Raw genomic sequence first — 288,358 nt, 5'->3', positions numbered from 1 at the left:
GAGGAGCCGCGGGAGTCTCCGACCCCCGATGGGGAATGACTGCCATGATCGCCCGTGGAGTGACGAAACTGTATCCGCGGGACGTCGGCGCTCCCATGCTGGCGCCAGCCTCACTTTGAATTACTAGAATCCTGCAGACCTCAGTTCCGGTGAAAGCACAGTGTGACCCGGTAGGAAAAATTGTTGCACCCCCTCCCCTTTTTCACTGATAGTTCAAACCACCGATCCTTTCCTTTGCCCTTTTAACGGAACTTTGGACTGCCTCCCCCTCTTTTACATTTTCTAGAGAAAACAAAACATTAACCACTACATTAGCATAGCAGTTGACACCAGAACTGTTTTCAAATTTAAAACCAACAACATCTTCAACAAAATCCTTTTTGTTTCTGCTGTGAACCTGCTACAGCACAGGCATTGTCCCCAGCAGTAATTCTGCCATGCCGGTAAGAATAGCTGTGGTGCCTACTGGACTCACTCACCCCCGCGGCGCCCCACGCCGTTATTTGCTGGGCGGCAACTTACTAGACATCACTTTCGTGCCATCTAGATTTCAGCGCGTTCTGCTGCCTTGTAACTATTCGCACAACAGACCGCTACTGACAAGAATATTTCATTATTGGTGCTGTCAATTTCAATAAATCTATTGGATAATTCAAAAGAAATTGCCACGGTCTCTTCGTTGTTTAAATGTTTTTACTGTTTTTGTTTTGTTGTATATATTTATATGTTATTAAAGTTTTATATTCCTACTACTTTGTTGGAGTGCTATATATTTTTAATGTGACACATAATTGTAAAAACTTTGATGTACAAAGAGTCATCCCTGGAATCTTCCGCTTCAGGCTCGGTCCCCTCCCCAATCACAATACAGGATGGTTTTCAGATAGTAGGAACGCGTGTGGTGTGACGGATCTCATCGGGTGTGGGCCTTGATCTACTATAACTCCTTTGAAGAGGGGTGATTCTTTACAGCTGGGGCCATAAACTACATCTGCAGGGCTAGCTGATAGCCTGGACAATCGGACACAGAGGAAGAGGAGTGTCAGAGGGTGCGGTAGTGAATAGGGCGAAAGGGAGGTGTCGGGCGGGCACAGAGTGTGATTTTCAGGGAAGAGCAGCGCAGATGGGGGGAGGTTTATTGCCCATGCATAAGACAGAGAGCGGGGGTGACCAGTGCCTGGGGAAGATGCTTGCGAGGGTGAGGAGCCATGCTACGAATCGACAGCGTGCAGAGAGTGGGTCTGGTCAAGACATCTAAAATGGCTGCCGTGCACCACAAAAGTGTGGCATTTCAAAAAAGGCAAGATGGCGCAAACAATGTTTTTCAACACTTCCTCATTTCCTTCGAATCGAACGTTAACAGACGTTGGGGCATATTACCAAAGTTAAGCGATATTTATCGCTAACGATGCTTACCAACGAATTATTTACCGCTAAGCATCGTCAGAAATTATCGAAGATAAACCTTGCTATTATCAAGGTTTATCGCAAATGCGATAATAAACGGCCGCAATGCATCAATATCGCTAAAAACTCAGCGATATTCATGCATTACCGAGCTAATGCTCTTAGCCATGTTATCCACCTCCCATTGGATAACATGGCTAAGAACTGCTCAGGGCAGGTGTTACTTTTTGGAGATATTCGCGCTTAGCGCGAATATCTCCAAAAGGAGATAGATATCTTGCATGTTGTAATGCAAGTTATTGTGGTATATGGAACTCATACCATAATCTCTCAGGAAAGCAGAAACTGATCCTTTTGGGACCGCCTAAAAAGGCCTAGGGGGTGAGGAGTACTCTACTTTGCCCCCTTTTCACGTTCCGAACTATTTTATTTTACTCTCTTCTGTAATTACACAAAATAGCAGCGATAAGATGCATCGGAAACACAGTGAGAGAAAGGAGGCCGGAGATGAAGAAGAGATGTCAAATACACATTGGAGATAATATAGTGGCAGAAGGGAAGTAAATATGAGTAAACTTACCATGTAACATAAAAATGTTGCACTCTATACTATAAGTCTCATTTTATACTACAATCACTTCGCTACAACCTCATAAATTAAAAATAAAAATGAATAATGTCTCAAACAATTTTTGATTTCTAAATATAAATTTATTCTTCAGAATTTTCTAAATTTGAAAGAACTAGTAACATGTCCTCATCAGCAATGTCCTCATGAAAAGTCTGCAATGATGATTCTTGTAACTCTATGGTCTCCAAACATTCGATAAATTCGCCATCAAGAGATTGATCAAAAAAATCATTCAAGTCATCTCCTCCTTGTGACAATATTTCATTATTGGTGCTGTCAATTTCAATCAATGTAGTGGAATCATTCAAGTCATCTCCTCGTGACAATATTTCATTATTGGTGCTCTCAATTTCAATCAATGTAGTGGAATCATTCAAGTCATCTCCTCCTTGTGACAATATTTCATTATTGGTGCTGTCCATTTCAATCAATCTAATGGAATCATACAAGTCATCTCCTCCTTGTGACAATATTTCATTATTGGTGCTCTCAATTTCAATCAATGTAGTGGAATCATTCAAGTCATCTCCTTGTGCCAATATTTCATTATTGGTGCTGTCCATTTCAATCAATCTAATGGAATCATACAAGTCATCTCCTCCTTGTGACAATATTTCATTATTGGTGCTCTCAATTTCAATCAATGTAGTGGACAATTCAAAAGAAATTGCCACGGTCTCTTCATTGTGAGCCATTTTATTTTGAAATTGCTTGCTGTAAATTGCAGAAAAAAATAATCACTTTCATTTATCGTTTTTAGTAATACATAATATAAAACTAACTTTATCAAGTATTTAGTATAACAGAAAGGACTGCAAATAAATAACAGAAAACATTTTTCAAATTATCTTCAAGTGTACAACATAGTTCCCCTTACAAATTAACAACTCACCTTTTTAAAAGTAGGAGAAGTGTTAGTACTGTGTAAATCAAACACCAGAAATTCACCACCAAAAATTCCTCACAAATGTACCTCAGACAGTAGTATCACAAAATGGCTGTGGTTTCCTCTCATTTGAAATATATACATAACCAATTAACTTTCATCACACACAAATACAAAACCAAAGTAACATTTTAATTGGTTCTAAATTTCAACACTTTCAAATGTGTTTTCCCCATGCAATTTTCCATAGGACATTTACATACGTCTACAGCCTGAATGGCTGAACGGAATTACACCAAACTTGGCAAAATGGTACATCAAACCTAAGAGGTCAGGAAGGATCTACTATGCCCCCTTATGGTCATTTCCCCCTTCGCTTTGGCCTCCTCTTGTCTCTCAATCCTACCGAGAGACAAGATGGCGGCCGCTACGGACTGTTTGGAATGTTGACAGACGCCGGAGAACCAATCAGCTTCGCAAAGCTCCGTAACGCGAAAAGTACACGAAGCGGAGCGCTGTTACAGATATATATCTTTTTTTGAACGTTAATTTCTCAAAATCCACTGGAGCACATATATTGAGACCTAGCAAAGGCACATCGGGCTACCAGTCCCTAATATTTTGCCAAGTTTCGTGCAAATCCATTCAGCCGTTCGATTATTATTATTTTTTTTGTTTTTGCCCCGCGGGGCCCTTTTAAAACCTCCACATCAAACGTAGGGGGTCAGCGAGGATCTACTATTCCCCCTTATGGTCATTTGCCCCTTCGCTTTGGCCTCCTCTTGTCTCTCGATCCTACCGAGAGACAAGATGGCGGCCGCTACGGACTGTTTGGAATGTTGACAGACGCCGGAGAACCAATCAGCTTCGCTTCACAAAGCTCCGTTGCGCGAAAAGTACGCGTCCTGGAGCGCTGCCCGGTCCGCTGTCACAGATATATATCTTTTTTTAAACGTTAATTTCTCAAAATCCACTGTAGCACATATATTGAGACCGACAAAAGGCACATCGGGCTACCAGTCCCTACAATTTTGCCAAGTTTCGTGCAAATCCATTCAGCCATTCGGGCTAAAAGTGAGGCCAACCGCCATATGGAAAACTCAATGTTAAAAACACGTTTTGGGACCCCCCTTTTTTCTCAGCCCCCCCTTGACGAACCCCCCCCAAATTTTCAAGGGCTGCTCAGAAACAAAATGTGCCATTTTCCTGAAAATTTCAGCCAATTCCGTCCACAAACGCCAAAGTTATTAGACATAGAATTTTCAAAAAACCCATAGAGAAAAAATCCTAACTATATATACCTACTGGCGACCGCCAGTAGGTAATATAGGTATATATATATATATATATATATATATATATTCACTGAAAAAACCATAGGTTATAGATTATATATAGTTAGGAATTAGCATTTACAAAACCTTGAAAATTCACTGAAAAAACCATAGGTTATAGACCATATATAGTTAGGAATTAGCATTTAAAAAACCTTATTTTACTCACACAAAACCATTGAAATTCCATATATAGTTAGTTGCACTAACTATATATCGCGCACCCGCAATCCACTGCTGATGATGTCACATATTACATCATTCATGACATGGTCAGTGACATCACTGATGACATCACTGATGACATCTCAAATGACATCACTGATGACATCACTGATAACAACATCCAGTGATTTTTTGTTTCTGTAAAGTTTAAATATGTCTTACATATTGAAGAATGAGTGGATGTATAAGTGTCTGGACGAAGGATTTAGTAGGTGCATGACTGACTGTATGAGTGAGTGATTAAATGTGTCTCACTGAGTGCACGGGTTAGTGACTAAACTGTCTTAATTTGTGCATCATTATGTTTGTTGTTCTGTAAACTGCTGCATGTGTTGATCAGTAGCTATATGAGTAAGTATATGGGTTATTGATTGGTTGCTCAAGTATTTGTATGGGAGATTGAGTGTGTGTGTGGGTGCCTGGGAGGTGTATGACTCTGTGCATAGATGTGTGAGCAGTTGATTCACTAGATGTATGGGTTCAAAAGTGCATGTGGAAACAGCTGTATGGGTGGTTGACTGTGTGCATGAGTGCATTGGTGAGTGAATGGATATCTCAGTGCTACATGTCAAAGTAAGTACATATGTAAAACACAGTACATGTGAGAGTTGGCATATATAAATAACTGTGCATGAGAGCCACTGAATGTGTGAGTAGCTGTATGGATCATTGTGAACTTGTATCAGGGATTGTATAAGAGAGTAAATATGTGTTAGTATATGCTTGAATAAGTAAGGTGTGTATAACTGTATAGTTGAGGAAATGGAGGTGAGATTGTTTCTTTGCATGACTGACTAGGTGTGTGAGTAACTCCATGGATGAGTGACAGTGTGTGAGTTTCTGTATACACTGAGTGTATCTAAGGTTATATTAGAGTCTGAAGAGGTTTATCGTATTAGCACAAGAATGATGTCAAATGAGATGTCATCAGTGATGTCATCAGTGATGTCATTTGAGATGTCATCAGTGATGTCATCAGTGATGTCACTGACCATGTCATGAATGATGTAATATGTGACATCATCAGCAGTGGATTGCGGGTGCGCGATATATAGTTAGTGCAACTAACTATATATGGAATTTCAATGGTTTTGTGTGAGTAAAATAAGGTTTTTTAAATGCTAATTCCTAACTATATACGGTCTATAACCTATGGTTTTTTCAGTGAATTTTCAAGGTTTTGTAAATGCTAATTCCTAACTATATATAATCTATAACCTATGGTTTTTTCAGTGAATTTCAATGGTTTTTTAATAGCAAATATCTGTAGCTGTAAAATGTATTCTTCTTTAAATCCCAAAATATATTTTATATGTTTATTAATAACTTTTTTTTTTTTTTTAATTTTTCTTCGTTCCCGCTTCGCGAAACGGGAAGCTTCCCGTTAGCTGACCTTGATGCCGCGAAATAGACCGCGAGCCGGTAAACGTTTCTTTACCGCAACTGCCGGTTTAGAAAACAACATCGTGACGCCTCCCGTCCGCATGACGTTTCGCGTTGTCGCGTGATACGTCATATGACGTACTACGTTAGCGAACTGGTACGCTTACCGAGTCGCAAAGCACAGGTTTCTGGAAGCAAACCGGGAGGCCCTGCAAAGCGTGTAACGTAAACACAGCAGGTCATGTGACTTGGTAATAACACTTTTCATTGGTTCATTTCACTTTTGGTTTCCTAATGATGTAAGACTAGGTCATATAATCTAAAATGAACACTTTTCATTGGTTGAGAACTATTGTTTTTCCCAAATGATGAAAATCCCTCTTTCTTTCCTCACTCTGACTTTCATCATTGTGAGAGAAAGACCCTTTGTTACCAGTGAGCAATGGCTTCTTTAGTAGCTTCAGCTGGTGCTTCCCCACCACCTCCACCACATCCAAGGAAGAGTGGACCGATGTGTGAATGTGTTCACTGTATGCAACAACTTTGACACTTACAGAAGCCTCACCTTCTCCATGCCTCCTACACAGTTCTACATGTACATCATAAATGCAAACAGAACAGAATTAATTATACATGTTAAATGGTTTATTTTTGCTGTTCTCAGAATGTATCAAATTTCACTAAAAACAGTGACTTGAAGGTATTCATCATATAACAGCGGGGAAAAAAAACCACAATCAAAATGATTGTGTTTAAAAAACCCATACAACATAACAAATCAGAATTCAGAACTCCTTAAAGTTAACTTACTTTCCATGACGGCCAAGGATGTCCTATGAACAGCTTACACTCTGTTGTGCTGTTATTACTTTCAACCCGCCACTTTCTGAAAGAAAACCTCCATCGTTTTCAAAAACATGTTACATACAATAAATTACTTCTTGCTCTCTACCACAAGTTTCCACAAGGCCAAATCTTGTCAGACCCATTTATAACTCTTGGATTTCTTGTAAGCCAATCCCGTCTTTTCGCATTTCCGCAACTTTCAGAATTAAAATGTTGAAGATCATTTACACAATTCTGGACTAGTAATATCTTCCCCTTCTTGCTCAATCATGTTCTACATTTCCTATCACACTGATACTGCTTACTATGAAGCAGACTTACACTACCTTTATGACTAGTACAATTATTTAATTCTCTACATCACTTTTAATCACAAAGCAATGTAAAACAGTAGACAGCATTGCAGACTTACATTCCCTCTACTCCATGTTTTGATTGGCTGCTTCAATTAGCTTATAAAAAGAAATAGTTTTTCTGAACTCATTCAAAGTGCACGTATTTCTCCATGACGTCCAGTGTTATGGTAAGAAGTTATGTCTCTGTACTACACTTATCCTCAAGGCCAAATAGTGTAGGAGCCATGAGAACTTCTTGAAATTCCTCAGAGCACATCCCGAGATTCTTTCCCTAAAATTTTGGTTTTTTAAACACCAGGTAAGAGTTTTTAAGGTCATATGGCAATTTTTTTGTGAAAATTAAAACAGAATCATTGCAGAATGACCAGCCATTTCTACACTTTAAATAAGCTGTATAATGTCCTGATGTTATTGAAGGACCATCATGATATATAATTGCTACAGTTACAAAAGTCCTTCCTGATATTGACAACTGTGAAGCCACAAAATTTTTAATTAAAGTTGTCAATTTTGTTCCATCAGGCCTACATCGTTGGAACATTAAAATGACATACTGGCCATATGTTCGTATAAATAATGTGGACATCATTTCAGATTTACATTGGCTACACTCCATGTTGTGATCAGCTGCTTTTACTAGCTTATTAAAAGAGACTGATTTACTGTCTGGCAAAGTTAAATATATAAATCTTTCTGAGTCTACACTAGTAGTACTTGATACCCTACAGTTCTCGCAGTCATGCTGCCATTGATAAGAAAGCCCAAACAGGTGATCTACATCTACACCTTCATCATGCAATACATCAAGCATATACATTAAAAACTCCTGACAATCTTGCTGACTATTTTGAGAGAATTGTGTTTGGCCTGAACATCTGTCTAACAGATTTCGAATTTCAGACACACTTTCTATGTTTGTTCTATCAGTGCTACATTTCTCTAACACAGAATTTAACAAACTGCAAAATCTTTGATCAGAATTGACCACAATCTCTTCTTTTACATTTTCTAGAGAAAACAAAACATTAACCACTACATTAGCATAGCAGTTGACACCAGAACTGTTTTCAAATTGAAAACCAACAACATCTTCAACAGAATCCTTTTTGTTTCTGCTTATAATTTCAGGTTCATCGACTTTTCGTCTTTTTGCTACAACCTCCCCAGTATTGGTCACATTTCTTCGTTTCCGGCCTACCACACGTTTCTCAAACAAAGGATACTGAGGCAAATGTGGCGCATACTCTCTTCTCAACCTATTGTATTCCTTAACACAATCTAGATCCGCACAAATGTTTGTGACATCACACTCAATCAAGTACAATCCCGATAAAGTCCTAACTCGTGACAATGCCACATATGCCATACCCTCCTTGAACACAGAACTGCCAATATTCACCAATGCACAGTCTACACTTAAACCTTGCGATTTATGGATTGTCACCGCATATGCCAAGCAAACAGGAAACTGCTTACGACGAACATATAAGTCTTTTACAAGCAAAAATCTAGCAGAACAACGAGCAATTAGCTGTACTTCCTCAATGCCATCAAATTTAATTTTTAAAAATTCAATTCCATCTCTATTTCTGTATTTCACAAAATCAACAACATTACCCATTGATCCATTTACCAGACCTCTTTCAACATGTAAATTCCTTCTTAAAATTATACGGCAGTTCAAGCACACATTCATAGTCTTTTCAAAACCCGCAGTTTTAGATATACTCTTCTCTAATGAATCCAATTTTGTTTTCAGATTCTCAGACAAAATAATTGTTGATCCCATATGCTCTACTCTGTCAATAGCTTCCAGTTTCACAATCTCTTGCTTTTCTAAATGCAACATTTTGTTGTTGAATTTGGCACATTCTGCAAGAGTTGGCATCAAACATATTCCAGATTTTTTCTCAGTAACTTTCTGAAAAATATTCTCAGGCACAACATCTTCGTCTGGATATAAATTTGTCAGTAATCGTGCATGTAAAGCTTCTTTCCCATGCTCGGTCACTTTTCCAATTCTAACATCTTGTAGAATAGTCTTGTAAACTTCATCCTTTGCCTGACGCATATTTTCATGCAGTTCAGCATAATTGAAGTTTAACCATATATTGACGTTGCCAATGCTCCCTAAGCACTTCCTGGTATCTTCATGCGTGAGCATTTTGAACACAGGTTGCCCTTTCACTGGTGTCAGCTGCAGAAGATCTCCGAAAACAATGATGTGTTTGCCACCAAATAACACATCATACTCTGTTTTGAGAACTTCTTGCATTCTCAAATGCACGAAGGCAAGCATGACATTGGAAACCATGCTTACTTCGTCAATGATAAGAAGTTTCATTTTCCTCAAGACTCTTGAAACTTCAAAACAAGCATCTCCAGATAGCTTGTGATATTCTAATGTGTTGTCATGCTCCACTGGCAGCATCAGTAAACGATGTAAAGTAATCCCTTTAATGTTATGTGCTGCCAGTCCAGTTGGAGCGGTGACAACACAAGACAGCGATGACTCTGTCCTTTCCTGCAAATAACATGAAATTGCTTTAATAAGGAAACTTTTTCCAGTTCCCGCTTCTCCACTCACGTACAGTCGGACAGGCTTCAACGACGTACATGAGCACTCTTTCTTGTCATGACTTAATCCATGATCAATTTGCATGGTAAGTTCGTCATATATTTTCCTCTGCTCAACGTTGAGTTGTCTTTCCAACTCTTCTAAGTTAACCGCATCCTCCTGAGCATGTGCCATGGCTCTTTCCACTTCATTCATAGAGTGGCAGCTTCATTTTCGATAAGAGGTCCTCCTAGTGGATCCTGACTCATTGAAGCAGAACTCTGACTGTCCTGAGAACTGTCTCTGGCAATCTCGGCTGCAATCGTTGCTTCCTGCTCAATTTCCACATTCAACATTTCTACATATTTGGGAAAAGCAGGACATTCTATGGTCTCCTTGGCAGCATTGAATGAGTCTTCGTAACAAAGGAAATCTCCAAGCAGTTCCTCTTCTGCACGCCAAGGCTTAAAAAGTTGCAAAAGTGCTAAATAGAAAAACTCCTTTTTTTCAGGAGATTCGCCACTCAATTTTCGATGGTTTATCAAGTGGCATTTTCTTTGCTTGACCAGACATCCCTCACTTCCTATTACAGCATACACTCCTTTCTCAGTATCTTCTTTGATGTTCCTCTTGAATATGTAATTTTGCAGAACCTCATACAGACAAACATTCTCGAGGTGACTGCTTCGATTTGGATAATATGTATCCAACATGTTGCTCTTCAAAATGTCGGTACTGTTTGGCTCCTTTTCCGCCAAATACTCAATTTCCCGCACAGGTTTCAGAACTCGATTACGCGTTGCAGCAAGACCAACACTCGCCCAAACGATACTCCTGGACTTGGCATAGAGACTTGCTGAAGACAACCGGTCAGAACATTCGTAAGCTCCGATTTCTCGATGCGACAACATCTTCAGACTGAAACTGTACAACTTCTTGCTGAGGCTCTTTTCATGGGAAATGTCCTCCCACATATCCTTCAATTCTGTCTTCTCTTTTTTGGTGATGTAAGATGTCACATACCGAGCCACAGCCATACAGTTATCAGCCACAAACTGTATATCCATGTTAGCATTTCACATGGACAAAATCACCGGGTTGTAGTCGTTGATGTACTTAGACTCTTCGTTCCTCTTCAAATTGTATGTGTTTTTAGGTGATTTCTTCATCACATTATGTCGCAGCGAAGACATCAAACTGTTCACTCTTCCTTTAGAAATCACCGATCGTGGAAAGCCGAAACGACATTTGGTGTAGAACTTGTCTTTGTTCCGGAATTTACGACGACAGTACTTTCCACATCGATGGCTTTGGAAACGTAGAACTTTTTCTCTTAGGCTTTTTTTCTCCTTTGCGTTTGGAACAGCACACGTAGAATACTGTTCTATGAAACTCATCACTGAGTCTTCTGCATCCGTTCCAAATTTAGGTGCATCCTTGATCCACAGCAACATATTTATATGAGGAGCACCTCTTGCTTGGTACTCCTTCCTCCAGAAGAAATCCAACACCTCTCCAAGAGGTGGATTCTTCTTATTCATGATGAAAGACATCATACCTTCAAATCTATGATTGAAGTACCTACATACATTGACTGGATCCAAAGAGCACAGTTCTCCGGGTGTCTTGAATTCGATGTTTTCTACGTTAGCATTTGCCTCTCGTAGAAATTCAAGTAAGTCTTCCCAGCCATACTCAGCACAGCTCAAAGTGAGGAACCATGTGGGAGTTCCTAAGTTCCTCAGCATACATTTTAAATCACCATGACGACGGTACCAGTACTCATTAGTACCACGCTGACACGCCATGAGATTAATCAGGTGAGAATCCAAAATACTGTCTTGGACATTGACTTTATCCATAAAGTCACTTGCCGAGATGTTTTGCATGTGTATACCACTTTTCAAGATGTGGTTCACTGCATATGACAGTCCAGACAGATCGCTTTCAAACAGGAGATGAAACAAATAAGGAATGCATTGTCGAAACCTAGGATCTCCTGCATACAATCGCAAAGTCCGGTATTCAGAAGCAGGAATTTGATGAGGTCGCTCATCATATCTTCCTCCCTGACCTGTTGGAAAAAGCTGTGGGAAACACCGAGCTTCCAAACTTTCCTCCCAAACACTAATGGGACTCCCTTTCGCTTGTTTCATTTGAAACAACTCAATAGCATTCCCCATGACTTCCTTGGAATGCAAAGGATGAACACTATAATGTTCATATATTTCTTCACTAGTACAGGGTTCTACTTTCTCAATTTGACCAGCACACAAATCGCTATCCTCTTCCTCACTTACTTCCTCTTCTGCAACATATACATTTTTATAGTATTTATTATATTTTTTCAAATACAATGTTGCCCTTTTGACTTTCGTAACATCTACTAAATCTTGCCATATTTTCTTATTCTTTGTTGGAACCCCATTAACTAAGATAGCAAGAGGTTCCTCTTCCACTTTTTCTACTCCAATTGTGTTAATGTTTTTCTTCAAATCTAGAGGCAAATAAACAACTCTTCCCTTTAATCCTCTCTGTAAATCTGATGGAGGCAATTTCCCTGTCTTTGGCTCCATTCTTACAATAGCCTGAAAGGGATGGATACTTTGAATCAAAATAGATTCATAAGTATTTAAATCCTTCAATTCAGAAGGAATCTCAACCAATTCCAGATTATTATGAACTGCTCTAGCAGGCATCTGGTTTTGATTTAATTTGTTACAACAATAAGTACACACACGTTGATCCAATCCCAAATCAAAACAATTTTCTACCATCAAGTATGTTGTAAAATCCTTCCATTCACTATTATTTTCCCTTTCACTTTTTCCATATAAATCCACTAACTTTAGTCTGATTCTTATAATAAGTGCGTCGACAACACACACAAGTGAAATTTGGCCTCTCACTTGATTTCACCTCAAACGTCGCAATTTCCCTCTGGAAATTATCTGTACTGGAAACCTGTACACTATCTTCCACATTACTCTCTTCTTCTTGGTCAATTTCAACATTCTCCTCTTTACTTCCAAAGTAACAAAACTCAATTTCTTCACATATATTCTTCACATCTATTTCAGAACCATGCAAAAGAGCAGCGCATAATTGTTTAAGCATAATTGCTGGACTCTTAGCATAATACAACATTCTAACTAATTTCCTCACTTTATTATGATGCACTGCTAGCATCCTGAAATGATGAAACACACTCTGGCATACTCTCCTGGAAAGACAAGCCAGTGAATGACCATGCAAACCTATCACTTCTCTCACTCTGCAAGGATCTAATTCTTGCAACAACTTCATTTTCTGCTTCAAACTTTTCTTATTAAATGACCGTATAAAATCACAAAGCAAATTGATGGAATCCTGTCGTACACTGCAAATACTACTACACTTCCAGGTGTACACAGGACCCTTAGGACGTCTCCCTAAAACCTCAATACCTAACACCTCTTCTATCTCTGTTCTCACAACTTTTTCTTTTTCAACTGGACAACCATCTTTCACTTCATAAGCTCGACCACTGGTGTCAACTGCATGCACCAAATCATTATCCTGGAAATAACTCTCCTCATTAAAAAATGCCTCAGAGCTTGAACTATGCATCCATTCTCCAGAAAAAACTTCACAAAAATTACTACGATTAACTATTCTCTTCCATCTACTATTTCTTTTGAAATCATAAATTGCCTTGTTTAGCTTCCTAATTCTATTGATTGTCAAAATAAATAACTTACGTTTAATTTCAAATGCCTGATCAATAACTTTCTCAACTATTTTTTTTCTCTTATAAAAAACCACTTTCTGTTGACCTTTCTTAATATTTTTTAACAAATTCCCAATTATCCTGTTGCGGAACATTCGTTTACGAATGTCCCTAAACTGTTGTTTCCTTCTACTTTCATGCATATCTCTTACTCTAGCAGTAACATTTCTCATTGGCCTTTCCTTACCATTTGAATTGTTTCTCCTTTTCTGGACTGAAACATTTTCTGTAGTAATATTTTTTTTACTACACATATTTCTTATGACTGTTTTTGGACTCTTACCCGGTGCTTTCTTGGTGACTTGACAAATCTTTTTGTTAGAGGACTGCTGCATTATTCCATGGTCCTGCTGTCTTTGACGTTTTGCAGCCTTTCTCACTCTTTCTTTGCTTGGCATCCTAAAATCTTGAAATAATCTGCAGTTGAATCTGTGGTAAAATATAATAAAAAATGTTATTAACCACTATTACCCAACAGTAAATTAATAACAGTCATCAAAAACTTAACACACTACTTAAGTATATAATATACTGAAGCCTATCTCCAATTTTTCACTGAACAGGACTCATCTCTTCTTAACCTTGGATAAACCTCACCTACTCTGTGTCCCCTGCACATAATTAAATGTAAAGGGGCAGATTTATATTAACTAGCACATCCCCAGGGATGCACCAGTTAACGTGCACCGCTGCTCTGCCACCCACGGTGTGCCGCATTTACAATCAGATAGGACAAAGCTACATCAAAACCCTGCACCTGCTTGAAGCAGGCATAGATCTTGACGCAGGTAGGCTGAAAGCTAAAGCAACAACTAAGTGTCGTGTGCAGAAGTTACAAAAAAGGAAAAATGGCGTTTAAACCAGTAATGAGCCCATGCTAACTTAACACAGAGTAAAAATATCCAGGATCTACATCAGTTTGGGGTTCACGAACCTGGCAGGTACAAGGCACTGAGGCTTTCCACCGTGCATGTCTCATCCCAAATCATATGTTGTTTGTGAATGAAACTATTTCCCAGACCAAATGCTTTGGATTGGCTACTTCTAAAAAATTAAACACCCCTACTATCCCGGAGTTAGAGGAATATGATGGTTGGAGTAATTTTACTCGTTGTCCATTAAAGATTTACAGGCCCTACTCCGTAATTCTTCCTTTAACATTTCCAGTATAAATCCAAAAGGTTGACTGCTTTGGCAACGTGCCTTATCCACGGTTTAATAACGCTGCCTTTTGCTTTATATAAGTTTTCAAATTGTATGAAATATATACCAATAGGTCGTTATTAACCTTTAGGTAGTGGTTTTCTTCATGAGGTCTGGTCGCTTCCATGCACATACAGATTTTCAAAGATGATCAAGAAGTTTATCTGAATGGAGAGGAATGCACTGAGACGCCAGATCATTCACTAATGTGTAGGCACATACAGTTACACGGTTCATGCAACAAACACCGACCAAATATGGCTTGCGTGTTGCAAGGCACACCAGTTCCTGCTATCATCCCCACGTTCAAGTTCTTGGAAAATGGTAGTTATTTGATGCTCAATAATGAAGATTGTTCTGGGTTAATTAAAAGTATTCATTTTATCGTAACAGTAAATGAACGGGTTATTTGCTGCAGAAATGTTCTATTTCCTCCCACACATGAACATAGGGAGTTTTCAATCTGGCCACAAATACCAACCTTGGGAGCACATTTCAACGGCATGACAAGAATAAGAGCTCTTTTGTCTCAGAGAGAGGTGGCCTTGACTTCGGCCCGTGAAACTTTCGTGCTTCACATAGCGAACACCCGTACAGAGGTGCAGACCCTTTTAAATACAGATTCGCCTTTCCATTTCAGCAAGATGGTTCGGACTATCTCTAACGCGTCCTCCACAAAGGGCCTGGCGCACTTTTTTAAAGTTGTTACCAGTGGTCTTGTGACTTCATTTGAGAAAATCTTTGGAGTCATCCCTGCTTTCTTTCATTCTATTTTTTCCACTCTGCTTCGTGGATTCCCATTTTTACTTGCATTACCAGCGGACGCTCTTGTGCTTTTTTACATTTTTAAATATGGATGTCCCTCCTGTGCAAGCTCCCGCCCTGCAGCTGCTGACACTGTTCCGCAATCGCATGCTAGAATATTATGGCACAATGCCGTTGGCGATATTAAGCACGGCATATGGATTATCTTTTCGATTCTCCTACTTCACCTGTGTCCAGCCTGTATTTCACTGCCTGACCTGTGATTTCGATTGGGCCATTGATTTGTGTCTCTGCGGACCGGTTTCTCCTGACGTCGACTTTAATCAGCTGATGACTCCTATCATTACTCACGAGTTGGTTTGTCCTGGCAAAAGGATTATGGCTGTGGCATTGATGCATGGACTAATTGGTCCCTGGAATTTACTGGCGGCAACACAGTCTTTCTTGGAACAGAGCTTTCTTGAAAACCCACTGAGCTGTCCTCTGATGTTGATAGAGGATCCGGTGCTGGGAGAGCACGTATGTTCTTTTCCGCTTTTAAATTGGATGGCTGAACTCTTTTCGGATGAAGACGGTGACTTCCTATTGGAGGCTGTTGCAGCTTATTTTGCATACACAGTTATGTCATAGACCTTTTTCATGTTTGATATGCTGAGTACTAGCATTTCATTGACAATTCATTGACTTATTTGTCAAGTTTTTATTATTTAGCTTGCCTATTGGCTTAAGACTCGATAAAGTACTTGGCTGTTTTATTTTTCTTTAGCATTAAATTTTCCTAGTTTTTAATGTTTTACCTTGCGGACCGTCCACATATAAACTTGCAATCTGCTCTCATGAGATGGCACTTCTATTATCTTATTCAGTTCGTTTCCGGATCATGGGGAGGTGTCATCTAGGTCCTGGATATCTTTACACCATGTTAAGTTAGCATGGACTCATTACCGGTTTAAACGCCATTTTTTGCTTTTTTGCAACTTCTGCACACGACACTTAGTTGTTGCTTTAGCTTTCAACCTAATAGTTCATCGTGATTTACATGACAATAATATGTTATTGCTCTACTATCTGCTTTACTTGTTAAACTATATCTGTACAGCGAGTGCTGAAGTTTCAAGAACAACACGATACAGAATTGTTATGAGGTCTGATCTCCACGACTTCATACTCATAACATAAGTGCAGCTTCTGCCAATTCTGGGCATGAGGCGGGTTTTATATTGCTTTGCCGAACACACATACACAACACTTGATGCGGTTCACATGAAGAGAGAGCTGGTGTATGCTGATGTGATTCCTTCAAATCTAAGACACTAAAGTATCGGCACGCCCTAAACCAACACAAAGAGACCTTCTTAGCAAATAATATATTATGTGTATTAGGGAGGGTGAGATATAAGCAGCCGCGGGCCGTGGAGGGAGTTACGGTGGGGCAGGGAGGCGGGGAGGGGGAGGGGCAGGGTGGAGCCCTCTCCACCCTGCCCCTCCCCCTCCCCGCCTCCCTGCCCCACCGTAACTCCCTCCACGGCCCGCGGCTGCTTATAAGTGTTGCTAACTCTTATTCATTTACAGCATGTTAACATACTGTCACCATTCGCTTTTTATGTACTACTAACTATGCTGGTAATTTTGCTACTGATAATATGTGTACTTGTATAATCTAAGATACTACGCCTGAGAAGACGGCATTAGTAAATAAACATTTCAAATACACATGTGTTCTTCTTAACTCCATGTTCTGGTTTCTAAGAAATATATAACGACCGACTGTTCATGAGTTCCACGTATCCTGAGGTACTATAAGTTCATATTCTGGATTGTCTAAACATTGAGAGTTTGTTATATCCAATGTGACACTGTACCTAGCTTGCTAAGGGGTTTTGATTACTAAGGTGAGTTTTGGGACACCCTAATTCGCCGAGGTTCCAATCCTCTGTCCACAGTTCTGTGTGAGAACAGAAACCCTGCGACAGGGGCACCCCTGAGCCTTGCTGGAGCTTCATCACACTTGCGATACAACTCCAGCAATGCGCCACCTTTACGGCACAGATACGTCACGCATCTGTGCTGTTTTTGCCCCATGATGCGCCGCATTGTAAATGCAGCACACCATAGGTGACGGAACAGCGGCACAGAATGACTAACACATCCCTGGTGATGCGCCAGTCATCATAAATCTATCCCTATGCTTCTTATCTTGTTAGAGATGAACCGCCATATGTATCATCAAAGTTTTTTGCATTTGCTAAATAGCGAACTTTAAGGAATAAATAGCGATTCTTTACCATTCCTAGTTTGCGATGACCTATTTGCTAATTACAAATTACCCATTCATTTCCATGCAGCAGGAGGCCCATAGGAATGAAGGTGCAATTTGCGATTAGCAATTACCTCATCGCAAATTACGAATTTTTCCGAGGGTGCAGGGGTGTCTCAAGAACACCCTGCTGCACCCCTGAAAAAGAAATTTGGGGGCATATGGCGCACATAAATTTTGAAAACATTCCTTTACCTCAAAAACGATTTTCAACTCATAATTTGAAAACACTGCACATGGGGAAATGACTTAAAATGTCCTTAAGACACATAAAAGCGTTTTTTGATTGCCTTTGCAGCATGTTTCAGTCACCTTTAACATGCCTATGTAACGCAAACATTCAAAATCTAAATTTGCCATGCACAGGTGGGAGCATATTTACAAGCAATTTGCTCCACAGACAAACTTCTTACATTGAAATGGGAAAAATAACATCAGAGACTCTCAATTACCTTATAAAGAAGCAGACACCATTATGTCCTTCTCATCAATATTAAAACCATTGCTTTTTCTCAAAAACGATTTACAAGTCATAATTTGAAAACACTCCACAGCTCCTATGCACATAAAAGCCCTGTCAGTACTAATACTTCACATTTTCTCCAATTACAATTTCTCAAAGAAACAAAATCTATTTGTAAAACACTTGAGACAAAGCAACATTTGAAAAACACAACTTTCTTCATAATTTTCTCCTTAAAGCACACTATTTTCTATCTAAATTAAAGAAATCTTTTCTCACCTTAGCAAATACTTTGAGTTTCAAAACAGTCTCAGAAACAAACCAATTTGTCTTCAGCAGAGCAAAAGGTATGCACTCCAGAGTCTGCAGCTATCAAAAGCACAGAAATGCTGTAATTCCTCACACATATCTCTCATGTCACCCAATCAAAACTCTTCCCTCACTTTTTTTCAAAGCAAAACCCTTCCCCCCTCTGCCCCCTCTCTGCTTTTTCTGCATAGCAACCACCTCTTGCAAGACCTCTGGTGTTTCCAAGTTCACACAACAATGTTGCAATTGAACTCTGAACTCTCAGTGCACCTGCATATCCAGAGCATTCTTTCATTTAATGATTTTTTCTTCGCCACTCAAAATACATCTTTCAACAAACTCATCCATGCACACTAACTTTCTGTTTTCAGCAATCAAAATCCACCAATCACTCTTACTGCTTCATTAACACAGAAACTCCTCAGTTTTTTTCATTTTACACTCTCATTTTTTCAACTGCCATTTCATTGCCACACTTCATCTGACTGCAGGAGAACCTTCTCTCGCCATGTTTTCTGTCTGGATTGTTGGACATAGTTATATCTATTGGGCTCAAAGGTACGCTGAAAACAGGAATTTACCTAACCTCAATTTACAAGATGTGGAAATTAAGTAGTTTGGCCACAGAGGATTAAAATGTCACCAATTGATACCATTGGTGAAAACCTTTATGCACTTGCCAAAACCTGACCTGTTAATTGTGCACTGTGGAGGTAATGATTTGGGCACTTTGACTGGGGTAGGTCTGGAAATGCTTTTAAAGGACACCTTTGAGCAATTGATGGCACTTTTTCCTCAGACTGCCTTGGTATATTCAAATATATGCCAAAGACAAAAATGGAGGTGGTCGAACCAATTTTGTCCACAAATTGAGAAATCGAGGAAGCATGTAAACAAATCTGTTTCAGCTTACATGAGAGACCATGGAATGGGCTCCCTGTACAACAATAACTTGCATTACTACATGCAAGATATCTACAGAGGAGATGGAGTTCACTTCTCAGATGAGGGCAACAGAATTTTCACTCTGAATTTAAGACTGTGCATTGGTACCTACTTATAAGTACCTAAATGTACCATAAACCCAAAAGCTCTTCTCAGAGCTACCCTACATCTGATCACTCACAATTATTATTTTACTCTAACTTTTTTCACTAATTTTCAAGAAAGTACGCTCCCCAGAACGCTTCCCGGTTCGCGAACCGGGCGCACTCCACGCAAAAAAACTAAAAAAACGGTATATATTTTTTTTGCCCTGCGAGACCCTTTCAAAGCCTCCACATCAAACCTAGGGGGTCAGGGACGATCTACTATGCCCCCTTATGGTCATTTGCCCCTTCGCTTTGGCCTCCTCTTGTCTCTCGATCCTACCGAGAGACAAGATGGCGGCCGCTACGGACTGTTTGGAATGTTTACAGACGCCGAAGAACCAATCAGCTTCGCAAACCTCCGTAACGCGAAAAGTACGCGAAGTGGAGCGCTGTTACAGATATATATCTTTTTTTGAACGTTAATTTCTCAAAATCCACTGGAGCACATATATTGAGACCTAGCAAAGGCACATCGGGCTACCAGTCCCTACAATTTTGCCAAGTTTCGTGCAAATCCATTCAGCCGTTCGATTATTATTATTTTATTTTTTTTTGCCCCGCGGGGCCCTTTTAAAACCTCCACATCAAACCTAGGGGGTCAGCGACAATCTACTATGCCCCCTTATGGTCATTTGCCCCTTCGCTTTGGCCTCCTCTTGTCTCTCGATCCTACCGAGAGACAAGATGGCGGCCGCTACGGACTGTTTGGAATGTTTACAGACGCCGGAGAACCAATCAGCTTCGCTTCACAAAGCTCCGTTGCGCGAAAAGTACGCGAACTGGAGCGCTGCCCGGTCCGCTGTCACAGATATATATCTTTTTTTAAACGTTAATTTCTCAAAATCCACTGGAGCACATATACGGAGACCTACAAAAGGCACATCGGGCTACCAGTCCCTACAATTTTGCCAAGTTTCGTGCAAATCCATTCAGCCGTTCGGGCTAAAAGTGAGGCCAACCGCCCTATGGAAATTAACATGGGAAAAACGCGTTTTGGGACCCCCCTTTTTTCTCAGCCCCCCCTTGACGAACCCCCCCAAAATTTTCAGGGGCTGCTCAGAAACAAAATGTGCCATTTTCCTGAATATTTCAGCCAATTCCGTCCACAAACGCCAAAGTTATTAGACATAGAATTTTCAAAAATCCCATAGAGAAAAAATCCTAACTATATATACCTACTGGCGACCGCCAGTAGGTAATATATATATATATATATATATATATATATATATATATATATATATATATATATATATATATATATATATGAACAGAACTACTCCAAGCAAATGAAGAAGAGAGGCCACAGTAGGGGAAACAGTGAAGGCACCTTTATTCAGCAGCAACACACCCGGATTGGCGAATGCATTTCGGCATCTGTATCGCCTTCATCAGTGCCGGGGGTATGAAACAGTATGTCCATCTGGGGATAAATGCCCTGCCCCATCCTGTTAAGTAATGCACAGGTCCGCCCCCAAGGTAAGTAGTCCATGCATACACTTCCTGTTAGTAACCTGTTGTCTGGTTACTACAAGTCCCAGAATGCCTTTGTTTGATGTGGGCCAGTGTTGCGGGGGGTGGATGTTATGCCTGATGACTTTGGCCCCCAAGTCGAGTGTGCTCGCCAAACATCGCCGCCTCCTCGGCTCCCCAACCGCAACCCCCTTGCCACGGGTCAATCTGTAGTGGGGGCAGGGTCAGAAATCCAACTAGCCCAGCGTGCCTTCAATGAAAACAACACCGCCTCTTCTCTTCCCAGGCACGGAGGTGGACTTCAGTCATCCCTTGACCACGGATTCAAACAAAATTCCACCGAAGCGGAGAGCAGTAATTACTGAAGCCAACTTGAAACTGCGGGGGCCTCCCAAAGCGCGACTCTGGAACTCGCGCTGTATAAATGAACAGAACTCCTCCAAGCAAATGAAGAAGAGAGGCCACAGCAGGGGAAACAGTGGAGGCACCTTTATTCAGCAGCAACACACCCGGAATGGTGAATGCATTTCGGCGTCTGTATCGCCTTCATCAGCGCCGGGGGTATGAAACAGGATGTCCATCTGAGGATAAATGCCCTGCCCCATCCTGTTAAGTAATGCACAGGTCCGCCCCCAAGGTAAGTAGTCCATGCATACACTTCCTGTTAGTAACCTGTTGTCTGGTTACTACAAGTCCCAGAATGCCTTTGTTTGATGTGGGCCAGTGTTGCGGATGTTATGCCTGATGACTTTGGCCCCCAAGTCGAGTGTGCTAGCCAAACATTGCCGCCTCCTCAGCTCCCCAACCGCAGCAACCCCCTTGCCACGGGTCAATCTGTAGCGGGGGCAGAATCGGAAGTCCAACTAGCCCAGCGTGCCTTCAATGAAAACAACACCGCCTCTTCTCTTCCCAGGCATGGAGGTGGACTTCAGTCATTACTTGCTGACAGCCATAACACTTTTCTGCTTCTGCGAACCATGTTCACATGATATATATCAAATCCAATACTCACTCCTAATATTTAGTGGGTTTGTGACTGTTTTGAAAATTGAAGCCCAGCCGCAGGAAGTAAGCCAGCCGCTTCAGTGCGGACCCGTGAAAACAACAGGACACCCAGCATAACAGCGCATCAGCCCACACGGGTTATTAATTTGTTTTAATTCACTGCTACATTGAATAACCCACTGGAGAATAACTTTCATGCACTACAGGATCCAGAATGCCGCGGTCTGCGGACACGCCCACAAGGGCAGGCCCTTTAAATTTGAGTGCATGACGAACCTTCACTGTATGCAGATGCCATTGAGAAAGGGACGAGATTCCCGAAACCGGTCTGGCCATGAAAAGACGATGACTGTTTCCTCTGCGTCTCCGGCTGCAACTGCTCCCTGAATGAAATGGATGCAAATTTGCCGATCTTGTGGCTTCTTCCATCGAGGGCTCAACTCTACGTTGGGATATATATATATATATATATATATATATATATATATATACATATATATATATATATATATATATATATAAATATATATATTCACTGAAAAAAACGTAGGTTTCAGTTACGTTATAGTTAGAAATTAGCATTTAAAACCTTAGAAATTCACTGAAAAACCATGGGTTTCAGGGACATTATAGGGACATTATAGTTAGTTGGACATTTCACTCTTACAAAACCAGTGAAATTCCCCTGTTATAGTTAGTTTAGTTAACTATAACTCGCGCCCCTCCAATGCACTGCTGATGATGTCACATATTACATCATTCATGACATTGTCAGTGACATCACTGATGACATCACTGATGACATCTCAAATTACATCAATGAGCGTTTTTATTTTTTTCTCGACCGGATTCGCGACCCCAGCGCAAATTCATACGATTTAAAAAAAATGATTTTTTTGGCCCTGGGGTTGCTTGAGGGGCCCCCTGAGCAGGCCTAGGGGGTCAGGGTGTTTCTACCCTCCCCCTTTTCTTGTTATTTTTGCATTTATTTCACTGATTTCTTGTGACTCGGTTCTACTGAGTCACAAGATGGCTGCCAACACATCCTGGTTTTGAGTGTTGACAGCCAGTTAGAATAAAGCTTGTGGTCAGGAGGGTCGCGGATCCACCGTGCCTCTAGATATTGATATTTTTATTTTTTTGATTTCTCAGCAACTACTGAATGGATTTACACCATTTTTAAAAAAGGTCGCTTTCTGAGCCAAGCAGTACCTTTTTGCCAAATTTGGTGTAGTTTCATTCAGCAGTCCGGGCTGTAGCCTTGGCTAAAGTTTCCTATGGAACATTTATTATTTTTTTAATTTCTCAGCAACTACTGAACGGATTTACACCATTTTAAAAAGAGGTTGCTTTCTGAACCAAGCGCTGCCTTTTTGCAATATTTGGTGTAATTCCGTACAGCAGTTCAGGCTGTAGTCTTGGCTAAAGTTTCCTATGGAAATTCACAATGGAGAAAACACTTTTTTGGACCCCCTTTTTCTCAGCCCCCACTTGACAAATCACCCCAAACTTTCATGATAGGAGCTGACCCAAGTCAACATTTCTTAAATTTTGCCACAAACTTCGTGCTGCCGACCCAGACACTCTAAATAATCTTTGTTGGCAAGCAATTAATACAGATCCTACTCAGCCCTGAGCCATTCATTTGGAGAAATGCCTTGTGGACTTTGATCTGCAAGTAACATGGAATAAAAAAGTTGATCAAGCCAGTTTCTGCAAAATAGTAAATTCTATTGCTAAAGGAAAGTCTGTTCTAGAAGACAAACAAACATTGTCCCATCGACGTCATGCATGGTCAGTCATTTCTTCTTACTCACTTCAACAACCTCAGGCCTATTTGGCAACCCATTTTAGCCACTATTTAAAAAAATACCTTATCAACCTCCGTATGGGCCTTCACGAATCTAAGGATTTACTACCTTCCTGGAAACCCCAAGATGATTGCCCAAAATGTCGACTCTGCGGATATCATACTGAATCTCTAGTTCATTTGTTTTGTGTATGTCCATCACTTATGGTATCTAGAAGACGCTTTATTCGAGACATATTGAACAACCTGAAAATAAGAACATGTCGCCAGGCCGTTATTTTCTGGCTGGGAGGTTCATCTCCAATCCTGACCTGTCGGGGTCTCAAATTTATGATGGAAATTAGAAAGCAGCTACAGGCCTCCCAATGATCATTTTACATATTGCCTTGCCCCTACCCTCTTTGCTAGTGAACCCCTGCCCACTCTATAAATCCTTATCCTGTAAGAGGGAGCTCTAGTTTTAACTCTTTTTTAAACTGTTATCTTCTTGTTTTTTATAATGTAACCTGCGTTGCAAACACTGGTCATTCTTACCTTTCTTATTGTAAGGATTTTTATTAATTCAACAATAAAAATATTTTGTATTGTATTGTGATAGGAGCTGACCTGGATGAACCATTTGTTTGGAGAATTATGCGAAGATTCATCAAACAACGCCAAAGTTATCTGCAAATCAAAAAATACTTTTCCTATGGAAACAAGGTTCTAACTATAACTATCTACTGGTGACCGCCAGTAGGTGATATATATATATATATATATATATATATATATATATATATATATATATATATATATATATATATATATATATATATATATATATATATATATATACTTTTTATAAATGAAAAAGCACCGCTACAAAGTCAAATGTCCAATAGTTCGTTGAAGAGTATTAACTCGTTAAGCCGTTCACATTCATACCGACGCTGAATCGTGAATAATGATGAAAAATATATGGAATTCAATGTTCCTTTAATAGTCCATACAAACACCAGCCAACGCGTTTCGTTCCGTTACCAGAACTTCTTCAGGGCTGTAAATCACAAAAACATACAAAACCACCATAAGTGCCACAACATAAAACCAACATGTATGCATGCATACATACATCAGTGTTTTAAAAACAATGCAATTCTATACAGACAGCGACAGTGGGAAACCTTGATCAATGTTTGTAAAAATCTCCCCTCTGGTTAAAAAGAAGAAAATCATTTTTTACATCCCAATTGTTTTGCATGTCCCATGTCGCATGTTGTTGACTGTATTCTTAAATATACATTAAAATTCGTACTTTGATTGTGTATATCAGCGTCGTTCTTTTTCTAATAGTTCATTCTTTCATAATCGATTGTGGGAACTAATTTAGCACATAGCACATTGATTTACAATAAAAAATCAAGCCACTTTGCGGGAAATGGCTTCTCCCCAAACACATTGCAATTCTAGCTCGGAGGTCATAGAAGGAAAATTCCTACATATATTTCATCACTATCATCATGTCAACATTGATATCAGCTACAGTATCAGAAGTAAGCATTCCAGCACGGTTCATTACCAAATCGTCTATCTCCAAGTGTTTTCACCAAAGTAGTTCATCAAACTAAGAACACACTGGAAGGAATATATGAATTCAAGACCACAGAAACACACAGTATCTGGCTCGAAAACCTTACCCCTTCCAATAATATATATCCTGTATGCTATTCAATGGAGTAACAACTTGTGCTGTGTCTATGCATTTTCAACACACGTGAAACAACAGATATTTAAAGTCATTCGACCAAGGGTCCTACCTAAATAATTTTCCAGACGCTGGGTTTTTCTGATCCGAAGTCCTCATCCATACATGTATCAATATTTCCGGGATTACCTCGCTAAATTAGGATTCCTCTTATTGGTCCTGTTCCATTGGGAAAACATATATGTTCGATATTGTACCAGGTATTAGCCTAAAGGTTAGGATGACAAGAAAAGGAATAGTGGAATATGGGGGACGAGTATCCACAATTATATAGGTACATGTCCACACCAATCTCATAGATATATGTGGACAAATAGTACCACCCGGACATGACTTATTTACAATGGCATTGACTACCCCTATTAAAAGCGCCTACCTTTTCGATATGTGCAGGGTCTCTGTCTTCAATTAAGAATGTATCCCCTGGGCTCAATAGTCAGTTTCAAAAATGATATCAATTCGTGGCAGTTACCTATAAAGAACAGACATATATACAAGAAATGTAAAATGTAATCCTTGTTTACAAACGCACTAGGATCTGCTAGCCCTATTTATATAATTAGTATATTGCTACGTCCACATGTAAGTTGTGTGACTTAGTTTTTAGTCTACACGCATGTCCACATCCCCCATACTTCGAAAAGAATGTGTGAAGGGGATAATGATGCATGTGCACGATTTACTAAGTAAAAGAAAGCGTTCCGAAAATCAGGGACTAACACTTCCTATCAGTCTGCAATATAGAGAGGGAATAGACGTGAACCCCGCCGACAAGTAAAACACTTATGTGAAGTTGCTAGTATGTCGCTAGTTTGGCGTGCAGTTACCATCCCATACGTCTAAGCGAGTGCAGCTAAATATTTGATGCTTTGCAAAAACGGGGACAAACGAAAAGGCAAAGTGGGAGAGAGGGTCTCGACCTAAACGGGAAACACTATTGTCAATAGACAAAGTTTCGAGTTATGCACCTACCCGTGTGGTCAATAGACCGTCCTCGATAGTGGCGTCTCGGATCCCCGGCGTCAGTAGCAATCCAACTAAGGATGGGCGGCCCACTCGCCCGCCATGGAATTTAAACGCGATTCACGTCAATCACGTGTGTGAGGCCGCAATTGAATAGTATTATACCTTGGAGGAAGTCACGAACATGACCGCCATTTTAGCCTAGTCATTAATTGGCGGTTTTATAAACAAAATGCGTTTAAACCAGCTAATATAGCTGAATGCGAGGTAGTGATTTGGATAAACAACATCCTCCACAAATGGTGACATAGTAGCCATGCCACCGAAGTGAATATCATTAGATGGTTAATTTTTAGCAAACAAAGCGAGAGGCGACAAATAATTTGTGCAGATTGCTGATTCGCCCGAATGAGAGTCTATTAACGAAAGGCAACCCATAAATATGAGTGCATCGCTAGGGCAGAATAATAACATATCAAATTAGTTTGGAATGGCATCCCTCAGGACCAAACACATTTAGAGCAACAACCGTTCCAGTTCCTTAGCAGAGGGGCGCACAATGTGGTATAACGGCAATATCGGGAAAACAGATCTCTCAAACTTATAGCACATGTTATACAAATGGCAATGAAGACTAAACATTATATCCAAAGTCATGCGAGCTCAAATACACAAAGGAATCGACAGTTAGTTTGTGATCATGTTACCACAATAGCAAATGTGTAAAACATAGGAATATCAATAAAAGACCTGTCACAACTCATTTCACCAACAACTCTCATTGCGTGAACAACTCACAAGTAAGCTCCAAGTGAGTTGGCAAGAGAGAGCCAGTGGAAAGACCCCAATAATATATGTAGTATATATCAAACATATGAAATACCTTTCAATATGTGTTCATGGAACGTTAGACAAAATGGATGTAACAACACCGATCATTGTAAGTAGTAGTGCATCTCATCTTCTGTGTTGTGTCCTTTTTCCAGACACCTCAAGCGACAAATCCAAGCTGCCTCCTTCCTCCTTAGGGTAAGTTCACGATCACCCCCTCTGGGGTGTGGAGGCACATGATCAATACCCTGGACCCATATCTTACAATTATCTTCGTGGTGTTCTCTCATGTGATATATCATTGGGTATCTTAGATCGAAGTTTTTGATGGCCCGTACATGTTCTTGGATCCTCGTTTTCAAAGGTCGTGTCGTGCTACCGACATATATCTTGTCACATCCACAACCAATCACATAAACTACATGGCTGGTATTGCAGTTTATGTAATGCCTTATCTCATATTCACAACTGGTATTGTATTGGAATTTTTTAGATTTGTTTTTTCCCAAAGGGCAAATATTACACCCCCCACAGGTGAAGAAACCTTTGGGCTTAGTAGACATCCAAGTGCTAGGTTTTCTAGTTGCAGGGTAACTCGGACATAGAACATCCCGTAAGGTTTTACCCCTCCTAAAAGTGACCTTAGGAGTCTTGTTAACCTCATTATTCAGACTGGGTACCTCAGTGAGGAGACTCCAATGGCGTCTGAGTACCCTGAAAACTTCAGTACTGTGTTGCGTGTACTGGGTAACAAATGCCATGTGTGATTTCTGAGTTTTTTTAGAGAGCTTGGCTTTCTTGATCAAGGTGTTTTTGCGAGAAAAACACCTTGATCAAGAAAGCCAAGCTCTCTAAAAAAACTCAGAAATCACACATGGCATTTGTTACCCAGTACACGCAACACAGTACTGAAGTTTTCAGGGTACTCAGACGCCATTGGAGTCTCCTCACTGAGGTACCCAGTCTGAATAATGAGGTTAACAAGACTCCTAAGGTCACTTTTAGGAGGGGTAAAACCTTACGGGATGTTCTATGTCCGAGTTACCCTGCAACTAGAAAACCTAGCACTTGGATGTCTACTAAGCCCAAAGGTTTCTTCACCTGTGGGGGGTGTAATATTTGCCCTTTGGGAAAAAACAAATCTAAAAAATTCCAATACAATACCAGTTGTGAATATGAGATAAGGCATTACATAAACTGCAATACCAGCCATGTAGTTTATGTGATTGGTTGTGGATGTGACAAGATATATGTCGGTAGCACGACACGACCTTTGAAAACGAGGATCCAAGAACATGTACGGGCCATCAAAAACTTCGATCTAAGATACCCAATGATATATCACATGAGAGAACACCACGAAGATAATTGTAAGATATGGGTCCAGGGTATTGATCATGTGCCTCCACACCCCAGAGGGGGTGATCGTGAACTTACCCTAAGGAGGAAGGAGGCAGCTTGGATTTGTCGCTTGAGGTGTCTGGAAAAAGGACACAACACAGAAGATGAGATGCACTACTACTTACAATGATCGGTGTTGTTACATCCATTTTGTCTAACGTTCCATGAACACATATTGAAAGGTATTTCATATGTTTGATATATACTACATATATTATTGGGGTCTTTCCACTGGCTCTCTCTTGCCAACTCACTTGGAGCTTACTTGTGAGTTGTTCACGCAATGAGAGTTGTTGGTGAAATGAGTTGTGACAGGTCTTTTATTGATATTCCTATGTTTTACACATTTGCTATTGTGGTAACATGATCACAAACTAACTGTCGATTCCTTTGTGTATTTGAGCTCGCATGACTTTGGATATAATGTTTAGTCTTCATTGCCATTTGTATAACATGTGCTATAAGTTTGAGAGATCTGTTTTCCCGATATTGCCGTTATACCACATTGTGCGCCCCTCTGCTAAGGAACTGGAACGGTTGTTGCTCTAAATGTGTTTGGTCCTGAGGGATGCCATTCCAAACTAATTTGATATGTTATTATTCTGCCCTAGCGATGCACTCATATTTATGGGTTGCCTTTCGTTAATAGACTCTCATTCGGGCGAATCAGCAATCTGCACAAATTATTTGTCGCCTCTCGCTTTGTTTGCTAAAAATTAACCATCTAATGATATTCACTTCGGTGGCATGGCTACTATGTCACCATTTGTGGAGGATGTTGTTTATCCAAATCACTACCTCGCATTCAGCTATATTAGCTGGTTTAAACGCATTTTGTTTATAAAACCGCCAATTAATGACTAGGCTAAAATGGCGGTCATGTTCGTGACTTCCTCCAAGGTATAATACTATTCAATTGCGGCCTCACACACGTGATTGACGTGAATCGCGTTTAAATTCCATGGCGGGCGAGTGGGCCGCCCATCCTTAGTTGGATTGCTACTGACGCCGGGGATCCGAGACGCCACTATCGAGGACGGTCTATTGACCACACGGGTAGGTGCATAACTCGAAACTTTGTCTATTGACAATAGTGTTTCCCGTTTAGGTCGAGACCCTCTCTCCCACTTTGCCTTTTCGTTTGTCCCCGTTTTTGCAAAGCATCAAATATTTAGCTGCACTCGCTTAGACGTATGGGATGGTAACTGCACGCCAAACTAGCGACATACTAGCAACTTCACATAAGTGTTTTACTTGTCGGCGGGGTTCACGTCTATTCCCTCTCTATATTGCAGACTGATAGGAAGTGTTAGTCCCTGATTTTCGGAACGCTTTCTTTTACTTAGTAAATCGTGCACATGCATCATTATCCCCTTCACACATTCTTTTCGAAGTATGGGGGATGTGGACATGCGTGTAGACTAAAAACTAAGTCACACAACTTACATGTGGACGTAGCAATATACTAATTATATAAATAGGGCTAGCAGATCCTAGTGCGTTTGTAAACAAGGATTACATTTTACATTTCTTGTATATATGTCTGTTCTTTATAGGTAACTGCCACGAATTGATATCATTTTTGAAACTGACTATTGAGCCCAGGGGATACATTCTTAATTGAAGACAGAGACCCTGCACATATCGAAAAGGTAGGCGCTTTTAATAGGGGTAGTCAATGCCATTGTAAATAAGTCATGTCCGGGTGGTACTATTTGTCCACATATATCTATGAGATTGGTGTGGACATGTACCTATATAATTGTGGATACTCGTCCCCCATATTCCACTATTCCTTTTCTTGTCATCCTAACCTTTAGGCTAATACCTGGTACAATATCGAACATATATGTTTTCCCAATGGAACAGGACCAATAAGAGGAATCCTAATTTAGCGAGGTAATCCCGGAAATATTGATACATGTATGGATGAGGACTTCGGATCAGAAAAACCCAGCGTCTGGAAAATTATTTAGGTAGGACCCTTGGTCGAATGACTTTAAATATCTGTTGTTTCACGTGTGTTGAAAATGCATAGACACAGCACAAGTTGTTACTCCATTGAATAGCATACAGGATATATATTATTGGAAGGGGTAAGGTTTTCGAGCCAGATACTGTGTGTTTCTGTGGTCTTGAATTCATATATTCCTTCCAGTGTGTTCTTAGTTTGATGAACTACTTTGGTGAAAACACTTGGAGATAGACGATTTGGTAATGAACCGTGCTGGAATGCTTACTTCTGATACTGTAGCTGATATCAATGTTGACATGATGATAGTGATGAAATATATGTAGGAATTTTCCTTCTATGACCTCCGAGCTAGAATTGCAATGTGTTTGGGGAGAAGCCATTTCCCGCAAAGTGGCTTGATTTTTTATTGTAAATCAATGTGCTATGTGCTAAATTAGTTCCCACAATCGATTATGAAAGAATGAACTATTAGAAAAAGAACGACGCTGATATACACAATCAAAGTACGAATTTTAATGTATATTTAAGAATACAGTCAACAACATGCGACATGGGACATGCAAAACAATTGGGATGTAAAAAATGATTTTCTTCTTTTTAACCAGAGGGGAGATTTTTACAAACATTGATCAAGGTTTCCCACTGTCGCTGTCTGTATAGAATTGCATTGTTTTTAAAACACTGATGTATGTATGCATGCATACATGTTGGTTTTATGTTGTGGCACTTATGGTGGTTTTGTATGTTTTTATGATTTACAGCCCTGAAGAAGTTCTGGTAACGGAACGAAACGCGTTGGCTGGTGTTTGTATGGACTATTAAAGGAACATTGAATTCCATATATTTTTCATCATTATTCACGATTCAGCGTCGGTATGAATGTGAACGGCTTAACGAGTTAATACTCTTCAACGAACTATTGGACATTTGACTTTGTAGCGGTGCTTTTTCATTTATAAAAAGTATAGATTATTTCCAACTCTTTGGATATGCCTTTGGGGACAGGGGGCATTTGAAAACTGCACGCTAGTACCTTAGAATTTGGCAATACAAATTATATTGGTGATCTTAGGATTGGTGCTTGGAACAGGAATGGTCCACTGTCCGTAGTTCTGTTACATTAAGATTATATATATATATATATATATATTACCTACTGGCGGTCGCCAGTAGGTATATATAGTTAGGATTTTTTCCCTATGGGATTTTTGAAAATTCTATGTCTAATAACTTTGGCGTTTGTGGACGGAATTGGCTGAAATTTTCTGGAAAATGGAACATTTTGTTTCTGAGCAGCCACTGGAAATTTGGGGGGAGTTGGTCCAGGGGGGGCCGAGAAAAAAGGGGGGTCCCAAAACGTGTTTTTAACATTGAGTTTTCCATAGGGCGGTTAGCCTCACTTTTAGCCCGAACGGCTGAATGGATTTGCACGAAACTTGGCAAAATTGTAGGGACTGGTAGCCCGATGTGCCTTTTGTAGGTCTTAATATATGTGCTGCAGTGGATTTTGAGAAAATAACGTTCAAAAAAAGATATATATCTGTAAGCGCGGACCAGGTAGCGCCCCGGTACGCGTACTTGACGCGTAACGGAACTTCGCGTAGCGAAGTTCAATTGGCTCTCAGGTGTCTGTCAACATTCTAAACAGTCCGGAGCGGCCGCCATCTTGTCTCTCGGTAGGATCGAGAGACAAGAGGAGGTCAAAAGCGAAGGGGCAAATGACCTTAAGGGGGCATAGTAGATACTCCCTGACCCCCTAGGTTTGATGTGGAGGCTTTAAAGGGGCCCCGCTAAGCAAAAAAAAATAAAAAAAATTTTTGTTTTTTTTCGTGGTTAGCGCCCGGTACGCGAACCGGGAAGCGTACTGGGGAGCGTATCACAATAAAAAATGAATGATAGACTTTTCAAATGCTGTATGTTAATTGATTGTTGGTTTTGTTGATTATTTTTTTTTTTTTTTAAACTTTTTTTATTGTGTTTCATAATTTATTAAACTTTCTAACATTTCATTGTCAGAAATTTCATAATCATGGAATATAGATTGTAGTCTCTGAGGTTGTAAAATGTCCTCATTTGCAAGGAGGTTATCTACTGCTTGCACACATTGCAGTAGTTCTTGGTCCCATGTTTCATCCATAAATTCAATCTCATTTGGATCAATGATTTCTGTGTTGGACTCTGGAAGGACAATTTCAAATGAAATGTTTTGTTCACTTTCCATTTTTCCTGAAATTTGCATAAAAAAAATATATATTAGTAGAGGTAGGGCACTGTTGGGATTAATTTTAGATAGGCAGTTTTTATCAGAGAATTTATCTTTGGGCAGTGTATAGTATCAGAGTGGAAGTAGGAATATAAAAAAGTGTATCTAAATTTATAAGTACTACAGAGGGATAGTATATAACTAACAGAAAAAGTTTGCCATATTAACTTAAAGTGCACAATATACTTCAGTTTTAAAAATAACAACTTACCTTTAAAAAGAAGTTGAAGTTATTAATGAAAATCCAAATGAAATGTACACCAGGAAGTAGTAGTCAAAATGGCTGTGTTTCCTTCTCTTCCTTTATATATATTCGGGTACATAACCAATCAAATATCATGTAAAAAAAGTAGAAAATGAAAGTAACATTTTAATTGGTTGTCAATTCCAACACTTCAGATGTGTTTTGTGAAGTAATTTACCTCACGGTATTTAGAGAGGACTACAGGCTAAATGGCTAAATGGAATTCCAATCAAATTTGTGAAAATGGTAGGGATTGGTATGTAGTATGAGCTATTCTATATTTGGTGAAATTGTCTCCAGTGGCTTTTCTGTGAACTACTTTCCCACCTTTTTTGATGGTGCGCTTCCCAGGAAGCGACCCGGTACGCGAACCGGTGAGCGCCCTGGTACGCGAACCTTAAGCGTAACGGGAGTTCACCATTTTGTGTTTCGGTCGAATTATGATACAAGATGGAGGGCAAATAATGTTCAGAATGGGTAGAAGGGGGCACGGTAGACTTATCTTGACCCCCTAGGTTTTGTGAGGGTGGCTGAGGAGGCCCATATGTGCGGAAAAAAAAAATTTTTTTTAAAAAATTTCGCGAGGTTAGCTCCCGGTACGCGTACCGGGTAGCGCACCAGGGAGCGTATTTTGTTGAAAATTAGTGAAAATAGTTAGAGTAAAAAAATAATTGTGAGTGATTAGATGTAGGGTAGCTCTGAGAAGAGCTTTTGGGTTTATGGTACATTTAGGTACTTATAAGTAGGTACCAATGCACATTTTTAAATTCAGAGTGAAAACTCTGTTGCCCTCATCTGAGAAGTGAACTCCATCTCCTCTGTAGATATCTTGCATGTAGTAACGCAAGTTATTGTTGTACAGGGAGCCCATTCCATGGTCTCTCATGTAAGCTGAAACAGATTTGTTTACATGCTTCCTCGACTTCTCAATTTGTGGACAAAATTGGTTTGACCACCTCCATTTCTGTCTTTGGCATATATTTGAATATACCAAGGCAGTCTGAGGAAAAAGTGCCATTAATTGCTCAAAGGTGTCCTTTAAAAGCATTTCCAGACCTACACCAGTCAAAGTGCCCAAGTCATTACCTCCACAGTGCACAATTAACAGGTCAGGTTTTGGCAAATGCATAAAGGTTTTCACCAATGGTATCAATTGGTGACATTTTAATCCTCTCTGGCCAAACCACTTAATTTCCACATCTTGTAAATTGAGGTTAGGTAAATTCCTGCTTTCAACGTACCTTTGAGCCCAGTGAATATAACTATGACCAACAATCCAGACAGAAAACATGGTGAGAGAAGGTTCTCCTGCAGTCAGATGAAGTGTGGCAATGAAATGGCAGTTGAAAAAATGTGAGTTTGAAATGAAAAAAACTGTGGAGTTTCTGTGTTCATGAAGTAGTAACAGTGATTGGTGGATTTTGATTGATGAAAACAGAAAGTTAGGGTGTAGAGATGTGTTCTTTGAAAGATGTATTTTGAGTGGTCAATAAAAAATCATTAAATGAAAGAAAGCACTGGATATGCAGGTGCACTGAGAGTTCAGAGTTCAATTGCAACATTGTTGTGTGAATTTGCAAACACCAGAGTTTCTCCAAGAGGTGGTTGCTATGGAAAATAGGCAGAAAGGGCAGAGGGGGAAGGGTTTTCATTTGAAAAAAAGTGAGGGAAGAGTTTTGATTGGGTGACATGAGAAATATGTGTGAAGAATTACACCATTTCTGTGCTTTTGATAGCTGCAGACTCTGGAGTGCATACCTTTTGCTCTGCTGAAGACAAATTGGTGTGTTTCTGAGACTGTTTTCAAACTCAAAGTATTTGCTAAGGTGAGAAAATATTTCTTTACTTTAGATAGAGAATAGTGTGCTTTAAGGAGAAAATTATGATTTATGTGGCGCAATTTGCTAGTAAATATGCTCTCACATGTGCATGGAAATTTTTGATTTTGAATGTTTTTGTTATATAGCCATGTTAAAAGTGACGCAACCATGCTGGAAAGCCAATCAAAAAATGCTTTCATGTGTTTTAATGACATTTTAAGTCATTTTCTGATGTGCAGTGTTTAGAAATTATGATTTGAAAATCGTTTTTGTGGAAAAGGAATTGTTTTTAAAATCATGACAAGGATATAATGGTGTATGGTTATTTATAAGGCAATTGACTGTCCTTGATGTTATTTTTCTCATTTTAGTGTAAGACCTTTCTCTGTGGCGCAAATTGCTTGTAAATATGCTCTTACATGTGCATGAAAATTTTAATTATCAATGTTTGTGTTACATAGCCATGATAAAAGTGAACCAACCATGCAGGAAAGCCAATAAAAAAACGCTTTCATGTGTTTCAATGACATTTTAAGTCATTTTCTCATGTGCAGTTTTTTGAAATTATGATCTGAAAATCGTTTTTGGGAAAAAGGAATTGTTTTTAAATTCATGAGAAGGACATAATGGTGTATGGTTCTTTATAAGGCAATTGACTGTCCCTGATGTTATTTTTCCCATTTTAATGTCAGACCTTTCTTTGTGGCGCAAATTGCTTGTAAATATGCTCCCACCTGTACATTGAAAATTTTGATTTTGAATGTTTATGTTACATAGCCATGTTAAAAGTGACCCTACCATGCAGGAAAGCCAATCAAAATACGCTTTTATGTGTCTTAAGGACAATTTAAGTAATTTTCCCATGTGTAGTGTTTTGAAGTTATGATTTGAAAATCGTTTTTGAGGTAAAGGAATGTTGTTAAAATTTATGTTCGCCATATGCCCCCAAATTTCTTTCTCAGGGTTGCAGCAGGGTGTTCTTGAGACACCCCTGCACTTTTGGAATAAATTCCTAATTTGTGATGAGCAAATTGTTAATCGCAAATTGCACCTTCATTTATATGAGCCTCCTAGCCCATGGAAATGAATGGGTAATTTGCAATTAGCAATTTTCTCATCGCAAATTTGGAATGGTAAAGAATCGCTATTTATTCCTTAAAATTCGCTTTTTTGGAAATGCAAAATAGTTATATGATACATATGGCGGTTGATGTCTAACAAGATAAGAAGCTTATGGATACATTTATGATGACTGGTGCAATGAAGTAGAAATCACTTACTTCATTGGTAGGCCTTTACAATAAATTATCTCCTCTGTATTCTTCATCAAGCATAACTTTAATCTGCAATCCTGAGTAGGCCTCACCTTAAACAAACCTCTGGATAGGCCACATCTTATTGTCATCCTGATTTAATCATTTATAATTCTAGGGACAGATTTATGATAGGTGTATACCTCTTTTGTGCCACTTAGAAAACATTGTCCATGGGGAAATGACTTAAAATGTCATTAAGACACATGAATGTTTTTTTTTTAAACGTTTGCAATTTTTTTGGGTCACTTTCAACATGGCTATGTGTCTGAAACAGTCAAAATCTAAATTTGCAATGCACTGGTGGGAGCATATTTACAAGGAATGTGCTTCATGGGGAAAGGTCTTATAATGTAATATGGGAAAAATGACATTAGAGATACTGAAATGCCTTATAGAGAAGCATACACCATTATGTCCTTGTCATAAATTTGCAAACCATTACTTTTCCCCAAAAACGATTTTCAAATTATATTTAGAAAACAGTGCACATGTGGAAATTACTTAAAATGTCAATAATTCAAAATTTGTGATTCCTTAAATGCAATGTATAAAAAAAAATATGTAAAAAATGATATTAAGGATTTGGAAACTACCACCAACTTGTAGTTTGTGGTAATTTGCGAATTCTTTTCAAAAAGAATTTTTTTAAAAAAAAAAAAAAGGTCCCATATGACGCCCATACATGCCATTAGGGCATGTAGGTGTGCCATGTGCTCCCAAATTTCTTTTTCAGGGGTGCAGCAGGGTGTTCTTGAGATACCCCTGCACGCTTGAAAAAAATCCTATTTTGTGATGAGCTAATTGCTAATCACAACTTGCAACATTAATTCCTATGAGCCTCCTAGCCTATGGAAATGAATGGGTAATTTGCAATTAGCAATTTGCTCATTGCAAATTAGGAATAGTAAAGAATCGCTATTTATTCCTTAAAATTTGCTATTTATAATATGTAAAATATTTTGATGATACATATGGCAGTTCATCTGTAACAAGATAAGAAGCTTAGGGATAGATTTATGATGAGTGGCGCATCCCCAGGGATGTGACAGTCATCCTGCGCCACTGTTCCGCCACCCATGGTGTGCTGCATTTACAATGCGGCGCAGCATGGGGCAAAAAAGGCACAGATGCGTGACGCATCTGTGCTGTAAAGGTGGCGCATTGCTGGAGTTGTATCGTAAGTGCGATGCAGCTCCAGCAAGGATCAGGGGTGCCCCATCTATACAATGCTGCGTCAAGACCTATGCCAGCTTCAAGCAGGCGCAGGGTTTTGAAGCAGCTTTCTCCTATCTGATTGTAAATGCGGCACACCATGGGTGGTAAAGCAGTGGTGCACATTAACTGGTGCATGCCTGGGGATGTGCCATTTAATATAAATCTGCACTTTAACATTTGAGTATGTGCAGGGGACACAGAGTCGTTGAGGCTTATCCAAGGTTAAGAACAGATGAGTCCTGTTCAGTGAAAAATTAGACATAGGCTTCACCTGCTCAGCATCGCTGGACATGGCTAAATAATAGCTGCAAAATGTTACTCTTGTTAAATAATTTTACTATTATAATCTGTGAGATTTGTCTCTTACTCTGCAACATCTCATTGTTGTTGTCTTTCTTTAAAGATAAAGACAACCTCAACATGAGCGACAATCTGCAATCAGTTGATTTTGACCTCATCATTGAACTTGTAATTGAAACATCAGTGGATGTTGATCCATTGGATGATTTAAATCCTGAGGATGAAGAAGAGCGTGATGAGGATGCAGATTTGTCCGAATTATATGATATAGGATGGGAAGCTGACCTGCTTGAGCCTTTGGAATTATAAACATTTATTTTTAAAATTTATAATCAATAAAAAGTAAAAAGGTAAACCGTTTAATTTAAAAATAAAGACACCTTCAAAAACAGGTTATGTGTAGTGTCTTCAATAAAATATTAAAATATGCTCATAAAATTAGATCAGATTCACATATAAAATAGCATAGGTAACATAAATATAAATCTCATTTCTTTTCTGCTATTTCTGTATTGTAAATTTGCAAGGACTAAAAAATCTTCTATTTAAAATGTCAAGTAGTGTGTTATGTTTTTGATCACTATTACTGATTTACTGTTTGATAATATTTTTTTATTAACATTTTTATTATATTTTTCCTCAGATTCAACTATGCCTACAAAAATAAGAGAGATGATGGCTGCAAAACGTCAAAGACAGCAGGAGAAAAAAAAAATGCAGCAGTCCTCTAACAAAAAGATTTCTCAAGCGATGAAGAAAGCACCGGGTAAGAGCTCTAAATATTTCATAAAAAATATTTCTAATAAAAAAAATATTAGTACAGAAAATGTTTCAATCCATAACAACACAAGTAAATCAAATGGAAAGAAAAGGACAAATGAAAATGTTACTGCTAGAGCAAGAGATAAATCTGTGCATGATAGTAGAAGGAAACAACAGTTTACGGAGATTCGTAAACGAATGTTCCGTAACAGGATAATTGGCAATTTGTTAAAAAATATTAAGAAAGGTCAACAGAAATTAGTTTTTTATAGGAGAAAAAAAAAAGTTGAGAAAGTTATTGATCAGGCTTTTGAAATTAAACGTAAGTTATTTATTTTGATAATCAATAGAATTAGGAAGCTAAACAAGGCAATTTTTGATTTCAAAAGAAATAGTAGATGGAAGAGAATAGTTAATCGTAGTAATTTTTGTGAAGTTTTTTCTGGAGAATGGATACATAGTTCAAGCTGTGAGGCATTTTTTAATGAAGAGAGTTATTTCCAGGATAATGATTTGGTGCATGCAGTTGACATCAGTGGTCGTGCTTATGAAGTGAAAGATGGTTGTCCAGTTGAAAAAGAAAAACTTGTGACAACAGAGGCAGAAGAGTTGTTAGGTAATGAGGTTTTAGGAAGACGTGCTAAGGGTCCTGTGTACACCTGGAAGTGTAGTAGTATTTGCAGTGTGCGACAGGATTCCATCAATTTGCTTTGTGATTTTGTACGGTCATTTAACAAGAAAAGTTTGAAGCAGAAAATGAGGTTGTTGCAAGAATTAGATCCTTGCAGAGTGAGAGAAGTGACAGGTTTGCATGGTCATTCACTGGCTTGTCTTTCCAGGAGAGTATGCCAGAGTGTTTTTCATCATTTCAGGATGCTAGTAGTGCATCATAACAAAGTGAGGAAGTTAGTTAGACTGTTGTATTATGCTAAGAGTCCAGCAATTATGCTGAAACAATTATGCGCTGCTCTTTTGCATGGTTCTGAAATAGATGTGAGGAATATATGTGAAGAAATTGAGTTTTGTTACTTTGGAAGTAAAGAGGAGAATGTTGAAATTGAGCAAGAAATAGAGGGTCATTTGGAAGATACTGTACATGTTTCCAGTACAGATAATTTCCAGAGGGAAATTGCGACGTTTGACATGAAATCAAGTGAGAGGCCTAATTTCACTTGTGTGTGTTGTCGACGCACTTATTATAAGAATCAGACTAAGTTAGTGGATTTATATGCAAAAAGTGAAAGGGAAAATAATAGTGAATGGAAGGATTTTGCAACATACTTGATGGTAGAAAATTGTTTTGATTTGGGATTGGATCAACGTGTGTGTACTTATTGTTGTAACAAATTAAAACAAAACCAGATGCCTGCTAGAGCAGTTCATAATAATCTGGAATTGGTTGAGATTCCTTCTGAATTGAAGGATTTAAATACTTATGAATCTATTTTGATTCAAAGTATCCATCCCTTTCAGGCTATTGTAAGAATGGAGCCAAAGACAGGGAAATTGCCTCCATCAGATTTACAGAGAGGATTAAAGGGAAGAGTTGTTTATTTGCCTCTAGATTTGAAGAAAAACATTAACACAATTGGAGTAGAAAAAGTGGAAGAGGAACCTCTGGTTATCTTAGTTAATGGGGTTCCGACAAAGAATAAGAAAATATGGCAAGATTTAGTAGATGTTAGGAAAGTTAAAAAGGCAACATTGTATTTGAAAAAAAATAATAAATACTATAAGAATGTATATGTTGAAGAAGAGGAAGTAAGTGAGGAAGAGGATAGCGATTTGTGTGCTGGTCAAATTGAGAAAGTAGAACCCTCTACTAGTGAGGAAATATATGAACATTATAGTGTTCATCCTTTGCATTCAAAGGAAGTCATGGGGAATGCTATTGAGTTGTTTCAAATGAAACAAGCCAAAGGGAGTCCCATTAGTGTTTGGGAGGAAAGTTTGGAAGCTCGGTGTTTCCCACAGCTTTTTCCAACAGGTCAGGGAGGAAGATATGATGAGCGACCTCATCAAATTCCTGCTTCTGAATACCGGACTTTGCGATTGTATGCAGGAGATGCTAGGTTTCGACAATGCATTCCTTATTTGTTTCATCTCCTGTTTGAAAGCGATCTGTCTGGACTGTCATATGCAGTGAACCACATCTTGAAAAGTGGTATACACATGCAAAACATCTCGGCAAGTGATTTTATGGATAAAGTGAATGTCCAAGATAGTATTTTGGATTCTCACCTGATTAATCTCATGGCGTGTCAGCGTGGTACTAATGAGTACTGGTACCGTCGTCATGGTGATTTAAAATGTATGCTGAGGAACTTAGGTACTCCCACATGGTTCCTCACTCTGAGCTGTGCCGAGTATGGCTGGGAAGACTTACTTGAATTTCTACGAGAGGCAAATGCTAACGTAGAAAACATCGAATTCAAGACACCCGGAGAACTGTGCTCTTTGGATCCAGTCAATGTATGTAGGTACTTCAATCATAGATTTGAAGCTATGATGTCTTTCATCATGAATAAGAAGAATCCACCTCTTGGAGAGGTGTTGGATTTCTTCTGGAGAAAGGAGTACCAAGCAAGAGGTGCTCCTCATATACATATGTTGCTGTGGATCAAGGATGCACCTAAATTTGGAACGGATCCAGATGACTCAGTGATGAGTTTCATCCAACAGTATTCTACGTGTGCTGTTCCAAACGCAAAGGAGAAGAAAAGCCTAAGAGAAAAAGTTCTGCGTTTCCAAAGCCATCGATGTGGAAAGTACTGCCGTCGTAAATTCCGAAACAAGGACAAGTTCTACACTAAATGTCGTTTCGGCTTTCCACGACCGGTGATTTCTAAAGGAAGAGTAAACAGTTTGATGTCTTCGCTGCGACACAATGTCATGAAGAAATCACCTAAAAACACTTACAATTTGAAGAGGAACGAAGAGTCCAAGTACATCAACGACTACAACCCGGTGATTTTGTCCATGTGGAATGCTAACATGGATATACAGTTTGTGGCTGATAACTGTATGGCTGTGGCTCGGTATGTGACGTCTTACATCACCAAAAAAGAGAAGACAGAATTGAAGGATATGTGGGAGGACATTTCCCATGAAAAGAGCCTCAGCAAGAAGTTGTACAGTTTCAGTCTGAAGATGTTGTCGCATCGAGAAATCGGAGCGTACGAATGTTCTGACCGGTTGTCTTCAGCAAGTCTCTATGCCAAGTCCAGGAGTATCGTTTGGGCGAGTCTTGGTCTTGCTGCAACGCGTAATCGAGTTCTCAAACCTGTGCGGGAAATTGAGTATTTGGCGGAAAAGGAGCCAAACAGTACCGACATTTTGAAGACAAACATGTTGGATACATATTATCCAAATCGAAGCAGTCACCTAGAGAATGTTTGTCTGTATGAGGTTCTGCAAAATTACATGTTCAAGAGGAACATCAAAGAAGATACTGAGAAAGGAGTGTATGCTGTAATAGGAAGTGAGGGATGTCTGGTGAAGCAAAGAAAATGCCACTTGATAAACCATCGAAAATTGAGTGGCGAATCTCCTGAAAAAAAGGAGTTTTTCTATTTAGCACTTTTGCAACTTTTCAAGCCTTGGCGTGCAGAAGAGGAACTGCTTGGAGATTTCCTCTGTTATGAAGACTCTTTCAATGCCGCCAAGGAGACCATAGAATGTCCTGCTTTTCCCAAATATGTAGAAATGTTGAATGCGGAAATTGAGCAGGAAGCAACGATTGCAGCCGAGATTGCCAGAGACAGTTCTCAGGACAGTCAGAGTTCTGCTTCATTGAGTCAGGATCCACTAGGAGGACCTCTTATTGAAAATGAAGCTGCCACTGCTATGAATGAGGTGGAAAGAGCCATGGCACATGCTCAAGAGGATGCGGTTAACTTAGAAGAGTTGGAAAGGCAACTCAACGTTGAGCAGAGGAAAATATATGACGAAGTTACCATGCAAATTGATCATGGATTAAGTCATGATAAGAAAGAGTGCTCATGTACGTCGTTGAAGCCTGTCCGACTGTACGTGAGTGGAGAAGCGGGAACTGGAAAAAGTTTCCTCATTAAAGCAATTTCATGCTATTTGCAGGAAAGGACAGAGTCATCGCTGTCTTGTGTTGTCACTGCTCCAACTGGACTGGCAGCACATAATATTAAAGGGATTACTTTACATCGTTTACTGATGCTGCCAGTGGAGCATGACAACAAATTAGAATATCACAAGCTATCTGGAGATGCTTGTTTTGAAGTTTCAAGAATCTTGAGGAAAATGAAACTTCTTATCATTGACGAAGTAAGCATGGTTTCCAATGTCATGCTTGCCTTTGTGCATTTGAGGATGCAAGAAGTTCTCAAAACAGAGTATGATGTGTTATTTGGTGGCAAACACATCATTGTTTTCGGAGATCTTCTGCAGCTGACACCAGTGAAAGGGCAACCTGTGTTCAAAATGCTCACTCATGAAGATACCAGGAAGTGCCTAGGCAGCATTGGCAACGTCAATATATGGTTAAACTTCAATTATGCTGAACTGCATGAAAATATGCGTCAGGCAAAGGATGAAGTTTACAAGACTATTCTACAAGATGTTAGAATTGGAAAAGTGACCGAGCATGGGAAAGAAGCTTTACATGCACGATTACTGTCAAATTTATATCCAGAACAAGATGTTGTGCCTGAGAATATTTTTCAGAAAATTACTGATAAGAAATCTGGAATATGTTTGATGCCAACTCTTGCAGAATGTGCCAAATTTAACAACAAAATGTTGCATTTAGAAAAGCAAGAGATTGTGAAAGTGGAAGCTATTGATAGAGTAGAGCATATGGGATCAACAATTATTTTGTCTGAGAATCTGAAATCAAAATTGGATTCATTAGAGAAGACTATATCTAAAACTGCAGGTTTTGAAAAGACTCTGAATGTGTGCTTGAACTGCCGTATAATTTTAAGAAGGAATTTACATGTTGAAAGAGGTCTGGTAAATGGATCAATGGGTAATGTTGTTGATTTTGTGAAATACAGAAATAGAGATGGAATTGAATTTTTAAAAATTAAATTTGATGGCATTGAGGAAGTACAGCGAATTGCTCGTTGTTCTGCTAGATTTTTGCTTGTAAAAGACTTATATGTTCGCCGTAAGCAGTTCCCTGTTTGCTTGGCATATGCGGTGACAATTCATAAATCGCAAGGTTTAAGTGTAGACACTGCATTGGTGAATATTGGCAGTTCTGTGTTCAAGGAGGGTATGGCATATGTGGCATTGTCACGAGTTAGAACTTTATCGGGATTGTACTTGATTGAGTGTGATGTCAGAAACATTTGTGCAGATCTAGATTGTGTTAAGGAATACAATAGGTTAAGAAGAGAGTATGCGCCACATTTGCCTCAGTTTCCTTTGTTTGAGAAACGTCTGGTAGGCCGGAAACGAAGAAATGAGAACAATACTGGGGAGGTTGTAGCAAAAAGACAAAAAGTGAATGAACCTAAAATTACAAGCAGAAACAAAGAGGATTCTGTTGAAGATGTTGTTGGTTTTCAGTTTGAAAACAGTTCTGGTGTCAACTGCTATGCTAATGTAGTAATGAATGTTTTGTTTTCTCTAAAAAATGTAAAAGAAGAGATTGTGGTCAATTCTGATCAAAGATTTTGCAGTTTGTTGAATTCTGTGTTAGAGAAATGTAGCACAGATAGAACAAAAATAGAAAGTGTGTCTGAAATTCGAAACCTGTTAGACAGATGTTCAGGGCAAACACAATTCTCTCAAAATACTCAGCAAGATTGTCAGGAGTTTTTAATGTATATGCTTGATGTATTACATGCTGAAGGTGTAGATGTAGATCAGCTGTTTGGGCTTTCTTATCAATGGCAGCATGACTGCGAGAACTGTATGGTATCAAGTACTACTAGTGTAGACTCAGAAAGATTTATATATTTAACTTTGCCAGACAGTAAATCAGTCTCCTTTAATAAGCTAGTAAAAGCTGCTAATCACAGCATGGAGTGTAGCCAATGTAAATCTGAAATGATGTCCACATTATTTATACGAACATATGGCCAGTACGTCATTTTAATGTTCCAACGATGTAGGCCTGATGGAACAAAATTGACAACTTTAATAAAAAATTTTGTAGCTTCGCAGTTGTCAATATCAGGAAGGACTTTTGTAACTACAGCAATTATATATCATGACGGCCCTTCAATATCATCAGGACATTACACAGCTTATTTAAAGTCTAGAAATGGCTGGTCATTCTGCAATGATTCTGTTTTAATTTTCAAAAAAAAATTGCCGTATGACCTTAAAAACTCTTACCTGGTGTTTTTAAAACCAAAATTTTAGGAAAATAATCTCGGGATATGATCTGTGGAATTTCAAGAAGTTCTAATGGCTCCTACACAATTTGGCCTTGAGGATAAGTGTAGTTCAGAGACATAACTTCTAATCAAAGGATTGGACATCATGGAGATGTATGTGCACTTTAAATGAGTTCAGAAAAACTGTTTCTTTTCATAAGCTAATTGAAGCAGCCAATCAAAACATGGAGTAGAGGGAATGTAAGTCTGCAATGCTGTCTACTGTTTTACATTGCTTTGTGATTAAAAGTGATGTAGAGAATTAAATAATTGTAGTACGCATAGAGGTAGTGTAAGTCTGCTTCATATTAAGCAGTATCAGTGTCATAGGAAATGTAGAACATGACTGACCAAGAAGGGGAAGATATTACTATTCCAGGATTGTGAAAATGATCTTCAACATTTTAATTCTGAAAGTTGCGGAAATGCCAAATGATGGGATTGGCTTACAAGAAATCCAAGAGTTATAAATATCTCTGACTAGATTTGGCCTTGTGGAAAATAGTGGTAGAGAGCAAGAAGTCATTTATTGCATGTAACGTGTTTTTAAAAACGATGGAGGTTTTCTTTCAGAAAGTGGCGGGCTGAAAGTAATAACAGCACAAAAGAGTGTAAGCTGTTCATAGGACATCCTTGGACGTCATGGAAAGTAAGTTAACTTTAAGGAGTTCTGAATTTTATTTTCTGATGTTGTATGGGTTTTTTAAACACAATCATTTTGATTGTGTTTTTTTTTCCCCGCTGTTACATGATGAATACCTTCAAGTCACTGTTTTTAGTGAATTTTGATACATTCTGAGAACAGCAAAAATAAACCATTTAACATGTATAATTAATTCTGTACTGTTTGCATTTATGATGTATATGTAGAACTGTGTAGGAGGCATGGAGAAGGTGAGTTTTCTGTAAGTGTTAAATTTATTGTATGCAGTGCTGCACTTCTACGTATTCTTTCATATGCTGGACTACATCTGCACAATGAGATACCTAAGCAAAGGAAACACAAGTGATGTGATTGTGAAATGAGCAAAATAAATTGCACATATTTCAATTACATCACTTGAGTTTCCTATCATTACGAATCACATTGTGCAGATCAAGTTTAGGTCTGTCCAGGGAAACATAGGAGGTTTCTACTTTGTTGAAGAGTGCAGTGGACATGACTCACTTCATTAGTAGACTTTCACAGATATTATCTCCTCTGTACACTTCAACAAGTGTAAATCTCATCTTGAACTCTGAGTAGGCCTCACCTCAAACAAATCTCTGGATAGGAGACATGTTATTGGCATACTGAAGCGACACTTTTCTGAAACAAGAGCAATGCAAAAGATGCACCATGTTTTAAGATAGGCCTCACTTCATCTGCATCAAGATACTGTTAGTTTAAAATGTATATCTTTAGCATTGTGTAGAGGACCTGGAGAAGCAGAAGCTTCTGTCAGTGTCAAAGTTGTTGAAAAACTATTTGTCCTTCAATATTTTCCCTTGTCTTTTGTAATTTTTAAATACATATTTTAATTTTTTTTCAAATGTTGGTTCTCTCTTTCACAGATTGAAAGTATAGAAATAAAATGTGATTAATTTAACGGCAATTACAAGGTAAATAGTTGTACTCTTTTCGTTACATTTCTATCACATTCACCTACTATTAGATCCACTGCTTCACTTCTTTAATCCTCAGTTTCCTGCCTTTGCTACTTTCCTCATTCCTTTCTCTATTACCTATTTACTCAACTCCTTCCACTCTTTTTCTCAGTCCCTCTGTTCTCATAGTTCCTCAGTCTTGTTCACTCACTCCATCTCTATTACTCTTAGTGTCTGTGAATTACTTTCCCAACTTTTTTTTTTTTGGGACCGCTTCCTGGGAAGTTGCCCGGTTCGCAAACCAGCAGCGTTATGGCAGTCCACCATTTTGTGTTTCGTTCGAATCAAGATACAAGATGGAGGGCAAATAATGTTCAGAATAGGTAGAAGGGGGCACGGTAGATGTATCTTGACCCCCTTGGTTTTCTGAGGGTGGCTGAGGAGGACCATAGTTCTTCACTCTTGTTCACTCTCTCTGTTTCTATTAATGTCACTGTTTATGACTGATCAAAAAAATGTTTTTTAAAAAAGAACAGTAACTATAAGGGAAGGAAATAGACAGTTATGTTAAAAGAAAGACAGCTATAGGGAGTAAACTAACGATACTGTTACCTACAATCCACTGCTGTTGATGTTACTGACCATGTCATGAATGATGTAATATGTGAAATCATCAACAGTGGATTGTAGGTAACAGTATCCTTAGTTTACTCCCTAGAGCTGTCTTTCTTTTAACATAACTGTGTATTTCCTTCCCTTATAGTTACTGTTCTTTTTTAAAAAATATTTTTTTGGTTAGCTTCCGGTACGCGTACCGGGTAGCGCTCCAGGAGCGAACTAAGAGAAATACAGGTTGGCAGAGTTCCAAATATTCTACCAATTTTTTTATAATGGGGAGTTAGTTCTGAAAAGAACTTTTTTTTTTATGTTTTTGTTGTTTTATATTTTTTTTAGTATTTTTTGAACATTTTTTTACTTTTTTTGTATTTTCTGAACGTTTTTAAAAAATGTTTGGTTTTTTTGGGGGGGGGGGAAACAAAAACGATCCATTATAAAGGGCTCAACAGGAGCAAAAAAAAAAAAAGAATTTATTTTTTGGTGCGTCTTGTGCAAACATTAATATGATTTTGAATTGCTCGCAAAATCAAAGTGATGCTACTTTCTCTGTAGCAGATGAAAGCGCCACATTCCACGCACACTTGTTTTACGTGCCCAAACAACATTTGGATGTTTGCAATCACCTCCCTCGCCTCTGGTCCCGACACCTCTGGAACCACCGATCTTCTTGCCATTTGGAGGGGATTTTGTTGTTGGTCACGTAGCTGGGCAGCACTATAGTTATTTGGGTGCCACCTACTCATATGCCGATGCATAGTATGATTGCCATAACTATATTTTTTATCAGTGCCCCTTGACAATCTGTCACCGCATATGCGGCAAAACACGTAACGAGCATTCACTTTCTTTTGCCCCTCAGGAATTCTGTAGAATTGCCAGATATAATTCTCCTGTCGATTGTACCTCCTGGGCTCCTCTGGCAAAAACTCATGCTCTTCCTCCTCTTCCTCCTCTTCCTGTTCTTCCTCTTCTTGCAGAATTACTTCTGCAGGTGGTCCTCTCTTTCTTGGATTTGGTGGAGGTGGTGGGCTAGCACCAGCTGAAGCTACTAATGAAGCCATCACAAAGTCTCAATAAAGGGTCTTTCTCTCACCAAGATGAAAGTCAGAGTGATGAAAGAAGGAGGGGTTTTCATCATTTGGGAAAAACAAAAGTTCTAAACCAATGAAAAGTGTCCATTTTAGATCACATGACCTTGTATTACATCATTAGGAAACCAAAAGTGAAATGAACCAATGAAAAGTGTTATTATCGAGTCACATGACCTGCTATGTTTACATTACGCGGTCGGCGCCGCGCCGCGGATCGCTTCCGGTTCGCGTACCGCTGCGCTTCCGGGTACGCGAACGTAGCACGTAATATGACGTATTACGCGAGAACGCGAAACGTCATGCTGACGCGAAGCGTCGCGATGTTGTTTTGTAACGCGAGAGGTGCGCTAAAGGAACGTTTACCAGTTCGCGTACCGGGTCGCGCCTCCGGATTGAGCTAACGGGAAGCTAACCGGTACGCGTACTGGGAGCGAAACAAAAAAAAATAAAAAAAAAATTGTATAAAAAACATGTAAAAAATATTTTTCTTTTTAAAGATTAATACATTGTAAAGGTTTTGATATTAGCTATTAAAAAACCAATGAAATTCACTGAAAAAACCATAGGTTATAGACCATATATAGTTAGGAATTAGCATTTACAAAACCTTAAAAATTCACTGAAAAAACCATAGGTTATAGACCATATATAGTTAGGGATTAGCATTTAAAAAACCTTATTTTACTCACACAAAACCATTGAAATTCCATATATAGTTAGTTGTACTAACTATATATCACGCACCCGCAATCCACTGCTGATGATGTCACATATTACATCATTCATGACATGGTCAGTGACATCACTGATGACATCACTGATGACATCTCAAATGACATCACTGATGACATCACTGATGACATCTCAAATGACATCACTGATGACATCACTGATGACATCTCAAATGACATTACTGATGACATCACTGTTGTGATAATACGATGAACCTCTTCAGACTCTAATATAACCTTAGATACACTCAGTGTAAACACAGACTCACAGATTGTCACTCATCCATGAAGTTACACACACACCTAGACAGTCATGCAAACAATCAATCACACCTCCATTTCCTTAACTATACAGTTAAACACACCTTACTTACTTATTCAAACAAATACTAAAACATATTTACTCACTTATACAATCCTGGATACAAGTTCACAATGATCCATACAGCCACTCACACATTCACTGGCTCTTATGCACAGTTATTTATATATGTCAACTCTCACATGTACTGTATTTTACATATGTACTTAATTTGACATGTAGCACTGAGATATCTATTCACTCACCAATACAGTCATGCACACAGTCAACCGCCCATACAGCTGTTTCCAACATGCACTTTTGAACCCATACATCTATGCACAGAGTCATACACTTCCCAGCCACTCACACACACACTCAGTCTCCCATACAAATGCTTGGGCAACCAATCAATAACCTATATAGTTACTCATATAGCTACTGATCAACACATGCAGCAGTTTACAGAACAACAGACATAATGATGCACAAATTAAGACAGTTTAGTCACTAACCCATGCACTCAGTGAGACACATTTAATCACTCACTCATACAGTCAGTCACGCACCTACTAAATCCTTCATCCAGACACTTCTACATCTACTCATTCTTCAATATGTAAAACATATTTAAACTTTACAGAAACACACAGTCACTGGATGATGTCATCAGTGATGTCATCAGTGATGTCATTTGAGATGTCATCAGTGATGTCATCAGTGATGTCACTGACCATGTCATGAATGATGTAATATGTGACATCATCAGCAGTGGATTGCGGGTGCGTGATATATAGTTAGTACAACTAACTATATATGGAATTTCAATGGTTTTGTGTGAGTAAAATAAGGTTTTTTAAATGCTAATCCCTAACTATATATGGTCTATAACCTATGGTTTTTTCAGTGAATTTTTAAGGTTTTGTAAATGCTAATTCCTAACTATATATGGTCTATAACCTATGGTTTTTTCAGTGAATATATATATATATGTATGTATGTATGTATGTATGTATGTATATATATATATATATAAATATAGATTAATATATATATTCCAAATAAAAATGAAATATTATTAACAGATTAATAAGTTTACACCAGAGAGTGCGCCGGAAAGAGGAACACGGATGACAGCTTCAGGTATCCCGAATCGAGCAACAGGGCGATCTCGCTGACTGCCAGCACTTGGTTCTACGTTTCTGAAGCAAGAAATGCCTTGCCCAGGATACTGGCGTCCTCTGGTGACTGGGCACCGTGGATGCCGATGCAAATGCAGTGAGGTTGGTTTTGGCATATCTGATTTGTGTGCATCGGTCTCCTCCGACCCTGTTATGTGCCCATTACACAGATGCATGTCGCGCTGCTGAAGGATAATGACATTGAGACATTTCCCATAATCTCAATCATGTAAAAGACATACGGTTTTTAGTTTAAGGTTCTAGCACACACATGGAGCATTGACAATTTGAATTATGGCACTGCTCATGTATTTACTGCTTTTGAACTCTGCACTGCCGTCCAAATGGATTGTGGGCATTGTAGTCTGGTTGGGAGAAATAACGATCAACTGGTGGCAGACATTAGCGTCGGACACACACTCACTTTGTGTAAATAAAGCCCTGCAGTGCTGCCACTAATCTCATGAATTTCAAGGTTTTTCTCAATGCACTCAACAAGCATTTGCAAGTGACGATCTAAATCATGTTTGATATTGTTAGCAGAACGGTTTTTCCATTTGAAATTTGAGATGTCTTGACTCAAAACTGTTAATAATATATGTAGCATGACCTCATTCAATTCAAGCATATTTTAAATCATTTTTTGATCTAATGCAAAAAGAAGGGGCATTTTATGTTTTTACAGAGAGTTGGCGCCACAATGTTAAATACCGAAATACTCTGGATCGTCATTTTGACATCAAGAGCAGGAGAGATATTATATTTTGTCAGGGCGTATATCAATAGGCGCACTATGTTTAAATGCTTGGTGTAGCTATGTGGAATAATGCACTATGCTTTTATTCATAGGTATAATCATGTTGAATTCAGCATTTTCGTTATTAGGCAATTAGAATGTTTTGCCAGTGACATTTTCTGTTTAACGTGTAACAGTCAAATAGCAGTAATACGCATTTGATTGTACCTACATAGTCTGTCTTCTGTGCCTATTCATTTTAAAATGGGGGGAAGGGGTCTTTACTGGGATTGTTGATGTCGCCAATTAGATTGATAAAGGCTGCTGCGCAGCCGAAATGCGTATCTCATCTAATGCGGGGTCGAGGGAGACCTGAAATACATTAAATGAGCCCTATTCCTACCTACCTCGAGTACATGCCTCTTCTTCATTGGAGTTAGATGTTTCTATATATAAAACAAATTTTGTTGCGCGCGCTGCATCGCAAAATGCAATGCAGCGGTCGCCAGTAGGTATATATAGTTAGGATTTTTTCTCTATGGGATTTTTGAAAATTCTATGTCAAATAACTTTGGCGTTTGAGGACGGAATTGGCTGACATTTTCAGGAAAATGGAACATTTTGTTTCTGAGCAGCCCCTGTAATTTTGGGAGGGTTTCGTCAAGGGGGGGCCGAGAAAAAAGGGGGGTCCCAAAACGCATTTTTACCATGCAATTTTCCATAGTGCAGTTGGACTCACTTTTAGCTTGAATGGCTGAATGGATTTACATGAAACTTGGCAAAATTGTAGATATTGTTTGCCCGATGTGCCTTTGCTAGGTCTCAATATATGTGCTCCAGTGGATTTTGAGAAATTAACGGTAAAAAAAAAATATATATCTGTAAGCGCGCCCCGGTTAGCGCCCCGGTTTGCGTACTTGACGCGTAACGGAACTTCGCGAAGCGAAGCTGATTGGCTCTCCGGTGTCTGTCAACATTCTAAACAGTCCGGAGCGGCCGCCATCTTGTCTCTCGGTAGTATCGAGAGACAAGAGGAGGCCAAAACAAAGGGGGAAATGACCATAAGGGGGCATAGTAGATCCTCCCTGACCCCCTAGGTTTGATGTGGAGGCTTTAAAAGGGCCCCGTGGGGCAAAAAAAAAAATAAATCATTTTTTTTGCGTGGGGAGCGCCCGGTACGCGCACCGGGAAGCAGTCCGGGGAGCGTACTATGAGAAAAAAAAGAATGATAGACTTTTCAAATATTGTATGTTTATTGATTGTTCGTTTTGTTGGGGTTTTTTTTGGTTTTTTTTATTTTTGTGATTGTTTTTCAAAATTTAATAGAACGTCTAACATTTGACTGTCCGAAATGTCGTCATTTTCAGTGAACATAACTTGCAACATTTGAGTGTCTGAAATGTCCTCATTTTGAAGGAGGAAATCTACAGATTGTACACATTGTAGTAGTTCATGGTCTTGTGATTCATCCATGAATTCAATGTCATTTGGTTCAATGTTTTCTTGATTGGTCTCTTCAAGGACAATTTCAAATGACACTTTTTGTTCTCCTTCCATTTTGCCTGAAATTTGCATAAAAAAATATATATATCAGTAGAGATAGGGCACTGTTGGGATTAATTTAACAGTGAATTTATCTTTGGGCAGTGTATGGTATCAGACTGGTAGTAGAAATATAAAAATGTGTATGTGATGAAACCTTAGTAAATTCATAATTATACAAGACAAGCCTAAATCCATCCATAACTATAACAGAGAAGTCTATTTAAATCTATAACTATTACAGAGGGATAGTATATAACTATCAGAAAAAGTTTTCCATATTAACTTAAAGTGCACAATATACTTCAGTTTTCAAAATAACATCTTACCTTTTAAAAACAAGTTTAAGTTGTCAGTGAAAATGCTCTTGCAATGTACTTCAGGAAGTAGTAGTCAAAATGGCTGTGTTTCTCTCTCTTTCTTTATATATATTCAGGTACATAACCAATCAAATGTCAGGTAAAAAAAGTAGAAAATGAAAGTAACATTTTAATTGGTTGTCAATTCCAACACTTCAGATGTGTTTTGTGAAGTAATTTACCTCAGGGTATTTAGAGATGTCTACAGGCTAAATGGCTAAATGGAATTCCAATCAAATTTGTGAAAATGGTAGGGATTGGTATGTAGTATGAGCTAATCTATATTTGGTGAAAGTGTCTCCAGTGGTTTTTCTGTGAATTACTTTCCCACCTTTTTTAAGCGAGCGCTTCCCGGTGCGCGCCCCGGTACACGAACCGGCAGCATTACGGGAGTCCTCCATTTTGTGTTTCGGTAGAATTGAGATACAAGATGGAGGGCAAATAATGTTCAGAATGGGTAGAAGGGGGCACGGTAGACGTATCCTGGCCACCTAGGTTTTCTGAGGGTGGCTGAAGAGGCCCATATGTGCGGAAAAAAAACATGTTGTTTTCAAATTTTTGAGCGGTTAGCGTCCGGTGCGCGTACCGGGTAGCGCTCCGGAAAGCGTAAATTGTGAAAATTAGTAAAAAAAAAGTTACATTTAAAATTTGTTTAGATTGATCATAGTTAGGGTAGCTCTGAGAAGAGCTTTTGGGTATGTGGTAGATTTAGGTACTTATAAGTAGGTACCAATACATAGTCTTAAATTCAGGATGAAAACTCTGTTCCCCTCATCTGAGAAGTGAACTCCATCTCTTCTGTAGATATCTTGCATGTAGTAACGCAAGTTATTGTTGTAGATGGAGCCCATTCCATGGTCTCTCATGTAAGCTGAAACAGACTTATTTACATGCTTCCTCGATTTCTCAATTTGTGGACAAAATTGGTTGGACCACTTCCATTTCTGTCTTTGGCATATATTTGAATATACCAAGGCAGTTTGAGGAAAAAGTGCCATCAATTGCTCAAAGGTGTCCTTTAAAAGCATTTCCAGACCTACCCCAGTCAAAGTACCCAAGTCATTTCCTCCACAGTGCACAATTAACAGGTCAGGGTTTGGCAAATGCAAAAAGGTTTTCACCAATGGTAACAATTGGTGACATCTTAATCCTCTGTGACCAATCCAGTTGATTTCCACATTTTGTAAATTGAGGTTGTGTAAATTTCTGTTATCAGCATACCTTTGAGCCCAGTGGATGTAACTATGTCCAACAATCCAGACAGAAAACAAGGTGAGAGGAGGTTCTGCTGCAGTCAGATGAAGTGTGGGAATTAAATGGCAGTTGAAATAGTAGGAGTATGTAATGAAAAAAAGTGTGGAGTTTCTGTGCTAATGATTCAGTAGCAGTGATTGGTGGATTTTGATTGCTGAAAACAGAAAGTTAGGGTGCATGGATGAGTTCTTTGAAAGATGTAATTTGAATGGTCAAGAAAAAATCATTTTATGAAAGATTGCACTGGATACGCAGGTGTACTGAGAGTTCAGAGTTCAATTGAAACATTGTTGTGTGAACTTGTAAACATGACAGGTCTTTCAGGAGGTGGTTGCTATGGAAAAAAGGCAGAAAGGGCAGAGGGGGGAAGGGTGTTGATTTGAAAAAAGTGAGGAAAGAGTTTTGATTGGGTGACATGAGAGATATGTGTTATGAATTACAGCATTTCTGTGCCATTGATGGTTGCAGCCTCTGGAGTGCATACCTTTTGCTCTGCTAAAGAAAAATTGGTGTGTGTCTGAGACTGTTTTGAAACTCAAAAAGTATTTGCTAAGGTGAGAAAAGATTCATTTAATTTAGATAGAGAATATTATGCTTTAGGGATAAATTTATGAAGAAAGTTGTGTATTTAAAATGTTGCTTTGTGTAAAGTGTTTTACAAATAGATTTATTTTCTTTGAGTTTCATAGCCATGTTAAAAGTGACGCAAAAGTGGTGGAAGGGCTTTAAAAATACGCTTTCATGTGTGTTAGGGCATTTTAAGTCACTTCCCCATGAATGTGAGTAAATAAGTGATTTACTTGATGTGTTTAAAAACGTTTTTTGAAATCAATTAGGTTTCTTGATATGTACTGCTAGAGTTTCATAGGCTGCTTGAGGCATATTTACAAGGCCTTTGAGTCACTTTGATGTTATTTTCCCCATTTTAATTTAAGACATTTCCCAGTGCTGCAAAGTCTTTGTAAATACGCCGCCATGTGTGCTTGGCAAATTTAGACTTTGTTTCTTTGAGTTACATAGCCATGTTAAAAGTGACGCAAAAGTGGTGGAAGGGCCTTAAAAATACGCTTTCATGTGTGTTAGGGCATTTTAAGTCAGTTCCTCATGAATGTGGGAAAATAATTTGTTTTTTTGATGTGTTTAAAAACGTTTTTTGAAATCAATTAGGTTTCTTGATATGTACTGCTAGAGTTTCATAGGCTGCTTGACACATATTTACAAGGCCTTTGAGTCACTTTGATGTTATTTTCCACATTTTAATTTAAGACATTTCCCCGTGGTGCAAAGTCCTTGTAAATACGCCCCCATGTGTGCTTGGCAAATTTAGACTTTGTTTCTTTGAGTTACATAGCCATGTTAAAAGTGACGCAAAAATGGTGCAAGGGCCTTAAAAATACGCTTTCATGTGTGTTAGGGCATTTTAAGTCACTTCCCCATGAATGTGGGTGAATAAATAGTTTACTTCATGTGTTTAAAAACGTTTCTTGAAGTCAATTAGGTTTCTTGAAATGTACTGCTAGAGTTTCATAGGCTGCTTGGGGCATATTTACAAGGCCTTTGAGTCACTTTGACGTTATTTTCCCCATTTTAATTTAAGTCATTTCCCCGTGGTGCAAGGTCCTTGTAAATACGCCCCCATGTGTGCTTGGCAAATTTAAGTACTGACAGGGTGTGCTTCTACATAGGAGCTGTGTTGTGTTTTCAAATTATGACCAGAAAATCGTTTTTTTTAAAATAGAAATGCTTTATTGTGAGTAATGTACATTGCTCTGTTGCATACAGTCCTCATCTTCTGCGTACTCTTGGATATGCTAGACTACATCTGCACAATGAGATACCTAAGCTGAGGAAACACAGGTGATGTGATTGTGAATTGAGCATAAATATTTGCACGTTTTTCAATTACATCACCTGTGTTTTCTAACATTACGAATCACATTGTGCAGATGAGGTTTAGGTCTGTGCAGGGAGACAGAGGTGGTCTGGCCTTTGTTCAAGAGTGCAGTGGATATGACTCACTTCATTGGTAGGCCTGCACATGTATTATCTCCTCTGTACTCTTCAACAAGCCTAAATTTCATCTGCAACCCTGAGTAGGCCTCACCTCAAACAAACCTCTGGATAGGCCACACCTTATCGTCATCTTGAATCAATCATTTAAAATGTTAGGGGCAAATTTAAGATGGCCGTGCGCCTCTTTTGCGCCGCTGTTGCGTCACTTTTGTGACGCAGCAGTGGTGCAAAAGATGCACCATGTTGCAAGATAGGCCTCACTTCATCTGCAACAAGATACCGTCACTTTAAACTGTATACATTTAGGACTGTGTAGGGGGCATGGAGAGGCTGAATCTTCTGTAAGTGTAAAAATTGTTGCATACAGTGCTCACCTTCTGCGTACTCTTTGATATGCTAGACTACATCTGCACAATGAGATACCTAAGCAAAGGAAACACAAGTGATGTGATTGTGAAATGAGCAAAAAAAATTGCACGTTTTTCAATTACATCACCTGTGTTTCCTAACATTAGGAATCACATTGTGCAGATCAGGTTTAGGCCTGTCCAGGGAGACAGAGGAGGTCTGGCCTTTGTTAAAGAGTGCAGTGGACATGAGTCACTTCATTGGTAGGCATGCACATGTATTATCTCCTCTGTACTCTTCAACAAGCCTAAATTTCATCTGTAACCCTGAGTAGGCCTCACGTCAAACAAACACCTGGATAGGCCTCACCTTATCGGCATCCTGAACCAATCATTTAAAATGTTAGGGGCAGATTTATGATGGCTGTGTACACTTCTTGAAGTCAATTAGGTTTCTTGATATGTACTGCTAGAGTTTCATAGGCTGCTTGGGGCATATTTACAAGGCCTTTGAGTCACTTTGATGTTATTTTCCCCATTTTAATTTAAGTCAATCCCCGTGGTGCAAGGTCCTTGTAAATATGCACCCATGTGTGCTTGGCAAATTTAAGTACTGACAGGGTGTGCTTCTACATAGGAGCTGTGTTGTGTTTTCAAATTATGAGCAGAAAATCGTTTTTTAAAAATAAAATGCTTTATTGTGAGTAATGTACATTGGTCTGTTGCATACAGTCCTCATCTTCTGCGTACTCTTGGATATGCTAGACTACATCTGCACAATGAGATACCTAAGCTGAGGAAACACAGGTGATGTGATTGTGAATTGAGCATAAATATTTGCACGTTTTTCAATTACATCACCTGTGTTTTCTAACATTACGAATCACATTGTGCAGATGATGTTTAGGTCTGTCCAGGGAGACAGAGGAGGTCTGGCCTTTGTTCAAGAGTGCTGTGGACATGATTTACTTCATTGGTAGGCCTGCACATGTATTATCTCCTCTGTACTCTTCAACAAGCCTAAATTTCATCTGCAACCCTGAGTAGGCCTCACCTCAAACAAACCTCTGGATAGGCCACACCTTATCGTCATCCTGAATCAATCATTTAAAATGTTAGGGGCAAATTTATGATGGCCGTGCGCCTCTTTTGCGCCGCTGTTGCGTCACTTTTGTGACGCAGCAGTGGTGCAAAATATACACCATGTTGCAAGATAGGCCTCACTTCATCTGCAACAAGATACCGTCACTTTAAACTGTATACATTTAGGACTGTGTAGGGGGCATGGAGAAGCTGAATCTTCTGTAAGTGTCAAAATTGTTGCATACAGTGCTCACCTTCTGCGTACTCTTTGATATGCTAGACTACATCTGCACAATGAGATACCTAAGCAAAGGAAACACAAGTGATGTGATTGTGAAATGAGCAAAAAAAATTGCACGTTTTTCAATTACATCATCCTTTGTTTCCTAACAGTATGAATCACATTGTGGAGATCAGGTTTAGGCCTGTCCAGGGAGACAGAGGAGGTCTGGCCTTTGTTAAAGAATGCAGTAGACATGACTCACTTCATTGGTAGGCATGCACATGTATTATCTCGTCTGTACTCTTCAACAAACATAAATTTCATCTGTAACCCTGAGTAGGCCTCACGTCAAACAAACCCCTGGATACGCCACACCTTATCGGCATCCTGAACCAATCATTTAAAATGTTAGGGGCAGATTTATGATGGCTGTGTGCCTCTTTTGCGCCGCTGTTGCGTCATTTTTGTGACGCAGCGGCGGCGCAAAAGATGCGCTATGTTGAGACATATTTACAACTTGATGCATCTAGGCAGATGTGTCACGGTGTAAAGTCCTGTGCCACATGAAACCTGCATCAGGTTTCATGTGGGCGTTTTGTTGCAGGGTGGGCATTCATTTGCAAGAAAGCCCTGTAAAACTAACACGGTGAAATTTAGAACATTTCACTGAGTCAGCTTTATGGCATTGCTGAATCAAATCCTTACGCCTGTTTGAAACAGCCATAAGGATTCACGCACCATGCAATGTGTGGCTTGCCCCTGTCCATTGTAGTAGACATGTTGCGCTTATGACGTGATTCCTGCAATGTGCCACTTTTGCGGCACAGATGCATGACGCATCTGTGCTATTTTTGTCAATGGTGCTCCACATTGTAAATACGGCACATCATGGGTGGCAGAGCAGCAGCGCACGTTAACTGTTGCATCCCTGCGGATGCGCCAGTTAACATAAATCTGCCCCTTTACATTTAAGTATGAGCAGGGGACACAGAGTTGGTGAGGCTTATCCTAGGTTAAGAAGAGATGAGTCCTGTTCACTGAAAACTTGGACATAGGCCTCACCTCCTCAGCATCGCTGGACATGGCTAAATAATATCTGCAAAATGTTACTCTTGTTAAACAATTTTACTATTATAGTCTCTGAGATTTGTCTCTTACTCTGCAACATCTCATTGTTGTTCTCTTTTTTTAAAGATAACGACAACATCAAGCATGAGTGATAATGAGCAAACTGTTGATCTCGATATTATCATTGAAATTGTCATTGAAACATCAGTGGAAGTAGATCCCTTGGATGATTTAAATCCTGAGGATGATGAAGAACATGATGAGGATGCCGATTTGTCAGAATTGTATGACATAGGGTGGGAAGCTGACCTGCTCGAGCCTATGGAACTATAAACAGTTATTTTTAAAAGTTACTGGAAATGAAAAGTAACCATGTTAACCGTTTCATTTAAAATTAAACACAACTTCAAAAACAGCTTGTGTGAAGTGTCTTTAATAAAATAGTGAAATATGCTAATAAAATTAGTTCAGATTCACATATAAAAGAGCAAAGGTCAAATGTAGAAGCATTCTATTTCTTTGCTACTATTTGTGAGTTCTAAATTTGCCAATGCACTAAAAATTATTGTATGTAGAATTGACAAGTAGTGTGTTAATTTTTTGACGACTGTTATTGATTTACTGTTTGGTAATGGTGGTTAATAACATTTTTTATTATATTTTACCACAGATTCAACTGCAGATCATTTCAAAACTACAGTATGCCATCGAAGCAAAGAAGCCGAAAGGCTACAAAACGTCAAAGACAGCAGCTTACTACATGCTTGCAGCAGTCCTCTACAATAAAAACTCGTCAAGTCACCAAGAAACCTCCGGGTAAGACAACGAAATCATTCCTAAGAAACATTTGCAGAAAAAAAATATCAGTACAGAACATGTTTTAGTCCAGAAAAAGAGAGCCAATTTAAACGGAAAGGAAAGGCCAATCAAAAATGTTACTGCTAGAGCAGGAGATAACTCTGTGCATGGTAGTAGAAGGAAAAATCAGTTTAGGGACATTCGTAGACGAATGTTTCGCAACAGGATAATTGGCAATTTGTTAAAAAATGTTAAGAAACGTCAACAGAAAGTGGCTTTTTATAAGAGAAAGAGAAACATTGAGAAAATTATTGATCAGGCATTCGAAATTAAGCGAAAGTTATTTATTTTGATAATAAATAGAATTAGGAAACTAAACAAGGTAATTTATAATTTCAAAACAAATAGTAGATGGAAGAGAACAGTTAATCATAGTAATTTTTGTGAAGTTTTTTCAGGAGAATGGATGCATAGTTCAAGTTGTGAGGCATTTTTTAATGAGGAGAGTTATTTCCAGGATAATGATTTGGTGCATGCAGTTGACACCAGTGGTCGAGCATATGAGGTGAAAGATGGTTGTCCGGTTGAAAAAGAAAAACTTGTGTCAACAGAGGCAGAAGAGGTGTTAGGTAATGAGGTTTTAGGAAGACGTCCTAAGGGACCAGTGTACACCTGGAAGTGTAGTAGTATTTGCAGTGTGCGACAGGATTCCATCAATTTGCTTTGTGATTTTGTACGGACATTTAATAAGAAAACTTTAAAACAGAAAATGAAGTTGTTGCAAGAATTAGATCCTTGCAGAGTGAGAGAACTGACAGGTTTGCATGGTCATTCACTGGCTTGTCTTTCCAGGAGAGTATGTCAGAGTGTTTTTCATCATTTCAGGATGCTAGCAGTGCATCATAATAAAGTGAGGAAATTAGTTAGAATGTTGTATTATGCTAAGAGTCCAGCAATTATGCTTAAACAATTATGCACTGCTCTTTTGCATGGTTCTGAAGTAGATGTGAAGAATATTTGTGAAGAAATTGAGTTTTGTTACTTTGCAAGTAAAGAGAAGAATGTTGAAATTGACCCAGAAGAAGAAGGTAATGTGGAAGAGAGTGTACAGGTTTCCAGTACAGATAATTTTCAGAAGGAAATTGCCACGTTTCAGGTGAAATCAAGTGAGAGGCCTAATTTCACTTGTGTGTGTTGTCGACGCACTTATTATAAGAATCAGACTAAGTTAGTGGATTTATATGCAAAAAGTGAAAGGGAAAATAATAGCGAATGGAAGGATTTCGCAACATACTTGATGGTAGAAAATTGTTTTGATTTGGGATCGGATCAACGTGTGTGTACTTATTGTTGTAACAAATTAAATCAAAACCAGATGCCTGCTAGAGCGGTTCATAATAATCTGGAATTGGTTGAGATTCCTTCTGAATTGAAGGATTTAAATACTTATGAATCTATTTTGTTTCAAAGTGTCCATCCCTTTCAGGCTATTGTACGAATGGAGCCAAAGACAGGGAAATTGCCTCCATCAGATTTACAGAGAGGATTAAAGGGAAGAGTTGTTTATTTGCCTCTAGATTTCAAGAAAAACATTAATACAATTGGAGTAGAGAAAGTGGAAGAGGAACCTCTGGTTATCTTAGTTAATGGGGTTCCAACAAAGAGTAAGACAATCTGGCAAGATTTAGTGGATGTTAGGAAAGTCAAAAAGGCAACATTGTATTTGATGAAAAACAATAAGTACTACAAGAATGTATATGTTGCAGAAGAGGAAGTAAGTGAAGAAGAGGACGGCGATTTGTGTGCTGGACAAATTGAGAAAGTAGAAGCCTCTAAAAATGAAGAAATATATGAACATTATAGTGTTCATCCTTTGCATTCCAAGGAAGTCATGGGGAATGCTATTGAGTTGTTTCAAATGAAACAAGCCAAAGGGAGTCCCATTAGTGTTTGGGAGGAAAGTTTGGAAGCTCGGTGTTTCCCACAACTATTTCCAACAGGTCAAGGAGGAAGATATGATGAGCGACCTGATCAAATTCCTGCTTCTGAATACCAGACTTTACGATTGTATGCAGAAGATCCTAGGTTTCGTCAATGCATTCCCTATTTGTTTCATCTACTGTTTGAAAGCGATCTGTCTGGACTGTCATATGCAGTGAACCACATCTTGAAAAGTGGTATACAGATGCAAAATATCTCAGCAAGGGACTTTATGGATAAAGTCAATGTGCAAGACAGTATTTTGGATTCTTACCTGATTAATCTCATGGCATGTCAGCGTGGTACTAATGAGTACTGGTACCGTCGACATGGAGATTTAAAATGTATGCTGAGGAACTTAGGAACTCCCACATGGTTCCTCACTCTCAGCTGTGCCGAGTATGGCTGGGAAGACTTACTTGAATTTCTAGAGGCAAATGGAAACATTGAAAATATCGAATTCAAGACACCTGGAGAACTGTGCTCTTTGGATCCAGTGAATGTATGCAGGTACTTCAATCATAGATTTGAAGCTATGATGTCTTTCATCATGAACAAGAAAAATCCACCTCTTGGAGAGGTGTTGGATTTCTTCTGGAAAAAGGAGTACCAAGCAAGAGGTGCTCCTCATATACATATGCTGCTATGGATCAAAGATGCACCCAAATTTGGAACAGATCCAGATGACTTAGTGATGAGTTTCATAGAACAGTATTCTACATGTGCTGTTCCAAAGACAAAGGAAGACAAAAGCCTAAGAGAACAAGTTTTACGCTTCCAAAACCATCGTTGTGGAAGTACTGTCGTCGTAAATTCAGCAACAAGGACAAGTTCTACACAAAATGTTGTTTCGCCTTTCCACGACCGGTGATTTCTAAAGGAAGAGTGAACAGTTTGATGTCTTCGCTGCGACATAATGTGACGAGGAAATCACCCAAAAATACATACAATTTGAAAAGGAACGAAGAGTCCAAGTACATCAACGACTACAACCCAGTGATTTTGTCCATGTGGAATGCTAACATGGATATACAGTTTGTGGCTGATAACTGTATGGCTGTGGCTCGGTATGTGACATCTTACATCACCAAAAAAGGAAAAACAGAATTGAAGGATATGTGGGAGGACATTTCCCATGAAAAGAGCCTCAGTAACAAGTTGTACAGTTTCAGTCTGAAGATGTTGTCGCATCGAGAAATCGGAGCTTACGAATGTTCTGACCGATTGTCTTCATCAAGTCTCTATGCCAAATCTAGGAATATCATTTGGGCGAGTCTTGGTCTTGCTGCAACGCGTAATCGAGTTCTGAAACCTGTGCGGGAAATTGAGTATTTGGCCAAAAAGGAGCCAAACAGTACAGATATTTTGAAGACCAACATGTTGGATACATATTATCCAAATTGAAGCAGTCACCTCGAGAATGTTTGTCTGTATGAGGTTCTACAAAATTACATATTCAAGAGGAACATCAAAGAAGATATTGATAAAGGAGTGTATGCTGTAATTGGAAGTGAGGGATGTCTGGTCAAGCAAAGAAAATGCCACTTGGTAAACCATCGAAAATTAAGTGGCGAATCTCCTGAAAGAAAAGAGTTTTTCTATTTAGCACTTTTGCAACTTTTCAAGCCTTGGCGTGCAGAAGAGGAACTGCTTGGAGATTTCCTCTGTTACGAAGACTCTTTCAATGCCGCCAAGGAGACCATAGAATGTCCTGTTTTTCCCAAATATCTAGAAATGTTGAATGCGGAAATCGAGCAGGAAGCAACGATTGCAGCCGAGATTGCTAGAGACAGTTCTCAGGACAGTCAGAGTTCTGTTTCATTGAGTCAGGATCCGCTAGGAGGACCAGTTATCGAAAATGAAGCTGCCACTGCCATGATTGAAGTGGAAAGAGCCATGGCACATGCTCAGGAGGATGCGGTTAACTTAGAAGACTTGGAAAGACAACTCAACGTTGAGCAGAGGAAAATATATGACGAAGTTTCACACCAAATTGATCATGGATTAAGTCATGAGAAGAAAGAGTGCTCATGTACGTCGTTGAAGCCTGTCCGACTGTACGTGAGTGGAGAAGCGGGAACTGGAAAAAGCTTCCTCATTAAAGCAATTTCATATTATTTGCAGAAAAGGACTGAGTCATCGCTGTCTTGTGTTGTCACCGCTCCAACTGGACTGGCAGCACATAACATTAAAGGTATTACTTTGCATCGTCTACTGATGCTGCCAGTGGAGCATGATAACAAATTACAATACCACAAGTTATCTGGAGATGCTTGTTGTGAAGTTTCAAGAGTCTTGAGGAAAATGAAACTTCTTATCATTGACAAAGTAAGCATGGTTTCCAATGTCATGCTTGCCTTTGTGCATTTGAGAATGCAAGAAGTTCTTAAAACAGAGTATGATGTGTTATTTGGTGGCAAACACATCATTGTTTTCGGTGATCTTCTGCAGCTGACACCAGTGAAAGGACAACCAGTGTTTAAACTACTTTCACATGAAGATACCAGGAAGTGCCTAGGGAGCATTGGCAACGTTAATATATGGTTAAACTTCAATTATGCTGAACTGCGTGAAAATATGCGTCAAGCGAAGGATGAAGATTATAAGAATATTCTACAAGATGTTAGAATCGGAAAAGTGACCGAGCATGGGCAAGAAGCTTTACATGCACGATTACTGTCAAATTTGTATCCAGACGAAGACGTTGTGCCTGAGAATATTTTTCGGAAAATTACTGAGAAGAAATCTGGAATATGTTTGATGCCAACTCTTGTAGAATGTGCCATCTTCAACAATAAAATGTTGAATTTAGAAAACCAAGAGATTGTGAAACTGGAAGCTATTGACAGAATAGAGCATATGGGAGCAACAATTATTTTGTCTGAGAATTTGAAATCAAAATTGGATTCATTAGAGAAGACTATATCTAAAACTGCTGGTTTTGAAAAGACTCTGAATGTGTGCTTAAATTGCCGTATAATTTTAAGAAGGAATTTACATGTTGAAAGAGGTCTGGTAAATGGATCAATGGGTAATGTTGTTGATTTTGAGAAATACAGAAATAGAGATGGAATTGAATTTTTTAAAATTAAATTTGATGGCATTGAGGAAGTACAGCTAATTGGTCGTTGCTCTGCTAGGTTTTTGCTTGTAAAAGACTTATATGTTCGCCGTAAGCAGTTTCCTGTTTGCTTGGCATATGCGGTGACAATCCATAAATCGCAAGGTTTAAGTGTAGACAGTGCATTGGTGAATATTGGCAGTTCTGTGTTCAAGGAAGGTATGGCATATGTGGCATTGTCACGAGTCAGAACTTTATCGGGATTGTACTTGATTGAGTGTGATGTCACAAACATTTGTGCGGATCTAGATTGTATTAAGGAATACAATAGGTTAAGAAGAGAGTATGCGCCACATTTGCCTCAATATCCTTTGTTTGAGAAACGTGTGGTAGGCCGGAAACGAAGAAATGTGACCAATAGTAGGGAGGTTGTAGCAAAAAGACGAAAAGTCGATGAACCCAAAATTATAAGCAGAAAAAAAATGGATTCTGTTGAAGATGTTGTTGGTTTTCAATTTGAAAATAGTTCTGGTGTCAACTGCTATGCTAATGTAGTGGTTAATGTTGTCTTTTCTCTAGAAACTTTAAAAGAAGAGATTGTGGTCAATTTGGATCAAAGATTTTGCAGTTTGTTGAATTCTGTGTTAGAGAAATGTAGCACTGATAGAATAAAAATAGAAAGTGTGTCTGAAATTCGAAATCTGTTAGACAAATGTTCAGGTCAAACGCAATTCTCTCAAAATATTCAGCAAGATTGTCAGGAGTTTTTAATGTATATGCTTGATGTATTGCAAGATGAAGGTGTAGATGTAGATCATCTGTTTGGCCTTTCTTATCAATGGCAGCATGACTGCGAGAACTGCAGGTTATCAAGTACTACTAGTGTAGACTTAGAAAGATTTATATATTTAACTTTGCCAGACAGTAAATCAGTGTCCTTTAATAAGCTAGTAAAAGCAGCTGATCACAACATGGAGTGTAGCCAATGTAAGTCTGGAATGTTGTCCACATTATTTATATGAACATATGGCCAGTATGTCATTTTAATGTTCCAACGATGTAGGCCTGATGGAACAAAATTGACAACTTTAATAAAAAATTTTGTGGCTTCGCAGTTGTCAATATCAGGAAGGACTTTTGTAACTGCAGCAATTATATATCATGACGGTCCTTCAACAACATCAGGACATTACACAGCTTATTTGAAGTCTAGAAACGGCTGGTCATTCTGCAATGATTCTGTTTTAACTTTCAAAAAAAAATTGCCTTTTGACCTTAAAAATTCTTACCTGGTGTTTTTACAACCAAAATTTTAGGGAAAGAATCTCGGGATTTGCTCTGAGGAATTTCAAGAGGTTCTAATGGCTCCTACACTATTTGGCCTTGAGGATAAGTGTAGTACAGAGTAAAAAGTTATTTTTGAGTTTTAAGTAGTTCCTGAAAAAAAATAAGGTTTTCTTACAGAAAGTGGTGGGCACGGATTAGTTAAAGGACAACAGAGTATTCCCCAAAGCAAACGGTGTTCTTACCATAACACTTGATGTCATGGAAAAAAAACTGCACTTTGAATGAGTTCAGAAAAACTGTTTCTTTTAATAAGCTAATTCAAGCAGCCAATCAAAACATGGAGTAGAGGTAATGTAAGTCTGCAATGCTGTACACATTTTTTGAACAAACTTTTGGTTATAATGTCATTTTAAAATTCCAACTATATAAACCTGATGAAAGTAAGTTTTCAACTTTAATTACAAATGTTGTGGCTACACAGTTGTTGATTTTAGGAAGAACATTTCTAACTGCAGCTATTATATGACATGATGGTCCTTTGACAACATCCGCTTATTACAAGGCTTATTGAAAATGTAAAAAAAGCTGATGTTTCGGAAATGATTCACATTTGACTATGAAACAATGTTGCCTTTTGACTTAAAATATTCTTACTTTCTGTTTTCAGAAGAAAGAATTTAGGGTAGGTAACTGGCCTATAATGATTCTAGGAGTTGATATAATTTTATGTACTGTTTTAAATTGCTTTGTGATTAAAAGTGATGTAGAGAATTAAATAATTGTAGTAGTCATAGAGGTAGTGTAAGTCTGCTTCATAGTAAGCAGTATCAGTGTCATAGGAAATGTGGAACATGAGTGAGCAAGAAGGGTGAGATATTACTAGTACAGGATTGTGAAAGTGATCTTGAACGTTTTCTTTCTGAAAGTTGTGGAAAAAGAAAATGACGGGATTTGCTTAGAAGAATTCCAAGAGTTATAAATGGCTCTTACACGATTTGGCCTTGAGGAGAAGTGCGGTAGAGAGCGAGAAGTCATTTATTGTATGTAACATATTTGTCAAAACGATGGAGCTTTCCTTTCAGAAAGTGGCGGGCTGAAAATAATAACAGCACAACAGAGTATAAGCTGTTCATAGGACATCCTTCGACATCATGGAAAGCAACTTACTTTTGAGGAGTTCTGATTTCTGATTGGTTATGTTATATGGGTTTTTTAAACACAATCATTTTGATTGTGTTTTTTTTTCCCGCTGTTATATGATGAATACCTTCAAGTCACTGTTTTTAGTGAAATTTGATATATTCTGAGAACAGCAAAAATAAACCATTTAACATGTATAATTAATTCTGTACTTTTTGTATTTATGATATACATTTAGAACTGTGTAGGAGCCATGAAGAAACTGAGGCTTCTGTAAGTGTCAAGGGAGGTGAGTAATGTACATTGCTCTGTTGCATACAGTCCTCACCTTCTGCGTACTCTTGGATATGCTAGACTACATCTGTACAATGAGATACCTAAGCTGAGGAAATACAGGTGATGTGATTGGTAAATGAGCAAAAATATTTGCACGTTTTTCAATTATATCACCTGTGTTTCCTAACATTACGAATCACATTGTGCAGATGAGGTTTAGGCCTGTCCAGGGAGACAGAGGAGGTCTGGCCTTTGTTCAAGAGTGCAGTGGACATGACTCACTTCGTTGGTAGGCCTGCACATGTATTATCTCCTCTGTACTCTTCAACAAGCCTAAATTTAATCTGTAACTCTGAGTAGGCCTCACCTCAAACAAATCTCTGGATAGGCCACACCTTATCGGCATCCTGAAACAATCATTTAAAATGTTAGGGGCAGTTTAATGATGGCCGTGCGCCTCTTTTGCGCCGCCGTTGCGTCACTTTTGTGACACAGCAGCAGTGCAAAAGATGCACCATGTTGCAAGATAGGCCTCACTTCATCTGCAACAAGATACCGTCAGTTTAAAATGTATATATTTAGGACTGTGTAGGGGGCATGGAGAAGCAGAGGCTTCTGTAAGTGTCAAAGTTGTTGCATACAGTGCTCACCTTCTGCGTAGTCTTTCATATGCTAGACTACATCTGCACAATGAGATACCTAAGCAAAGAAAACACAGGTGATGTGATTGTGGAATGAGCAAAAAAAATTGAACGTTTTTCAATTACATTACCTGTGTTTCCTAACATTATGAATCACATTGTGTAGATGCCTCACTCAGTCTGTATCTGACACTCTTTCCTTCACTTCCTCTGTCTCCTCTATCCCTCACTCTCTTTTCCCTATTCACCCTTTCCTTATATAGTTTACCTTACTCACTTTCTTTTAGTAGCTTACACAACTTCAATTTAGTTTTCTCTTCTATCCTTCTTTTCTGTCACTGAAAGTATCTTCTTTTTTTTCTCTTAGTAATTTACTCTATTTCAATTTCTTTTTGTCTCTGACTGTCTATCACCGTTTCTTTCTCTTTTTTTTCTGCATGTTTATCTCTAACTTTATTTCTTTGTAAAATTGGATGATTGTCAATCTTTTCCCTTGTCTTTTCTAATTTTTAAATACATGTTTTAATATTTTTCAAATTTTTGTTCTTTCTTTCACAGATTGAAAGTATAAAAATAACAAGTGACTAAGTTGACGACAATTATATGGTAAATGTTTTGTACTCTTTTCGTTACATTTCTATCACATTTAACTTCTATTAGTTCCACTGCTTCATTTCTTTAACCCTCAGTTTCCTGCCTTTGCTACTTCCCTCATTCCTTTCTCTATTACTTACTTACTCTACTCCTTCCACTCCTTTTCTCAGTCCCTCTGTTCTCATAGGTTCTCACTCCTGTTCACTCACTCCGTCTCTATTACTCTCACTGTCTCTGACTGATCACTCTTTCACTACTTGTTCATTATGCTTTCTCCCTGTAGTTCAAGCACACTAAGGGGCATATTATCAACACAGGCGATAAAATTATCGCTGCTTTTATTGGCAGAAAACTGCCGCAAAAGCGGCTTTAACGGCAGTTTTCTGCCGCAAAAGCGGCTTTAGCGGCAGTTTTCTGCCGATAAAAGCAGCGATAATTTTATCGCCTGTGTTGATAATATGCCCCTATGTTATTTACATTTCTTTGCTGTTTCAATCATTCCTTTTCTGTCACTTCTTCTTTTCTGCTTTCTGTTTTTTCTCTCTGTTATTCCACATGTTTTAACCTTAGTCACTATCATACATCTTGTTTTATTCCTATTTACTTTTGCTCACTGTTTTCTTAACACTTTCCCTCAGGATTGTTCTTTTAGTCCGGTTCTATCCCTACCTCTCATTCCACATCCTTTACTATTTTTCTTCTTATTTTGAACATTCACTCACATTCTCTAAGAAACTCTTGTTTATTATTCTTCTACTCTCCTTTTTTTCTTTCACTTCCTTATCTATTTTGTTTTTCACAATTATACCCTCTTCCATCATTTCTTCGGTAAATAGATCTATTAAACAGTATCTCTGTGTTACTCCCTCTAGCTGTCTTTCTTTTAACATTACTCTGTAATTTTTTTTTTTGGTTCGCTTCCGGTTCGCGTACCGGTGCGCGAACCGGGAAGCGAATCAAAAGAAATAGAGGTTGCCAGAGTGCTAAACATTCTAGCAATTTTTTATAAAGGGGAGGTAGTTCTGAAAAGAACTTTTTTTTAAATTATTTTTGTTGTTTTATATTTTTTTTATTTTTTTTCTGAACATTTTTTTACTTTTTTTGTATTTTTTGAACGATTTTATATTTTTTTTGTTTTTTTGGGGGGGGAGAAACGAAAATTATTCATTATAAAGGGCTCAACAGGAGCAACGAAAAAAAAAGATAATTTATTTTCTGGGGAGTTTTGGACAATTATGATTGTCGATAGCTCTGTTGATTAGAGTGATGCTACTTTCCCTGTAGCAAATCAATTGGCCGCAATAAACGCAGACTTGTTTGACACTCCCAAACTTCATCTGTATATTTGGGACCGTCTCCCTCGCCTCTGGTCCCGTCACTGCCTCTACATTTGATGTTCTGGCCACAGGAGGGGGGTTATCCTGCAGGTGACGTACCTGCGCAGCACTATAATTAATAGGGTGCCACCTCTGCATATGGCGATGCATGGTATAATTTCCATAGCTATATTTCTTGTCTGTCCCTCTGGACAGATCTTTCTTGCAGATAAGGCAAGTAACATAACGGGCATTCACTTTTTTTTGGCCCTGGGGAAATAAATAAAATTGCCATATTAAATCTTCCTTTACATGATAAATTCTTGGCTCCTCAGGCAAAAACTGCCTCTCCCATTGCGTCTCTTCCTCTTCTTCCTCTTCTTCCTCCTCTTGCTGAATGATAATCTGAGGAGGTGGTCCTCTCTTCCTAGGAGGTGGTGGTAGTGGTGGGGGTGCACCAGCTGCAGCTACAAGACTTGCCATTTCTAAGTAATCAAAAAAGGTCTTCCTCTCACAAAGTTGAAAGTCAGAGTGAGGAAACAAGGAGGGGTTTTCATCATTTGGGAAAAAAATAGTTCTAAACCAATGAAAAGTGACCTAGCCTTACATCATTAGGAAACCAAAAGTGAAATGAACCAATAAAAAGTTTTGATAACAAGTTACATGACCTGTTACGCTTACGTACCCGGATCGCTTCCGGGGCGCTGCGCTTCGCGCCTCGGTTCGCGCTCCGGAGCACTTCCGGGTGCGCTAACGCGGCGCGTCATAAGACGCATTACGCGAGAATGCCATACGTCGCGATTACGCGACGCGTCACGATGTTGTTTTCTAACGCGGCAGTTGCGCAAACGGAACGTTAACCGGTTCGCGGACCGGGTCGCGGCACCAAATTGAGCTAACGGAAAGCTACCCGGTTCGCGGACCGGGAGCGAAATAAAAAAAAATAATAAAAAAAAAAATACATAAAAAATTGTATTAAAAACATATAAAATATATTTTTCGAATTAAAGAAGAATACATTTTAAAGCTTTTGATATTTGCTATTAAAAAACCATTGAAATTCACTGAAAAAACCATAGGTTATAGACCATATATAGTTAGGAATTAGCATTTACAAAACCTTGAAAATTCACTGAAAAAACCATAGGTTATAGACCATATATAGTTAGGAATTAGCATTTAACAACTAACTATATATGCGAATTTCAATGGTTTTGTGTGAGTAAAATAAGGTTTTGTAAATGCTAATTCCTCACCATATATGGTCTATAACCTATGGTTTTTTCAGTGAATTTTCAAGGTTTTGTAAATGCTAATTCCTAACTATATATGGTCTATAACCTATGGTTTTTTCAGTGAATATATATATATATATATATATATATAGCAACAATCTTCAAGACCTCCTCCTAGGCGAAATGAAGAGACCAACCCCATGGCTTCAGGCAAGGCAATGTTTTTATTCTTGCAACCTTTCAAGGATGACGCGTTTCAAGCATCAAAGTGCTCTTGATCACACAACGAGCACCGCGTCAGCTCAGCTTTTTAAACTTTTTAAATGCCACCTCCTTTCGTGAGTCACATGACCACTTTCATAGAAATTGAAAAAATACTTATCACGACATTCTCGGGAGCATTTAAGTTGATGATAATGTCTGCAATAATTTGCAAGTAAACACTGTATTACACATTTAAAAACAGGATTCATTTTGCCTAAAATTATACAATTTGTAAAAATCTGTAAAATACAAATTAATTTTTAACCCCATGAATGCTGGAGCTCATGAAGAGATATTATTGTGAAATTTCATATAGAAATGGTAGGTGTTATAAATATTTATCTTCATAAATACCTATAGACAAGATATACATTTCAAAAATACATCCTTACTAACTATTCATTATATCTGCTTCAATACGTTACACATGGCTTCGCTGTAGCTATGTATCTATTTTTGGAACATATACTTGTATCTGTATGTGATATTAATGTATGTTCTTTATACAATATTTACAATTATCAATCAGACATTGCTCCAAATGCTACCCCTGCCCGGATTTTTTTTTAAAAACACCCTCCATTATGTAAACATTTAAATTGTGTGGTCTTATACTCCAATTCTGTATTAATTTAAATGGCAGTATCAACTTTAGCTATATCTTGCTCCACAGATAATGTGTTGTTTTCTTCTCATTACTCCATGATTTATTGTGGTACATGCTTATATTTTAAATGTGATAAACTGTGATACCCTCTAACTAATACCTACAAGGTCTTCTAATAGACTTCATTACATCAAGCTACTCAGACCTTTTCTTGTCACTCCTCACAAAAACACAAAGAAAAAGAAAATAAAAAGTGTATGTACATTAATTTACAAGTGTTATATATATTATGAAAAAAGTTTATCAAAATATCTACATTGTCTGGGTTATGTAGGGAATTTTTATAGCTAGATGGATATCAATAATTGTTTGATTATCCTATAGTTAATCAACAGGTTTGTTCATCAGGTCATAACCTAGATCATTAAATAATCAATTTATGGACTCAAAGCATCAATTGAAGTTTACATAGCACTTCAGCTCTACAGTGTATAGAAAATTGTGCAAATCCTCTGTCGTATTTAACCCCTTAGGGTATTTGCTGTCCAGTTCAACTATGTATCTTGTCTCTTTTTTCCTTAGGAGCTTCTCCCGGTCACCTCCTCTTCTGAGGGGGGCCACTGCATTGATTACAAAATACGTGAGGCAAGCTAAGTTATCATGTGTAGACTTAAAATGTCGTGCAACCGGATAAGCATTATCATTATTCACGATTGCCCTGAGATGCTGCAAAATCCTGACGTGCACCTGCAGCTTGGTGCTACCCACATAGCGCAAGCCGCAGGTACACCCCAGGACATACACAGCATACTCAGTCCGACAGTTGTGATTGCCTCTAATAGCAGTCTGGACATTTGAAAACGGGGTATCAAAATGGGTAGTGTTCATCCCGAATTTACATGCCCGACAGGTTGAGCATTTATAGAATCCATCTTTTATTTTTAACCAGGTACTGCCACTACCCAATTCAGGATTTGCTTTTACTAGCCTGTTGCGCATGCTGCTAGCTCTTCTGTAAGTAATAGTGGGGGTATCAGGTAGTTTACTGCTCAAAATTCCATCAGTCATTAAAATGGGCCAGTTCTTTTTTATGATGGATTTGATCTTCCTCTCCTGCTTACTGAAAGACATTATTAAGCACGGAGCTTCACTGCCATCAACTTCTGGAATATTTTTTGGTGCCAATAAGGCCTCCCTACCTTTTTCACGGGTTTTGGCAAAGCTTTTTCAAGTGTTAAATCACTATATCCTCTTGTTCTTAAGCGCCCCATCATTTCTTTGGCTGCCACCTCAAAACTCTCAGGAGTGCTGCATATTCTTTTAAGACGCAGTAGTTCCCCATAGGGGATACTTTCAATTACGTGTCTTGGATGCCCACTGCTGGCATGTAGAATACTATTGCCAGCAGTGGGTTTACGGAATAGGGATGTCGTAATGGTGTGGTTTACTATTTTGATTTTAACATCCAAAAACTCAGCAGAAGTTTTGCTTATATTGGATGTAAAAAAGATATTGAATTGGTTTGTGTTAAGTGAATCAACAAAATTTTGGGCACTTACTACATCTCCCTCCCACACACAAAACACATCAATAAATCGCATCCAATGTTTTACTTGTTTAAAACCAGGAGTGACGATGAGATTACGCTCCTCCCACCAGCCAACATGTAAACACGCATATCTGGGAGAGAAGCAGGATCCCATCGCCACACCTCTGATTTGCCTCCAAATGTCTTTGCCAAAGAAAAAGAAACTATTATGTAAACACCAGCTCACCAATTCACATAGTATTTTGTTGTGACTATAGTGTTCACAGGGTCTCTGTCCTAAGTAATGCTTTATGGCTTCCACTCCTTTCACGTGATCAATGCAGGTATATAACGACTCTATGTCAAGAGTCAACATGCACCAATCATCTTGCCAATTGATTGAATTTAGCTTATTTAAAAAATCTCCAGTGTCTTTAACGTAAACTGGGTAAACTTTTGACGAGATCCTGTAAATAAAAATCAATGTGTCTGGAAAGGTTTTCACTTATACTGCCAATTGCCGAAATGATCGGTCTGGCGGGTGTTGGAGATTTCATCTTATGTACCTTTGCTATTAAATACATGCTTGGCATCACTGGATTTTCAGAATGAAGAAATACAAACTCTGTTGATGATATCAGGTTTTCTCTTTTGTATGATGTCAAGCACTTTTTCAAACCTTCTCTTGCTTTTTTGTAATCCAGACCATTCGTTTTAGCATAGCAATTAGTGTCTCCCAATTGTCTCATAGCTTCTATCACATAGTCCTTTTTCTGACAGAATACAATATTCCCTCCTTCATCGGATTTACTGATTACTATCTCTTGGTTTTTGCTGAGTTTCTCCATCAAGTTTGCATATTGTGTTTCATTGAAGGTTTGGACGGACTTATGACTCTTTACCTTCCGATTTAATTTCTTTAAATCTTCCACTACACATTCGTGAAATATGTCCACTGCGTCTTTAGGCATCATAGGGACAAACATACTTGGTGCTTTGAAAGGGCTTTCACCCGCTCCCTTTTGCACAATATCTATTGCTTGTAACTCCAACTGAGTACTTGGTAATACCATTGTTTCAGATTCCGATATTGAACTTGGCGCTTTACCCAAATCATGCAATGTTAGCAACAATTTCGCATCAGCTGCTATGGTTGTAGGGGGTTTCTGTCGAATTGTTACATTACTGCTCGTTACTTCTGCATTATTGCTTGGTTTTATTGCAAAATTCTTTTTTAACTTGAGCTTTCTTATGTAACAAAAAACATCTGCCCTTGTGTTGGTTAATTGAGGCCTAAGGCTAACAATTGCTGTTCAGCTGTGGTTAAAGCTACATTGGACAAGTTCGTAATTGTACAGTCGTTCATTACTTTTTCTTGTTGCTGTACCAAGGCTTCTTTTTGGGTTTTGGCGGATTTGTGGCATTTACTCCTTGCTCGCCACCTTGCGTTATGATTTTTCCTGCTTTGTTGTTCCGCGTTCTCAGGCGGAGAGTTTCCATTCAAAATATAAATGAATATTATTCACGGATTAATAAAGTATACACACATATCATATTAAGTTGGTGTCCTTATCTTGATTAATTGAAGCAGCACAAATTCTAGTTTCGCTGATTAGTGGCATCAATTGAAGAACTGATCTGCTTCTACAAAAACATGCATTATAAGCAAAAAAAGACAAAGTAGTATGCTACAGTCTAACATGACGCCTAACTTTTTTGAAATTAAACCGCATTTTGAAAAGCTCCATCATTAAAATTAAAATAATGATTTTAAAATAGTTTTTGGATTATGATTGATTTAAATTAAAATATTTCCTAATTTGAGCATTGTTTCATGTATTTCTAGGGACTGTTCTGATGTTCAAATTAGCTCTGATTGTTTCCAATACGTTAACTCACTCAAAGGTGCAATAACTATAACATGTATTTACAAATTGTCTGCAATAGCAGTCTGGAGTAGCAGCTGAGTGGCTGAGCAGTCGTTGAGCAGTCGTGCAGGTGGTTGTGCAGGCAGAATACACCAGCAGAGCCGTGACCCGATACCGAGACCGTGACCTGACCGAAGACCGCGACCCGACCAGAAACCGCGACCCGAGAGCGGGGGGAGCGGAGGTGAGCCTTGCTGCGCTGTGCCGAGCCGAGCTGACGGCTCTACGAGGGAGGTCTGTTTGCAGCCGGGTCCGTGCTCCGGTCTACGTGTCGGGTCTTTGTGTCCACGCCTGAACCAGAGGTGGAACCACGGTGGAACCAAGGTTTCCGGGCAAAGTGAGGGGCAGAGAGGGTGAGGGGCCAAGTCAGAGCCTCCATTCACGCACCTTTGTGGCCTAAGGTCGCGACACCCTCACCTTCACTGCAGTAGCCCCTTCTGTTCCTTTTCCGGCTGTTCCTTCCCAGCTGCTGGCAGCCGGTGGTGAGGCGCGGTGTGGTGCCTGGGAGCCGTGGGGGACACGAAGCCTCCCGCACAGTCTTTCCAATAGCCCCGGCGCGACAAGAGCCTGCGAAGAGTAGACCACGATAAACAGACAAACAGACTGCGGGGCAGCGACTTATCCAACGCCTACTCTACCCCCCAAAAGCAGGAACAGTGAAGACAAGTGAAGACAAGGAGCCCGTTAGGGGGCCCGCTTGCAAGGGCGAAGGGCGAAAGGAAGTGTAAAGGAGGAAAATAAAAATATATATATATACTACCACATAGCACCTGGAAAAGCAGGAAAAACACAGTATACCTGTATACCAGTATCTCCTGGTCTCCCCTTGCCACTCTGACACTTGACTCTCTCTCCCGCCCTCTTGCCTAACCCTGTCTATTTGAAATGAGATCTGGCAGGTTGAGGACATTGGGTCCGCAAAAGCAAAAGAAAAAGAAAAAGAAAAGTAAAGGGAAAACGGCGAGGTCATCCTTGGACTCTGAACAGACACTAAATCTGTTATTAAGCGACCCCGAAAATACAACAGACAGTAGGAATCAATTCACCTTAAAGGGTCCTGACAGGGTGGCCCTTGAATCTCTTAGCAACCAACCCAGATAACATCAACATTCACCTTTTTAAAAGACGCCGGTTCAGCGGTCTTCTCAAGCAACATGAACATCATGGGCCTTCCAATCCCCCTAAGCCCCCTTGTGAACATCATTAAGGGCAGCTCTGGTGCAAACAGGGTGATTGGGTCTCCACAAAGGAGCCACACGTCAGCCACTATTACAACTAAGTCTTTAGTGGCTGACTCAACTGATCCAACTGAGGCTAGGGGAAGCCCATCAATCAAGTCCTCCTTAAGCCAGCAAGTGCGACAGCACAACTCTGCACCTACCTCTGTCACCAGACCAAAAGCTGAATCCAATCTATTGGACCTCCAATCTGAACGAATTGGAGCAATAAATAGCAATTTAGAAGACCTTAATCAAATGCTACACAAAGTCAGTTTCAGCATCCTGTGCAGTCAAAATGGTGAATTTTCATACTACCCTAAAAACGGACGGAAGGAGTTGCCACCCCTCTTGGGGATGGCGAAACAGACTTGGACCAACAGGAACACCATAGGGCGAGAGAATCTGCGCCGACCGAACCCATAGAGGAAGCTGAGGGTGGCGAGAAAGATCTCTCCTATTTCGAGTCAAAGGAATGGGAAAAAATGTTGCACTCATATGGTAATACTACCTCTGAACATCCTCAGCCATCAGCAACATCAAGGCAGGAGAAAAGCGTTGACCAATCACAAGAGAAGGCATGGGCCACCGCCCTTGATACCTCCAAAAGTCAGCCGACGCAATGACTTATCAAGTGAATAAAATGGACATTCAAATCAGCCTTCTGAATACACTCGCAGTGTATGTAGTCAAAATTGACGACAGGATCCCCAATTTAAACAGCTTGATTAGACGGGCCGAAGCAGCGGCAGATCGTCCGCAACAAGGATGTGATTGTGTACCAATAGTGGAGAAACTTGGTATACTCCCAGGTATAATGGAAAAGCTTGTGGCAGATCTAAAAGAAATAGTAGACGTAAAACGCACCTTTGGACATGGCAGCGATGCCGAGTTAGGTGAATCAGGTGAAGATCCTCAATCAAAAATAGCCACTAACTTAAGGCCAAGAGGGGCAGAAGGGACCGCGCCCACTCAACTCCAGGATCCATCTGGGCGTGCTTGCAAAATGAGCAATCAGCAACCATCCCCGGATGTCAGCAGAGAAAATATTACCCTCCATCCCATAATTGAACAAGAGCTGGGAGACTCCACGGGAAAGGTGAAAAAACAAAGGAAACGGAAAGGACAAAACAAAACAAGAAGGGGTAAACAAGACCTATGCCTCTACCCGATCTTCAACACCCTAAGACGTCCCGCAGCCACAGAGGGTTACGATTCAAATAACTCCTCTGTGCCAACATTCATATCGGAAGATCAACCAATCACGCTGGATACTGAAAGAAGGAAGAGTGGTCCTCCCCTCTTGACAACAGGAAAGAAATCACCAACGGTACCTCCTGGAAAAAGTGTGTTTAGTGGGTCAAAACACAAACATCCACATGGATCCCCTAAACACTCCCATAAAGCAGAATGCAAAGGTTCAGTGCCAAACCTTTAGCCACATGACCGTAAAACAGGCCCTCACTGTAAATTGTGCCAACAATCAACAGGGCGTAATCCAAGCAAGTGACAAAGTCGCCGAAGGTCAGGGAAAAAATGTAAGGCTCAACAGTGTCCAGAACGAGGCCCAATCCATAGGCCCATTGACAAAACTCGTTCACACGCATTGCGTGCAAACATCAGAGGCAACTCTAAGGCCGCACAGAACATCGCTGAGTGGCGACGCCCTCTTTACCTTCTTTAACCCGGAATATAAGTCTCAAGACAGCCATGACGTCCTAAATCGGGGGAACATCATAAAGTTGATTCATGCAACAGGACTGTCAAACGTAATAATCTCACAAGATATCATATCGATAGAATTCATTTAACCTGGTCAAGGCCAAACAAACGAAATTACAAAGGTCACCTGGAGAACAGCAGAGGCAATGAATAACATCTTAGGGCAAATCGACACTTTCAAGCAATGGGGCATACAGATACTACCTGGCAGGGAAGTGGGCTACCCACACGTTTTGCAGGCTAGTCAAGTTATTGAATACAGACGAGCAGTGTACTCAGTGCTCAGGAGCGCTTGCAACAAAACTCCCATCCTTGACCATAAACAAAGGAAATCAAGAGACGATGGGATCACGCCAACCAGGGACCGAGAAGAGACCGTCACATGGTCATGGTTGGCGGGCACTCTGAACACAACTCAACTCCTACAATGACAGCCCAATAAGGAAAACGGCCACGAAACGCTCCTTGTAAAGATCTGTTCATGGAACATTAATGGCCTAACAAATAAACTGGCGGACAATGCCACAATTTCTTACCTCCGGGAATTCAACATACTACTACTACAAGAGACATGGCTCTTCGAACCGCAGCAAATAGAAGGCTTCAAAACTCATCATATTCCAGCACAAAAACTGAATCGTTCAGGAAGAGGGAGTGGCGGCCTAGCAATCTACATATCAATAAAAAACGCAGTCGCCTCCTGGGATCTTCTAGGTTCATCGTACTGTCTCGAGTGTGTGGGAATTTCTTACACTTCTAGTAAAAGCCAACGTTGGACGATGATCCTAATGAATGCTTACGTCCGCCCGAACCCAGACTCAAGGCAATCCTTCATAGAAGAAGCCATAGCGACAGTACAAAGAGTGAAAATCGAACCTCCCAATTCAGAAATACTTCTATCTGGTGACTTCAACATGTGGTTAATGACAGACCTACAAAAAAACGAGGTCACCAAATCCCATGCCAGCATCTGGGAGATACCATTGCAGGATCGGCCAGGATGGCATAAGGACGACTCGAAGGGACGTTTCCTACAAGGAAACCTTGAAAACTTGGGCCTCAGAGCACTCAACGGGCATTTTCTATTAGACATGCCTCCTCACTTCTCCTATCTATCAAAGAATGGCGCCTCACTAATCCACTACACCTTCGTTAGCCTTCCACTCCTTCATCAAATGAAAAGTTATCGCCTTGGGAGTAGAATAGAAAGTGATCACTGTCCCCAAGAAATATTGCTGAGGACCAGTTGCACTCAACATGAAGAAGAAAGGGCATTGTCATCAGAGAGTTTCACAATCAATCTAAAACGAATCAAATGCTCTCTAAGCAACTTTCAACAAGTTGCAACAGAGGCCAAACAAATCATTGAGGACTACGGTAGGTGCACGGATGACACAATTACCAACTGGTCAACTTTCGCAACCGAACTTATCAACAAACACGCGAAACCGATAAAGAACGCAAGCCAGACTGGGCAAAAGCAGAAGCCCCGCTCAAACCCGGAGATACAATTTGCAACGAGAACCATGAATCGGACATGGCTGGCGTTAAGAACTGACCCAATGGATCCTACGAAATTAATAAAACTGAGAGAGGCCCGCAGTCATCTTAAGAAAGCCAAGAGGGACCTGCGTAGAAACCAATGGAACTCGTTTTGGGCTAGACTCCAGCAAGACATCAAATTAAACAATTCCGCTGGGTTTTGGCGAACAATCAATAACATATCTGGGCGCGCTTCTAAAGTTGCTTCTTCATGCATATTGGAGTCAGATTGGGTCGACTTTCTCAATCTACACTACAGCGGTTGGAAAGCAAAAATCCCACATCAGAATTTTACCCTTGTAGAAATTGTTGCACATAAAGTGGCTGATCAGGCATCGGATATGAACACCTTAAAGCCCTTAATTAAGGAACGCTTCAATAACGATCAAAAAACTGAATCATCAAATGACAGTCCTACGATCCAAGGCAGCTAAGAACCAGCACCAATCCAGAAGGCAGAAATTGAAAAATTGATCAAAAAGGGTTGGAAAGACGGGGCTCCAGGTCCAGGGGGAATCCCTCAAGCTTTGTTCAAGGAAGACGTAACGTTCTGGGCTGAGAAGCTATGCACCTTATTCAATTCAATCATACAGAACAGTATTATTCCGCCCTCGTGGCGGGGATCAATACTTGCACCAATATTCAAAGGCGGGGACAAAATAATCCCCTGGGAACTATCGCCTCATTGCCCTCATCGATAATGAAGCAAAATATTTTGCAGGAGTGTTGCTTAACTCACTAAGGGCATGGGCGGAAGACAACTCTGTCATCCCTCCCAATCAAACTGGCTTCACAACTAACACCGGCACTTTGGTCAATCTCATGGACCTTTCCTGCCTGATTGAAGTGAAGTTCAGCTCCTGCTACATGGGATTTATTGATTTCCAAGTGGCCTTTGATAATGTGAATAGAGCGAAGCTCTGGCAGAAGCTGTCTAGTCTAAACATTCCAGCTGATCTTCTAGAAGCCATACAACTTTTACATCAGGACACATGGGTCAGGATTAAGATCGGGGATGGTTTAAGACTATCATGCCCAATTCCGACAGTAAAAGGTCTAAAACAGGGCTGTGTCCTGGCCCTGACACTTTTTAACTTATTTCTATCAGATCTCCCTGAAGCTCTAAATAAGATTAATTCTCACGCTCCTAAAGTAACTGGTCTATTGCTGTCAAACCTGCTATACGCTGACGACGTGGTCCTTCTTAGTAAAACAAAGATCGGCATGCAAAGGCTCCTGGACGCTACCTTGGAATACTCAAACAAGAATGAGCTTCTGATTAATAACAAGAAGAACAAAATCTTGGCGGTTCAGCCAGGGAAAGCTAAGAAACTGTCTTGGACCCTGAACAAGGAAAGCATTGTTGAAACCAATTGCCACAAGTACCTTGGTGTTATCTTCAACAACAATGACAATTACAAAACCCACTTAGAAGAACAAAAAAGGAAGGGAGCCGCACTTGCTTTTACAATTGGATCAATCCATAAGGAACTACAAGGCCCATCCTTTGCACCAACAATACAGGTCGCTCAGGCAAAAATTATTCCCACACTAACCTATGGCAGTGAAGTCCTCAAAGGCTTGGACAGTGGCCAATTGGACAAAATCATCACAAAGATCTAAAGAACACTGTTCAAGTTACCAACCCAAACATCACCGGCACAATCAGGTTGGAACTGGGAATCTGCCACCAACCATATGCCAGAGCCATGTCTTTTCTTGTGTGTTGCCATAAATTGAGGTCATCAAAGGAAGGCAGCCTAGCACATCATCTGTGGGCCAGTCTCGACATGAAGTTATGGTGTGCAGGGCATGATTATTGGGAAAAAGTCCTAACATCTCCACGCCTTAACAACCTTTGGAGCATGCACATAAGGCAAAAGGAATTCAAAAGGCTAGCGAAAATAAGCACAAAAAAGCTATCAATAGTCGAAGACAAGGCTCGCCTAGCAAACAGAAGTCATGGGTGGTTAACCCTGCAATCTTATGCCTTGTTGACTCCTCAGCAGTACCTAACTGTATCCTTCACTGCACAAACGAAACTACGTTTTTTAAAACTGAGACTGGGAGTTATCAACCTGTTGGTCCATTTACCAAAATGGAAAAGAGATCACGGACAAGAACTTTGTCGACTTTGTGGGAACCACAAAGAAGACATAATACACATAATATGTCTTTGCCCAAAACTGCTGAACGAAAGACTGTCCCTTCTCAAGCATCTCTGGAACATTAACAGGATCAGATCGTGTAGAGCAGCAATTTCTGCCTGCTTTGATCCAAGGAACACCAAACTAAACTGTGCCCTGGTAAAGTACATGGATCACGCAGTAAAAAAACTCTGTGAGGTGCCCACAGTCCGTAATCCACTATTGGCATAATGTTTTGGCAAGCTCCATCTCTCACCTGCATTCATATTGGATTTAATCTATTCCCTTTTTTTAAATGAATTTTAAATGAATTTTTTGGTTATCTTGTATTTGCAATGGTTTTATTTTTAATCAAGCAATAACGTTTTTTCACTTACTTTTACTTACTTAAATTGTCGCAATATCTGATGAGACCGATAAATGTACTCACTTAAGCTAGCATAAAATAGCCTGTACTCCTGGGTCGAAATTTTGTAAAGTACACCCACTATCTTGGTGACAAAGGTACCATAGATCCCTGACCCATCTGACGCTTACTGGTCAGTCCTGCCTCATGGAGTGCCTCACGCCCTTCCAGGTGGTGTGCCAGAGCTATTGCTGTGGACTTCAGTGTTACACTGTTAACAACTATGTAAACATTGGCATAGACAGTTTTTTGGGATGACTATAAGACAAAAAGTATAGTTGTGTATATTTGAAGAGGCATAAAAGTTGATATTGAAAAGTTCCTTGTTCTCTGTAGTAGAATCAAAAATATTGTTCGATGCAGCTATTCACTCACCTAAATTCTCTACCTCTCTTTTTAGGGTTATATTTAAATAAAAATTGAAGTTTAATGCCAATATTTCTTTCAAAGTTAGCCATGAACAATACAATACGTTTCATAACTCTTTAGAGAGAAGGAGAACCATTTCAGCAGTACTCAGTATTGATTGAAATGGAGGCCTTGAGATGTTCCATCTTGGAGACGTTAATGTTTACAACCCATATAATTGACGTGGACTGAGAGGAAGGGAAATTGATGAAAGAAAAAACTCTTTATTTGCAGGTTTACTTGGTACTGGGAAATCTAACGTAGTTTCCTGGGATTCCCATATGAAATGCGCTTCTTACACAGCTGGTGCATTTGTTAAATACTGGTAAAAAAACCCTGTCATTGTCAATATGTTCTAATGCTTCATAGGGGCCATTACGCCCAGTCACATTCCCATAACGATGCCATTTATTTTGTTCTTTTTGTTTATTTTTCGAAAAGTACTTAACAAATCATTCGTTTGATAAATGAGAATAGTCAGACACTCTTTGTGGGGACTCGGGTCAAGCAGGGCATTCTAAACCGTAGCTGCCATGGTTGGGGTTGTTTGCCTCTGGTGTGCTATAGGCCACCCTACTATGTGAGAATAGTAGATGTAAGCGAGTGGTAAACTGTAGTAGAATGCACACCTCTGAGCTGCTCCGTGTGGAGGCGCTGCAATGTGCAAATGTCCAAAGCAACATTCTCTTTTTGTTTTCTTTTAGTGATAGTTCGAAATAAAATGTCATCATCAAAATACATAAAATAGTCACAAAAAAATAGAGATAACATTTTTCAAAGTGGCGCGTTGCCATAAAAACAATGTTTTAATAGTAAATCTAAAAACATATACTTTAAAAAGTTCATTAAAAAATCCATGAGGTCTTCTACTCTATAAAACTCGGCCTGTTGCACGATCTAGTAACTTACTCTTACTATTTGCTCTAACTTGAATTGTACTGTTACTGCAAGATCATTAACTACCTCTCTAGAACAAGCTGTTCTTGACATACAAGAGTTAGCTTGAGCTGCCATCGTTTCTTGTACCGCTGTGCATGCACCCGGTAGTATATGGCAATAGTATTAAGTAGATAGAACTCTTTCTCTCCACAATGCTGATCTTTTTTAGTTTTTTAGTGTTATCATTCCCTGGGTACTTCACACTGCGACACAGCCTGGCGTTCTTGGAGCTTTACCTAATCTCACAAAATTATTTTTTAAGGACAATTTCAATTACGGCTTCTTTTCCTAAACAACTGTCACCAGAATGTCGCTTTACATTTTCTTAACGCACTTTGTTGGCTACTTATTACCCCCCTCCTATTTTTTCTCACCCACAAAATTCTGTTCACTGCAATACTTGCATTTGTATTTTACAGCCTTGAAAAAGTCTATGTGATGAAATGATGAAACACATGCTGTTGAGACAAGCTCTATATCTAGAAACGGCAATAAATGGGACCTCATAGTCCGCTTTAGTAACAATGGGCTGCTGGCTTGGCCGTTAACCTTACTACTTCTTATGTATACTCCTTTGGTATGGTCCAGGCTGTCTTTCAGTTTTGCTTCTGGGGTTTGACTGCAGCAGCAGTGTTGTCTTGCAGTGAGGCGGGGTTTCTTTCCTTCCTTTGAGCCTGTTGCACTCAGGTAGTCTCTTATACGGAGACTTTCTCCGAATATCTGTGTGAACAGTTCTCCTGGAGTAGCAGTTTATCGGTAGGAAAATTAAGGTGCGCAATGAACATGATTTAGTATGCAGTTTACTGCAATTCTTTTATTCATATATATTTACAGACCAACGTACATCTGTGAATAGATTTGTGGCTATGTTTGCAGTGAACATTCTAACTTTTCATTTACTCACACAGAATAAGATTGGTGATTGCGTAGATTAAGCAAATTATATTTGCAAACACTGATATGGTGGTCTGGTGCACACATAGCAACCCAGCGGTTCCTGGAAGTGTACATAGGGCACACCAGTTTACAATAGTGTCATGTCATTTTTCATTCACTTGCCTCTATAGTATTCACTGGCGTGAGATTACATGTTAACATCCGCAGGTGCCTTATCTTCAAGCTGTTATCAGTGCCCTGATTACTTGGGTGGATGTGATGTATTTTAACATGTTTCTGCTTGCAAGTATACATTATATACGTGGTTGTCACCTAGCCTGACATGCTTAGAACGACAACACAACAGCACTGTACTCATATGCCACTGGTGGCATGAGGTTTTTTTTTGTGGAGTCCCATGAACATCAGGGTAGGTTGCATGCAGTACCATACCATGCAGTTTCTTCTTCTTGTGACGGTGTCTTCACTCGGTTTCCAGTAAAAGTTTGTCATAATGATGAGATCTTCTTTTGTGTTTATCCCATCGCTTTTCCCCTCCTTCCATATTCTTCTGTATGAAGAAATTATGGATGCCGTGTGAAACAAATTCTCTTTACAAGCCTGGTGTACAAGCTGCATTTCTGTAACTGCAAATAAAGGCACATAGTATTACACAAATTACAGCACTTACAGAACTTCCTGGACAAACTCTTTCACCTCTTCCTAAAATGCATAGTCCATTCAACGAACTTGTGTTTGGGATTAGGTTCAGGGTCCATTTCCTATTGACCTGATATTTTTGGGCCTAGTGAATAAAACCCATCTTCATTGTTGTCCCATAACGATCTTCGACGATGTTTGAACACGTTTTATGATGTTTCTGCGTACATGCATGTTACACCTGGCATTCTTGGTGATGTTTCCCCCTAACGTTTTGTCTTCAGACCTCCTGTTTTACCTGACTACGGTTTTGCTGGCCTTAGGACTCTGCACTTTAAATGGCTAACCACTGCTAAAGTGCTTGTGCTCTCTGCTCAAAGCATGGTAACATTGGCTTATACCCAATTGGCATATTTAATTTACTTATACGCCCCTGGGAAATACACTTCTGGTGCCCAGGGCCTGTAACTCAAATGCTCCTAGTGGGTTTGCAGCACTGATTGTGCCACCCACTTAAGTAGCCCATTAAATATGTCTTAGGCCTGCCCTGGCAAAGCCTACTGTGAAGTTGAAACTGCCATTTCAACATGGCAAAATAAACCTGTTGCCAGGCCCAAACCTTCCTTCTTGACACAAATAAATCACCCCTAAGGTAGTCCCATGATAGCCCCAAGAGCAGGGTGCAGTGTATGTAAAAGTGTATGTTAAGTTTACATGTCCTAGTAGTGAAAAACTCTTAAATTCATTGTTCACTACTGCAAGGCCTATCTATCAGATAGAATAACATTAGAGTTGCCATCTTCTATAAGTATAATATCCAAATTGGAAAGATACATGGTTCGTGCTTTGTGTCTGTGGAATTATAATTTAAAATCCTAACTTATGGTGAAGTTGGAGTTTAAATTTCAATTGTGAAAATTGCACTTTTAGAAAGTTGACATTCTCTTGCCTTTGCCATTTGATGTCTGCAGCCTGTCTCTGGGCCCATAACTGGGTGTATTTGACAGTTGCACTTTGTTCTGTTGGGCGCTTAGATGTGACTGGATGTACCATCACTGGCAGTACATGAGGTAGGAACAGATTTCCAGTCCCACTTACACCTAAATAGGCTATGTCTTGTCTCCACACAATGGGTTCCACACCCCCTGAAGCTAGTCTGCAACCAGGGCCAGGAAGGCAGGGCATCTGTACACTTCAAAGGCATGCCTCTGGAACCCTTTCCCCACTTTTATGGTACAACTGTGTATAAAAGAAGGACCTCCGACACCACCACTTCAGTAAACTTCCGGATCTATGGATATTCTGCCAGGCAGAAGCACCGCTGTGCTGCTACAAGTACTGTCAGTCTGCTTACATGCTGCACTCTTGCCTGAGTGAGAAAGACTGGACCTGCATCACTTGAACCCAGAACCCAAAGTGACTCCAAGGGCTAGTTGTCTGGCCTCCTGATCTGAAGCCTCAGGGACATAACAGAATACCAGCAACCTTGCTTCTGCTCCTAGACTCTGCCCTCTGTGAGTAGGTCCGGGACCCCTGGAAGTGGGCTTAAGGTGCTCTGCCAGCCTTTGCGGATCCAGCGGAACCGAAGTATCTCCTCTGTTGTGCAGTGCAACCCCAGCAGAAACAAATGCACTTCTGCTAATGTATGTATTGGATCATCACAAAGACTTGCATTGCCGCTGCAGCCTGCATTGCTTTCAGAACTGCCACCACGCATCCCTGGCACAGGCCTTTGCAGCTCTTGTCAAAAGCAGCTTAGATGACATCATCGGATTCTGCATCACAGCCTCGCAGCTTTTCAGAACTGATGCATCACCCCGACTGCATGCTGCATCCTCAACACTGGACTTCCTATCACAAACCCCGTTGATGGGATCTTTACTTTGAAGCAACCAGACCTCACACCACAGCCCACCACATCTCAGAACCAACGCATCACCTCAGCTGTCCAATGCATCTTCAACGCTGAGCCGTTCAATGCACCGAGACCAGGATTTAAGGTACTCTGTTGTTCGGTGGGCCTAACTGGGAACCTGTAGCCGGCCCGCACTCCATCGCGTTTGGCCTGTACTTGTGATTTATTCCCAGTCTAGCATGACCATGTATCCACAGTTGGTGCTCTATCCTTTTTTAGTGCTATTTTCTCTAAAAACTTTCAAATACAATATGTCCAGTTCTAGTAGTTAGAGGTTTATCGTTTTGGTCTTGATTTATTTATTAAATTAAGCTCTATTTTGCTATCCTGGTGTAGGGTTCTTTTTTTGGGCAGTTTTCACAGGTTTACTATGTGAAGTGTGGCATCCATATTTTACACATTGCCTCTAATTTAAGCCTGAGCACATCTACGCTGCAGCCTGCATTGTTTTTGGAACTGCCATTACACAACGCATCACAGGCACAGGGCTCGGGCATCTCTAGTCTGTGGTAGCTTCGACGATGACATTGGACTCCACATCACAGCCTTGCAGCTCTTCCAAACCGATGCATCAACGTGATTGCGCACAGCCTCCCCAACGCAGGCCTTCGTATCGCAAGCCCCATTGTTGGTATTGTTGACTTTGAAGCAACAGGACTTCACACCACAGCCTTGCCACATCTTGTTGTGTGGCGTTTTAGGCTCTGAGTAATTTTTCCCAATTCATGCCCTTATATAGGTACAATTCACATTGCCCTAATATAGGCATATAAATCATACCCTTCTTTAGACATAGCCCATGCACACCAAATACAGGCATGGCTACTTCCACCCGTACCAAACTTCACAATGATTTCTAGGAAAATTGGCTTAAGCAGTTAGGGAAGTTCCCCTTGCTTGAATATTGATTTGTCCTAGAACTCATGTACTTTGCAAAGAACTACTATTCCCTAGGGGTTCCTTCCTGACGTTATCATGCCCGACTTTACGTCAAACTAGACACCTTCAAGGTATGAATATGCCTTCACTTGCTCTAGCAAGACATGGTGGTTCGGAGCAGTTCGACTATCTACTTGCCTGATGCAGCTTGCTACAGCAAGTGCTGAAGGAAGCCGAGCCACCAGCTGACGCACTGATGGAGAAGATGTCCTTTCTCTTGCTGAGAATTCAGCTCCAGTGTTTCCAAGCTCCCCTTGTGGGGTGTTGGGAAATCGAGTCCTGAGACAGATATACCAGATCTCCTTTATTCTAAACTAAGGTATGGAGCTGATTAGAACCTAAGAGATATCTTGGATAGATTCTTGACAAAGAAAACAAAACCTAGGCAACACAATACTTACTTCTTCCCGCTTACTCAACTTAGGTTAGGTACATTGGGGTAGGTGTATTTTAGAAGCACCAGTTGACCTTAGTCAATATTATTTATGTATGTATTTTTATATGGCTTAGAAACCATACAATGCTCTTACAGTATTACTTTATAATATTGTTATCGCTGTACACATTATACTTTGCAACCTGCATTACAATTGTAGCAGTTCATTTCTTTTGCATGAGAAAGAAGACTGTTCAATAAATCATTTTATTGAAAACGCCTGTCTCTCTATTTCTCTGCACCTCTGTTGAAAGGAAGCATGCACGATTGACTGAGTGAAATACTTATCTATTGTTTCCGTGACTCTAGAGATCCATTTCTTATTCTTGGGAAACAAAGTTGTCATGTTTATGCGGTTGTCAGAAACTAATCCCTTCTTGTGAATTCGAGAAAGTTTCTAGTGACCTCTGAGCTAGCTGGCACTCACTATTAAGTTTAATATATTCGACAGAGACCTAGTCGACCTCAGTCCTATGTCTAATCTATAGGATATATTATTCCAATGTGCAGAGCCTATTGGGAATAGAGGAACTACACTGCATGGCACCCAACGTTTGATAAGGCACTAATTTAACGCTAGATACTAAAGTAACTCAGTCGTGCTTTTCTCAGAGACCCCTTTTTCTTGTAAATACTCCAATAGACGTCAGGAGTGGGTAAAAGGATAAAATATCCGCCATAACTGAGTAGGACGAGAATCCTATGATTAGTTTTTGGTTTTGTTCAACGTTGAAGGATACAGTGTTCCAAAATATTATGCACCTTATCTTTGTTTCCTTGAAACTTGCTCTGCAACCTTAATTAAACAATGTCGGTTAACAGCGACAACAACGCGACTGGTGGAGCTGCAGCCCTAGCAGGCTTAGACGTTACAGGTTTTAATGAAGATGACCCGGACACTATAATGATCCCGGAAAATTTAAGGAAAACCATCACTATAAACTTATAACAAATGGCCTATCATCAAGAGTTGGTAGGGTAATTTTTGTAATAGAGTCACATGAATATCGGCAGACAGAGGTATTCTATTCATGGATTATCTTCCCTAAAGCAAATCCAGTAACACATATGTTTCACTTCTACAAAGAAGAGGAACATCCAACGGAATACACTCCTTTCGAGGATACTGAAATTCCACTAACATACCAAGAGCATGCGCTCTGGTTTAAAGGCGCCCTACAATATCAACATCACATTGCCAGGCTCGGTCCACCAGGTTGACCAGGAGCAACATGCCCGGTTTTAGCCAGCTATACACCACACCCTGCCATTGAAGAAATGTCAGGTGCAGAACTATTAGTTCAACTGAAACAAATAATCAAAATCCATAGACAATTGGTTCAATATGTGAAGGGGACTCTAACATTCCAACCTCCTATAAGGATTCCACAACACAACCCTTACCAGGGGAACACAAATAAAATCACACCACAGACTATACAATCAGTCATTGGTAAATTGCCCGCAAAACAGGAACAAATGTAATTCTGGATAGCTCAGAAAATAACTCAAATAGAGGCAGGATTTCCTGATACTACCCATTATAAGAAACACAGGATTCTAACAATCTGTTTACCAATGGGGATCGCACCACACCTGGAGGACTGTGACACTTGGGGTACAGTCTTTGCTGCAATCTACACAAAAACACATGGTGTTCCGTCTATGGCGGTAATACCAGATGTCCTGAAACAGATTCAAAATGAATACGGGGCAGAGCCTGCTTTAAATCAAGGTATGAAACTACTGAAAGATTTCAAACAGGTCTCAACAATAATATTAGCTAATATTAAAGGTGAGGCAGCATCCGTGGCGATCCGCCAAAAAAATGTGATGTAACTGAGCAGCCATATGAACTGGCCAGAATAATTGAACAATCTTATAACTAGGTAGAGATAGTTTGGGTGGGAAACCAGTTAAACCACAACTAACTGAAAGTCCTGAAAAGGTCTTTATTAAAAACACTCTTACTGTTCCTAAAAAGAAGTGGGAAAACACTAAACAAAATTCTAAGGAGAAGCGTTCTTAATCCTGAGGTAGACCTCCTCAAAAGGAGCCCTCTGAAAGAAGGTATAACCTCAGGAATAAGGGTTAATTTGAGAAAACCTGATAGATATTAAGATACTGATACACGTTCCTCTCGTACCTTCCAGACTTCATCACAGAAATCCGAAAGAAGAGGACAGTCAGAACACAAGGAAGAACGCGTGAAGTCCAAAGACGATCAATATGTTCCAAAAAATAAGAAAACTCAATTCACCAAAAAGAAGGTAGCAGGTCCACAAATCAGACATGCCAAGGATCTTGAGGACACAACTCAAGAACGGGGAATGAGCTCAGATAATGTTGGACAGCGCAGCAGAAGTAACCGTAGCTCACAAGATCTTGAAGGATCATCTGGAGACAGTGGACTTGAATGAGTACATCCAAGTGGAAACTGCTGATACCAGGGTTGGTGTCCCACATAAGTTATATGAAATAACACTCCGGATGGAGGGGATCTAGCTAGAAAAATAAGAGCACTCTTTTGGGAGAAGCTCTCTCAGGGTTATGACATTCTACTAGCTGAACAAGACTGGCCATCTGAGCTTGTCAGTTTGTGCCCACATGGCGAAGACATCATTATGCCAGCCTTCTCCACACATATTCCAATTCATAAAAAATACACCTATGCCAGGAAATGGGCAGTAGCCCAGGCTCCTGCATTATATAAAAATCATGTAGGAGGGGATGAGGAGTCTCTTCAACATAAAATCCAGTTAAAAACTCAGCCAACTGCACAAAGGCAGTATCCAGTTAAGCAAGAAGCTAAAAAACAAGTCAGGGAGATCCTAGATCAACTTGAATACCACGGGGTGATTGAAACATGCACCTCGTCAATGAACAATCCTTTGTTTCCTGTCTCCAAATCAGACAATACATATCATCTAGTTTTGGATTACAGACATTTAAACTCCTGTTGCAAAACTTTTGCAGTACAAAATGTATATAGTGCAGCACTAATGAATAACATTGTGCGTAAAAAATATAAAACCACATTAGATATTTCTAATGGTTTCTTCTGTCAAAACATTGCACCAGAAAGTAGGTATTTGACCGCTTTCTCAATAATGGAGAAACAGCGTCAATTCTGTTGTCTCCCCAAGGGATTCAAGAATAGTCCAGGGTTATTTTCAGCATGAGTAACAGAGTTACTACAAACGTATGATGATGAGGCATTATCATATGTCGAGGACATCTATCTAACTGATGATGACATGGATAGGCACTTGAACAGGGTCAACAGCATAATACTTGGCTTCGCATCTGAAGGGTACAAAATACATTTTAAGAAATCACGAATTGCCCATTGAAACCTCCTTTTTCTAGGATATGAATTATCAAGTGAAGGCAAAAGCCGGGCAGCCAACTTTTTAGAAAAGTGTGCGCTGCTCCAACCTTTAAAAACACTGAAACACTTACAGTCAATTATAGGTTTCCTAAATTTCAAAAGAACAAACATTCTAAATTACGCAGAAAGGGTTAAACCTCTCTACGAACTAATCAAACCTGATTTTAAAACAGTTAATTGGACTCAAAAACATACAGAAATTTTGCGTTCAGTCCAAACAGAAATGTTAGCAACAAAATATTTGCAAACACGCGTAAACATATGCAACTTAGTGATCCGAATCATTCCAGGAAGATGCGGATTCAAGTACTTAACCTATAATGAAGGAGAAAAAGTACCAATAGCTTACAGATCACACTTGTACACACAAGCAGAAATGAATTTTACTTCAACAGAAACAATTCTGACAGTGGTTCAAACTGCACTAGCAAAAGAGAGAGCCCTCGCACAGGGTAAGCGCATAATGGTTGTTACACCTGTACCTGCCTTAGAGGCAGTGACAAAAGCGAGCATCCCAAATGCAAAGGATTTACATCCGAGATGGATACAATGGGTTAATTCTATTGCTTCAACAGACGTTGATACGTTTTGGACCCCTATTTGTAAACACATGAATTTCTACAATACGAACAAGAATGTCTTCTGCCCACTGAGATTCTGCCTCTAGAACAGTACGAATGTATAATTTATACAGCCGGATCAGCACATCCCGCAATTGGGGGTAAACAAGCTTATAGTGCTGCGTGCGTGATCGGTAAAGGTCACTGGCATGATGGTAAATTGCGACCTATGGTCACAAAAATGCAATCTCTCAGAGATTGTACAGCTCAGCGAGCTGAACTACAAGCATTCAAGATGGCGCTTGAAAATACAGATCGCGAATTCCCCACACTCATAGTGTGCGATTCTTATTATTGCGTTCAATCTTAGAATGAATACTTGCAGAACTGGATTCAAAATGGTTTCAAATATGCAAAAGGTGGCACAATCAAGCATAAGTTGCTTTGGGAACAAGTAGTTCAGTTGCAAAAACTACAAAAAACTCACGTGATCCATACACTGAGTAATCAACGTGATGGCATTCACGTTGCAGGGAATTCATTGGCTGATGAAGCCACGAAGGCAGCTGTGCAAACGGCTTCCGTAGCTGCAATCACTCATTCAAAAATGAAAATAGACGGCGAAATAATGCTAGCTGTAAATGCCACAAGCAAAGGCAGCGGTGCAGCTTTACCTCAAAACTATCCACTTGAATATTCAAACATAATTGATGCCAACTCCGTTCCTTTTGCTCGAATCCCTGGAGTGGGGAATAGAGTAATTCCAAACGTGAGACGTAGAGTAGCTTTGATACACAAAGCACATTTGGGAGAGGGTCTGATACATAAAGGGATCTCTAAATCTCTACTAGAATTAAAGGAGACGTACTGGTGGCCAGGGATGAATGGTCACATTCACACATTTGCAATTAACTGCCATAACTGCAACAGGGATGGTAGCACAGAACGCCACCAGATACCTGACTACAGTATAGCCAGCCCAGTACAGACACCATTGTTAGACAGCATTAGACTATCTACACGCAGACATCACTATGGACAAATGCGGTCCCACAACTATTAGGACAAGATTCATTTATATGTGGCATCATCGCTTGGCTGACGCCCGAACTGTTATAAAAGATTTGTGAGTCTTTATCGGCACATACGCTACCTTCTGACCAGAGTCCTGCGTTTAGCTCAAAGGCATACAAGGAGGCCATGGCCAATCTGGGCGTTGCATTGCGGTATTCTAGTCCATTCCATCCTTAGGGAAATTTGGTAGTGGAGAGAAAAAAACGGGACATAAAGCAATGTATAACAACTAGGGTATTAGGCTTGGGTGACGGGTGGGTCAAACATTTAATAAGTGTCCAACGTAGTCTTAATAAACTGCCAAGAAGTTCTCTAGGGGGAATCACTCCATATGAAATCCTTTTTGGACCTAGCATGATTGTCCAGGACCTTGATCATCACACTTCAGTGGTAGACCAAAAATCTTTTGATATCAAAGACCGTTTGGCTGTTTGGCAGGACTTAGATGAAACAAGGAAAAGTCAAAGCAACACATTGCAGAAGCCAACGACCCCTGAAGGGGAACCACCCGTCCCTGCAAGGCCTGCCTGGATTCCAAAGATTGGGGATCTAGTCAGAGAAAAGATCGCGGACAAGAAGGAATTTGGGCCTTCTTACAGACAAACAGTACCTGTGCTAGCAATCCACGGATCAAGAACAGTGTTACTACCGCCCCTTGCTGGAAGAAAGGAGAACAGGTTCATATCCATCAACCTGGTAAAACCACATCATGTGGCCGATCATAAGTAGTAGGCCAAGAGGGCTTCAAAGATGTAGCAGATGACCAAATCTGGCTACTATCCAAGAGGTTCAAACTGAGAGACTCGTCTCCTTTGAAGAATCTGCAGTGCAAAAAGAAGGACTATGCAACAAAGCCATGGAACTTGTACCTCTTCAGACCCAAATAACAGTTTGTCAAGAAAAGCCTGTCTACAATGATATAGCGTCTGACTATACTAATATAACAAGGGATCAAGTAGCTCCAGCGATTTAAAATAATCCTGATGCAATACCTACAATTGACAGTACTGCCTCTGGCTATTTCATTAACTTTGATACGTTTTCCGAGGATCCCAGTGAACCGGAAACGACGCCAGCAAAAATAACTTTTACAGAACAAGCTACTGAACTTTTTCATCAACTTGAAAAGACGTATCTGGTTTCACCATGGGTTGAACTTTGGATTGTGTTGGGTGTACTTTTTCTTCTACTTTGGTTTACTCTTTTATTAACTTTGGGAATACTGATAAATGGAAGATATAGTAAAAAGTATACAGCAAGTAAGAACATCAACTTACATCTCAAACCACACAAATCTTCCCACCGTGAACAACGAGACTTATCATCAGTGAATATCACAGCCGTTCCTATACCAGGTGGTATAGCTTGGGACAGAACTGATTATGACATCTTTGGTCCGGCAGAGCTGTTACAAAATTCACACCAATTCAAGGTTTCCTTGAGTGACTTTGTTTTATCTAGCACATTTTCTGATGATTGGGACTTTGAGACTGTTAATAATATGATGTCAGACTTAGAAATGTCTGCAAAATGTACAAATCATAAAAACTTAGAAGGTTCATTAGATTATGAACAAATGTACTGTTATAATCACTATGGTCATCATTTTTTGCATAAATCTGCAAATCCTAGAAATATGTATACTTATAATCAATGGGAACATTATCCAACGCCACCAAAGGGTAGCTCAAAATCATTTTATGACAAATTTCCATATTTTTAGGTTTTAATGTCTCAAATCCAGAAGCATTTTACTTTAAAAATATTAATAAGACAGGAATGAAAAGTATGTTCACTAATACTAAGCAAATTTATTCTGCAGCCTTTTATGATCAGCTGTCTACATTAGGTTTTGACTTTTGGAAAGACAACATTGAGACAAAAACTGTCTGGGGCACAAAAGACTGGCAGGTGCAGGGATTAGAAGCTTTATTTAGAGCCTGCATCATCCCAGAACAAATAATGTTTTTAAATGACACTTTTCAACAGACATATTGTCTTGTATTAGCTAAGATAAAAGATTAAAACAAACCGTCCATACCTACACCTACACCTGATAGTAAGAACACTACAGAGAGGGTGGTCGATGTAAAAATTATTTTACTTAAAAACAGAACAGATCCAGATTAGAAAAAATGGTTAATCTGGCCCACAGACACACACAACTGTCTAGATAGATTCCTGAAAAAGACACAAGGGTTCACATTCATTAGGCTAGATCCAAGATATGTCCATAGACAACATCCATGGATAGTAACATCATACAGTGTAGGAAAACTGTGCCTTTTGTGGCTACAAAAATCCACACTAAAAGAGGTAAATCAACACTTATATTTTCTTAAAGATGGCATTGATTTAAGGGACTTCTTACAAGGGCCTAGGAAACCGCGTCATAAACATGTTATATACGCTGGTATCTAAGCCAATCATAATGAAGCTTGAAAGCAACACAAGCAGAGACTGCAGAAGGAATATGAGAAATTGATCGTATTAATTTAGAGAAATCTCTCTCTGTAGTTGACAAGGGGTTAACAACTCTGTCATCGAGAATATATTCTTTGGACAGCATAATATCCTCTGCCATAGACATAATGGAACAGGACTTGGTCATGTTACAACATAGTCAGTCACAATTGCATTCTATAATGCTTTTAGGCTGGACGTTACAAAATCTTTGTTCTGGCTATGTGCCATGGCGTCTAATCAACACCACGTCATTGTTTTCTGAATTTAACCTTGCAGATAAACAAAACACTTTGGCTCAAAGAGGAGCAGACTATACGGTGCTGAGCATTAAAAAACTGGAAAGATTACCATTAACTGTTTCTGAAAAGCCAGCGACAGAATGGATAATACATGGGGCAATCACTCTGCCTGTGACGATTTTCCATTTTCAGTATTGTTTGAAACATATACCAGCAGGCGTATATGAAAGGTTGGGTAAATAATACATCAAGACATCCTGGGATTTACCATATACACACAGATGTTGGAGTGGGGGAAAAGAAGTGTTTCTTAGTGGTACAAACTGCAAAAACGCACTAAGCGGTACACTTTTATGTCAGGGTATTAACTTACACCTGGCCTGCGATGGTTCTTTGACCAATTTATCATGCCAACAGCAAGGTTCTCCAGCTGCAGTGATCCAATTTTTAGGTAGATTTCTAATGGAAGTTATATTATGTTGAATGATCACAGCTGCTGTGGCATGTTGCCAGGAATACCCTATGTCGTAAGCGTGTCAGCCAGAGTCACTTGCTGTATGCAAGTATTGATTCCTAAAACCAAGACAGATGGGGAGTTGCCGTTATGGCCTTCACTGAACATCTCTTCTATATGAATTGATACTTTAAGCAGAATGAAAGTCATTCTTTTACAAAAATCTGTGCCACTGACCTCGTCCAAAGAGACGTATGATCTGCAAGTTGCAAGGGCAAGATACATGCCCTTTTATCGACAAATTGTCCTATACATTTCTCAGAAATGTTAGGTTGTATCTTAAACATGTCTGATACCAGTGGTATTGTACATGTATTTAAGACACCCTTTGAAGCAGTCCTAGGTATTTTTCCAAACTTAGTGCACTCAGTGTTTGACGGCCTGCCTCTCATTTTGGGACTCATTGCAGGGATACTATTTTTGCTCCTTTTTCTCTGATATGGCAAGTCAAATCACCATCGACACCCAGATCACCTTGGAAAACACTCTCTTGGCAATGAAGTGTAGTGAGCGCATGATACAGATTCTGGGACTTACTCGTTTAAGAGATTTGAATACCACGTGCTTCCTATCATTCAGACCAATCTGGCAAGATTGCATCTTACCTGTTCTCCAATGCCTGCTATGTGGAAAAGACTGCGTGCTAGACATCTGTCTGACACTCCCATCAGTCCTGCAAACGGAAGTTGATACTTTGCTTGAACCAGTAATGGCTCATGCACTGTGTTGTCCCCAGCGGCTAACAATCCTGATGACCGCATTTGTTGAGATCTCAAAGACGCAACATGCTGACAGTGACATACTTGATGCAACAAGCGCACAGGTACCATCTACTTCGAACATTGCTAATGCGACTGACACTGACGGCTTCGCATCTATGTGCTATTGATCTGCTTAACAAGGTAGTACAACTTTTACCTACAGTCATAGACGAGTTCTTTACCAGCTTAGAATATTTGATGTTTTCTCCAAAGCTATAACTCTGACTTTTGCAATTGGCACAGTGTTCTGAGAGACTCTGAATTCGCCCTTCATTTTTTCAAAACAAGCTTCTAACTTTGGAACTCTATTTTATTTGTTTTCTTCTCCTTCTCTATGATCAGACCTTTTTCCAAATTTGTTTTTTTTCCCTGTTGGCACAAAGTACTCTGCTTAAAGTGGAACTATTCATAGAGAACTAGATTTCATTGCAAAAAAAACTTCCAAAAGACAATATTTGACCTTGTCCACATTCAACCAGTTTATGTAATCTGCCATGATATGGTCTCAACTTTTTTCTTCTGTATTTAAGATCCGTTTCATAAATGTATTTTCGTGATTCATTTGGATAGCGTTTCCAATGTCATACTATATGCTTTGAATGAAACTTTGATTTTAAAATGCATACAGCACAAATGCTCTTTTCATGTACAACCATTTCAAATGCATTTTTATGTATTTTGGGTGGGGTTTTAACACACCATGTTTAGATATGTTTTTATGTGTTTAGATCTTAGTAATATCATACATAATAAAGTGGAGTGTGTGTTGTGTGGCGTTTTAGGCTCCGAGTAAATTGTCCTGATTCATGCCCTTATATAGGTACAATTCACATTGCCCTAATAAAGGCATAGAAATCATTCCCTTATTTAGACATAGCCCATGCACACCAAATACAGGCATGACTACTTCCACCCGTACCAAACGTCACAACGATTTCTAGGAAAATCAGCTTAAGCAGTTAGGGAAGTTCCCCTTGCTTGAATATTGATTTGTCCTAGAACTCATGTACTTTGCAAATAACTACTATTCCCTAGGGGTTATTTACTGATGTTATCATGCCCGACTTTACGTCAAACTAGACACCTTCAAGGTATAAATATGTCTTCACTTGCTATACCAAGAGCAGTTCGACTATCTACTTGCCCGACACAGCTCGCTACAGCAAGTGCCGAAGGAAGCCGACCCTGCAGCTGACGCACTGATGGAGAAGCTGTCCTTTCTCTCGCTGAGAATCCAGCTCCAGTGTTTCCAAGCTCCCCTTGCGGGGTGTTGGGAAATCGAGTCCTGAGACAGAGATACCAGACCTCCTTCATTCTAAACTAAGGTATGGAGCTGATTAGAAACTAAGAGAAATCTTGGATAGATTCTTGGCAAAAAAACTAAACCTAGGCTACCCAATACTTACTTCTTCCCGCTTACTCGACTTAGGTTAGGTACATTGGGGTAGGCGTATTTTAGAAGCACCAGTTGAGTACTTTTAGTCAATATTATTTATGTATGTATTTTTATATGGCTTAGAAACCATACAATGATTTTATAGTATTATTTTATAACATTGTTCTCGCTGTACGCATTATACTTTGCAGCCTGCATTACGATTGTAGCAGTTAATTTCTTTTGCTTCTTTGCACCTCTGTTGAAACTAAGCATGCACGATTGACTGAGTGAAATACTTATCTATTGTTTCCGCGACTCTAGAGATCCATTTTTTATTCTTGGGAAACAAAGTTGTCATGTTTATGCGGTTGTCAGAAACTAATCCCTTCTTGTGAATTCGAGAAAGTTTCTAGTGACTTCTGAGCTAGCTGGCACTCACTATTAAGTTTAATATATTCAATAGAGACCTAGTCGACCTCAGTCCTATGTCTAATCTAAGGGATATATTATTCCAATGTGCAGAGCCTATCGGGAATATAGGAACTACTCCTCGCCTCAGCTGCATGACCCATCTTCAATGCAAATCCATGCAATGCTCTGCAAGCCAGGATTTAAGGTGCTCTGTTCAACGGGCCAAACTGGGACACTGTAGCTAGCCTGCGCTCCTTAGCAGTCTGCCTGAACTTGTGATTTTTTCCCGGTCTGGCGTGACCAGATGTCCACAGTTAGCACTTTATGCTTTTTTGGTGCTATTTTCTCTAAAAACTTTACAATTCAACATCTCCAGTTTTAATAATTGTAGTTTTGTCTTTTCCCACTTGATTTATTTATTAACTTAAGCTCTATTTTCCTATTCTACGTGGGATACTTTTTGTGTGGTGTTTTCGCTGTTTTACTGTTTTAAGTATTCCACACATACTTTACACATTGCCTCTAAGTTAAACTGACTGCTCTGTGTCAAGCTACCAGAGGGTGAGCAGAGATTCATATGGGATTTCTTTGTACCGTACCCTGACTAGGATTATGGTTGCTGCTTGACCAGGGTTCACACAAGAGTCAACCAGTAACCCAATTTCTAATAATACACATGTGTGGCATATTTATAGCGTGCATGCCTCTTGTATGTATCCAGGCACATTAGATGTATGCATGCACACTCATTACCAATGGCAGAGACATATTAGTGTGTTATATGCATGTTTGAACTCAATTCATTTACTTGGAAATTTGGGGATTTAAATTAAATTATGCAACTTACCCTGATGGTTGTCCTAAAATATGTCTATCTAATAGTATACAGACTTGACAAGATGCACACCGATGCCTGCAAAGCCCTGCACACTCAAGGACCATCACACATCAGCTAACACCTGAGTTAAAACCAACCCTCCAGAAACCTGCACTCTGCCTTCCTCTCCCTCGCTTACACATCCCACATCCGCTGAAGCAACAGTGGAAAACGCTCCTTCTACCTTGCCATGAAATACTGAAGCAGCCTCCATCTCCGGACCTCACCCTCTTTTCAGGAATTAAGAAAGGGACTCAAGACTTTGTTGTCCCACTGATTCCAACTGACCAGAACTGCTCTCAGTTCCTGTATACCCTCATGGATAAATAGCAGCGCTCTATAAATTCTATTTGATTTGACTTGATATGTGCACTGTTATAAAAGTTGTTTTCTTCATATAGGGGTTTGCGTTAAATAAGTTCAATACTGCCTAGTCAATTTTCATTTGCATTTTGACTGCAATATATGTGGGAGCTACTCTTCATGAGTGATGTTTTTCGATTTTTCACCATTATCGGGATATTTTTGTATATATAATTATAACAACCTGTATCAAACTTTGCATACCTGTGCATTTTACACATTTTCTTTAGACCAAGTACGAGACATTATTATCAGTTTTAAAAATGTTGTGCATTGCAAAAATTTGAAAGGATTGTAACTTTGAAACTTTCAGACTTAGAACAAACAGTCTCATGTCTGCAAATCCTGCTTGCAAATCAGCCACTAAGTGGATTGTAGTTATTTTTTATACCATGAACTGTTTGGGGCATTAAGAGTCTATTATTTGCCCTTCATAAAGCTGGTTTTTTTTCAACTATTGACTAATACAGACGTCAGTGAGCCCATAAACCTCCAGCAAATGTAGGTACTATTCCTAATAGAGGTTGTTTTTACATGTAATACTGTTAATGGGCGTATTGCATGTTCTGAAAACACTGAGGAGAAAATATTGTATTGTTAGATTGGAGGTATTGGAAATTAAAACTCAAGTTGACAAATTATTGCTCTACATCCTGTCATTGATTGTGATTGCTGCAAATGTTGGTTTGAACGTTCAAAAAATATATTTATTAAGTAAGTAGGTACATATTTGAGTATGATAGCCATTGAAGTCTCTAAATCCTGTGCAATGAGTAGTGATTTTAGCTCAAAAATATCTTACGCTTATCATTATTCCCTGACACCGCTCAATATAATTTGGCACGTAACATCTTTCCGCCTAACTTTTGGCTGCCCAATGGTGATAGCAGAGGTAAGAGGTAGCCTTTCCAAAAACTAATAATGTCTCAGGTATGCACGTGACCCGATTTTGAGTGACAACCTGGTTAGAGACTGAAGGGTCTTGATTCATAGCTTCGCATGACTAGATTACACTTTAATGCAAGGGTTTGGTCTATGGTAAATGTTATTGTTATTTTCAAAACGCCCTAATAGCTGCCATTATCTGCATATGTTTAAGATTTTTGTAAGTGTAAAGCAATCTGCCTTTCATTCTAGTCTGTTTCCACTGCATAAGAACATACATTGCACGGAATCTAATTTGAGAAAAAAGTTGGTTTATTGATTACCTTTCAAGCAACCTATAATTCTCAATGCAAAGAAACTGATCATGGGTGTGATATACACGTATTAGTAAGAAATTATGGAATAATATGTAAATGATCCTTAGAACATGTAGAACATGTAGAAATTTAGAAAAAACACCACTTGATTTAGAAAATTTTGAATTTTAGAAAAAAACAACCTTTGTGTTGTTAAAAAGAAATTCTGTAGAAGGAAGATGCTGCTGCTCTTCTCTTCAACGTGCTGCTAAAAATGAACACTGAGGGCCTCATTTACTACAAAATGCTGCAGGGCGGCGCTGCAAGTCATATTGCTCAGCTGAGCTGCATCATTTTAAATGCACTGGGATGCGTCGTATTAACAACAATATGACATATCTGTGTGTTTCCCCTGCGGTGGTGCACAATTGGCTGCTATGCCATGTTGCAAGGGTGCCTGTGTGGCGGGGATGACTGTTTTTGTGCAGGAAGGGACACCTTCCTGAAAAACAACAATTGTTGATGCCATTTTCCTCTTTCTGTGCGTGCTGCAAAATGCAGCACACATACAAAGAGGAATAAACAAGTAGAAATAAAAGTATTTGTTCTTGTTGCACCACTCCTACACCTCCCCTGTGGAGGCGGTGGATTCTGGTACATTCCCAGCTGTACAAAATGTTGTAAATCTGTGAATGTGTCAGTTTCCAAGGATGTTGTGTGGAAACGCCCACAGCAACACCCATGGAAGGCACCTTTCAAGCAGAGTAATATGTGAAAAGACCCTGCGTGACTTTACAAGGCCATGAAAAGTCACGCAGGGTGTGGCCTTGTAAATATGGGCAAACCCATTGCACCCCTGGTATGTGTAAAAAAAAAAGGGTGCATCAGGTTTGTAAATGAGGCAATGAGGGGCTTATTTATGAGAGCCCTGCATCACTTTTGCACCACATAAAGTGGTACATGCGTGATACAGGGTTCTCATAAACATTTATGAAGCCACTCAAAACCACCCTGTGTGGCTTTGAATGGCATCATAAATCATGAGTAAGGCGACAGTGCAAATCGCTTCGTCACCTTACTCTGTGCCTTGAAGGCGTTCAATGGGTGCTGCAGTGGGTTTTCCCATGCAACAACCATGGAATTTGATGTTGCCCCAGATTTACAAAGTGATGTAGATCTGGGAAGCATCAAATCTGTATGCCTCCCGAGGTGAGGAGTAAGGATAAGAAATATGGTAATTTCTCCTAGTTATTGCCTCTTTCCCTTTTCCCATTCTGCAGCACACACAGAAAGAGGAAAACAGCTTGTAGGATTGTTTTTGTGCAGGAGGGTGCCCTTCCTGCACAACAGTCTTGCCTGCAATGGAGGCACCTTCACCATGGAGCAAGGGTGCCTACGTTGGCGCGAGGATGCCAAAATGGCACCAGAGCAGTCAGAAAGGACACAAATGTACCGTATTACTTAAATACGGTGCATTCCTGCCCTTTCACTTTGGTGCGGGGCAGCACAGCAAGGCACCTTGGTGCGCTGCCCTTCGCCAAAATGCCATAAATGAAGCCCCCAATGTTGAAGTTTGGGTTTCCTTTCATGAATACATTGTTGCAGCAATGGACAATTGTCAAGGCAGGTTAAATTGTGAATACTGTGACTGTGATATTTACAGCACAACTATTGATTTGCCACTCTTGCTACATAATTTGAGGTATATTTTGCTAATTTCTACAAAGCTGTTGTTTTTAGCTCAAATGCATCAAAGTAATGCAGCAAAAATGTACTGCATAATTTGCTTTTATTGTGCATAATTTAGAAGATGGCATAACCACTCCGTAAACAGTAAGAGTATAGCGTATTTATCAAGAAGGAAAATGAATATTTAATATATATTCCGAAAAACTCATGCAGTTAATAAAACACGTGGATGCTTGTGTGTAATCAAAGTGTTATTCATTATTTTTCTCTTAGTTTAAGACGAACATAGCGATTCGAATACACAGCAAAAGAATGACTGTAGTGCGGATATTAATACCCAAGTTGATGGTATCAAGTGTCCAGGGACATGAAAGAACAGTGAGAATCAAAGGACATCACATGCCACTGAAATTATAGCACCAAAGGAAACAGGAAGTAAGAAAAAAACCTCACATAAGAAAAAGCAATACCTCAGAGTGGTAGAGACTGTCAACGTATATCCTGAACAAAATATGTTTTTTTGCATAAGAATGGCAGTTCATATAAATTATGAATAGCACCTCATGCAAGTGAACGTTCCTTTATTTGTTTTTTGAAAAATGTTTTGGGAATCAGCAATTGGTTGGTATTTTCCTATGATTCATTAAAAAAAAAATATATGTTTGTCTCTTTTGAATGGCATCATCAGTGGTTGAATGAACACTGAACTACAATCTTCATGCTTCTCAATAAATAACCAGGCTTATAAATAGCCATTTGAATTATGTAGCACTGTGCACTATACAGAAATCGGTTGTTTATTGCATCGTGGTGTTACTCTTTGGAACCAAAGACTGTCTAGTTTGTGATACTATTTGTCTCTAAGCCTCATTAAGCATTTTGGACCAAAATCCTTAATATTTTAATTTATTCAACATATTAGTTTTTTGTTCCCCATATTTGTTAATTATGGGAGAGGATTGATGAGACTCGTAGGATGAAATCATTTTGCAGGAATCCTATTGTTATGGTCAGTTGGTTACCTGTAAAGAGTTGTTTCCAAGTTACCATTATCATAGTCTAGTGGGACATCAAGACACCGTCGTTGTTGGGATTTATTGCCCTGAGAATTTAATTTTCATTTATTTTGAGGGTGGAATTTAATGTGGCTATGTTGTCTACCAAGTGGGTCAAGACGTCCATCCACCAAGTTCTTATTGGTGCCCTGCCATAAAAAAAGAAAATCATCACTGAACAGGAGAAAAGTTTGCAATCCTATCATCCACATGTCATATTGAAAATGTCCTCTTCAAAATGATCCATGAAAGTATTTGTGTACACAGGCTGTTTAAACTTAATGCTGACTCAATTATATCATTGCGCAGTGATACCGTTGCAATAACATCATGGGATAGAGAACATTCTGGGAAATAATATTGAAAGAAAATATATATATTTTTTTAATTTGTTAAAAATAAAATGCATAAACAGTCGTTTCCTTTAATATTATTTATTTATTAGTACATTCTGTTTAGATTTTTGCATTTTTCAATTATCTGTATTGATTAATTTATTAGCAAAATGTAAAAGTCTCATTATTTTCACTGGCTTCTTATAAATATATTATAAATATATTCAGTACCAGGTAACTGTTTGTATTATGTTGTATTTAATATTAGTTGACAAAAGGCTATTGGTGTATTTTAATAATACATTGATTAATTGAATAGAAATTAAAAATCTATTTTATTATTAGTGCTGTTGGAATAATAATACACTTATTATAAACTTTTGTAAATAATTATATTTTTACTTTTTAAATTGTCAAAATGTTATATGCAATTTTTATATTTAAAAAATTCATAGCACTTTAGTTATATTATTTAATTTCTATATCTAACTATCAATATAAATATTTCTGTACCCTATTTAACTGTTTTAGATTTACATCATTTATTACTTATGTTGAATAATATATAGGGTTAGAATGAGAATAGTAAATGTAACTTCCTCAGATTTGAACACTTTCCTCATTATTTGGGGTGAAGTGTGAATAGTTAAAATAAATTCCCCAAAATAGAACCCTTTCCTTAATGTTGGCTGGGTTGGAGTGTTACTAGCATATATGTCCTCCAAAATCAAGCACTTTCCCATTATGAACTAAGAAATATAGTACCAGATTTGTTAAGGATTTTTTTGGGGTTAGGACAGTAAGGTGCCTGGGACTTTTAATGATTTTTCTTGGGTCTTGAAGGTCTCAAGATTATTGCAGGCGATAATAAACATTATTAAGACTGTCCTATACCAGACCACACCCATTTCCATTATGGCCCAGCAGAGAAGAAAAATAACTCAAGCAGCGATGGTGTTAAAGGTAGTCCTGCCTCGTAGCCTGTCTTTTAAAGTACAGCCTCACAATTGGTATTGACATACCCTATCAGTCTCTACTATATAATAGGGCTAGGGGGGTTCAACCCACCTACACATCGCTTGTATGTAATAGGTCATGGAAATGTAGAGGCTCAGCAGGTTTCCTAAACTTGCATGCATGCATGCACTGTTGAGTGTCTGCATTCATTTTAAAGGCAGCCTGGCTTTGCGGATTGCTTTAAAAGTAAATTGTGTGCAAACTCAACTTCAGTGGTATGGGCCCTTTAGAAATGATAACCAACGGTATTCTTTCATATTAAGAACTCCCCCGGTCTCCCTTATGTATCCCAGGGTGGATGGGTGTGTAACTGTAAGCAGGGACCTTATAAAAGAGGTTTTATATGCCCTGGTGAGCGAAAAACTGCCCATTTAATTTTTCCCAATTGTAGATACTTAGCTCCGTAGGCTAACATTGCAATATTGTATTTAGATGTAACTATTGCTAGGTAAAGATTTAAAGATCATTCAAAGACTTGAAATATTGGTATTGATAAATCCAACTACTTGCCACTGTAAACTTTATCATAACTAGTGCAGAAGAGAAGTTATAGACCTTTCTATTCTGTAAGCCAATCCAACCTTCTATAGGTCCCTGCTGATTGGTCGGCCTTAACAGGTTTCGCCAGACTACTTTGATTAGGTGATAAGTGGCCTGGTCAGAGCAGAGGTTATCTAATTGAGCGCTCTGCAGCTCTGGAGGTGAGGTCCTAGAGGATGGGGCTGTCTAAATCAAATTTAGCTCTAAGAGAGAGCAGATCAGTAGGAAATGCCAGGTGTACCTACCACCACATCATGTGCCTTAGCCAGATGGGAGGCTAAGGAGAGGAACTTGCAGAGGTCAGAGGTAGGAGAGTTATTGGAAATGAGCCACATTGTGGGTTGTTTTAACTAGCTCTTACTCCTCTGGAGAGAAATCATCCATGTTGAATTTTGAACGCCAGTGCGTTATGGGACAAGAAGATGCCACACTTTGGAGGAAGTTGTCATGCTTTTGGGAGGCACCAAGCATCTCATTGGACAGAGGTGCCCCCTACTTTTTTTTTGCCCCAGAACTCGGAATAAATATGTGAGAACTGCATAGTCTCTCAGATCTGCTGCCTGAAGCTACAAGCAAAAAGGACTGCCCTGCTGGAATCTAGGCTCGTACTTTGAATGACTTTGCCTGATGCACAATCTGGTACTACAGCCCTGGAGACTGTGCAGGGCTTCAAGAAGGATTAAGGAGTGGTCTCCCTGCAAGCTACAGATTAATATAGACAACCTGCATTAGCTCCACCAAAGGTCCTCATCCTGGAGTGCATCCCGCGGACTTTTAAGGATTTGGCCGGGTGCACTGTGGAGATTGTAGTCCAGACATTCCAAGGACGATCTAGGAGATTTCAGACTTTTGGATTGGTGTTTTGGGCAGTTAAAACCTGCAAGGAGACGTTCTGGAAGCCCCTTCTGAAGATTGGGAAACCTGAGAGAAGTTTTGAGAAAAAGCTCTATGAGATGACTGACCCAACCTTGAGAGTCAAGCCGCCTATCCTCAACCGCAACCCGGCCAGGATTTTAGGTTCGTCCTGCTGAAAGCTCCGGCACTCCAAACTTCCAGGATTTGGCTGGAGCCTCAAGGAAAGTCAAGCTGGCGAACCCTCACTGAATCCGGCCTGCTCTGGAAGGTTAAGCAACGTCATAAGAAAAAGTTCCAGAAACGTTTCCAAGTGTGAAGGTTACATTTTGACTGAGACCTCCCGCTTAGGGTATCCGACCAGGGTTCCATCGTGGTGAGCCTCAAACTTTGACTTTGCCCCAGTCAAGCGCAACCAGATGTCCAAGAGAGGCACTATATATTTGTAAACACTATAAAGTGGTTAATCTTCAAAAATTCATATCTCCAGTTCCCTACACTGTATTTTTAGGTCGAGCCTAGGCAGCTCATGCGCTGTCTGCAAGATCTGCAGTAAACAGTATATGGAGGGTAATCCCACCTGCCGCTTGCTATTGGTTCACTCTGGCGTTGCTCTGCTCAGCTGGATCATTATTGGCTGGCGATCCGATATGTCACTTCCGTTTTGTGGGAAGCAGCACCTACCAACTGCAGTTTAGTTACACTGTAGGTCAGTATCTCTTTCATTTTGAGACTATTTATTCGTCTCAGTGTCCACGGCCTTGGAAACCAATGCTTGCAGTTTTGGAGAGGAAACATCTTTTGGTTTGAGCAGGAAACAACCTTCGGTTTGATGCCAGTCTGCTCAAGTGATGTCTCGTTCCTAAAAAATGCTATTTTCTTCTTGAGGGACACTCAGGCTGAAGCAGCAGCAGAGGGGGTATGGTTATCGATATGCTCCCCTCTCTGCCTCTTCCACCCCAGCTAGGAAACTGTTAAGTGAATGGCGACCTGTTTACTGGTTTTATGCATTTGACACTCTTACCGGAGAGCCTCTGAAGTGCATGTGCAGTGGCGCTTTTGGGGCACCGGTGGTTCTGCGTATGTGCTTCTACTGTTAGAGCGCTGGTGCTTCTACATTTGTGCATGTCATGTAGTTCTGTGCACTTTTGAACTGTTAGCAGTGGTCGTTCTGCATTTTTGCATGTGGTGTTTGTGCACGCTTGTTTACATTGTTAGGGCTGCGGTTCTTCTGCACTTGATTGAACTGTTAGCAGTTGTGATTCTGCATGTCCCTTGTCGTTCTAGGACTGTGGTGAGTTTGCATTTGAGTCATTTAATGCAGTGAACCCTCTTCGGGATAATGCCTTCGGTATAATGCCTTTACATTACAGACAATAACAACCTGGCTAATTTTAGAAGTATCATGATGTCTGTGCGGACATAGACTCCAATACAGCCAAAAGACTGGGAGGCAGAGGAGGGCCTCAATAGTGGCAAACATCTGTCTGCCTGCTACTCTTCCCCACACCTGGACAAAAACAAGACCCATCTCTTAAGGCTTCTCCTTGCAGGGGCTTACAGGAAACCCTACACCTCATTGTGTGTGCAAAGTGCAGATTTGTATTTATGTGTGCTCTTCCGCAGCAGAAATTTGCTGAAGGCTGCACTCAACCCTTGCTTCTCATTTTGAAGGCTGTTGTGTTGAAATCTGCTCGATATTTGGAGAGCGTTTTTTTTTGCTGTATTAGAAAGGAAGCTTGCAGTGTCACTTGCAACCTTAAAAAAATGTATTAATAGGACAGACCATTTTTTGCTCCCCAGCCCTGCCCGCCATCGAAGAGCCGGATGGAGTGACCCTTGTAAGTACCCGTGTATCGCTGTTTCCGTTCTAGTGACGCAGGTTAATTTCCCTGCTTGGCAAATGTATTACAAATTTAGTAAAGAGCGTACGTTCTTAACAATGGGATATATTATAGGTTAAACATCCCGCCCCCTCTTCTATGTCTGCTGTCCAAATGGACGTATTGTTTCAAGTGCTTTAGGCTGACCCCTTTGTGCCATTGGCTTGACTGCACCATAGAAAGGCATTAACCCCTTCGCTGCTAGGCCTTTTCCCCTCCTGTGCTAAGGCTTTCTTTTGCGTTTTGGAGTAGTGCGCACTTAGGCCCTTGTAACTTTTTGACCACATAAGGTATTCGTGCCAAATTTGCGTCCTTTTCTTCCAACATCATGTGGATTCTAAAGGCGCCCAGGGTTTGTGGATTCCCTTAGAGGGGTCCCAGAAATTAACTAAAATATAGTGATTTTTTTGGTTTTTTCAGAAAAATTGGAAAAACGGGCTGCAAATGAAAGCCTCTGGGTTTTTCCCTGAAAATGGTATCACAAAAGGGTTTGTGGGGCTGAAATCTCCATTTTCCCAGCTTTCAGGGAATGACAGTCTTTTGTCAGAGAACCTAAATTTTTCACTTGGTTTTGGCATTTTTCTGGGACATAGCCTATTTTTGCTATTTTTAGAGCTTTCCACCTCCTTCCAGTTAATGGTAGAAATGAGTTTTAAAGCAATAATGGATCATGGAAAGCTTTACATTTTCGCAAAGTAGACACAATTCTGAATTCAGAAAGGGGTCATTTGTCTAAATCCATGAAGGTTTCGATATAGAAACTAACAGTTAGATATTGGAATATTTGAAAATTTGTTGAAAAAAACAGCCTTTTGTCTCAACGTTTTCACCTATAACTTTTTCTAATTTTGACAGCTCTTGGAAAGCAATATATCGTTACATCCGTTAGACCTTCCTGGTTGTGGGGATATATAGGACTTGTAGTTTCACCAAGAACCCGACGAACCCAGATCCAAAAACTGAGCAGCAACTTGCAATGGTATTTTTTCATTTACTGGGTATAGTGCACTTTGTCTTGGAAAATGTATACATGGAATATTCTGTATCAAAGACTCCTATGTATTTATGAATTGGGTACAAATTATAGAGTTCAGAAACAGTATATAATTGCACATTTTCAAAGTTGGGAATACTCATACTAGCATGAGAATTATTGATCATTTTTCATAAAGATTTTTTTTTTACACAATGTCTTTCATTCAAAGGGAGAAATGCATGAAAGCTCAATTGGTAATAACAGTTGATTTACAAATCTAAATTACCCCAAGTGTCCCGATAAAAACGGTACCTCACTTGTGTGGGTCGGCCTTGTGCCTGCGGCAGGAAACGGCGCAAAATGCAACGTGGTCACACCTAAATTTTGCAGTTACAAATTGACCCTTTTTTGGCAAAGTGCCTACCTGTAGTTTTTGCACCCTAGCTCTGCCGGCACCTAGGGAAACCTAGCAAACCTATACATTTTTGAAAAGTAGACACCCAGAGGAATTCAGGATGGGATGACTCGACTGCCGACCAACAGGTTTTGTTACCCAGAATCCCTAGCAAAGCTAAGATTAAGACAAAATAAAACACATTTTCCTCACATTTCTGTGGTGGAAAGTTCTGGAATCTGCGTGGATCAACAAATTTAAACCCACCCAGCGTGCCCCCAGGTCTCCCGAAAAAAATGGTACCTCACTTGTGTGGGTCCGCCTTGTGCCTACGACAGGAAACGGCACAAAATGCAACGTGGTCGCACCTCAATTTCCCAGTGAAATCTTAAGCTCTTTGGACAAAGAGACTACCTTTTGTTTTTGAGCCGTAGTTCAGCCAGCACCTAGGGAAACCTAGCAAACCTATACATTTTTGAAAACTAGACACCCAGGGGAATTCAGGATGGGGTGACTCGTCTGCCTACCCCCAGGTTTTGTTACCCAGAATCCCTTGCAAACCTAAAAATTTGACAAAAAAAAAACATTTTCCTCACATTTCTGTGGTGGAAAGTTCTGGAATCTGCGTGGATCAACAAATTTCCACCCACCCAGCGTGCCCCCAGGTCTCCCCAAAAAAATGGTACCTCACTTGCGTGGGTAGGCATAGTGGCTGCGACATGAAACAGCGCAAAACGCAGCATGGTCGCACCTCAATTTCCCAGTGAAATTTAGCACGTTTCGGACAAAAAGACTACCTTTTGTTTTTGCGCCGTAGCTCTGCCAGCACCTAGGGAAACCTAGCAAACCTATACATTTTTGAAAACTAGACACCCAGGGCAATTCAGGATGGGGTGACTCGTCTGCCTACCCCCAGGTTTTGTTACCCAGAATCCCTTGCAAACCTAAACATTTGACAAAAAAACCACATTTTCCTCACATTTCTGTGGTGGAAAGTTCTGGAATCTGCATGGATCAACAAATTTCCACCCACCCAGCGTGCCCCCAGGTCTCCCAAAAAAAATGGTACCTCACTTGCGTGGGTAGGCATAGTGGCTGCGACATGAAACAGCGCAAAACGCAGCATGGTCGCACCTCAATTTCCCAGTGAAATTTAGCACGTTTTGGACAAAAAGACTACCTTTTGTTTTTGCGCCGTAGCTCTGCCAGCACCAAGGGAAACCTAGCAAACCTATACATTTTTAAAAACTAGACACCCTGGGAAATTCAGGATGGGGTGACTCGTCTGCCTACCCCCAGGTTTTGTTACCCAGAATCCCTTGCAAACCTAAGAATTTGACAAAAAAAACACATTTTCCTCTCATTTCTGTGGTGGAAAGTTCTGGAATCTGCGTGGATCAACAAATTTCCACCCACCCAGCGTGTCCCCAGGTCTCCCGAAAAAAATGGTACCTCACTTGCGTGGGTAGGCATAGTGGCTGCGACATGAAACAGCGCAAAATGCAGCATGGTCGCACCTCAATTTCCCAGTGAAATTTAGCACGTTTTGGACAAAAAGACTACCTTTTGTTTTTGCGCCGTAGCTCTGCCAGCACCTATGGAAACCTAGCATACCTATACATTTTTGAAAACTAGACACCCAGGGCAATTCAGGATGGGGTGACTCGTCTGCCTACCCCCAGGTTTTGTTACCCAGAATCCCTTGCAAACATAAACATTTGACAAAAAAAAACATTTTCCTCACATTTCTGTGGTGGAAAGTTCTGGAATCTGCGTGGATCAACAAATTTCCACCCACCCAGTGTGCCCCCAGGTCTCCCGAAAAAAATGGTACCTCACTTGCGTGGGTAGGCATAGTGGCTGCGACATGAAACAGCGCAAAACACAGCATGGTCGCACCTCAATTTCCCAGTGAAATTTAGCACGTTTCGGACAAAAAGACTACCTTTTGTTTTTGCGCCGTAGCTCTGCCAGCACCTAGGGAAACCTAGCAAACCTATACATTTTTGAAAACTAGACAACCATGGAAATTTAGGATGGGGTTACTCGTCTGCCTACCTCCAGGTTTTGTTACCCAGAATCCCTTGCAAACATAAAAAATTGACAAAAAAAACACATTTTCCTCACATTTCTGTGGTGGAAAGTTCTGGAATCTGTGTGGATCAACAAATTTCCACCCACCCAGCGTGCCCCCAGGTCTCCCGAAAAAAATGGTACCTCACTTGCGTGGGTAGGCATAGTGGCTGCGACATGAAACAGCGCAAAACGCAGCATGGTCGCACCTCAATTTCCCAGTGAAATTTAGCACGCTTTGGACAAAAAGACTACCTTTTCTTTTTGCGCCGAAGCTCTGCCAGCATCTAGGGAAACCTAGCAAACCTATACATTTTTGAAAACTAGACACCCAGGGGAATTCAGGATGGGGTGACTCGTCTGCCTACCCCCAGGTTTTGTTACCCAGAATCCCTTGCAAACATAGAAATTTGGCAAAAAAAACATATTTCCCTCACATTCCTGTGGTGGAAAGTTCTGGAATCTGCGTGGATCCACAAAATTCCACCCACCCAGCGTGCCCCAGGTCTCCTGAAAAAAATGGTACCTCACTTGCGTGGATAGACATAGTGGCTGCAACAGGAAACGGTTCAAATCATACGGTGGTGAATTTACATTACCTTATTGCAAAACTACCTTGATTTTGGGGGGGGCATCTGAGTTTGAGGCCCGGGGCTCGGTGGTATTCTTTGCAAAGTAGCAAACCCAAACAGTTCTGAAAACTAGACACCCGGGGGAGTCCAGGGAGGTATGGCATGCGTGGGTCCCCCAATGTTTTCCTACCAAGAACTCCTTGCAAACCTTTAAATTAGGTAAAAATAGCACTTTTCCAAACTTTTTAGCGTGGGATCACCGTGCCGGCAAAAAAGTCCTACCACCCTGTGTTCCCCTTGTTCTCCCGAGTAAAAGGATACCTCACTTGTGTGGGTGCCCCAAAGCAGAACACGCCAAAAATGAATTTTGAAAAAAGTAGTTTTTAGTCATATTTAAGTTTTACAAATTAAGCCCCCCAGCCTGAGTCACATGCCTTTGGCCCACCCACACAAGTGAGGTATCATTTTACTCGGGAGAACAAGGGAAACGCTGGGTGGTAGGACATTTGTTCCGGCAGCGAGATCCCACCCAAAAAAGTACGGAAAAGTGGGTTTTTTGACCAAAATTTCAGGTTTGCAGGGGTTTCTGGGTAGGAAAACATTGGGGAACCCACGCATGCCATACCTCCCTGGACTCCCCCGGGTGTCTAGTTTTCAGAACTGTTTGGGTTTGGTACTTTCCAAAGATGCTTGCCAATCCCCGGGCCAAAAGCTCAGGTGACCCCCTCAAAAAATAAGATTATTTGGCTAAAGGTAATGTTTTGGTCTCCACAGTATGAATTGGGCCTTTTCCTAAAGCAGCAACTATGCCTACCCACGCAAGTGAGGTACCATTTTTATCGGGAGACCTTGGGGAACGCTGGGTGGGAGGTAATTTGTGTGAGCCCAGTGATGCCACGCTTTCCCACACTAAAACGTATGAAAAAATGGATTTTTTCCAAGCAAAAAATGAGGTTTGCAAGGGATTCTGGGTAAAGGAACGTTGGAGGATCCACGCAAGCCATACCTCCTTGGAAGCCCCCGGGTGTCTACTTTTCAGACATGTGTGGGTTTGGTAGGTTTCCCTAGATGGCTGTCTCGCACGGGGCCAAAAACCCAGGGAACCCCTCTTGCAAAAGCTGGTGAACTTAACATTTTCACCATTGTTAAATTCACCAGCTTTTGCAAGAGGGGTTACCTGGGTTTCTGGCCCGTGCAAAACAGCCATCTAGGGAAACCTACCAAACCCACACATTTCTGAAAAGTAGACACCCGGGGGCTTCCAAGGAGGTATGGCTTGCGTGGATCCTCCAACGTTCCTTTACCCAGAATCCCTTGCAAACCTCATTTTTAGCAGAAAAAAATCAATTTTTTCACATGTTGTAGTCTGGGAAAGCGTGGCATCACTGGGCTCACACAAATTACCTCCCACCCAGCGTTTCCCAAGGTCTCCCGATAAAAACGGTACCTCACTTGCGTGGGTAGCCATAGTGGCTGCAACAGGAAAAGGTCCAAATCGTACGGTGGAGAATTTAAAATACCCTGAAGCAATATAACTTTGATTTTGGGGGGGGGCACCTGAGTTTTTGGCTTGGGGCTGGGTGGTATTCTTTGGAAAGTAGCAAACCCAAACAGTTCTGAAAACTAGACACCCGGGAGAGTTCAGGGATGTATGGCATGCGTGGGTCCCCCAATGTTTTCCTACCAAGAACTCCTTGCAAACCTTTAAATTAGGTAAAAATAGCACTTTTCCAAACTTTTTAGCGTGGGATCGCCGTGCCGGCAAAAATGTCCTACCACCCTGCGTTCCCCTTGTTCTCCCGAGTAAAAGGATACCACACCTTAACAGAGTTACTCAAAAGTCAAACATTCAAGCACGGCTATCTATTCCTCAAAGACACACACATACAGGTTGGATTTGGCACGAGGGCGAGTGATGGTTCAGTACATAAAATTTTATTAACAAGATATTTCAAAAAAATGAAATGGTCTGTCAATAAATAAATGCATAAAAACCGAACCAGTGACTCGCAACTCGTGAGCTGTAAAGCCACGACAAGGCACCAACCGTTTTACAGGCCATTCACGCACCTTTCATACCTGATACAAACCAGACCATTGACAGCATCTGAATGGAAAAGCAACACATTACAACAATCACAATAAGGGACAAGGTACACCCTAATGCAGAAAGAGAAAAAAAACAACTAATACTGCACACCCATCTAATCCGCAAGCACACACACATACTGGTTGGATTTGGCACGAGGGTGAGTGATGATTCAGTACATACAATTGGATACGCAAGTAATTTCTTCAAAAATGAAATACACTGTGTATAATTGAAAGTATGATAAACTGAACCACTGACTCACAGCTCGTGAGCTGTAAAGCCACGTCAAGGCACCAACCTCTTTACAGGCCATTCATACACCTTTCGTACGCGTGACACATACAAAACATTCACACCGCCAGCCGTGGACCCATCACATTTCAACACTCACACCAGCAAACAGCGCCATTCAAGGGCCCATCACTTTCACACGCCAACATTTCTGACACTGCAACTACACAAAATGATGGACTGTGTGGAGTGTCACTTAACTAGCAGTGTGTGTAGTGACCAACAGAAAGTAACTACTCACACACCGCCTGCCGAGCGCCAGTCCACCCACACCACCATCCAAGCACCAGACCATGCACACTGCCAGCCAAACACCACTCAGCGCACACCGACAGCCAAGTACCACTCCACACACACCACCAGCCAAGCATCACTCCACGCACACCACCAGCCAAGCGCCACTCCACAAACACAACACCAGCCAAGCACCACTCCACACACACCGCCAGCCAAGCATCACTCCACGCACACCACCAGCCAAGCGCCACTCCACAAACACAACACCAGCCAAGCACCACTCCACACACACCGCCAGCCAAGTATCACTCCACGCACACCACCAGCCAAGCGCCACTCCACAAACACAACACCAGCCAAGCACCACTCCACACACACCGCCAGCCAAGCACCACTCCACACACACCACCAGCCAAGCACCACTCCACTCACACCGCCAGCCAAGCACCTAACCATGCACTCCGCCAGCCAAGCAAAAATCCACGCACCCCCCCAGCACAACTCCAATCCATGTACTATGCCAGCCAAGCACCAGACCACGCACACCACCAGCCAAGCGCCATCCACTCACACCACCAGCCAAGCACCTAACCATGCACTCCGCCAGCCAAGCAAAAATCCACTCACCCCCCCAGCACAACTCCAATCCATGCACTATGCCAGCCAAGCACCAGACCACGCACACCACCAGCCAAGCGCCAGTCCACGCACACCAACAATCCAAGCACAATCCTGCACACACCACCATCAAAATTAGAATTTTTTAAAGAAATACCACAAATCAAATGTAGAAACCTACAAATCTGCTAACACAAATTCAAAAACTAAATGCTTTGCACTAATGCAAACCTTAAAGCAGACTAAAAAATATTACAGAATACAGACCAGACAGTACACTTACAAGCTCAATGAAACTCCCAAAACTTCTTTTGTGTGTGGTACGATTTAAAACAAGCTGGCACACAAAATCCAGGATTTGAAGGACAGTCAGGACAGTGCATACGAGACTCCCTCCGCACTTCTCTTCGCCAACAGACTCTACATCTTTTAGTGGGATTGTCTTTTGCAGTTGTGGGAGGAATGTATTCTGGAAAGTGGCGATCTTTCAGTCTAGCCACTTCCTCCACCAATCCAAATCTTGGCACACTTGCCTGTTCCACTAGTACAAGGCTGCCTATTATGGTCTCCTGAAACTTAACAAAAGGCATCTTTGACTCAGGACAAGATTTCTGGAAAACAACAAAAGCATTAAAGGATGCCAAGTGGAAAAGATGGATAGCCAACTTCTTGTACCAAACGTAAGCCTTTCGAACAGCAGCATAAGGTTCCAACCTCTGATCTACTCTGTCAACACCACCCATGTACTTATTGTACTGTAAAATGCACACAGGTTTACGCACTTCAGCAGTCTCACCCCGAACAGGCAGAGCTTCAGTGCTTTCGTCATGGATAGTAGTCAGCATGTACACATCTCTCCTGTCTGAAAACTTCACAGCTAGAAGCTTCCCACATCGCAATGCAGTAGACTGTCCCCGCAGAAGCCTTTTGCAAACAAGTTCTATTGGGAAACCTTTCCGGTTACTGCGCATCGTGCCACAAGCAACAGTGCCCACTTTGGCCAACTCTTTGAACAAACGCACACTAGTGTAGAAGTTATCTACATATAAATGGTGGCCTTGGTTAAATAATCGTCTACCTAGTTCCCACACAATTTTCTCAGTCACTCCAAAAGTGGACGGACAAGCAGAAGTGTTAATGCTGGAATCCTTACCGGTGTACACCCTGAAATTATAAACATATCCAGTATCACTGTCACACAGCATATACAGTTTGATTCCATAGCGTGCCCTCTTACTAGGAATGTATTGCCTAAAAACCAAGCGGCCCTTGAACAATACCAAAGACTCGTCCACAGCTATTTCTTTTCCAGGTGCAAAGATCTCAGGAAAACGATCAACAAAGTGATCAAGGACAGGCCGAATCTTAAAAAGACGGTCACAATCAGGGTGATCGCGTGGCAACGCTAAATCATTATCAACAAAATGCATCATGCGAAGAAGAAGCATATATCGATCACGAGTCATAACTGCTGGAAATATAGATGTTGCCATCAAGGGACTGGTGGACCAATAAGAAGACATTGATGGCTTCCTTAGCAAGCCCATCAAAAAAGTTAATCCCAAAAACTTCTTCATCTCTTCAACATATGTGGGAGACCAATGGGTAGCTCTAGAATGGGGCTTAAGGCTGGCACTGTGGTCCCTCAAATACTGCTCTGCATACAAATTAGTTTGCTCCACAATCTCTTGCAAAAACTCATCGTCAAAAAACAACTGAAAAAATTGAATCGGCAAAAAATTGTCAGTATTCACTCTACACCCTGGAACACCAGTGAAGTCTGGCAATTCCGGCTGCACCATGCCAGGGGCAACCCAGACGTCATCACTAACATCGGGAGAAAAAGCCACCCTAGCCTGCAGCCCAGATGCCTCTTGCTGCACTACATCGACGGGAACACTAGCATCCCCAGATGCCTCTTGCATCACTACACCAACAGGAATACTAGCATCCCCAGATACATTTTGCATCTCTACACCAACAGGAGAACTCACATCCCCAGCTGCCTCTTGCATCTCAACATCAACAGAAGAACTCGCATCCCCAGATGCCACTTGCTGTTCAACAACAACAGAAAGACTAGCAGCACCCGATGCCTCATGCTGCTCTACAACAGGAAGACTAGCAGCACCAGATAACCCTTGGCGCACCACAGCAATGTGAAACCTTTTGGGCGCAGCCTTTACCACACTTGCCTCTTCCCGACGAGAAAAAAAGGGAAACCTTGAGGACCTAGGCTGCCGCTCACATGGCTCTTGCCTCTCTACCGGCACATCAATGTCCCTCTCTACCACAGGCACTTCTTCAGCACTAGAAGAAGAATCATCATCCGATGATACCATGCGAAGAGAAAACTCACTGCCTGAATCTTCTGCACCTACCTCATGCTCGGAATCGGAGTCAGTGTCTGGACCATGGTCAGAGGAAGACTCAAAAAGCAAACTAACAACCTGCTTAGCAGTCATCCTGCGAGCAGCCATTATCCTTACAAAGCAAGAAGACTACACACACAAGTGAACAACAACCTACACTGTGCAAAGTAAGAAGTAAACAAGGTAGAGTCTTCACACAAAAATCAATACACTCAAAAACAATTCAAATCTAACCAAATATAAGAACACTCACCAGCACCTACTCTGCTGAAACACAGCAAAAAGAAAGGAAATCCCACTGGAAAGAAAAAAAAAGTATAGATTAGACAAAGTACACATCAAGCAGCAATACAAAAAAAAAGTTAACAATCAAGAAACACAAAGCCACACAAACAGCAATAACTTCACTTTTCATAAAAACACATTCATCTAGGAAAAGTAGTACAAAAAACATTTACTTACCAAGCACATGCAACTACACAAGCTGCAAACACAGCATTAACTGAACCACAACCTACACCAATACAAACAGCAAAAGCCTGGATCACAAACAAAGAAGAAAAAAAAAAATAATACTACATTTCACAAACAACATAACAAATGAATAAACAACACACAAATTTACCCCCAAAATCACATCCACACAGATGGGCCATCAAAAAGGGCAAAACGGACAAAAGTACGGGTTGATTTGCCCACCGGGGGGCCAGAAAATCTAATTTTAAAATCCGACCCACCTGGAAGCAACCCTTGCCCAAGGGGTCACTTCCTACAATCTAAAATAAAATCCCTGGTGCTAGTGGGGGCATTTCCACCGCACAATCGCAATGCTGTGCGCGACCGTGAGGCAGAAATGCCCTGCAAAGAGACATCAGGAGAGAGGAAATTCACTTGCCTCTCCCCTGATGCCTCTTTGCAGCCCCAAACCCCCCCAAATATCTCAAAACCAACCTAACACCTCAAGGCGCAGGAAGCAAATGGCTTCCCGTCCGCCTGGGAATCCCTGAAGATGTTGGCGCGTGCTGTGCGCGCTGACGTCATCAGGGATTCTCATGGGGAGGGGGGCAGCAGAATTACTGTGGTTAACTGTGATGCTGGACAGAGGCACTTGCATCCTTGATTTTCACAAGCGCAATCCAAAAACAATTCCTATGACCAGGAGCTTCTTTCTCCCCATCTGCTGCTCTCATCAGTCTCTGACCATTTATACACATAAAAGGCATGTGAACTCACACAGAAGACCCCCGTTTGGCCATGCCCACCAACTAGCGGAGTGCACCATCTTTCCTAAATTTACCCACTATGATGGACAGCTCACACAAGGGACCCCTGCGCACATCTGTGCAATTGCATAGTAATGCACACATGGACACTGGAGACAAAGATGGCGCTCGAGTTGCAGCACAAATTCAGGAAAACAATCATCAGCCCAAAAACATTTGTGAGCTTCCCACTATGATGGACAGCTCACTCAAGGGACCCCTGCGCACATCGGTGCAATGGCATAATAACACACACAAAGGTCACTAGAGACAAAGCAGGTGATCGAGTTGCAGCACAAATTCAGGAAAACATTCATCAGCCCAAAAACATTTGTGACCTTTCCACTATGATGGACAGCTCACACAAGGGACCCCTGCGCACATCTGTGCGATTGCATAGTAACGCACACATGGTCAATGGAGACAAAGATGGCGCTCGAGTTGCAGCACAAATTCAGGAAAACAATCATCAGCCCAAAAACATTTGTGAGCCTCCCACTATGATGGACAGCTCACTCAAGGGACCCCTTCGCACATCGCTGCGATGGAATAGTAACACACACATGGTCACTGGAGACAAAGCATGTGTTCGAATTGCAGCACAAATAAAAAAAAAACATTCATCAGCCCAAAAACACTAGTGAGCTTTGCCTAGGCAGGACAGGTGTGTTTTTTAGCCACTTCTGATAAACACAAAGTAATAGAAATGAAGGAGAGAGGCACTTGCATCCTTGATCAATATTAGCACAATAATTATACATTCAAAATGTCCCCCATCAGCATTTTTTTTATAACAAACAACCATTTCTCAACATAGGAGGCACACAAAGACATCCAAATTAATGTTCCCCCAAAAAGGGGAGCGACCCTTCCCCAAGGGGCCGCTCCCCGAACAACGAAAGTGGGGGAAAAAAAAATTTAAATCCCTAGCATTCCAGCTGCACGATCGCACGATCGTGCAGCAGGAATGCTCCAAAGTTGCATCGAGGGAAAGGAAAAGCCTTTCCTTTCCCTCGATGTAAGTTTCAGAAAATTCCCCCCTGCCCCAGCCGCAAAACGAACCTCTAAGTAATCCGACGCGCAGGAAGCAAATGGCTTCCCTGCGCGTCGGTAAACAAAAGGAACCTCCAGTGACGTCAGCGCGCCTCGCGCGCTGACGTCATTGATGACGCGGGCGGGGAGGGCGGAGGGAGGCAGGGGAAAGTCTTCCCCTGCCATCCCCGCAGAAAAGAAAAAAATCGGGCAGACTCGGGGGGAGCGCTGGCGCTTCCCCCGAGGGTGGGGCTCCAGCTCGTCATCAGCGTGCGAGCGCCCTGCTCCATGACGAGCCCAGCTCGTCATCAGCCCCGAAGGGGTTATTCTTTGACCTATTGCTAATAGCTGACTGGATTTATCTTTCTTCCTCCAACTCCATGCGTGCATTAGGGGCTCTTCCACATCTCGCTGTTAGCTTCTTGTTGTTGAACGTTCGACTTTACAACACAGGTAATGCAATAAAGAGATTTACACCGCTGTATCTTTACTGCACATTTGTTGTTGCAAAGGATAAATGGCCTTTCATGATAGAATCTTCTTGAGCCAACACATCAACTTTTGCTTTCAATACATTGCAATTCATATCGATGCAGGCCCGGACTGGCCGTAGCGGGCACCGGGCAATCCCCCGGTGCGCCACACGGGTGGGGGGCCGGTTTGGGGCCCCTGGGGGGCGTTTTTGTTACAGGGCCGTTTTTGGCCCTGTAACAAAATCGGCCAACAACTGGCCCTGGCAAAGAGCTTGGCGGCACCCACAACCTCCTGGGGGAGGGGGCCGGCCAAGCACTTTGCCAGGGCCGGTTTTGGTTCCCAATCCGGCCCTGTATCGATGACTGTAGCTGGATTTTATTTTTAATTGGGAAGTAGTTACCTCTTTTTTGAGGACTCACAGGGGACGGACCAGGGAAAAATAAGTTGCATTTGATTTCCCAACACCTTTTTCTAATAGTCTGTCCTGTTGGTGTGTGTTGTTTGGTTCACAACTTAAGCTAACATTTAGCCATATAAAAGGAGTACGGTTTTCAACTATTGCGATTTTCTTTTGCAAACAGAACCTGCCGCCTGATTCATCAAGCTAAATTGCACTCGCAAAGGGCAAGATTCTCAGAATCTTGCCTTTTGCGAGTGCAATTTTTGCATTTGGGATTCATCATCCCAAATGCAAAAGTCGCTATTTAAGAATTCGCACATTTGCGAAGAATTGAATTTAAGGAATCTCTATTTGAGATTCCTTAAATGCAATTCATGAAGCATTTTAAAGTTGCGAAAATGCAATTTTGGGCCGCTAGACCTCTCGGTAAATAGCAAAAACTTAGAAAAATGCTTTTAAAAGCATTTTTCTAAGTTGCATGTTGCACACACACATGTCCTTTGGACATGTGTGTGCGCAACACCTGTTTCAATTTACATTTAAGGGGTGCTACAGGGTGTCCTTTGGACACCCCTGGCACCCTTTCAATCGCAATCTTATTTGCGATTAGCTAATTGCTAATCGCAAATAAGGAATACTCCCCATTCATTCCTATGGGCCATAGGAATGAATGGGGAGTTATTCCTTATTTGCGATTAGCAATTTGCTACTCGCAAATAAGGAATGTGTAGGAATCGCTATTTATTTAGCAATTCCTACATGAATACCGTTTTGCGAGTCCTTAATAGCGATTCGCTATGAATCGCTATTAGGGGCTCGCAAAACGGCCCGTTGATGAATAAGGCTGCTGGTCACTCAAATAAGAGTTGGCCATCAGAGCTGCAGGAATGGACAGAGGCAGCACCTGAGGAAAGAAAAGTCCTTAGGAAAATACCAATATCAGACCGTCGGGAACTGGTACTGCTCAACTTGGGTGACATGAAAAACAAGCATTTGCAATGCAATAGGTCTCGCAATTGCGAGATTTTGAGCTATTGGCATTGTAAATGACAATGCCTTTTATTTATGTGTTTAAAAAAGCTGCAATGCTAAAAGATATTGTCATTTACAATACCAATAGGTCAGAATTTAGAAAATGCGAGACCTAATGCATTGCAAATGCTTGTTGTTGTTTTGGTGTTTTTTTGCTTATAAAAATATTTCCTATTTTTATAAATTGATGTGGGATTTATATTCTGTGTTGTGTCCTACTTATTTGATGTATTATTGTTTTTAAATGCTTTGCACTTATGTCTCCTAAGCTAGACCTGACTGCTCGTTGTCAGCTACCAAGGGTTGAGCAAGGGACTAATTTACTGAGATCCTTACGGGACCTTATACTATGTTAGTGGCCTTATTATTAGTGGTCGGTGCATATTTACTCCTACCAATGACCCATTTTCCAACAATATGGATGTTCATAATCGTAAATGAACAACCTATTTATCTTGTTCCTTCCTTATTGTAGTCACGTGAACAAGAGCTCAAGATAAGCTTTGCAAGCAGGTACCTCTGGGAGATGAGTTTTTCTTTTGATCAATATTTGACCGTTGCTGACAGCACGCTCACATTTTTGCTTTTTACGCAGTGTGTATGTTAACTGTGATTGATTGTAATCATGTGTGGAGGGACGTGTATCTTTGGTTGCAGAAAATGTCTATGACTCCATATTTTCTATTGCTGTACCTTTATCCAATATTTGTTAAATATACTGGGGCATATTATCAAGGACCGGTGTAACAATTATGGCCGTTTTATCAGCAGGAAACTGTCGATAAAATGGTGATAATGGACTTGATAATACGCCCTTGTTAATTCCCATAGAAGCCCATGTTCTTGTGTTAACATGGGCTTCTATGGGAATTAACAAGGGCGTATTATCAAGCCCATTATCGCCGTTTTATTGGCAGTTTCCTGCCGATAAAACAGAGATAATTTTAACCCCGGTCCTTGATAATATGCCCCACTGTTTCTTTACTTCTTCCACTTGCACCACATTCACTCCTCTCTTGTATTATGTTCAGTGTCAATTCAAGTGTTTTATTTGTCACATGTATGTGTAATAATATGTATCGCTTTCGGGGGGGTTCGCTATAAATAGTACAGCAGATGCAGTGGCACTAGGGCACTGAAGTGTGCTCTACCCCAGCACCATCTATGGATATAGTTTGGCATCAAACCCTGACTAGGGGGGTCCATTTCCTTTGCTTGCATAGGGGATCTTGTTGCTCCACCAACTGCTTCTGTGGGGCTTATTTACAAGCCCCTTGTGCGGCGCCAGTGAGCCATTTTTAATATCAGAAAAAGTGATGACCCGGTGGAACAAGGGGCTTGTAAATAAGCCCCTGTGTGTTGGGTATTCTTTGTAAAGGTTATCTTATTATCTTTGTTTCTTTGCGCTCGGATCAGTCACCTTTGTCAAACTAGCCATGCACCTGCCACGCTGTACACTTGTTTTTACTATCCTCATTGCGTGGTTAGGAATGTGTCAACATTTTTTCACTCTCTTTTGTACTATCAGTCATTTTTTCTTTCATTTTCGTCGGCCTTCCGTTATCATGTAACGGTTTTGCTTATGCACGCCTTTTTCCCACCTTACGTGCAAAATCCACATTTTGTCCCTGTTTAAAATCGTCACAACCTAGCGATTTCCCCGTAAGGTTTCGACGCTATTTTTAGTATAATTTCTTGAGCTGCTTGTATCCCAGTTACAGAAACGCGAAGGTGCTCTAAAGTGCTGGGCCTAAGACCTGTTTCACAGAAAGCACAATTTCTTAATTTCTTGGCTGACATGGTAAATACAACAACTGAGCGAAAAGACGTTAGATCCATTCGTCAGGCCTTGGCTCAAGCTGCAGCATTTTGTTGCCAAGGCTTTTCATCAAATTTTAACCTATGAAAGGCTGGTTCTTACTCAGATGAATCTGACACATATGATTCCTGTGCAGACGAAATACCACAGCTGCTCTGAAAAACAAAATATATCAAATTCTTCAAATTCATCCCAGCATGAATAAACAAGTAACGAATTTCGTTTTATTAAGTAAATTGTGTACTTACCTGCAATTATCCTTATGCCGGTTTTGAGAAACCTCCACCCTGCCCCTCCCCCTCTCCGCCTCTCTGCCCCACCGTAACTCCCTCCACGGGCCGCGGCTGGTAGCAAGTCATCTAGTCGACAAATGGTCCAGTTTACTTAGGGGCATATCATCAAGAGTCAGCGTTAATTAACGCTGACCTTACGTAGCGTGTTTTTTGTTAATGCCGGCTATTGCTGGAATCTATTGCCATGCTTGCGCTGTATTAACAATGCATTGCGCAATTGCGATATAAATTCCAGCGATAGGTGGGAAATTGCCGTTTTGCAGAGAACATTGCTGGTTTTTCAGCAATGTTCTCTGCGAAAAGGTGATATGCTTGATGATACGACCCTGTGGTCGTGACACAATAATCCACCTCCAATGTTACACATCCATTGGTCAGGATTTTAGCAGATGTTAGTTTATGGCGAAAACCAAGGTTGTTGCCAAAAACTATCGTCTGCTAAACTGCCGTGGGCCGCCTTGTAAATATCCTGATGTGCACTTAGTGATATTTTACACATCTCCCTGTGTGAGGTACACCCAGTGACCACTTTGCATCTCATTAGAGATGCAGAGCGATGCGTCGGGGAAAAGGTTGCTAACATGCGCTAATGCATGTTAGCATCCCCTTGTAGATAGGGCGATAATATTATCTCCCCTTTTTTGGCTGTTAAAGCAAAAAATGGTACCTCACTTATGTGGGTGGGCCAAGAGACTTAGACACAAAAGGCCCTAAAGTGCAATGTGGAGAGATAAGCAATAAGGGTAGCTGCAGGTTTTAGAGCCGTGCTCAACCGCCACCCATGGAAACCTACCAACAGCAGACATTTTTAAAAAGAAGACAACCAGGCAATTCCTCGGTGGTGTGCCTTCCATGAATCTCATGAGGTTTTCTTATCCACAATGCCCTGCACATCTCAAACTTTGCCTAAAATCAGGGCCGGACTGGCTACCGGGCAGTTGTGTGTGCTGCCGAGCAGGGGGATGCTTTCGTTGATGGGGACCTGTGTGTGCAAAACGAAATTTGTTTTGCTTTTTTTCAAAGTGCACGCAGGTCCCCATCATCGAAATCTGCCCATACCACGGAGAAATCATCCCCCTGCTCGGCAGCACACACAACTGCCCGGTAGCCAGTCCGGCCCTGCCTAAAATCACACATTTTCCCTACATTTCTGTGATGGAAACCTCCCACATCCAGAAGAAATTTCCCACCACCCAGAATTTTACAACTTGTGCTGATAAAAATGCTGCTACATTTGTGTGGCTGGGCCTAGTGTCCGCCACAGGAATGGACCAAATCGAGGTCAATGGGAGTCCACACACAAGGGCTCCCATTGATCTTGGTTTGATCCATTCCTGTTGCAGGGACTAGGCCCAGTCACACAAATGGCACAACGTTTTCATTGGCACAAGTGGGGGAAATGCTGGGTGGTAGGAATTTTGTGGATTTCTGTGGATTCCAGAAGTTTCTATCACAGAAATGTAAGGAAAATGTGTGGTTTCAGGCAAAGTTTGAGGTTTGCATAATACTGAGGGTAAAATACTCATGGGATCCACTCAAGGCACCCTCAACTTCCCTGGTTGGCTAGTTTTACAAAATGTGCATGTTTGCTAGGTTTCCCTAGGTGCTGCCTAAGTAAGGTCCCAAAATCGACAGCGACCCACTTTGCAAAAAATGGGTCATTTTGAGTGGAAACATTTGATGTATGAATGTTGCATTTTGGGCCATTTTCCGTTGCAAACACTAGGCCTTCCGACACAAGTGAGGTTCCATTTATATCGGAACACTTGGGGGAATGGTTGGTGGAAGAAAGTTTGAGGCTCCCCACAGATTCCAGAAATTTCCATCAGAGAAATGTAAGGAAAATGTGTTTTTTTTGTCAAAGTTTCAGGTTTGAAAATCACTCTGGGTGAAACAACCTAGTGAGAGCCACACAAGTCACCCCACCCTGGATTCTCCTAGATGTCTTGTTTTCTAGGTTTCCATAGGTGCCGGCTGAGCTAGGGCCCACAATCCACAGCTACCTACTACGGGTCAGTTTTGAATGGAAAAATGTGATGTATCCATTTGATGTTTTGGACCATTTTTTGTCATAGGCACTAAGACTACCCACACAGGTGAGGTTCCATTTTTATCAGAATACTTAAGAAAGTGCTGGGTGGAAGGAAGTTTCCAACCCCCCACAGATTCCAGAGCTTTCCATCACAGAAATATGAGGAAAAGGTTTTTCTTTAGTAACAAATGTAATTTTGCAAGGGATTTTGAGTAAAACAACCTGGTGAGAGCCACATAGGTCACCTATCCTGAATTCAAGTCATCCTGGTTTCACCAGGTGTCTAGTTTGCAAAAATGTACAAGTTTGTTCGGTTTCCCTATGTGTCATCCGAGGTAGGGCCCAAAATCCACAGCTACATTCTTTGGAAAAAGCGGCCAGTTTTTAGTGAAAAAAATGTGATGTATCCATGTGGTGTTTTGGGCCATTTCCTGTTGCAGGCACAATGTCTACCCACACAAGTGAGGTACCATTGTGATTGGAAGACTTAGGTGAATGCTGTCTGGAAGGAAATTAGTGGCTTTCTCTAGATTAGAGAAGTTTGCATTACAGAAATCTGAGGAAACTATGTTTTTTCAGTTAGAGTTTGAAGCTTGCAAGGGAATCTGGGTAAAACAACCTGGTGCGAGCCAGGTGAGTTATCTATCGTAGATTCCCCTGGGTGTCTGGGTTTAAAAAATGTAGAGGTTTGCTAGGTAGCCCTAGGTGCAGGCTGAGCTACTGTCCAAAATCCACAAACTTCCACTTTGTAAAAAATGGGTCCGTTTTGAGTGGAAATATGTGATGTATCCATGTTGTGTTTTTGGCCATTTACTGCTGCAGGCACTTGGCCTACCTACACAAGTGAGGTACAATTTTTATCAGAAGACACGTAGGAGCATAGAATAGTAGAATATTTGTTTTTACCAATTGGAATTTGCTCCATTTGTGCATTCCAAATGTAAGCCAGTGAAAGAAGACATTTTAAAAAATACCCTCTAATTTATATGCTTGTGTGTGTACCCAGAAAATGAGAGATGTACAAATAACCACTGCTCCTAAACATCTTCTGCCCATTTAAAAAATGCATAGGTTACCTTGATTCCTATTTTTCACTCTAGATATGTTACCAAATTAATTAGTTTATACTGAATACACAATGAAAAACCATTGTACGGTGCAGCTCAGTTGTTGGTGCTGGGTACCTCTGTTCTTGGAGAACCTACAAATCCTAATGTATCGCCAAAACCAAAACTGTCTAACAGACATACGAGTACATGGCTTTTATAAATTAGCCATCATGACAAAAAGTTATAGAGGCCTAAGCACACAATACCCCAAATAGCCAAACAAGCATTTGCAATGCAATAGGTCTCGCATTAGGAAAGTTTGAGCTATTGGTATTGTAAATGACATTTTTTTTATTTATGTGTTGGTTTTGAAAATAGCTAAATTAATAGCTTTGTCATTTACAATGCCAATAGTTTTAACTTTCACAAATGTGACACCTATAGCTTTTGTAATGCAATATGTGTTGTATTTTCACGAAAATCCAAGAACAGAAGTGAAATATTAACAATTTTTTGTGACATTTATAAGACAGACGTCATTGTTGTTCGAGTACTTTACGCTGGTGTTTGGATTCCTGTAAATCCCCAGTGTTGCAGGGTGCTTAAGAATTTTGTGATCACAGTCGTACTGTATTCCGTGCTGGGGGGAGGGGAGGAGAGAGAGAGAGAGGGAGGGGAGGAGAGAGAGAGAGAGAGAGAGAGAGAGAGAGAGAGAAGGAGGGGATAAGAGAGAGAGAGAGAGAGAGAGAGGGAGGGGAGGAGAGAGAGAGCGAGGGGAGGAGAAAGAGAGAGAGAGAGAGAGAGAGGTAGAGAGAGAGTGTGTGTTTTTGCCTCTTTCTTATATTGTGTTTTAATTTAACCAAAGAGGTCCTGTGATTAAATTTTAGGCATTTACAATAGAAATACATCTGTAACTTTCTTAAGCTTTTCTTAGGATGATGAGGGAATCCCTTGGGCACGTGCACATATGCCCTTCACATGAGTATAGCAATAATGATTATAGGTGAAACACTAATTATTCATAAACCTGTACCTTCTCAACAGTGGGTTCATCACGCTAACTCCCCTTATTTGGATGATGCGCCTGCCCCCTCCCATTGTGACTCCAATGGACTCATGCACAAATATAGCTAGACAAGCCAGAGCCGTCAATATTGGAGTTATGCTAATGCAACCAACACTCACCTTTGTCAATGGTCCATCTCTGTGCAGACTTCCAGATCCATCTACAAGGTTCATAAGACCTCCAGCACGTGGCGTCCTGCTCTCCACTGGGGGCCACTGGTGTACCTGCTCTCCACTAGGGGTCACTGGGCCCCCTACTCTCAGCTGGGGGTCGCTGTGCACCCTGCTCTCCACTGGGGTCGCTGTGCGCCCTGCTCTCCGCTGGGGGTCGCTGGGGTCCCTGCTCTCCGCTGGGGGCCACTGGGCGGCCTGCTCTCCACTGGGGGTCGCTGGGGGCCCTGCTCTCCACTGGGTCACTGGGGTCGCTGTGTGCCCTGCTCTCCACTGGGGGGGGGGATCACTGGGGGTCGCTGGGCGCCCTGCTCTCCACTGAGGGTCCCTGGACGTGGCCAGCAGGCGATGGAGCAGCGAGGCCTTGCCTGTCTCGTGGGGTTCTGGCGCGCTCTGGGCCGGTCCCCGGCCTCGGAGACCCCGTGAAAGCCCCCCGCTGCTCTCCCTGAGTAATGAAGAGTGTGGACCAGCCCACGCTGACCCCACTGCTCCCAGGCCCGCCTGATTTCCACATGAAAGGAGCCTGGCGGGGACTTTCTCCCTTTCACATTCACCAGCACTTGAGAGCTATAAATAAAAAAAACTTCTGAAAAGCTGCAGCTTTGTAGTGTTGGAAAAGAAAAACGGCTGCTAGGGGTGCAGGGAGAGGGGTGCAAAAAACTGTTCCACAGTGGGCGCCCCTGTAAGGCCACATCCCCATCCTCCGGCCTTCAGGGAAAAACAAGCGAGGAAACGAACAAATAAAGGGGCAAAGTGGACATGCACGCGCGTGAATACAATAAAATATTCATATCTGCACACCCGTAGGCGGCAGAAGTGTGAAAACGCCCACCTCTGTGGTACTTTTTTATGTGCCGGCGGCTAAACCCTGGAAGTCGCTACATAGTCCACACCATAATACCACGCTCTGGTGCACCACAAACGGTATATTCTATTTCTCAATCACACAGAAGCGCCTCGTCAGGGGAACGAGGCGCTATACAAGTGCTACGATGCTGACAGGTGCCCATGGCACGCGACGCATGTCAACAAATGTGAAAATAAACACTGACATATTTATGTCTGTATAACAGGCACACGTCTACAAGTGTGAAAAACAACCCTGTCCATGCTTGCATTCACCTGACACAAGTGTTAAAGCACAAACGTGTTCTTATCTTCACACGGATAGAAGGTCTCATGTGAGCGCAACTAAATGAGCGAGGCGCTGCCGGCTTGTACCCTCGCCCCCTACTACACTGAGAATTATTTCATTTCAGTTTGGGCGTCAGTGTAGAACTTTTACCAAGAAGGTTCCAAAGTGTCACCTTAATTTATACATAAATATTAAAGGGTTGGGCAGAGCTGAGGTAGACATTGGGACAGTAGATAGAATGAAATAGGAAAGGTTTGCCTCTTCTCTTTGCATGAGCATAGGGGATAAAGTGGAAATATATTTTAAGTTGTGTGCTCAAAAGCACACTAACAAAGATATGGGGCGCCTATAAGTAATGCGCCTGCTCATAAAAAGTACCAACAAGATCCGCAGCCCGGCTTGAACAGGAAGCCAGGCAACCTGCGTTGGGACAGGGGCAAGGCCGCAAAAAGACAGGAAGCAGACGGGAGCCTACCCCGCGCTCCTGTGCTGAAGCGCTCCTGTGCCCGTCAGCCGGAAGATTTGCGTGTCAGCTAGCGGGGCTCCAGTGCTCGTGGAGAGCCCCGCCTGCTGCTGAGGATGACCCGCTGCCTGCCGAGGGAGAGAGGGACACACGAAAAGAACTCGGTGAGTGGGGTGTGAGGGGGGGCGGATGTGTGCGCACGCGCGCGCGTGTGTGTGCGAGTGTGTCTGTGTCTGTGTGTGTGTGTTTGTGCCTGTGTGTGCGCGTGTGTCTGTGTGTGTGTATGTATGCATGCATGCGTGCGTGTGTAAAAAGAGCCGATGACTGGTGGGGGGATGGAAAGTGAAAGTAACCAGCGCACGTGTGTTTCAGTCTGTGTGGTGGATGGCTGTGTGCGCACGCGTGGACGGAGCCGACGTGCGCGTTCGCGCACCCAAATCCCAGAAAAAAGCTCGTAACACCCTTTTGTCCCTCATTCCCCCAAGACAGGCAACATTAAGTCTCCAGCCTGGACGCATCCTTCGGATGCTAATTCCAGGCGAGACCTAAAAAGGGCTCAGCACTGGGTTAAGGGCATTAGAATGTGTGTACCATATGTAGATCAACATGTAGGTACAGGTCGATATAGAGCATTTGGTAATTGTAAGTCAAAAGAGTATGTTGAGGTAGCTATTGGACAATCATTTTCAAACAAAAGTAATATACAGTGTGGACCACGTGTAGCAGAAACGTGTGAATGTTTGACATACAAAGTTATTCTTTTGCTGCCATAAACGTTGAGGTTCATTAGTTGCTCCAACAATTTCTCAGCAGTCTTGTGGCGGTTTTTAATCATAGTTGAAACAGAGATTTAAAAAAGAAAGAGTGGCACATGTATGATACCTACAATCTGTGTTTGGTTGGGTAGAGAGTCGGATGTTTAAGTTTGATTGGTAGGATGTAGTTTAGTATTCTGGCCATGATGGGAAGAGTATGGTGTTGTGCATGGGTTTGAAGGGTTGTGCCGGTTGTGAAGTGAACTATTGTTGTGCACTTACGCATGAAGTGTGTTAGGGAGAGTAGAACGGATAGTGAAGAAGGTGTGGAGTGTGTCAGAAGGAGTGGGGATGCAAGGGGGTGCCCGATTTGTTTGTACACAGAGAGCAGGTCCCCTAAGAACTCTTTTTACCTTATTTATTTATTGGATTTTTCAGTAGACAGAGGTAGAACTATCACATCTTTACAAAATATATACAAAAAAAAGAAGAAAGACAACATCGAAGACAAGTAAGACGTCTGGCCATGTTCATTAACAGATCCGAAGGACAATGCTATCAACCAGTTAATATATATACTAGACATTTAACATTTGAATGTTTTTTATTATTTTCTTACCGAAATTATCTGTTGCAGGTATGTAAATATGAGCCTATGTCATCCGTGTGTTGTGTCCAGTTAGAGTTAATGTGACATGTCCATTGCTGTATTCCGCAGTGGTAAAGGTATCTCATGATAACTCCAGTTTAAATTTAGGGTATTTGATGAAAGCAGTAGGCCAAAGCCCACAAGAAGAACCTTTCAGACTCTTATCCATCATGCATTAAATGCCCACATGTTCGCGTGGTCATACATTTTAAATCTGTGGCGAGTTTAACCAACAAAGCCTCAACATTTGACACTAGGTCAGTCCCCTCGCCACGGGTAACCAGTAGACCAGGGATGCACATTCTGATGTAGTCTGCATAACAACATCACCCATCAAGCAAGTTATTGTGTGAGTGCTATCTGACTTCCAGTTCATAACTCTCTTGCTTCTTATCAACAGGTTCACAAACCTACATTCTTGCATCACCTTCACAACTATAAAGACTGAATAAGCAGGTCTCAGGTAGGAGTGGATTTCATCTTTCAACAAGGCCACAATTTCAACATTTACCCTCCTCAGATATACTTAAACGACAAGGGATTTCTACACCATAGGTACAAGGTCAGCCTCATCAGCCCTAACTAAGGGACAATATTATTTTTGGGTGTGATACATTTTGCATTTGAGGGATGGTATTTAATATGTGCAGTGTAATTAATTACATTATATTGGTTTTATTCACAAACCACATGACACCACTACAGTGTGATTCACTTCTCTTTTCCCATTTTTTTTCCCAATTGTCATCTATAACGCTTTTCTTATCTCTCTATTCTGAGCCTGCAAATAATTTTTGCACCTGTCCTAATGGTCCTCAGAGTCGCAAATCTCTGTGGCTATCAGGCACCTGTGTCCCTTACCCCATGTCAGTCATGCCAAGAGGGCGGATAGACTACAAGTCAAGAATGTTGTACGTTGCTATACATTTCTCTAATATTTTTAGGTTTTAGACTAATACAAGCCTTCACATCTGCAATTATAAACGTCACAACTTAAATTCCTATAGACAAATTGGCCGCATTAGTAAATATGGGTAGAGACCATATGGTAATCCCAAGAAGAAAGGCCATAGTGGTTCCAGCATCTTATCCAGTAATGAAGTGCTACTCCCCCTAATATAGAGAGTGGTGACTAGGGTGGAGTGCACACCAGAAGTGCTTCTGGCAAGAATCACGGCCATATGTCATGTTTTCTGAGATCCGCCTCTAATGTGCATTCCTTAATCATGCCTATTGCAACATACTGTGGTCGAGTAGCTAACGCATAGGTTTTGTACTAGAAGGCATCCCTTCCACTAAAGAAACTATGCTTTAAGGCTTTTTTCATTTTTATGTGTGCTGTATAATGCAGCGCTAATGGAAGGGCGGAAAAACGAGGAGAAATGAAAACCTTTCTCCTCATTGCCATTGCCTTGAGGAGGTGTAGGGTTTGGGGAGAAATGCCTGTCTACTATTCTTTGTAGACAGAAATTTGCCTCAAAACCCCTGGGTGGTTGCAGGGGACTCCCGTGACACACCCATGTAAAGCCCCCTTGATGCAAAGTAATGCAAGGCAGTGTATTGCACGGCTTTGCATTACTTTAGATACTATTGAAAGCAAATTCAGATTTGCGTTGACACCTTAACACTTTGTGTTGGATTTGTGTTACAAAAGTAATGCAAACCTAATGTGAAGTGTTAGTAACTCTGGGCCTAGATCTTCATTGGAGCGATAATCCCACCTTCCTTGGTACTTGAATGTATTAAGAGACTCCAGACTTAGGGGCCTATTACGATGGCGGATTTCCCGCATCCACCGGGCCGGCGGAAGCCACCGCCGGCCCGGAGGATGCGGGAAATCCGCCACGGAGGGTTGAAAGACCCACCGCCAAATTAGGGTGGCTGGTGGGTCTTACAATCTGTCCTCCGCTTTTCCGCCGCGGTCGCCTTCCGACCGCGGCGGAAAAGCATTAACATGGCTGTCGGTGTCTATCAGACACCGCCATCCATTTTAGGATGGAGTACAAAGTATGCTTTTCCACGGCGGTTTTTCCGCCGTGGAAAAGCATACGGACCTTCACTTCGGGGGCCCGTTGCGGGCCCCCTGGGTGAAGGGGGGGTACCCCTCTGCATTTGCGTGGACAAAGCGGCAGGCACCGCACTGTGCCTGCTGCTTTGTGCACGCAAATGCCGTGCATGCATTTTTATCATTGCGGCGGGTGCAGCTTGAAGCTGCACCCGCCGCAATGTTAAAGATTGAGGATGTGACCGCCACCCTAGCGGTCACATCCTAATTGCACAGGAGGGAACTCCGCAGGCAATGCGGAGGTTCCCTCCTACACTATGGTGGCGGACGGACTCAGGTCCGTCCGCCATCATAATAGACCCCTTGTTCCATTTTAACCTCCATTACCCTTCTCAAGGGGAAAAGAAAGACTTTACTGCAGTTTACCTGCAGCACTGAGAGTGGCAATCAATTGTGTTTTTTTGGGCTAAAATATACAATAGTGGTAATAAGAGGTTCACATTTCTTCAAAGTCATGTCCTTCCTTAATGGTTTGCCAAAAGGCAGGGTCATGCACAGCTGAGACCTGTAGTGTCAGCAGCAGGATACACTGGAGTCGTCTCCCTGAGCCTGTTTTAAGCATTTAATATTTATGTTCCAGCTGTGAAATCCTTGCCAAATATCCGATAAACCCCAATGAGCGAGTTAGTCTCCAAACTGGATTGGCGCTTCCCACTAGCTATGATTGATAGAGAATGTAAGGTTTTGTCAATGGATGGGAAAGTGAAGATTTTGAAGTCCATGCCTTACCGAGTTGTGCCAGTATAATATTGGATAGTCAACTCCTTGCTTTGGCGTGTGTGAACGGTCCTAACATCCTTTTGGCTGCCTTTTTCCAAATGCCAGCAGGAAAATTGTTCATTAGGACAATTTTCCTGCTGCCATTTGGAAAAATGCAGTCAAAAGGGCGTAAGGGTCATTCACACACATCAAAGCAAGAAGTTGAGTATCCAATAATGCTTCTAATACTATGTATATATCCTTGTCAAATTTAACAGCCGTATTCTGGAACAGGACCCCTGGCTTCAGCCTCACCAGCATCCCAGGAAAGTAGGCAGCGATTAGGTAATTGAGGAGGAGGTGAAATATATTTGCACTTTCTATCACTTCAAGAGTTTAGTGCCCTCCACACCTTGGGGCATATTACCAAGGCGGGCGATATCTGATTATCGCCGCTTTAGCGGCCGTTTTCGGCCGCTAAGCGGCAATAATTCTATCGCCCTATTAGCAAGCTGACGCTAACAGCAGTTAGCGACAGCTTGTAGGCGATAGCGAGCGGTTTGGGGCACGCTTTGCATGTCAGCAATATTTATCGCTAATGACATGCAAAGTGGGCCTACCCAACCTGTTAGTGACTGAAAGCAGTCGCTAACATCGCTATCGCCTATTAGCAAGGCAGGCGTAGCGATGGAAATATTCGCGCTAAGCGCGGATCTCTGCAAAAACTAATGCCTGCTCAGACCAGTTCTTAGCCATTATATCCAATGGGAGTCGGATATTATGGCTAAGTCCTCATTAGCGATAATGCGTGAATATCGCTGGATTACCAGCGATATTCACGCATTTCGCCGCTAACGCCGTATATTTTATCGCTTTAGAGATAAACGTTGCTAATAGCACGTTATCTCTGCGATAATATCCGGCGATGCTTGGCGTTGAAAAAATACTCCCTAAGCCCATTTAGCGATAAATATCGCTAGTTGTTGGTAATATGCCCCCATGTGGTTTTTTTTGTTGTTTTTTTAAAAAGTTTTATATAGCGCGAACAAGATCTTTTCAGATATCAGAGCGCTTTACAAGCAGGGAATACCAAACAAGGGAATGACGACGTGAGGGAGCATAATAGTACAGGTAAATCAACAAATGCAAGTAAATAGTCAGGTAAGTGAAACAATAAAGCAGGTAAAAACACATATTCGTAGGGATCTAGCAGAGTAATACAGGAAAAACATAGTCATCGGGATCGCGCTGGGTAATATAGATCGGTGCAGATACTTTACAAATCCAAGTTAAACGTTCAAGTGTATTTGGCCATGAGAAGAGCTTTTACTTCTTTCTTAAAAAGTGTGACTGAGGAGATGAGCCTTGTTTCAGGAGGGAGTGAGTTCCAGATCCTGGGTGCCATTCCTGAGAAAGAGCGCTTATACGTTTTTTCCTTCCTGAATCTTCGAGGTTTTAGCAGAAGATTGTTTGTGCCTCTAGTGTTTCTAGATCCGCCAGAGATTGACAGCTTCTGAGTGAGGTATCCGGGAGAGCTCAGGTGTACAGCCTTGTGTGTCATGCAGGCGATTTTCAGATGTATTCTGGCTTCAAAAGGCAGCCAGTTCAGGGATTTCAAGTCAGGGGAGATGTGCGAGTGTTTTTTTGACCCAGTGATGAGTCTCGCTGCAGCGTTTAGAGAGGCTCTTAGGGGTGCAGTAGTGGTTAACGGGAGACCGCAGAGGGCGGTGCTGCCATATTCAATTCGCGGGATTACTAGTGCTTGCACTGCAGTTTGGAAGTCTTTGGCTGGTAGGAAGTGTTTAAGTTTTCTCAGGGTATTGATTTGGAAGTTCGCACCCTTAGTAGCCTTGCTGATATGGTGCTGCATGTTGAGATTGGAGTCGAGAGTTATGCCTAGAGATTTTGCTGAGTCCACGATGGTGGGTAGGACATTGAGTGCAGTTAGCTGTTTAAGCCACGTTTGAGTGGTAGAGATCTTCGCGGGAGGTGAGATCAAAAGGAACTCTGTTTTCATAGCATTGAGTTTGAGATGATTATTGGCAAGCCAGGCTTGGGTGCTTCTGATCGTTGAGTTCAGGAGTAAAATGTCATTGGGAGATTGTAGTTTAAGATATAATTGGGTGTCATCTGCAGTACATGTGGAAAAGTACATTGGATGCTTGTAACAAGGTGGTGAGGGGTTCCATACCTAGGTTGAACAAAGTTGGTGATAGGGAGGATCCTTGGGGGACACCTAGCGAAACAGGTATTGGCGAGGACATCAGGTTGTTCATCTTGAATTTCTGCGACCTGTTGTGTAAGAAGGACGTGAACCACTTGAGAACAGTCCCAGATAGACCCATTCTTGTGTTCAAAAGTTCGAGTAAGTTCTCATGTTTAACAGTGTCGAATGCTGATGAGAGATCAAGCAGGATGAGGAGGCAGGTATCATTTTGATCTAGCATTTGCAGAGCATCATCAATTATGTGGGTCATAGCAGTTTCAGTACTGTGTCCTTCTCGGAAGCCTGATTGATGAGCGTTGAGGAGATCAAACTGATCAATGTGTTTAGTCAGCTGTAGTTGTGCTCATTTCTCCAATAGTTTGGAGAGAGTGGGAATATTGGTAATGGGACGGTAGTTGTTTGGGTCGGCAGTAGGTTTCTTTAGTAAAGATGTGACTTGTCCAACTTTGAGGGAGTCAGGGATGAATCCTTGTTGGAGCGAGCTGTTGATAATTTTAGTCCACAGTCGAAGGAACCATGGGGTGAAGTCTTTGACAGCGTTGGCAGGGAGGGGATCCGTGAGGTGATTGGACGGTTTCAAGGTGCTGAGTAGTTTGCCTATTTCTTCTTCGGAGTAGGTGTCAAAGGATGACCATGTAGCATTGTTTTTTAGTTCGGTGGGTGTTATGCAGTTGGATGTGGTGTAGAGGCTCGCGTCAGTGCTGAGATCACTCTTTATGTTGTCAGTTTTTTGGGTAAAGAAAGCGGCGAAGTCTTCACAGGAGGGTGCTTTGTCCACGGAGCTGATAGGTTGGGGTTGTTCCTTGGCTTGTGTTCTGATTAGCTCAAACAGTTTTCTTGGTCGGTTTTTTGCTTGGTCAGGCTGGAGGCTGAAGAAGTTTGCTTTTGAGCGCTTTATTTTCCTGAAGTAGGCGTTTCTCTTTTTCTTCAGGGTTTTCAGGTGCAGTGCAGAGGGGGCCGATCTCCAGGTGCGCTCTGCCATTCGCATGGCTCGTCTGTCTTCATTGAGACTCCCGTCGTACCACGGATTGGATATTTTAGCGGGGACTCTTTTTAGCTGCATGGGGGCAGCCTCATTAATTATTGAGGTCATGGCGTTGAGATAGTGATCAGTCAAGGATTGGACATCTGTAGCGCCCGTAGGAGGGAGCAGTAGGTCGCGGCTGTTCGGGGGTAGGGAGTCTGGGTTGAGTTTTTTCAAGTCTCTTTTCCATATTTTAGGTCTGGAGGATTGAGTCGTGTTGAGTTTGAATTTTTCATTGAGTAGCTCTTTGATGGTGTGAATGTCTTCTTTGATTGTGTGAATGTCTTCTTTGAGCTGGAGGAGGGAGGACATAATCTTGTCCAGCGTGGGATAAGTGTTAGTGTTGGGGATGGAAGTCATAGGAGAGTGGCTGACCTGGGAATTAGCGTGCATGTGGGGGGGTGTGTTGTTGTTCATGCAGGGTTCCGTGGTGTCGACGTACGAGATGGTGTTAGGGAGGAGAGAGGGTAAGGGGACGATGGGAGTGGATGATGTACGGAGGGTGTTGGTGGCGTAGAGGAGGGCAATGGTGGCAGGCGGGGAGGGTGGTGTGCTGGTGGAGTGTGTATTGGTGGTGATGGGGGAGCCAGAGGGGCAGTGCGGGCTGAGAGTGGAGGGGGAAATGGTGTTGGAGATGGTCCTGTCGTGGGGGGGGAGTTATGGTAATAGATGTGGTGTGCTCTGTGTGGTTAATTAGCGGGTGGTAGTGGGTACTGAGATTGGGGGAGAACAAAGGGTGGGAATTGTCGTTATGCGTGTCGTTCTGGTGCTGATCTAGGTTAGCGGTATTGTGGGTGGGGGCTGTGGTGTCAGATGGGAGAGGAATGGGGGTGGTATGTGTGTGGGTTCAAGTGTTGGTCTTTGGGGGGCGGCTAGTGTGTGAGGGGGAGAGATTTGTGACTGTGATTGAGGATAGTGGGGTGGTAACAGCAGGTGGGTGATTGACTAAGGTGCTGGGGGTAGAGGTGAGGTGCGCGTCGATCTGATTCTGCACTAGGTTAGAGGGGTTGCGGGTGGGGGCTGTGATGTCAGGAGTGAGAGTGATGGAGGAGATATGGGTGGAGGTCCGAGTCTTGGGAAGGTGCTCTTTGAACTTGGGGAGTAGGTTGTCTAGTAGTTCCAGGTTCTTGTCTGTGGATTGAATTAGGACAATCCCGTTATTGTAGATAGTAATGGTGGTTCTGCCAGGGAAGAGTTGGGATGGTGTGACGGAGAGAGTTAGGCCATGAGCCGTTTTCCTGGTGGTGGAGACGGTGAGCAGGGTGAGAAACGCTTTTCTCCATTGAGCTCTACGCGAGGTGTGGAAGATGATATCAGTGTTCAGGGATCCATTGACCGGTGAGAAGTAGGTGTCAGCAAAGGGTGTTTCAGGGTGAGACCTCAGGAAGTTGTGTTTAAAGCGTTTAGCGGCTTTTTTGGTGAGTGTGGTTGGGTAGTTGATTCTATATGTGTGCTTGCCGATGAGATCCATGTTGGGGTGGCTGTAGAGGTAGGTGTGGGAGGGAGAACGATCATAATACACATGTGCAAAAAATAACTGTCAACCGCAAATTACATAGCACAAACGTGAATATAATATAATATTATTACATAGCGCAATAGTGAATGGCCAAAAGTGAACACAATATAGGAGGTAGCAATCGGTGCAGTCCAGAAATAAGGGTGAGTGGGTGCAGCTTTACAGAATGTACAAGGTGTGTGAGGTAGCAGTCAATTAAATGGAGCCATAGTGTCACTAGTGAATAGCCAAAATAGCCAGGATGTAGGAGGTAGCGTCGGTATATTCCAGTAATAGGAAGTGAATGTGTGCGGCTTACAAGAATGAGCAAAATATATGAGGTGGCAATCAGTGCATAATAAGGATATAAGTGAAATGGGTGCAGTTTACACACTATACAATATACAAATGGGAATAAAATACTAAAGATATACTGGAACCAATATAGGTGCAGACCGAGGCTACAGTATGCAAATATGGCACCGGTGCGCAACCGGCACAATATGAGGTAGCGATCGGTGCTATACCGGTGGGGAAAAAGTGAGATGGGTGCAGGTTACACAGACTGTATAAAATAAAATACAAGTAGAGGTATAATACTGCAATAAAAGGCAGACACGTAATCACATGAAGATTTAGCTACAGTGCTGTGTATAGTTTGTCGAAGGTGAGAGTAGTATAGACAGGCCAGCTCTTAGGGTATGTTCAGATAGTGGGACTGACTAGTCCAAGATGGCCGCCAAAGCGAAAGAGAGACCAGACCAGCACACGATGGCCTCCCAGATAGGGGAGATGATAGTCCTCTTTTGGTGTTGTTGCTTGTAGAGCAGGGGAGGGCAGATTCAGTTTCTGTTTGAGTAAGCCCCAGTTCCTAGTTTGCTGGGAGGGAGTCTTATCTCTGTTTTGCTGATCCCTGACCGCGATGGTATGCAGCTTCACGGTCATCTGGTGGGCAAGGGCGATTTATGGCTCCAGTTTATGGCCCCAGCCATATTAACCAATGGTGAGTGAAGAGACCGTAAGCCCGCGAAAATGCGAAGCCTACAGTGCATTCCGGGCATAAAGTGAAAGACCGGCATGAATGTTTAAAAAATAATAGCTTTGCGTGCAAAGTTCAGGGCAGAAAGTGGGAAACTGGCATGAGAATATAGTGCATTGTGAGATGTGTTTTCTGTAGCAAAGCAAAAGAGTACTCCCTGCGTGGCAAGATTGTCAGCACTGTATACCAGGCCTTCACATTCCAGGGTACAATGATGTATTTTTCCTGTGGTTTCATTCTGGCCTCGTTTGGACTATTTGTTACAATAGCAGCTGTGCCAAAGCAGTGAGAATCGCCCAACACATTTTTTTGACTCAGCATGTCATACCATTGCTAATTCAGGTCAAGGGTAATCCCACTCAATTCGCAGTTTTTTAAGCGACAGTCATGTGCTGAGCTCGCATGGGGTGACACAAGCCAGCTTCGGTGAGCAAACATTGTAACAAGAGCCCAGTAAAAATGGAAGACCCTCCCCTTTTTGATGTTAAGACCCGTCCCCTTTTTTTTTTTTCAGTTTGAAAGCTTTATTAAAGAAAAACAAGTATTACAAGAAGGTGACATCAGCAAAATAGGAGAAAAGGAGTATATGATGGGATAAATTTAAACAGAAGCAGCCAATATCACAATAAAAACAAAGCATTTTGAGTTATGTGGGGGGGAGGGGGGAGGGGAGGGGGGGAGGGAGAGGAAACATGTTATTATCATTGAGGATGGATAAAGAAAAACGAGAAAAATACAATGGATATCAATAAAAAAGTACAGTAGAAAACATCATATTTAGCAATTACTGGAATGAAGAACAAGTAATATTGGAAACCAATATAAAGCTAAATCACAATAGTAAAAGTGAAAATATCATAAAAAACATCATAAAAACCATAGGCAAGAGTATATGCGTTCAGGGGGGTTTGAAATTATCCGAAGAAAGTGGAGAGTAAGTCTTTTTGGCAGAATGATCTAAGTATAGAGTAAGAGGTAGCCAGTAAAGTTCAACATTGCGGGAGGGTTTGCAAGAGGAAGCAAAGGCAACATCAAGTCTGTGTGATTGACATACAAAATTCCACCAGCAATTTAGGGACAATTTGTTCAAGGATTTCCAATTAGAGACAATATGTTGTAATGCAAGAGCGAGCATAAGATCAAAAAGACCGTGGGAATGTGTTGGGAGATCTAAATCTTCTGAAAGGCTACCAAGAAATACAAAGGAGGCAGAAAAGTGAATAGAAATGTTGAAAATACGAGAAAGGCGAGAGAATATCTGAGACCAAAAAATACGAGTTGAAGGACAGAAAAAGAAGAGGTGTAAAAGATCTGCAGAAGGGGCATTACAGGTCCAACAATTAGATGCAGCAGTAGATTGAAAGCGAGAAATAGAAAGAGGAGAAAGGTATAGTCTGTGGTAAAAGAAAAATAGGGATTGAGTAAGAGAGGCAGTACGGGAAACCTTCAAGGATCTGGCCCAGACTTTGTCCCAGAGAGAAGTCGACCATGAAGAGTGTAAGTCTGTTTCCCAGGACAATTCCAATTTCGATTTGGGACGATCAGGATTGGGGGCTGAGAAGTACCGGTAAATGAGGGAAGCTTTAGGAATAGTAGAAAGGACGGCGAGTAAAGATGAAGAGGAAGCTGCGAGTCCGTCAGAAGGAAGAGAATAATATCGATCCAGAATAGTTTCCATGAGGATAAGGAATTTCTTTGCAAAAGTAGGAGGGCAGTGGAATTGAGAGCGAAGTTTAGGAAAGGAGCAAGGGGATGAACCATCAAAAAGATGATATACCCAAATGATACCTTTTGCTCTCCATGAGGGCCAAGCAATAGGTCTGTTATTTATTAATATAAGTGAGTTGTACCATATAGGCGATAGAAGGAAGGATTCCTGTGTCATCGAGGCAGGGGAGACTAAAGGTCGGAGAAGAGAGGAAGTATGTTTGAATAGAAGAGGGTTAAGGCATGGGGCTTTGGAAGTAAAGTGAATTACTTCTTGTAAAGAATATGGAAGCAATAACTCCTGTTCCACAGAAAGCCAGAGGGGAGAAAAAGGGGAGGGTTCCTGAGATAACCAGCGGGAGGCCTGTCGAAGTGAGAAGGATGTATGGTAAAGGCGAAAGTCTGGAAAGTTGGTTCCACCATTAAGTTTAGATTTACGTAGGTGTAAAAGAGATATGCGGGCTTTTTTCTGTTTCCAAAGAAATTTGAACAACACAGAGTCAATGCGACGGAAATAAGAGAATGGGATGCGAATGGGAAGCATGGATAATAAGTAGATTAAAATGGGGGCAATCATCATCCTGATGGAGTCAAGACGGCCCCACCAGGAGAGAAATAGTGGGTTCCATGAAGTGAGTAAGGAGTCAATTCTGGATATAACTGCATTCATATTGAGTTGAACAGAGGAAGAAATAGAGGTAGAGAAAAGAACACCCAGATATTTAATTTTTGTAGAATTCCAAGCAAAGCCAGTGGCTGTGAAGAAGTGGGGAAGGCAAAATTTAGTTAAGGGAAGGATCTCTGTTTTGTCAGAATTTATTTTGTAACCCGAGACCAAAGAAAAGTTCTCAAATTCATTTAATAAAGAAGGGACAGAGGTGGTTGGATCTGAAATAAATAAAAGAATATCATCTGCATATGCAGACAGTTTAAGATGTTGTGTACCATATGGGAAACCCGAGATGGATGGATTATTACGTATGGAAGTAAGGAAGGGTTCAAGTGCCAAAATAAATAAAAGAGGTGATAAAGGACAGCCCTGACGGACTCCACGTTGGAGTATGAATGGGGGAGTGAGTTGACCATTAACAAGAACAGAGGCTTTGGGCATAGAATAAATCAAGGAAACAAAAGATATAAATTTAGGATTAAAGCCATGCCATTTTAGGGAAGCCATGAGAAAGGACCAGTCAACCCGATCAAAGGCTTTCTCAGCGTCTACTGAAATGGCCGCAAGGGGGATTGATAGGGAAGGGGCTTTACTTAAGACATTAAGGAAGAGCCTAGAGTTATCCGATGTTAAGCGGCCCTTAACGAAGCCACATTGTTCTTTCCCTATGAGATGTGGGAGGAGTGGGTCAAGGCGAAGCGCTAGTAATTTTGCAAAAATTTTATAGTCCACATTGACTAGGGATATAGGTCGATAGTTTTTGCAGAACTTAGGGTCTCTACCATCTTTAGGGATAAGGCATATGGTAGCGTCCTGGAATGAACCTTGGGCTGATCCAGTAGAACAAAAAGACTGAAAGAGAGATAGAAGTTTAGGTAAGAGGAGGTCTGAAAAGTGTAAATAAAATTCAACTGGAAAGCCGTCGGGTCCTGGAGTTTTGCCTTTAGTAAGGGAGGATAGGGCAGAAGAAAGCTCCGAAAGAGTGAGATCAGAATCGACCTTTGAAAAATTAAGGTGAGAGGTATCTGGTTGAGGTAAATTATCAAAATAAGATTGAATTAGTTCTGGAGTGGGAGGATTTTCCGGAGTGTATAAAGTCTTATAAAAGGAATGAAATTGGTCTAAAATTTCCGCGTCGGTATGAAGAAGAGTATTAGAGGGAGAATAAATTGAGTCAATGTTAGTTCGTTCTTTACGGGACTTTAAATAGTTGGCTAATAATTTGCCTGATTTATTGCGACCTCCGTAGTAACGGGCACTGCTCCGAAGGAGAAAAGAGGAAGCAGAGTCTGTAGTGAGCTTATTAAAAGCAATCTTAGCCTTAAGTAATTCAGGAGACATAATCTTAGTAGAAGAAGTATAGAATTGATGTTCCAGAGATTTAATATGTGCAAGGGTAATTTTACGTTTTTGAAGGAATTTTTTCTTTTTTCTAGAGACAAAATCAATAATGAAACCTCGGGCCGTGGCCTTGAAAGAGTCCCAAAGAACATGGGGGGGGGGGGTATCAGGAGTATAGTTGAGATGAAAAAATTCAGAGGCAAAAGAACGAAAAGAGGAAGAAAAAAGAGGATCAGTAAGAAGAGAAGGGTTAAAACGCCAGCGAGAAGATTTAGGAGTAGGAGGAAGGAGATCAAAAACAGTAACAATAGGGGCATGATCAGAAATAACTATAGGTTCAATTGAGGAGGAAATAAGGTGTTGAGAGAGAGATGAAGAGAGAAAAATGTAGTCCAAACGAGAGAAAGAGGCATGAGGAGGAGAGAAAAAGGAGAAATCCATAACATCTGGGTGTGTGAGTCTCCATGAGTCCACAAGATGAGTTTGAGTGATAGTGTCAAGGAATTGTTTATGTGGTTTGTGAGGGGAAAAACGAACTGAGGATCTACGGTCTAAAAATGGGTCAACGATCTGATTACAGTCTCCACCTAATAGGAAAGAGTCATGTTTATATTGGATACATTTTGCTGTAATGGAGGGCCAAAAAGAGGAGTCAAAACATGTAGGGCCATAAACATTGAATACGGTAATTGGGATATTGTTAATTCGTAGTTTAGCTAAAACCCATCGCCCCTCATCATCCTTTTCTTCTAGAATTACTTTACATTGAAGGCGTTTATGAATCAGAATGGCTACCCCATTCTTTTTGTGAGAAGCGGGAGAAAATAAAACAGTTCCAACCCATAATCGCTTCAGTTTCAAAGATTCAATATCTGAGAGATGAGTTTCTTGAATAAGAACAATATCAGGGTTGTATGAGGAGAGGTGGGAGAGTACTCTTTGCCTTTTGATAGGGTGATTAAATCCTTTCACATTCCATGAAACAACTTTGAAAGTGAAAACTTAGTAAACTGATCAAAAGCGAAATATGCAAAAACATACTGTATATATAGTAATTCGAACTGTAAAGAGATAATAACTATAAAGTTCGTCAAAAAGGTAGAAGGAAGAACAGGTAGGGAATGAAGGAGAAAGGAAAAAAGGGAGAGGGAAAGGGGAAGGAACAGGGAAAGATGATCAGCAGGGAAGGAAGAAGGAAGAAAAGAGAGAAAGCATAGGAGACAGTATAAATCCAAAAGGATGACTGTATTGAACATACCTGGAAGGGGAAATGTACACAAAGGGAAGGTGGGGAGGTGGTGATGCGTTACAAGACGGACGGACCAGGATCAGGAGCAGGACCACATCGAAACCGCACAAAAGGAACATGGGATGGGACAAAATGGTGAAAGGAGTATCCGAAACATATCCGTCTGGGGAAAAAAGGAAAAATTGTTAACATATAGAACATGTGACATAAAGGTATAGGTTCAAAGGTGAGAAAAAGAAAGTAGAGATATATAGAGGACGCAAGAGAAAGATATCAGAGAAAAGCTATGCAAAGTGAGAATGTGGGAAATGGAGAGAAGAAAAATGGAGAAGTACATGGAGTCAAAGACAAACTAGTAGAAGAACAATCATAAAAACAGTAAAAGTTCTATTTCAGCCACTGTTTGAAGCAGAAGAGGAGGCATCCATCCCGTCTTCACTCTGAAGAAGAAGAAAGTTTCTTAATTCTCCAGGTTCCTGAAATGACCAAGTCTTGTTCCGATAGGTAACTCTGAAAGTACAAGGGTGAAACAAACCATATCATGCTCCCAAGGAGCGCAGAGAAGGACGCATAGCTAGAAATTCTTTACGTCTGGATGCAGTGGCGTTAGAAAGATCCTGAGATAAATATACTCGTTGACCTTGCCAATTGACTTGTTTCTTATTCCTCGCAGCTGAGAGAATCAAGAGGAGATCCGTGTATTTCAAAAAGAGGATGATAACTCCACGAGGTTTTGAGGAAGAATCCGTTCTGGCACCTAGTCTATGAGCTCTTTGAATACTAATGGAGGTAGAAGGTGGGAGGTCCAGAAGTTTTGGCAGGAAAGTGGTGAAGAAAGACACCGGATTGTCCCCCTCAAGATTTTCCGGCAAATTGTAAATACGGAGGTTGTTCCTCCTATTTCGATTTTCCAAATCTTCTGTGTGTTTTTGAAGTGAGAGGACAGTTTTTTCTAAGGTGTCTATACGTTGGGTGTTGGACTGAATGTCAGGGAATTGCTGTTCAACAGTAGAAAGTCGGGCATCCATGTTTTCCCACTTATCCTTTAAAAGCTGCATGTCTGTACTTGTTTTTTCAATAAATGGACGCAGTGCTCGCAGCTCCTCCAGAATTTGATCAGTAGGAGAAGTTGAAGGATTGTCTTCTGGTGTAGGAGAATGTTGCTTGAGGCGTTTGCCCGCTGGAGCAGGTGGGGAAGATTTACTGGTATTGGTATGAGCCAAAGATGATTTGTGAGAGGTCATTTTTGTAGTAGAATTGGCTTTATGTGTACCAGATGAAGAAGAAGCCCCCGATGTGCTCACCGATGGTATGAAGACAAATTGCGGTTTACGTAAGCTGACCATAAAAATGAGTGGTCGTACCGTTAAATAGGCTCAATTCCCAGAGAGGCAACCAAAGGTGTGCTGGAATGTTCCGGAAATATCTCCGAAGAAAGGGTGAAGCACCAAGGTGATTTATGTGAAAGAGCTTCCGGGAAATAGAGCGAAATATTCAGTGAGCACAAAAGAGAGGGTGACTAAAATGGTAGCATGCGGAAGGGAATCCTGAAAGAGCTGAGGCGCAGGAAATATGAACAAAAAGTTCTCAGAGAAAAATTGTCAGTATAGCGCCATGAGGGAGGACATGTAGGAGAAAAAGTATTGTAGAACTTTGACCATGTCAGCTCATGAAAAAGCAGTCGTCAGGGGTGAAGCATCATGAAAAGTGCGTATTTGCCGTGTGCTCCAAGGTAGAATAAGAGGAGAGAAAAACGCAGCAAAAGAGTCTTTTAAATAATAGATACTGCTCACCCCTGAGATGGAAACAGCGTCGCGAAGGTCGTTGGTGTCTGGTGACACTTCGTGTGGCGGTAAAGCCTGACAGCTGAGGCTCCGAGACTCGGGAGAGTCTCAAAATGGCGGCTCCGTGAGGGGCTGGGAGAACATCGCAGAGAAGAGCGAAAACGGCACCAGAAGCGTTGGAAAGCCGCTCCGCTGACTCCGCTAACGTTCCGCAAGAGAAATCCAGCGACTGGGTGCAGGAGCAGTCCCGGTTACATCGGGAAATCACGCCGTGAGGAATCGATGCGGCGGAGCTCCGTACCTAGCCGGCCATCTTGCGCGGCATCCAAGCCACGCCCCTCAAGACCCGTCCCCTTTTTGATGTTCAATATTAAACAGTGTATAATAATGAAGGCTGCCATTTTCCACAAAGGACGACATTTTCCTGCAGCAGATGCAACACTTTCCTGGCGGTTGCATTAATATATGCACATACATAGGGTTTCTAAAGTCATTTACATATCTGTCTGGTGACTGTTTTTGTTGTTGACATATTGTGTAGATAGTTTATCACATCCACTGAAAGTACTGGTGAAGTAGGAAAACCTCTCACACATTCTAAAGCATTCCTCCATTGAAACGACTGAATATGCAAGGTCATTCTTCAAACCACATAATTGGAACTATCTACGGAAGGCACAGCCTGACCTACTTATTGTGAAACACACACAGTACCTCTCAAAGAAGAAGCTGTCATTGAACACAACGACCTTGCAGAGGACACCGCCTGCCTCTCACAGGGCTCAGCGTGGCTTGCTCAAATAGTTGTTTCAATTACTGAATTCATTTATAACTGTCACTAAAGATATGAGTCATGAAATTAGGCATCACTTAGCCATAACCTCGATTTCTATCGGATCCAAATTACCATGAACCAGGGAAGTTAAAAAGATGGATCTTTTGGTAAGCTCTAAACCAGTAACGATTTCCACATTGCACAAACGTATTCCTTAAAACGTGCAGAAATCACACAAAAATAGGGATTAACAAAGAAGCACAGTGGAGCGTACTACAAACATTAATGTATGTATGTGTTAAACAATATTGTTGGGATTTATATAACCACATGCCAATCATTGAGTTTATTACCGTTATAGTAAACACGAAGGTTTTATTACGTTATAACGTCCTATACTTTATTTTCTAAATGTATGTGAATTCTGGTACCAGATTGCGCTAAAAATAAGAAATGATATCAATAGTCTTTTGAGGAGATTTATTTGTATTAGTAGTGGCTTCAGGGTGCTAGCAGTGGCCTCCCTCAGACGCTTCTCTCAGCAGGGAGAAGCCGTGAGAAGTAGTCGGTGCTAGCCTTCCCTACTCTTACAGCTAGATTCATCAAAGTCCCGTTTTGCGAGTCTGTAATAGCGATTCATAAGGAATCGCTATTAAGGACTTGCAAAACGGGATTCATGTAGGAATTGCAAAAAATATTGCGATTCCTACTTCTTCCTTATTTGCGATTAGCAATTTGCTAATCGCAAATAAGGATGCGATTTCAAGGGTGCCAGGGGTGTCCAAAGGACACCCTGTAGCACCCCTGAAAAGCAAATGTAGCCAGATGTTGCACACACACATGTCCAAAGGACATGTGTGTGTGTAACATACCACTCAGAAAAATGCACTAAAGTGCATTTTTCTGAGTTTTCGCTATTTACCATGAAGTCTGACTTCGTGGTAAAAATAGCACCCAGAAATAGCGAAATCGCAAATAGAAAATGGTTAATGAATTGCATTTATGGAATCTCAAATAGAGATTCCTTAAATGCAATTCCTCACAAATATGCGATTTCGCAATTAGCGATTTTTGCATTTGAGATGATGAATACCAAATGCAAAAATTGCACTCGCAAAGGGCCAGATTCTCAGAATCTGGCCCTTTGCGAGCCGTTTTCGGCTTGATGAATCTAGCTGATTGTCTGCAGAGTTCTATCGCAGTCAAAGTTTGAAACCCCGAGGAAGCAAGGTGCTGGGGCTCGTGCCTGGAAAAATAAACCTTTTGCAGGCTTAAAGCTTCATTTTTAGTACATACAAGTCACCCTTAGGGTAGGCTCTATACAGCCCATAGGGCAGAGTGCATTATGTTTAAAATGTGAACATGTAGGTTTAAATTTTACATGCCCTGGCAATGAAAAACTCTCAAATTCGTTTTTTCACTACTCCAAGGCCTGCCTCTCCCATTGGATAACCTTGGGTTATCCTATTATATTTAACAAGTGATAAACTTCAATTGAGAAAGTAGAAATGTCAATTTTGATGACTAAAGAATTGTAATTTAAAACTTGATTTAATTGAATTTTAAGTCACAGTTGTGAAAATGTCACTTTTAGAAAGTTGGCATTTTCTTGCCCTAAGCATTTGGTGCCTGCAGCCTGTTTCCTGGGTCACATGACTAGGTATAGTTGCCAGTTGGCCTTTTCTGTATTCCTCCCAAATAGTATCACACATACAGGGCCTAGGTGTTGGCTGGATGGACCTTTCTGACTTGATGGGAGTGACGGTGATGTCACCCTGTCAAACTTAAACTTCAAAGACACAGCCTCAGCAAATATACAAAACACTTTACTCTAGCCTATTATGACTGCAGACAACCTAGGAACAGGGGAGTGGGGCAAGAAATTCCAGGAACTTCTGGGGTGGGGGGATCACAGAAGCTTCTCCCACTTCAATCACTTCTGGACTTGTGAAAGCCTCAAAAGAAGAACTGCTCTGCTGCCCTGCTGTGAGAAGGACTGCCCTGCTGCAAGAAAGACTGCAGAGTGACTCCAAGGGGTAGCTGATGATCTTCCTGTTCTGAGCTACAGGGGCAAACAAGCTCCAAAGACCTGTCCATCTACCCAACTGCCCCTACTCAACTGGACCTGCTTGCACCCTGAGGGTGCGAGCCCTGGTCCCCAAGAGGTGCCCCCCAAGGCCCTGGATCCTTGGATGCTATCAGAGTGTACTCCTCCCGGTCCAACTATGGGTTCCATCAGAAGCGACGCTGTACAACTCAACTCGATGCAGCATGATGCAGAACCTCATATCGCAGCTCCTCATTGAAACCAACACATCACAATGCAACACTCCGCATCAAGGACATTGTTGGACCCGGCCTTGTGGCGTGGTCCTACCCCTCCCGCATGGCGGGCCCCGGACGACATCGGCCCTCCATCCAGCCCGGGTCGTCCTCGGGCACACCTCTGCACGCCCTCCAAACCACCAGATCCGCCACCCGGCGGCCCACAACCACTGACACGGCACCCTCGGGCCGCCCCAGCATTACCGGTCCGGTGCCCACCCCGGACCCTCATTCCAGGCCCGACGCCATCTTGGGCCCATCACGTCACAGACACGTGGTCCCGGACCAGCCGCGGCCACGGCCCCAGCGAGCCCGCCATCGAGGCACCAAGAACCCTCCGGGTGGTAGAGTGGCCACTCCACCAGAGACAAGGAGAGGGGAGTTTCGATGGCTCTCCAACCGTCCCCGGATGCCTGGTTTCGATCGCCCTCCGGCCTCCCTGGGCTCTGGCTCCACCCCCCTGCTGGGTGTCTGGACACCATCATCCCGGCCCCTCTGACCCCCAGGCGAGAGGGTCCGGACATCAAAGGACTCCAGACCTATATCTGGGCCAGCCCCGGAGTAGGACGGCAGTTGTATCCCGGAGTCGAGAAGCCCTGCTGACGCTGTCGCGGCTGACCCTGAGACGAACTCCCCTTGCTGTTCTACCTGGAACCTGCTGGCGCTGCCGCGGTCCATCTTCGCTGTAACCACTTTGGAGCCTGCTGGCGCTGCCGCAGTCCATCTTTGCTGTAACCATCTTGGAGCCTGCTGGCGCTGCCGCGGTCCACACTCGCTGAACCATCTGGGAACCTGCTGGCGCTGCCGCGGTCCACACTCGCTGAACCATCTTGGAACCTGCTGGCGCTGCCGCGGTCCACACTCGCTGAACCATCTTGGAACCTGCTGGCGCTGCCGCGGTCCACACTCGCTGAACCATCTTGGAACCTGCTGGCGCTGCCGCGGTCCACACTCGCTGAACCATCTTGGAGCCTGCTGGCGCTGCCGCGGCCCAACCTCTCGGAACTCCCCAGCTCGAGGATTGAGAGCTGTGCGTAGAGTCTCCTTGCAACCGACCATCTATAAGACTGTCCCGCTACCTTGCCCCTTTGTCACGAGACTTTCCAGATCTCGGGATCTGCTGTATATATTGAAACGATACTTATTGCCAGATAAAGATTGAAAACTCTATCTACGTGTGGTGTATATTTGTAGTGGTGTGGTTACTCTGCTGTACGATTCTAGGAGATGGCCCTCCCGTCGGAGGCCTCTCGACATCGCTCGGTCCCTTCTCTGAAGGAGGGGTAGACCTAGGGGTGGTCAGGCAGACACCTTCTGCCTCCCCCGGGTTCGCCTTTCTAACAGACATCATGTACAATCCTCAGTGGGACTAACCTCGTCTCTATAACCGGCCATGTTAGAAATGGGATTTCTGGTTGGCTAGGGCTTGCGCCTAAGCCAGGCAGAAACCACCACTCTAGTCAAGGCAAGGGAGTTACACGCTGAAGATAACCCCTGTGTGAGTTACAAAGGGGTTGCCCTGCAAACTCCAGGACCTTGGGCCTTGAATAAGTACAAAAAAGAAGTGGTCCGAGTTACCAATCATATGTATACACAAGTAATTACTTCATACCAATGGACACCACATATAATTCAGTACAATGGGATATAGTCATAAATGCAATATTCTTAGTCATATTGCATTTATTCTCCACAAAAGTTCATTCATATAGATTTCAAACAAGGAATTCATCATATTATAATTGATATTCATTCAATGTAATTGCGAATTCATTACATTAGAATAGTGCTCTCAGTGTGTAGGGGAAGGGGAGTGAGAAGGTTTGTGAGGGACTGGGTAAAGGTGGTGTGACATTCAAAATATCACAGTAAAATCAAATACGCCTTTACAATCAAAGTAGTATTAATGTTCCCAAAATACATCACACATAGGTGAGAAACATTCATTGCTTTGGATCCTATGGTGTGTCAGGTTGGCGTAGTCTACGTTTTGACCCCTTGTGTGCTGAAGGGTTAGTGTTGCCTCATGTTGGGGTCTTCATCAGGACAAGGTAGAGAGCATGGAAGAAACGGTCAATGGATGATCCGTCGTGGTGCGGGCTAAAGCGCTCCTACCGATTTTGGGCATGAGTCCTCATGCAGCGGCAGAGAACGTTGCGTCGTGTTGTAATTTCTGGGTGAGCGCCATGTTTCTCAGTTCTGGTGGGCGACTCTATACCGCCGTCAGTACAGCTCGAGTCCTCGATCACTCTAAGACTCCTCGCGGTGCCGCAGCTCGATGTTTGGTAACTTGTTTGAAATCTATATGAATGAACTTTTGTGGAGAATGAAGATAACCCCTGCTCACCCTCTTGGTAGCTTGGCACGAGCTGTATTTTTTAGTCATACCTCTATGCAGTAATTGTGAGCAGATCTTCCATTGCACCTCTCGTACTGTGCCCTTTTTTCACCAGAAGGGATGGAAAAATATATCCAGGCAATACTCTCACTCCTTTATGGAACCTCTTCTACCTCTGCTACAGATCCGTGCTGATCTGAGTCTTGTACATTACTGGATGTAGATGCTGCCATATAAGATGGAAAAACACACCCAAAAGTATAGGAATGCTGCAGCTCTAAATAGAGGTGTTAAACAAGACAGCTACACCCAGAAGAAAGGAAAAGTGGTAGGTTACTTTCTCTGTTGATGCATGAAAACTATTTCAACCAATCATATTTCTTTATTCATGTGTCACATGGGATTTGCTAAGATGTTGTAATGACATTGCAACAGCACGAGAAATACTGAAATATTTATTAAAACATGCGCGTAACATGAAATCACTTATGACTACATAAATTCACACATATTATTGTTAAACCACTTACCTCAAACATAAATGTTTATATGTCTACATATCATATTAAGTGTTCGAAAAAAATCACTGTGAGTTTGCTAAATACCTGCAGTACTGGGAAGTATGTACCAGAACAGTTCGAGAAGGATTCGTGAATATCAAAAAGATAAAGAGAAAAAAAGAGCAGATCCTGAAAATGTCAAGACGGTCACACAAATAAAAAAATAAATTCTATAAAAATAATCATGCACACATGGTCAATGCAAATGCAAAAATAACAAATGTTGGACAGAATGCAGACCAATGTCATACATTCACCCCAGTACAGCGATCTGGGCCTAAATGCATATTATGCCATTCCAGTTTGGACCCAGCCATATGCAGATCAGTCTTGACCCTGCACGCAATGGGAACAGTCCAGCCCGAATTGCCAGACCAGGTCCTCCCTGGACTGGAAACAAGTATCCTAGGACCACTTTTGGGCCCTCATCAGCCAAGATAGCTTGACTTCAGTGGTATGGAGAGCACGGGACCCACGTCTGGGCATACCCGTCCCACTCGGGGTGACAAATACAAAAAGAACAATTGATGGACAGAATGCAGAACAATGTCATGTATTCACTCAAATACAGAGATCTGGGCCTAAATCCATTGTTTTTTTGCTCTCCATGCCATTCCAGTTTAGACCCAGCCATATGGAAATTAGTCTTGACCCAGCGTCCAATGGGAGCTGTCCAGCCTGAATTGCCAGACCAGGTCCTCCCTGGACTGGAAACAAGTATCCTAGGACCAGTTTCGGGCTTTCAGCCCTCATCAGCCAAGATAGCTTGACTCCAGTGGCATGGAGAGCATGAGACCCACATCTGGGCATACCCGTCCCACTCGGGTGACAAATGCAAAAAGAACAATTGATGGACAGAATGCGGAACAATGTCATACATTCACTCAAATACAGAGATCTGGGCCTAAATCCGTCGTTTTTTTTCTCACCATGCCATTCCAGTTTAGACCCAGCCATATGCAAATTAGTCTTGACCCTTTGCCCAATGGGCACAGCCCAGCCCGAACTGCCAGGCAAGGTCCTAGTTCGTAAATGCACTTGTAATGTGTAATGAGTATGGACTAGGGATTTGCCTAACACAGTAGCAGTTACTAATTAAGGAATGGAAAGTGCTGAGATTACGTACACAATTATGAAGAAACTGTAGACTCTTCCCGGAGAAAATCAGCTTTCAAAATGGCCCTGTTGCTCTTTTCACACAAATTAAACATCAATGGGAACTAGTTACAAATGCACCCATAGCAGGTGCCCCTTCTGAAACTGCACTTCTGTAAAGCACAAATTAATCTAATTTATTGGGCAAAGCAAAGAAAACTAAGGGGGTCATTAGGATGTAGGGCGGATCACCTCCGCCCGCATGGCAGTGGCGATCTGCCCTACACCCTTCCCCGCCCACCACCCATTTACCCCGCCACAAGTCGCCTGGGCGGAAAAGGGTTTAATATGGTGGCGGTGTCTGCTAGACACCGCCGTCCATATTAGTATGGGGGTGAAAACATGCCTTTCCAAAGCATGCAGATTCTGCTTTCGGGGGCCCGTTGTGGGCCCCCAGGGTTTTGGGGGGTTGTGGGTGCACATGGGGGGTACCTCTGGTACCCCCCAGCATTGTCATGGACATAGTGGCAGGCACCTCCCAGTGCCTGTCACCTTGTGCATGACAGTGCACGCAGTGCATTCCCAGCAATGTGGCGGGCAGTGCTGTGAGCACCACCATCCACAATGCTGGCAATGGAGGATGCCACTGCCATGGCGGCTGTGGCATCCACTGGTGGCCGGTCCCAGCACCGCTAGGGTGCCGTCCGCCCACCATCCTAATGAGCCCCTAAGTGTGTTCCCTCTCATATTCTATGCTCAGAAATGGTCTGAAAACCTTACTGAATGTGAATGCATTGTTATTCTATTGTACTGGAATCTGATTAGCATTGTCTGTGACCAGTGGTTTCTTTCTTGTTGTATCCAGACAGACACCGACACAGCCACTCACTCACACATGCAGCCACTAAACCAGTCAAGGTCTCACCCATACAGACACCTATACAGCCACACTGTCACCCATACAACAACTCACACACCCAGTCACAGATCCACTAATGCACTCACTCGCCCACTCACCAAACAATACAAGCACTAAACCACCCACCCTGAAAGGTTACAGATTATAGTTAGGAAATGACATTTAGAACAATTTAGACATTCAGATTGAAAAACAAAGATTACAGGGATGTTATAGTTAGGAAAAAGAATTTTTAAAAGGCTTTCAAATTCACTGAAAAAGCAAAAGGTTAAAATGACGTTATAAATAGGAAATAGAGTTAAACACATAGGTTCACTGAAAAAAATAAAGATTACAGGGACGTTATAGTTAGGAAATAAAATTAAACAATCTTAGAAATTCAGTGCAAAAACCAAAGGTTACAGGAACGTAACAGTTAGGCCCAGATTTTGTACAAAACTATGGAAATTAAAATGTTATAGTTACCTGAGCTAACTATACCTTATGCCCCCGCAGTACGCTTCTTATGACCTCACACATTACATCACTCATGACATGATCAGTGACATCACTCATGACATCTCAAATAACATCACTGATGACATCATTGATCACATCGTCCACAGAACAACTCAAACACTGACACACACACACCCACACAACCTCTCCTACACCCACTCATCCACCCATACAGCTACTCACTCATCTATACATCCACTCACACACCCACCTAGTAAATACAGCCACTCACACAGCCACTCACTTATCCATGCACCTACTCACACATCAACTCACTCACCTAAAATGTCACTCTCACAGCCATTCACTCACCCAGAGAGCCACTCACTCACCAATACAACTACTCACACATCCAGTAATTTGCAAATACAGCCTCTCAACAGAGCATCTCACACACACATCCACTTACATACCCATTCACACATCTATAGAAGCACTCACACCAGGACCGTAGCCATTGAAAGGGGCCCAGTGAGGCTGGGCATCCCCACCATTATTTTTGCCCCTGTAAAGATAACGTGCCCTAATTAAGCCCCAGTCATTTAATTCTGAGGCCACCTGCTTCTGTATAGCAGGCTGCCCGTGAGTCAGCCAGGATATGTGGCATTATCAGATGAGGCTTGTGCATATGACATGGATGAGGGTGGGTAAATGGCCACTTCCTCTGCTTCCCAGGCATCACAGCTTCTGTTCTGACTGGAAAATACACTGAATAGGACAGATGGGCTGGACTATGCCCCTCCCCTCTTGCTGCAGCATGTTTTCCCCTTGCCTGCTTGCCACTGCCATGGCACTGGCCCCCTCAGCCTGCAGGTGGATGACCGGGGTTTTGCCGAGAGTCTGCGGCCATGATCTACGACTTCAAGATAGCTTGTAGACCTCCAACATATTGCTGTGATGAAAGATAGTGCAAGTAAATATATTAAGGTGGGCGTTGTTCGCGAAGTAGCGCTACGCGAAGCTACGCGAAGTGCACTTCGCACTACGCGAACTTCACGTAGCACTACGCGAGCTGCGTAGTAGCATGTTCGCACTGTGCAAGATGCGTTTTCAATGATTGCACAGTGCGGACAAGCATCCGGCACTGTGCAAGCATTGAAAACGGCATCTTGCACAGTGCGAGCTGTCGTTTTCTGCTGCTCTAATAGATTATTACTCGAGCGGCAGCTTTCTCAACGCGAACAGGTTGTTTCTCATTGAGAGCGGTCGCGAGCATGCGCAACCACTCACAATGAGAAACCTGACCTCCTCGCGTTGAGAATCTCGCCGGGATGTCATTTTGCTTGCTCGCGGTCGCGAACATGACGTTCAGGACCGCGAACAAGCAAAAAATGACCGCTGCACTACGCTACGCTGCACTACGCATGTTCGCACTGTGCTACGTGCAGCTCGCGTAGTGCGAAGTTTCGAAAACTTCGCAAACTCCGCGAGCGTAGCGTAGTGCTTCGCCCAGGGTTAAAATATATAGGGTAGCCACCTTTCCACAAGGAAAATACCAGGCTTTCATTCCCATTTCAAGATTCTGCAAAGGCCCGGACGTGCTCCTTAAGTTGAAATTTATAATAAATCGTCTGTATCCATGTTTAACTTGGCCTTACTGTCATCTTTGCTTACTCTAATTGTCAGTCAGTGGTCATTAAGGAAAGCTGAAATACATTTCAAAATGCTTTTTATGTTTACTGTTTAAAGTTATAAATGGAAAGAATCCTGGCCATAGACCACCCAGTGGTCCCCTTGGAGAATGGGTACCCTGGGTGGAGGTAAGAGGTAGGCTAGTAGGCCCCTAAAGGACCCCCAGCAGCTAAGGGGACTTCAATCCCGAACCAAGAACGTGCTAGGGAGCGCATTTGCAGGGCCACTGGAATTATGCAACTGTTTGGCTGCACCGACTTTCGCACAATTATACATTTTCTGCATTAACCATATAATTCATCATCTGCTCCCTACTCTGCAGATTTGAACAAAAAAAGCCTTGTTTCTGGCTCTAATGGCTCAAATGTTACCAAAAATGCAGCGACAAGTGTTACAGCGTGGTGAAGGCCCTGTACAAACTTTGAATGGTCACCTGATACTTATTACTAATTGTGGGTGTTAAATTGATACTTATGGTGTACAACTCTCTCTTGCTTCCTTCTGTGCCTCTCTTGCCTTTTTCTACATTTCTGTTGCTTCTTTCTGCACATTTCTTTCTTTTTCTGCAGTTCTCTTGCCTCTTTCTGCAAATCTCTTCTACTTTCTGTACCTCTCTCCCCCCTCTTACTGCACATCTGTTGCCTCTTTCTGCACCTCATTTCCTTCTTTCTGTATCCCTCATGCCTATTTCTGCACCCATCTTCGCTCTTTCTGCACCTCTATTGCCATTTTCTGTACCCCTCTTATGTATTATGACACCCTTTTTCTTCTTTCTGCCCCTCTGTTCCTTCTTTAGGCACTTCGTTTGTTTTTTTCTGCACCTGTCCTTCTTTTTCTGCATCCCTTATGTCTGTCTCCCCAGCCCTCTTCTCTCTTTTTACACTTCTGTTGCTTCTTTCTGCACATATCTTGCCTCTTTCTGCACCTTTATTGCATTTTTCTGCAGTTCTCTTGCCTCCTTCTGCACTTCACTTGCCTCTTTCTGTAACTCTCTTGCTTTTTTCTGCACCTCTCTTGCCTCTTACTGCACCTCACTTGCATCTTTCTGCACCCCTTTTGCCTGTGTCTGCACCCCTATTCCCTCTTTGTGTAACTCTCTTGCCTCTTTCTATACCTCTCTTTCCTTTTTCTGCACCACTCTTGCCTCTTTCTGTACCTCTGTTCTTTCTTTCTTCACCTGTCTTGTCTGTTTTTGCAATCTTTGTGCCTCTTTCAGCACCTCTTTTGCTTCTTTCTGCAGTTCTCTTCCTCTTTCTGCACCCTTCCTGCCTCTTTCTGTATCCCTCTTGCCTCTTTGTGCACCTCTCCTACCCCTTTCTGCACCCCTCTTGCCTCTTTGTCCACCTCTGTTGGTTCTTTCTGCACCTCTTTTGCTTCCTTCTGCACTTCACTTGCCTCTTTCTGTACCCCTCTTGCCTCTTTTTGCACCTCTGTTGGTTCTTTCGGCAAGGCTCTGGCTTCTTCCTGCACTTCTGTTCAAAATTTCTGCGTCCCTCTTGCCATTTTCTGCACCCCTCTTGCCTCTTTTTCCACCTCTGTTGGTTCTTCTACACCTCTTTTGCTTCATTCTATACTTCACTTCCTTCTTTCTGTACCCCTCTTGTCTCTTTCTGCACCTTTGTTGGTTCTTTCTGCACTGCTCTGGCTTCTTCCTCATCTCTGTTCCAAATTTCTGCATCCCTCTTGCCTTTTTCTGCACCCTTCTTCCCTCTTTCTGCACCTCTCTTGATTCAGTCTGCCCACTTGCTCCTTCTTTCTGTAGCCCTTGTGCTTGTTTCTGCAACTCTCTTGCCTCTTTATGCAGTTCTCTTGCCTCCTTCTGCATCCCACTTCTCACTTTTTGCACCTCTCTTGCTAATTACGACACCCTCTTGCCTCTTTCTGTAACCCTTTTACCTGTTTCTGCACCTCTCTTGTCTCTGTCTGCACCTCTTTTTCCTCTTTCTGTACCTCTTTTGCCTGCTTCTGCAACTCTCTTGCCTCTTTCTGCAGTTATCTTGTCTCCTGAACTTCTGTTGCTTCTTTCTAAACTTCTCCTGCCTCTTTCTGCACCCCTGTTGCTTCATTCTGCACTTTCCATGCTTCTTTCTGCACCTGTCTTGCTTCTTTCAGCACCCCTGTTGTCTCTTTCTACACTCGTCTTCTATCTTTCTGTACCTTTCTTGCCTGTTTCTGTATCTCACATGCATCTTTCTGCACTTTTCTTGCTTCTTTTTACACCTCTGTTGCTTCTTTCAGAAATTCTCTTGCCTCTTTCTGCACTTCTCTTGCCTGTTTCTTCATCCCTCTTGCCTCTTTCTACACCCGTCTTCCCCCTTTGTGCAACTCTCTTGCTTCTTTCTATACCTCTCTTCCCTCTTTCTACACCACTCTTGCCTCTTTCAGCAACTCTGTTGCTTCTTTTGCCTCTTTCTGTACCTCATTAGCTTCTTTCTGCCCTTCTCTTGCCTCTTTCTGCACCCCTGTTGCTTCATCCTGCACTTTTCATGCTTCTTTCTACACCTGACCTTTCGTCACCCCTGTTGTCTCTTATGTACCTCTTTTGCCTGTTTCTGCAAATCTCTTGCCTCTTTCTGCAGTTCTCTTGCCTCCTTCTACACCTCTGTTGCTTGTTTCTGTACATCACTTGCCTGTTTCTGCACCCCTGTTGCTTCATTCTTCCATTTCCATGCTTCCTCCTGCATCTGTCTTGCTTCTTTCTGCACCCCTGTTGTCTCTTTATGCACTTGTCTTCCCTCTTTCTGCACTTACCTTGCCTGTTTCTTCATCCCTCTTGCCTCTTTCTATACCATTCTTCCCTCTTTGTGCAACTCTCTTGCTTCTTTCTATACCTCTTTTCCCTCTTTCTGTACCACTCATGCCTCTATCAGCAACTCTGTAGCTTCTTTCTGCACTTCTCTTGGTTCTTCTTTCTGCCCTTCTCTTGCCTCTTTCTGCACCCCTGTTGCTTCATCCTGCACTTTTCATGCTTCTTTCTACACCTGACCTTTCGTCACCCCTGTTGTCTCTTATGTACCTCTTTTGCCTGTTTCTGCAAATCTCTTGCCTCTTTCTGCAGTTCTCTTGCCTCCTTCTACACCTCTGTTGCTTGTTTCTGCACTTCACTTGCCTGTTTCTGCACCCCTGTTGCTTCATTCTTCCATTTCCATGCTTCCTCCTGCATCTGTCTTGCTTCTTTCTGCACCCCTGTTGTCTCTTTATGCACTTGTCTTCCCTCTTTCTGCACTTACCTTGCCTGTTTCTTCATCCCTCTTGCCTCTTTCTATACCATTCTTCCCTCTTTGTGCAACTCTCTTGCTTCTTTCTATACCTCTTTTCCCTCTTTCTGTACCACTCATGCCTCTATCAGCAACTCTGTAGCTTCTTTCTGCACTTCTCTTGGTTCTTTCTGCACTGCTCTTGCCTCTTTCTGCACTTCTATTGCTTCTTTCTACACATCTGTTACTTCTTTCAGCAATTCCCTTGCCTCTTTCTACAGTTTTCTTCCTTCTTTCTGTACCCCTCCTGCCTCTTTCTGTACCTCTCTTGCCTCTTTGTGCACCTCTATTGCCTCTGGCTGCATTTCACTTGTTTCTTCCTGGATCTCTGAGTTAGAGGTAGTTTTTATCCCCCCTGCTTGTTGTGTACTAGGGCCTTACAGTGGAGGTAATGCCAATCACAGGGGTACCCCAACCCATAGTGTACCCTAGAGTATATAGGTGTTTTCACTATATTCTAAGTGTCTTTCAGCATAGCACTGGCTCTGGGCCTGGTTAGTCAGAGTCAGTTACCACCAGTACCAGACAGCAAAAAGTTGGGGGCACAGGATGACTTTGCATCAAGGCCTCTTTTGGCACCTCTGTTGGTTCTCTCCGCATATCTCTTGCTTCTTTCTGTACTTTTCTTCGTCTTTCAGGACTTCTCTTGCTTCTTTCTGCGCCTTTCTTCCTCTTTCTGCACATGTCCTACCTCTGTAGGCATAGTTAGGAATTAGCATTTAAAAACTCTTTGAAATTTACTGAAAAAAACATAGGTTTCAGGGACATTATAGTTTGAAATTAGCATTTAAAAAACCATTGAAATTCACTTGAAAAAAGCATAGGTTTCAGGGACGTTTTCGTTAGAAATGATCATTTAAAAAAACCTTTGAAATTCACTGAAAAAACACAGGTTTCAGGGACGTTAAAGTTAGTTGGACACTTCACCCTACAAAACCAGAGAAATTCGGATGTTATAGTTAGCTGAGCTAAGTATAACTTGCACCCCCGCAATGCACTGCTGATGACATCACATATTACATCACTCATGACATGGTCAGTGACATCACTGATGACATCACTGATGACATCTCAAATAACGTCACTGATGACATCACTGATCACATCATCCAAGTGATCCTCTGATGCACCTCCTCACAGCCTAATATTACCTTTGATACACCCACTCTAAAATATAGACTGCCATTTTTGAAACCATAGACACAGCAATACCAGTTACTACATACCCACTCATTGATTCCTAGGGCTACACACACATCCACTCACTCACCCATACAGTCACTCATACATGCTGTCACTCATCAATACAGCCACTAGGTTACTCATGCACTCATACACCTATACAGACACTAACCAACACCGCCACTCACCCATAGAGTTACTTACACAGCTAGTTAGTCATGCAAATAATCCAGTTATACACACACCACCTCACTTATTCACACAGATACTAACGCATACTTACTCTCTTATACAATCACTGATACAAGCACACACTCATCCACACAGCCACTCTCACAATCAATCACTCCCATAAATAGTCATATACTCCAACACTCACATATGCCTCCTTTCACTTATGCATATACTCACACATGTACCACTGAGATATCCATTCACTCACCAACACAGCCATACACACACTCACCCACCCATACATCCCCTCACAGATGCACTCTTGAACCCATACACACAGTGAATCACCCACTCACACATCCATGCAGTGCGTCACACACACCCCATCAACCCAGACACTCAGGCACCCATGCAGATACTCAGACAAGCAATCAATAACCTATATAGACTTTCATGTAGCTACTCACAGACACACACAACCGCTTACACAGCAACAGACAGACTGATGCAGACATTTACACAGTTTAGTCACTAACCCATGCATTCAGTAAGACACGATTAATCACTCACATATACAGTCAGTCACTCACCTACTAAATCATCCATGAAGACAGTCATACACCCACTGATTCTTCAATACACCTTGGACTATATATATATATATATATAGATATATATATATATATATATATATATCTATATATATATATATATATATAAACCATAGAGTTCAGGCCTGATATAGTTAGGAATTACCATTTAAAAAACCTTTGAAATTCACTGAAAAACCATAGGTTTCAGGCCTGATATAGTTAGGAATTAGCATTTAAAAAACCTTAGAAATTCACTGAAAAAAACATAGGTTTCAGGGGTGTGATAGTAAGCTGGACATTTCACTCGTACAAAACCATTGAAATTCCTCCGATATAGTTAGTTGTACTCACTATATCTTGCGCGCCTGCAATCCACTGCACGTCATTCATGACATGGTCAGTGACATCACTGATGACATCTCAAATGATGTTTTAAGTTGGGGGATTAAGTCCCCTTGAATCCTGCAGTCCCTTGGTGGCCAACTTGCCCACCAGGTACCTCCACTAAGCGCAAGGGGTCTGCGTTGCAGAGAGGTGTATAAAGGGGCGTGGCCTCAGAACACCTCTCTACAACGCAGGCCCCTGGCACATCCTCGAGGTTCCTGGTGGGCTAGTTGGCCCCCAGGGACCCCCAGTATTCAAGGGGAATTCATTGCCCCTCTGCAAACGCGCCAGGGTGGCGCGTTTGCAGAGTGATGCTGGTAGGGGGGCGTGGCCTCTGGTCCGATCTCGTTTTTCTTTCTTTTTTTTTGTTTAAAGCTGACCTGTGTAGCCCCCCTTCTTTTTCTAATGTATTGGCCCTGGGGGCCCCATTTCCTAGGGCCTGCCCCCAATTTTTAATTGAAAAAAACGGGAAGGGGCCGCGTGGTCCCCCTCCCGAGGCCATAATTTGCCCCAGGGACCCCATCCCCCGGGGCATGGCCCTTTTTAAAAAAATATATATTTTTGAGGGGGGCTGCCTTGCCCCCCTCCTATGGCGAGTTCTGGCCTGAGGACCCCATCCCACAGGGCATTTCTTTTTTTAATTGTCTTTTTTTTGGGAGGGGGGCCACAACTAGCCCCGGGGACCCCATCTCCCGGGGCTGGCCCTCTTCATTGGTGACTCTGGGGGGTCCCTAATCCCCCCACGGTCCCGCCGGCTCCCTGCCTCCTGGGGGAGCCAGCATTGCTTTTTCATATGGGGAGCAGCTAACATGCAGCTCCCCATATGGAAAAGCAATTTGCTTTGCTTCATTAAAGCGAGAGCAGGCTCTCGCTTCAATGAAGCAAAGCAGTTTGCAATGGCAAGGTGGGAGCCGTGAGGCTCCCGCCCTGCCATTGCAAACAGCAGTGTCCTGGGGGTGGGCACCCCAGGACACTGCAGGAGCCTGGCCATGGGGGGTGGCGGTCCCCACAGCCTGTACAAGGCTCCAGGAGGGGGGCCCCTTGGCCCCCCTCCCACATTTTTCAGAAGCCCCGGGGGTGGCGGTCCCTGGGGCCGGGGGTCCTCAGAGCCCCCCACCCAATTTTCTTAAGCTCCGGGGGCGGCGGTCCCCAGGCGTGGCGGGGCCTGAGAGCTCCCCCACCCATTTGTTTAACGCCCCGGGGGTGACGGTCCCTGGGGCTCCGGGGGGGACCCATGAGCCTCCCCGCATACATTTAATTCTTGCCCCAGGCGGTGGCGGTCCCTGGGGCGGCAGGGGGCCCCTGAGCCTGCCGCATATATTAAATTAGAGCCCGGGGGTGGCGGTCCCCTGGGCAATGTGGGGGGATTGGGACCCTCACACTTTATTTTCGAAAATGCCTCTGGGATTTGGCCCCCTACGGGCAAATTTACATATTTTCCGCCGAAGACCGCATTTCTTTTTTTTTTTAATATCGCTAGGAGTTGCGGATCCTATGCGAATCCCGCAATTTAAAAAAAAATGTTTTTGGGCCCTTGGGGTCCTTGTGGGACCCCCTGAATAGGCCTAGTGGGTCAGGGTGTGTCTACCCTGCCCCCTTTTCGCGTTTTGCGGCGTTTGTTTTTGTTTTCTTGTGCCTCGGTTCTACCGAGGCACAAGATGGCTGCCAACACTTCCTGATTTTGACAGTTGTCAGCCAATGAGCATTCAGCTCGTGCACGGCAGGGAGCTTGTAGGCTGCGCATAGGGTACGCGGATAGATCCGCGGATCCACCATGCCCATAGATATATAAATGACTTTAACCGTAATTTTCTCAAAAACTACTGAACAGATTGACACCAGATAAGCGAAAGGCACAAGTCGGAACTGAGGACTACCTCTCTGCCAAACTTCGGTGTAATTCAGTTCAGCCGCACGGGCTGTAGCCGTGGCTAAATGTCCTTTGGGAAATTGCATTGGGAAAACACTTTGGGAACCCCCTTTTTTCTATGCCCCCGCTTGACCAATCACCCTCAAATTTTCAGGGAAGGAGCGGAACTGAGCTGGCCAAAGGTTTTGAACATTTCACGCAGATTCATCAATGGGCGCCAAAGTTATTGTCAATAGAATGTTGCGGATTTCCTATGGATAATAGGTCCTAACTATATCTACCTACTGGCGACCACCAGTAGGTAATATACATATATATATAAAACATATTTAAACTTTACAGAAACACACAGTCACTGGATGATGTCATCAGTGATGTGATTTGAGGTGTCATCAGTGATGTCACTCACTATGTCATAAGTGATGTAATATGTGATGTCATCAGCGGTGCATTTGGGGGCGCGAGTTATACTTAGCTCAACTTTCCAGTGAAAAAAAATATATGTATATATTTATATATATATATATTCACTGAAAAAACCATAGGTTATAGACCATATATAGTTAGGGATTAGCATTTACAAAACCTTATTTTACTCGCACAAAACCATTGAAATTCGCATATATAGTTAGTTGCGCTAACTATATATCGCGCACCCGCAATCCACTGCTGATGATGTCACATATTACATCATTCATGACATGGTCAGTGACATCACTGATGACATCACTGATGACGACATCCAGTGACTGTATGTTTTTGTAAAGTTAAAATATGTCTTACATATTGAAAAATGAGTGGATGTATAAGTGTCTGGATGAAGGATTTAGTAGGTGCATGACTGACTGTATGAGTGAGTGATTAAATGTGTCTCACTGAGAGCATGGGTTGGTGACTAAACTGTCTTAATTTGTGCATCATTATGTCTGTTCTTCTGAAAACTGCTGCATGTGTTGATCAGTAGCTATATGAGTAACTATATGGGTTAGTGATTGGTTGCCCAAGTATTTGTATGGGAGACTGAGTGTGTGTGTGGGGGTGGCTGGGAAGTGTGTGACTCTGTGCATAGATGTGTGAGCAGTTGATTCACTAGATGTATGGGTTCAAAAGTGCATGTGGAAACAGCTGTATAGGTGGTTGACTGTGTGCATGAGTGTATTGGTGAGTGAATGGATATCTCAGTGCTACATGTCAAAGTAAGTACATATGTAAAACACAGTACATGTGAGAGTTGACATATATAAATAACTGTGCATAAGAGCCAGTGAATGTGTGAGTGGTTGTATGGATCATTGTGAACTTGTATCAGTGATTGTATAAGACAGTAAATATGTGTTAGAATATGTTTCAATAAGTAAGGTGTGTATAACTGTATAGTTGAGGAAATGGAGGTGTGATTGATTCAGTGCATGACTGACTAGGTGTGTGAGTAACTCCATGGATGAGTGATAGTCTGTGAGTGTCTGTTTACTCTGAATGTATCTAAGGTTATATTAGAGTCTGAAGAGGTTGATCGTATTATCACATGATTGATGTCATCAGTGATGTCATCAGTGATGTCATTTGTGATGTCACTGACCATGTCATGAATGATGTAATATGTGACATCATCAGCAGTGGATTGCGGGTGCGCGATATATAGTTAGCGCAACTAACTATATATGCGAATTTCAATGGTTTTGTGCGAGTAAAATAAGGTTTTGTAAATGCTAATCCCTAACTATATATGGTCTATAACCTATGGTTTTTTCAGTGAATTTTCGTGGTTTTGTAAATGCTAATTCCTAACTATATATGGTCTATAACCTATGGTTTTTTCAGTGAATTTCAATGTTTTTTTAATAGCAAATATCAAAAGCTGTCGAATGTCAAGTACGTGGTAAGTAAAAATATTTTATGCACACTGATCTGCTTTGAATGCTGCCCCCCCCCTCATTTCTATTAGGAGTACTCTCTCTTTGCAGATAGTGAAGGGTAGTTAACGCAGGCCTTTGCCCCCGTTGTAATCCGTCGTGCCTGCTTCTCTCTCCATTTGATTGATTGTTATCCAAGCATTTACTGTTTTAGAATTGGTTCTCTTTGGTTCATTCTCTATTTACAAACAAGCACAGAGTCGCAATACTCTGTTTAGTCTTTGCAGATAGTGAAAAATCGTGTAAAAAAACAAAAGGAATCGAGCAAAATCAGTAGGCCACTAATGGGATCTCTTTTTGACCTCGCTAAAATAAAAACATTAGGAACAACCCCTCATGAGAAATACGAAACTAGTGAGATGAACTGAGCTCCACACCATGATGGCTGCAAGACAGCTCGGCTCCGCCACCCACCCCGCCCAAAATAACGATAAACTCTATGCAAATATTACAAATATATACAACACACCAGCAAAGTAACAGGGTAAAACATTTTATTAAATAACTATTTACATAACTATTTTATACTTTTTGTTGCCCGATCCGGCTAGCTCAATCGATCGAGCATGAAACTCATGCACTCTGATAGTTCAAAGTTTTGAGGAGTGCTTGTTAGACTGTCTGAAGCTTATTTGCACCTGCTGCAGCTTCACTATTCTCAATGTAAGTGGGGGCTGTTTGAGGACGTGACTGCATTTGAAAACAATGTGATGCGGTGCCTCCCTGAACCCCCTCCCCAAGTCGTGTTGCCCTGGTGTGGCCTGAGATCGCCCCCGACATAGGTGGCCGGCTCCCGGGGTCAAGCGGAACTTTTTGCCTTTTGGTGACTCTTCCATTCTTGACCTTGTCCCACAATCCGTTTGACCTAAAGACACGCTGTAGTGGGGCGCCCCTTTACCGTTTCACTTGCCATTCCGCCCGCTTTTGCTACACTGTGCCTCTTCCGCTATTCAGCTGTTTACCGCCCGCTCTTGCGACTACAGCGTCTCGCTCACCATGTAGTTGAGTTGCTCCCGCTCTTGCGGTGCAGCGCTAGGCGGCTGCCACAGGACTCTCAAAATGGCGGCCGGCTCTTCAGATTTGGGCGTGGTCCACTAAAATGGCCCTGCGACACCTTGGAACTCGGACGCTTGTCTGCTAGGGCTTGGGCTCCATTCTCGAAAGCGTCCCCTCAGCCTTGAAGATTCTACAAAAGTCTTGGGGGCCCCCGACTCCCGCAGGCTTCTGGTGGGGAGCGGCTGCCATGATTGCTCGTGGAATGGCCACGACGGAGCTACGAGATGGTGGTGCTCTCATGCTGACGCCAGCTTCAGTCTGAAACATCCAGAAACACTGTAGACTACCAATTTGATCAGTTCCGGTAGCGCCCCAACGTGACCCGGTAGAGAAGAACTTGCCCTCCCCTCTTTGACTGATGGTTCTTGTTGCCTGTCCCTTCTGTTGTCATTTAACAGAACTATTTAGCCTGCTGAAAGGGGTTGTGTTCCGACCGCTGGTTGGTGGAGATATTTTGACTATATTCTGGACCTGCGTTGTCGCGTTTTGCGTCATATGACGCGCCGCGTTAGCGCATCCGGAAGTGCTCCGGTGCGCGAAGCGCAGCTTACCGGAAGTGATCCGGGGCGCGGCGCGCAGCGCGTAACGTAAGCATAACAGGTCATGTGACTTGTTAATAAAACTTTTCATTGGTTCATTTTACTTTTCTTATTCTAATGATGAAAGGCTTGGTCATATGACCTAAAAATTACACTTTTTATTACTTTCGAACATTATTTTTTCTTAAACATATATGTTATAATGTTCCAAGCTAATGTACTTTCCCGGAAAATTTACAACTGTCCTGCAAGTAAAATATATTCCTTTTTCGAGAAAAAGGGCGTTTCTTCGTCCCATGACGGAGCCGTTGAGCAAAAGAGGCTCGGCCTGCTGTCTTAGTCGCCGATACGCTTGAATATCAGATTCTTATCGATCACTTTATGTTGCAGGAGTAGAAAACACAACAGCCCTTGACCATTTATCTTTACTGCGTTCCTGTGTATTATACCTTTTACCCTTCATGTAATTGGACTGCTTTATTTCACTTGCCTTTTACTGATTCGAAAACAGTGACTATTATTAAAAACTTTACCAATGTAAATACTACTACCATGTTTTCTTTTATAAACCTTTATTGTGAAAATGTCAGTATACAAATACGGGCCTATAACCACGTGGGCCGGCCACGGAGCAAACTGTAATCGTATATGATGAGGAGACATTTACACTGTAGAGGAACGTAACGGGCGGGCCATTAGGTTGCAAGAACTAAGGTGTCTAACAGTTGCGGAATCGGTGGACGTACATTTTATAATTAAAATACGACAGGGCCAGTTACAATAAAATTATCTAGATATACATTTGCGGGCTAGTACCATGGGTGACGTTAATTCGAACTTTCAATAGTACAGTAATCAATAACACATCAGAACTTAATATCAATAGGGATGTCGAAATATTCAATCAATTCTCGTCCCCGCCCGCCATGTGCTTCAAAACTGCATACGTATCTCGTGATATCAAGGTTGTGCAACCAGTACACAACAAGGAGTTACGAGTCCCATTTATTCCGGCGCCATTTTGGGCGAGGACGGGCAGGTCCAGGATATAGTCAAAATGTCTCCACCAACCATCGACTATGATGATGTTCATATGCTGTATTTATTAGAGTAACATTCATCTGTCCACATGAAATTAATTTGCCACAATCTAAACATGTCATTTTAATCTTTCCAAAGTTCTTCTGAATATTTGGGACCGTTTCCCTTGCCTCTCATGCTGTCAGTGCCAGTTCTTTGATGAATGTACTAGCAGGTCAGGGGTTCTCCTCCAAATCTCTCTTTTGTGCAGCACTATAATTAATCGGTGCCACCTCTCCATATGACGATGCATGGTATAATTACCATAACTATATATTTTTTCGGTTCTTCTGGAGAGTACATCGTGGCAGATGAGGCAGGTAACGTACCGGGCATTTACCTTTTTTGCATGTAGAGGAAAGGAAAAAAAATTCGAGCGTCCGAGTTCTAAGGTGTCCCAGGGCCATTTTAGTGGACCAGGCCCAAATCCAAAGAACAGGCCGCCATTTTGGGAGTCCTGTTGCAGCCGCCTGTCGCTGTAGCAGCAAGAGCGGGCGAAACTCAGCTAGACGGCGCTCCACTGCAGATGAAGTGCCTCAACCTGGAGAGGCGGGAGAGGCTCGTTTGCGCCGCCTCCCCCCCCCCCTTCGGGCACCCCACGCCGTCTTTCGGCGCAGCATTGTAGGATGGCCACACCAGTGCGGCAACTTGCTAGACACCACCTCGGTGCCATCCGGATCTCGGCGCCCCACTGCAGATGAAGTGCCTCCACATGGAGAAGCGGTAGAGGCTCGTTTGCGCTGCCTCCCCCCCCCCCTTCGGGCACCCCACGCCGACTTTCGGCGCAGCATTGTAGGATGGCCACACCAGTGCGGCAACTTGCTGGACACCACCTCGGTGCCAACCGAATCTCAGCGCCTTGTGGTGTCTTCCATTCCGAAAATATTGTTGGCAGCATTTTGAAAGGAAAGATAAACAGCCGTTTGTGGCCCTCACTACACAGTTCTCCTAGTGACTCTCACATTGTTACATTTAGGAAGAATGTTGAAGAGTAGTATGTTGAAAATCTGAAGCCATTGTTCTACAAACTCTTAACCAGCCTTGGATGGAAAAATCCTGAAGAATGTACAAACTGAAAACCAGTTTTTGTCTGTATAGCATCAGCAGCAACGCTTGAGTCAGCTTTGTGTGAAGCCGCCATTTTGATTCAATCAATAGCGTCCCCCTGCACACATTCAGGGACCTGGTCGTGTCTTCAGGTCAAACGGATTGTGGGACAAGATGCACAAAGGAAAAGGAAAAAAGTTCCGCCGGAACCCGGGAGGCGGCCGCCTATGTCATGGGCGATCTTAGGCCACACCAGGGCAATAGTGAAGCTGCAGCAGGTGCAAATAAGCTTCAGACAGTGTTACAAGCGCTGCTCAGAACTCTCAACTATGACACCACCTCGGTGCCATCCGGATCTTGGCGCCTTGTGCTGGTTCCGGCCTATTCACACATCGGTCCGCTACTGACGCCACCTCACAGGCCAACGGGGCACCCCACGCCGACTTTCGGAGCAGCATTGTAGGATGGCCACACCAGTGCGGCAACTTGCTGGACACCACCTCGGTGCCATCCAGATCTCGGCGCGTTGTGCTGCCTTCGGCCTATTCGCCGCAAGTGCGCACGCAACTCAGCTGCATAGCGAGTGAAACACCAAGGGGTGCCCCACTGCAGCCGAGGAACCTCCATCTTGGGGGCGACGCACAGCATCACATTGCTTTCCAATGCAGTCAGATCCTCAAACAGCCCCCACTGACTGACGCGAACTCACAGGCCAACGGGGCGCCCCACGCCGACTTTCGGCGCAGCATTGTAGGATGGCCACACCAGTGTAGCAACTTGCTGGACACCACCTCGGTGCCATCCGGATCTTGGCCGTTGTGCTGCCTTCGGCCTATTCGCACATCGGTCCGCTACTGACGCCGCCTCACGTGCCAACGGATTTTCTACGCTTTTTATAGCCCTATGCCGCATAACAGGTCATGTGACTTGTTTATAAAACTTTTCATTGGTTCATTTTACTTTTGGTTTCCTAATGATGGAAGGCTTGATCATATGACCTAAAAATAACACTTTTCATTGGATTAAAACATTTTTTTTTCCCAAACGATGAAAGCCCCACCTTGTTTCTGGATGTTTCAGACTGAAGCTGGCGTCAGCATGAAAGCACCACCATCTTGTGCCTCCGTCGTGGTCATTCTGCGAGCAATCATGGCAGCCGCTCCCCACCGGAAGCCTGCAGGAGTCGGGGGCCCCCAAGACTTTTGTAGAATCTTCAAGGCTGAGGGGACGCTTTCGAGAATGGGGTCCAAGACCTAGCAGACAGGCGTCCGAGTTCCAAGGTGTCCCAGGGCCATTTCAGTGGACCACGCCCAAAAAGGAAAGAGCCTGCCGCCATTTTGAGAGTCCTGTGGCAGCCGCCTATCGCTGCACCGCAAGAGTGGGCGCAACTCAGCTGAATGGCGGATTTTGGCACAGTGTACCAAAAGCGGGCGGAATGGCAACTGAAACGGTAAAGGGGCGCCCCACTACAGCAGACAAGCCTCCACCTGGGGAGGCCCGTTCACGCCGCCTCACCCCCCCCCCCCCCCGGGGCGCCCCACGCCGTTATTCGGAGCAGCATTGTAGGATACCAAAACCAGTGCGGCAACTTACTGGACATCACCTGGGTGCCATCCACATCTCAGCGCGTTCTGCTGCCTTGGGACTATTCGCACAACGGACCGGGCCTGACGAGGCCTCCCCCCGCTCCCCCCGGGACGCCCCATGCCGTTTTTCGGAGCTGCATTGTAGGATACCAAAAACCAGTGCGGCACCCAGGTAACATCACCTGGGTGCCGTCCAGAACGCAGCACGTTGTGCTGCCTTGGGACTATTCGCACAAAACACAGCTACTGACCATTGTTGCTTCTTTTTTCAAAAAAATGTTTAAATGTATTTACTGTTTTTGTTGCGTTGTATATATTCATAAGTTATTAAAGTTTTATAATCCTACTACTTTGTTGGAGTGCTATATATTTTTAATGTGACACATAATTGTAAAAACTTTGATGTACAAAGAGGCATCCCTGGAATCTTCCGCTTCAGGCTCGGTCCCCTCCCCAATCACAATACAGGATGGTTTTCAGATAGTAGGAACGCGTGTGGTGTGACGGATCTCATCGGGTGGGGGCCTTGATCTACTGTAACTCCTTTGAAGAGGGGTGATTCTTTACAGCTGGGGCCATAAACTACATCTGCAAGGCTAGGTGATAGCCTGGGACCGGCCTGGACAATCGGACACAGAGGAAGAGGAGTGTCAGAGGGTGCGGTAGTGAATAGGGCGAAAGGGAGGTGTCGGGCGGGCACAGGGTGTGATTCTCAAGGAAGAGCAGCGCAGATGGGGGGAGGTTTATTGCCCATGCATAAGACAGAGAGCGGGGGTGACCAGTGCCTGGTGGAGATGCTTGCGAGGGTGGGGAGCCATGCTAAGGATCGACAGCGTGCAGAGAGTGGGACTGGTCAAGGCATCTAAAATGGCTGCCGTGCACGACAAAAGTGTGGCATTTGAAAAAAGGCAAGATGGCGCAGACAATGTTTTTCAACACTTCCTGATTTCCTTCGAATCGAACGTTAACAGACGTTATCTCTCCCACACTACCGGTCCCCCTGGGCTTAAACGCCGAGATGGTAGGGACTGCATCCCGTGGAGATAGGCCGAGACGTCACTCATCAGAAAAAAAAAAAAAAAAAAAAAAGTCTATAAACATACAATAAGTTAAAAGTCAATCATTCTTGTTTCCTTGTAGTACGCTCCCCAGTCCGCTTTCCGTTACGCGTACCGGGCGCACCCCACGAAAAAAAACATTTTTTTTGTTTTGTTTTTGCCCCGCGGGGCCCTTTTAAAGCCTCCACATCAAACCTAGGGGGTCAGGGAGGATCTACTATGCCCCCTTATGGTCATTTCCCCCTTTGTTTTGGCCTCCTCTTGTCTCTCGATCCTACCGAGAGACAAGATGGCGGCCGCTCCGGACTGTTTAGAATGTTGACAGACACCGGAGAGCCAATCAGCTTCGCTTCGCGAAGTTCTGTTACGCGTCAAGTACGCGAACCGAAGCGCCACCCGGAGCGCTGTTACAGATATATATCTTTTTTTGAACGTTAATTTCTCAAAATCCACTGGAGCACATATATTGAGACCTAGCAAAGGCACATCGGGCTAACAGTCCCTACAATTTTGCCAAGTTTCGTGCAAATCCATTCAGCCGTTCGGGCTAAAAGTGAGGCCAACCGCCCTATGGAAATTAACATGGGAAAAACGCGTTTTGGGACCCCCCTTTTTTCTCAGCCCCCCCTTGACGAACCCCCCCCAAATTTTCAGGGGCTGCTCAGAAACAAAATGTTCCATTTTCCTGAATATTTCAGCCAATTCCGTCCACAAACGCCAAAGTTATTAGACATAGAATTTTCAAAAATCCCATAGAGAAAAAATCCTAACTACATATACAATATATATATATATATATATATATATATATATATATATATATATATATATATATATATATATATATATATATAATATTACCTACTGGCGGTCGCCAGTAGGTAGTTATAGTTAGGACCTAGTTACCATAGGATAATCACAACATTCTATTCCAAATAACTTTGGCGCCGGTTGATGAATCTTCACGAAATTTTCAAAACGTATGCCTGCTTCAGTACGCTCTTCTTTTAAAAGTTTCGGGGTGATTCGGCAAGCGGGGGCCGAGAAAAAAGGGGGGGTCCCAAAATATGTTTTCTCCATGCAATTTCCATAGGAAACTTTAGACATGGCTACAGCCCGAACTGCTGAACGGAATTACATTAAATTTGGCAAAAAGGTAGCCCTTGGTTAAGAAAGAGCCCTTTTTTTGTTTAATGGTGTAAATCCATTCAATAGTTTTTAAAATATTAATGGAAAAAGAAATATATATCTGGGTGGAGCCTAACAACACATCTCATCGTGAGATCTAATTGGCTGTCAGCACTTCATCCAAGAAGTGTTGGCAGCCATCTTGGGACCAATATACATGATAGCACCCCATTAAAAAGCATTGCAGTTAATAGAAGGTTTTAAGACATTAGTTACATTATAAATCATTTGTCGATTGTACCATACTAATTTTAGGAATTGTGGCGTGTTCTAAGGTGATTTTACCATGTGAAAAAGCCTTCTGTTGGGATATCATGAATCATGTTTGAGAGTAAACTATTTTCTTATGCTTTTCCCGCAGAGGTTTTGGAAGGTGAACTATAAGCTAAACTGAGAGCATGTTTTCTGTAAATTCACATTATCTTTCTCAGTCATGTGAGGATGAAGTCTGACATTCTCAGTAAAACATGTATATCCAACAAAGGCAGAGACTGCCAGTCGATTCCTTTGTGTTCTACTGCAGCTTCCCAGAGTGTCATATAGAACAACTAGAGCACTTACTGTCTTACTTATGAAACAAGTATGGCATACCTGAAGCCACCCTGCACTGCTACTACACGGCATTGTGGGTGCTGTGGTCCAAGGATTACGACGGACTACACCAGGTGTGTGCATTCACCAGCGGGGGAGGAGCGGTCCAGCCTGCATTACTTCACAGGCAGCAAGAAAGGACTACCTTGATGGTGCATGGAGACGGTGCTGGGCGCTGAAGAAGGCTAACGCCGAAATGCATTCGCCACCACCGTAGCAATTGCCTGCTCAATAAAGCCTCTCTGAACTGTCCCCCTGGGCTCCTGCTCTTTCTGTGAAGGGAGATACATACCGAACATTTTCGCGCTTGCCAATAGCGCCTTTCAGGAATCCCCTGCCCTTTGTTGGGACCAGATACTAAATGGCACGCCGCCAGGCATTTTACTTTGGTCCGGGTACGGACACAATCTGGTTCCCGCTTTTGAACTTGGTTGCAGTGAGCAGTTTCGAGGCATTACGCCTCTCCTGGGTGAAATGCTATCCGCTTTCTCCCCTGCACATCAGACATCATGTTCCGAGGCGTGGCAGTATTGGGGGACACAAGGGGAGACCAGATGAGCGGTCAATCGGCGCTGTGTTCCATCAAATCTGCTGATACCGGGGACCGCAAAAAGAACTCACTTACCTACCCCCGCTATTTTCATCAACCTGCACTGCTGCAACACGGCATTGTGGGTGCTGTGGTCCAAGGATTACGACGGACTACACCAGGTGTGTGCATTCACCAGCGGGGGAGGAGCGGTCCAGCCTGCATTACTTCACAGGCAGCAAGAAAGGACTACCTTGATGGTGCATGAAGACGGTGCTGGGCGCTGAAGAAGGCTAACGCCGAAATGCATTCGCCGCCACCGTAGCAATTGCCTGCTCAATAAAGCCTCTCTGAACTGTCCCCCTGGGCTCCTGCTCTTTCTGTGGAGGGAGATACATACCGAACATTTTCGCGCTTGCCAATAGCGCCTTTCAGGAATCCCCTGCCCTTTGTTGGGACCAGATACTAAATGGCACGCCGCCAGGCATTTTACTTTGGTCCGGGTACGGACACAATCTGGTTCCCGCTTTTGAACTTGGTTGCAGTGAGCAGTTTCGAGGCATTACACCTCTCCTGGGTGAAATGCTATCCGCTTTCTCCCCTGCACATCAGACATCATGTTCCGAGGCGTGGCAGTATTGGGGGACACAAGGGGAGACCAGATGAGCGGTCAATCGGCGCTGTGTTCCATCAAATCTGCTGATACCGGGGACCGCAAAAAGAACTCACTTACCTACCCCCGCTATTTTCATCAACCTGGACTGCTGCAACACGGCATTGTGGGTGCTGTGGTCCAAGGATTACGACGGACTACACCAGGTGTGTGCATTCACCAGCGGGGGAGGAGCGGTCCAGCCTGCATTACTTCACAGGCAGCAAGAAAGGACTACCTTGATGGTGCATGGAGACGGTGCTGGGCGCTGAAGAAGGCTAACGCCGAAATGCATTCACCACCACCGTAGCAATTGCCTGCTCAATAAAGCCTCTCTGAACTGTCCCCCTGGGCTCCTGCTCTTTCTGTGGAGGGAGATACATACCGAACATTTTCGCGCTTGCCAATAGCGCCTTTCAGGAATCCCCTGCCCTTTGTTGGGACCAGATACTAAATGGCACGCCGCCAGGCATTTTACTTTGGTCCAGGTACGGACACAATCTGGTTCCCGCTTTTGAACTTGGTTGCAGTGAGCAGTTTCGAGGCATTACGCCTCTCCTGGGTGAAATGCTATCCGCTTTCTCCCCTGCACATCAGACATCATGTTCCGAGGCGTGGCAGTATTGGGGGACACAAGGGGAGACCAGATGAGCGGTCAATCGGCGCTGTGTTCCATCAAATCTGCTGATACCGGGGACCGCAAAAAGAACTCACTTACCTACCCCCTCTATTTTCATCAACCTGCACTGCTGCAACACGGCATTGTGGGTGCTGTGGTCCAAGGATTACGACGGACTACACCAGGTGTGTGCATTCACCAGCGGGGGAGGAGCGGTCCAGCCTGCATTACTTCACAGGCAGCAAGAAAGGACTACCTTAATGGTGCATGGAGACGGTGCTGGGCGCTGAAGAAGGCTAACGCCGAAATGCATTCGCCGCCACCGTAGCAATTGCCTGCTCAATAAAGCCTCTCTGAACTGTCCCCCTGGGCTCCTGCTCTTTCTGTGGAGGGAGATACATACCGAACATTTTCGCGCTTGCCAATAGCGCCTTTCAGGAATCCCCTGCCCTTTGTTGGGACCAGATACTAAATGGCACGCCGCCAGGCATTTTACTTTGGTCCGGGTACGGACACAATCTGGTTCCCGCTTTTGAACTTGGTTGCAGTGAGCAGTTTCGAGGCATTACGCCTCTCCTGGGTGAAATGCTATCCGCTTTCTCCCCTGCACATCAGACATCATGTTCCGAGGCGTGGCAGTATTGGGGGACACAAGGGGAGACCAGATGAGCGGTCAATCAGCGCTGTGTTCCATCAAATCTGCTGATACCGGGGACCGCAAAAACAACTCACTTACCTACCCCGGCTATTTTCATCAACCTGCACTGCTGCAACACGGCATTGTGGGTGCTGTGGTCCAAGGATTACGACGGACTACACCAGGTGTGTGCATTCACCAGCGGGGGAGGAGCGGTCCAGACTGCATTACTTCACAGGCAGCAAGAAAGGACTACCTTGATGGTGCATGGAGACGGTGCTGGGCGCTGCAGAAGGCTAACGCCGAAATGCATTCGCCGCCACCGTAGCAATTGCCTGCTCAATAAAGCCTCTCTGAACTGTCCCCCTGGGCTCCTGCTCTTTCTGTGGAGGGAGATACATACCGAACATTTTCGCGCTTGCCAATAGCGCCTTTCAGGAATCCCCTGCCCTTTGTTGGGACCAGATACTAAATGGCACGCCGCCAGGCATTTTACTTTGGTCCGGGTACGGACACAATCTGGTTCCCGCTTTTGAACTTGGTTGCAGTGAGCAGTTTCGAGGCATTACGCCTCTCCTGGGTGAAATGCTATCCGCTTTCTCCCCTGCACATCAGACATCATGTTCTGAGGCGTGGCAGTATTGGGGGAAACAAGGGGAGACCAGATGAGCGGTCAATCGGCGCTGTGTTCCATCAAATCTGCTGATACCGGGCACCGCAAAAAGAACTCACTTACCTACCCCCGCTATTTTCATCAACCTGCACTGCTGCAACACGGCATTGTGGGTGCTGTGGTCCAAGGATTACGACGGACTACACCAGGTGTGTGCATTCACCAGCGGGGGAGGAGCGGTCCAGCCTGCATTACTTCACAGGCAGCAAGAAAGGACTACCTTGATGGTGCATGGAGACGGTGCTGGGCGCTGAAGAAGGCTAACGCCGAAATGCATTCGCCTCCACCGTAGCAATTGCCTGCTCAATAAAGCCTCTCTGAACTGTCCCCCTGGGCTCCTGCTCTTTCTGTGGAGGGAGATACATACCGAATATATATATATATATATATATATATATATATATATATATATAATATTACCTACTGGCGATCGCCAGTAGGTAGTTATAGTTAGGACCTAGTTACCATAGGATAATCACAACATTCTATTCCAAATAACTTTGGCGCCGGTTGATGAATCTTCACGAAATTTTCAAAACGTATGCCTGCTTCAGTACGCTCTTCTTTTAAAAGTTTCGGGGTGATTCGGCAAGCGTGGGCCGAAAAAAAAGGGGGGGTCCCAAAATATGTTTTCTCCATGCAATTTCCATAGGAAACTTTAGACATGGCTACAGCCCGAACTGCTGAACGGAATTACATTAAATTTGGCAAAAAGGTAGCCCTTGGTTAAGAAAGAGCCCTTTTTTTGTTTAATGGTGTAAATCCATTCAATAGTTTTTAAAATATTAATGGAAAAAGAAATATATATCTGGGCGGAGCCTAACAACACATCTCATCGTGAGATCTAATTGGCTGTCAGCACTTCATCCAAGAAGTGCTGGCAGCCATCTTGGGACCAATATACATGATAGCACCCCATTAAAAAGCATTGCAGTTAATAGAAGGTTTTAAGACATTAGTTACATTATAAATCATTTGTCGATTGTACCATACTAATTTTAGGAATTGTGGCGTGTTCTAAGGTGATTTTACCATGTGAAAAAGCCTTCTGTTGGGATATCATGAATCATGTTTGAGAGTAAACTATTTTCTTATGCTTTTCCCGCAGAGGTTTTGGAAGGTGAACTATAAGCTAAACTGAGAGCATGTTTTCTGTAAATTCACATTATCTTTCTCAGTCATGTGAGGATGAAGTCCCACATTCTCAGTAAAACATGTATATCCAACAAAGGCAGAGACTGCCAGTCGATTCCTTTGTGTTCTACTGCAGCTTCCCAGAGTGTTTTATAGAACAACTAGAGCACTTACTGTCTTACTTATGAAACAAGTATGGCACACCTGAAGCCATCTTGATTGGAATAAACTGATAACACTTAAACCATTTAATTTAAAAAGGAACACAATGAGGGGGTTCATTTTGCCATATAAATTATGATTAGTGCTGCAGAAAGAAAAGTTAGGGCACATTTTGAGTGACTTCTCAAATCCTCTTGTATTTCATTAAAAAATTCTAACATGCAAACTGAAACATACACTTTCAATACCAGCAGCAGACTTCCATGGTGAACAATAGCTTTACTACAGTAATCTAATGAGCAACTAGAGTGCTAACATTCAGAATTCATGGCAAATGTGTGACATATCTGAATACCTTCTTGATGGAATCAAAGTAAAAAACTGAAAGTATTTCCTACTGAGGAGACTGCAGTAAATGAGGAAATTAGGAAATTTCATAACAAATAAATCTCCCAAGATGGCCACCAGAGACGAAAGAGCCCAAATGTAGCACAAATATCACCCAGATATAGCCCACATGTAGCCCAATGACAGAAGTGCGCAAAACACTTTTTATTTTTTGTGTCTTTGCAATTTTATGTAGTGCAGACTTGTCAGGTATTTGAGTGCTTTACATGAGCATTGGTTACATCACACAAGAACAAATTAAGTTTGGTTTTAGACATGGGGGGATAAAGTGATTTGACCAGAATCACAGACTGTGGAGCTGAAGCAGAAACTCCAACCTGGTTCCCTTGTTGCAAAGTCTGCAACTCTGGAAGTAGCACCACATCCTCTCCCCTAAGTGCAACATTTAATCAAGTGGTCAACTGGATAAAAAAATATAAAGGTGACAAATAATTTAAAAGTGCTTTGTCGCTATTTGAAAACTCAGAAAATATGTCCTCATTTTAGTTTTTTAGAGCGCTAACCATAATTTTGATGCAAATAAGACCCTCTCATATTTGTAATTGCTAAAGGAAATGCTCTAGGTATTACAGTTTTGATTACATCAAAATGACGTCAGGCGTTCCACACTTTTGTAATAAATTTAGAATGTTAGCAATCTAGTTGTTCATTAGGATACTGGTGAGAGGTGCAGAGGCAACAATTTTATCACACTGGGCAGGCAGGAAAGGTAGTGGCAACACAACAGACTTTGGATGGCAGTGAAAAGGGGGGCAGGATCAACAAACCAACAATAGAGGACAGACAAGAGAGGCTGTGGGAATATAATAGACCATTGTGGGCAGAAGGACGAGGCAGTGGTTGTACAACCATACATGCCAACAGACCCGATTCAGCCAGGAAACGTCCATTGTTTTTAAGCTGAAATGGGCTTTATTTTATCTGTCTCCTGTCTAAAATCTCCTCTTTTTCAATGTAAGACAAAGGGAAAAATCAATACCCCAGTTTTATTTTTAAAATCTCCGTCTTACCAACTTCAAAATGTTAGCAAGTATGGCACATCGGATCACGGAAGGCAGTGCAACTGTGGTAGGGACATGGACTTGAATAACAGAGGACAGGAGGGACATGTAGAGGTGCACCAAACTGACCCTACGGTGCAGGCATCAGGGTTTGTAGCAGCACAATGGACCACACAGGGCATGTGGGACGGGAGTGCAGCACAACACTCCATAGAAAGCAACCAGGACAGGACCATGCACATGGACAACAAAGAACGGTGGGGAATGAGGCAATGGTAGCTAGCTGACCATAATGAACAGACAGGAGAGAAAGCTGCAGCACAACGGACCATAAAGGGCAGGAGGGACGGATCTGGGGCATTACAATGGAACAGACAAGCCAGGAGGGAGGGAATAGGGATCTGCACATGGAAACAGAGGGTTTGGGGCAAGGGGGCAGGCAGGAGCAGCAAGATGACCTTGGAAGTCAGGCAGGATGGGCACTAGAAGCAAGACACACCATGGAGAGCAACAGTGAGACCATAATGGCATACACACATACCATGGAAGGTGGGAAGGGGTCAGGGGTAGCTAGCTGACTACACGGGGAAGGTAGGAGGGGCCATGGCAGCACAGAAGACCATGCATGGCAAGCTGGAGGGTTAGTGGCAGCACAATGGCTATGATGGGCAAGAAGGAGGGTGAGGGGAATGCACAAGGGACCATGGAGGATAGAAGGGAGGGTCCAAAACTGGGCACATAAAAGAGAGTTCAGTGTAAGGGGCCACGTGGGGCAGGCAGGAGGAGCAGCTGCAGCACAACAGACCAGGGAGGGCAGAAGGGTGTGGAATGGTGTGGCAGTAAAATGGACCATGGGGGACAGGAGGAAGGAGATAAGGGCATGGAATGTGGACAGGCAGGGTGGAGGTGGCGGTGGCAGGTTACAGTCATCTGACAATGCTAGGCAGGTGGAAGGGGAGTGGCAGCTCAACAGAACACTCAGAGTAGATAGGAGTAGCAGGTCCATGGAACATGGTGGGCAAAAAGGATGGAGCAGGGGCATGCACACAGACATCGGAGGGAAGGAGAATAGGGGCAAGAAGCTAAGCACAGAGGCTAAGCAGGAGGTTAATGATGGGGCATAGAATATGGAAATGGAGAGCAGGAGGAGTGGACTGGTGCATCATGCTAAATGAAGGGCAGTGGCAGCACTTCAGACCATGCATGGCAGGAGGGAGGAGGCTAGTCCATGGATTCAGAGGATAGGGAGGAGGTGGATGGGGCAGCAAGCTAACTGTTCAGAGAAGGCGGGAAGGCCAGTGGCAGAACAACTGCCACAGAAGGATTTAATAAGGGAACAGGGACATGGACTTGGACAATGGATGGCTAGGAGGAGGGAAGGCAGGAGCAGCAAGCTTGGGTGGGGGCAGCACAATGCTAAGCCCTGCTTCCAACCCCCCACCATCCATTGTGATATGCATCTTACTTAACTTAAAAAAACCTCAACATTTGCTGAAAAAAACAAAGATTACAGGGACAGTATAGTTATTCTCAGATTTCACTCATACACAACCAGTGAAATTCAGCAGTTATAGTTACCTGAGCTAACTATAACTTACACCCCCACAATGTTCTGCTAATGACCTCAGACATTACATCATTCATGACATGGTCAGTTACATCACTCAACATCACTCATGACATCTCAAATGAGCTGTGAATGGAATGGAACTATAATCGCTGGAACTTTATTTAGGGATAGTGTGTGTATATTAACACCCCTTTTTTTCTTTTCTTTCGTGTAAGAACCATTATAATACGCAACGTGCCCAGATTAATATGGCCAATATCCTTTCAATTTAAAGTAATGTGCAGTCCATTGTTTATGTTGATATTTGCAGTCCTAAGTATGTTTATTATGAATAAGTCACGTTGACGAACATACAGGTATAGCGGTCACGGGGCAAGATATGCTGAAATGACATTGTGTGCATATTAACACTTGTTTTATTTACTTTATTGTATCAATCCCGGAATTTTCACATCGTGACCAGGCCGATATGGCCACCCACTTTGTTATTGTTGGCAACTTTAGGCATTTGTACATTTAAATAAGGATGCTACAATGATGTCTTGTATCGTTATCAAGGTTCGGACGAGCCGAAACAAGTAGATCAAGTCCTTTGCAGATTAAATACTTCCAAACTACAACCTGAATGCTCATTCCTTCCTTGTAAGAGTGAGAGCAGATTAAATACATATATATATATACAATTCACTAAAAAAACTTAAGTTTCAAGGACATTATAGCTAGAAATTAGCATTTAAAAAATGCTCAGAAATTCACTGAAAAAAACACAGGTTTTTTGGATGTGATAGTTAGTTGGACATTTCACCCATACAAAAAAAGAGAAATTCGGCCGTTATAGTTAGTTGTGCTAACTATAACTTGCGCCACCGCAATGCACTGCTGATGACGACACATATTACATCACTCATGACATGGTCAGTGACATCACTGATTACATCACTGATGAGATCTCAAATGATATCACTGATGACATAATCCACGTGATCATCTGATGTACGTCCTCAAACCCTAAAATACAGACTGACATTCTCGAAACCATAGACACACCAGTACTAGTACAGCTACAATATTCTGTGCACTATGCATGCAGACCTCTAACCAGCTACATACTAATGATATGCTGTTCTAAATACCCAGTTGATACCTATGCAGTCTAGGAATCTTTCTGTCTGTCCCATGCACTTCTCCATTCACCGATCCAGCACTATCTACATATCCTATCACTCCACCGATACCTAAGCACTTATAAATTCAGCACACACGTTCTTTGCAACACTGCAATCACTCCACTTATTAGTCGTATACTTAAGGAATGGCATAGTCACTAACACAAGTTAAGGTACAATATTGTGTACACTATGCATGCACACCTCTAACCAGCTACAAACTATTGATACACTCCTCTAAATACCCAGTTAGTACCTATGCAGTGTAGGAATCGTCCTGTCTGTCCCATGCATTTCACCAATCACCCATCCAGCACTATCTAATTATCCTATTACTCCACCAATACCTAAGCACTTATAAATTCACTATACACTCTGATGGTAATACTGTAATTATTCTAGTTACTAGTCATGAACTTATGGAATGGCCTAGCTACTAACGCAAGTACAGCTATAATATTTTGTGCACTATCCAAGCAGACCTCTAACTAGCTACATACTATTGATATACTCTTCTAAATACCCAGTTAGTACTTATGCTGTGTAGGAATCGTCCAGTCTGTCCCAAGCACTTCTTTAATCACGTATCTACCACTATCTGCTTATCCTATCACTCCACCAATACCTAAGCACTTATAAATTAAGGGTTCACTCTGTTTGCAGCACTGTCATCATTCCAGTAACTAGTGGTATTTTTATAAAATGACCTAGGCACCAACACAAGTACATATACATTATTGTGTGCATAATCCCTACAAATCTCTAAGTAGACACATTCTATTGGGCCACTCCATTAAATACTGAAATAGTACCCATGCAGCGTAGGATACCTACTGTTAGTCTCATACAATTCTTAAATCACCCATCCAGCACTATGTTCTTATTGTATCAGTCTGCCAATACTTAAGCACTTATGGGACAGATTTAAAAGCACCCTGCACCACCAGTACGTCACTTTTTGTAACGTAGTAATGGCGCCAGGCACTACTTCATATTTTCAAGCAGAGGAAAATCCACCCTCCATGGTTTTTCCTCTACTTGTAAATACGACCCCTTCATACACAGAACTTTGTTTTGAAGGGGTATTCCATGGGTGTTGCTGTGGGTGTTCCCACTCAACACCCATAGAACAAGACACATCTCCAGATTTATGAGAAATCGTAAATCTGGAGATGTGTGTGAATGCTGCGCCATCCTAGAGTTGGTGTAGCAAGGCGCAAAGAGGAGAATGGTTTTCATTTCTCCACATTCTTTCCTCTTTCAATGCATGCTGCATTCCACAGCTTACATTGAAAGAGGCAAATGCCTTTACTGATTGTTTTTGTAAAGGAAGGTGCCCCGTCCTGCACAAAAACGATCTCCGCACGACACAGATATCCTTACACCATGGTGCAAGGGTGCCTGTGTCACTGCATGGCTGCAGTTTGTGCAGCAGTGCAGAGGGAAGCACAGAGTTGCAACATATTCATGTACATATGTCACATCTCTGTGCTTTGGAAGTGCCACAGTGCAGTGCAGCTGAAGAGCTTGTAGTGTCACGCTACAGTACTTCCTCATAAATCTTCACCTATAAATTCACATTACACTACTAATCCATTCTTTCAGTTAATCATACTGTAGAAATATATTCAACCCAACTTTCACACATTACCTTGCAATTATCGTTCTTTATTGACTTTTTTCTTCTGTTTTCTTTTGTATTTTTTTTTAAACAATTTTATATATTTTTAGGTGTTTTTCAAAAAAATGAACAAAAAAAGAACGAATAAAGCAGGAAACTTTTGGAATTACTTATCATTCCAAAAACAACAACAAAAAATTAACAACGATGGTTGCGTTGTTCAGCACCAACTGCATCCACTGACTGCCCACCGAAGCATATAAGTTTCTTACACTTCACGCAGTGTTGCTAAAGAAAGGTGAATTGTGGCCTAATATCCATTGCAGCTGTTCCTGAGGACGCTCCGGAAGTACTTGCCACAGCAGGTGAGGGGTTCAAAGCAGTTCGCCTCATTTCCTCCTGTGCAAGATTAAGAGGATGTGTGGTCCGAAGATGCTTGTACATAGAAGCAGTCTCACAAGAGTATTTTTTTCACTGCCTCTTGACAGGACTCGGTCACAAATTTTGCACGTCACCTTTTTCACATTTACTCTCTTCTCTGCAGGTGGAAAAGTGAAGAATTTCAAAACAACAGATTCCGGCCTCTGTGGACGTGGTGCCTCCTTCAAGAATTCTTCTTCAGAAGATACTTCCTCCTGCTGCTGTCCAGATGCCATTGTGTTTGTTATTTTTTGAAAAACACCAAAAAAAACAAGCAAAAAGGGTTCTTGTAGGAAAAGAGATGTCTCTCTAAAGTTGCTCCATCAAGAATGATTAAAATGGGTGGTGTCCTTCAATAGTTACAGTGGGAAATGTTATGAACCAATGAAATCTTTTTTTTGAGGTCACATGGGATCTGTGCACTCTGTGCTCATGAAGCACGCACCCGACGCGACTTTGTGAAAATGTATTTAAAAATAATATAAAGTTTATTATAAGTACAAATCTATTATTTTTATGAATATCTTAGATAATCTCATTCCCTAATATGTATATTAAAGACACATACATATCATTTTAGAACATAAAATGTTTTTGCGGGAGTCGCGCACCCAACGCGCCCCAGCACGTATATGACGTCACGCAGGACCCGCGACCGCGCAAGTGTCGCGTACCATCATGCGCATCCGTCACGAATGCGTGGGAGCAGGGGTCGCGAACTGGTCACATACCAATCGTGCACATCACATAATATCAAAAGTATATGATGTCCCCCAAGGATCTGCTCTATCTCCTATCCTCTTCAATCTTTTCTTGGAAGTTCTCGCTCACTTCCTAAATTCCATGAACATTCTCTTCCACATGTATGCGGATGACATGCAATTATATTTGAAAATCTCATTCTCGGAAAACATCATCTCACTTAACACTACCTTAATGTTAAAACTGGTTAATGGAGAATAATCTACTGCTCAACACCTCTAAAATGGAATTTCTGCTCATCTCCCCCCGAATCTCATCCCCAAGTTAGACCTCTGGCTGAACCACCTCACTGCTTTTAACTGTACGCCTCTTCTCATGGATGCAGCCAAGTCTCTCTGTATCACTATGGACAAGCACCTGAACATGAAAGGTCACATCAGCAATGTATGCAAAGGAGCCAACCACTTGATGAGAACTCTAAGAAATATCAAACCTTTCCTTCCCCCAAATGATTTCAAGCAAGTGGTTCAAGCGCTTCTCTTGCCGAGGTTAGACTACGGCAGTGCTACCCTCTGTGGCCTTCCCAAATACGTACTGGCTCCACTAAGGGCTGCACTTAACTCAGCTGCTGGACTGGTTACGGATTCCAAGCGAAAAGATCATATATCACCAGTCCTAAACTCCGTCAATTGGCTGCCCTTCGAAGCACAAATTCAATTAAAGATTGCTGTTTTCACACACAAAGCCCTTCACCTAAATACTCCTACGTACCTTGCAAAAAAACTTACCTTATCCTGTGGAGTAAGAGCCTCAAGAAGTGCCTCTTCCCTCCTCCTGAAATCACGTATCCTTATGAAAAAGAGAAGTTGCCACCGAGCTTTCTCCGGAGTCGCCCCTAAGATTTGGAACTCTCTCCCACCGGAAGTTCGCAGAATCTCCTCATTGACGGTGTTCAAAGTGGAAGCCAAAAGATTCCTAATGAACAAATTCATACCCTAATAGGGTTATTCACACAGGACCGTTGACATTGCACCTACTGACTATGTTCCTATTTTGTTACAGATCCCCCTTGAACATTGTGTTTCACCCTTGTTACCCGCCTACACTTGTTTTATTGTATTACCCTCCTAGTTGTATTCTGTAATTTATTCTCTTTCTCTCCCTTACTCTTTTGGATATTGCCTACAGATATTGTTTTTGTCTTCCTCCCATCATATTGTAAAGTGCTCTGTTATCCCTCGGGATCTTGTTTGCGCTATAACAAACTTTTTAAATGAATAAATGTAACTGAAAAACACGCAGCTGTCGCACATCGTACTCGGATCCTTCACGACTTTTCTAAAATGGCGGCTAGAATCCGCGCACCCACCGTGATGTGTACAGTTTGGGTGCGCGACTTCGAAAATAAATTGGAAAAAAAGAAAATAATATAAATATATTAAAAGAAAACAAAAAAATGAAACAATATTTCAGTTTGATTTGCAATTTTCAGAAGAAGATATGTTATTTAATGAATACAATATTTATAAAATAAACAGTTAAAAAAACTGTTGAAAATCAGTAAAAAAAATAGGTTTACCTACTACTACACCTAAAAATTAGCATAAAAAAACCTTTGAAATTCACTGAAAAAAACATAGGTTTCAGAGACGTTATAGTTAGAAATTAACATCTAAAAAACCTTAGAAATTCACAGGAAAAACCATAGGTTTCAGGTGTGTTATAGTTAGCTCAACATTTAACTCGTACAAAACCATAGAAATTCCTTTGTTATAGTTAATTCTGCTAACTATAATTCGCACACCCGCAATGCACTGCTGATGATGTCATATATTGCATCATTCATGACATGGTCAGTGACATCACTGATGCCATCACTGATGACATCTCAAATGACATCACTGATGACATCACTGTTATGTCCCTGTTGCTCTGAACAGTAGGGCAGGAACTTCCCCCTGGTAGTGTTAGGTTCAGGCGAAGGAACAGGGCTCAAGCAGCAGGGCAGGCATTTGAGGGTTGAAGGCAGGCCCCAAGCAGCAATGCAGCCCTTCTAGGCTCAGCAAAACAGTCTTGTGGAGTACACAGCAGGCCTCAACAGCTTGCAGTCCTCTGAGAGTCCTTTCACAAGTCCAGGTAGTGTTCCGAAGATCGGTCCTGGTATTTTTATACCGGGCACCTTCATTAATGTAGGAGAAGTTATCAGAGGTTTCTCTTTGAAGTACTTGGAATTTCCTAAATCTCCCTCCTTGGTTCCCAGCTGGCTGCAGAGACAATTCAGTGGTGACAAGCCATTTGTGTCTAGGTAAAGCACAGGAAGTGGGACTGTGCCCAGATCCACTCTAACCTATTGTGCCAACAGGTGCCCCATTCAGGTACACCTATCCCTCTACTTTTTGACTGTCTTGTAGAAATTCACAAAGTGTAACTGCCAATCACACACCGTCATGTGACCTAGGACCAGCTGCATTGACCCAATGGTAAAGGGGAGGAAAATGCCAACTTTCTAAAAGTGAAGAATGAAACTGTTGCTGGACTCGTCTCTAAAAAAGACACTTTTGAACCTCTAGGTCCAGCTGTTGTGGTGGCAATAATGGATGTAGACGGAGCTGGAGGGCGATTTAGTTGAGTGTCACTAATGGAAACCAAGCTTTCTTCAGAAGAGGTGGTGCCAGTTGTATTCCAATTGCGTTTTTCTGCATACACCTCCATCCAGGTGTACACCTCATCTAACTTATAGTCGATAGTGTCACGTAGGAACTTCCTGATCTTTCGTTAATGACTCTCTTTTGCTTAAGCATCCAGTTTTGTTAATGTCGAACAAAGTGGATTGACAATTGTCTGTCTCCATACGCAGTGATAATGCTTGTTGTAATTATTTTATATCACTCTCTAAACCCACAAAACCTGAGAATTCTTCTACAATAAGTAGGATGAGATCTAATGAACACTTGTTTAAGATGGCATACCATCTATGCATACATTTCTTATTCATCCTAAAAAGCATGGATTTTATGGCTAAGTGTAACCCTCAGGGAATTCTACTGGCCTTATGATAGTGAATCAGAGTGGTAGCATGCAAGTGCTGATTTATTTCCCTACGCAATAAGTATTCTACCTGTCATATTTGTTGTTGTATTGAACCCTGAGTTGTGTCAAAAGACCTAACCTCTCTAATGAGCTTGTTGGGTGATCTTTAGATCTAGGGTTTTCACTTTCGCTGCCACCTACTTGTTTATCTATCCTTTTATAGCAGCCATCGTTTGGTTAGTCAGTGCCAACCTAATTTCCGACCTTGCACTCATCTGAGCTCTCTATTATTCTTTAATCTTAGCACAGATTGAGTCAGTATTATTGAGATACTCATTTTGATAATTAATGTTCTAGATTCCCCTGACAAAGGGCGCATCGCAGCCCAAAATGCATTGGGAAGATGTTTTTGCTAATTTGTATTTTTGAGACTAAGCATCATCATGTTCCTTTTTGAAGAGCATCTGCAATCGAATAAATTAAAGCAGACTCCATCATTTGTTACCTTCTACGTCTGATCATTTTTGAAGTGATTTGATGCATCTGATGGATTAGAAGTTGATCAAAGTTTACAATTGTTTCATTTATGATGATATATAAATTTGGATACATGTAACTTTTTGTACACTTAGGAGTAAGTGACTTCATGGTAGTGCACTTGTATCCCTTGGATACTCATCCAGGTTTCATTGTTCACATTTGTATTAGGAGGCCGACAGAGCCCCCTACCAGGTGCAAACTATTTACTTGATGAAATTTAGAGTAATTGATTATTTTGGTTGAATTAGTACACTCATTGAGTGCATTCTAGCTGTAGTTTTTTCTGTTTTTGCAACTTTCTAAAAGTGTCATTTTCAAAATTGCAATTTAAAATCCACCTTTTCCATTAAAGAGGATTTGTAATTAAATGTCGTAGATACCAAACATGTTGTTCTGTCCCCAATCAAAATTTAACACTCATTAAATGTATTAAGAGAACACAATGTTATCCAATTGGACATGTAGGCCTTAACTGTAGTGAAAACCACATTTTGGTGTTTCTCACTACCTTGCAATTTAAAGTTTAAAAGTTCATGTCCAAATATTTAATTACAATGCACCATGGTCTATATGCTACCTACCACCTACCTAAGAGGTGACCTATATGTAATCAAAGGTGAGTTTAAAGCTTGGCAAAGGGGTTATAATTCCAAGTTGTATTGAAAATGTTAAACTGCATGCAGGTTGCAATGGCAGACCTGTGACATGTTTAAGGAGCTTCTTAAATGGCAGCACAATAAACTCTGCAGACCCACTAGTAGAGTTTGGTTTACATGTACTGGGTATGTGGCATGCCACTCTACAATGGACTTATATGGCAATTTAATTTGATGATTAGGTGTGAGCAAATTTCAGCATGTTTAAAGGAGAGAGCACAAGCACTTTAGCACTAGTTAGCAGTGGTATAGTGGAAAGAGTGGAAAGAACAAAAAATGAAATAGGAGGGGAGAAGGCAACAGGGTTTGGGGGTGACCTTACAGAGAGGGCCAGGCCCAACAACTGTTACACTGTAGTAAAAAAGATGCAAATGTATGTTTATTGGTAGAGGTGCTCTAAATAACATGTTTTAATGATCATATTAACTTTCACTCACATAGCATAAATATATTCAAGTTTATTAGCACAGCAAACGTGACAGGTGTAATGGTGTAAAAAACATCTTTTGCTGACTCATAGATTGCATGCAGATTGTATGTAAAAAGTTCTTCAACCAAGGAAACATCGGGGCATATTACCAAGCTTAAGTGAAAAATATCGCTAAGCTTGGTTAGCGGCTACATTTATATCGCCGTGCTGCGCCTATTTTTATCGCTTAGGAGCCTTGCTATTATCAAGGTTTATCTCCTAAGCGATACAAATCGGCCGAAATGCATGAATATCGCTGAAAAGTCAGCGATATTCATGCATTACCGAGCAAATGCTCTTAGCCATGTTATCCACCTACCATTGGATAACATGGCTAAGAACTGCTCTGGGCAGGCGTTAGCTTTTGGAGATAATCGCGCTTAGCGAGATTATTTCCAAAAGTTGGTAATAGGAGTTAGCGATGTTAGCGACTGTTTCCAGTCGCTAATATCTTGGCACGCCCACTTTGCATGTCATTAGCGATATATATCACTGACATGCAAAGTGGGCCCCCAGAAGCTCGCTATCTCCTACTAGCTGTCGCTAACTGGTGTTAGCGACAGGTAGGTAATAGGGCGATTAAATTATCGCCGCTTTAGCGGGAAAAATTCCCGCTAAAGCGGCGATAAGGCCGTTGGTAATATGCCCCATCGTCCCCAATAGTCACAAATCAAGTCAGTGTGATTTTACCTTGCTGCAGAAATGTAATGTCGTGCTTTCTGGTTTTGATAATATCACTTCTATTTTAAAAAACCCATAAAGAATGCCATGGCAAAAACAATATCTGTAGATATGCAGAGTATAATATGCTATCATTTTCATTCTTGTGGGAAGGGAAGGCCATTATGACCCAGTCGAGGCTTTGCCTCTTGTACGCCATGGCCTCTCTCCCCCACTCATCAGTGGTAACAAATAGAATGTTACACTCTGAACATTTAAAAATATACATGTATATGTATATAAAGTAAATTACAATTACAATAAATATGAATGAATAATGTATACCTGTTAATAAAACATTAGGACACATAAGCTTGGCGGTGATGACTGGAAGTTGATTTAATAAAAAGTCACAATATATTGTCCTATGAAGCGATTTCCTATTATCACGCTCCTTACCAAGTTGTGAACTATGCTGTGAATTAGTTTAATCCCTGCACGTCTGCAAGCTCTATTTCCTTTTGACTATTTTGCAGTGAAATAACCCGTGGTGAAATATGTTAACACCTACTAAATTTTTTACAGCCGCTTCTGAAATGACTTGCAAAATGATTCTTGCAGTTGCTTTTTGAGAACCATAATTGATATTCTGCTCATCTTTTTAATTCAAGGTTCTTTCTGTCTGAAGGATATCCTTACACAGAGCCCCATGTAAGGGACAAATAGATGCCTTTAAAAATTCACATTGGGACATAAATGTCAACAAACTCCTATATTACACCGTGTTTCTTCTTAGGAAAGTGCTTTTAGAGTAGGTCTTGCAAATAAGGTTGCAGTTTGAAGTTCTGAATCTGGGCCGCTTTTTATTTGATTTGCCAAACGTGTCCCTGTCTCTATAACTTCTGCAAAGTTACCATCTATGACTCCTTTTTATTTTTTTTAAGATATGCTAGAGTGAAAGCGTTACTTAATCAGAGGTCGTTCTTGTGGTATTTTTTAAGTGCTTTACTTTCGCTTGAAAATGTTAAGCTGACCAATGGATTTTAATGGTATGAAGAGAGTTTGACCTTGCTTGCTGACTGAGTAACATATGCATTATATAGGACCATTATATCGGACCAGGGTAACTCTCACTCCAATTTACTGAATCTGATATCAATTTGGGTATCCTATTTCCTCAGATACCATCTTACCTTTTAGGTAACCGGTATAATCAAACAATGAATCAATATACTTAATTTGGCTCAATAGAACCATTAGAGGGCACAGTGCAAATATAAACAATACATGTTAAAACAGACAGTTAACAATAAAGAAGATTTGTAATTATCAAAAGGCAACCCAGGCACAAGGGTAACTTGCCACTAAAAGCAAATTAGATCATAAAACAGCAAAAACCTCTTAAAAGTCCTAGGAGAAATTGGGCAGAAAAGTGTTCGCCAAGCCATCCGAGATATAAAAATGCTAGCAGAAGTTTAACGTCATCAGAATACTTGATTCTGCTCTATTGCGCCTTTAAGAGTCACAATACACAATTAACATTTTAAAAACTTTGTTAAGGATCCTATATATCAAATATAAATGGTAAAGTAACAATATATAGGTAGAATTTCAGTATTTTCTTCGTATCTTCAAGGCATTTAACCCCTTCTCCCCTACGCTAAGCTTTTTTGGGCTATTTGGGGTAGTTTGCGCTTAGGCCTCTGAAACTTTTTGTCCACATAAGGTATCCATACCAAATTTGCATCCTTTTCTTTCAACATCATGGGGATTTTAAAGGTACCCAGGGTTTGTGGAATCTCCTGGTGGCAACACAGAAAGTAGCCAAAATACAGATATATCTATTTTTTTTAATGGGGGAAAAAGTACTGCAGAAGAAAGTATCTGTTTTTTCCCTACAAATGGTATCAACAAAGGGCTTGTGGTGCTAAAAGCACCATATTCCTAGCTTTCAGGGTCAGGCAGACTGTAAACCTCAAATTTAGCTCAAAAACTCACTTTATGCAACCATTTTTGTGTGGGATCACCGTGCCCGCATAAATGTCCTATCACCCAGCGTCCCCTTAGTCTCCTAAGTAAAATGATACATCACTTGTGTGGGTGTCCAATGAAGAATAGGATAAAAACATATGGGTTTTAAAATGTAGCACTTAGAATTCGCTGTGCCATACCCTTAATCCCTAAATTTTTGGCCCTTCCTAGTCACAGGCCCTTCGCCCACCCACACAAGTGAGGGATCATTTTAGTCGGGAGAAGCAGGGAAACGGGGGGGCAGAAAGACTTTGGCATTTTTTGGGGGGTTGGTGGCATTGGCATGGCCATTCTGGCCAGCCCTCACCCCTGAATTTTGAAAAATAAATATTCTCTGATGCCTAGAGCGCATAAGAGGCTATTGCCCCAATCTGCTCCCAGGGAGGGCAAAAAGACTGGCAATATTGTGGGGTTGGGCATTGGCATGCCCATTCAGGGCAGTCCCCACCCCTACATATTAAAAAAATCCATGGTGCCTAGTGGGTTTTCTGCCACCCCAGGGGCAGATCAGGGGCTACAGCCCCCTGGGGATGGGCAGAAAGACTTTGGCATTTTGGGGGGGTTGGGGGCATTGGCATGCTCATCTTGGGCAGTCCTCACCCTTAAATCAAATTAGAAAAAATCCCTGGCTTCTAGTGGGCTTTCTGCCCCCCCTGGTGGGGCAGATTGGGGGATACTGCCCCATCTGCCCAACAGGGAGGTCAGGAAGACTATAATTTTGCTGAGGGGTTGGGGCATTGGCATGCTGATCTTGGGCAGCCCTACCCCTAAATCAAATAAAAACAATCTCTGGCTCTAGTGGGCTTTCAGGCCCCCCTGGGGGCAGATTGGAGGCTACTGCACCCATCTTCCTCCCGGGTGGGCAGAAAGACTGAATTGTCCCAAAAAGAAATTGGAGGAAGCAAAGGCCTGTGTCTAGAGGGTGGATCCCTGCTTGGGGACCACCCTCCTGGGGTGATCCCCAAGAAGGGTTCCACTAGATAGGGAGTTTCTCCCCTTTCCAATGATACCTCTCCTGACTTTCTACATGATCAGGGGGCTTAGATAGCCCCCTGAGCACCTAGAAAGTGAAACTGAAATGAGCCTATTGGCTTATTTCATTTTTGGTTTCTATGAAATGACGTCAGCGCGACCTGCCCACTGATTATCATTTCACAGAAACCAAATAGACAGCCTCGGGAGCTTGAGAAGTTCTTCCCTAGCTCCGGAGGCTGTGTTGGGGAAAAATAAATCCCTCTGGTGCCCGCACCAGAGGGATTTCCGGTGCCCTGTATCAGGACGGCCGGGAGCCATCCTGAGTACATGATCACCATGGCTCAGGATGGCTCCCGGCTGTCCTGAGCACCCAAATTGTTCAAATGTAATTTAAAATGGTATAAATAACAATTTTTGTTCAAAACAGTGCGAATAATCAAAAGAAGTTATATGAGATCTAGATTCTAATACTTGTAGTACCAGATGAAGGAACTGCCTTCTTTGGGTGGTGTAGAATGTGCAAAATAGAATATAGTGCATGGTGCTTTGGTCTGCCAGGGCTTCTAGGGCTTCACAGTGACAAGGGGGTAAATATGGACACCATGGGCCTGATGTAGGTAATTTCGATTTACCTACTCTTAAATACCGAATCATACCGATTCGGTATTTAAGAGTAGGTAAATTTGAAGTAGGCAGATGTAGGTAATTTTTTTTTAAATTACCGAATCTGTATGATTCGGTATTTACCGATTCGGTAAATACCGAATCAGTATTTGCCATTGATTCCTATGGGCCTTGAAGCCCATAGGAATCAATGGCAAATACCGATTCGGTAATTACCGAATCGGTAAATACCGAATCCTGCCATGGGGAACGGGGTGTCACTTTGACACCCTGTAACACCCCAATGTCAGGCTTGTGTGCCATGTGGCACACAGACATGCCCTATGGGCATGTCTGCGTGTCACATGGCACAGGTGTACATGCACAGATGTGCATGTACACCTGAATTTGTTATTTACCATGCAATAGTATTACATGGTAAATAACAAATTCTGAAGGGCCTGTGGCACTGTTTAAAGCGCCACCTACATCTGCATTTACAGACTCGGTATTTTTACCGAGTCTGTATTTACCAATTCGGTAATTTTACCGATTCGGTAAATACAGATTCGGTACAAATACAGAATCTGTAAATACATGCCCCCAACATTGGAAAAGGCATTTACCGGTCGGTAACGGCCGAATTCGGCCGTTACCGACCGGTAAATGCCTACCTACATCGGGCCCCATGTGCCTTTATTAGGAAACGTGAACAGAAAATGTATGGTTTTAGGACAGAACCATGCCAACAGGAACTTTTGTCTCTCAGTTGCAATTATCTGCATGTAAAATGCCAGAAGTGCAGGTCGGTCTGGAGGGCTAACTCCCATCCCGTCACATCTATCTCCTGACCGTGCCCTTTGGGTATATTTATGAAAAAGCTCTTTTGTTGAGGGATAGTGGATGAACTAGCTGTATTGTGGTAGAATGCTGAGCTTAGAGCCATGGAATATCAAGGTAGTTATCCAAATTCATGTAGGCTAGTAAAATGGCTCTACATAAGTGGGCTTCTGGATGTTCCAAATTCTATGCCATAATAATAGGGGTTGTTATTTAATATATGGCTCAGCCGAACCTCATCATGGCAAAAAGATGTTGCAATAGAATGTGGGATTCCCAGTAGCCTTCTTACAAACTTTTTTTTCCATAATTTGCAATGATTTACAATTACCATACCCCCAGATACCCACACCATATCTGGTTACAGACACACATTGACATTCACTGATTGGTTTGTGTCCCAGCTTTTTGGAAAATCTAAAAACTGCATTAATCGCCCTTTGAAATTGCAAATTCTTATATTCACAAAAAACTTCCGGGTAAAATCTGTATCACTCGGGGGCTCCAAATACCTAAAGTGGGGAGTTTTCATAAATTCACAGGCATACATTTTCTGGTCTTCAATGGTTTCGGGCCACATTTTATTACATAGGACTTGGTATGATTTGTGTTTAGTCCTAAACTATTCATAAAATTGATAAAATAATCTAGCAGGGAATGAAGGCCATTAGCGGTTTGAGAAATGAGTGCAACCTCATCTGCATAAAGTAGAACAGGAATTTCTCGTGATTTGACCTTTGGGATATCTTTTCCAGCCCTTACCCAGTGCTCTCCCTGGGCATTAATGTAAATTAGGAAGAGAAATGGTGCTAAAACGGACCCCTGTCTGACCATTGTCACTGATGGGAATTCTTTGGTGAGGTCCTCACTTGTGCTTTGATTGACTCTGGCTGTAGTGTGTGCATGTAGCCTACAAAGCAGGGGGACAATTGCACTATCAATACCTAGCTGAGGCATTATAAACCATAGCTGTGGAAGGTCCACAGAATCAAAAGCATATGCTAAGTCTATGAAGGCTAGATGGACGCAGCCTTTGTGGGCCTTCGTATATTTTTGGATTATTGAAGAAAGATTTAATGACTGTTCGATCATTCCCAGGCCTGGGCGAAATCAAAACTGTAAGTCCAAAAGCCCTGCGTTTCAGTTGCCCAGCTTTCTAGCTTGGCCAGAATTACCATTTCTCTGATCTTAACCGAACTATCTAGGAGGGAAATTGGTCAGTAGCAGTGAGGCTGACTTGTCCCCCTTTCTAAAATGGGGATGATGATTGGCTCCTGCCATATCGTTAACAAACATTACATATAAGGGTTAACCCACTAAGTACGAGGACCTGGGTATGAAATGTTGCAAGAAAGAGGGTCCTAGTACATGTATATTTAGAAGAAAAACCTTACTTAGTATTGTTCTACAAGAAAATTATTACACAGTTTATGAGAGATGTTGTTTATTCACATCCTCATGTATGATTACATATATGTAAAAACTGCATTAATCGCCCTTTGAAATTGCAAATTCTTATATTCACAAAAACTTCCAGTTAATATCTTTATCACTCTGGGCTCCCAATACGTAAAGTGGAGAGTTTTCATAATTTTCCCAAGCATACATTTTCTGGTCTTCAATAGTTTCGGCCACATTTTATTACATAGGACTTGGTATGATTTGTGTTTAGTCCTAAACTATTCATAAAATTGATCAAATAATCTAGCAGGGAATGAAGGCCATTAGCTGTTTGAACAATGAGTGCAACATCATCTGCATAAAGTAATACAGGAATTTCTCGTGATTTGACCGTTGGGATTTCTTTTCCAGCCCTTACCCAGTGCTCTCCCAGGGCATCAATGTAAATTAGGAAGAGAAATGGTGCTAAAACGCACCCCTCTCTGACCATTGTCACTGATGGGAATTCTTTGGTGAGGTCCTCACTTGTGCTTTGATGGACTCTGGCTGTAGTGTGTGCATGTAGTCTACAAAGCAGGGAGACAATTGCACTATCAATACCTAGCTGAGGCATTATAAACCATAGCTGTGGAGGGTCCACAGAATCAAAAGCATATGCTAAGTCTATGAAGGATAGATGGATGCAGCCTTTGTGGGCCTTCGTATATTTTTGGATTATTGAAGAAAGATTTAATGACTGTTCGATCATTCCCAGGCCTGGGCGAAATCAAAACTGTAAGTCCAAAATCCCTGCGTTTCAGTTGCCCAGCTTTCTAGCTTGGCCAGAATTACCGTTCCTCCGATCTTAACCGAACTAGGAGGGAAATTGGTCAGTAGCAGTGAGGCATGACTTGTCTCTCTTTCTAAAATGGGTATGATGATTGGGTCCTGCCATGTCTTCAACAAACATTACATATAAGGATTAACTAAATAAGTATGAGAACCTGGGTATGAAATGTTGCAAGAAAGAGGGTCCTAGTACATGTATATTTAGAAGAAAAACCTTACTTAGTATCGTTCTACAAGAAAATTATTACACAGTTTATGAGAGATGTTGTTTATTCACATCCTCATGTATGCATATATATGTAAAAACTGCATTAATCGCCCTTTGAAATTGCAAATTCTTATATTCACAAAAACTTCCAGTTAATATCTTTATCACTCTGGGCTCCCAATACGTAAAGTGGAGAGTTTTCATAATTTTCCCAAGCATACATTTTCTGGTCTTCAATAGTTTCGGCCACATTTTATTACATAGGACTTGGTATGATTTGTGTTTAGTCCTAAACTATTCATAATATTGATCAAATAATCTAGCAGGGAATGAAGGCCATTAGCTGTTTGAACAATGACTGCAACATCATCTGCATAAAGTAATACAGGAATTTCTCGTGATTTGACCGTTGGGATTTCTTTTCCAGCCCTTACCCAGTGCTCTCCCAGGGCATCAATGTAAATTAGGAAGAGAAATGGTGCTAAAACGCACCCCTCTCTGACCATTGTCACTGATGGGAATTCTTTGGTGAGGTCCTCACTTGTGCTTTGCTGGACTCTGGCTGTAGTGTGTGCATGTAGTCTACAAAGCAGGGAGACAATTGCACTATCAATACCTAGCCGAGGCATTATAAACCATAGCTGTGGAGGGTCCACAGAATCAAAAGCATATGCTAAGTCTATGAAGGCTAGATGGATGCAGCCTTTGTGGGCCTTCGTATATTTTTGGATTATTGAAGAAAGATTTAATGACTGTTCGATCATTCCCAGGCCTGGGCGAAATCAAAACTGTAAGTCCAAAATCCCTGCGTTTCAGTTGCCCAGCTTTCTAGCTTGGCCAGAATTACCGTTCCTCCGATCTTAACTGAACTAGGAGGGAAATTGGTCAATAGCAGTGAGGCATGACTTGTCTCCCTTTCTAAAATGGGTATGATGATTGGCTCCTGCCATGTCTTCAACAAACATTACATATAAGGATTAACCCAATAAGTACGAGAACCTGGGTATGAAATGTTGCAAGAAAGAGGGTCCTAGTACATGTATATTTAGAAGAAAAACCTTACTTAGTATCGTTCTACAAGAAAATTATTACACAGTTTATGAGAGATGTTGTTTATTCACATCCTCATGTATGCATATATATATAAATACTGCATTAATCGCCCTTTTGAAATTGCAAATTCTTATATGCACAAAAAACGTCCAGTTAAAATCTTTATCACTCGGGACTCCCAATACGTAAAGTGGAGAGTTTTCATAATTTTCCCAAGCATACATTTTCTGGTCTTCAATAGTTTCGGCCACATTTTTTTACATTGGACTTGGTATGATTTGTGTTTAGTCCTAAACTATTCATAAAATTGATAAAATAATCTAGCAGGGAATGAAGGCCATTAGCTGTTTGAACAATGAGTGCAACATCATCTGCATAAAGTAATACAGGAATTTCTCGTGATATGACATCTGGGATATCTTTTCCAGCCCTTACCCAGTGCTCTCCCTGGGCATCAATGTAAATTAGGAAGAGAAATGGTGCTAAAACGCACCCCTGTCTGACCATTGCCACTGATGGGAATTCTTTGGTGAGGTCCTCACTTGTGCTTTGATGGACTCTGGCTGTAGTGTGTGCATGTAGTCTACAAAGCAGGGAGACAATTGCACTATCAATACCTAGCTGAGGCTTTATAAACCATAGCTGTGGAAGGTCCACAGAATCAAAAGCATATGCTAGGTCTATGAAGGCTAGATGGACGCAGCCTTTGTGGGCCTTCGTATATTTTTGGATTATTGAAGAAAGATTTAATCACTGTTCGATCATTCCCAGACCTGGGCGAAATCAAAACTGTAAGTCCAAAAGCCCTGCCTTTCAGTTGCCCAGCTTTCTAGCTTGGCCAGAATTACCATTTCTCCGATCTTAACCGAACTATCTAGGAGAGAAATTGGTCAGTAGCAGGGAGGCTGACTTGTCTCCCTTTCTAAAATGGGGATGAAGATTGGCTCCTGCCATGTCTTGATCAAACATTACATATAAGGGTAACCCAATAAGTACGAGGACCTGGGTATGAAATGTTGCAAGAAAGAGGGTCCTAGTACATGTATATTTAGAAGAAAAACCTTACCTAGTATCGTTCTACAAGAAAATTATTACACAGTTTCTGAGAGATGTTGTTTATTCACATCCTCATGTATGCATATATATGTACAAAACGTATTTAAACATAAACAATGTGCCCAGAGAAAGTTTGGAAGGGATTGGGGTGGGTAATGGGTTTTGTGAGGGTTTGAGGTTAAGTGAATAGTTTCAAAGGACAATGTGGTCACAAAAGTAAATAGTTGACATCACATAAGCATGTTATAGCCACATAAAGAATATTTAGTAGCCTATCCCATCCAATCTGACACTGTAATCAATATGCTGTTGTTCATGGGTAGGTGATTGCTTAAAAAGTTGACCTTTCGACCCCGAGATTATGTAGGTATTGTTCCACCTTACTATGGGGTCTTCCTCAGGACCAGAGAGTGAAGTGGGGTGGGGAGGGCACCTAGAGTTAATAAGAAAAATAAGTAAACTAACATACTAGCATCTAATTGGTAGTAGACTATAAGTGGGGCATATAATTACCAACGGTGCCTCCAAGGGTCATCCCGGTGGGAGATTTGGGGAGTTTATTACCTGCCAGAAGGCTCAAGAATGTTTCATATTACTTGCAGTTCTCAGATCATACCAGTCCTTTTCCCTTTTTTCCACCTTCTTTTTTAGTGTAGCTTCTTTATACTTTTTCTGGCCAGAACTACTCCTCCCACATCTAGTGAGTGTTTGCTCAATGAGAGCTTAACAAGCTTATGGGCCTTGGAGCAGGAACCATCGGCCCACCTTGGTATGTTGCAAGTTTTTACAGCACTTTTAGTTAGTCTATCTGCCATGTAGCCATTTAGTATGGTATATGCCTTAATTTTGTCCACTGGATTTTACTCCTCTTGTAGGACCTTGTTGATGTCTACTTGGTTATATGTGAATAGGTCTCTCTGGAAGGCTTTCTTGTCGATTTTTTCCCATCTAATGCTCAGACCTTTATATTTACTATAGTCTTTTTGATGTTGCGGGTTTTCTGAATGTCCCTAGTTAGAGCTAGGTTAAGCTCCATTATTAGAGGATTATGATCACTAATGCATAAGGCTGTAACTTTACAGGTGATAAGCACTGGTAGCAATTCCTTGGAAATTAGAATCAATCAATCAATCATATCATTTGTAAAGCGCACTACTCACCCGTGAGGGTCTCAAGGCGCTGGGGTGGGGAATTCTGCTACTGCTCGAAAAGCCAGGTCATAAGGAGTTTTCTGAAGGTCAGCAGGTCTGCGGTAGGTGGATGGGGAGGGTGTTCCAGGTCTTGGCAGCGAGGTGGGAGAACGATCTGCCGCCTGAGGTTGCTCTTCGGAAGAGGGGGACTGTAGCGAGGGCAAGGTTGGCGTAGCAGAGCTGGCGGGTGTGGGGTGTAGAAGCTGAGTCGTCTGTTGAGGTACGTTGGTCCGGTGTTGTGGAGTGCCTTGTGGGCATGGGTGAGGAGCTTGAAGGTTATCCTCTTGTTGACCGGGAACCAGTGCAGGTCTTTCAGGTGGGGTGTGATGTGGCTGCGGCGAGGAATGTTGAGGATCAGGTGTGCAGAGGCGTTCTGGATGCATTGGAGCAGTCTCAGGAGTTTGGCCGAGGCTCCTGTGTAGAGGGCGTTTCCATAGTCCAACCTGCTGCTGACAAGGGCCTGGGTGACTGTTCTTCTTGTTTCAGTGGGGATCCACTTGTAGATCCTACGGAGCATGCAGAGGGTGTTGAAACAGGAGGAGGAGACGGTGTTGACCTGTTAAGTCATGGATAGATTTTGACCTGGTCCCGTGTATGTTGGGATCTTTGAAGAGCTCAGCGTATTATAATATTTGGAAAATATAAGATTAGTGGCATAGGTCACTCTATTTAAAAAGTCCCCATAACAGGAGTGTTTGAGGTGAGTAAGGGATTGGTCGAATTCATCACAGATGCCATATATTGTGGCAACTCAATAAGCTCACATTTCAATGTTGAAGCCCATATAAATAATAACTCCTTTGTGTGCTCATTTGAAATCATATGCAAAGCATCCTCCATGCAGTCCACAGTCTATAGGTATTTAAGGCATCAAATTTGTTATAGTAAACGTTAAGCAATACCAATTCATAAGGTTTCTGTAGTTTGACCAAAGGTATACGGTAGAAGGGTGTGATGGCCATTTCTAGGATTTTGCAATCCACCAAGGTATAATCATTAGGACAGAGTCGGAACTTGATAAAAAAAAGTCACTGGTTAGATCAAAAGTGGCCAATTTACCATCCAACTACATTATTGTATATGCGTCTCACTGTCACTGACTCTGTAGTTTAGAATTTAGAATGGGGCTGGTCTTTCAGTTTCAGTCTGGATGCTCTGGCATTCCTCTTCTGGTGGGGACACTGGCAGCACCTAAAGCAAGCATTATTTTAATTCCTCATTGTGGACCTTCAAAGATTTATAACATTAAAATAGTTGTACATTTTTCCCTTTTTACCACCATATATTTCACAGCCAGTAGACAGTCAACACAACAATTTTGAAACTAGCTACTATGTGAACCTCGCCACATTTTTGATGTACCTTCAGCTTACACTTTATTGTGAGCCATCCAAAGCTACAGGTACTTTTGAAATGTTAAGTCATTGCCTTTTTTCTTTTTGCACTTGTCTTCTTCAACATTTATGGGTATTTGGCGTAGGGCATTGCAATAAGTCAGCTTACTGAGCTACCCTACGGCAAAGTGAAAGGCCAGAAATGCAGCATATTTATGCAATACAATGCAATCCTGTTCTTTCCCCCAATGCTGGTGCCCTTTAGGCATCCTAGCGCCAATGCAGGCACATTGCACAATGGTACAAGAGTGACTGTGTTGTTTTAGGATTGTTTTTGTGCAGGATAGTGCACTTTTCTGCACAGAAACGATCCTAAAAGGTAATTTCCTCTTTCTATGTGTGCTGCAGAATTCAACACACATTAAAAAAGGAAAAAACAAGGAGAAATAGCTTTATTAAGTTACACCTCATCTTGGGAGATGTAAGGTGGTGGCACTTCCCCAGGTTTAAAAGCTCTTGTATATCTGGAGAAGTGTCATAATCCTTAGGTGTTAGACGGAAAACCCCATCTCAACACCCGCAGTTTGCACTGTCTTGCCTTACTCCATATCTATGATGCCATGTATAGTGGCTTTTAGTGGCCTTTAGATAGGATTTTGTGATTTGCACAGCCAAAGCGTCACAAAAAGTGACAATCCAGCAGCGAAGGGGGCCTGTGTATATTCCCCATTGTTTCCAGACTCTACATTACTGTGATGCAGAGGGACTGCTGTCAATATCCTGGATCATTTCAGCATATGACAGTAGTGACGAGCAGAATCAGTAGACATGTGCTTGGAACTTGCTCCCTGTGAGCATCATCTTGAGGCACAGGTTGCAAGCTCCCTTTGTGACATTTACATGGTACTTACATGTGCACACGGTAAGCACAAAGGGCCTCATCTATGGTGTTTTGGCATAGGGCAGTGCAGCAAGGTGACTTGCCCCATGTTTATTATATATGGTGCATTCCTGTCTCTCCCCCTGTGGTGGTGCCATTTCAGTAGCCTAGCACCAATGCAGGCACCACTGCACCTTGGTGCTAGGGTGCTTGTGCCGTCAGCAGAGTTGTTTTTGTGCAGGTAGGGGCACCTTCCTGCACAAAAACAACCCTGTAAGGTTTTGTCATCTTTCTATGTGTGCTGCAAAATGCAACTCAGATGGAAAGAGGAAGAATAAGGAGAAATAAAGTTATTTCTCCTTGTTGCGCCTCACCTGGGGTTTTGGCACATCCCCAGGTTTACATGGTTTTGTAAATCTAGGGAAGCATACAAATCCATGGGTGTTCCATGGGAACACTACCCACAACACTCATGGATCACATCCCAGTGCACAGTAAGGCAACACAGCGACTTGCGCAGCCTTGCCTTACTTCATATCTATGAGGCCGACCAAAGCCACGCAAAGGGGCTTTGCATGACCTCAAATATGATTTTGAAGCTTGTGCTGCTGAAGCGTCACAAAAAGTGACACTGTGGCAGCATAAATATGCCCCACAGTGTGTTTTGCAGGCATGTAGTTTGTTAGATTTGATCTGAGGATGATGGTCTCTGTGGTTCCCTCTAACAAAACGGCCTCGTGTTTGCAGTGTATACTGTTTTGATTGAAGCTGGTTCATGGTGAGAGTGTTTGAGTATTTGACACCTTCCTCATGCTTTCTAACAATTGCCAAGGAGTTTAATTGTTCTGTATATCTACTAGTTAGTACAGGGGAGCTTCCGTTTTTTCAGCATGGACAAGAGCACTTTGTTTTATAACCCCAATTAATTCTTACAAAATCATAGAAATAGATACACTGTCATCAGGGTTTCAATAAATATCTTGTAGTTACTAGTTACTGACAGCAAGAACCTTTCTGATTCGAGAAAGAAAGCCCTCTTATTCAGTCTCTTTGGTGATGCTGGTGGTGATGCTGGCCATGAAATAATTGACAATGATCCCATAAGCCGATATTTCTCTTAGGCAATGTATGCTATGGGATGAATGTAAGGAATCTGTTTCATACTTTGAGAAGCATTTCAATGAGGAGCCTTAGATGATGTCGTAAAGACACAAAACCTGATTTAGTGTTTCGGATACATTAATCTGTCACAAATGTGACAGATATTCATCAACCTTGTTACATGTGCACTATATCCTATGGCACTTGTAATACAGTGAAAGGGATATCTGTCACATTTGTGATACAGTAACCCTCCTCCAAACTCTAAATCAGTTCTACAGTTTTCTCAAGCAAAGCCAGCTTATGCAAGAAACCATTGAGCAGTTCATCTTGTCTACTAGTATTTTAACCTTAAAGTGTGAATTTGGTGACAACACTGACATGTATCTCAGTTATTAAATTGTGTGCCCAAGAAAGTCTTTTTTTATGTAAGTTTGGAGGAAGTTCTTGACATTGCACAGGGCATCAAGCATTCACCCGTTTACACATATATACTGGCTGGTGATGGTTCTTGTGCTTCTACTAGATTTAAAATTATTGATAAAGAAGACAAACGTAGTAGGGGTGGCAAAGGAAGGAAGAGTATTGTATTGTTCAGATGTACCTCTAGGAGTCATTTGATAAGCTCTTCAAATTGCCCAAATGTAAGAGAATTTATTTATTATTATGTATTTATTTGTTGAGCTTTTAAAGCGCGACAGCTACCCAAAAAGGGTTTCCCGGCACTGAAAATAGAAAGCTGTTGAGTAGGTCATAATACTCTGATGCAAGGCAGCGACAAGTTATTGATTAAACAGCCAGGTCTTTATGGCTTTGCGAAACTGGGCATAGCTTGTTTCTGTGCGTAAGTTGAGGGGGAGGGAATTCCACAGCTTTGGTCCCAAGAGTGAAAAGGACCTTCCACCCATCCTGGCTAGACGGGCTTTAGGCACGCTGAAAAGGCCCTGCGAAGAGGATCTTAGACAACGGGCAGGAAGGTCAGCGTGCACCAGAGTTTTTAGATATCTCGGGGCAGAGCCAAATTTAATTCTGTGCATGAAACTCAGGGTCTTGAACTTGACTCTGTTATCGATTCTGAGCCAGTGCAAAGCCCTGAGATGCCCTGACATACGTTCTCTCCTGTGGCACTTGCACAGCAGTCTAGCTGCGGCGTTTTGCACGAGCTGGAGACGTCGCATGACAGCTTGTGAGGACCCTAAATAGAGGACGTTTCCGTAGTCAAGCCGCGAGGTGATGAGAGCATTGACTACAGACTTTTGCGTGTCTCCAGGCAACATCCATATGATTTTTCTGAGCCATCTCAAGATGGTGAAACACATGGCTATTAATTTCCTAACTTGAGGCTGCATGGTGAGGCCTTTGTCAATGATAATGCCCAAATTTCGCACATGGTCCGACGGCATGGGAAGAGATCCCCTTTCTGGAGGCCAGTGACTGGTACTCCAAAGATCCGGATTTGGGCCAAGGATTAAAACCTCCGTTTTGTCATCATTGAGCTTCAGTAGGTTTTCCCTCATCCATGTAGCAATTTTACTTAAACCTGCCTGCAAAGGAGAAGAGGAATGCCCATCTGTGTTTGAGAGTGAGAAGATAATTTGCAAATCATCCGCATATGTAAACATGGTCAGGCCTTCTGATTCGGCGATCTGCGCAAGTGGGGCTATATACAGATTAAAAAGCAAGGGACTAAGCACCGAGCCCTGGGGAACTCCATAAGGGGACAAGTGGATGTTAGATGACCCAGTGTTTGAGGTTATTTGTAATGTTCTTTGGGTCAAAAATGAAGCAATCCAATCTAAGGCCTTGCTCCTCACACCAGAGGCAGAGAGGGATTTTAACAAGATACGATGGGAGATGGTATCGAATGCTGCGCTGAGGTTGAGTAGGATCAGCACAGCTGAGTCTCCTTTATCCACTAGATGGCGCAAATATTCTGACACCCCCAGTAGTGTAGTCTCAGTCGAAAAGCCAGGACGGAAGCCTGACTGCGTAGGATGGAATATGTCATTGGCTTCTGTATAATGGGCGAGGTGGCTATGAACATGCTTCTCCAAGATTTTGGAGAAAGCAGGCAGGAGGGAGATGGGACAAAAGTTGGCCACAATTTTTGGATCGGCCGTTGGTTTCTTCAACAAAGGTGAAACCATGGCATGTTTCCACATAGTGGGAACAGTGGCCATGGATAGGGATAGGTTGAGTGCCTTGCAGATTACAGAGAGTTGCTGGGTGTCAAGGAGTTTGAGAACAGAGGTTGGGAGGGGATCGACTGGAGATCCAGATTTCAGTTTCCCAATTATCTCTTGAAGGCCTTGAACATTCATCTCAGGCCAGGAAGTGAGTGGCTCGTATGACAGATCTGGCTGGGGGGAAGAGTACACATCCATAGAGTCAGACTCAGAATTCCTTACCACAAGCCCCGGCTGTTGTTTGGAGATATCCGAATAGATGGTGTCAATCTTGCTTGTAAAAAAGCAAGCCAGTTCTTCACATTGGACATTACTCAGGGGGAGGGGTTCAGCAATGGTTTGAGAGCCCGCTAGTTCTTTAACTAAGTTGAACAATGTTCTGGATTTATTTGTGGCTGCCGAAATGGTCTTCGCCACATAATTGGCTCTAGCTGCAATACAGTCTTTGTGATATAGCCGGAGTTCCTTCCTGTAATTCTGACCCGCCGCTGGAGAATAATCCTTCCTCCAAAGGCGCTCGAAACTTTTACATTTGGACTTTGTAGCTTTCAATGAGTCATTAAACCATAGCGCAGGGGTATTATGGGCTTTGACTTTCTTGTGTGCAAGTGGCAGACAAGCATCAATGGCCTCCATAAGCCACCTGTCGGTCTTTATGGCCACTGTTTCCATATCGTCCGAATCTACTATCACATCATGTAGTTTAGAGTCTAATGCGGATTTAAGAAGATTCATATCAAGTTTCCTCCAGTTCCTATTACCATACAGGACTGTTGAATTAAGAGGAACAGGAATCGCAGGGGCAGACAGGCTAAAATTGGTAAGAAAGTGGTCTGACCAATGTAGGGGCACAGCGGGGGAACATTGAAGCCGAGGAAGGCTGGAAAAGATAGGGTCCAGTAGATGGCCACCTCTATGGTGATACATTAATTGCAAAAATTGGCCAATTTCAGAGTGTTTCCTAAAAAACGTAGCAGTTAAAATAAAACAAATATTGAAATTGAGTTAAAAAACTTAAGGTAAGTACGTTCTCCAAGAACCCGAGGTACCCAAAGTCAAGAACCGACCTGCACAGTACAATGTTTTTAGTGTACGCCAACTATACAGAAATGTATATGGTAAATTATATAAAATGGAAAAAGGGTTTGAAGGAAAACTTTACATGTACACCAGATACTGAGTTTAGCTGAAATTGTTGTTTGTACCCCTCTGAATTTATGGGTACCCATACTGGCATGTGTTTCAGAGGGCATATTGTAAAATGTCTTCTGTGTTACACACTTGCTTACATTTAAAAGGCACGAATATAGAGATATTCAATTGATAATAACAAATGTTCTACTATTCAGTATTTCCACATGTATCCCAATAAAAATGGTACCAGAATTGTGTGGCTGGGCCTTGCGCCTGTGACACAAAACACCGCAAAACATGATCTAGGAGGCAGCAGAATGTATATGTTTAACAAGGTGGCTAGCTGTGGATTTTGTGCCCCAAGTCAGCCGGCACCTAGGGAAACCTACAAAACCAGCACATGTTTTAAAACTATATACCCAGGGTTATCTAGGGTAGGGTGACCTCCATGGATCTCACCAGGTTTTTCTACCAAGAATCCCATGCAAAGCTCAAACTTTGCCCGAAACAACACATTTTCCTTGCATTTCTGTGAGGACATGTCCTGAAATTTGAAGGCAGCCACAAATTTTCTACACACCAGGTATTCTCCAAGTCTCCAGATAAAAATGCTGCCTCTCTTGTGTGGGTGAACCAAGTGCCCATGACATGAACGGGTGCTAAATGCAACATAGACTAATTACATGCTTACCATGAAAAATGAGTGAGTATGCAAGTGGCTGGAATACGAAAGGGTTCCAAGCACAATAATGACACATCACATTGTTCCAATGAAAAACAATGTGTTTTATGCAATATGGGTTGCTGTGGATTTAGGGCCTAAGTTTAGCGGGCACCTAGGTAAACCTACAAAATCAGCTCGTTTTTTTAAAACTAGACATGCTGGGGAGTCCAGGGTGGGTTGACTTGGGTGTCTCTCACCAGTTTATTTTACCCAGAATCCCCTGGAAAGCTCAACTCTTGCTTAAAAACACATTTTCCTTGCACTTCTGTTTGGAAAAATCCTAGAATCTGCAGGAAGCCACACATTTCCTACCACCCACCATTCCCGAAAAGTCTCTCGAGAAAAATGGTGCCTCACTTGTGTGGGTGGGACAAGTGCCTGCATTACAAAAGAATGCCAAATGCAACATAGATACATCACAATGTTTCATTGAAAATTGACGTCTTTTTACAGTGTGGGTATCTGTGGATTTTGGGCCCCAGCTCTCCCGGGACTAAGGGAAAACTACCAAACCAGCGAATTTTTTTTTAAGTAGACACCGGCGGGTGGGGTGACTTCTGTGGCTCTCACTGGGTTTTTTACCTAGAATCCCCTGCAAAGATCAAATGTTGCCTAAAAATACATTTTACTTGCAATTCTGTGAGAAAAAGTCCCAAAGTTTTTCAGGCAGCCACAAATTTTCTACCACCCAGCCTTTCCTCAAGTCTCCTAAGAAAAGCAGTGCCTCACTTCAGTGGGTAGGTCAAGTGCCCGCAACACTGCACTGACACATCACTTTTTTCCAGTGAAAAACAATGTATTTTTTGCTATGTGGTTAGTTGTGGATTTTGGGCCCCAGTTCAGCTGGCACCTTGGTAAATCTAGCATACCAGCAAATGTTTGAAAACTAGACACCTGGAGGAGTCCAGGGCAGGGTCCCCTGCAAATCTCAAACTTTGCCCCAAAAAAAACCTTTTCTTGCATTTCTGTGAGCAAAAGTCCTGGAATCTGCAGGCAGCCACACATGTCCTACCACACACCATTCCCCCAAGCTCCCTGAGCAAAACAGTGCCTGCTTGTGTGGGTGGGCCATGTTCCCAAAACAGGGATGGGCCCAAAACGTATTGTGGAAACATCAAATTTATCTATCACAAAATTGCCTTGTTTGGCAAGGGGTCACTTGCGTTGTTGGTCCTGGGCTGGGCAGCCATCTAGGGAAAAAGCTGATGGACCACACACACCCACCTTTTGCCCCTCATGAATGTGTCTCTCCGGCCGAACAAAGATCAGCCTGACAGACACTGTTATTTTTCAGGTCAGGCAACCAGGAGCCAGACATGAGCTAATTGCTACCTGAGCTGAACTTTGCTTTGCTGAATAAGTCACAGCTCCTGTGAGCAAGATCTCCTAAGCTCAGCAATGGTCCCTAAGGCCCTCCCCTCAGTGACAAAGGGTAGCGTCACTGATTTCCCCGCACTTGGGCCCTTCAGTTTTAAGCCCTGAAGGGCCCAGGTTGGAGTGTCAATCAGTGACAATTCATCACAGGGTGGGGTGGGGTCAGAAGTCTCACTGACCCCATCCCACTCTGAGATGAAGTTGGGACTGCTGCCTTCCCTCATCAGTTGACTTTAGGTCAGCCAGCGAGGGAGGCAGCAGTCCCAAGACTCCTAGGACCTCCAAGGCAGAGCTGCAGGTAAGTGTGAGTGTTTTTTCTAAAATTGGTGTTTGGTGTGTGTGTGCATGTATGTATGAATATTTGGTAATGAGCGTTGTGAATACATGTGTCTGTGTGCGTGCTTTTGAATGCATGACTCTGAGCATGTATGTGTATGTGTGCATGCGTGTGTGTCCTATCCACCCCCTCCCGCCTAAACTTACCAGTCGCAACTGTAGAGAAACCTACCAAACCCAAACATTTCTGAAATCTAGACACCCAGGGAGTCCAGGGAGGTGTGTTTTGACTGGATTACCCAGAATCCCCTACAAACCTCAAATGTAGCTAAAACGTCACATTTTCGTCACATTTCTGTGTGGCAAAGTTGTGGGATCACTGGACTGGCACAAATTTCCTACCACACAGCGTTCCACCAAGTCTCCCAATAACAATGCTACTTGTGTGGGTGGACCAGGTGACAATGTTAAACGTCAAAATTATCTATCACAAAAAAACCTGGTTTTGCAAAGGGTAACCTGCTTTTTGTACCACGGGCTCGCAGCCCCCCAGGTCTCCCGATAGATTAAAGAACCACTGACTTACAGCTCGTGAGCTGTAAAGCCACATAAAGGCACCAACCGCTTTACAGTCCGCTCACATGCCTTTCATGCATCAGAAACAGAAAACCATTCACACTGCCAACTGTGGGTCCAACACAATACAACACATACATTTACAACCAGCGCCATTCAAGCTTCCACCACTCTCATTAGCCAATAGGACTAACACACCAATCACACCCACCAAGCACCCAAACATCAGACGACTGACAAACACATCTCAAACAAGTCAATCCACATGATGGCTATCAGCCACCAACACACCTCTAGTCCGCGCACACTGCCAGCCAAGTGCCAGTCTACACACATGCCAGCCAAGCGCTAGTCCACACATGCCATCAGCCACACACACCTCAGCCAAATGCCAGTCAACACACACCATCAGCCAAGCACCGGTCCATGCATGGGAAAGAAACAAAAAACATTACACATATGACAAGGCCCAAAGTGTTGCTGCCTGCAAATTCTAAATGTAATCCCTGGAATCTAGAGCATTTTGATCACCCCCCAAGGGGGCCAGGCCAGCTAAGAAAGGGCATAGCTAGCCCCGCGGGGGGCCAAAATACAGAAAATGTATGCCACCATGGGAATGGCCCTTGTCTAAGGGTTGTTCCCAAAAAAGAAGTAAAGAAACCCTGGTGGTCTAATGTATTAGAATCCTGCTCCCTGATCACACCCCCACCCAAATCGCGGGGCAGACATCCACTCCAAAGTGCCACAGGGGGAAGGGAAAACGCTTTCCTTTCCCACGTGTCTATTTTTCACCTTCAGGAGTTCCTTTCTCTGAATGTGCTGGAAGAAAATAGCTTATAGCACGTCCCTTGCTGCATTTGATGACATCGGCATGCTGTGTGTGCGCAAACATCATCAGATTGCTGAGGTGGGGATGGGGTAAAAGTCGAAGCACTTGCGCTACCAACCATGGTGAGGGCTTTTCGAGGGACAGAGCCCGGAGGAGTGCCAGCACTTTCCCCATGGGTGGATGAGAGGACAGGGTTGAGCTGCCCGCAGCAGTTGCCCACCAAGGCTGAGGGCAACTCCGAGCCATCCTCGGCAAACAAGGGGTTAAGCTAATATCAAAGCAGAGGAAGATTATTATGCAGAAGGGATATACTTCGGATGATGATGAATCTTAGCTCGATATCCATCATCATGGAGTAGTAAATAAGGTTGTTGTAATAAACAATTGTCTCAAAATCTGTCAAGATTCTTCGACTGTTTTCCTGCATCTTGGCCACAGGAATGAGAAGGGATCTGTCACAATGCTGAGTATTTAATTGATCGAAGTTTGGCAGTGGATAAGCAGGATGTGGTAGAAGAGCATGTGGATTTAGGGCATTGTGGTAAAAATGCGGATTTGATGCCAAGTGTCAGTAGAAGAGTGGTGCGATTACCTGATAGGGTCAGGGATTATGTTATTTATCATTTGTTTTTTTTTCTGCATTTTGTCACTAATAAGCATCTGTTCTCACTGCTGCTTATACCCATCACTTTTATGAACCTTTGTATTGCTCGGACATATTTCGCTTTGCTCCATGAATTTGTCCTTGCTTTTTTATTTGAGAAAGGGAGCTGTTGTACATATGTTCTCACTGTCAATGGCTATCTGGTTTGGAATTCAGAATTCCAATTGTTGTCAAGGGGAACTGGCAATCCTCTCCTGCCGCAGTCACTGACAGCAGCAGCTGTAGCAGGCAACGCTTTAATTTCTCCTCGTGAGCCCTTCAGAGATTTAAAGAGGTTTATACTTTTCTTAGGAGTCTGTGTTTTCCTCTTTTTATCATATATGCCATAACGCCAGTAAACCACTGACACAACATACTTGTCAACAAATAAAAATCAAACAATATGTAGCGGGTCAGTCAAGTAACTGGCTATATCTATTTAAATGTCCCACAGGAAAACTTGAATGAAAACACAACACACATTCAAATGAAAATGCACCTGTGACCCAACATTGATGAAGACAGGCACATCACATAAACCAGATATGTGTTCAAGTGATAGAATCTGACAGATCGAACAGAAGTGGCAATTGAGAGAATTTCCTGTTTAAGAAGGAACATTACCGGATCCAAAAAAATGAATAGAATGCATCTTTTCAGACTCAATGGCAAGTTAGAAATGAAGAGTTTGATATATTTATATATAACTTGGATCAGTCAAGCGAAAAGAGCACCATGACTCTACCAGTTCTATGATAATAAAAATTATAATGATTTATAATCACTGGCCTCATATCTGATGTGACTGACTGTGTGCACTGAGCGTCAGAACAGCCTGGAAAAATGCATCATTCTCATGGAGGCTGTACGCTCAATGCTGATTTAACAGGAACCACAGTTCCTAGTGGTCTCCAAATTCTCAGAAGGTTTGGATATAATGGTAGATATCCTGGATTGCTGGGTCTAAGTTTCCTCTTTTTTCACTGAGTACTTTTTTAGGGAATCGAGGTACTATATTGCTGCAGACAATACCCTTACTTCATGAATGTCAGATTTGTGATGGATAACTAATAACTTCTAAAAGGAGTTTCCGGAGAAGGTAGCCATATTTACTAAGAAGAATTCGGAAAGCTAAGTTTTTGTGGAAAGGAACACTGAACTAAGGGGCATATTATCAAGGACCGGTGTTAAAATTATCGCCGTTTTATCGGCAGAAAACTGCCAATAAAACGGCGATAATGGGCTTGATAATATGCCCTTGTTAATTCCCATAGAAGCCCATGTTCTGATGTTAACATGGGCTTCTATGGGAATTAACAAGGGCGTATTATCAAGCCCATTATCCCCATTTTATCGGCAGTTTCCTGCCAATAAAATAGCGATAATGTTAACACCGGTCCTTGATAATATGCCCCTAAGTTCTATGAAAAAATTACTTTGAACCATTCATTGAATGAGTTTTCATACTCACCAAACCTGTGGATTAATTATGGTCTTTTCAAACCTGAATACCTTGGCGAAGAAGCAGAAAAGGTTCTTTCATAACTGCCCTATTATGAATGGAATGTGTACATCCTGAGCACTAAGGTAGAAGTGATATTTATTGATTGATATATGTGTCAATAACATTAGAAATGATCGAGTGTTAATGAATGTTGAAGTACTTTTGAGTTTAATCAATGTTTCTTAGACACTAGACAATCTATTGCAAAAGGAATCCATACAAGAAGTTAGAAGTAGAGTTCCTGATAATAGGTAGGGAGTTGAGTCAACATTTCATGAGATACCTATGATGTGTTATATTTCAGTTTTAAGGAAGACCCTTTATGCTGAGACACACAGAGTTGGTTACACACAAATGTTTAAAGGTATATCTTATCAATGTTGAATGTGAAGATTTATTGCAGATTGCTAAAAGCTGCTATTTTCGCAATTAGATATTCATTCCAATCTGCAGGCGTCTGTACCCTACATACTGATGAGGAAGAAAGTGATGTTCAGGATGTCTTCGTTATTCTCTATCCCATTCCTCTTTCCCCCGCCTACTATCAATCTTGCATATCCTATTGTGTTATAAATGTTGGTTCTGGTGAGGGGCCGATAAGTACATCTCTGCCTTTGTAACCAGTGTCAATGGGGGCATATACAAGCTCCTATTGCCATGGGAAGGTCACTTTTTAAGAAGGGAGGCGTAAATAGGAGGCAGCACCAGAATTAAGATCAGAGACAAGGAGGCGACATTTTTAATTTCTACCTGGTTTTGCTGATTTCATGTGTACCGCAAAAGGCCAATGATTGCTTATGAACAGACGGTCCTCCTTTCTGCACAAAACAATCATTTTTTTTAAAATAAATGCAATTTTGCAACTTCTATATGTGCTGCATTGAGCAGCACACACAGAAATTACAAAACAGCATTTCAAGATTTGTTTCTGTGCAAGAAAGGGTACCTCCCTGTACATAAACAATTTTCCTACACGCAGACTCCCTTGCACTATAGTGGAAGGGTGCCTGCTTTGGTGCTAAGCTGCTAAACTTAGCGCCAGAGCAGGGGGAAATGCAGGACTGCGCTCTATTCTTGTAAATATGGTGCAGCCCTGCGTTTCAGAAGTGGCAGATTGTGTCATTAAAACAAAAGGGATAACTACATGTTCCGCCACTTCCCTTGTATATATGCCCCATGGATTCTTATATTGTTTAGTATCAGAAATGCGATATTCTAACCAAGCTGCAGTAGGTCAGTTCTGAAAGTTGATTGCATCTAAACAAGAGATGCATCTTCAAAACTGATTTGGGATGACTAGATCCTCCCATACAAGAGACAAAGGTCCTGATATTGAGTTTGGGCCAAGGGCTACTCCAACATAAACACAACGGATATCCAGTCTACCCTATTACAAGTGCATAATACGCTATGGCACATGTAATATGGCACTTGTAATACAGCAAACGGGATACTCAGCACATTTGTGACAGAGCATCACAGTCACTAAACTCTAACTCAGTGCATTCCTATTCAGTAGTGATTGCCATAATATCCTTAGCCCTGCCTGAAAGATTAGTTGGAAATCCAAAGAAATCTGCATTATTTCCCACTCTTGGTTACATTTTCTTAGAAAACATGTATTCTTTTGAGATGATCAAACTAAAGCGCCCTTAGTTTTATTGTATTTAAAAAGGAAGGCTGCCAACTGGAGTATTTCATTAGTGGAGATAAATGATCCAATGTTATATACTTTTTCAGCCTTTTGTGACAGAATGTGGATATTCTTTGATATCAAATAATACACTATTTCTTTGTATAATGGCTTTTTTAAAATGATCCCATAGCCATCGATTATAATTAAGCTATGTTACCACATTTGATGGCTTGGTGGTTGGGAAAAGTCGGTCTGAAGAGAAAAGAGCATCATTATTATATCAAGTATTACAAGAGTAATTGGAAGACTTTTTGTTCACGTTGCTAATCCTCCAATCGATGTACAGAATGTATAGATTTGGGGACAACTTTATCAACACCTCGTGCTGGTACAAAGTCACCTAAGTGACTCAAACTGGTGCAAAGTGTTGGTTTGGGATTTGCTACCTTAAAATAATGCAAAATAGTGCCCTGCTCTATTTTGCATCAAAAGACAAGCCATGATTGTTACATGAGCATTCCCATGCAATCACCTATTTTGTTTAATGCAAAGCCTTAGCTTGTAACATTTGTCAATGTCAAATGTTCCTATTAAGCGCGCATATCACAGGGGAGGTCTCATTTGTAGACGGGGATTTGCACCAAAAATGTATGCCTCATCAAGGCAGGTTTTAAACTATACCTAAGCATATTGTTTTGTATTGGAAGGGAACCTTTCCACTGCCGAACATAGGCTAAACATTATGCACACACTTTTGCATTATAGTGCAAAGATGTGTTCATAGAGCTAGGCTATAAGAAAGTGCGCCAGATCAGTGAATGTGAGCAGCAGCACCATATATAGTAGATTTGACAGTTTCCCTCTCTTTTCCTTTCATGCAAAGAAGTGCAGCGCTGTGTGCAACATAGTAAATATTGGCCTTAATGGTTGTTGCAGGAAGATCATCATTTATCTGAGCATCATTCAGAAAAGAATGATGTGTAAGGAATTTGATTAAAGTCTGGTGAGAATTCGAATGTTAATGCAGTTAGGCTGCATAAAATCTCCAAAGCATGAAAAAGAAAGAGAGAAAAGATGGACAGAATTGTAGGTGTAAGCCTTTATGATTCAAGAATTTGTAACATTACCCACAGAAATACATAAGTTAGCAGAAACTAGATTTCTCAACAATGCATGAAGCTTGCCCTGTCGAGATACGGACTCGAGTCAGTTCCATAATGGGTAGGAACACCCCCAAAATGGGTAAATAATACATTATGTTCTGCAGTAACTCATACGATAATTCCTATGACAATGATTTATTTAGATGGATAGAAAAGGAAATTGTTGGGCTTGTTAGATTGCGGGGCTTCAGGGAAATGCCTTTATATACAGTGTGCCAATCTTCACATGTTTCAGCAATTAAGAAATGGATTCCTGAGGAAGTACAAGCAACTGATGACTCCATGTTATACTCCTATCCGGGGGAGTTTAATGCTGAAATGATTTTTCTGGTTTGCTTTAGAAATAATTGAGAAAAGATAAGTTTTGATCAATACTTCTTAGTTTAAGGTTATTTTGGGCATGCTTTAGTTGACGTTACTTAACCATTGTATCAAGTTGGCATCAAGAATGGTGCAAGGTAAGTCAGAAAATTGTCATTAGTTATTTGACTCCTTGTACTAGTTGTGAGAATCATCCTTATAAGGTTTAAGCAGAGAATACCGTCCATCTAGTAATTGTGTGATTTCTATTTTTTTTCAGTGGTGTATTCATTAGGAAAAACTAAATGGGCTACCTACGCGTAGAAGCTCTGATCGTTAGACTCATTTAGAACTTGATTCTTCCATACCTTGCAGTCAAGTTCACGCACTAACTGATTCAGAGAACAAATAGCTTAAACAAAATTTCGAAAAAATCTGACTTCTAGAGAATCAGAGTCACCTGCTTCCTTTTCACTCTTATGCATGCCTCATAATGAGATGAACTAAGAACTTGTATAGATTAAAACATCTTCAATAGGATCACAGCGAAGAATCATTACCCATTACTATTGATCTATGACTTGCTAGACCAGGTTTGCAATACAAATATATTTTTCAATAACTTTGAGTTGTTGTGGGTGTCAGATCATACTTTTAGACTCTGCAACGACCCTGCAGCATTTATGTATGAAGAGTTATGAGAATTTCTAGACGTGCTCTGTATTGTCTACTTGGTTTTGAAGTGACTAAGTGATCACCATTTTTTGCGACAAACGTTTTCAGCGATTATTCAATGGACTAAACTCACCACACTCAGGGGTGTGCAAAGATGTTTACCCTTTCCCCGTTTGTGTATGATGTACATTCATTATTTTCTCAAATCAAAAGGCCTCTTAATAAGTTACTACATAAAGCAGCAATATTTGATTGGCCAAAAGTGGCAGAGGAGGTTTTCTACTTCTTAAAGAAATGCTTTTCTAGTGGTCCTATTTTGTAACACCCTAACTTTGAATGTCGTTTATTTGTAGCTACTGAGGCTTCCTATCAAGCATTATCCCAGAGTAGCCGGAATACTGGATAGATTCACCTACTAGATGTCAGTAGTGTCCAATAGGTCTGCACCCAGTGTTAGGAAACAATATCTGGAAAGGAGATGGTGCAATATATCCCATTGCAGTGCTTGTAGACTGGGCCATTGGCTACCGGGGTACACTGGCAGCTGGGAAGTGGCCACTCACAAAGGTCAGAGGAGTCTTCCTGGAAATATAGGCAAAGTCAGAAGGAAGTCACATTGATTCACATTATCATGTTATGAGGTTTCTGATTTCAATAAGCATCACACAGCCTTTAGCATCAGCAACGTTATTTGTTCTCTTCACTTCTCAGTTATCCTGGTGATCATTTGCTTTCATGATCAGTTAGGGGTTATTGCTCTAGCCTGAGTTTGCTCCCCAGCAGACCGTCTTCAATTCTGGCTTGTCACAGGGGCCTGCCCACACAACCATCCTCCTCTGGTCCTGGGCTTTATTGGCTGCCCCTTCCACCCATTGCTCAGAGCATTGTCATTCAGGATGTCTTCCACGCTGCATGACAGAAGTCATGTCACCCAGGTATGAGGCTGTCAAATGTGTGCTGTCCAGTTGTTACCCCACAATCATCAGCACAGTCAATCCTATCCCATATGGGGAACCACAAACCCCTAACAGTCCCATTTGAGTGAGAGGCTACCCAGTAATTCAAGGATCAACTGCAGGGTTCGAAGATCCTAGTATTCGGGAACATAATGCGGATCCAAAGATCTTGCAGCCTGTAGAGCAACACCTAGTCATATTCTGGTACTTGGCGTTCCCCCCTATTGATGAAAGACTGAACAAATGAAAGAATAAAATAATTATTAAGTGAAAAAATACACCACTGAGGAAACTTGACTTTACAAGAGTGAGAGAAGAATTGGAGCAAAATGAATAGCGTCTTACAGACCGTTTGGATCCAATCTTAGCATGTATGTTTTAATTGTCATTCTATTTAGACAAAAAGATAGATTTAAATTTTTTCACAAAAGGCTCTGTAATTTACAATTGCTCAGGGCCCACTTATTAATTGTTTACAGGCCATATCTTAAACTGAAAAAGACTTTCCGCCCAATCTGGCTTTTTGAAAATTGGAAACAATCTCACTGCCTCCCATGCCATATCATAAAACACATCTAGGAATATATTTGCTAACACAGGGCGGGGGCATAAGAACTGGTTATTGCTTTACTGGCCAGACAAAAATCTTTGAAGACGTATCATTTTCTTAATTGGTAGCCAGTGCAATTTATGCTTTGCTTTAGTGATATGCACAAATGTATAAATTCCAAGAATTAACCTGTGACGAGGAGGACCCGGACTCGGGCCCTCCAGGCTTACCTGTTAATGTCTCCCCTCTTTCCGAACAGCACAGGGACTCCTGGAAGACGAAGGACGCTGCCTATAACCCCGGGATGTACGAAAAGGACCCGTGTTACGTTAATTGGGCGGAGCTGGCACCTGACCCCACCTACCTGCCACTGGTAAAACCCAGTCCAAACACCACACAGGTGTGTGATACACCCGGAGGCGGAGAAGGGGAGTGGTGGCGAGAGGACGGAGCGGAGTGGAGTTCGAGGACGGAGGAGGTGAGAGAGGAAGATCGGAGGACGGAGGAGGCGAGTCAGGACGGAGCGGAGTGGAGTTCGAGGACAAAGGAGGCGAGAGAGGAAGAGCGGAGGACGGAGGAGGCGAGCCAGGACGAGCGGAGCTTGGAAAACGCAGGACGCGGAGACCGAGACTACAACGACAAGCCAGGAGGCCAACGGGACGGCGCATCGCCCAGCCACACTTCCCGAGAAGTGTGGCTAGAACAGGTACGGTCACGCTTCACGGGTTGGGCGGGTCGTAAGTGGAGCAAACCTCTCTGAGGAAAAACTCGGCACACCCTGCACGCATACCCCCCCTCACATTACCGCCACTTGTACAGGGGTACGTTATCTGCACGTGTGGGTCTTCACCCCCTTCCCCTATCAAACGACGTATCTGAGCCAGGCTAATACTGGTTTCTTTCCTCCCTTTCGGTTTCGGGATCATCTTGGAAAACGGAGGAAGAGCGGCCTACACCTCCCAGAAGACACCGGGAGCAGCGGCTGGGAGCCACGAGAGCCACAGCGGAGGATACCGACAACCCCCTCCCATTCTACCGAGTACCGGTGCAGAAGAGGCGACTGTATAAAATATTAAAGCCTGCTTTACCAAGAACCCCATTGTCTGTGAGCCTGTTTGAATCCCCACGAGAATCGCGGCATAACCTTATGGCTGTATTCTCGATCAGGTCTAACCAGGTTAAAAAATGTTCAGAAAAGCCCATATACAAGTCTTTGTCCATTGTACGGACTGGGTTTTTTAACATATTGACCACATTAGGAGGTGACCCCAGTTTACAGGTTAGAATCTCTTTTTTTCCATAAAGAGTCTCGGTCACATATTAATATTTCAGTTTTGTTTCCCTTTGATTATAAAGCGTTTTTGCTCCTCCATATTTTAAAAGCAGCAAGGATGGGCTTATGAAGTTGCTAAATCTCTTCAGTGAGTTGGTCAAAGTGAAGCAGAAATTGAGTGTCATCAGCATAGGCCATTTAGGCCAGACTAAATGAAATGATTAGGAAGAACTAAAGGATGAACGTAAATAATAAACAAATTGGGGACCAGAAGGGGCCCTGGGGGACTTTGGATATGATTAGTGTCATTGATGATGAATAACTGCTACTTGCCAAAAAAGAAAAGAACCAAGCAAGGTACCCCTCATAAGTGTATCATTGCCAAAGGGTTGATCAGGACATTTTATGTTGTTATGTAAAAAATATTTATTAAGCACGCATACACCAGACAATTTCTTGGTGCTAAATACGACAAAATGAATTGCAGCCCATAATTTCATTTATATGCTTGTATAAACAACCAAGGGGCATATTCTCAAGGAGCTTTCGCTGAGTTATCAGCACATTATCACAGCCAAAATCGCGATAAAACTATTGCCCCATTCACAAGCTGGTGCTGCAGTTTACCTGCGATAGCAGCCACAGAAAACATCACCACAGATGACCCCCTCAACTATCGCTAATGAGATGCAGTGTAGACGTTCCCGTGCAAAAGGCCGCGAAAACACCACTCCGCAACTTTCTCAACGACTACCAGATCGGTGATAAGATCACAAAACGGGCGATAAGGCGCGTTAGCTGCATGAAAATAACTCCTGCTCTAACCTGGTGTAAAGTCGGACGATGGCCTGCACCAGAAAAGGGAGCAAAGGCCAGAGCCACACCTGAAGGGCAACAAATGTCATGGAGTCACTGATCATGCAGACTGGACACCCAAGAAGGCCACAACACCCACCGCCACCAGCCCCAGGACACCCTTCACCTCCCCCGGACCCCCATCGCCCCCCCGGACCAACACTGAGGCAGCGCAGACAAAGACAGCGACCCTCAGAAAACACACCATCCTCACAGACCCAACACCAGAAAATGTCATTGCCCACTACAGGCTCAAAGGGACATCCATCCTCCGCATCCTGACCACCATTGCCCACAGGCTGACGGTACCAACACAGCGAACAACCAACATACCACCTCAGACAAAGCTGCTGGCTGTGCTGCACATGTGGGCCACTGGTACCCTCCAACCAACAACCACCAGAGTCGGAGGAGTTTCATAGCCATCCCAATACAAGTTCCACACAACAGCCGTGGATGACATTATCAGCCTGGTACTCCACTATCTGTACTTGCCCCACACTGCGCAGGAACAGCTGGAGACCAAGCCAGCCATCTACGCCATAGCTGGCTTCACGCATGTGTTGGGGGCACACATGTCCTACTTGTGCCCCCTGCCGACATTGCACACAATAACCGCAACAGAAAGCACACACATTCCATCAATGTGCAGTAAATAGTGGACCACCAGGGAATCTCCACCAACGTCGACGCGAACCACCCAGGCAGTGTGCATGATTCCTACATCTTCCGGCAGTCCAAGATCAACCAGCGCTACCAGGATAGCACATACGAAATAGCACTGCTCATTGGCAAGTACCAAATGAACATACCACACACCTCAACTCCACAATCATACAATGCACACCACAAGGAATGCACATGTTACAAACTCACATACAACATGCCAAACAACATGATCACCCATTAGACATGACAGCACAACTTACTGTGGGAACCTGGGCCAGCCATGTACATAAGCCATCAACAGTATGGCACCTCAGCCACACAATAGCAGATGGTTGGGAGAGGTGGGGACCAGGCATGTGCGAAGGAGGCAAGTGACCCATGAATGAGAATGTACACAATGCCAAGTGTGGCGTGGATGTCATGGCCAGACTGCAGTATGCAGAACACACACATATCAATGTTGACACAAACCACTGCTGTATGGAGTGTAGTGGACAGTGGATGCAACCATGTCACCCCAGCCAGTGGGGAAGCTCGCAGAAATGTAGCTTGTTACGTCTCCCCCTGTAAGCATGAGTGGAGTAGGCAGGCCCAGCATACAGCAGGCCAGCGTAGGGGTGTGAATAAAAGGCACATAACTCTAAGCATAGTCCTCTCCAGAATGCCCAACATCTCTGCCAGGGCGGCGCCTCTCACCCCACCATGAGGCCATCGCCGTCGCCGTCGCCGTGAGCGGTGTTGCCTCCGATCCTGTGTGCCTGCTGCACCCCGGGCTGCTGGTCCCTGAACCAGTCTTGTCTGCCCTTGCGCACACAGGCCTCACTGCTCACCTGCTAACACCAGCATTTGTTGAAGAGGGCCCACCACGTACCGGTGCAAGCTCCAAGCCCAAGGGGCGCGCCCCTGACAGACTCCTCAGACCATCGCTGGCCTCCGCGACACAGGCCTGCATCTCCTTTCTCGTTGACGTACTCCACCAGCATAGACAGCAGACTAGTAGGTCACACATTTGAAACTGAGTCTTTATTACACTATGGCAGCGAACATTATTTATTGCAGATTGTATGTCACTATACTCCCTTCAATGTGGTGCCACCAAGTTTGTGCTTAGCATTCCAACTGCACATGTGTGTGGGCACCGACGGACTACTACCCTCGGGCCACACTACGCTTGAGTAGGTCACACATTTGGAACTGAGTCTTGATTTTTCAATGGCAGAGTTCATATCATTGCACGCAAGGAGAGGTGTAAGAGGATGACGCATTTCAGTCAGGAGGAAAAAGGATCATTGTTACGTAGGTGATTGAACACTACCGGCAACTGCCCTGGTGTCACTAACTCTGTGCATCGTGAGCCAACGACACGTGCTGTGGGCCACTGCCAACCGCTGCCTCCGGCCTACACTGTGGTCCAGTAGGCCACACATTTGGGACTGAGTCTTGATTTGGCAATGGCCAAGTTCATATCATTGTACCAACATTATCGCAGACTGCATCCCCTCTCAGCCCCAGTGCCACTAAGTCTGTTCCCCGACATTCATGGATACTCTCTGGTTAAACTTTGGTGGCATCTGAGTCTATGAACTGGGGGTTGGCTTCATCCTCATGTGACTGATGCCAAATTGGTGGTGAAAAAGAGGCTGTAGCATTCCAGTCCTCCTTGTGGTGCATCCGGACAGCTTTTTCCCTCTGCATCATGCCCTCCGCTGTACCCCGCAACCCTCCGCCACATGCTCCTTGGACATCAATGAGGACTTGCGAAGTCAGCGTGGCCTTACCTCAGTGCACCGCAAGTCACCGTCCCATGGCGGTGTGCCTGTGCTGGCCACTGGGCATCTGGGGCCACTAACTCTGTGCAGCTTATTTGGGGGTTTTATTCGACGAGAGAGGTTCCTGGGTCGTCCTACAGAAAATTTTAAAAAGTGCAATGGTAAGATCAACGGCTGCTGTTCAAGGGTTTACACAGAGCCTGGGAGCTATGTCTATCGAAGCCATGCTTAATATTTATAGATCTAAATGCTTGGATATTGCTCTGATGGGGCTACAAGGACATGGAAGGGGTCCAGATAGCTGAAAATAAATTTCTGCGCACCCTTTTTTCAGTCCATCAACAACTCCAACTTTTGCTATTTATCAAGAATTGGGGCTCGGATATGTGTCAGACTTGATGAGGTTGGCCCCGGAGGTTTGCTGGCTTAAGACCTGGCTTAACCCAGACTTAACACTGAATCATCAGAATATTCGGGACTGTGTTAGCCTGGAGAAAGCTAGTAGTATCCTGTGATTGCATTACAGTAAGCATATGTTGTTAAAATTGAGGCGTCCAGATCTTTTTTATTTTTGGGATAGGATAAAAAACAGAGGATGTTAAATGAGTTAAATCCCAATTTTTTAATTTATTGTTGTCAGATTGTGAGGAGCGGGAGCTATTAAAACCCTCAGTTAGGGCTCACTTTTTGTTAAAAACCTCCCCTCTGATTGAGCCCTACCTGATAATTGTTACCAAGCACTTTCATCCCTGACTTTTAACTAGGTTTTGTTTTCATTTAATCAATTTTTCTTTAGGTAATCTGTAAGGTTGGTACAGAACAGAGGAATGAGGTCCATGTCCTTGTGACAATTTTTCGTCACTGGACACAATGCATTTTATAATGTTTTGTGACAATTTCAGAGAGGTTTGTAGGAGGTTTTTAGTCCCTCTGCTAAGGGGAAAGGGTTTTTTACAGGTTAGACCTGCCTTATTTTATCTTCAAATGCTCAACGATCCATGGGAGATTTTTAATATTGCCAGCTTTTTAGTTGCAGCTGCTCATCTCAGAAAAAGAAGATACCCTATGTTTAAATCTGTATGAGTTCTGATCGCATAGAAAGCATCTGTTTTACTGCTTTTTTAAATTATCCCTAATTGTGTTTTTAAGTTTTTATGCATTTGAAAATTGAAATTGATCTTCTTATATTGATTCTTTTTTAAGTCTCTCATATGTTTTATTGGGCTACATGATTTTATTACATTGTGTATTGTGTACTGTACTTTTATGGTTTTAAATTAACTGAATAAACTGGTTTGACTGACTGACTGACTGTACAGCTCAAGTCAGGGACCCTGTCTGATTGAATATTGGATGGCCTGTGAGACGATGGCCTTGGGCTCATGAACGCCATGTGTCTATGGTCCTGCGCTGTCCGCTGCCTCCAGCCTCCACTGTGGGACACCATGGCTAACACATCAAATCGAGTCCTCCTGACCAGCCCAGACGTTACATAACCACAGGAGGCACATGCCACCACCGCCAGGACCACCTCCAATCGCCAACTGCCAGTGTTGAAACAGTGGTACTGGCAGACTAATGAAGATGCTCACACCTGTTGTGGATGCGATCATCTACCTGATACCCTGCTCAGCACTCCAGGGGACATTAACACAGTGCACCACATCCCATGGACTGTTAATGATTGAGTTTTGTGCTGTGGAGAGGTACGCAGTAATGTCACCTCAGGCAGTGTGGGAGACCTGGGACAATGAGGAGGGAGATGATGCAGGTGTAACACACCCCACTGCAGCTGCATCAGGTATATCCCAAAGGGACACATTACTAGACATTTTCTTCACATGAGCGAGCTCAGCTGTACTGCACTGCAACTCACGGACACTTCTGTTTGCACAATGGGTGACCTCTGTACTTGCTCCAGCTACCTCCATGATGCTTCGCAGGTGTTTCTGTAATGCTGGCGTTTTCTGTTTACGTTCAAATAGTGTTCATTGTTCTAGTTGTTGCTAGCACCAACCACTCTGTGAGGGCTGGCTTACACTCACCCCACACACATCCAGCACAGGCGTCACTGTACATGTGTCTCTGCCACATAAGGGACCGGGCGCACGTGCCCGTAGCCTGTTCCACAAACTATCTGTGTGTTTCCGTGTGGTCATGATGTATGCATGAGGGCCCCGGGCCCTACAACATTGCATTGTGCTGTGTACAGTGAATGCAAACATGTCACCGCAGGCAGTGGGTTAGACCTTGGGCATGTAGCTTTGTAGTCACCCACTCAATACATAAGAGGAGTGGACTGGGCCATCGTACGCAGGTCCAGCATGGGTGTGTGAATGATAATTTTGTGCCTCTGGGCGTGTTTCTGTACTGGGAATGTGCAAATGCATGTGTCTCTGTCACAGTGTGGGTCTCCTTTGTGGGGTGTAGGTGGTCCCTGAAGAGAATTAGTCACCTTTTCGGCCACCCTCTTTTGGCATTCTGACAACTGGCATTGGAATGCCATGTGTGGCTCATAAAGGTTTAGGGCCAGCGGTGCTGGTGGGTGCTTCCTGCTGTGTGGTCTGTGCAGGGACTGGGTTCTCCTCTATGTAGCTTGCCTGCCCTGGTGGTGGGTTGCCTGGGATGTCCATGAGCTTTTGTAGGGTGTCGGTGTCGGAGGTGTGGTGGTCCTCTCCAGCATTACTGAAGAGTTGTCTTCTCTGCTCTGCTGGAGGTGTTGTTTGTCCCTCTGCAATGTGAAGGGAAGATGCATGTTGACATTGTGTTGACACGAATGTTGGTGCATTGTTCTCGTTTACATGCACACTGTATGACAATGTACACTGTGACTGTTTGGGAGGTGCAGGATTTTGATGCGGGCCAGTGGACATTTGGACTAAATGACGGATGTGAGGTTGTGCGCGTACATTTCCATCTCACAGTTTCCTGATCTGTTAGATGTAGTTGGCCTGTTTCTGCGCATGTGTGGAGCCAGCTGTGTCCTCTGTTCTGCTGTGTCGGGGTTGCACATTGTTCCACATTGTCGTCAATGTGGATGTGCTTTTTTTGCTATGTGTGTGTGCTGCAGTGTGCCATGGGGTTCATGGACATGATCCAGGGTCATTGTGGGTGTGCACTGTGCTACACATCGTTGTGCATGTGTGCCTTTATGCCCATCTCCCCTGTCTCCCCAATTCCTGGTCATTTCTCAACCTGTTGATGTTGTGTCAGGTCCTCTCGAGCTTTGTTCGGACTCCCAACTCCTGTCGCCATTGCTGCCATCCTGTTGGCAGCTGGTTTGTGCTTGGATTAAATTTTCACATCATGCCAGCACCTCTTGGCCTCCTCCATTGGCCTCCTCGACACTCCGACTGCATTCACATTAGTCTAATTGTGGGTCAGTTGATGGTAGTGTTCTGTCACCTCAATGACGCTGATATGGTTTTGCTGCAGACTGCACCCTGTCCTCCTCTTCCTCTACTCCTTGCCTTTCCCAAACCCCGAAGTTCCTTGCTGGTGGTCTATGAGGCTTGTGGGGTTCACGTTGGCCTCTGCACTCAGTCCGGGTGCATCCATGTTGCTACGCACGTTGTATTGTTTTTGGTGTGTTTCTTTTGTTGCTTTTATAGCTCATTTTCCCATTGGATGCGTGGGATTTGCATGCCTGGCACTGGTTTTTGCTACTTTTTGTATTGCGATTGGCCTCATCCCAACTTTTTTGCGTTAGTGTTTTGCATTTTTGCAGCATTGCATTTACTTTATCGAGGACATTTGATGCGTTGTCATGGGCCTATCGTACAGTGCCTCCGTGTTGTGTATACTTAGTTAACACAGCGTTTTTTTCCTGTGATAGACTGTGATGTGTAGAGTTGCGTTAAACTCAATTTGCGGTAATTTTTACACATTCTTGTGATCATCCCCCAAGGTTTCAAGAGTCGTCTAAATTTAAGATAACAGGATGTCGATCTAATATTTGATGGGAGGGAGTACCAGAATCAAGAAGCCAGACAAAAAATCTAGCAACTCATTGCCTCTTCTTCTTAAAACAGGGAATGACTAGGAATTTGAGGTGTGGAGACCTCGGATTGTGAGTAGGAATGTACATGTGAATATGTGAGGAGACAATTTCAGGGCAGGTGTCATGCAAGGATTTAAAAATCGTACATCTGATGTTAAAAGCAGAGTGCTGTTTCACTGGTAACCAGCGAAGTCTCTTCATCAAAGGTGTGATATGACACCTCCTTGGTTATAGGCAGATCTATTTAGCTGCCTGGTTTTGTACCAACTGTAGTCTCTTTATCAAATATTTGAGGAGGCCAAAATAGATTGGATTTGTGTAGTCCATATGAGAAATTACTAATGCGAGGACAACCTGGACAAAGGTTTCAAAGGTAAAAAATCTTCCAATTTTTCTTATCTTCTAAAGCTGGAAAAACAGGAGGAGACTACAGACCTAACTTGAGGCTACATAGAAAGATTGTTGTCAAAAAGAACTCCTAGGCTCCTTGCTGAGGTTGTGCGTTCGGGGGACAGGCCCATCTCAGCAGGCCAAAAATTAGAATCACATGGATTTTGAGGCCCTCCAACCAGAACAACCTCTGTCTTGTCAGGGGTAAGCTTCAGATGATTGCTACTCATCCCATTCCAGATAAAAAGCATTGCTTTTTGAAATTTGAGATTTAGTTCGTAGTGCTATTAGTTGCAAAAAGAAGTTGCATATCATCAGCATAGTTAAAAGTACACACATTCATTTTCCTCAAGGACTGTACCAAAGGATAAATATACAGATTAAAAAGATGGAGGGACAAGGATGAGCCTTTTTAAAAAAAATATTTTTATTTAGAGATAGTTCATCAATACGTAATACAATAATATTGTAAAGTAAAAATACATCAATACCAGATCCTACTTATCCCTATGATTTGAGCAATTATTACAACCATATGCAGTAAAATCTACGAGATTTATAAAGTGCAATATTTCGGAGCAGCAATCGTACAGTCAGATTTATAAGCATCAATATAAAATAATATATCCAATCCAGCAGCGTAACAACCCCTTACTAAATTTTCTTTCATACTCTTTAATCTTGTCTAGTTTACTGAGTATCTGTGAAAACGTTGGAATATCCTCCGACCTCCACCTTTGAAGGATCAGCTACCGAGCTGCCAGGACTGTGTAGAGTATCCTAAAACCATTGTCTGGGTATCCAAAAATTGTTGGACTTTCAGTGTATCATGGCAGTATCTATTAAGCATATACCAAAATCTATTTAGCTGCAAGCACTCACAGATGATCTGGGTCCAGTTCCCCACTCCATCCATGTTGCACCAAAAGCAGTTTGACGAGATTTGGGGGTTTATTTTATGCAGAGAAGTCCAGTGTTCAATACAGCAGCCATTTGGAATAGTATTGCATTAATTTAAAGTTGGCCGCTTTCTGGAATGAGCTATTGAACTTATTTATCTGGCTCCAAGGTGAGGTAGAGATTTGCAGCCCTCCCTGATTTTCCCATTTTCTCTGGGCTTTCTGCTATAATTTGCGTGTTCCTTGAGCTTGGAAAAGGGAAGCCCAGCCAGTTATCGAAATACGATGTATAGGATCTAATAGGTGTGCTGCTAGCTCACTGGAGTCAGGGTTGTGTGTAGGGTTAAGTTCCAACAGAAAGCCTCTAACCCTGAATGGTTCTGTTTCGGACCAGGTTTTCTATTCTCCCAATAGAAAGTCTCCTATTTTACCAAAGCCCTGGCTTCTCCAGCTAGCTATAATCACTCATTCTAGTAGTGGATCTTGACCTATGTATATATCAGAGAGTAAAGTTTCTCCATTTATATTGTGGCTCATCCCCAATAAGCTATTTTTTTCACTTGATGCGCCATTGTAGGGTTTTGTATCTAACCTTTTTAGGTGTTTTCATTAACCGCTTCCGTGCGGCGCGTTAGCCGCGCCCTGTGCTGGACATTCCAGAACAGGGCGCGGTCGTGACGGAACCGTTCCGTCATCAGCACAGCTCAGCCGTAACTGATGACGGAACGGTTCCGTCACCAGCATCGAAGGGGTTAAACGCATAAAGTCTTGGATTAGATATTCTTTATAAATTAGATCTAAAAAAAATCGAGTTTACCTATAAATATGTAAAAATGTCATTATTCTGCATATGGTATGTGCAAAGTTAGCATAGTAGTACTCTTTCGGGTTGGGGAGAGCTAGTCCTCCTTATATCACCGGTGTAAAAAGTGTGTCTATTGAAAGCCTAGACACTTTACTTGCCCATATAAATGTAGAAAACAAACCCTGAACTTCCTTAAAATTTTTCATTTTGACCGCTTTGGGATGGCTGAGAAAAGGAAATCATCATGTGAATTATGGCTACTCGACCTATAATTGATATTGGGAAATCTTTCCATTTTCTTAATTTGTCTTTTATTTTATTGGAAAGTGGAATATAATTTAATGCGTAAAGATCATTGACATTTTCGTGACATATACACCTAAATACCTCTTAGGCGGGAATTAACCAGTGGAATTAGTACTGGCAATAGTGAATCAGATGTGCAATTACAAAGCATAACCTCAGTCTTGCATGTATTAATTTTATAACCCCAATGGATTGGAATTCCCGAATCAGATTTAAAATTTGAATTTGCACGGCACTATTAGGTTTTCAAAAAAGAGCGATATCGTCGGCGTAAAGTATGATGTTGCGATACAAAAGGGGATGATGGACGGAGCGTTTGAGCAAATCAAACACTCACCTCCAGTCAACTGATCTGGGTTTAATCCATCACCATTCTTTAGCCCACTCAGCCACCCCATTTCAGACATGGCTATATGCAAATCAGTCTGACCCTGTGTCTCATGGGAAAAGTCCAGCCCTAACTGCCAAGCCATGTCTTCCATGGACCGGAAACAAGCATCCTGGGACCGGTTTCGGATTCATAATCCTCATCAGCCAGGCTATCTTGAATCCAGTGGCCAAGTGAGCAAGGGACTCACGTCTCAGCATACCCTGCCACACTTAGGGCGAACAAAGCGATACAAAAGGGGATGATGGACGGAGCGTTTGAGCAAATCAAACACTCACCCCCAGTCAACTGATCTGGGTTTAATCCGGTTTAATAAAGTATGATGTTGGTCATATTGGGCATTCGAGATGTTAAACTACTGATAGAGCGAATAGCTATGGCAAGGGGCTCTAGAAACACACAAAAAGCAAAGGAGAAAGGGGACAGTCCTGTCTTGTCCCTCTAACTACTCTGCAGATGCTCACACTATTGACATTTACAATTATTTGGGCTGTAGTTACCTCGTAAAATTAGGAAATTAATGCAATTAACCGAATTTAGCAAGTGAATGATACAGGCTTTCCCAACACACAAGGTCAAAGCCTTTTCGGCATCCAAAAGCATAATTTGAGTTGGGATTTTATTTTGAGGAAAAGAATCCAGGGCTTCAATTAAAAAAGTAGTAGTAAAAGATAATTGTTGTCCTACAACAAATATGCATTGATCTTTGTGGATTACTGACCCTGTGCAGTTGCTAATTCTATTTGCTAGTAATTTAGCTATGATTTTTTAGTCTGTATTAAATAGGCTAATGGGTCTATAGGAATTTACGTCCTCCTTGTCTTTTGGTCTTTTTTTTAAAAAAAACTGACAACCACAGCTGCTTTAAAGGAGGATGGTATTACCCCACCCTGTAGAATATGATAAGCTAGTAAAACGAGTTCATGTTTAGGCTTTCACAAAAAAAAATGTAATTAATCGGAATGCCATCTTCCCTTCATGCTTTACCATTAGCCAGCGATTGTACCACCCCTTCAATTTCTTGTATTGAAACATCAGCCATTCATTTTGTGCATTAATTTGGGGTTCATTTTGGAATTGGCAATCCTTTAAAAAAGGAATCTAATTTCCGACTGTCCACTTCTCGCCTAACAGAGTAGATAGATTGTGTTTTCCAAACTCACTTTGTATTGCCTTTTCGTTTGTAATGCAAATTTTAGTAGAGTTATTGGTCGGCCCATGCAATCTATTCTGGGCCTGTTTGTCTTCTATTTGCCAGGCTAAAAATCTGTCAGTAAGCTCACTCTCTTCATACACTCTCTGAAGATAAGCTGAATTAGCTGTGTACACCCTAGTATAATAGTAACTTTGCATCTCCTGGCAGGCGGTCTCTAAAGCCGTTTTATTCTTACTATTTCTGTCCCTTAAGTATTGTTTATTCATTTGCTTTAACTTCAAGATGATTTCTCTATAAGGTTTGCGCATGTCTATTTGCCATCTGCTTAGATGATATGACGCAGTGGATTGTGGCTTTAAAGGCCTCCCAGACATTCCCTACCGAGGCACTATCACTATTAATCTAGAAAAAACTTTAAATCTCCCTTTGGGTTTCCTTGCACCAGTCTTCATCTTCCAGCAGTATTCTAATAAATGTCCATTTTGGGGGAGGGCGTGGCCGAAGGCATCAATATGGCGGTCGCACTCTAAGAGTGCTCCGGACCCCCCTGTCATCCGCCTTGGATCCCACGAAAATCGGCGCCCATCCGTAATCCTACCTGACCGCAGTCTGTTCTTCAACCGGTGGTACTCCTCCCTGGGTGTTTTGGTGCCAGCTCGAGGCATCTATGGCCTCCTGGGTGTAGCGGACTGCTGCAGTCGGCTGCGGCCTGCCTGTCCTTGCGTCCGCGGCCCCTTTGTCAGTGGACTGTCAGCCGTGGTCCTTTGTCGGTCGGACTGGGGCCCCTGCTGAGAGGTGATGCCGGTGTGGGCCGGGAGCCCTGGGACGCTTGAGGAGTGGGCTGCGACCACGGTTTTGAGTCAGCTTTGAGTCAGCGTGTGGCCTGCGCTCCAGGGGCCGGCTGACCCCAATGCATCCCGCGGCCTCTGTCATTTAATCGGCCAGTACATCGGCTGGCGAGGTGGCAGCATCGGAGACCTGTGCTACATGAGGCCGGGCGGGCCTCCGGCAGTGGGACCTGCGGTGGACCTTGTGGTGAGTGGGGGGTCCGGCTGTCAATTCGGGCAGCAGTGCGGGTGGCCCCCCTCTCTTCCGCCTCTTGCTGCCCACTCTGTACCTTGACTTGAGGGTTGGCCCCACATTGGATCAGAGGGCCTGAGGCGGCAGGGCTGGTAGTCTGGGCCCACACGGGAGCGGTGGCCCTGGGTCGGGCCTCCTGTCGCCTAGTCGTGTCCCTTGCTCATCTTCCTCTTTCCACCTCGGAGTTGGGGATCGCCTGCATTATTGGGCAGCGACGTTGGCTGGCACTGTTGACTCCGCACCAGCGTGGTCCTGCATGGGGAGCTGTGGTGGTGGTGGTGTCCATCCAGTGCTGGGCATATTCGGCCATTTTACCAGGTGGCAACGGACACTTCCATGCAGGGGCCTTGATGGGGTGCTAGACCTTTGGGCGTGCTCAGGCCCCGGCCAACCAGTGCTCTTGTTTGATCAGCGGTGGGTCAGGCCCTAGGTGGGGAGAATTTTCGGCCCACCATATCGGGTGGGGCTGGGGAACTTGGCGTCCTCCGGCTGTTTGTGGAGCGATTTGCCCGGCAGGCCCTCTGCACCCCTACTATATATAAGAGGACCAAATCAGGGGCCTGACTGTGCTATCCTTGAGGATGGATCTGTAGGGGTGGGGCACAGAGCCCCCCTGCTGCCTGGGAGCCCCAGCGGTGGTGACTGGGGGCATTTTTCCCCGCTTTCAGCTTCTGGGGTGGAGGCGGGCCAAGCCGCCACCTTCGTTGAAGACTAGTTTAAGTCATGGATGCCTAGTGATGCCCTGTCGATGTGGTTTGTGGTGGAGAGGGTCCACAGATCCCTGGAGCCCAGACCTCCTCCCTGTGCCGCAACCCGCCCCATTATCCTAAAAGTTCTCAACTTCAAGGACCACGACGCCATCCTGCAGGCGGCCTGGGCGGCTGGTCCCCTCAAGTTTCAGAACCACGTTATCATGATATCCCAACTACACCAGGGAGGTCCAAGACCTCCGGCACTCCTACACCTAAGTAAAGAAGAAGCTCCACACCCTGGGTCTACAATACAAGCTCCAATTCCCAGCACGCCTTCTGGTCATTGTTCAAAACAAGACACAATTCTTTGAATCACCGCAAGCGACCAGGACATGGCTGACAGAGGAGCGCCCCCTCCGATAGCGGCATGATAAATCCCTGGATCACACGGAGTCACAGCCCGGGGGCGGAGGTCGCCAGGATGCCGACGCCAACACCGCATGGGGTTGCGCAAGAGGCCCCAACTACAGGCAACAGCACCCAGGTCCTTAAGTGCGGCAGCTCAAGAAAACCATGACTCTTCCAGCCAATTGGAGTCCGACCATGCCATAGGAGCCGCTCTGTTGAGAACTTGGCAGGCTCGTCGCTACCATTAGCCCAGGTGGATTCGGATCTCTCCCTCACCCCCACCCTTTAAAGATAATGTAGTCAGACCCTGACGTATGTCCATCATCGGGGGTGAGAGCGCCTCACCGGGGGGGCATCTGACTGTTGGTATGTCCACTTGTTTATTCACACTGTTTAATGCCGATACATGCATATCCGTTCTTCTGGAGGAGTCCTCCACGCAACCAACTGAGCATTTTAGTTTGGTTCAGTTAAATGGGAAGTCGACAGATGCTTCCGTTCTTGAAGTATAGGGTGGGGGAAGGGGAGGGGAATGAGTTTGGGAATGTTTATTTATTTTATTTTTTTGTCTTTGTTCGCTGGTGGCCTAGGTTGTTTGCTTCCGAGGTTTACTACAGTTCATTATGGTTTTGTTGCACCACCATACACATGACACTCAAACCCACCTCTTTGGGTGCCCAATACGCATGGATCTTGCCACCAGTGCGCTGTCATGCTTGCTCTGGGCCCCGCATCTGCCGTCGACTCTCCAGGGTCCAATGGGGTGCAATAGTGACTTCCAGCCCCCATGATTGACGCTCCAAATCCAAAGGCGGCCCTCCATATTTTATCCTGGCACGTTAATGGCCTATTAGACCACCACAAATGAACAGCTGTACTGTGCTATGCACAACGCCTCAATGTAGAAATACTTCTGCTTCAAGAGACACACCTGCTAGGCAACCACTGCCCCTTTCTTGTGCGTTACGGCTATGATAGAGTTTTGCACTCGGGCTTCGCCCGAGGCTCTCGTGGTGTAGCTGTACTACTGAAACACACCCTTCCCTTTGTGCTCACACAAATTATTCATGACCCACAAGGCGCATTCGTAATCAGTTGCGGTACACATGGGGGCATTCCTCTTAACCTGGTGTCCTTGTACTCACCCCCCTCGATGCTCCCCATGATCTTAAAACAGTCCACTACCCTGTTGCCTGCCCTCCCTCTGGGAACCACCGTTATTGGGGGCGACTTTAACACGTTCTCCACCCCACTCTTTGACATGACAGGCCCTCCATCCACCTCCAGAATGGCGCAAGCGAAACAGTTGTCAAGCTCGGCTGAATCCCTTGGCCTTTGCGATGCGTGACAAATCTGGCACCCACACACTAAGCAATTCATACACACCTCTGCCGCACACCACACGCAGGCACGTATAGATGCCATTTTTCTTCAGTCCACAGACTGCTCCTCAATTCAAGATGTCTGCATACTCCGGAGAGGCATTTCCGACCATTCCCCACTGCTCTTAATTTTGGGGGCTCCCCCCCTACTCATGCCAAATGTGTCAGCTGAAAGCCTGGATTCTTTAAGACAAAGGCTTCAAGAAGGCGGTGGGGCAGGAGCTGCGGCACTACTTTGACCCAATGTGGGGTTGGTCCTCTCTTTGGGTACCCTGTGGGAGGCAGGTAAGGCCACCATTCATGGATATGCCAAAGGCCACGTCCAATGGCAACAGCGGGCCCAGCTATCACAGATCACCTCATTGGAGGCGCGGACTCTATGTCTCGAGCACTCCGCCTCTGCGGAGGAGGATGCTGATCAAGAGCGGTGCCTCATGCATATTCAGAATGAAATCAAGCGTCTCTCCCTGGAGGTCACCAAACTCTTGTGGAGATCATCTGTGGCCAGAGTCTATGGTTGTGGGGAATGGCACAATCCTAAATTGGCTTGCCACGTATCCCAGAGTGAGCCGTATTATTCCTGAGTTACTGGACCAAGAAGGGTCGGCACAACGATCCCCGGTGGCTATGGCCGGCACATTCGCCAAGCGGACCCTGATGCGGTCTCTCCACAGGCTGCTGGGATGGGTGGGGCCCACCTCTCTCAACTGGACTCTACTGCCCTGGCCGACCTTGACCGCCCAATCTCACACGACGAGATCAATAAGGCTATCGTCCACACCTCCTTGGGTAAGACTCCTGTCCCGGATGTCCTTCCCCAGGAATATTACGCAGTGTACCGCGAAACCCTCATGCCTTGCTTGGCAGAGCTGTATGCTGAGGCCTTGGAGATAGGATCCTTTCCGCCCAAGACGGACATGGCTACCATCGTGGTCCTCTCGAAGTCACAAACGCCATCTCCTCACTGTGCAGACTATCGTCCCATCTCTCTTATTAACACGGACAATAAATTCTTTGCAGCAATTCTCGCTCAATGACTGAAGCCCCATCTTACAACATTGGTCCACCCGGACCAGTGTGGTTTCATGACCCAGTGAGGCACCAGTCATTGTCTCAGGCAGCTTTACCTGGCCCTGGCTCACCACCAGGTGCTTTCCTCTTACTTGGCGCACCTTCTGATAGACTTTGGGAAGGCATTCGATTCCGTGGACTGGACATACTTAGATGATGTACTGGTGGCAATGGGCTTCAGCCCCCATTTCTGTTGGCTAGTTGGTGTTCTCTACATCCGGCTCAAGCGCGAGTCTTGGTTAATGGGGCTCTTTCTGACGCCTTCCCCATTGAAAGGGGAACGAGACAAGGATGCCCCCTCTCGCCCCTTCTCTTCGCCTTGGCGATGGAGCCCCTAGCGACTCTGATCTGGTCCGCGAGCTTCATGCTGGGATGAGAATGGCCCAATTCTGAAGTGGACAAGATCGCTCTTTACCCGGACGATGTTCTGCTGTTCCTAACGGATCCCGCCCAGTCAGGTCCCCGTTGTCACCAGATCCTGGATACCTTCGGACAGGCCTCTGGCCTCCGAATGAACCCGAACAATTCGATCTTGGTCCCGCACCACCTATCCAGAGAATGTTACGACTGGCAGTCCACGATACCGCTTCGGCATCAGTCCTTAAAGTAACTTGGGATCTGGGTGGCTCTCCTCCCGGAATTGGGTTGGTCCCTTAACGTTGCCCCACTCATAAAGAAAGCTAAGGGGGATCTCCACAGATGGCAGACACTGCCCTTGAAACCTTTGTGGAGGGTCACCTTATTTAAAATGATGATTCTTCCCAGATTCCTCTACGTTCTTCAAAATACCCCCTTCTGCTTTCCACGGGCGTGGTTTCGGGAGCTGGACACTATGGCTACTAAATTCATGTGGGGGGAGGAAAGGCCCTGTTGGCGCTCAAGACCTGTCAGATTCCATTATTTGACGGGGGCATGGGGATGACACATTTATACCGCTACTACTTGGCAACCCGTCTAATGAGTATACATGACTGGTTCAAAGGGGGTTGGTCCAACCCTGCCTATACATTGGAGCTCAGTGTGCTTGGCCTACCCAAGATCCAATCCCTAATGTACGGGGCGTCTCTTCCGTCCACCCTGCCCGATGTCTCGCGCTCTGTACTCCTTGCCTGGCGGGCAGCCCTCCGACATACCAAATGGACACACAAGCTCACTCAACACATGACTCTATGGCACGGGGCGTGGCTCGGGGAGGTAAGTGGACCACGGGGGTTCAGATCATGGGATCTCTCAACTTGGCGACGTGTGGGCGAATGGTCACATGCGCTCCTTTGAAGACCTTCAGTCCAGATACTCCTTGCACCCATCGCAATTTTACAAATACTTACAATTACGGCACGCCCTTCACGTACACATACAAGACAGCACCAGGCTCCCTGAATACAGTCCCCTCGAGGCTCAGACAATGCTGGGGGACTTGGGGAAGGGGGGCATCTCTCGCATCTACAAGATGCTAGTGAACAACACCCCGACCTCACTAGACCGACTCAGAGGCCAATGGGAGGAGTGGGTGGGTCCTCTGGACAAGGCAGACTGGTGTGACGCCCTCATGTCGCCTAAGTGGGTCAACACTTCCGCTAAGCTCCGCCTCATCCAATTATACTACATACACACAGCTTACCTAACCCTGCGGCGCCTACACCAGGCCAGCTTTTCCCCATCTGCCTCATGTACGAGATGCGGTCAAGAACTGGCCTATTTCTACCACATGGTGTGGGCGTGCCCCCGATTGGCTCAGTTCTGGGGAGAGACCGAAAGTGAATTATCCGAGGTCCCGGGGTGGGAGGTTCCCCATGACCCACGTCATTCCCTTCTCGGGATCATAGATGGTCTAGACGGGACCAGGAACGAGAAGCGATTCTACAACACAGCCATGGTGTGGCTAAGATGGACATTACTGCCTCCTGGAAACTTCCCATACCGCCAGGCTCAGAGAAATGGCGAAGGGGGTGGATTGGTGTGCGGCACAAGAAAAACCTATGGCTGAGGCACAAGGGAGCCATGGGGTGACATATTCTGTATACGAGGCGTTTGTATCTACCGCTGGAGGGTGGGACAAAAAAGCGTTACTTATGGCCTTTTCATGGTACTATGTTAGTGTTGGTGCTTTTCATGGTCGTGCAGTTGGTGCTTGTACTTAGTAAAACAATAAAGTTGTTTATAAAAAAAAGAAAATGTCCATTTTGGGGTGTTTTGATCCCCGCCAATTCCAGATATTTCCAGTTTTAACCCCTTCCATGCTGATGACGGCGCCCAGCCGTCATGCATCACGGTGGGCGTGTGCTGATGACGGCTGGGGGCCATCATGAACCCGCCCACTCATTAAAACGGCTGCACAGGCGCGGAATCGCGGCCGCGCCCAAGGGGTTAATAATGTGTGGTCTGAGAAGTTATTTTGTGTGTAAGTACAATTGGCCAAGTTTAATCCCCTGGAGATTAAAAAATAGTCAAGTCTGGCGACCGAGTTGTATTTTGCTGATTAGCATGAGTACTCTTTTTTATCTGGGTATCTTATCCGCCAGCTGTCTATTAAGTTTAGTTTTATCATACATTCCTTTAGTGCCGAAACTACTCGTGGGTTTTTTTTCTGACCCCTGAAGATTAATCTAAGACTGGATACTTTACATAATTAAAGTCCCTACCTAAAATTATCAATCTGGGAAGTAACAGCAATGCATGATACAAATCTAACAGGAATGCAGGATTATCCCCTACTGGGGCATATATCATGTCTATAGTCAGCCTGGTATTATTAATTGAACCATTCACTATTCCCCATATGCCCTCTTTGTCTGGGAATATACTGTTTGAAATGGAAAGAATTTGTTAAAAAGATTGCTACCCCTCTTTAAGCCATACCTGCTGATGAAAGATGGCTACTAGCTGCCAACTTCTGGAACATGTTGAATGGGAGTTTCCTCTTAGCAGCATAATGGGTTTCCTGTATCAAGATGATATCTGGGGTGTTACCTTTCAACCATTCTTCCACAGCCTGCACTTTTTACTGTTCAAACCATTAGCATTAAATGAGAGAATTCTAATAGATTCTTTAGCAGCCTGTTGATTAGGCATCATTAATAATAACAATAATATTCAGACTAGCTTGTACATGCATGTTCTTGACTTTTTAGGCGATTTACCCGTAATAATATAAGACTGGCCTAAAGACATAGTCTGTAGATATTAGACATATAAAGCGCCAGTGCGAATAAAGTGCATATTTAAATTCAACAATATTATAATTTCCTGAAGAAATGCGGACCATTTGTCCTGAAAAACTCTGTCTGGAACCTAAGGTCCCCCAAGAAAGTATCTTTGCATTTTAGAGTCAGCTAAAAGATAACTAAGATACCTTGTGGTACCAGGAGATTCAGCTAGTTTATCAAGAGTAAAGTGTCTGTGCAAATAATCCAAGTAAAGTGACCGTGTGGTGCAAATAGCATCTAAAGTGCATAAAGAAGTTACAGTAATACCTGAAGCTCTAGCTTGATTATTAGAAGTGTTTTTCCCTGACGTTATGTGGATACCTTGAGATTTAGAAGAACTGTCTCCTTTTATTCCCCTATGTTTCCCTAATCAGCCTGTGAACCCCCCCACCCTTGAAGAACTCCCCGCCTTGTGGGTGTGGAAGAGCAACCCACATCTCCTCCCAACCTCCCTGGAGAACTCTGGGTGCCATGTATCTGCACCCCCTTGTGTGTTTCTGCTAGTAGTGCTAGTGCTTTCACCACATTGTCCAGAAAATAAAATTTCCCCATTGCCAAAACTTTTAGTTTCGATTGTTGAACAATAGTTGCCTGTGCACCCTTTGATTTAAACAAATCGATCATTCTTAAAAATTCTCTGCACCTCTTTGCCGCCAAAGCTGATATGTCTGAGAAAATCTTAAAATGTGTCACTTCTTGTGTTGACAATGTTCTTTTCTCATTGGCCTTAGAGAGGATCTTCTGCTTTCTTTGGAAGTCGGCAGAGTTTAACAAGATGGTACAAGGAAATGTTGCATTTATTGGGCGCTGAAAAGGGTCTCTATGGGCTTTAGTGATGGTTAGGTTCCCTTCTAGTTTAGGAATTGCTTTCTTCAGGAAAGACACAACCCATTCTCACACCTGAGACCCTTCAATAGCCTCGGGAACGCCTATCAACCATAGATTAGATCTCCTGTTATAATTTTCCATGTCCTGCAGTTTGGATTCAAGAACCTCTGTCTTTTGTTTAATGTGGGAAATTTCATGATCAAAAGTCATTGCTTTATCTTCAAGATTGGAGGCACATTCCTCAACTTCAATTAGCCGTTCTGGGATTTTCCCCATAGAGTCTTCAATTTGGGAAAGCCTAGCATGCAGTTAGGCAATTTCCAGTGCTTGTGATGCCCGAAGCTCTTTAATTTCTGAGAGAATAACTTTGAACATGCTATGGATTGTTGGTTCAGTTTTTTCCAATGAAGGGTGAGTTATAAGCTCTTCGGTTTCATCTAATTGCAGCGTTCGGGGGAGTAAGGGCTGACTAGAAGAAGCAGTGGCGGTTTTTGCAAAGTGAGACTTGGAAAACAGCAGGAACTGCTTGAAGGAATTGGGGGTAAAGAAAGATTCTACCACTGGAGTTTTCTGAGGGGTGATGCCCTTTCCATATTGGTGATCACATCTTCAGATCTTGTCTCAGAGGGATCCTCCCCCTGTGGTTGAGTGGGTTCTGACATCATCTGTTGATTACCAGTAAGCCTATTTGCAAGCAGGGCCGCCTGTGTCGCCAAAGAGTGTGCTTTTTCCACAGCTAGCAGGTGCTGTACTTTTAAGTCCATTCTTTGTTGTGCGTTCCACAAAACACCTGAGCTACCCATTGTTTTCAAAATTCCCGATTTGTTAGGAGGCTTTTTTATGTAAAAATCAGCTGATTACCAGTCTGACTACTGGGTAAAGAAATTGTGCTTAGATTCTGGTGCGCATACTTCTAGGCTCCCCCTCTATTGCTTACTTCTTTTGATTGTCCTCTCATCCTTCCTCATATTTAAGCGTTGTTTCCTCCTCACCCTTCCCTTTTTCCACAGAGAGCAATTGAGTGCGTAATGTCTTCTGTTAAGTCTCACTTTATCATTAATCTTTGCTCCTTATTACCCTCTCTTTTGTCTCCTCTTCTTCTACTCTGCCTCCTGCACTTAGCTTGCATGTACTTAACAAATACTTATTTTTAGTAATGGCTCCTGCTGATTAGGCAGCCGCCGCACCTTCTTGACCGGTAGACACAAATTAGACTCTTTGTGAAACAGCAGACTCACTAAGTGTAGTAAACAAGGAATTCGTACAACAACAGCTCCCCGTGGCTGTCCGTCCTTACCTCCCCTTGACAATTCATTGCTGAGCCTCATACTCCAGCCTCGTACTCCACTGTGGTGTCCTTTACAAGCGACGGTGTTGCTCCAAGAGGCGAGAGCTTCAACTCACTTGCAGCTTCAGGGTGTTCCCATTAACGCTGTGAGGTGTAACCCTCTCTGCGGACTTCTCCCCTACGGACTGATTTTCTTAGCGCCTAAGATACAGCGGCTCTGACCTTCACTTTCCTCCATCTTCGTCCATCCGACTTCACTTCCAGGGGTGGGGTATGGCTGGGGAGAACGCACCAGCCGTGGCGCATGTGGGAGGCGATGTTCCTTGCGGTACACCGCAGGGCAGTTTAACCTTATGGGAGCCAAAAGGGGTGAGTCGAACTAACTGGAAGCAAACTTTCAAAAAAAGGAAACAAACCATTTAAGCTCTATTCCCTGAATACCTGCCGCCTCAGCAGCACGATCCACCAGAAGTTTATGGTTGACAGGATCAAAGGCTGCAGAAAAATCAAGAAGCACAAGTGCCTGTGTAGTGCCCCTGTCTGCCTCTTCCCTCACTTCATCCAACACAGTCAGAATTACTGCCTCAGTTGAACAGGATGACCGAAAGCCCGCCTGAAGAGTATCAAGGAAGCGGAAATGCTCAAGAAAATAACAAAGCCAGCTGGTAACGTGAGCTTCCAACACTTTGGCCAAAAATGTAAGCAATGAAATGGGACAGCAGTTAGTCAAAACAAATGGATCCCCACCAGTTTTCTTAAGGAGTGGGACCACAATTGCTTCCTTATAGGCTCTGGGAACGCGATTGTGTGTTAATGAATCATTGAGCAAGGATCAAGTAGCATCAGGGAATGCAGAGTTTTGTTATGCATAGTTGTAGAGCACACAATCACCTGATTGATATTTTGGCACTGAGAAGGTGAGAAGCTAGCTGAACATAGGGACTGGTGGGGTTACTCAATAAACCAGGGGCTTTATTTATGAAGGCCTTTGCTGCCGATGCGTCACTTTTAAAATGGGAAAAAGTGACGCACCGGTAGCGCAAGGCCTTCATAAATAAGGCTCCAGGTCTTCAGCTTCTTGTGGAATTCAAGAAGTGAGAGGAGGATCTTTAGAGTAGTGTCAGGTTGTTACAAGCATTAGGAGTGATGGTTTGACCACTGGATCAAATTTTTCCTATGCTTGGGATGTGTGCAAGTAGGAACGTGTATGAGGCAAGGTGTCTGAAAGTTTTGTGAAAGCAGATTAAATTGTTGAGGTAATCTTGGCCAATGTGCTTTGAAAGTATGCATGAGAACTTTAAATTGTTCTCATTTATGTGTGGGGAGCCAGTGGAACTCCTTCAGGTGTGGTGTGATGTGAGTGCGGCATGGAAGATAAAGAGTGATTCTGGCCACCATCTTATGAATGCTCTGCAGGTTTCTGGTTAGTTTTTTGTTGATCATGGCATAGATGGTGTTTTTGTAGTCCAGCTTGCTTGTTACAAGGGTGTTTGTGACCATTTTCTGGGAGCTGATTTGGGAGACATTTGAAATTCTTCCTGAGCATTTTCAAGGTGATGGAAGCATGTGGTTGTGAAGGTAGTGACTTGGACTGTCATGTTGAGCTCACTGTCAATGATGATCCTGAGTTTCTTGATGTGGGTAGTGGTGGTGGGTGTGAAGCCTAGCTCTATTGGCTATCAGGTGGGGTCCCACAGTGAGGTGTTCTTCACAAAGATTACTATTCCGGTCTTGTCTGTGCTCAGCTTCAGACAGTTAGTCTTCATCCAATGGGTGATTTCAGTCAATCAGGCATTAAACTTGATCTGGGTAGTGGAGGTAGTGTCCTTGTTGGAGGGAAATAGTTGGGTTTTGTTGGCCTAGGAGAGGACATTGATGTTGTGAGAGTGTATGATGATGAATAGGGTGATCACATATGTGTTAAAGAGGATCAGGCTCAGGGAGGATCTTTGTTGACCTCCACAGATGAAAGCATGATAAACTGTATCAAATTCTTCAGAAAGGTCTAAGAGGATGTGATCTGCAGCATGTCCACTGTTCAGACACCACCTCAATGTATTCAAGTTCGAGACCAGAGCAATTTAGTTTTAAGGCCAAACCCCAGTTTGATAAAGGAAAGCCTCTTCTTGGGCTCTGTCCTTCACCCGTGTTACTGGCTCTCTAGTCAAGATTACGCTCAAGTCAGAGATCTAGAAAATCATCCTAGAAGTTTTCTGTCTTTGGTGCTTCCTAAAAATGTCTTCTGCACAGACTTTCCTTACACCCTAAAATTTACTCGACCTCTACTAGCCTTGTCTTCAAAAATCTCAATTTAGTGATAGCTAGAGAGAGCTAGATATAGCTTCTTTGGATTTTGGACCTCCTGTTGAGCCCCTGTATTATTACCTGCACCTATTTTACTGGAATTCTGTCACTCCCCCAAAGTAGTGCTGTAAACCTTTCTCTCAAGTCTCTGTAGTGTGTTCAGAATTATGTACAAAGTTCTTATAATAAGCATTTGAACTTTTTAGACCATTGCCTACTATATGCAGACCTTGGCATACAATTTCAATGGTTTTAATTATGGAAATACCTTAAAGTTAAGGATGTACTGTAGTTTAGTAGTCATGGGTAACTTGACTACGATGGATAATGTATTACTTTTGCCAGGGCTACCCACTTCCAAAGAGTTAGAACATATGTGTGCCCATTGTTCCCAATAAAACCTTTAGTTCAGCGATTTTGTACATCAGTTCCTTCAATGCAAAATTATGTAAGTGAGTCAAAATAAGTTCAGAAGTCAACACAGGAAACCGTGAAGAAAGCTAAAACTAGTTATGCAATTTAACTGATCATAAGAGAAATACTGTGCCACAGTAAGTTGTTGGAGAGTAAGTGGGGTCGCACGCATAAACTTAACATCTGAAGAAATCTAGGTTGCAACCCAAATTTGCAAGTCCATTTTCAATTGAACAAATTGTGAATTAAGCTGCTGTGGGTTGAAACTTCTCCAGTCAATGAGTCAGAGTATTGTGCATTTTTGTTGAAATCATGCCCTGTAGACACACATCTTCAAATCCTGTGCCAACTCAGGTAAATACTAAAATGAATATGAAGTGGATACAATTTTAAATTCAAGAGTTGTCAGAAAACAATCGCAGTATTGGTAGAAAAGGGTTTTTGGCTTTGAAGAACATTCAAGGGAACCAACTTGTAATCTTTATCCTCCAAATATATCATTTGAATTCTATGCAAGACAACTTGAGAAGCTAGGAGGTTTAACTCAGAGATGGTGCCCTTTGGAGGGGGACACAGTCAGGAAGCATCATTTACTGTGTGAGAGCAGATTTTCTTTTTATCATTTTGAATGCATTAGAAACTGGGCTTAAGCTAACATTAAACTATGTTTGCACTGTCCCCATCTTAAATCAGTGTCTTAGTTCATATGTGATGTCTAGTGCCACTGTTTTTGTTCTAAATAAAGAAGTCAGAATTTTGTCTGACATAAACCTGGTATATGTAAAGTATGAACTAATCACCCCCGAGGGTCTCAATGCGCTGAGGGCTGTCAGGGAGATTAAGCTAGCTATTGCCCAGAGTCACAAAGCGTTGGACTGAGCTGCCGCAGGCGCCGGGAATCAAACTGTGAGCCCCATGGTCCGGAGTCAGCCGCCCTGGCCATTGCACAACACCTCTCCCTTGACTGACATAAATACCTAAGTACTTGACAGTATCACATTTCCACAGTATCTCAGTTTTTGGAAACTGCACATCAGGTAATTTCATCATCAAGCCTGTCAGGAACATTGCTGACTTACTGTTATCAATATACAGACCCAAATAGTCACCAAATTCTTGCATAACATTCAATAGACTCTGAACTGATATATCAGGCTGACGTATGTAGATCATTGCATTGTCAGCATAGAGTGAGACTATGATTGCAGTATTGCCAACATGGATACCCAATTATGAAGTACATTTCTGAGGCAACATACCAGTGGCTCCATTGCAGTGACAACGAGCAAGGGTGACAATGGACAACCTTGTTGCATACCTCGCCGCAGCAGTATCTCCAATGAAACATATTGGCCAATGAGTACTCTCCAACTGGGCGCATGTACAACAACTGAATCCATTTGATAAAGATAGGACCTGGTCCAACTGCAGCCAGTGCCTACCAAACATAATCCCAACTGACGGAATCAAAAGCCTACTCTACATCTAAAAAGGTAAAGGCATAGAGATTATCCTCCATTAGGGATGCATGAAGAAGATGCGCCAGGTGACTTAGGTTGCACAGAGCTTTAAGGTGGGGGGTGAAACCTGACTTGCCATTATGAATTAGTTGTGGTAGATATGACAGTAACCTTGCTGCTAGTGCGTAACTGAGAATTTTTTGATCTGCATTCAGCATAGATGGTGAGCAATATGAGCCAGATTTTGGCCTTCCTCATTGAGTCAGATAGGACATTATTTTCCCATGCTTCTGTATACACCAGCAAGTCTATCCAGCAAGGTTTCAGTGAGTGCCTTGTAGAACTACCCTACTTTTAACATATTCACTACTTTACACACTTCCTAAGATACCATAATGGCAACATAGAGTGGAGGCCCTCATAGATTCGGTTTACTTCAACACATTAATGGAGGCTGTAGATCGCTATTTGGAAACTAATACGGAAAGCACGGCAGCAGGGATATAGAGTGGAACGCATTGAAGATGGTCATTATGGAGGTGTGCATGGCTACAATGGTAGATAGACATCAAATGCTGGAAAGGCAATTGACGCAAGGAGAAGAGAAACTAAAATACTCAGAAGTAATGCACCCAAAGGAGCCAGGAGCCCTGACTAGGTGGGACAGATGACACCTAGGTTGCACGATGTGGTACCAACTAGATAAACATACCCATTTAGCTAGCTGTAGGAGTCTATATATGGAAGGGGATAGGGCAGGTTGTCTGCAAGCTTGACTCATACAGTGAGAGACCTTGATTCAGACAATACTGGTGCTGAGACAACACATAGGACATATAGCAACTACCCAACAAACAATAAATAGTGTTTTGAGGACCACTTGCAGGAACGTATGCCACACCACATAGTATTGATCTTCAAGCCCTCACAACCTATTTGCAAGAACTACGTTTGCCACGTCTTAAACTGGAGGAAATATTTCAAACTATAGCCAGTGTCTGTCATTCTTATTAGAATAACGCAGTACTAATTATTGAGCTTCCATACAAACGTATTATTGACGGGTCCACCAAAGTAGGTATCTGGACTATACCGCTCCTGGTCCTAGCTGTTGGTGTGTTTTTGACATGATCATTTAACATAGGTTTGTTCACCAACACCTCTTTGGTTTTCAGAGAACATGGACATGTTGTGCTGCAGGCCCACCTATTTGAGCAATATGTGAGGACTGAGAAGCTGACAGACTCTTGGATGCTGCACTATGTGACAGTGATCAAACAGGAATTACAGGTCACATGATTCTCCAAACTCTCATCGGGTTTGGAGATTGTATTGGATATCTTGGTTTGCTGGGTATAACTACCCTGATGTTTCATGGAGTCTTTAAGAAAGTGAAATATTAATTGGGGTGGATGTTAATCCATCACAATTAATAAAGTAACTAACTTGTTAGGTCAATTCAAAGGGTTCCGTAATTTAAACTTGAGTACAGCACCTAGTAGCTATGGCGAGGAGCCGACAGGCTTAACTTAGAGAAAATGTGTAAACCAGTTTAAAAGTTGCAACCACAATATAATAAAAATCCCAATACAATTTATAAAAACAGAAAATGAAATAAGCAAAATGACACCAAAACAATGTATACAAATCCAATGAAGGGAGCAGGAGACATGAATCTTTAAAGATTTAAATAGCATCAAAAAGTGCAAAACTCCACTGGTAGTCAATGGTCACTGTGGGCCGTGTCCTAGATGCATCGGTCAGCAATACCAAGTAGATTGGCTCCGCTAGGGCCTTTTAGTAGGGAAGTTGAAAAAAACTTCTAATGACCAACCTTAAAAGGTAATTTGTCATTTTTCTGAAGAAAAACTGTTTGTGTTTCTGCACAGGACAAACCTGAAATTCAGTCTGACTCTCTGTTGGATACTTTTTGTGGGCAGTTGCCTTGAATTTCTGGAGCAAACATGTTGACAAATGTCCCAATTTTATTTTGATGCCCAAACAACCACAGACGTACACTTCTAAGGCACCAAAAACCTAATTGGGAGCATTTTAAGAATCTCAGGTCTAGGTGCAGTTACCAATGGTCAGCTGGAATTCTTCACATAAAAAGTCCTCTTCAGCTTTTTTATGTTTCTGGAGCCATCCAAGGGATCAGCCTTATGATCCATGGAGCACTTTCTGTCCTTGGTTTTCAACAGAATTGGGGTAAAACCTCCTCAGGTCCTTACCACAGGGCACAGATGCCAAGTGCAGCAGGTTCAGTCTGCCCGGTATCCTTTTGCAATTGCAGCAGTGTTCTGAGAAAAGCTGGATGATGAGCCAGCTTTTTAGGGTTCATGAGCTTCTGGGTGGGAGACACTCTAAAATACTCATAGTTCCTCCATACCAATGGATTAAAGGTTCCCAAACCATGACATACATGCAGTTGCAGCAGTTACTGTTTGCATTAGTACACATGGGCCGAAAGCCCATATGCCAAGGCATTTTTATGATGGTTAAAGTCTTCAGAAACACACTAAACATAAGATCTGAGGGCTGGGGGTACATGGAGAAGTGTCATAGATAAATCACCAGTGTCCATCCACACTTATCACTAAAATTCAGTTTAAGGCAGTTTGTATCCACAACAGACTCAGAATCTGTCAGGGCAAAAGTAGGATTCTTCAGCAAACAGAAATGGGATACACAAGAATTTCCTTTGCATGCTGTTCTCTCCCTTTCAAATGTGCATCAAGTGTTACATGTGACTCAATTGAACTGTCAAGCAGGATTTGACCGTGTGGTGACAACAGGAGAGGCACAGCCACTACCCCGTATATTCTATTGAGCTCATTTAGGTAAGCCTATTGTGTGCTACTTGGAGGAATTTAACACCACTTTCAGACCTCTTCCCTGGCTGAACACAGGCTGGGAGAAGCTGGATATTTAATGCAAATGAGCTTCAGGAATGTTAGGGATGGTAAAAATAACTTTTTTAAAGTTACCTTTCCTTAATGTGTATTATGAATCTGACATTATCATTGAATTTGATTTTTAATGACTATTAACATTGAAATAGCTTTTAACACCTTGTCACCGTAGGAACATTGTAGCATCAAGCTCTACTTTTAAATATAATCTACTCTGCCTAGTAGCCTTCAAGGATCACATTGGTGTGATTTACTACTATTCAAAAGAGAGGTTAAAATGGTTGTTTTAATGGGTCGCACTGCAGGTTTTACACTGCAGGATCCAGGCTACAATGGTAGGCCTGAAGCAAAGTTTCTCTTCGCCACACTAGTGGATGGCACAAAAAGTGCTGCAGTCCACAGCTAACATTTTAACTTTCCATGCCATATGTGTATTTCTCTGCCCCATATACTATGGCCTCATGAGAATTTTAAATACACCAATCAGAGATTAAACAATTTCTACATGTTTTAGGGAGAGCAGTGCAGAGTCAAATACCGGCAATAAAATTCACCAATAACATGGGGGTGACCACATTTAAGGGGGTATTTCCCCACAGTGTCCTTGCTGGGCAAATCAGTTACTATGTTGCTGCAACCAGTACACTTGCTTCATAAGCTTAAAATTTGTGTTGGAGAAGCAATAATGTCTAAAAGGATTTGTTTGGAAAGGCATCCATATTACAGAGATGTATTCTGGAAGCCAAGTTGTCAGTGGAAACAAACTTTGAAGTAAGGGCCTAATTTAGAGTTCTTCTGGGGATGGGTTGTGCTGAGGATTTCCTAACTTCTGCCACTCTGCTGTTTACTGCCCACCACATTTAGTGAACTCTGCCTGATCTGACGGATCTTTTGATCGCATTGAACATTTTCTAAGAGTAGTCCGTCATTCTGTTGCTGGTACGCATAACTGCGTGTTATGATGATAGGACATCAGAGTGTAGGGGCTGAGTCTCTCTACGGTGTTGTGCCTGTCGGCCCAATCCTGACTAGCTCACAGTGCCTCATCTGAACTCCTAACCTTCCCAGAGTAACAGATGATTTTGGCACCCTCGAACACTAGTCCCCAAGGGAACCATGGAAACAGATTCTTCCCTTTTGTAACTCACTTACTCACTCATGCATTACCGTAGTTAACAGAGAAAAGACACAGATGCAACTAAATAAGGTAATTAGCATTACTAACAGACTGTATAGGACAAACGTTCCAACCATTTCGTAGCATATGTATGTCTAGGTATATCCTAGCTATGTGAGCACACGGCTATGTTTGCGATCTCTGGGATTGGCCTAGGACCTTATACCTGGTGAATGCAGTGAGGAGGTCTGCATCATGAGTGTAAACCTAGTTTATGCAGGGCTGCATGTTGGGCATTGCTGTCATTTCTGAATAGTGGTCTCTGCTAGGATTCTGCTCTCTGACCCCCAAGGGTAGGGAACAAAGATTATATGATAACACGGTTGTGCTGAGCTGGAGACAGAGCTGTGGGACTGTGTTATGTCTAGACATTAGGAACTGTTTTTGAACAATCAGAAAAATAGTATGCTATGCTGTTTGTATTCCCAGCAACCTTGAACAAAATGTGTAGGGATAATTTTTCTTTTTTATCATGTTTGGGAGTGCAATACTTTTAATAACAGGCCCAAACAGAACAAAATACATCTGCACATTCACCCTAAATACCAGGAACTGTATAAGGTACTCCTACAAAAGACATTTGTGGCAGAGAACCCTATCTGCTAAACTTCAAAGGAGGCTCTAAAATGTTGGGAAAACACATATTGAACTGTTCTTTGACTGAGACATTTTAGTCACCGGCTTGGAGGTTAATTACAGTCTTTTAGAATTTGAATTTTCTGATGAAACAACAAAATGTATTTTCATTGCACCATTCTTTATGTTATGTGGGTATACTATGCCCTAAGTTGCAAGGCATATTTAGTAGGAGGTATATGCTTCACTAAGGTGAGGAATCACAGTGTTAACAAATATTAAGTTACTTTTCAATTGAATACGTCTAATTCATAAATTGCACAAATTTCAAATTAGAGGTAGTTTACTTGCCAGAAGGAAAGGGGTTCAGTCAATAATTCATGAGATAACTTGTAACTTTTTTTATTTCAGTTTCAGGGACCAGTCCTTCATACAAAGAGACAGAGCTACACAAACATGCTCTAATGTTAGAGTCTATCTCTTTTGATTGATGTTTGTGACAGTGCCACACGCAAAGGTGTTGATTTCTTTTTAAATTGATAGTCAGAGATAGTTTATCAGTAGTGTAGTGTCGTGTTTTATTAGGGGATTTTTCTGGCAAGGCCAAAGTTGTACTGCAATAGACAACCTGTTTTGCCAGTCTTTGACCATTCAGTATTTCAGTTAGACCTTTCCTTTACAGTGTATTATGACTTTTCTTCTGTTTCTTTTCCAGGGATATGGTTTGAAGCACCAGTGAACCCCCCATGCTTTGGACCCTTAGGAGAACAGACAGCACATATCAGTAGGAAGGTAAGAATAAAAATATTTAAATCAAAATAAATCTTGTGCCTCACCCATTGAGTGCCTAATTTTTATTTTATTGCATATTTTCTAATTTAATTTTCTACTCTCGTTATCTTATTTCCTTTACATAAAATGCTGGGAGTCTTTTACTTAGTTGCCCTTGTCCTTATCCTTATCCTTACCTGATTTACACACAACCCCCTTTCCTCTGTTCTTCCGAAGCTCTCCTGAGGTTTCCTTTCTGCTATTATGTGACTAGTCATTTACTATCTGTGATAAAACCTGAATAAAATTAAATGAACCAACCTCTGGGTTGTGGCAGGTATGAGACTTGAAAAAGTGGGCTTTATGGCCTGCTGCTTCTTTTCAATTCAGCACTTCAGCTTCTGAGGCCTCATATCTCAGTTTGCCACCTCTGGCTTGGTACCTTTCTGTGATGAGGTCAGTGTCATCAGTGGTGACCTCTTTATCATGGTGCTTCAGTTCTCTTGTTTCCCTCTTCGCTCCTGGAACAGACCTTCTGAGCATAGGATCCTGCTTTTGAAGGTACTGCAAATGCATGATTACTGTCTCCTTTGTCTTCCTCAGACATTGTCTTCTCTGACCTCTTTCTATATTGGTGTCTCTCAGTCTTTTTTCTTTGTCTAATATTTTCTGTTTTCTTGCAGCTTGCCGCTGTCACCAAGCATCCCAAAGGGATTCTTAATTCCCAGCCAGTTAAGTAATTTCACAGATGTATTACTGGAAGCTTCCATTTTTGCCTTTAGTTTCCTCTGCTACACCATTTCTTTTTCCTCACTTCTTCTGTCTGTCTCATACGTTATATTGTATGTGGTCAGTAGTGAGAGGTTGAATAATGCATTGCTCCAGTTGGATCCAGATTACTAGCCTGTGTTTTCTGACACTTTTGTACTGTCTTTACACTTTCCATAATGTCTTAAATGCGATGGGAATATTCAAAATAAACTAAGAGCCAGATATATCAACATTGGATTTTGCAAGTCTATAATAGCGAGTTTTACCTGTTCGCTAATATAGACTGGCAAAATGTAATGTATGTAGGTTTTTGAAAGCATTTTGCGATTCCTACATATTTCTTAATAGCGAATAACAAATTACGATTCGCTATTAAGGAGTAGCTTCCCATTCATTCCTATGGGCCTAGAGGCCCATAGGAATAAATGGGAATTACATGCACAATTTGCGGGTACCCAATAGGTACGCAAATTGCGCATGCAATTTAAAGGGTGCGAGGGGGCTAAAAGGGCAACCTGATGCACCCCTGAAATATGCATATGTGCACTTGTGGCACACATACATGCCCTAAGGGCCTAAAGGCATGTATGTGCGCCACATGGCACTTAGAAAAATGCTACAAAAGTAGATTTTTCAAGGAATTTGTAAATTACCACCACATAGACGTTGGTGGTAATTTGCGATTCCTTAATGCTAATTCGCAATTCGCAATGGCTACAAGAATTGCATTTAGGGAATGGTAAATTGCAATTACCTAACTGCATTTGCAATTTTGGTAATCACACATAATTGCGATTACCCATATTGTGATTTAAAAATGTTTCATATATTGCAAAATAAATTTTTGATATTGCAAACGGGTCAATTCTGCTAAAAACGTTGATACATTTGGCCCTATATGTTTACTGTATGACCTGTAGACCACACTCACCTGTGTATCACATATGATAAAAAGACAAGAGCGGAAACACGCTCCGACGAACTCCAAGGGTACACAATTTTTCTGAGGTCAGTGGTGCTCATAGGATGTGGGATCTGCAGGTTGTGAGGCATTGGTAATGTGACCCACATACTAAGGGGCTCATTAGGATGGCGGGCGGGCATCCTATCGGAAATCAGGCCCGCCCGCCCTAAGAGCGGGGGTTCCGCACGCATCATTAGGATATGCCCGCCACAGTGGCGGGCACATCCTGTATGTATAGTATTGTGGCGGGTGGAGCTCTCTGCTCCGCCCGCCACAATACCAAAAATGCTTTGCATCATTTACATAAACAAAGCGGCAGGCACCGCGCGGTGCCTGCCGCTTTGATTATGCAAATGCAGGGGGGTACCACCGATACCCCCCGTGTGCCACCCCCCTTGGGCCTTCGCTCTGGGGGCCCACAGGGGGCCCCCAGAGGGAACACCGCCTGCCTTTCCATGGCGACATTGCCACCAAGGAAAGGCATTGCACTCTTGCCATTGTAATATGGCTGGCGGTGTCTCATAGCCACCGCCACCATATTAATCATTTTCCGCCCCGGCCGCAATGTGACCGGGGCGGAAAAGTGACGGGCGGTGTTTTGCTCCGCCGTGGTCCCCTCCTGCCATTTTAATATGTCGGGGGGAATACAGGGAAGGATGGCGAGTGGAATGCCCCCGCCAGGCTGGCGGTAGCTACCGCCAGCCTGGCGGGGGCAATCCGCCCGCCATCCTAATGGACCCCTAAGTGAGAAATGAGTTAGAATGATTACAAATACCAGAGCTCCACACAATGATCATCAGACTTCCAGGAATGGCAGCAATTTGGATTTGGGTTATATTAGTGTTGACTTGGCCCTTTTTGCAGGGTCTTCCCAGAACTCTTTGCTTTCCTCCTATATTTTTCCTGACCTGTTATTGTTAGTTTTATGATTCCTTGAACTTTACCACTGCTGTTCAGCACTAATGTGCATGTGCTCTCTCTTGTAAACTTGGTAAGATTGGTATACACCTGTTTGGCATATTTATTTTACCTGTAAGTCCCTTTAACTTGGTATCCCATGTACCCAGGGCCTGTAAACTAAATGTTACTAGTGGGTTAGTAGCACTGGTTGCGCCACCCACTGAAGTAGCCTTTCAAACCTGACTCAGGCCTAGTCTGCATTTTGAGTGGTCGTAGGAGTTGCACCTGCACCGAATAGGGCTTTGCCTGCCTTTTACAATGCTATCTCTGCCCCCTGCAGTGTGCCTCTGGCCAGGGCTTGGGATGTGAAAGGGGATGTAAAAGGGGGTGTTGTGCATTTCTAAGCAGTGTTTCAAGTACCCCCAGAACAAAGACATTTTGACCATAAGGACAGGAGCTGTGACCCGATGAATTTAGAAACTGCATGGGACTTGTAACCAGATGCTGCTGTTTCTGCATACTGCACATTGCCAGGGGGCACTGCTGCTCTGCCAGAAGGAACTGCCAACTGGACTTGCTTGCTTTGCTGTACTGACCGGTGGCCTGTAAGATCACAAGAAGGACTGACAAATCTCTTTAAAAGGACTCTGATGAGCTGGCCTACTATTTGTTCCCTGCTCTTGTGCCCCTCAGTTCTTCTCCAGGGTGTGGGCAGTAAAAGCCCTCCATGTTTTCCCAGAAGAGTGCAAAGTGATCATGTGGTTTCCTCTGTGTGTGTTAGGAGCGTTTCATTTCTTACCTCAACTGGCCTCTGAAAGTTGGTGATGCGCTCTCTGCTGTCCTCCCCTGCTCCATATATGGAGCACTGGGTGCTTATACAAAGTGTGGAGTGGGCACTTCTGGCTCCCTGGTCAGAGCCTCTGTGAGGGGCCATAGACCAGTGTGAGCAACAATTGCCTGGCACCTGGTGCTGGCTGCACTGTCGAAGGTAGCCTGAAACGCTGACCCTGCAGGTTACTGTAGCAGTAACTGCAATAGAAGTGCTGGCCGCACAGCGGAAAGCCCTCTCAGTGGGGTCCGCCTTTTCGCAAGAAGGAACCAAGGAGTTCAGCTGTTGATCGGCTGAGGCTTAGCCAGCAAGGGCAGCTGTGCACTCTCCCCACCACCAGCCCCCTAGGACCGTGAGTGCTAGCAAGCAGCAACCGGGGGAGACCGGCAGGAGACTGGTGAGTGGCAGGAGGGACTGGCACATTCTGGACTCGAGTCGCGCTACCTGGACGGGGCAGTGGGAGACCCAGCGAGGCCTCCCCTAGCTGTGACCACTCTAGCCACAGCATCAGCCCCTCAGTATGGGCACCGCCCCTTTGTCTTACAAAGCAGGAGAGGCTCTGATTCCAGGAGTAGTTGCAGTTCAGTCCCAGTCTTAGTGCTGCAAGTTGGCCTGCCATGTTGCAAGGTCAGGATGACACAGTGATTGGAGATTCCAGTGTTATGGGCTGTCGTCTTAATGGTACAAGGACAGGATATCCAATATTCTTTCGAAGGGCACATTACATGCGTAAAGTGATTGTGTTGTGCATAATGTGGGCATGATGTTTTTGAAACATGTGCAACATATAAGGATTTACTCGTGTTGTTCTGACAGTGGCCAAATAGGCCACGTGATTTATGAATTTATGTGAAGTCATAGCAAGTGTCTAGTGGCACAGTAATTTATGTGAGTTTGGTCTAAAGTGTTTCATGTACATTTTTATATACCCTTGTATGGATTCGCTTTTTGTGGTGTGCCTAGTGGGTCACTAGTGTGTGTGTGTGTTGCGCAAACACTTTACACATTGCCTCTGGGATACGCCTGACTGCACTGCCAAGCTACTACACTGCATTCAACACTGAGGGGAGCCCAAATGATGGACTGCATGTACCATGATACAAAGGAGCAAACTTTTCTTGAATATGGTGTAGTGTCCGGCCACACCCTTTTCCCTGACAAACTGATTTCCATGACCTCCTCTACCATTTATCACACATTCCTAATGTTCCTTTTTGTAAACAATTGTATTCCAGTCCATTGATTACACTTCATCCAGCCAAAGAGTTTGGCTGGAGCCAGAGAATATGGCCAGGTGGCGGATAGTACGGCCCAGGTGCGAAGATTTTGGCCTATTAGCGGACGTAAAGGTATGACTCGTAAATAACTCTGTGAATACCAAAAGCTGTAAAGTTAGTCTTTTGTCTCAGATTGCCTTTGTGAATTGGGCCCATTGTGTTTCAGGTCTTACCTTGCTAGGCAAGGAAGCTACTCAGTTGCAGTTGTCAAATGCCTATTGCCACAGTTGGAACACAACGCTATGCCTGGAGAAATCAAAGACTTTCATATGCAGTGAAGTGCTCTGGGATAGCATTGAATTCAAGGATGTAAAGTTTGATATTTGAACATTGTCTATGGTAATCACGATTCTCCAACTTATATGTAGCGAGAATCTGGATGTCATTAAAGACGCGGAGCCTAGCATTATGCCTAACTTGAGGTAGGAGGGATAATGCCTGATGATATCTGAAATTCAGAGTCTCTCCATATATTACTTGGAGACTCATCATTTCATTACAAGATGGGAAGCTAGCATTATGCTTGTTTACGGGCCTTATTATGAGTTTAGTGGTGCGGGAGCTTAACCACCCCACTCCTGCACCGCCAAACCCATGTTTGTACTACCTTAAAGATTAGGAGTTTTCTCCTGTCTGGCGGGCTGTTTTGGGCATTCCAACGGCAGTGCCCATGAAATAGGCACCGTAATGGGGACATTAACATCAGTACCTACATCAGGCAGCTCCTCATTGGGCCGGTGCTGCAATACCCAATGTGACCCGCAAGGGAGCTCTTTGCAGGAGGTCTTCTCTTCTTGCTGAAGTGAAACTAAAAGGTAGTAGTGGGGCATATGTGTAGTGAGTAGAGATGGGAAAGAGTGCATGTGGGTTCAAAATAACTATTGGAATCCCACAAAAAAAGTGTAATAGCTGGGTTCCTATGCTTGGAATAAAAATACTCGACTGGAGAGTCGTGGCTGAAGAGGGGAAATTATACCCGCTTGAGCTCAGGGTAATGTGTGTTGTATGAAGGTGGTCAACATGTTTCATGCCCTGTATTGTCCATAGGATAATGGCATTTCATCAGGACCAGGATATCCTCATCTACTCTAATGGGAACGGTATAGGTATGTGTAGAAGGTCCAGTTTGAACTCATGTGGTAGTCCTGTGTGAAAGTGAAAAGGTAAAAAGAGGAAAATCGATGTATACCTACTGGAAAACACCTAGGAGGGGGTTACTAGCCCCAGCAGTGGCATCCAAGTTACTCGCAGTATGGCGAGGGAGGAACTTCAATAAAGGTCCTCTGAAGAGCAGGACCTTCCAGCATCTGGCCATCACCGGGAAATGGGAGTCACGATTCTCCGACTTATTTGTAGAGAGAATCTGGATTTCATTAAAGACGTGGATCCTAGCACTTTGCATATCTTGAGGCGGGAGGAATAATGCCTGATGATATCTGAAACTCAGATTCTCTCCATACATTACTTGGATAATCATCATTTCATTACAAGATGGGAAGCTAGCATTATGCTTGTTTATGGGCCTTATTATAAGTTTGGTGGTGCGGGAGCAGGACCACCCCGCTCCTGCACCACCAAACCCATGTTTGAACTGCCTGACAGATTAGGAGTTTTCTCCTGTCTGGTGGGCCGTTTTTGGCATTCCCAAGGATATGCCTGTGTATTAGGCACCGCAAAGGGAACATCAAAATAAATACCTGCATAGCATGGATTGCTGCAGTCCATGCCATGCAAGTATTGGCATGCTGGCCCACAGGGCTGTGTCCCCTTATGTGCATCTACATGGCATGAGGCACCTGTAGGGCCCCCTTTGTTTTCTAACCACCACTCTTTTTATGGCAGTAGCACCGCCATAAAAAGTGTGGCTGTGAGTTAACTCCTAATATGCTTGGCGGGGTGCAGTGGCCCCGCCAAGCATATTGCGGCATCAGGACCAACGCACAACTGCCAGGAAACGGTGGTTCCCTGGCAGTTCCAGTGGTCCCACAGCGGGTACAGAGCGGGAATATCGACGTAGAAATATCGTCTTACATGAATATCGCCACAGAAATATCGTCTGGAAGAAATATCGACAACAAAAATATAGATGACAACAATATCGACTGACAGGTAAGAAATATCGATTACAAAAATATAGTTGTAATAAATATCGTTTACAAAAATGTCGTTTACAAAAATATCGATTTATTAATAATGTTAAGTATTTTAGTGTTTTTATTAAGAATTGTGTGTCATTTATTATATGAGTTAAGATTTTTTAAAATATAAATTTATTTTAAGTTTAATTTTGCGTTATTAGTTCCGTAGCGGGTTGTGGGTTTATAGGGGAATAGGGTGGAAAGTAATTTATTATATAAATTCAATTGAATATTTAATGTGTTAATTTATTAATTATTAATTAATGGATAATTATTTTTATTTAATCAATTAATAAGTAATTATGTTAATTGTTTAATTAATTTTAGGTGTGTGTTGTGGTATTTGTATGTGTACATGGTGTAAAGAGTGGTTAGTAATTAATTTTAAATTAATTAATTAGTAAAAATGTAAAAATTAATTACCATTAATTAATTAGTAATTATTAATTGTAAATGTGTAATTAATTTTAGGTGTGTGTTGTAGTTTTGTAAAGTGTAAATGGTGTGCAGGCTGGTAAGTAATTATCTTTTTAATTGATTAATTAATAAATATTAATGAATCGATTGTCTTTAATTAATTAGTAAATATTAAATGTAATTGTGTAATTAAATTTAGGTGTGTGTTGTGGATATTCTAGTGTGCTAAGTGGTATGTATTTGTTTAATTAATAAATAAGAATGAATTCATTTTTAATAATTAATTAGTAAATATTAAATTTAATTGTGTAATTTATTTTAGGTGTGTGTTGTGGCTATTATAGTGGTAAATAATGTGTTTTTTGGGATCCTGCGCTTTCTCTCCTGTTGCACTCACTGGAGTGCGAATAGTATTTTTTACCCCTACGCTATCCAGCGCTTTCCCTACTGTTGCACTCTCTGGAGTGGGAATAGTAAATTTTACCCCTCCGCTATCCAGCGCTTTCCCTACTGTTGCACTCACTGGAGTGGGAATAGTAAATTTTACCCCTACGCTTTCCAGCGTTTTCCCTACTGTTGCACCCTCTGGAGTGGGAATAGTAATTTTTACCTCTACGCTATCCAGCGCTTTCCCTACTGTTGCACTCTCTGGAGTGGGAATAGTAATTTTTACCCCTACGCTATCCAGTGCTTTCCCTACTGTTGCACTCTCTGGATTGGGAATAGTAATTTTTACCCCCTACGCTATCCAGCTCTTTCCCTACTGTTGCACCCTCTGGAGTGGGAATATAAATTTTTACCCCTGTGCTATCCAGCGCTTTCCCTACTGCTGCACTCTCTGGAGTGGGAATAGTAATTTTTTACCCTACGCTATCCAGCTCTTTCCCTACTGTTGCACTCACTGGAGTGGGAATAGTAAATTTTACACCTCCGCTATCCAGCGCTTTCCCTACTGTTGCACTCACTGAAGTGGGAATAGTAAATTTTACCCCTCCGCTCTCCAGCGCTTTCCCTACTGTTGCACTCTCTGGAGTGCGAATAGTATTTTTTACCCCTACGCTATCCAGCGCTTTCCCTACTGTTGCACTCTCTGGAGTGGGAATAGTAAATTTTACCCCTCCGCTATCCAGCGCTTTCCCTACTGTTGCACTCACTGGAGTGGGAATAGTAAATTTTACCCCTACGCTATCCAGCGTTTTCCCTAATGTTGCACCCTCTGGAGTGGGAATAGTAATTTTTACCTCTACGCTATCCAGCGCTTTCCCTACTGTTGCACTCTCTGGAGTGGGAATAGTAATTTTTACCCCTACGCTATCCCGCGCTTTCCCTACTGTTGCACTCTCTGGAGTGGGAATAGTAATTTTTACCCCTACGCTATCCAGCTCTTTCCCTACTGTTGCACCCTCTGGAGTGGGAATATTAATTTTTACCCCTACGCTATCCAGCGCTTTCCCTACTATTGCACTCTCTGGAGTGGGAATAGTAATTTTTTCCCCTACGCTATCCAGCTCTTTCCCTACAGTTGCACTCACTGGAGTGGGAATAGTAAACTTTACCCCTTTGCTATCCAACGTTTTCCCTACTGTTGCACCCTATGGAGTGGGAATAGTAATTTGTACCCCTATGCTATCCAGCACTTTCCCTACTGTTGCACTCTCTGGAGTGGGAATAGTAATTTTTACCCCTACGCTATCCAGCGCTTTCCCTACTGTTGCACTCTCTGGAGTGGGAATAGTACATTTTACCCCTTTGCTCTCCAGCGCTTTCCCTACTGTTGCACTCTCTGGGGTGGGAATAGTAAATTTTACCCCTACGCTATCCAGCACTTTTTCTACTTTTGTACTCACTGGGGTGAGAATAGTAATTTTTACTTTGCTGTTAAATATTTTAACTACTAATATTTTTATTTTGTTATTAAATGTATGTATTGTTTTGTTTAGAGTTTAATGTGTTAATTAAATATAGCTTTTGAAAAAAATATTTGTATATGTATTATTTTTTAATTAATACATTTTGTAAATGAAATAAAGATAATATTTAATAAATTATAGTTAAGCAAATATATGTATATGTACAATTTTTTGTGTTTATATTTATTTAATTACATGTATTTGTTATAATTAATTAATATATATATTACATTTAATTTAATTTGTTAATAATAATAACATTATTTAGTTAATTTAATTTAAGTTATATTATTTTTTAAAGTCGATATTTGTTACATCTATATTTTTTACATCGATATTTTTGAGTCAATATTAATGTACTTATCTGTTTAAGTATAGGGAGTCGATATTTTTGTAATCGATATTTTTACATCAATATTTTTGTTGTCTATATTTTTGTAGTCGATATTTAAACATGGAACCCCACAGCGGCCCTACTGCCCTAGTTGTAATTGGGTGGATGGGAGACCACCACCGGGAGTCTGGAGGTCTGTGGGCCACCAAACCCAAAATAAGAAACTAAATGTATATATGACACAACATCAACCACCACCATATCAAAATTACAAAATATCACCAAAATAAACTATTTGTCAAAATATTCTCTCCCTATAGTTAAACAAGAAATACACAAATATTGAAAAAACAATATCGCTGTAACAAATATCTAAAACTCCCAATATTGAAGACAACAATTTCAACAAACAAAATATTGTCAAACTTTCAAACATATACAAAATAACAAATATCACATTCACTACAGACAAAGTAGGTACATTTTGCAGTAGAAATGCTACACCTGCAAGAGAGCGACACTGGCAGAATCCAGACAGAAAACCAACTATTTGCTGTTTTTTCTTTCCAACCTGTGCACCAAACTACCACCCACCCTTGCCAAAACCTAACAACTACCTCCAAAAGTAAGTAATACACTTGCATCAACTTAAAAGTATCAAAAAAATTGCTTACTCTTTGTTATGTTGTTTGTACTTTTGAAGTGCACTATCATCCGCAAGGGTATCCTGGCGCTGAGTAGGTGTTTGTGCATAGCCCTCTGTGGTATCTTCATTTCTCTGGAGGATTAACATGGGTTTTACTTTATTTAAACAGCTTCCCCTGACAAAGAGCAAGAAAGGTGCTCGAAATGCATTGGGAATAAGTCTTTTGCTGCCATTCATGAATTTAAAATGTCCTGACGCAATGTAATAAGAGGCCTGGATGGGCACAATTATTTTGTGTGAAGCTTATGGATATTTGGACAGCTTTTTCGTGATTAATCAAGTCAAGATGGATAAACTATGAACATTTCCAAATAAAATGAATTTACAGTTGAAAAGTTGGTAACCATTTTTCTGATGCAGTGCGAATGGGTTTGCGACACAGTTATGTTGCATTCTTTTGAATCTATTACTATCCGTGCAATGAGGCGAGGCACGGTCCCAGACTGCACGCGAAATAAGGAACAAAATAATAAACGTGAAATAATTATGACAAACAGGTGTGCAACGGCTACCTTCACATGCATTCATAATGAGATTCTTGCCTCACAAGCTGGAATGCACCCGATACTGAACCGGATAAAAAAGACAAGTGGACTCAAAAATCTCAATGTCCTCACGATTAAAGCTGTTAATTTTCATGAAGAAATACAAGGAACTTGTGTGCACACTCCTTCTTTGATAAGGCTTCGACACTGCAAACAGTATATTGTAATTACATGGACACTTGCAAGATGATTTCAAACATAATGAACATGTTTCACGAACCAATTTTTCATTTGTTACTAACTCATTATATATGTTACATTTCTGAAGTTTTTGCATGGTGATTGCATTTTACATACGTTATTTAAAGTTTCAGTTGGTATTTATTTCTGTTGCGCAAAGGATTATGGGAAATGAAGTAGTGAACTAAGAGCAGGAAACACAGGGCGGAAAGATGTGGGTTAAAGGATTGTTTATCTAGGATGGGGTGCAGGTGAAGGTGAAGGTTACGTCATAGGTGTGATCTGCGCAGAAGTAAGAGTTTAAACAGCGCGCAATGACTACAGGGAAGTTTGAGCAGAGAGATGGTATTGAATAGAAACGATCAGCGTCCTGAAGCAGGTAACTTTGAAGGCACGACATCAGGGAGGGTATTTCTGTCCATTTAAACAGGATGGGAATGCAGGCATGGAAAACCAGGAGTAGAGAGTTGTTTTTGAGATATTTAGGATACGTTTAATTTACTGGGGATGTGTACTGTTTATGTAAACGCAGGTGCAAGTTTGGCAGGTTTGACAACGAGGTTGGAGAGGGGGAGGTTACTGCGTTGAGTAAACTTTGCACTTTGGTAGAAAGGTATTGTGGGTCAATTTGTGTGTAAATTATCCATTTGTTTAACAGGGCAGAGAATGCAGGTTATGTTTATAGTATGCAAGGTTAGATAGATATGTCGGAGTAGAAAACTGGAGGATTAACATGGGTTTTACTTTATTTAAACAGCTTCCCCTGACGAAGAGCAAGAAAGGTGCTCGAAATGCATTGGGAATAAGTCTTTTGCTGCCATTCATGAATTTAAAATAAATGTCCTGACGCAATGTAATAAGAGGCCTGGATGGGCACAATCATTTTGTGTGAAGCTTATGGATATTTGGACAGCTTTTTCGTGATTAATCAAGTCAAGATGGATAAACTATGAACATTTCCAAATAAAATGAATTTACAGTTGAAAAGTTGGTAACTATTTTTCTGATGCAGTGCGAATGGGTTTGCGACACAGTTATGTTGCATTCTTTTGAATCTTCATTTCTCTGCCATGCCATCTCACCTTAGTGTTATGTCCCCTGCTGCTCAGCCAGAGTGACTGTGATGCAATTAGAATACAGGTGTGTGCATGGTTTGAGAGAGTGTCAGTTAAGCGCATGGACTGAGCAGCAAGGATGCTGGTCCTGGTGGGGCTTCCCTACTACCAACTTTACCTGTAACCTGAGACTCCCACCTTGAGAATAAACCTGAGCTTGTTTCACCTATACTACTAGCTACACTGCATATTTAATAACCACAATAGCCATGATTTGAGAAGAGACCTGCATGTGAAAGGTACTTCTGAAGTATTTACAATCAGAAGAACTGCTGAACAGGAGGAAGACTAAAATAAATTGAAACTGTAAGTAAACAGAATCGCCCAGAAGCACCACCTGTGTCCTGTTCACCAGACAGCCCACAGACAACAGTAGCGCTTGGTGTTTCTTTTATTTAACTCATACATTACTGCCAGCGCTGATGATAAATGATTCTGCAGTTACACCAGACAGGATTATATACAGGTGTGCGCTCTAAACCGCTGGGAAGTGAGTTTTTACCTATATGGCCGATATCAACATTATGCTTCTGAAACTGGACATGTTAACTGGTGAAGAGCCAACCGGCAGTGTTCACGATCGAGCTACGCAAGTAATCCATCAAGAAATACCTGTGACTTGTCTGGGCGTACTTTACAACTCAACAGTAGCTTTATTGAACCATTTTAGGAAAAAATTTTAAGGGCATCGGGCAGTGAGCGCATACCGTTACTCTTGCACATGCCATTTGAGCTGTCTGTGCATTCATTATACTTGTGATGGAGCTGGTTTTTTTGCAGAACGAAACATGCTTGAATTAACACTCCCCTAATACATACTAACAGTGTGCAGTGTAAAGTAAAATACAAAAACACAATGAAACATGTGGGAAACTGCTTTGCGAATGCATGCACTAATGTGAAACAATGCAAGAAAGAACTAAACCATATCAACATTGCGTTTTGATAGATCAAGAAATAATGAATGGCTAGGCCGCATCTTGCACCATGCTTTAAAATAATGAATAATGCCACTTTTGCCTAAAGCTTTGCTAGGAAAACATTAACATGGGATTGCCCAAAGGTGGGTGGTAAACAGTGAAAGGTGCATTTCTGTGTAATTAATAAATGCCTGTATTTTGTTTTTCATAGTGAGATGAATGGGCCTGAAAATGCTTTAAGTTGACACGATAGTTGAGCTGAAGAGAAAACTTGAAATAATAATGAAAAAAGACAGCAAAGGCTGAGCACAGCAGAAGAGGCACAAAGGTCCAAGGTCGATATGTTGAGAAAGACATTGTTTGCCTGCCAAAAGGATGAGACTGGCCGTGGGACCCAAGACTTCTTCCGCCGATGTAGCTGAGAGACATATGAGAAAATTAATGTCCGTTGGTTTGCAGAGAGGCCTAGCTGTTCCTGTCTCTGTCCCGTTCCTGTGTTCTGAAGTCTTTGTTTCCTGACTATTTCAGGGAACCCCCACTACCTCCTTGGCCAGATGGGTGGTATTTCACTGATCTTTGAGTTAGTATATCTGTCTGACTCGTACTTTGCAGAATTATGTGCAAATGTAATTTTGTCTCTGAAACTTATGTCTCTTCATCTATCCACTCCATCATTTGAATACTGTTTAGCATTGTTTTGCTGAAACCTATGTCTCTTTATCTATCCACTCCTCATGTGCATATTTTATAATTGATGATGAGTGTGACACTGTTTGCATTTGCTAATGTTTTTCTCTCCCTCTTATGAATTACATTGTTTGCATTTGTGACCGCATGCAATCAACATTTATTATTCAAAAGTTATTTGAGATAAACTTTATTAATCTTACCAAGAGTCTGTGATTATTTAGCTAACTAAATAGTTAGTTAGATGGTACTATTATTACCATCAACTGCTCAACCAATTGGTCCATCGGTCAGAGGAAAGAGAGTTGATATACAAGTTTAATTATGTATTTAGAAATGTTAAATATAAATCTGTGAAGAAAACGAATAATTAACATCATTAAAACTTGACCCCCAGCGCATCAGGGAGTTGGGTGAATGTGTATGGGCCATTTGTATCTGATGTTATCGATTATTGATCCCTGATCATGTGTAGCGCTGGATCACTTGTGGATTCCAGGTGCAAGGGGAACTATGCATGTTGAAGCAGATGTCATTAAAGATCTCCGCCTGCATCAGCACTTCCACGAGGTGAGTATCTTAGAGCGAGCGCTACTGGTACAGGTTTCTCTACAATTCACGTTTAAATATAGTCTTCGTGTGTGCGCCTCTAGCTGTGGATAGAATTGTGATCACATGCGTGCTCCTCTAGCAGCTGATAGAATTGTGGTCACATGCATGCTCCTCTAGCAGCTGATCGAATTGTGATCACATGCCGTGAGCGTGCTTCCTGCTCGAGGAGCCGAAAAGAAAAGATTTGGAGGCTGTTGCGTTGTCAAAGGAATGCAGCCACATCGTACGCCTAGTGACTCCTCTATCCACAGTGCCTGTCTGGGGACTAAAGTCATGCAGACAGCCACTAAAGCCCCGTTTGTGCAACATCTGAGGACACACTGTACAGCAATACCTGAGTATCCAGGATGAGCGATAACAACATTGAAATAAATACAACTTCGTGAGAGGAGTGCAAAATCTAATCCTGGCTAGCTAGCACACAGAGCTCGTAAGCTGATGCACACAGCTTTTACATCAACATTTAAAAGAACCTGGTTCTCTTGTTTTTTTAATGATTTTGAATGCTGAGATCTTCTTTCAGATTCGATTCCTGTGATGGACATGTTTCTCAACTCAAACTTCGGATCATGCAGATTTCATAGATCCCATCATTATTTATGTGCATTATTTGTTGAATGTTTGCTGGTATTGGTTTAAGCTGCCTAATGGGTTCTATGCCTTAATCATTCTGTCTAGTGAGTTTTCATTACATAATCTGCTGCACTGTTGGATGCTGCTTATATATTTATGCCATGTTTTCATTTCTGCCATGCTTATTTGATACTGTTAACCATGTTCTGCATGCATTGGTTGACATTTATTGCATACATGGATTTTTGTGATTCAGTATGTCTCTGTGGGTTTGGAGTGTTTCCCTACTTTACTATGTGCTGCGGTGAGATTTATGTTTTGTGCCCAAATGTTATTGTTATTACTTGTGCTGGGGCATATCAGTAGGTGTTCTTCACAAACAATTTGTACAGTTCTTGGTGATGGGGCAGCAATCCTGTAACCCAAAACTTACTTTCTATTATTACTCATTTTGGTGATGAGGTTTGTGGTTGCACTCAAATCTTGTTCACATTTATGTGTGATGGGGCATATTACTTGTTACCCTAAAGTGTTACTTACATTTACTATTGTCGGGCATTTTTATTGTACCCAAACTATACTTGCTTTTATGTACTGGGGACACCCAGACATTACCTACTGTTACTGGTAATGGGATAGCTGTGTTGCACCTAAACCATACTAACTGTTACATGTCTTTGGGCATAGTATTTGCACCCAGATGTTACTTATTGCTGCTGTTGATGGTCATTTGCATTGCCCCAAAACCGTACTTGTATTTAGATATTATTGACATATTTCTTGCACCCAACTGTTGCATTGTAATGGGCTTGTGAGCTGCTACCCTAACAAATACTTACTTTACAACTACTTACAGTTGTTGGGATGGGGCATTTACTTAGCGGCAAATTTCTTCTTTGGGGCCTATGTGTTGCACCCGCAGGGGCATATGCTTTGCTTGTGGCAAGTGAATGGCATCCCTTGGGACACATATATTGCATCTTGTGCTATATTGTGGTGATGGGGCATTTCTTTTGAACTCAAACATTTTCTTTGGGGCGTATGTGTTGCACCCAAGGAACATATATTTTGCTTGTGGTAGGTGTATGGCATCTGTTGGGGCACACGTATTGCACCCTTGTGCTATGCTGCACAGTCGGTGATTCTAATGTGAGGTGTCACTCTTCTTGCTCCTATATATTTGAATGTCTGCTGGTGTGGGAGAGTGTGGGTGATTTGCCTGAGTAATGTATGTATGTATTACTCTTACTCCTGTATCTCTTTCTCCTCCTACGGTCCTTTTATTTTTATGTATGGGATGATTGAATTTGTACTCCCATGATTCGTTCTTATTTTTATAAATGTTGTGTATCACTGTCTTACTTGGCTTTATATTTTCAATTTTTTCCACAAAGTAGGGTGGTGTGTGATATTTCCATTTCTATGAAATGCATTCTCTCCTTAGTGTTATGTCCCCTGCTGCTCATCCAGAGTGATTGTGATTTAATTAAAATGCTGGTGTGTGCATGGTTTGAGAGAGTGTCAGTTGAGTGTGTGGGCTGAACAGCAAAATTGCTGCTCCCGGCAGGGTTTCCTTACTACGATCTTTACCTGTAACCTGAGACTCCTACCTTGAGAATGACTATATCCTGTTTCACCAAACCTACTGGCTACACTGCATCTTTAAATACCACAACCTACTTAATGTTTACCTTGAAACAAACAACTAAAGTCTATCTTCCTATTTATATCACCAAACCTTAGGTACAATTTTGAAGATGACAAAAGAGAACACTTTTCCGCTGTCCAACAACCACAACTTAGCTCAAACTTGACGAAGACACTTTACATGTAGATACAAATTATATTATATATATATAATAAAATATTAAACGACAACTCATAAATGTTAACAATCAGGGGCCGATTCCGATTCGGGTCGAAAGGGCTCCAAACCATGTTCGGAACCCTTCCGACCGAATCGGTACATGTTAGACGGATTCCCTTCCAACCAAACCATTCCGATGGGCTCGGTCAGAAAGAAATCCGACTCGGATTTCCAGATGGCCTACACCGGCTTGGACAGCCCGTCTACCATCCGGAAATCCTCCTGTACTCCCCCGGTCGCCTCTTTATGACCGAGGAAGTACAATGGCAGTTTCTCACTGCCTTTTCGTGCCGGTGTCCGGCACCAAAGGCAGTCGGAAACTGTATCTAGGGGCCCCCAGAAGGGCCCCCATGGATGTGAGGCCACCTAATGGTGGCCTGGGGGCACCTATGGTGCCCCTATGTTGATCCCTGCACCCGGTGGCAGGCACCTTGGGGTGCCGGACACAGGGTACAGGATGAACTGCACCACTTTATTTCACATTGCAAGCATGCTTTCCGGTCAGATAGCATGCTTGCATTGTGAACCATACGAATGCGACCGAACAGGGTTTAGTCGCATCGTACTAGTAGGGCTGTAACCGACCACAGCAGGACGGTCGGTTATGGCTCCTGACCGATGTCAGACAAACTCAGGTCCGTCCGACATCGGAATCAGCCCCAAATGTAACACCCATTCACCCCAAAACTAAGCAAAACTACATCTTAAACATATAACTAAATCACATATTTTAAACCCTACAGGGAAAGATGACCCACCTGAACCACATTTTTATAAAGTTTAACATAAACCTGAGAAAACAACAGCACTTAAAAGGTGAACACCCTAAATATCGATTCATAAATATCGACTGCCCTGAATATCGAATCAAAAATATAGAGGACATAATATCGAATTACCAAAATATAGTTGGTTAGAATATCGAAATTAAGGTAATAAATATCGATTTCCATATTATCAAATTTAAAAAATCGTTTTCCATAATATAATTTTTTTTTTAGTGTTATGTATGCTAGTATATGTGTTAAAAATATATTATATTTGTAATGAATGTTTAATTTTTTTATCATAATGAATGTTATGCTATTTATTTTTGCGTAATTTAATTCCATTGCGGGTTGTGGGTTTATAGAGGAATAGGGTGGGAAGTAATTTAATTATAGTTTATTAAATATTTGTTTTTATGAATTAATTACTTTTGATTTAATTTGGCGTTTTAGTTCAGTAGCGGGTTGTGGGTTTATAGGGGAATAGGGTGGGAAGTAATGTATTTGTAATTAGGTAAATATGTCTTTTTATTTGTATGTATTGATAATTATTTAATTGTTCATTCATTATTAATTGGTAATTATTTTTTATTAATTGGTAAATAAGTTTTAATGAATTGATTAATTGATAATTATGTTGATTGTTTATTATTTGGAGTGGGTTGTGGGTTATAAGAGCATAGGGTAGTAAGTAATTTAATTGTATTTAAGTAAATATGTCTTCATATTTATATGTATCGATAATTAATTAATTGTTAATTATTATTAATTGGTAATACATTTTTCTTATTTGGTAATCATTTTTAATTAATTGTTTAATTGATAATTATATTAATTGTTTCAATTTATTATTTGGAGTGGGTTGTGGGTTATAGGGGAATAGGGCGGGATGTAAAGTAATTGTAATTAAATAATTATTTAAATAATTTTTGTGTATTGATAAATAATTTATTGTTAATTACCTATTAATTGGTAACTTTTTTATCTTATTACATTTTTGGTATTGAAAATGAATTGGTTGTTAATTAATTATTAATAGGTAATTAATTTTTAATGAATAACATTTATTGGTATTTAAAATTAATTAATGATTAAATATTTTGAAATTGGTAATTAATTTTAATTATTTTAAATTGGTATTGTTAATTAATTGATTTTTATTTAAATATTAAATCATTACTTTCCCTACTGTTGCACTCTCTGGAGTGGGAATAGTAATTTTTACCCTCCCGCTATGCAACGCTTTCCCTACTGTTGCACTCTCTGGAGTGGGAACAGTAATTTTTACCCTCCCGCTATCCAACGCTTTCCCTACTGTTGCTCTTTCTGAAGTGGGAATAGTCATTTTTACCCTCCCGCTATCCAATGCTTTCCCTACTGTTGCACTATCTGGAGTGGGAATACTAATTTTTACCCCTACCCTATCCAACGCTTTCCCTAATGTTGCACTCTCTGGAGTGGGAATAGTAATTTTTACCTTCCCACTATCAAACGCTTTCCCTACTTTTGCACTCTCTGAAGTGGGAATAGTAATTTTTACCCTTACGCTATCCAATGCTTTCCCTACTGTTGCACTCACTGGAGTGGGAATTGTAATTTTTACCCCTACGCTATCCAACGGTTTCCCTACTGTTGCACTTTCTGGAGTGGGAATAGTAATTTTTACCCTCCCGCTATCCAACGCTTTCCCTACTGTTGCTCTTTCTGAAGTGGGAATAGTCATTTTTACCCTCCCGCTATCCAATGCTTTCCCTACTGTTGCACTATCTGGAGTGGGAATACTAATTTTTACCCCTACCCTATCCAACGCTTTCCCTAATGTTGCACTCTCTGGAGTGGGAATAGTAATTTTTACCTTCCCACTATCAAACGCTTTCCCTACTTTTGCACTCTCTGAAGTGGGAATAGTAATTTTTACCCTTACGCTATCCAATGCTTTCCCTACTGATGCATTCTCTGGAGTGAGAATAGTAATTTTTACCCCTACGCTATCCAACACTTTCCCTACTGTTGCACTCATTGGAGTGGGAATAGTAATTTCTACCCCTACGATATCCAACGCTTTCCCTACTGTTGTACTCGCTGGAATGGGAGTAGTAATTTTTACCCCTTCGCTGTCCAACGCTTTCCCTACTGTTGCACTCATTATTAATTAACATAACAATTATTACTTTAATTATGTTAATTATTATATATTATTTATGTTTATATTTAGATAATATCTTTATTTATATATGTCAATATATTTAATAATGTTCTAAATATTTTATAATTAAGATTAATAATTATTTTATAATATTAAGTAAATATATATTTTTAAAAAATTACATTACATTTATTAATTTTACATTTTAATCTTTTTTACATTATTTTTACTATGTTTTATTTAATTGTGTTTATTATTTAATTACTTTTATAGTATTTTTAGTACATTTAAATGTTTGATATTTTAGTTAACTATATTTTAACTTTCTATATTTTGGAATCAATATTTTAGTACTTACCTGTTTGTAGATAGGCATTCTATATTCTGTCCCTTGATATTTTGGCGTTGATATTTTGGGCAGTCGATATTCAGTCCCTCGATATTTAGGCCCCCATTAGGATGACGGGCGGACTTTGTCCGCCCGCCATCCCATCGGGAAAAGGGACCGCCTGTCTTAAGGGCGGGGGTCCCGATGGTGGCAGTAGGATGCGCCCACCTCAGTGACGGACGCATCCCTCATTTTTACCATTGTGGCGGGCGGTACTCTCTGCACCGCCCGCCACAATGTTAAAAATGTATGCATGCATTTGCATACACGAAGCGGCAGGCACCGCGCGTTGCCTGCTGCTTCGTGTATGCATATGCTGGGGGGTACCACAGGTACCCCCCGTGTGCCCAACCCACCTCGATTTTCACTCTAGGGGCCCACAGGGGGACCGCAGAGTGAAGACCATCCGGAAAGGCATCTCACTAAGCCCATCATAATATGGCTGATGGTGTCTAATAGACACCGCCACCATATTAATCCTTTTCCGCCCCGGCCACAAGGCGACCGGGCGGAAAAGCGGCGGACGGTGTTTCTGTCCGCCGCGGTCCCCCCGCCACACTAATATGGCGGGGGGAATTCAGGTGCGGATGGCGGGCGGATTGCCCCCGCCAGGCTGGCGGAGGCTACCGCCAGCCTGGCGGGGGCAATCTGCCCGCCATCCTAATGGGCCCCTTAGTCACTGAACCCACTTAAAAGGACAGCAAATGTGCAATGAAAAAAATATTTAAAATTATCACAATACATGAATTATATTTTTAACACAAATACTAAATGTATTCCTCTAACATGTTCATGTAAAATGGAAGAAAGAGACACTTTCATCGCCTGCTAGAAAGGCACACACTTGCTTCCACTCATGGGGTGTTTAAACAGCCAGGAGAGTGCAAGCACCAAGAATATAAACTGGAGATGGACCAAATATTATGATAACACTTGTCATGGAAGGACTACAACTACAATGATATTGTTATTTATATTAGAGAACACTAACATCCCTCAAATCTAACAGAGCTAGAACTTAGGCATTTTAAACCACAGAGAGCAAGCTCCTCGGAATCTACTGGAACAGTTAGAAAGTATATACTGCCGCAAGTTCCTGAGAACATTACAGCGCACCTAGCAGCATTTTCTAATTTAAAAAGATTTATAGGACGCACAGGAAAAGCCACAACACAACTCACTGCTGCTCTTAGAAGATGCTAAGACATACACATTTGAGAAAACCTAATTATAAAACATAATTAAGAACTCCTCCTCCAGCACTATAATAATAATGATAACAGGCGAATAATAATAAGCTGTGCACCATACAATAACCTCCTTAGATTAACCCAATGGCAAACATGGGTGATGCAGGGCATTTTTAAATTGGGTCCTCCAACATTCACACAGATATACATCACACATGGTGAATGTTATAATAGTGACATATCCCTAATTTACACACTCCTTCCTAACAAGTAGACTGCAATATACTATGAACTACTAAAACAATAACAAATAAAATCAAACAACTGTGATCGACAAAAAATCTATTATAGACTTTGAGTAGACAATGATACAAACAGTTTTAAAAAGCTTACACTGCTGCTATTACCATTTTAACCAAAGCAATTGGAGACACCTCCAGATACCTGCACTATATGTAGAATATTCAACTAACAGCCAGTTCGTCTTTCAAATAAAAAAGATTATTATCTCTCACACATGTACCTGTTACAGATGTAGCTAACCACTACTACATCCTAGTTGACTCCCTCTACTATCAAATACCTGAACAAAAAAGAAGTCCCCTAATGAACTATTTGTTTTTAACAGGTTTTATTTGTCAAGTAACACCTATTGTGCAGAGCACTGTACCCCAGCAACTCTGTATACGAAATGTACATCTAACTCACTTTAACAGTTTCACTAAGTAGAATAGGACGACTGTAGAGCAATACATATGAAATATCAACAAAAGAAAGAAAACAATAACCCCATCACACTTGCACCTACTTCAGAACAGTACCAAAAAAATAACAGCATTGTCCAAATAAGCATGATCTGTCATTGCCCAAGAGGCAGTGTTGTATGTCAGCTAAGGTGGGAGGGAAGCTGGGTCAGGAGACCTGGCTATGGAGACGGGCTCCAGCTCTAAGCCATGATAATCCAGCCACTGCTTCCAAATTTTAGAATGTTTAAGCGGGCACCCCCTGGTCACAAAGATGGGATTCTCCCAACCCATACAAAAACACATGCCATTTTTCATGAACTATTATTTTGAAGACATTTGGGTGTCAGTTTGTACTGTTCTAGCCACAGACAACAACCCAAGTATGACAGAGCCATGGTTCAGCTAGCCAAAACCAAAAAAGCAGTGGAAGGATGCCAGAACCCCTTTCAAGACACATTAGGTTGAAGCCACCCTACCCTCTACAAATTTCTGAAAAGTCTCCAAAAAAGAACAAAGTTGCAAATAACTTAGAATAAAACACTCTATAAGTCAAATTAAGTCTTAAATGTCACAAAAGACCAAAGAAAAGTATGAAATGCTAATAATAATAATAATGCCATTTCTATAGCACATGGCTACTTCACTCGAAGTGTCCCAGAGCTAGGAGGCTGAGTATGGTAAAAGAATTACATATGACAGGAAGAGTCAGGTTTTTAGTTTTTTCCTAAAAAACAGTTCAGAGGAAGCTAGCCAAAATTCCACGAGGTACGAGTTCCAGATTTTAGGAATAATGTGACTGAAGGCACAGTCAAAAATTCTGGCATTTTTAAATCTAGGAATGGCGGCCAATTTGGCCATGGCTGATCTCAGTTTTCTGGCTGGAACATAAAGAGTATCCTTAGCCTGCAAATAAGCAGGACCTTCACTGGAAAGCACATAATAACAATAACAAAAAGTCTTGAAAGTGATTTTTTTGGGCAAACTCAGGAAGGAGATGAATAGTTTTTTGGAGTGATCTCAATATCCCAAAGCACCTTCCTATAATGGCATTAAAGGCTTCTCATCAAACCAGATGCCCTGATTCTTAGCCCTGGAACTGGGAGAGGGTAAAGGGCCAGGGTTATCTGGCCCTTTACCCTCTGACCAGGAAGCAACCTGGGAATCATCCTCGACTCAAAGCTCTCAATGACCAAGCAAGTCAACGCCATCTTCTCCTCCTGCTTCAACACTCTCCCCATGCTCCACAAGATCTACAGATGGATCCCGACAGATACAAAAAAAAACGTCACCCAGGCCCTCGTCAGCAGCAGACTCGACTACAGAAATGCCCTTTACGCAGGAGCCCAGACCAAGCTCATCAGACGACTACAACACATCCAAAAACGCCTCGGCACGACTGATCCTCGCCATACCACGACACGGCAACATCACCCCTCACTTGAGAAACCTGCACTGGCTCCCCGTCAACAAGAGGATATCCTTCAAGCTCCTCATCCACGCACACAAAGCACTCCACAAGACCGCCCAGCCTACCTCAACAGACTGCTCTCCTTCTACATCCCCAACCGCCAGCTACGCTCTCCCGACCTCTCACTCGCCACCGTCCCACGCATCCAAAGAACAACCACCGGCGGGAGATCCTTCTCCCACCTCGCCGCCAAAACATGGAACACCCTCCCACTGAGCCTATGACAGACCCAAGACCTGCTCCCTTCAAGAGGATACTCAAGACCTGGCTGTTCGATCAGTAGCACCCCCCCTCCCCAGCGCCTTGAGACCCTTGCGGGTATGTAGTGCACTTTACAAATGATTGATGGAATGATTGATTGATTCATCTGGCCACCAAGCATTGAACCAGATGTTGATATGCTTGCCCAGTACCAGAACCTCAGTATTCTCAGCATTCAGTTTTAAACAATTAAGGTCCATCCAAGTGGCAACATCCACCAGACACAAATGAAGAGAGGAGGCCATTTGCTCGCTATTGTGGGACACATTTATGATGAGCTGGGTGTCATCAGTGCATGAGATAATAGTAAAACCATACAGCTCAATGACCCTAGCCAGAGAGCTGACATAAACCTTAAAAAGAGTTGGACTCAGAGACGAGCCCTGAGGAACTCCTTGCTGCAAAGAGCAAATTGATGACTGAAATTTTTTGTGAGTCCTGGAAGGTGCATCCCTGTAAGAATGAGATCAACCAACACAGTGCTCTACCACTGATGCCATTGCCCCAGAGCAGCTTGACAAAATATTGGGAGATGCAGTGTCAAACGCGGCACTGAGATCGAGCATAAGAATGGCCACCTTGTTGCCTTCATCCATAACCTGCCTTGCAGATTTGGAGGCAAGCAGCAAGGCTGACTTTGTGCTATTGGAGGGGTAAAGCCTGATTGAGTTTTGTGTAGGAGTTTATCATCCTCCATAAAGTTGGATAGCAATTCATATGCATTCTTGTAGGAAACTGGTTCTCTATATACCAAAAGAGGTATAGTGTGCAGAGAGTCCAGTGGATTCCCAGAGGCTTTACAGAGACTAAAGTAGATAATAATAATGCTCTCTTTTGTGGTAGTGTGAGCAAGCAACTAGGCTTATCAGAGGGAAGTATTAAGCATGTGTTTTACACACAGTGGCAATAAAGGAGACACACACTCAATCAATAAATCAGAGACTAATTTATCAAAATAATACTTGGTTATATTTATTTTGTAGAACCACCGAACTTCATCTTAGTAAAATATATTTTGCAATAGCAATACTTTTCAATATAAAAAGTGGACACAGTGTAATTTTCAGACTTTACAATGTTAACCTATCGGAAGGAGAAAACATTCAGCATACATATAGGTAACATTGACTTACAGGACCAGTCATCTGGAGTTAAGGTCATTATTGGGCAAGGTTCAGTCCAGCACCAACAGTACACCTCCAGCAGCACAAGGGCGGCTTGGTGTAGGATACAAATATGGTGTTGGGCTCCCAATACAACTCAATGAAGAATGGGGCAATTGGACAGAGGCTGCTTATAGGTAAGTAGCAGCAGCTTGGAGGGGTTGAAGCAAGCACTGCGCAGGGTGCAAAGCAGCACCAACAGTACAGCACCAGTGGCACAGGGGCAGCCGGGTGCAGGGTGCCAACACAGAATCAGTGCCCAATGTAAAGCATTGGAGAAAGGCAAAATCGGAAAAGAGCTGCAGGCTCAGGCCAGAGGCTGGTCGAAGAAAACCAACAGCTGGAGAGGTAAGTTGCGATGCTCAGGAATGTTGGGACTGCTTTGGTCTGCTTCACCAAGTTCCAGGGCTGGCAGTTGTATGTGTGTCTTTTGGCGTCTGAAACGGCTTCCCGGAGCAGATCGCGGTTGAAGGGGGTCTCCATGCTGAGGCTGAAGGTCACATTGAGGAGTCTGGGAGGGGCCAACTAACAATGGACTCAGGCTCTTGAGTGCTGGGAAATGTCACTGGGATTGATGGGCCACTTGGACTCGGTCCGGAGGTATCGGTTGCAGAAGGGGAACTGGGAGCAGAGTTTCACCATTCTTCAGGTCACATAGGCCTTTCCTTAAAGTAAACAGATCTACTGTTCCCGTGAGGTCTTGATCTTTGTTGAAGGCGAGCAGTCCCCCCAGGGTTTTTGAGGTCACTGGGCTGAAGCACCAGTCATATTTTGGTGCCAGATCATTGAGGTCTACAAACAGGCTGGTAAGGCTGGAGCCAAGTCAGTAGTTCTCTGTAGTCTTCTCAGACGGTGCAATGCAGTTGTGTCTCACTCTTCTTAGCTCATCAGAAACTGCTTTTCAGGGTCTGGGGATGCCACCTAAATACAAGATTTAGGGGTGTTATAAGGGATTTACAAGTCGTATCCAATATGCCCCTTACCTGGGGTGTCTATCGCCTCTATCATGCCCACCTCCTGTGTGAGAGAGACAGAGACCTAGCCCTGATTGGATAAATCCCACTAACTTCAAGATGGTGGGCACTAAAAAGTGTACTTCATCTCACTTCCATCACCTGAGGGGTGGAGTTGGCAAAGGGGCACACCTCCAAATCTAGTTGAGTTTTCTCACCCGTCCTCCTGGTTCCATGTTAAAATACCGATATTAAAAATATCGATGAAAAAAATATCGATGTGAAAATATCGATAACAAAAATATCAACTTCCTATACATAAACAGGTAAGTACAATAATATCGACACAAAAATATTGATGTAAAAATATCGACTTTAAAAAATTACATAACTGAAATACAATTAATTACTACTGATATCCTACTGGATACACCTGACACTCTACACATAATAGGAGGTGATTTTAATGATGTAATATCTATTCCCAAAGAAAGATAAGGGGCCTGCCCCGACCCACCCCGACCTCTCACTTAGCTAAATTGGTAGATACCCTTGGTTTGGTGGACATATGGCGATGGTTGCATCCGGATACATGACTGTACTCGTACTACTCTGGGGTGCATGGGGTCCACTCCCGACTGGATTACGTCTTTCTCTCACTGGGGGTTTCCGGCAACATTTACGAGGCGGAGTAGTTAGCCCGCTGAATATCCGACCACTCACCCCTGCTGGGCAAAGGAGGGGGGAGGTCCCGGGTGGGACAAGGAAATTGGAGGCTATCGGCCTGGGACCCGCAGAACAAGGGGGTCTTGCAGGGACTTTGGACAGACACGAAAGTTTATTTAGCAGAAAATCAGGGATCAGTACAGTTGGGCATTACATTATGGGAGGCCTAAAAGACAGCACTCTGAGACAGGACCCAGAATAGACTAGCATGGGAAAAGCAGAGGGCACAGGTGGAACTAATCACTCTGGAATCTCAAATTCTGGCGCTAGGACGGAGTTATCTTGCTGACAGAGACCCTTAGGTCCTTTGACTACTGACAGACACGCAGCAGCCATATAGGGTCCAGGGTACAGAAGAGGCTAAAACGCAGGCGTAGGCGACCCGCCATAGGTTATATGATGTGGGAGACAAATCTGGAAAGCTTATGACTTGGCTTAGCCGCAAGGAAGTGGAAGCCCTATGGGTGGAAAAAGTAGTAGATCAACAAGAGGAGACGCAGGTGGGAGACATGCAGATAGTGCAGATGTTCACTTCCTACTTTCAGACCTTTTATAAAGCCCGGAAGCTGTGTTCCCCGACGACGATACTGACAGTACATGTACACAATTCAGACCCTGAGCCTGGACGATGTTGAAAGAGAGGGGCTAGCTCAAGGATGTGATAGCTAAATTATGGAAGACTACTACAAGGCTCCCCCAACTTGGAGGAAGGCTTCCCGGTGCACAGTGCTCAAGTGACTGAAAAGTCTTAATGTTTATGCACAGTTCATCATGAAATGAAATCAGGAAGGTTGAGAAATTCCACGTTTTTAATCAAAACTCATTGGTTTCATGAGTGAATACTTCATGGACGTTTGAGATATAGTTCCACAAACAAGTTCCAACATGTATCATCCAAAATAAACGATACCAAGGCATTTCGGGCTAATCAGTAGCCCTTCTTCAGGGGAATGCTCTACAACATAAAGAAAGTATCAATCTGTCACTAAACAGTTCGAAAGAACACCATGATGCGCAGTTAAATCAACCAGTGGCTGTGAAAAACATGCTATCTTGCTTGAAAAGCAACGATGTGAATTGACCTAAATGGGTGAAATCTATTCACTAGTTCGGGCAGTGTGAGTGTGTTAATAGCGCTTAGCAGTTTACCAAAGGATAAATAAGTCATTTTACGCTGCACGATGGAACGATCACTGATCGAGTAAGACGTTATCTGGCACTCAACAATCCTAAACCACCTGTCCTCTACATGTTGCCAAAGGTGCACAAGCACCCCACGAGACCACCTTTATGACCTATCGTCTCTACGAAAGGAAGTATTCATGAAGCCATCGGCAAGTTCTTGGATAGATACCTGCAGCCATTTGTCTTGAATACCAGATCACACGTTCGAGATACCACTGATTTCTTGATTAAACTGAGACAAGCTACAGATCTGTTGGATAACCAAGAGTTGGTACTGTGTACAGTGGACGTCTGTTCCCTGTACACGTCAATACCACACGATTTAGGGATCGCAGCTGTGGAGCAAGAGCTCTCGAACTCGAATCTGGACACAGACATGCAAGTTCTGCTCATGGAATTAATGATATTCACACTATATCATAGTTATTTCACGGTATTTGACAAATGGTTTCATAAACTCTGCGGGACCTCCATGGGTAATTGCGCAGCGCCGTCGTACGCAAATATATTCATGAAGTCTTTTGAAGAGTTGCATATATTGAATCAACCACCATGGCAATCTTTTGGAAAGCTCTACTTGAGATTCATTGATGACATTTTTATTCTATGGGCAGGTACTGAGAATGCACTTATCAATTTTCTGAAATCCTGGAATGAGGTTAATGATCGAGTTCAGTTCACTTGGACCCTTGACAGACAACGTATACATTTTTTAGATGTGGAGATCACGAGACAAGCGACCACGACTATATTTCGAAAACCCACTGATCGCAATTTAATTCTACATTATCGGAGTTTTCATCGATTTGGGTTGAAACAAAACGTGGAATTTCGTGGAATTTCTTAACCTTGCTGATTTCATTTCATGATGAACTGTGCATAAACATTAAGACTTTTCAGTCACTTGAGCGCTGTGCACCGGGGAGTCTTCCTCCAAGTTGGGGGAGCCTTGTAGTAGTCTTCTGTTATTTACGTTGGTTGGCACAGACAGCGTTCATCTCTGGAAGCACGCCACAGACCATAAAAAAAGGTTACCTTTGCATTCACCAAGCTGTGCAAGTCCTTCTCATAAGTTTTGTCAGTTCACTATAGCTAAATTATGCCCAGGAAAGTCCACAGGCCCGAATGGACTCCCCGCAGAGTTTTTATTAAAACGGAGAAGACCTTTTGGCCACACACCTCTTGGAATTATTCAGAGGAGCGGCTGAAGAAGGAAATCTACCTTCGGATCTCAGGCTAGCCACGATCATCCCTATTTATAAACCGGGGAAACCCCCTGTGGATTGCGCTTTGTATCGCCCAATCTCTCTTCTTAATATAGAGGTCAAACTCCTAGCGAGTATATTGGCCTTTCGTCTTCGCCACGTCATTACATCCTTGGTGTATTGGGACCAGACGGGCTTCCTACCAGATAGGGCGACCTGACAAAACTTGCAAAGAACACACAATTGGCTCATGGCAGTGCAAGATCGGGAAGACCCCCCCCCTTATGTTCCTTTCCTTGGATGCCGAATGCAGTGCAATGGCCCTTTCTAGAGGACACATTAGTTAAGTTTGGGATTGGCCCCGAGTTCCCTCACTGGATCAGCCTCCTCTACATAGACCCCCAAGCCGTGGTTAAAGTAAATGGACTATTGTCCAACAATTTCCCTATCCGACGGGGAACCCGGAAGGGATGCCCGCTCTCTCCCCTACTCTTCGCCCTCACAATGGAAATAGTGGCATGTGAGATCCAAAACAACAAGGAAATACGGGGTTTCAAATTGCACCGACAGACATGGGGGAAGAAAATATCTCACTGTATGCAGATGATATTTTGCCATATGTTACCCAACCAGATGGCACAATCCCCGCTTTGGTCGAAATCATGGAAAGATATGGGTCCTTTTCGAGCTATGCTATAAATTGGCATAAGTCGGTCGTCTATAGCCCGAAACCCCAGGAGGTCTGGCCTTCTTTCCCTGGGGCTCTCCAAATAGCGTGGACGGGCTTTACATATCTGGGGATTTACCTCACCACAGATAGAAAACCTTCATATCAAAACAACATCCAGCGGGTCATAATGAACTTTGCAGCAGATGTGCAGAGGTGGAAAGCGCTCCCACTCACGATACTGGGTCGGGCGGTGATGTTCAAAATGATCACCCTGCCCCATTTCCTGTACGCCCTACAAAATGAGTACTTCCCCCTCGCCAGGCAGACGTTCCGGGGTGATAAATACGGAACTGCACTCTCTGTTGTGGCTCGGGAAAGACGCGAGGATCGCCCTCTGCATGCTCCAGTGAAACCAATGCAATGGAGGTATATCCCTACCAGACATGGAGGCCTACTATTGGGTGGAGCATCTGACACCGGTGAATGACTGGCTCCACTTCCCGGCTGATCACCCCACATATAGGCTGTAGAGGGCCACCATGGCACAGCGTTCCTGCCTACATTTCCTGTTCAGGGGACGAGGAAGGGAGCGATTTCTCCCGGACACACAAGTAACCCTGGAGGTGTGGGACAGAGCGACCAAATTAATGGGCTGGGCTCGCAAACCAACAAAACAGACACCGCTATTGCACTGCACCTTGTTGAAGGAACTACATAAACTCAGGGGCTTTGTGGGGAGGGGACGCCATTGGCATCTCTAATGTAGGTGATGTAGTGGCTAAGGGCGAACTCAAAACTTTTAGGACACTAGCAGCGGAGTTTGGCCTGCACGCTACTCAAATTTTTAAGTATGCACAGCTGAGACATGCCTGGACAGCCGTGGCCTCGCTTGCCACTCCCTTGCCGGAATATGCCCCGCTGGAGGGCCATCTATTGCAGGAGCAGAAACCCAATAAGGCGCTCTCCATCACATATAGGACCCTCAACAATAACATGCCTGATAGATTGGGGAAGTTGAGGGACACGTGGGAACAAAAATGTGGGCATTGGAGAAAGTGGATTGGGAGGCAGCGCTGATGCACCATAAAGAAGTGGCAATTAAATCCCGCCTTCAACTCATCCAATGTAAGATACTACACAGAGTGTATTATGACAGGGCCCGGCTACATCATATGGGTCGAGCCAGTGAACCCCATTGCTTAAGATGCAGACAGCCAGAGGGGGACTTTTATCATACTATTTGGGACTGCCCCATTATCCACCATACTGGGTACACGTCCTGGAAGAACTGAGTAAAGTGTTGGGTGAAACGTTGCCCCTAGACACCAAATTTTTGCTATTAGGGATACCCGGGATGTTCATCTGGGCCGCCCTCAGCTTATCTTTGCACAATTGCACTGCTGGTAGCGGAACGAGATGTAGCCCACGTCTGGGGGCGACACAACCTCCCAACTCGGGGAATGGAAGAGAGGGATGGATATGTACATGGCAGCAGAAAGAGTTACATACAAGGCGAGAGGGTGCCTGCGGAAGTTCCATAAAGTATGGGGAAAATGGAGGAAATATTATGGAATGGATGGAGGGCTGGGACCCGATTAGTCAACTACCACTGCTGGACCCAAATGAGTCTCCTATGAGGAGATCCTTGAGGGTAGACAAGGGATATGGAACAAACTTTGCTGGCAGAGATACTCATTGAGACACTGTGACTGGGCTCAACCCATGGGAGGGAGGGGGGAGATGTGTTCTATGATGTGGTTCACATATAATTGGCAATGCACGACTGCGACCGAATGTGACATGCTTATTATTATTATTATATTGGTTGAAAATGCAAATAAAAATATTTATTAAAAAAAAAAAACTATTCCCACTCCAATGAGTACAACAGTAGGGAAATTGCTGGCTCCCACACAATAAAAATCAAAAGCATCAACATTTTTATTAAATGTAATTTACAATATTAACATACTTAATATATAAAATTCAATATATTATTATTAACAAAGATAAAAAAAATTATTAAGTACACAATAATTAACACTATAATACCCACAACACACACCTAACATTAATTACACAATTACAATTAATAATTACTACTTAATTAATATAAATTAATTTATAAATGTGTAATAATCAATCATTAAAAAAGTTATGTACTTACCACCCTTCACACCATGTACTCTAAACACCACAGCACACACCTAAAATGAATTTAAAATTAACATAATTGATTATTAATTGATTCATTGAAATTAATTAACAACTAATTATTAACTATTATTACTTCATCCATTAACACATTAATTATTTTATAAATGTTATATAAATAAATTACTTCCCACCCTATTCCCGTATAAACCCACAACCGGCTACGGAACTAAAAACACAAAATGAAACTTAAAAATAAATGAATAACTACTAACATTTTAAAATATATAATAAAATGACAAACAATTCTCATTAAAACCACAAAAATACATAACATTATTAATAATTCGATATTTTTGCCAACTATATTTTTGTAAACGATATTTAATACATCAATTTTTTTTACCTCGATATCAATTACCTGTCAGTCGATATTCTTGTCCACGATATTTCTGTTGTCAATATTTCTTCTCCACGATATTTCTACCACGATATTTAGGTCCCTCGATATTTCAACGTCGATATTCCTGCTCTGCACCGTCCTCCCACCAAAAGGGGGTTTTGGAGCTTGGGCCCAGTAAAACATTTATCTTCAGATGTGTGACCTTTCTAGCAGCACAAGAGGTAAAGGGAGAAAACTATTACTCATTGACATCTCATTCTAGTGCTACCAATGTGGCTACACAATAATCCACACATTAATTCACTCGACAACTTAATTTGAGTTTGTTAGGGTTTAATTATAAATTTTAGAAACAAATCAATGTAGACCAATCTCAACATAATCCTATAAAAGTACAGAAAGACCAAGATAAGACCAAATCTCCTTAACGGATTTACTCTATATAATACAAAACAGACGACTAACTCTATGACGATGATGTAGACATTCAGAAAAAAGAATTGGGTAATACATTTCATTTGATGATTCTCCTTAACCCCTTCCCCAGTGTATCCCTGCTTGGGGATCGCCACAGGAGAGCAATCCCCAAGCAGGGATCCACCCACTAGACACCAGAGAGGGTGGAGCGGCACCTTGGGCAAGGGCCTTTGCTCCCACCAATGTAAATTGGCAAAATGTAGTCTTTTTGCCTCCCCTGGGGGGCAGATTGGGGCACTAGCCCCCAATCTGCCCCCCCCTCAGAGGGCAAAAAGCCCCCTAGACACCAGGGATTTTTTATAATAATTTAAAATAAGGGTGGAGGCTGCCCAAAACGGGCATGCCCATGCCCCCACCCCCGCAAATATTACAGTCTTTCTGCTCCCCGTGGGGGGCAGATGGAGTATTGGCCCCTAATCTGCCCCTTCGAGGGGGCGAAAAGCCCACTAGACATCAGGTTTTTTTTTTAGAAAGTAAAAATAAGGGTGGGGGCTGCCCAAAGTGGGCATGCCCATGCCCCCATCCCCCTGGAATCATTACAGTCTTTCTGCCCTTTCTGCATTGGTTCATAATCTGCCCTTTCGGGGGGCAGAAAACGCACTAAATACCAGGGATTTGTTTTTTGAAGTTTTTATTAGGGTGGCGGCTGACTTAAACGGGCACGACAATGTCCCCACCGACTCACCACCATTAGAGCCTTTCTGCCCCCCCTGGGGGCAGTCGCCCCAAATCTGCCCCCTCGGGGGGGCAGAAAGCACACTTGATGCCAGGGATGTTTTTTTTGGTGCAATTATTGTTAGGGTGGGGACTGCCTGACACGGGCATGCCAATGCCCCCACCCCCACCACCATTACACCCTTTCTCCCCCCCGGGGGGCAGATGGGGCATTGGCCCCTAATCTGCCCCTTCGGGGGGGCAGGAAGCCCACGACACCAGTGATTTTTTTGGGCCAAATTTGAATTAGGGTGGGCGTTGCCCAAAATGGGCATTCACATGCCCCTAACCCCTCCCCGCAAAAATTACAGCCTTCCTGCCCCCCCAAGGGGGCAGATGGGGCAGTAGCCTCCAATCTGTCCCCCGGGGGGGAAAGCCCACTAGATGCCACGCCATGCCAATGCCCCCACCCCCACCCCCGCAACAATTATAGCCCTCTTGCCCCCCCCCGGGGGCTAATGGGGCAGCAGCCCTCAATCTGTCCCGCCGGGCGGGCAAGAGCTGACTAGACGCCAGGGATTTTTTCGGGCATATTTTAATTCGGGTGGGGGCATAGGCAAACTGATTTGGACAGCCCCCACCCTAATTAAAATGTGCCCAAAAAATCCCTGCCATCTAGTAGGCTTTCTGCCCCCTTGTGGGGGCAGATGGGGGCAATGCCCTCAACCCCCCAAAAAATAGAAACAGTGTTTCCGCCGCCCTTGGGGGCATAATGGGGCAACAACCCCCTCTTGGGCAGCAGAAAGCTGACTAGGCATGGAGTTGTTTATAGCAATATGCCTACCTGTAGATTTTGGGCCCTAGCGGCACATAGGGAAACCTAGCAAACCTGTAAATTTTTTAAAACTGGACCCCCAGGGGAATTCAGGATGGGGTGACTTTACTGGCTTTCACCAGGTTCTGTTACCCAGAATCCCTTGAAAAACTTAAAAATGTGTCCAAAAAACCCATTTTCCTCACATTTCTGTGGTGGAAAGATCTGGAATCTGCGTGAGTCCACAAAATTCCACCCACCCCGTGAACCCCAAAATCTTCAGAGAAAAATGGTACCTCACTTGCATGGGTAGGCCTAGTAGACAGGCAAGGGCCCAAAACCTTTTGAAGCGACATCAAAATTACCTATCACAAACCAACCTGGTTTTGCAAGGGGGTCCCATGGGTTTTTGGTCCGGGGCTCGTGGCAATCTAGGGAAACCTACCTAAACCACATATTTCCGGAAACTAGACACCCGGGTAAGTCAAGCGAGGTATGACTTACATGGGTACCCCATCATTCTCCTACCCAGAATACCCTGCAAACCTCAAATGTTGCCAACATTTTTACTTTTTTCTCACATTTCTGTGTGGGAAAGTTCTGGAACCTGCAGGGGATCAACAAATTTCCTCCGACTTAGTGTTTCCCCAAGTGTGCCGATAAAAATAGTACCTCACTTGTGTGGATAGGCATAGTGGCTACAACAGGAAATGGCCCAAATCGTACTGTGGAGACTTCAAAATTACCCATAGCAAAACTACCTGGTTTTGAGGGGAGGGGGCACTTGTGATTTTGGCCCCAGGCTCAGATGCCATCTTGGGAAAGTACCAAACCCAAACATTTTTGATAACTAGACACCTGGGGAAGTCCAATGAGGTATGGCTTGGGTGGATACCCCAACGTTTCCTTACCCAGAATTCCCTGGAAACCTCGATTTTAGCTGCAAAAATTCACTTTTTTCACACATTTTTGGTTGGGAAAGTATGTCGCGGGTACTTGCGCCTCCCACACAAGTGAGGCATCATTTTTATCAAGAGACCTGAGGGAACGCTGGGTGGTAGGAAATTTGTGTGAGTCCGGTGATGCCACACTTTCCCACAAAAAAATGTGTGAATAAACTGACTTTTTCAGCTAAAATTGAGGTTTGCAAGGGATTCTGGGTAAGGGAACGTTGTGGGATCCACGCAAGGCATACCTCCTTGGAAGCCCACAGGTGTCTACTTTCCAGAAATGTGTGGATTTGGTAGATTTCCCTAGGTGCTGGCAGAGCTAGGGTTCAAAAACTACAGCTAGGCACTTTGCAACAAAAGGGTAATTTTTCACTGCGAAATTGAGGTGTGACCACGTTGCGTTTTGCGCCGTTCCCTGTCGCAGGCACTAGGCCGACCCACACAAGTGAGGTACCATTTTTCTCAGAAGACTTTGGCGAACGCGGGGTGGAAGGAAATTTGTGGATTCCCGCAGATTCCAGTACTTTCCACCACAGAAATGTAGGGAAAACTTGTTTTTTTTTAGACATTTTTAGGTTTGCAAGGGATTCTGGGTAACATATCCTGGAGGGAGGCAGTCAAGTCACCCCTTCCTGGATTTCCCTGCATGTCTACTTTTTAAAAATTTATAGGTTTGCTAGGTTTCCCTAGGTGCCGGCAGAGCAAGGGT

This window comes from Lissotriton helveticus, chromosome 4_1, assembly GCF_964261635.1.
Source record: "Lissotriton helveticus chromosome 4_1, aLisHel1.1, whole genome shotgun sequence".
Taxonomy (NCBI): Eukaryota; Metazoa; Chordata; class Amphibia; order Caudata; family Salamandridae; genus Lissotriton; species Lissotriton helveticus.
Note: the sequence above shows the minus strand (reverse complement) of the source record.